The sequence below is a fragment of the Motacilla alba genome, chromosome 5 (genome assembly GCF_015832195.1).
Source record: "Motacilla alba alba isolate MOTALB_02 chromosome 5, Motacilla_alba_V1.0_pri, whole genome shotgun sequence".
Classification (NCBI taxonomy): Eukaryota; Metazoa; Chordata; class Aves; order Passeriformes; family Motacillidae; genus Motacilla; species Motacilla alba.
This window is the reverse complement of record NC_052020.1, coordinates 8869715-9130365: the sequence shown is the minus strand read 5'-3', so window position 1 is coordinate 9130365 and position 260651 is coordinate 8869715. Positions and strand designations below refer to the sequence as shown.

Sequence of the window (260651 nt, the reverse complement as noted above, 5' to 3'; positions counted from 1 at the left end):
GTGGCACCTGACTGAGGGACGGGCCCGGCCCACCTCGCCCCTTCCCCAGCCGGGCCGTGCCCCAGGTGCCATTCCGGCAGCACTCGGCCGCCGCTGTGCCATCGCACCTCTCGAATGCCCCCACCCTGCCCTTCCCCTCCCTGATGCGGCCTCTCCGCACCCCAAGCCACCCACCGCACCCCCAAATCCCTTCCGAGCCTGAGCGCCCAAGCGCCCCACAGGCCTCCCCCCAACCCCAGGCCTGCCCCGCCGCCCCGAGCCTACTTCCATCTCAGGCCCGTTCCCCCATCCCAGCCCGGCCTGCCCTGACTCCGTGCTCCCCCCGTGAGATCCCAACACCCCCGCCATGCCCCAGCAAACCCACCCGGTCCCCCGCACCGCTGCTGCCGCCGCCGCCGCCGCTTTTCCCGCCTGCGCAGCGCGAACCGCGCGGAGCCGCCGCCGCCGGAAGTCGCGCGGGCTTCCCCCATGGCGCCGGTACGCGCTGGCGCCCCCTGGCGACGGGGCGGGCCCGTGCAGCGCTCTCCGCCGCACCGAGGGCGGCCCCGCAGCGCGACGGAGGCCCCGCCCACCGAGCGGCGGGGGCGGGGCCAGAGCGGGCGAGACCCCGCCCCCCCGCCCGCCGCTCTGCCCCGCCCAGAACCTCGAGATAAGGGGGGGAGGGACCCCATTGGCCAGCACGGGGCGAGCCCCGTGACGTCACCTGGTGTGGGGACAACCCCCCCCCAAACCCGGGGCGCCCCAAAGTGTTGGAAGCGGACAACGGGGCGGCCCAGAGCGGGGCACCCCCGAAACCGCACGCACGGGGCACCCCCATCGTGCTCCCCTGCAGGGGTATCCCCCCCAAACCAGGCATCCCCAGCCTGGGGCGCACCCCCCACGTGCATCCCAATGCGGGGCTCCCCGGTGCCCGAATGGGTTCCCCGTTTGGGGCTCCCCGCCACAGGGACCCCGGGGAAGGACGCCGCCTGCCCCCCTCCATCCCCCCTGGAACGGGGGGGTGACCCCTGCCGTCCCCCCGGGCCGTGCCCCCGCCCCCGGCCCCCGCCCTGCCCCCGCCTCCGCCCGCCCGCCCGCACCGCCCTCGCTGCCCGCACCCCTGCGGGTGCTGCCCACGCCCTCCGGTACTCGCACCCTGCCCGTGCCCCCGCCGGTACCCCTGCCTGAGCCCGCGCCCGCCCTGCCTCGCCCTGCCCGCAGCCCCGCTCACTGCCCGCACCCCTGCCCTGCCCTTCCCGCATCCCCCTCGGTTCCCGCAGCCCTGCCCGCCGCTGCCCTGCCCGCAGCCCCGCCTTGCCCTGCCCGCAGCCCCGTCGCCGGCCGCCCCCCGCGCTGCCCATGTCCCTCCCGCGCTCCCGCACCCGCTGGGTGAGCGACTTCTTCTCCTACGAGACCACCAAGTCGGTGGTGGTGAAGAGCTGGGTGGTGGGCGTCGTCAACCGCGGCGTCCAGCTCCTCATCCTCGCCTACTTCGTCGGGTGAGCCCCCCCGGCAGCCGCCGGGACAACCCCCGGGCACCTCTGGGCCAGCCTGCCCCGGGACATCCCCCGGGACACAGCCCCGATCCCTTCCCGGCGCCGCGGCAGCGCGGGGACTGCCACTTGCTGCTGCCGGTGACACCCGGGGGTGACGGCGCGGGGCAGCGGGGTCACAGCGAGGGGACACCGGGGGGTGGCGCGGGGTGAGGGGGTGGCCAGGCCGGGAGTAGGGGGTGATGGAGCACAGAGCGGGTGACAATGTGTCAGGGCCAGGAATTCAAGCGTCCCGGAGCAGGTGACGCGATGGGGGCAGCCAGGAGAGTGTGCCGGTTGACAAGGCGGGACAGAGGATGTCGGTGCGGGTGACACAAGGGGGACAGCCAGAGAGCGTGCCGGTGCGGGTGACAGGAGGGTGGCAGCGCGGGTGACATGATGGGGGCAGCAAGGTGTCGTTACGGGTGACACAAAGGGGACAGCCAGGACAGCATCTCGGGTGGATGACGGGAAGGGGACAACGTGGGTGACACCGAGGAGCAGAGAAGCTGCTCAGCCCCAGGGCATGACAGAAGGAGATGACCCGCGCTGAGGTTCCTGTCCCCGAGTGCTCCCGGGGGGTGACAGCAGCCACCGGCGGGGGGGAATGACACGGGGATGTCGGGGACCGGCAGACGCTGGCGCTGACAGCTCCGGGGGCCGGGGGGGGTCACGGGCAGGTCCGGGGGGTGCCGAGGGGTTCAGGCGGGTCCCGGGAGGTGCCGGTGGTGTCCGGGGGTGGCTGTCCCCAGCGTCACCCGCGGTGCTGTCCCAGCTGGGTGTTCCTCCATGAGAAAGCGTACCAGGTGCGGGACACCGCCATCGAGTCCTCCGTGGTCACCAAGGTGAAGGGCGTGGGGCGCTACGCGGGGCAGGTGATGGACACGGCCGACTACGTCACGCCCCCCCCAGGTGACGACCGGGGACCGGAGGGGTCGCTGAGGGGCGCGGGGCCACCCCCGCCTCTGTTCCCCCCTCTACGGACGGGTCGTGTGACAGCGACATCCCGCAGGGCACCTCGGTGTTCGTGGTGGTCACCAAGCAGATCCGGACCGAGGACCAGGCGCAGGGCGTGTGCCCGGAGGTGCGGGGGGGGCAGGGGGCGCTCGGGGGGACCCCTCGATGAGCCCCCCGTCCGCTGACCCCCGCCCCGCAGAGCGAAGCCGCGTTCCACTGCTCGGCGGACCGGGACTGCCGGGAGCTGAGCCCGGGCACGAGCAACGGTGAGGGACCCGGTGGGAACGGGGGCTCAGGGCACCGAGGGACCGGGGGGAGCCACCACGGGCGGGAGTGAGGGACCCTCGGTGGGCCCAGGGGGCTGGGGGGGGCCCGGGGTTCTGATGTGGGAGCTGGAGGTCAGGGAGAACCGGGGGTTCGGGGTCCCAGGGGTGCCAAAGGGGGTCCGGGAATCCCCGGGGTGCTGATGGGGGTCTGGGGTCTCGGGGGTGCTCCCAAGGGTACTGGCAGTGCTACGGGGGTCCCAGGGGTGCTCACGGGGGTCTGGGGTCTCAGAGATGCCCCCAAGGGTAGTGACGGGAGTAGAGGGGTCCCAGGTGTGCTGGTTAAGGGTCCCAGGGATGGTGACAGAGTTCAGGGGGCCGAGGTGCCAGGTGTGCTGATGGGTTAGGGGTCCCAGGGATGGTGACAGAGTTCAGGGGGCCGAGGTGCCAGGTGTGCTGATGGGTTAGGGGTCCTAGGGCTGCTGACAGGGCGCTGCGTCCCCTACAACGCGACCCTGCGCACCTGCGAGATCCAGGGCTGGTGCCCGCCCGAGGTGGACACCGTTGACGTGTAAGCGTGGCCGGGGGGACACAGGGAGGAGCAGGGGACATGCCCCCTGCCATGTCCTCAGTGTCACCCCCTTCCTCTAGCCCCGTCATGCTGGAAGCCGAGAACTTCACCCTCCTCATCAAGAACAGCATCCGCTTTCCGCTCTTCGGCTTCGAGAAGTGAGTGGCACAAGCCACGGCGGGACACGGGGGGACATGAGGACAGGGGGTGGGGTAACACAGGGACATGGGGACAGGGGACACGGCGACACAGGCACAAGAGAGTGGGGGGATACTGGGACGGCGGTCCGTGAACCCCAGACTGCTGCCTGACAGCACATCCCTCCGTGTCCCCTGTGTCCCCCTGTGTCCCCAGGACCAACCTGCCACCCCCTGGCAGTGGGGTGGAGCTGGGCCGGTGTCGCTTCCACCCACAGCTGCAGCCCCTGTGCCCCATCCTGCGCCTGGGGGACGTGGCACGTCTGGCTGGGCAGGACTTCCCTGCACTGGCTGCCACCGTGAGCGGGGACACAGGGGACACGGGAGGCACGGGGGGAGAATGGGGCGGGTGACGGGACACAGGGGTACAAGAAGGTGGGATGTAAGGGCATAGGGACATGGGACTTGGGGACACAGAAATATGGGATGTGGGACATGGGGACATGGGACTTGGGATGGGGGGGATATGGGGTGGTGGGACGTGGACATGGAAGATGAGGACATGGGCTTGCATAACATGGGGACACGGGATGCAGGGATGAGGGATGCTGGGAACAGGACATGGGGATACAGGAACACGGGACAGAGTGGTGATGTGGGGCTTGACACAGGGACGTGGATGGGGTTTGGGATGTGGGACTCGGGGACATGGGGTGTACATGGGGATTTGAGACATGGGGTGCAGGGGGACGGGGAGCTTGGGGAGATGGGAATGTGGGATGTGGGTTCATAGGACATGGAGCATAGGCCCATGGGATGCAGGGCTGTGAAGCTGTGGGGACCTGGCGCCGTGGGGCCAGGCTCCGTGGTGCTGATGCAGGGCTGGGGCAGGGAGGGGTGCTGGGGATCAAGATCGGGTGGGTGTGTGACCTGGACCGGGCCTGGGAGCGCTGCCTGCCCCGCTACTCCTTCACCCGCCTGGACAGCCTGGCCCGGACTCCTGCCCCTGGATACAACTTCAGGTATGGCCAGGACACGCACGGCACAGGGGTGCGCACTGCCTGGAGCAGTGCGACGGCATGGCTCCCATCCCCATGTCCCCGTGTCACCCTGTCACTGCAGGCACGCCAGGTACTACCGCTGGCCCGATGGCTCCGAGCGCCGCACCCTCATCAAGGCCTTTGGGATCCGCTTTGATGTCCTGGTGTATGGCAGTGTACGTGCGGGGCCAGGGACTCGCGGGGTCACAGGGGGGTCGGGGACTCCGGCCAACAAGGGCTCTGCTCCCCCAGGCCGGGAAGTTCGGCATCGTTCCCACCCTCATCAACACGGTGGCCGCTTTCACCTCCATCGGTGTGGTGAGTTGGGGACGTTCTCAGCCCCGGAGTGGTGACACCTCCCAGGGCACGAGGGGGAAATCCCATGGCCACAGGGCATGGGGACACAGCGCAGCTGTAGGGTGACAGCGGCCTGGCTCTGTGGGGGTACGGGGGTGCTCCCCAGCGCGGGGCCCCCCACCCCAACGCTGCTGCCCCCAGGGCACGGTGCTGTGCGACATCATCCTGCTGAACTTCCTCAAGGGCGCCGAGCACTACAAGGCCCGCAAGTTCGAGGAGGTCAGACATGGGGCCGGGGTGCCCTGGGGAGGGGGACACCTCCGGGGGGCTCGATCGGCCCCCCCAGCTGCAGTGCCTCACCCAGAGCCCGTCCCCTGCCCCGCAGGTGTCAGAGGCCGGCGTGCCCGCCACCCCCTCAGCGTGTCCCCCCGGGGCGCTGGGGACCTGCTCCCGGGACAAGCAATCCACCGACTCGGGCACCTTCTCCCTCGGCCTCTAGCCCCGGGGCCATGGGGCAGCCCCCGCCTGTCCTGCACGCTGCGGGGCAGCCCACGGCCTGGTGAGGGGCTCGCCGGGACCCCCGTCGGGCTCCTACTTCCCACCCAGGCTCCGGTGCTCCCCCTGTGAGCCCCATCAGCATCTGACTGTCCCCAGTGCCTTCCCCGGGCTGTCCCAGCACATCCCAGTGTCCCCAGTGTCCATACGAGGCGCCCCAGCCCTGTCCCTTGCCCCCAGGGTGCCCCTCCCCCGGCACCTCCCTGTCCTTGCCACCCCAATAAACCCGTGGCTCGCAGCATCCACCCGTGGCCAGCTTTTGGGGGGGCTCGGGGCGGTTTTGGGGGGCCAAGGGGCAGGGTTGGGGTGCGGGAGCTGAGGGAAGAGGGGTCAGGGTGGTGTCCCTGGGACGGGGGACACCGCGAGGGGAGCTGCCAACAGGAGGAGCGCTGTGCCCGCAGCGCAGCCCGTGGAAGCGGGCACAGAGGGACAGGAGATATGCCCTAGGGGGTGTCACTTCCTCGGTCGGATGTGAGTAACTGTGGATTCGGAGGAAGCTCCCGGATCCCTCCTCGTGCAGGGCCAAGCGCTGCCCTTCCTGCTCGGGGTGGATGGGGGGAATGAGGTTCGGCTCCTCATCCCATTCCGTGGGGTCTCCCGCCCCAATCCCCTCGCAGAGCCAGTGGGGAGGGACGCCGTGAGCCTGGCTTGTTCCCAATGGAGCCGCTGGTGCCAGGTCCCGGGGTTCACTCCTGGGAATGACAAACGAGGGTCCCTCGCTGGTGCCCAGCCCCCGCCCCGCAGGGAGAGCGGCTCCTGCCCTCCCCCCGCTGCAGATAGCGGGGCTTCTTATCAGCCCCACGGATTCCTTATCAGCCCAGCCCTGGCCATCCACCCGTGGCCACCACAAACCCAGCCTGGGGGGCTCCTTCCCCGGCGCCGGGACCAACGGGACCCCCTGGGTGGCACCGAGCCATGCCAGCTTCCAGGACAGCGAGGGGGTGACCGGGACACTCAACCCGCAGTTTTTGGAAAGGGAAGAGCCTGGAAACGGATTCGTGTGCGGCGGCTGGAAATGGATACTTGTGCCGCGTTCCAATTAGGACAGGGATAGCTGGGAGTGTTATTAATAGTAATTAATAGAACTGCTCATTAGCGGTCCTGCTCATTAGCGGGGCTCCGGCCAGGGCGGGAGCAGCCCGGGGAGCCTCGCTGCGATCCCGGGGGGCTCATTAGCAGCGCCGGTGTTTCCCCGTTAATGTTGCTAATTAGCGGAAAGGCTGGAGCCGTGTCTGCGGTGGGGACTGCGGGGTTCCGGCCCTTCATTCCAGCTTGGGATTTGAACCGGAACCGGGCACCCTCAGTTTCTGGCTTTAAAACCTCTCTCTCCGCATGCCGGCTGTCCCGGCACGGAGATACGGGATCGCTCCTTATCTCCAGCCTGGTTTGCTCTCCCGGCTGACTCTGCAGCTCTGGGGGTCTGGTTTGGTACCCCCACCCCCGGGGTCCCCTAACCTGCAGCCCCATTTACCGACCCCTTTCCCCCTGCACCACTCCGTCTCATTTTGGAGGCTCCTGTGAGCCCTCCCCGCCTATTTCAGCCACTGAATTCCCCCCACAACCCCTCCTTTACACCCCTCTGCTGATAGAAGTGCCCCACTGAGCCGGTGGGGGGTCCCGGGGGCTCTGTGCCCCCCCCAACCTCCGTCCCTGCACTGGGGTGTTAAACCTGCCCCTTCCCACAGCCCATCCCGTGCTTAATCCCCGCTTCGGCCCCAGCCCAGGATCCAGCCCAGCCCCCCCTGCGTGTCCCGGGGGATTTGGGGCTCTTCAGACCTCACTCTGCAAAGTCCCGCCCGGCTTCTTCGGTTCTTTTCCCCAGAGCTGGAACTGTGAGAGCTCAGTCCCAGTGGGACAATCCCAGGCCACCTCGGGGGGGCTTCCCTCCTCCCCCCAGTGTTTATTTGTGGGGTGGGGGGAAGTTTGCTCCCTCCTGGCTCAGCGTTGCCGCTCCCTGAGCAGCCCGCGGAGCTGGGACACAGCGAGAGCTCCGGTAGCAGCCGCTCCTGCGGCAGCTGCTGCCCTAAAATGGTCTTTTTGCAGCGTGGGGGGTCCCAGAACGCCCCTCCCCGCCCAGGATTCTTGGCAAATGTATAAATCTCCTCGGCACATTGTGCTCAAAGGGGGGGCTCGGCGCTGGGGGACCCCCCGGAGCCGCCGCTGTGCGCACAGCGAGGCAAAGCCGGCAGCAAAACGGGGAATCCCGAGTGCCAAATGCAAAATGCCAAATGCACACCCTCCCCCCCGCAGTGCCACTCCCTCCAACGTGACACCAACCCCCGGTGCGACCCCCCCCTCCCGCTGCCAGGTGCCCGATGTGACACTGCCCGTGCGAAACGCGGCCCCCATGTGTGACACCCCGGCGCTGAGCGCGAAATGCAGCCCCGAGGTGAAACCCCAAATGCTGGCTGAGACCCCCCCCCCGCTCCTCAGCTCCCCAGAGCCGGATCCCAGCAGCGAAGGCCACCGTGGTGGGCCACCAAACCCCCCGGGCGTGGCGAGGCCGGGGTTATCTCGGGGGTCGGCGCGTTGACACGCGGGTGAGAGCTCGGTAAAACCCCTCGGGCAGGAGCCAGATGGAGGTGGGGGGAGCTGTGAAGTTTCCCACGGGGGCTCCCCCCGGCCCTGCCTCCTGCCCTGTCCCGCCCGTCCCCTCCAGGAGGAGGGCGGGGAGGAGGAGGAAGGGGAGGTAACGCGGTGGGATTCGCTCCGGGGCCGGAGGAGCGAGCGAGCCCGGGATGAGCTGAGCGGAGCGGAGCCCAGCGCCGGCATGGAGGAGGCGACGGACGCCTACACCTACGGCTTCGACAACGACACGGAGTGCGACTACGCGGAGTGGGGCCCCTCGCTGGCCCTGCTGCCCACCATCTACCTGCTGGTCTTCCTGCTGGGCACCACGGGCAACGGGCTCGTCCTCTGGACCGTCTTCAAGGGCGGCCGCGACCGCCGGCGCTCGGCCGACACCTTCATCGCCAACCTGGCCGTGGCCGACCTCACCTTCGTGGTCACCCTGCCCCTCTGGGCCGCCTACGCCTGGCTGGGCTACCACTGGCCCTTCGGCACGGCCGCCTGCAAGGTCAGCAGCTACCTGGTGTTCGTCAACATGTACGCCAGCGTCTTCTGCCTGACCGGCCTCAGCTTCGACCGCTACCTGGCCATCGTGCGGCCGCTGGCCACCGCCAAGCTGCGCTCGCGGGTCAGCGGGCTGGTGGCCACCGTGGCGCTGTGGCTCCTGGCCGCCCTGCTGGCCCTGCCCGCCCTGGTGCTGCGGCGGGCGGCCGCCATCGGCGGGGACACCAAGATCACCTGCTACATGGACTACGGGGACCTGGCGGCGCAGGGGACGGAGGGCGCCTGGGAGGTGGGGCTGGGGCTCTCCTCCACCGCCCTGGGCTTCGTGGCCCCGTTCGCCGTGATGCTGACCTGCTACTTCTTCATCGCCCGCACCGTGGCCACTCACTTCCGCCGGGAGCGGGCCGAGGGGCCCCGCAAGCGCAAGCGCCTGCTCACCATCATCACGGTGCTGGTGGCCGCCTTCGGGGGCTGCTGGCTGCCCTTCCACCTGGTCAAGACCCTCTACGTGCTGATGGACCTGGAGGTGCTGCCCTGGTCCTGCGCCTTCCACACCTTCCTCAACAACCTCCATCCCTACTGCACGGGCATCGCCTACATCAACAGCTGCCTCAACCCCTTCCTCTACGCCTTCTTCGACCCCCGCTTCCGCCACGCCTGCGCCGCCCTCCTCTGCTGCCGGACCCCCGGCCCCGGCCCCGAGCGCTCCGCCAGCTACTCCTCGGGGCACAGCCACCCCCCCGCTGGCAAGGGCGGCCCCGGCCCGGGGGGCAAGCTGGACCCCGCCACCCAGGAGACGCTCTTCCGCTCCTGAGCCCCTCCCCGACCGCCCCCGGCGCCCCCCGAGCTGGTCTACTCGGGGGGAACAGCCCCCCTCCGCCTCGCCCCAAAGCCTGGCTTGCTTTGGGGAGCCCCCGCTGGAAAGCCCTGCTCGCGGGAAAGGGAAACTGAGGCACAGCCGGGGAGGAGCCCCTGGGGGGCTCGGGCGGGGGCGGCTACCCCGGCACCCCCAGGGCTTTGTGTTTTGTGACAAATAAATGAATTTTGGTTAAAAAAGGAGCAGGGTGTGCGCAGTTCCCTCGGGGGAGGGGGCTGGGGGGATGTGGTGGAAGGGAGGATGGAGGGGTGGGGGTGTGGAGGATGGAGAGTGTCCGTGAGCGAGAGTGCAGTGTGTGGGGGGTGTGTGTGCACCATGGGGCGGCTCTGCCTGGGACGGATTCTCCTGGTCTCTTCCTCAGCAACACTTTGGGAAACGCAGGAAAACCTCCATCCCAACCCTTCGGGGCATTGCAGCACCGGCATGGGGGTGTTTGACCCCGTGGGGTGGGCACCTGCCTGCCCCAGCCCCCCCGGCCGTGATTGTATCAGGCGGTAGCACTGAAATCCCAAATCCCATTTTGGAGCTTTTTCTCCTTATCTGAGGCTGGGACGAGCCCCGGGTGACTCACCTGGGCGTGCATTGGGACCTGGTGCTGTGGAACACCCAAACCTGAGGGGTGGGGACATGGGACCCCCCGGGTGCAGATGGGGACACGGGACCCTCAGGGTATGAGAAGGGACACTCTGGGCATTGATGGGAGCTTTGGGCACCGGGCAGGACCCCGGCTCACCCCAACCAGGAATTGGATGAGCCACCAAATGGCTCCTGTCCCATTCCCCCCCCCCCCCCCCCCAGCCCCCGCCGCTTCCTGAGCCTCTGCTCGAAATAAATCTTCCCCCTATTTGCTATTTACATCCTTCATTTATCGGTGATGAACTATGCTATCTCCTCAGCCTTTGTTCTCTCTTGGAAAGGATGCGGGATCATTACTGGGTTCCTTGGGATGCTTCCCGTCGGGGGAGCTGCCTCCGCCTTCCTGCCGGCCCCCACCGTGTTTGGGGGCCACCGCCCGGAGTCTCCCCGTGTGGGGACGGTCCTTTGTCCAGGGAGAGGGAACGGAGGGGGTGGCCACAGGGCCGGGGACTGCACAACCCCCCAGCTGGAGAGGTGGGAGCCTCCTTGAGGGTTTTGGGGAGTTTCCAGACAGATCTGGTTTGGTCTAAGGGCTGGGGGAGCTTGAGGGGTGGGAATGTTGCATCCAGGGACACGTCCCAAAATGTGTTTACATTCCAGTGCTGTCCAGGCTCCCTCAGCCTGGAGAGACGCCTGGATATCTCTCATCCGTCTGTCGATCCAGCTGTCCGTCCATCAGTCCAACAGTCCCCTCCTCCATCCATCCATCCATCCATCCATCCATCCATCCATCCATCCATCCATCCATCCATCCATCCGTCCCTCCATCCTTCCGTGGGTTAATGGTTTTGGGGTTACAGGGGCGTTGCTGGGTTGATGGTTGGATTTGATTGTAAAGGTGTCTTCCAATCTTGATAATTCTCTGATCATTCCCTCCCTCCCACCATCCTCCTTTCCCTCCCTCTCTCCCTCTGTCCCTCCACCACCCCCAAACACCCCAGCAGCGTGGGGGTGTCGGCTTTGCTGCCTCCCCCCGTCCGGCTCGGCCGCCGGGCGCGGAAATGGCCGCAGGCGCCCGGCCAGCGGAGACGGAGCTGCCGACTTTCTATCCGCGTCTTGGAGATTTCCCTTTCCCTTCCAGGAGGGAAATGTTTGGTTGAGGAGTCTCTGGGGAGAAATGCAGGGACACTCCAGAAAATAACAAGGCCGGAGCTGGGGGTGAGGGGCGGCAGGGCCGGACCACCCGTCGGAAGAAGATAAGGAAGGTGTTGCCTTCCTGAGAGTGCCTGGGGAAGATGGGGAGGGAAGATAGAGGGGGACAGCAGGCACGGGGGGATGGGGAGCATCCTTGGAAAGGATGGCTGGGGAGTGGGGGGTGGGTGTGATCCTCAGGGAGCCTGGGGCTCTCAAACCCCACAATGCGATGCCTTGGGGACGCTGCAGGGCCGGGGAGCACGGCCGGGGTTCCCCAAACCGTGGTCGTGGGAATGTGACACGGAAAACGGAGATTATTTTGCACAGGGAGTAAAAGTGGGCTCCAGGGAGGATGGATGCACCAGGGATAGGAATTGGGACGAGGCTGGGGACAGGTCCCCCGTCCCCCCATCGCAGCTCTCCCCCCACCGCCCTTTTCCAAGCTGCCAAACGGGATGTTCATCCCCCCCCCGACCTCCCCCTGCCTCTCATCCCGCCCGGGGGTGCCGAAATAATCTGGTGGTGCTAAGGATGTCCCCGGGCGTCCCCTTTGAAGTGACCTCCGTGTTTACAGCCCGGCTCGGGCTGCTTCACACCTCCCGCCCCAAAGCAAACGGAGGGGGGGGGACGGCGTGGGTGGGGGGGCTGCAGCTCCCGTTTGTGCCGGGAAATCTCGGACTTGCCAAAGCCGCGGGAAAGCTTTGGCACCCCACCCAGGGCTCAGAAACTTTTGTCACTGTGGGGTGGGAGCGGTGGCTGCCGGGGGTGGCATTTCGGTAGCGTCCCTGCCTCGGTGCGTCCCCACGGGTCCAACCCCCCCCCCTCCCCTCGCAATAGGAGGGGACCCCCGAAGGTCTGGGGTGACCCTGCAGGACTGAGGAGAGGACAGAGGGGGAGAACAGCGAGAGGAAAAGGGCTGGAAAAGATGGGGGGCCAGTTCTGGTGGGTGGGGGAAGTTTGGGATGGGAGGTGGGATTGTATTATGTGGATGGATGGATGGATGGATGGATGGATGGATGGATGGATGGATGGATGGAAGTGTTGGGAGGAAGGGAACGATGGGTGCACGGAAGGAGGGATGGCAGGAGCAATGCCAGGGTTCGGGGGTGCCCCGGGCACTGGGCTGGGCGCTGGCAGCCGCTGCCCGCCCGCTGTCCCCACCGCTCCCCCGGGGCCGCCGGCGCGGCCGGACGCGGCACAGCTGCTGCCCGACCTCTGGGCTCCGGCCAGGCGGGACGGGGCCCGCGTCCCTCGGAGGGGGTCCCGGGGAGGGGGGGGACGCGGAGGTGACCCGGCGGCCACAGCTGGGCCCCGCCGGGGCCGGGAGATGCTGCCGGAGGAATAACAGGAAGCGCTGGAGGGAAGAGCACGGCTGATGCCTTGTGCAGGCTGCGGGACGCTGCCCGTGCCCGCTGCGCGCCTGCGGGGGGCTGCCACGCACATGTCCCTGTCACACACACGTGTCCCCCCCGCCACACGCGCGTCCCGGCCCCGGCTGCGCTGACACTCTTTATTGTCGAGGTTTGGCGCTGAAAAAGTGCCCCGTGGTACAAAACCCGCGGTTACAAAACGTACAAAGAGCGGGGTCGGGGGAGAAGAGAGGAAAAAAGAGAGGAAAAGAAAGGAAAAATGGAAAGAGAAGAGAAGAGAAGAGAAGAGAAGAGAAGAGAAGAGAAGAGAAGAGAAGAGAAGAGAAGAGAAAAAAGAAAAGAAACGAAACGAAAAGAAAAGAAAAGAAAAGAAAAGAAAAGAAAAGAAAAGAAAAGAAAAGAAAAGAAAAGAAAGAGAAAAGAGTAAGAAGAAGAGTGGAGGAAAGGAAAGGAAAATAAGGAAAATGGAAAGGAAAGGAAAGGAAAGGAAAGGAAAGGAAAGGAAAGGAAAGGGATAGAGAAACAACAAAATCAAAAGACAAGAAGAAACAAAAGAGAAGGAAAATAAAACATAAACATAAATACAAAAAGAAGAGGATGAGGTGAGGCAGAGGAAGGAGCTGGTGGGATGCAGGTGGATGCTCCATGCCCATGTGGCTGGTCCAGGGGTACAGGAGTTGTGGGAGTGTGCAGGGGGTGTGGAGCAGGGGGGTTCTTGGACTCACTGAAAGGAAAATAATAAAACCCCAGACAAAATAGAGAAGGCAGAGGCCAAGTTCCCTTTCCCGGGGGCAGCGCTGGGGCTGGGGTGCAGCAGGAGCCCTTTTGGGGTGGGCTGGGGTTAAACCAAACCCCCCTCCCCATGCACTCAGCCTCCATGGGGGACAGGGGAAGGGACAAAGCAGCCCCCAGGTGACCCCAGCCCCGCTCCCCACCTGATGTGCTCCCACAGTGACAGGGTGACACAGACACCAGGGACAGGTGACATAGGCACTGGGGACATGGCCATCCCGGCTGGACAGAGGGTCGTTGGCTTTCTGCTTTTTTTTTTTTTTTCTTTTTCTGCCCTTTTTTAGAGCTCCTTCCACCTCCCAAACCTCCCCCAGGGCGGGCAATGCTGGTGCCCGGGTTGGCCCCGAAGAGGAGGCAGATGTCATCTCTGGGAGATGCAATCCCTGGAAGGTGCCATCCTTGGGAGAGCCCATCTCCTGGAGATGTCACAGCCCATCCCACTGCCAGGCTTGGTGGTCCTGGTGCTGTTCCAGCACATCCCGATGTCACCAGCAAGGTGCAGGCATGCCCTGGAACAGTGGTGACGAGCCGGGTGTCAGCAACGCTTCCCGCCCCCCTGGATTTTTGGGGAGGCTGGAGAGTATGCGCAGGATTTGGGGGCTCCAGCAGCGCTGCTTTGGGGCTGAAAGCAGGGATTTCCTCGATGCCCCCAGGAGAGTGGCCGTGGTTCCCAAGACACACACACTTCGTCCTCTGTCTCTCCCAGGCAGAGGTGGGGGGGTTCCCAGGGGATTCCCAAATCGCTGCCTCAACCAGTCCTGGGCAGTGGGAACAGCACAGGAGGGGGTCCAAGCTCACGGCAACGGGGGGTGCAAAAACTCCCCACTTTGGGGCAAAAGGAAGCAGGGCTGTCCCCTGGCGTCCCCGGCGTCTCGAGGGCCACCCCGGCACGGGGGGGCGGCAGGAGGGGACGCGGACAAGGCACAGTCTGGTGTCCCCGCGGGGGCGGCCGGGCCGGGGGGTGGCCGGGGCGGGGGTCTATCGGCGGCGGCGGAGGTCCCTAAACATCCTCGTCCTCGCTGGCCTTGCTCCAGCGGTGGCAGCAGTTGGCCGTGATGCCCAGCAGGAAGTTGGTGGCCACCGAGGCGATGGAGACGACGAAGCCGACGAAGGCGATGAAGAGATAGTCGTCGAGGGTCAGCGTGAGGTGGCAGGCCTGGAAGCTCTCCTCCGTCAGCGACAGCAGCGGGGCCCCCGCCACCTCGGGGGGAGCCCAGCACTCCGCCTGCTGCGAATCTGCGGGACGGAGGGACGCCGTCAGCCCGGCCGCCGGCGCCCGGGCGGGACGGGGCGCGGGGGGTCCCGGCGGCACCTACCCGAGGAGCAGCGCTGGATGCGGCCCCGCAGCCACTTGAGGAGCGGCTCCATGGCGCAGCCGCAGAGCCAGGGGTTGCCCCCCAGGCGCAGCCCCACCAGGCCGGGCAGCCCTTCCAGGGCGTCGAGGCTGAGGGCGGCCAGGCCGCCGTAGCTGAGGTCCAGCTCGCGCAGCTGGGCCAGGCCGCGGAAGGCCTGCGGGTGGACGCGGCGCAGCCCCGGGTTGTGGCTGAGGTCGAGGCGCAGCAGCGCGCTGGCCTCGCGGAACATGTCGGCGGGCACCAGGCTGAAGTTGTTGTAGCTCAGGTCCAGGTGCGCCAGGCGCCGGGCGCCGCGGAACAGCCCGGCCGGCAACGCCGCCAGCGAGTTGTTGCGCAGGTCGAGGGCGCGCAGCTGCCCGTAGCAGCCCAGGTAGCCCGGCGGGATGCTGGCGATGCGGTTGTGGGCCAGGCTCAGGTTGCCGGTGTCCAGCGGCAGCTCGGGGGGCACGGAGAAGAGCCGCAGCCCGCTGCAGTCCACCGCCTGCCCGCGGCAGCTGCACAGCACCGGGCAGCCCGCGCCCGCCGCCGCCACCGCCGCCGCCGCCGCCAGCAGCCAGGGGCCCAGCAGCATGGCCTCGTGGCCCTCACGGGGCGCCGGGGGCCATCCCGCCCGCCCGCTCACGCCGAGGGCTGCCGGCGGCCGGCCGCGGGGCCGGGCTGGCGGCGGTCACGGCGACGTTCCCGGCATCCCGGCGGCATCCGGGGGGCGACGCCAAGCCCTCCGGGGGCACCGGCGGGGCCGGCGTCGGGCCGTCACCGGCTGCCTGCGAGGAAGAGGAGAGGGGGGAAGCCGTGCCGGCCGCACGCCCCGCCGGGGGGGCCGCCGCTGCTGCGGCCCGGGGTGGCCTCCGGGGCAGCCACAGCCTTCCCGTGCCCCCCGCGCCAGGGTCGCTCCTCCAAGCATCCCCCCGGCATTCCAGGCAGAAAATGGCCCTCCCCAGTCCTGCTGACCTTGGCCAGCCCGTCTCGGCTGGTGGTGGGCAGAGCAGAGGTGCTGCTCCACGGCCCCCACCGGCTCCCACCAGCCCCCCGCCACCACGAGCTGAGCCCGGTGCCAGGGACACCCTGTCCGCCTCTCTCCCGGGGGAAGATCCCCATTCCCAGCACCCACCGGGGTCCCCCCGGGCCTGCCCTCGCCCCCCACCACCTGACCGTGTCTGCTCCATCCTCCCTCGCCCGCACCCCCGAGCTCCATCCTCTCCCACCGGCCCACCTTGCCCCGCTCACTCCCCATCCCCACAGCGCCCCGACCCCTCCGCTGAGGCCGGGCTGCCCCGGGCTACTCACTGGCCAGGGAGGGAGCAGGGCCTGGCTCCCTGCGGCGATGTGGGGGTCCCGAGTGGCGATGTGGGGGGCTCCGGACGGTGATGGCGCGGTCCCCGGTGGCCGACCACACCCCGGAGGCCGCCAAGTCGGGAGCTGGGCTTCGGCAGCGGCGGCCAAGGCTGCTGCGAGCCCGGCGATGGGAGCAGGTCTTTCCCCACCTCCTTCCTCCCCTCCTCCTCCTCGTCCTCCCTTGTCTCTCTCTTTCTCTGTCTCTTTTTTTTTTTTCCTCTTTTTTTCCTTAGGGCCAGATACTGACGTGTCGGTGTCTCTTAGCAACTGCCTCCACATCTCTGAGCAACAGGAGAGCGGGATGCGGAGCCGCCGAGCCGGGGAGACAGCGGCAGGCGGAGGTGCCCCCGCCTCAGGGACCCCCTGCCCAGGCCGGGGGACCCGCACCCGCACGGCCCAGGCACCCGGCAGGGATGGAGCAGGAAGAGGGCTCCATCCTGCTCCCCTGCCCCGATCCCCAGCCCTCCCACACCCTCCCAGCCCCGGGAAGCATCCTCGTGGGATGGGGTGAATCAGGGGTTCCCAGGCACTGAAAACAGAAACAGATGACGTGGCGGCAGAGGGGAGAAACGAGGCAGCCGGGATCCAAGGGGAGCTCTAGGAGCCAAAGGGACTGCTGGGATTCAAGGGGTGCTGCCACCCTCCTGTGCTCCTGCTGTGCTCACAGCCCTGGAAAATGCCTCAGGTTGACATGGATTATTTTGCTTCACGCAAGCTGAAACATTCCTTTTCCCTTCTCCGTTTGGAGGGACACGGCGGGGTCAGCCACCTGCCCCCTCCCACCTGAGAATGGCCCTTTGGGATCACAGGGATGCCCACGGTTTGCTCCCAGAATGGTGCAACACCATGGCTCCAGCATTTCTAGGAAGGAGGCACTTCCACATCCAGCCCGCCCACGTCTAGGGGATCCCTGCTTGATTCTCTCCTGCTGATTTCAGGGAGCTGCTCCTTTTTCCAGCTGGCACTGGAGCCCGCTGCTGTGCTGGGGGGCCTTTTGCTCCCCACATCCCATGGGATGGATCCTCCCTGGTGCGGAGCTGGCAGACAGACAGCACAGCCGCCTCTCCTGGGGTGGCATTAACCAGCAGCGCTCCCGGCTCTCGGCAAGCTCCTGGGAGCTCCTGGAGTGCGAGGCCAGGCTCCCAGCGGGCTCCAGGAGCCGAGCAGAGCCAGCGGCAGCACAGACACCTCATTAGCGCTCAGCCCGGAGCCTGGCAGCGCATCCCTGCCAGCAGCTGTTGGCGCCGAGGTTTTTTTCCACTCCCCCACTGTTCCGGGCTCCACTGGCACCAAAGAAACTGGGAAATTGTCCTGACTGGTGCTGGGCTGCTGCAGAGCTCGTGTCCTCCTCGCCCAAACCCCTGTGGTGGTGGCCATGGGACAGGGTGCTTGCGGGGCATTGTCCCTTAGGAAGCTGGGGGAGAGCAGGCTGTCCTCTCCCTCTCACCCATGAGCTCCCTGCCTGAACCCATCCCAAAAGCATTCCTGGGACAAAAGTCCCCTTGGGCGAGCACTGGCTCTGGGACTGAGCACTCCAAGCCCTTCCAGTCCATTTCTGTGGAAGGAGTAGCAGGAGAGCTCCAGGGACTCTGGCTCCATAAATCTACCTTACAGCCAGAGCCCTTTCTGTTTCAATCCATCCCTGCTCCTGTCAATCCGTGTGCATTCAGGCTTGGGAAAGGCAGAAGGAAGGAGTGGGATGGGTGCAGCTCTGCTGCTGGGGGGGGGGGGGTCAAAGCTGCCCCACTGACAGATCCCTGGGGACCCATCCCCTCCCTCACCCTTCCCAAATCAACCCAGCTCCTGCTCAAGACAGGCAGGATCAGTGGGACAGCCACAACAGGATCCACAGCTGAGCCTGGACTTCCTTTTCCCTTTAGAAAAAAAGGGTGAGGAGGCATTAGCCACTGCTTAAATTGTCCAGGGAGGTTTTTCCAATGGCAGGAAGAAGATTCTGGCTCAGACTAAGATGAGGGCACAGGAATTGCTGGAAGAAAAGGAATTGCAGATAATTAAGACAGTATAGATAAATACATAAATACAGTAAATATATAAAAAAAACTCCATTATATTACAAAAACATTATGCTCTCAGTGATTTAAAAACCTGATCTTCCTTAAAGCAATTTCCAAGCTTCCTTGTACAAGGGAATATCCTAAGTGAATAGGAAATGAGGCAGACTAGGAAATGGCTCTGGTTGCAGACTAGTAACTGTGATTTCTGCAAGGCAAAAGGAACCGTCACCAAGGTATGGGGAAGGAGACACACCCAGCAAGTGCTGGACTTGAATAAACAACTTTATTTCTGTACAAAAGAAGAACGAAAACATAAAATTGTCAATACAGGGTAAGCAGAACACAGAGCCCGGGAACCACCTTGGCTGCCTCGGCTCAGCTCTGGAAGGTGCAGGAGGGGCCGCAGGAGGGGCCCGGCGGGGAGTGCCACACGGCCGAGCTCGTGCGCTTGAAGTAGCGGGGTTTGCTCTTGTAGAAGATGTCCTCCAGCTTGGGGCTGGGGATGGCCCCGAACAGCGCGTCCAGGTCCACCGGGTGGTAGTACTGGTGCACGATGGCCTGCTGGAGCGGCGCCCCTGCGGGAACAACGGGAACAGCACACGGCTGCAGGCCCGGCCTCGGCCCGCAGCACCGGCACTCCCCTCCCCTCCGAGATCCACCGGCAGGAGGGCTGGGACACGTCCCACTGCCACCACACCCCGCTTCTCCTCATGAGCTCACCCCTGGCCTCTCAGAGGACTCCGGTTTCCCCTCAGCCCATGAGTGCTCGCAGGAAGCAGTGCTGATGCCCTCAGCACACAGAGCTGGGAGCTGACAGAGGTGCATACACTCCTGGACTGCGCTTTGGGATGGCTCCAAGCAAGGCTGGAAAGCTCCAGAGCAGGAGGGAAAGGAAGCCAGCCCAGAGCTGGCACCTACCATCAGCCCAGGCAGGGATGGGCTTCCGAGGGTTGCTCTCATCATCTGTGGAGTCGTCGCTGTTCAGATCCAGCCCGTAGCTGTTCTCATTGGCTGGGGGCGATGCTGGTTCTCGAGCATCCTTCAGGGACTCGAGGCAGGATGTGGAGAGGGATTTCTGAAACCACAGAGAGCAGTGATGAGCAATGGGAACAGCACTCCCATGGCTGGGATGGCCACTGGGGCCCAAAAGTGCTCAAATCCTGAACCAACACAAAACTGTCACTGGGCTCCGTGCCTTGACACCTGCTCTTAACACTCCCTCCCCTCTTGTTTTCTGGGGACAAACTTGGGAAAGGCACACTGTGCACATGTCCCAGCACTCAACTCTCCACCTAAACCCTTTGCTTTTCCCTCGCTGGAGCTCTGACACAGCCACAGCAGATTCCCGGCAGAGACAGCGTTGCATCCCAGCTCCGAGCAGCCTTTCCTGCCGCCCTGCCCATGGAAGAAGGCTCCGCATCTGCAGCTGGCACAAGCCTGGCTGCCCAGGGCCTCTCCCACCGGGACGTGGCCTCAGGACCTGCCGCCCTCCCGTGGCCGCTTCCAGCATCTTTTCCGCCTCCAAACACTTGTTTTTCCAGCGGCTTCCCGGTGCCGAGTGCTGCGGTGGCTCCGAGCCGCGGGGGCCAAGCAGCCACAGCAGGCGGGGGCCAGCCGAGGGCTGTGCCGGGGCCAGGGCTCACCTTGACGGCTTTGTTCGGCCATGTCCCAGGGGCTGCCGGTGGAATGGGTTTTTTCTCCTCTCTCGGCTGCTGCTGACCATCAGCCTCCTGCAAGACATGGGAATGAAGTCATTCCTCACTCAGATTCTGACACAGAGCTGTGTTCTCGGCAGCTCTGGCAACATCCAGCCCTCAGCGCCTCTGTGGCTTCTTCTGCAGAAATAACCCCAAATCCAAGACTGCCACAGAAAGCCACTCCTGTTTCTGCTCAGGTCCAGCCTGGCTCTTGGGAGCCCACACTCACCCTCTCTGCTTGGAGCCAGACATTAAGAGCTGGGAAATAGGATTCTGGTGGCTCATATCTTTTCTCCAGCCCAGGCCCAAGAGGCAGCTTTTTGGGACTTTCTTTCCCCTAAAGAAGAGAAAAATAAATGAACTGCTGAAGTTCCTTTTTGACCCAAACCATTTCTCCCTAGAGTTTCCCCTCCTGGGCTGCTCAGCCATTTTCTCCTGCCTGGAACAGCTTTGCCAGACTCATTCTGGCCCTGCTGCTGGCAGCACAGGAAGGATTCAGACCTTAAATTAAATTTATATAGCACAAAAGAGTCCAAGTGCCAGGGACTGAGGGAAGGAGTGCAGCAGGAGCCCACACAGGAGGAAGAATTGATCCTGAAGAGGAAGAACCATTTGGGGCATTGATTTTTCACTAATGAAGCAATGAATTTAAGAGTAGAGAGTGAAAGCAAATGTTAATGCGATATTTCAAGACCAACAACCCTGACTTAAAGCCCCGGTGTTCTTTGTGTGAGTGCAAATGAAGCGACACAGAGCCACGCGGCACCCGAGGTTTGGGGGTCACATCCTTTGGGCACAATGAGGAAATGTGGCAGTAAAACATTAATCAATCTCTAATTTCCACACTGGTTTCAGGATCAGTGAATGCTCTTTGAGGTGTTCTTCCAAGGGCCGTTTCATGATTGTCACCATCCCATGACAGGGCTGAGGGCTCGCCTGTGAGCCAGGGAACCCCCAGCCCTTGGCTTGTTCCAGCACCTCTGTACAACAACAATCATTAGTTTTATTGTATTTGAGCCTCTAAACAACATCCCAGCAACACAGCACTTGGAAAACACCTGATGCTGAGCCCAGCCTGTGTGCTTTATGTAGAGAGGCAGCTCCCAGAACACTCCAACCCCACCTTGGTGGCCTTGCCAGCCAATGCTGCTGGCTCCTGCTGTGCTTGGGGGGGCTTCTCCTTCCCTCGCTGCTTGGGATACCTGGGGGAAAAGAAATAATTTAGAGAAGGACACATGCCTAGCTGTCCCTCACCCTCTCACAGCCTCCTGCTCCTGCCCCTGCAGTGTCCAGGCAGCCCCAGAGCCCTGGTGCAACATCACATTTACATCCACTGCTTCCCCATGGCCAATTCCCTGCCCCAGGACAGGCACCAGCTCACACCTCTCCTTCGCTTGCCCCAGCTGTTTCTGCTCCAGAAGGTTCTTCAGTTCCAAAACTGTTTTCGCTCTTTCCTTCACTTCATCCTCTCTTCTTTTCTGCAGTGGTTCTTGCTGCTCATTTTCCTCCTGAAGAAACAAGAGGAAAAGCCTGCAAGGCTCCAGCAGCTGGAACATTTCTCCCTTGTGTCCCAAGCATACATCAGCTGCCTGGACAGAGATCTGGCAGCACAGACCCCAAAATCCCTGCAGAAGCAGGCAGTGACCTGTCCCTATCCCACCAGCCACACCAATGCAGCAGGTCCCTGCTGTCCCTGTCCTTTTCCATGTGCAGGAGGGCCTGAGTTGCTCTTACCCCTCTCAGGGCTTTCTGCTTCCGTGCCTCCGCTTCCCCGTGTTTCTTGGACCCTTTCCTCTTGCTCCGCTCCTCTGCCACCTTCTCTTCCCTCACCTGTGAGATGTGCAACTGGGAAAGCCACAGCTGTCAGCCCCACTGCTCCAAGGACACACTTCACAGCCTTGGAGGGAGGTCTGGAGCTCGGGATATCCCAGATCCCAAGGAGACCGAGGGCCCAGCAGTGGGTGTGCGTTTGTCCACTTAGGGTTTGGGAAGGGCTGAAGGAACACGACTCCTTGTTTTCCAAAGCTGATCTTTCAGAGATCCCTTCAGTCCAGCCCAAAATGAGCAGCCAGGCCTCACCCCGAGGCTGCCTGGGCTCTGGGGCGTCAGGCACAGCTCCCTCAGCCCTTCACAGCCGTAACACAGCAGCTGCACCGGCACGTGGCCACCAGGGCAGCCTGCCCCCTGAAAAAGGCCAGGTCAGGCTCTGAAACCCAAACCTGACCCAAATGCACCCTGTACTGAGTCACAAACTCCAGTCCAAGCGCGTGGGCCAGGTGAGACTGTCACCTGCAGGGCTGTGCCCAGGGCAGGCAGGGGCTGCCACATTCCCTGAACGCAGAGCAGCACGAACAGGGCCTGTCCCAACAGGAATGTGCAGAGGGATGGAGAACAAAAGCCTTCTCTTGTCAGAAGGAATTCTGGCATGCATGGAGCTTGCCAGTACCCTGCTCACACCTCCTGGTCTCACAGCTCTCGGAGAGGCCCAAAGCCCACTCAGCCTTCTCACCTTCTCATCACTCTGCAGGATCTTCTGCTCCATCCGCTTTTTCTTCTTCTCCTCCATCTGTTCCGCACGCTCTCGAGCCTGCAGGGCCTTCCTCAGGCGCTCTTCCCTCTTCCTGGGCAGCATGGGGGCAAGAGGGGCCCGTCAGCCCTGCCTGCTCCCAGGGTGCTCATTCCAAGTGGGAAGCACAAGGCAAGTCTGTGCTGACCAAGGAAAGAGCAGGGGCAAAGGAGCCCAACTCACTGCTTCATTTCTGCCTGACGCTGTCTCTTCTCCTCCTCCACTTTCTTCTTCCTCTGTTCCTCAGCCTCCTGCTTCTTCCGGAGGTTCTCCAGTCTCTGCCTCTCCTTCTCCTGAAGGGAGAAGAGTTGAGACTGTACCAGGTGCTGGGGGCTGTGTCTCCCCTCAGGCAGCCTGGTACACACAGTCACTGCTGGAGTCATTCACTGGGATAGGGAGACAACACATATTTGGCAACAGGGATTATCCAAAGCAAGCAGAAGTACAAGGAAAAACCTCAGTCCTTCAGCTGCAGAGAACATCTTTAGAAAAGAACAGCACATCCCTGCTGTACGTGACCACCTGTCCCAGGAGGCAGGAAAATGGTGGACAGGAAGCACAGTGCAGCATGGCTCAGAGGCCAGAAGCTCCCAGCAGTTCCCAGCAGAACACACCTGCACAGAGATGCTGTCACCTCACCACTGCTGTGGCCAGAGGGCTGATGGACATTGGCATGAGGGGACAGCGTGGTCAGCGTGTCAGCCCCACGGATAAGGTGTCATACTTACAACAAAGTCTCCCTGCAGAGAAAAGACACAAAAAACACAATTAAAGGTTTGGAAGGAACACCAGAACTCCCCTTCCCAGAACATGCAGCCCATTCTCCTCCCACCCGTCAGACATGACGCACCTTCAGGTGGGACCGGGTGGGAGTGTTGCGCTTGATGAAGTCCTTGATGCCACCCCCTTGTCCCTGCAGGAAGTTCTTCAGTGGCCTGACAGCCTGAGGGGAGAGAGGGAGGGAGTTCAGGGCCTGCCTGGGACAGGGGGCACAGGGCTGTGGCACCACTCACCTTGCTGGCAGGAGAGGGGGATGCTGGAGCCTGGCTTGCCAAGGTCTTGTGCTTCTCATCCAAAGGGGAAAGGACCCGGCCCCCTGTCTGCTGCCCGTGCCACAGGACACCCAGGGCTTGCTTGCAGCCTTTCATCCTGGTGGCATCAGCAGGAGGGACATGAAGTGGCTGTCACACTCTCCAGAGGGATTTACTGGCTATTACATCTTTCTCCCAAAACCTCCCCAGCAACACACAGCGAGGAGACACATCAGATATTCCAGGAGTCAGGTCAGGTATTCCTGACACTCACAACAGGCAAAAATAACCAGGTCAGTCACTTGCGCCTCAGGAGCCCTTGAAGTCACCTCCCAGCTCTGAGCTAACTGTGCTAGGGCACCTCTGCTGGTTTGTGCAGGACCTCAGGTCCTCCTCCCCATGCCAGGCCCAAAGAGGGCTCCAAAAGCCACGAGGGACTGCCAAGACACAGCATCTGGCCAAAGGAGATTTCAGAGCTGCTGGAAGTTAGGAGAGGAAGGCAGGGAAAGAAGCTCCCCCACCCCTTTTTAGCACAAATGACTTAAAGTGCTAAACCCGAGTCCTTCCAGACCCCTGGCTCATCCCTGCTCCTTGCAGGGTCTCCTACCACATGCGGGAGGAACTCTCCAGGGGCTTGGCACAGTGGGGCTGTTCCTGGCTCTTCTGGGGTTCACTGCTGGGATTTACATGGCTTCCTGTGGAGAAACCTGCAGTCAGGGCCATGTGTGCAGCACCCAACTCCCTCCTGGGAGTCTTCCCTCTATTCCAGCTCCAGCTGCTTGTCACATTCTCCAGTTCACAGGGAACAAACCCCCCAGCCCCCAATTCCTCCTTCTTGCTCAGAGGCACAGAAAATAATCAGGACCTCTAAATCATCACATAATGCAAACCCAGAGGGAAAGGACATGACACTCCAAGAGACTCCAGCTCCAGGAGCTCCTTCCTAAGTGTCCCCAGTCTCTTGTTGTACAGACTGAAGCTGGACAGGGCAGTGTTTGCCTCACAGCATGGAGGCATTGACAAGTCCTTCCCCACCTAACTGAGGCCTCACCTCTTCAGGAGGTCCAAACCTCACCTGGAAAACTTGACTGTCAGAAATGGCTGAGTTTCAATACAAACCCCTTATTTCCCAGGAATGCTTCCCACTGACCCCGAGGTCTGTGTGTTCTCAGGGTTTCATGCAAGGAAAGCAAGACCACCTAGAAGTTACCTGCAGCATTCCCTGCCTGCTGCTCCAGAGGGGACAGGTGCTGTGCAGGAGGGCTGGCAGCTCGGGGACTTGTGCTTGGAACAAGGACATCTCCAGGAGCCTGCAGGGAAAGAGGACAAGCACTCCCTTGGCACAGCTGCTCCAAAGAACAAGGCTACCAGGGACCTGCTGCCCTGGAAAAGCCAGCTGCTTGCTCAGGTGGGGTCTGCTTCCCTCCCAGTGAGGGCTGTGCCGGCTCATTTTGGGACATCAGCATCCAGTGAAGACGTTAGCAAAGGTGCAGGAAGGCATCCACACAGTCTGAGGTTGTTCCTTGGAACTCACCTTTTCCCTCGGGGAACTTGGCTTCAGCTCAGACCTGTGAAGGAAAAGCTATTTAAATAATTTAAATTCTCTCTGAAGGCGAGTTACAGGTGATGGAAGCAGCACATGGGACTCAAGGAAGGTGCAGGTTCCTAAGCACATCCAGAGGCTGCTCCAGCCAGGCACATCAAGGTTGGGCTGTAAATTCCTCTGTCCCACCGTGCTGCTGAACACCCATAACCACCTTAGGCCCCAGTAGCAGCAAAGGAGGGGACTCTGACAGCCTTGGGCTGTCCCTTCCCCAGAGCAGACCTGACTGGCCACCAGCATTCCAGGGCTTGTGGCAGCCAAGAATTCCAGAAACCCCAAGACACACCACCGGCCACCACAGTGAGGGACTTAGTCTCACCGTGCCTGAACAGCACAACCTGCAATCTCACCCAGCCCCAGGTGACAGCAACACCCTAGCAGTCCCTGACAAAACCTGTGACAGAAAAGCCACCCAAAGTGTCCCCACAGGGAATGCTGGGATCCCTTCCCATCTGCCTTACATGGCAGCCTCACCTTGTGCTGCTGGTCACATCTTCTTCCACAAAAGCCTCCAAGGAGCTCTGACCTGCAGAGGAAAGCCCAAGAGGAGCTGGGGATTTCACTCCCAGGCTCCCAACAGCCGCAGGGTGCATGTGGAAGAGCTCAGGCTTCCTCCCAGGAACATGGATTGTTCTGCTTTCCCCACCAGCACCACACCTCCCTCGAGTGCCACTGAATCTGGAGTGGGCTGGGGAGGCAGAGCACCGAGGCAGCAGCTCTGCTGCCTGCAGCCTGCTCCAGCTGCCTGTGTCACAGCCAGCATTCCCAGGCCATTGGCTGCAGCTCCTGCCTCCCTGCACGCTCTGGTGCAGGGATCCAGGGGGTTTGGGCTGATTCCAGGCTCATTCCACCCCCCCATCACACCCCTTCGCTTCAAGTGTTATAACAAATGCCTGGATACAGCGTGACTCAAGGCTGACAAAGCTGAATTCCAGGGGCCTCCATGCTCCAACCGCAGCCCATTTGCCTGCAGCAGCAATGGTTTTGGAAAGCCCAAACAGCCAAACCCTGTCAGGAGCAGCAGGAATAGCTGATACAAGGGATTCAGAGCTACTAGGAATAGCCTGGGCTTCGTAACACTTGTTCCTCTGGTGACACAGCTAGTTTGAGTCTCTTCTATCCTTGCCCAAAAAAGCATTTGAGCTCCTCTGCCCATTGCAGCCTAACTTCAGGGCTGCACTTTCAGCCTTATTGATTTTTTGGAGAGCCGGCAGATGCCATAAATTAAAGCCCTTCCCCAGGGAATGCAGCATTCTCTCCCAATCCAAAGGCACACATGGCTGGAACCAGCCTGGCCACTCTCTCCCTCTCACAATTGTGCTTTTCGCCCATTCCCAACCTGTGCACCCCAACTCCACCTGCCCTCCCCCAGCCTTCACCTGCTGCAGCAACGCCCTGGCTTGAAGCTGCACCCCAGGAGCCCACAAGGAGACTTGGGGGAGCTGGAGGCAGGGAAGAGCTGCTCCACAGCGCTCCAACCCCACATGGAAGCAGTACAGGGACTCACAGCTCACTCTGCTGGAGGCCGAGGAGGATTCTCGAGCCGCTGCCTTCCTGGCCCTGCTGATGGATCTGCGGATCATGTTCTCCCTCCTGCTGGCCAGGGAGCACTTTTCTGCCAGGGAAGCCCTTTGGCTCTTGCAGGGGGCACCCAGCCCGCTCCGGCGGCGCGGCCTGGATTTTCGTGCTGCACTTTTACCGGGGGAGTCTTGGAAGAGCAGAGACTCGAGGCCTTGAGGAGATCCATCTCCTTGGAGTGCAGCAAGATCACCATTCTGAGCGGCCTTGGGAGTGGAGGTGCTGGCTCTCCTGAGGTCCTGCTCTCCATCCCTTCCTGGCTGTTCAGCCAGGATCCCAGGGACACCAGGGATGTCCTGGAACTTGGCCGCTACGTCCACCTCAGGCAGCTGCTCCCCCAAAACTGCTGGAGGGGCTGCATCACCCCCAGCAGCAGCCTGGGGACACTCCTGACAATCCACATCTGCCATGGGAACATGTGATTCCACAGGCTGCTTCCCGGGCAGAGCTGGGAGCTGGGGTGGGATGCCAGCCCGAGATCCCGGAGCACAGCCGGGCACGGACACATCCTGCCCCTCACAGCCAGGGCTCTGGGGCTGCTCCTGGCTCAGGCACTGCTGGGAGTTCAGGCTGGAAGACTGCAGCTTGACACCGCTCCTCCTTCTGGATAACCTTAAAGGAAAAGAATTTTGAAGGAAACGATGAAGGAGTCGTCCACTCCCAAGTAAGTTTTGGAGGGAAAAGCAGATGGGGTACAAGTGAAGCTGCTGCTGCTTCTCCACTGCACCATTCCCCCTCAGAGCCCATCCTATCCCTGGGGAGAGGCACGTGGACGCAGCCCAGATGGGAGCTCACACACAAGGGCTGTGCAGAGCCAGGTGTGGAGAAATGGCAGTGGGAAAGGTGTGTTTAGCCCTACGACAAGAGCTGCGCTTAAACCCTGCCCTGGGAGCAGCACGTGGCAGAGGACAGCACCCAGAGAGGGACACACGGTGCGTCACCTTCCTGCTGACAGGCCTGGCTGCATCAGCAGCACTTCCCAAACCAAGTTTGCAAGAGGGAAAACACCAACAGCAGTTAGCTGGGCTGCTCCCCTGGAGAAGGCATGACCTGAGCACCCGGAGCAGGGCCGGAGCTCTCCCCGCTCCGATCCGCAGCGCTGCTTTTCCTGCTCTCCCTGCACGCACACAAACCTCCCACGCTCCCGCTATTCCTGATGCTCTCCCCACCCTCCATGTCTGCTTCCTGACAGTCTCCCACCTCTAACTCTTCCTCCTGTGGGCTTCTCACCACAGTTATCACGATTTTAGTGCCCTAAAACACCAATGGATCAGGTTTGGGCAGCTTTAAAAGTGGCGTGGGCTCTGAGCAAATCACTTGGAACTTCCACTTCAGTCCCTCCATAAATCCTTGGGAGTCTCCCTGCCTGCCAACTCAGACATGGTGCTGGCAAGATATCCCTTTCCTAAGTTTTCCAGGCACTGACACAGAGGCTAAGGGAGTGAACACCAGGAGCAGCAACCTCAGGCCAAAAGCCAACCCCAGTGAGACAAAACCCAAATGTAAACAGACAAGGAAATCGAGTTTTTATTATTCTTTAACCATAGCCAGAAAAAAAAAATTGAAGGAAAGCAGCCAACTTTATCCCAAACTCACCAGAATCAAAGTGAGCAATCCCAAGGTGCCCCTTTGATAAGTCAGGGAACGCACGCAGTGTTTTGTTTCATCCAAACACCATGAGGCGGAGCCAGCGCAAGCTGACCCACCTACCTCCTCCTGCCCAGCTCCTTGTTTTCATCCCTCATCCAGGAGGACTGCCTTTTCCTGAGCTTCCTCCTCTGCGACGGCGTTTTGGGTAAGAGCATGGGCTCATCCCTGAAGCTGCTGTGAGGCAGAAGAGGCAGAGCGCAGATTGCATCCCCCGCTGCCCACATCAGGCCTCCCCAGCCCCCCGACACCCAGCTGGTGCGGCACAGCCGAGTCCCCTCAGGGCAGCCCTTACCTCTTGAGCATCCTCATGCCCTGCTCCTCCACCTCCCGCAGCCAGGCCAGGCGCTTGTGCCGGGCGTCGGAGAGGAAGCGGCACAGCCTCTGCCCGCACACTTCCAGCAGCTGCTGGGGACCCTCCGCCATGGCCTCGCCTGCGACGCAGCGGGAGAGAACAAGGCTGGGGGGCAGCCAGGACACCCCGCAATGTGGGACACAGAGACACCGGCGGAGTATGAACACAGGCCGGGGCACAGGTGTGGGGGGAGCCCTCCCAAGCTCCCCGGACCCCGCAGAACGCCGGCTCGCCGCCCGAGCAGAGCCGCCCCTCCGGCTGCTGCCGCCGCCGCCGCCTCGCCCGCTCACCACACCCTCACAGCGTGGCCCGGCCCTTCCCACCCCGAGGTTATGCCCGGCCTCCGCCAATCACAGCGCACGCCTCCCAATCTCCGGAGTTTTATTGGCTAATTTGCCCGTCCATCACCCCTAGCTTTTAAAGTCAACGGCCTGTGGCCCCGCCTCCCCAAGCCCCGCCTTCTGAGCCGAGTCCTCCAGGAGCATAGAGACGGGCAAGCAGAGCGGCGCCGAGTGCGAGCCCTTCCCTCGGCGGCCAATGGGAAGGGCGGGCCGTGGGGGGCGGCGGGCGGTGATTGGCTGCGGCCGGGGGGCGGGGCCGCGTTTGAACGGCGTGCCGCGCGCGCGCGGCCGTTGGCGCTGGAGCGATGGCGGCGAGGGCGGCCGCGGCGGCCATGGGGCCAGCGGCGGTCGCGGCGCGGACCATGGAGCTGCCCTCAGAGGGCGACCGGCGCCTGGCCCAGTTCCTGCGGCAGGTGGACGAGACCGATATGGTGTGGCTGGATGAAATCTACGAGGAGGCGGTCAAGATGTTTGTCAGGTACCCGCATCCCGCTCCCCGCTAGGCCCCGGCCCGTACCGGCTGCCCTTGGCTCTGATCCCGCCTTGATCTCCCCTTCCTCTCTAGCAACTACAGCGAGGAGCTCGAGCTGATGCCCAAGACGCCGTCGCAGAAGAAACGGCAGCGGAGGAAGCGGCTGTCGGCCTTACAGGAGGAGCAGGAGCCCGGCAGGAAGCGGTGAGGGGCGGCGGGAGCGGGGATCGGGGAGCCCCGTTCGGGATGGGCTGCGGAAAGGGGGAGCGCAGAGAGTGTCCTCGGGGCCTAGAGAAGGGAGGGAGCCCGTACGAGGCTGAACAGACCTGCTGCCGAGGGTTCGGGGAAACAATGCCCTCCTCGGAGGATGTCCTGGTGATGCCCTGCTTTGTCCGGCGGGAGTTCCCCTTCCTTCGCCCCGCTGGTGTTAAAGATCTGGTCTGACCGTGTGTCTGGGGCACTCTCGGCCGAAGAACACTGGATTTCGATTCTCACGAGAAGTGCTTTTACTGTTGCCTGGTTCTGTGTCCCCGTGTCTCTGTCTATTATCTTTCTGCTTTAAAGCCATTGCATCCCTTAAACGCTGTCTGCATTAGCTGCTTTGTGCAGCTCTCTGTCTCCTGGGCCCATCCCAGGTGTTTTGGCTCCGTGTGTGTGTGCATGGAAGGACTTGGGGCTGTTCCCGACTCCTGTTCCCATCTCACCCACTGTTCCTGTGATCAGCCTCTCCAGGAGGAGGAATGGCAGCAGCAGACCTTCCGTGCGATCTTCTCAGCGCCTCAAGAACAAAGAAAACCTGGAACTCAGCAGGGCCGAGGCCAAGGAAGACTCTCCACCACAGCGTGTGACGCGATCCCGGGCTGCGGCCTGTGCCAGAAGCTCCAAGGTGGTTCCTGAGACCCCTTCTGCCCTGCAGGCAGCAGGGAAGGATCCCTGGGTGGAAGCTGACCGCGTTGGTACTGCAGTGCCTCTCCAGAGGAGCGGAGCAGAGCTGCTGCCCACGAGCTCAGGGAGCGCCTCTCCCGAGGAACACGGTGCTCCCAAACCACCGCTGGCGCCCACGGCCCCTGAGCTGGTGGTGCCCTGCACTCCCGAGGCCAGCCGGGCCGTGCCCGAGCCACAGCCAGCGGGGACAGCCAATGTCACCGTCACCCTGAGCCCAGGGGCTGAACTGAAGGAGGGTGATGGCTCCCCACGGGAACACAGCTGGGCTCAGGAGCCCTCCCAGCCCCTGGGGAGCAGCCCGGGGACTCCCACCGGCTCCAGGCTCAGCCGGCGCTCCGTGCGCCGCAGCCTGATGGGGAAAACCTCCCTGAGCCGCAGAACCTCCCTGGCAGAGAAATACTCCCTGGCCAGCAAGAGGGAGAGCATGATCCGGGCATCCACCGCCCGGGCAGCGGGCAAGAAGAGGGCGGCTCAGAAGAGATCCGTGTCCTCCAGCTCTGTGGATGGTGAGTTTGGGTGTCATGGGGGGGATTCTGCTTGCTGGGTCTGCAGGGTGGAGGTGGTAGCTGAGCTTCCTGGGCTAGACAGGCTGCAGTTCCTCATGGAAGTCCTCCCTGGCTTTCTGGAGCCCCCCCCCCCCCCCCCCGTGAGTACAGGAACGCAGGTAACTGAATTCAGCCTTGTAAATCACCTGGGAGGTCAGCCTCAGTGTCTCTGGTTCAATGTATCTTTAATCATTGCTGATTTGCTGTGAGAAGTCGTTAATCCTGGAATCCCAGGATGGTTCCATTGGAAGGACCTTAAAGATTACCCAGGTCACTCCAAGCCCCATCTAACCTGGCCTTGGATGCTTCCAGACATGGGGCAGCCGCAGCTCCTCTGGTCTGCTGCTCTTCCCATTTCTGTCCGGACAGCTGGCAAAGCTGAGAAGGATTTGGGGAGCCAAAAGGGATGATGGATTCTCCTAAAGCCCTTCCTGTTTCCTGCAAGGTGAAATTCCCACCAGTTACCTTCTCCTTAGCAGGATCCGGCTGCCGGTTCTAGAGTTTGTTTGAGAAGGGGATTTCGAGGCTGGACTTTGTAGATTAAAAGTCTCCCACAATTTTACAGTTGGTTGTAGAGGCAGATTTAGGCTAGGACAGTCTCATCTAAACTGCTGGAATTATTAAACACACAAGCTGGAGAGAGACTCTTCATCAGGAACTGGTGTGACAGGACAGGGGGAAACAGGTTCAAACTGAAAAAGGGGAAATTTAGATGGGATATATGGAGAGAATTCCACCATTTGAGGGAGGCAAGGTCCTGGCACGTGTTGATGGAGAAGCTGTGGCTGCTCTATGCCTGGAAGTGTCCAAGGCCAGGTTGGACAGAGCTTGGAGCAAGCTGGGCTAGTGCAAGGTGTCCCTGTCCAAGGCAGGGGGTGGGACTAGATGAGCTTTAAGGTCCTTTCCCACCCCAAGCAGTCTCTGGTTGTTTGATTTTGTGGTTATTCATGGCAGGTTCTGGCTGGGACAGAGCTCCTGAGCTCAGTGCAGCAGAGCCAGCTGGAATGCTGTCTTGGGAAGCAGCTTTCCCACTGTAAATAAGTCTGGCTGTAACTGCTATTGATGTCCAGTCAGGTCCCTGCAGATAAGCCCAAGGCCCAGTAATGCCAGCTCATGGAATATCACCCTGAGCTCATCCATAATTGAAAGCTGCTTTCCTGCACTGGAGCTGCTGGCCGTGTTCCTGCAGTGCCACCTGGGTGTGCTCCCGTGCCCCGCCCTGCCCCAGGGCAGCACAAACCCTTCTGCAGTGTCTGGAGCTCCTTGTCCCACCAGATCCTTGGCTGCACCCCAGCCTTACAGCTCAGGTGTGTTTTTTCCTCTCCCACAGCCTCCAGCTCCATAAGTGTGCCAGAGGATGAGGAAACCGTTGTCAGAACTGGGTGAGAATGCTCTGTTATTTATTTATTCATTTATTTATTTATTTATTCTCACTTCCCTGCTCGCAGGACTTTTCCACTGCCATTCTTGGTGTGAAATCCAAGCGGCTTCCCAGTTTCCTCAGTTTTGCTAAGCACATCTCCTTTTGTCTTTCTTTTTTTTCCTAGGCCTCCTCCTGGACCCTCCACCCCCTCCAAGCTGGTAAGACTTGGACAGGGATTAAAAGCATTTGTGCCTGTGTGGATTTGGGAGAAAAATGTGTGGAATTACACTTTATTGGGAAATTTGGGAGCTCTGGCTGTGGATTGCCAGAGTTTGTAACCTGTAGCAGTGAGTGAGGAGGGCACAGAGCATCTGGCTTAGAGGTGCACGAGCCCATCCGAGCCTCTGTGGTTCTGCCACTCAGACTAGGGCAAGCCTTAATCACAACATTTCAGAACCAGCAAAACCAAAACCAGCAATGTTTTCTTTGGGAAATGACTCGTGACCCATGGCTTTGGGTGCAGGTGCTCTGTCAGAAGGGTGTTACAGGCTCGGATGCTTGCCAAGATTCTCTGACTTTGCTCTGTCGTTTTCCTAAATCTGTTGAAATTGTTGCACACAACCCTGAGCCTGACCTCGGGGTTGAGTCCTGCTTGGCTCTTCCTTCTTAACCTCTTGCTAGAGATCGTGGTGTGAAGATTCAGTCCTCAGTCTTTACAGATTAAAAAACCTTACAGTTCAGGGAAGTTTGGTTCAGCTGGTGCCATGGTTTGCACACTGTACTTTTAAAGCTTCTTTTGACCTTTTGATCAGTCCTGCAGGTAGTTCAACGCTTGTTAGTTTGGACACACATGGAAATTTGGGAATATTTTTGAGGTCAACGCCTTTCCCTCCACAATCCTCACTGAGGAAGTAATCCTGGGATCATGTCAGTGTTTTGTTCAGAGTGAATTTCAGTGAGCAGAGCCTGAATTAATGGAGCAAAGCAGTGACCTGAAGCACTTGTGAAAACATGGAGAGCTGTTATGAGAGTGCAGAAACTCAAAGTCAGTTTTTCTAGGCCCTGCAGAAGCAATTGGGGAGGATGAATTCTCCATCACTCCCTTTTCTTCTCTTCCCAGTGCAGCGCTGTGGAGTGCTGACCAGGAGGTAATGCTGGTGCTGCTAGGAGAGAGCAATTCCAGAACCACAACCCATTATCCTAGCAGAGCCTAAGTGCAGAGGCAGAGCAGCGATGGGCATCCCATAACAAACAGATAAATCATGGAAATGAGCCATTCGCCTGCTGTCTCCAGGCTCCCCACTCGGCGCTGCTCAGGGAAATGGGCACGCTGGCTCTGGCCAGAGCTCCAGCAGCACAGATTTACAGCTTGGAAGGCTCCTGGCCTTAATAGTTGATGAGCTGGTTGAGTTTAAGCAGCGCAGATGCTCGTGTTAATGTCCCTGCCTCTCCTGATGGTGCAGCACCCAGACCTTTGCCAAGAGCTGGTTTGGCATTCCCTGGTAGCGCTGCTGTCCGTACCCGTGTCAGAACCCCCCCACGATCTGAACCAGGAGCAGTTTCCATGTGTGACTGTCCTGAAAACCCTTTGCTTTTCCCACAGGATTTCCAAAACCCTCGGATGTCTCTTCGCTCCCACACAGTCAGCAAACACGGGCAGCCCCAGGAGGAGAACAGCAGTGGTAATTCCAGAGGGTTTGGGGGCAGCACTTTGGGAAGTTATCATTTTGGGAGGCTGGCTGGGAAGCTGGAAAGATTGACTGGTTAATTTGAGAGCTCAGTTTGAAAGATTAATTAATGTTTGATGAGCAGGGATTTGTTTCAGACAATTAGCAGTGAGAAAACTCTGTGCTGGAGTTATTTCCATCCTGGCAAGCACATGGAGATGGTTATAATGAGGCTGGAGGGTTGTGGGAGGCCCAGCTGAGCTCTGTTGCTGAAGCTGTGCAGAACCCAGACAGCTTTGGGCAGCTCTGCTTTGTCTGGAGTTTCCAGGTGGGAGCGGTGCCATGTGAGCCAGGTCCTGCTGTGCCCACTCATGCAGGTGGCTTTGCTGTTCCTTGAGCTGCTACATCCCTTCTCTGCTGTCAAACATGTGCTGGGGGGATTTTTTCCTGCTAGAACTCACTGTGTAACTGTTCTCTTTCAGAAAACAACTTAAATAAGAAGGGGGAGACCCTGGAGCCACCCCAGAGTGCCAGGTATGTCCTGGTTGGAAGTGTCTTGGGCAGGCTGTGGTCCTGTTCCAAACAGGTTCAGTGCTGGGATGTTGTTCACTGGCCTTCGGTATTTGTGAAATGTTGGCAATTAAGTTTTTCCTGCTTCCGTGATTCTGTGATTTAATTTTTATTTTCTATTACATTAGGATTTTATTTATTGGCTTACTGTGCATGCACGATCTTGGAATCACAGACTGATTTGGGTTGGGAGGGACATTAAAGCCCATCCAGTGCCACCCCCTGCCCTAGGCAAGGACACCTTCAACTGTCCCAGGTTGCTCCAAGCTCTGTCCGACCTGGCCTTGGACACTTCCAGGGGTGGGGCAGCCACAGCTTCTCAGGGCCGCCTGTGCCATGGTCTGCCCACACTGGAATCTCTCTCACGCCCAGGATAGTTTATGGCCCTTTCCTGCCTGCCTTGGAGGCAGGAGGAGGATTTGCCTGGTGTGATGGCCTGTGCTATCTCACAGGAGGAAGCCGAGCTACAAGAGAGCCGTGGATGAGCGCTACGACCACCAGCAGGCAGAGGAGGGAGGGCTGTCTCCTCTCAGGAAGAAGACCCCATCCCCAGTCCTCCCAGCCAGCAAGGTGAGATCCTCGTAACCCTGGACTGCCTCACCACGACCCTTTTTTACTCATCCCACTCACACTTTGCTGTTCCTCCCGCAGGTGGCACGCCCGTTCAAAACGTTCCTGCACACCGTGCAGAAGAACCAGCTCCTCATGACACCGAGCTCTGTGGGGAGGAACGGAGTCATAAAATCCTTCATCAGGTACAACACCCCTCTCCAGGCTGATCCCAAGGTAAGAGGAGGCTCTGCTCTAAGCCAGTACATGGTGGTTTCACTAAGTGCCTAACTTAAAGTGCAGCTATGAGAGGAGCTTTGCAACCCATTTGAAACAGAGTGATTTGAAGTGGTCTGTTTACACTTAAATAAATCAAATTGGGGTTAGTCGGCTTGAAGAATTCCAATTTGAGCTCCAAGCTTTATACCTGCATCGTTCCCCTGAGCTATTGGCAAGTAACAGTCAGAGATGGAAACTGGGAAACAGAAATTGAGTGGATTGTGGATGTTGAGCTGTATTGATAACTGAAGCCAGGTCTCCTTTTCTAAGGTCTGGCCTGATCCCAGGTCTCCTTTCTAGGACTTCTCTCATGAGTGAGATTGAGCAAATACCTCTTAAATTCAAACTTTGGAGGTTTTCCAAACCCTTGAGGCAGGAGAAAACATCAGGCTGTCCTGGATGTAGGGCCAGTCAGACAACTGCTGGTGTCCAGCTCGAGCAGGCATCACTATCACTCTTGGGACCAGCAGCACACCTTGGCTGGCTGCAGGCAGGTGCTTCTGCACTACCCCAGGGAGCTTTCCAAGGCTCTGGTTTTCCAAGCCAGGAGCAGTTTGGGAGGGAGGGATTTGAGAGCTGGTTCTAGACAAGGGCGTAGCTTCCTGGATTCACTCAGAGCTGCGCTGGAAGCTGTGTGCCAAGCAGGAATTGCTCATACTCCTGATACCCAACAACTCACCTGCAAAGTAGGCAGCTCTGGGGCTGGTTCCCCCTTGCGGGAGAGGGAGAAGGAGGGGGGCAGGATGCAGGAATTGGTATTCCTGCATCTAGCAGCCTATTGGCAGAGCTTCCTAGAGCTCTGCTCAGAGGCTGGCTGTGCTCCAGCAGGTCAGGGAAGGCCACTGGGAAGCAGTGAAAGATTCCAGCTTCAATCTCACTGAGCCCCTGCTGATGTTAGTGTCAGTACTACAAAGGAGTTAATAGGATGAGAAAAGAGTCTTGTGGCTAGAGAGTGCTTCCTCTGCTGCTGTCAGTTCGTGGAATGATTTAGGTTTCATTCCAGTGCAGGCAGCTCCCCCTCGGGAGTTTTTCCATGTGGGAGCTAAACATAACGAAATAGCAGCAGAGCAGTAAGATATAATTGTTAGTTTTATATTAACCAGTTTGGATGCTGACTGCACCAAGCATTTACAGCATGGAGCCCAGTGGAAGCATTCCCATGGATAATGCCCGTGCTGATCTGTGGGTTTGTGCTGAGACCGGGCCTGCTTTGGTGTGGAGTGGGTCGATGTCAGTCCATTTGCTGTGGTTGTAGTGGTGGCTGGATCTTGCTCCCCTGGCTGACAGCATGCCTAGGCTGGGTCAGGAGAACGAGGAGAAAGCTCCTGGTTCTGGCTGGAGCAGGCTGGGAGCTCTCGGAGTGCTCGTGGTTCACCAGCAGAGCGAGCCTGGTGGGAGGCGCCGGCGCCAGCAGGAGCTCAAGGTGTTTCCTGGAGCTCCATCTGTCCCCGCGCTCGCCGCAGGAAGCGGGAGCCGTGCCAGGCATTAGCGCTGCTCGGTGGCTCCTTTGCACCAAAAGAAAGCACGGGGCTGGCTGCCTGCAGTCCCTGAGGATGCTGCCCGGGCTTCCAGAGCTGATGCTCCTGGTTCAACACTCCAGTTTCTCCTCTTGCTCCCTGAGGTTCACACCGGTGTTTTCCTTGCCCGTGACCATTCATGACCAGGTCACAGGCCGCCTGAGCTCTCTGCTCCAGGGCTGTCACCATCCCACATTCCTGCCCGCAGCTCCTCGCTGTCACCTCTGGGCCCTTGCCCAAGTGGCTGAGGTGGGAAAGAGCGCTGGCCACCGGGTACAATGACATTCAATTCCCCTCAGGAAAAGGAGAGGCAGAAGCTGGAGACTCTGCGGAAGAAGCAAGAAGCTGAGCAGCTGAGAAGGCAAAAGATGGAGGAGGAGAAGAAACGGCGACTCGGAGAGGCGAAGCTGTGAGTGCATGTGGTCACACTGCTCTCGGCCACCTGTAGGTTCCTGTGTCCAGGTGTTTTGTCTTGCAGGAACTGTGCAAGCAGCAGAAACTCCTGTGGACACAGGCAGTGTTTGTCCTTGGGGTATCCCTGGAATGCTGATACAAAGCATTGACTGTCCTGGCTGCCCACTGGTGCAGCTTTTTGTCTTGACTCCCCACTTTCTGACAGAGCTTAAGCATGGCTGGTGCTTAAATGAATGTGGAATTTGGGCCACTGAATTTCCTGCTGTGTCTTTTTGGCCTTGTGCTGAGCTGGGGGGGAGCTCACCTGGCTGGAACACGACGCTGAGCCGGGCTGTGTCCTCAGGAAGCGCGAGGAACGCCTGCGCAAGGTGCTGCAAGCCCGGGAGCGGGCGGAGGAGATGGAGAAGGAGAGGAGGAGGAGGAAGATCGAGCAGAAGATTGCGCTGTTTGATGAGAAGACCGAGAAGGTACGGCCCCTGCAGAGCTTTTTTAGGACAAGCAGTAGCCACTGAGGCAGCTGGCACCACAGAAATGTGTTCTCTGGAAAGAAGGGCACGGAGGCTGCTTGGATTCTAGAGGCTGAACCGTAGAGTAATTGAATAAAGAACTTTCCAGAGCCTTGATGATCCTAGGGACAGCCTTTCTCTGGCTACAGCAAATGGCAGCTGAACTCCTGTTTTTCTATAATCAGGAATCTAAATGAGCTTTATTAATGCTCTGGTAGATGGGAGAAGGGCTTGCAGTAGATAAAGGTGGCCTAATGGCCACGAGGTTTTATTTGCTGCTTTTCCCAGCTGAATAATTGATAGCTGGACAGGGGAAAGCAAACATCCTTCCTCCAGAGCCTTCCTCAGATCCCACACTTCCAGGGAATTTGTGCAGGGGCCTAGTGGTCATTTGTCTGCATTAATTAATCCCAGCTGCCTGTCTGATTGCATGGCTCTGAGGTTATGTTCCAATGGCTTTGTGGGACTGGATGTGTAAACCCCAGGATGGGGTCAGCTCTTCCCGGGAAGATGCAAAACAAGGTCATTGCCCTAAATATGACCTTTTTTAAACAGAGCCCAGGCCCTCTTGGTTGCTGAGGGAAAAGGGGGGAGGGTTTGCCCTGTGAGGGGTCCTGCTGTGCTGTCCTACCTGAGACTGGGTCTGTGTGTGCTCCAGGTGCGGGAAGAAAGGCTGGCAGAGGAGAAGATCAAGAAGAGGGTGGCTGCCAGGAAAATGGAGGAAGCTGAGGCCCGGCGCAGACAAGAGGAGGAGGCCAGGAGACAAAGAGTTTTGCAGCAGGTGTGTGTGTGGGCCTGTTCTGTCCCACGGGCAGAGCTGGACGGGGGATCCGCCTGCCTTGGGCACTGGGAATTTACCCCTGAGACATTTCCCTGCTGTGTAGCGATGGGGATTTGGGTCAAGTGAGAAGTTCCTGGTGTTTCCCCTGGAGCCTGCTCCTGCCGGGTGAGTGACTCCTGCCTGGGCTTACAGGAGGAGGAGGAGCGGCGGCGCAGGGAGCTGATGCAGAAGAAGAGGGAAGAGGAGCAGGAGCGTGCCCGGAAGATCGCTGAGCAGAGGCAGGCAGAACAGGAGCGGGAGAGACAGTTGGCTGCAGAGAGAGAACTGGAGAGGAAGAGGGAGCAGGAGCGGATCCAGGCAGAAAAGTAAGGCAAAATCCCCGTTTATGTACCAAGTTCTGGGATGGGATTGAAGTGCAGCCAGAGCAGAGGGCAAGAGTGGAAGGCTGGAGCAGCAGGGAGCTGCAGTGACCTGGCAGCACAGCTCTGGACTGTTGCTGTGCTGAGCTTCCAAGGAGGAACTCCGGGCTCAGGGGTGTCAGGAGTGTGGTGGGGAGTGCCTGAAGAGCTGTGAGCGAGGGAGGGCCCTGGTGTGGTTCTGGGAGTGAGGGGCTGTGCTGTGCTTCCCAGGCTCCGGGAGCAGCAGGAGAAGGCTGCCCGCCTGCAGAAGGAGGAAGCAGCTGCTAAGGAGCGGCTCCGGATGGAGATGGAGAAGAAGGAGGTAAGTGGCTGATTTTTGGGAAGGGATAGAGCCACACAGTGTGGCCTCAGCAGCTGTTGCTGTTGCAGCAGCTCAGCTGGGATGCTGTGGGGAGCCCTGAAGACCTTCAGGGGCCCTTGTGAGCAGGAAGTCAGACTTGTGTGGCACTGTTACGGTACCATGGGGAGACTTGGCCTCTAAAAATACTGTTTACTAGTCTAGAAGGAGGCCAAGATCAGTAGCACAGACTTCTGCAGGTGGTCAGCTGGTTTCTGGCTTTTATAGCCTCAAGATAAAGTCAGCAGCAAGTTTTCCAAGGTGGGAACCCTGGCTTTGTCAGGGAAAGGCAGCTGATGCTCTGGCATGGGGGTCAGTGTGTTTGTGCCCTTCTGAGGAAGCTGCACCATGTCCCAAGTGCTCCTCAGCAGCACAGGGAGCAGCAATAATGCAGTGCCTGACTATTTTGCCTGCCACAAAGATGGGTGGCTGGGTTGGCAGTGTGGTCCCTAAGGGTAATCCCGTGGGTGTCGCTTGGCAGAGGGAGCAGCAGATGCTGGCAGAGAAGAAGAGGAAGGAGGAAGAGCAGAAGAAACTGTCAGAGGAGCAAAAGGCCAAAGACAATGCCCGGGCACCACTCCAGGAGAACAAAGAGGTAACTGGGGATGAGTCCTTAGGGGTGACAGCAGAGTTTAGTCCCAGCACTGACCCACTCTTGCCTTGGGCAGTTCCACCCTCTGCTTTTATCTGCCTTTTCTATAACACAGGAATTCTTTAAATCCTGGTTGTCTAGGGTTGACTGTGCATATTTCAATGACAGAGGGAAGGGAAGCAGGAGAGATTGGGCAGGGTTCCTGGCTGTGGGTAAGACAGCAACAGTTGGAGCTGTCTTAAGTGCCTCTTAAATACGGGAAGGACCTCAGGGGCAGAAAGTGCTGGGTTTTATTTCGGGTCAAATTTGGGAACAACCACAAGGCGGCAGCAGAGCCTGTGGAATGGTGGTGGTTTGGCTCGGGAGAATCCTGAGGGCGTGTGTGTTCGTGTCCTGAACATTGACAGCCAACAGGAGGCTCTTGTCTCCTTGCAATGCTCAGAATCCTAATCTTTAAGTGCAGGACCAGTGGGTGGGAGTTAATGTCACTGGACACAAAGCCATGAAGGGGGTCTCTGCTGGGGAAGGACAACTGTGTCCAACTCTCCAGAGACTCATTTCCTGATTGAAAATAGAATTTCTGCTGAAAAATGCCAGTTGAAAAAACCTGAAATTTGCACTTGAAGGTTTTCTCCTGCCCTTACACTTTCTGCCCGTGCAGCTCCCATTAGTGTGAGCTGAATTTGGCTGAGCTGGTGGGCAGGTTCTCTGTACAGTAATTAGCAGTTTTATATCATTAATCAAGTTGGGTTGCAGAGTGTTTAAAGCATGTGACTCTGCTCCAGCGACATAAAACCTCCAGCTAACCTTGGCTTGGCTGGAGCTCTGTTCTGTTAGACCCATTAGATTAATCTACTGCCGTGTGCTCATGCCACAGATGGCAAATTAATCAGCCTAATTAAACAGGAGAAGGCCATGCACAGCCATCATTGGGTCACAACTTTGGAACTTGGGTCAAGCTCTCGGGTCCCAAGTTGAGACCTGCCAGACTCCGGGTTTGCTATGAGAGCAGGGATGGGGACAAGCTGGTGCTGCTGTAGCTTGGAGCCTGATGGTGCTGCTGCATCCAACACCTGTGGAATGTATTTCCCTTCTAGAACTCCTCTGCCTGCAACTCGTACGAGATGACTCCACAGAGCAGGAAGGAATTCAAGGTGCCTTTGGCAAGCTCCAACGACTACGGGATGGACTTGAACAGCGACGACTCGACAGATGACGAGAGCCAGCCGCGCAAGCCCGTCCCTGCCTGGGCCACTGGTATGTGTGTGGAGGGGGATGTGTGTGTCCAGGACCCCCAGCAGACTGTGGGAGCTGCTGTGGGGTTTTGTCCAGTTCCTCCTGCCTGGAGGAGTTTAAAGTATCCAGCATGACGTGAGTACTGCTGTGTCCAAGACTGGGCAGGGGCTTGGAGCAACCTGGTCTAGTGGAAGGTGTCCCTGCCCATGGCAGGGTGTTGGAACTTAGATGAGTTTTAAAATCCCTTCCAACTCAAACCATTCCATGATTCTATGTGGAATGTGGAATTGGGGGCTCCTCCACCACCTGGGGATCTTGTCACAACGTGATGGGGGACAAATACACTGCTAAGCTGCCTTGGAGTGCTGAGAGATGAACAGAGCGGGGACACGCCACATACAACAGCCTACACAGCAATCCCAAGTAACAAAATTAACGCGAGCCTCATCTGTTCCTGCAGGGAATCTGCTCAGCCAGGCTGTGATCCGGCAGTACTACAACCCCCCGGACGTGGACGCGCTGTTCGGGGCCATCCCCAGCCCCAAGCTGGAGGACATCTTCTACAAGAACAAACCCCGCTACTTCAAGCGCACGAGCTCGGCCGTGTGGCACTCCCCGCCCACCGTGGCAGCCAAGCCAGCCCTGGGGCTGCCCTGCGGCCTCAAGAAGCCCTGAGGTGAGCGTGGGTGTGCAGCAGGTGTGCCTTCCTGTCTCCAGGTGAGGAAGGAGTCACTCTTCACTTTAAGTATTTAGGTTCTAGCATTGAATAAATGGCAGCTTTTCCTGGGTTCCTGCGCCTCGGTTTGCGGGGCTGGTTTCTGTCAGGCCGAGCCACGAGGCGCTGCCCCGGGAAGTGCCTCTCTTGTACTCTTAGCTCGGAGCTGGCATGGACTCAGACCTTCAGCGGGTGAGGGGTGTCACCTGAAGCTGTGGGATCCCCCCTGTCTGTCACACAGGCCTGTCAGGCCCTGCCCTTCCTCAGTTGTACGTCTGTGCTGCCCTCGAGGCCAGTGCCAGCCAGGGACCACTGCACCGGGGCACAGTCCGGCCTGCTCCACTGCTCTTCTCAGGAAGGTCTTCCCAGGTGTGCTCTTCATCTCCTGCAATCCCAAAGGGATTCGTCGCTCTGTTCCCCACCTGTGTGGTGGTGTCCATCAGCTGGGCGTGGCTGACGTTGGCACAGCTGGGGCAGGAACATTGTGAGGGTCTCAGTGACCTTCTGCCAGCTGTGGAGAGATGTGACCAAGGTGTGACCATGTCCCCGAGGACCTGCAGGTGTGTGAGCCAGCTCTAGGCCTTGATAGGAGAAACTCTGCAAGGGTTTTGGCAGATTTTTTTTTTTGTTTCTCAGTGAAATTCCATCTGCGAGGCCAGATGGGATTGGAGAGGATGTTTTTAACCTTAATCCCTCTTGTTCACCCTTGGCTGTGGCTCAGCATCAGCTCGTTGTCTCGGCCTGTTTAGCACTTCCTGTTTAGTGAGCCGCCGCTAACCGGACTCTGGCCAACCCCATTTCATTGAACCAAAAATTCCAGCTCAGCCTTCCCATTCCAGGAGTCCGTGGTGGTTTAGTCATTCCTTCTGCACCCAGCCCAGCCCTGTACAACAAACCCCTGTAGATACTGTGCTTTGTGTGAGGGGACACAATCCTGTCTGTGTGTCTGTAGCCAACGCGCTGTTTGCCAGCGAATGTTCTTCAAAAGAAACAAAATATTAAATTTTGGTTTTAAATTAAATACAAAAAGTTTTGTATTTAAATACACTGGTGTCTGTATGCTGGGGCTGCTCTGTATGTGCAGATCTGTATCTGTGGAGTGTCTGTGCTGCTGGGGTTGCTCTGTAGATCCATTGCAGTCTGTATCCATGGAGTGCCTGTGTTTCCATTGCCTGTCCTGTGCATCCAGGTCTGTATCTGCGCGATTTCTTGTACAAAAGCTTCTGAGTCGGCCAAACACTGTTGGATAAAGCGAGTTTAATCATCTCTGGGCTCCTCTCAGCTTTTTGTTACAGAAATTGAGGGTTTGGAGTCTGTCTCTTTTGTGACGATTCCTTGAGGCAAGAATGTCCTGTCTGGGGAGAACTTCTGATCTCCTACGGAAGATCTGAGTCCCTGGTGGTTCACCAGCACTTTGTAGCATCCATGGAGGCTTTTGATTTTTAAGGCTGATTTTTGGAGGCTGATTTTTAAGGTTTGGGGCCCTCGTGGTTGAGGGTCCATTGGGGACATCGCTCAGTGCCCAGACCCTGTCCCTGTGCTGTCAGCCCAGCTGCAGGTGGGACCCATCCTGTGTGCAGGGCCAGCTCCCGCCCCCAGGCACAGACAGGGACACAAGAGCCAATTCAACTCACACATAATTTATTAGTGACAAAGGGGCTGTCTCCAGGCACAAGGGGATGTCACCAGGCTGGGGGGATGACACTGTGTCACTGGGCTGGGGAAGCAATGGGGAAAGGGGGTTTGAACAACATGGTGTAACCCAGTATGGGGACGAGGTCTCCTCATGTTGGGAAGGACACACAAAGCGTCCTGATGTATGTGCGGGGACTCACAGGGCCCAGGTCTGTCCCCAGCGGTGTAACGGGCCCCACGTGCGGCACGGCCCTGTCCCCGATCCTACCCGCGCTCGCAGATGAGCTCGACGACGCTGTGCTCCATGGGGACGGGGTCGAGGCAGCGGTGGGCGGCGCTGGCGGCCACCTCGTCCAGCAGCCCCTGCACCACGCGCTCGTCGGAGGCGAAGCGCCACAGGTAGAGCTGCAGGTAGTGCCCGTCCACCTGCACCTGCTGCAGCCCGAAGCGCCCCAGCGTGCGCAGCCGCACGCACTCCAGCAGCGTCTTCAGGCTGATCTTGATGATCCCCGTCAGCACTGACACCTGTGGGAGGGGACAGCGGGGACGGGTGGCACGCGGGCGCGGGGATGGTGTCCACAAGGGATGTAGGGACCCTTGTCCTGGCTGCCACTCCCCAGGGGGAACTCCTGAGCACAGGGACATGTGGCACATGGACACCCTTGGCCTGGTCGCTGCAGTGATCCCACTCCTCCCGTCAGAGTCCTAGGGCAGGGGACACCAGGGACACCCTTGTCCTGGACATCAGCTCCCAGGGACCCCCTGAGCCCTGACACCAAGGATATGTGCCAATGGGAAGGTGGGCAGTTTGGGACCTCAGGGGATGTTTAGGGACATGGTGGTGTCCCCATGACCTCACCTTGTTAAACTCAACAGGGCTGAAGATGTCAATGCGCTCAGAGAAAAGCTTCTGGATGTTGCTGAGCAGGTGGGTGTCCATGGGGGCACTGAGGACATGGACACAGGGACAGTCAGGGACTTGACAGAGCCAGGGATGTGGGGATAGGGACACAGGGACCATTAGGGGCCACGGAGAGGGTGAGAGGATGCAGGGATGATTTTGGGGACAGAAAGGCAGGGGAATGTGAGGATGGTCCCAGGACATGGAGGGACAAGACAACTGAGGGACACAAGGATGATGGGGATCACCAGGGGATTCTGGGACAGTTGTAAGGAACACAGGGATTGTTGGGACAAACAGGGATCATCATTAGGACAATCTGGGGATATGGGGACAGCTAATGTCTAAGACAGCCCGGGACAATCTGGGATCATGAAGAGGATGACAGGGAAGATGCAGTGGATACTCAAGGAGTGACAGGGAGCCCGGGGGTGCCAGGGTGGCCCAGGCAGTGACACAGGGTGACCCAGGGGTGGCGGGGCTGACCTGGGGGTGTAGCTGGGGGCATAGCGGCCGGGTGCCCGCGAGCTGCTGTAGACGGAGAAGGCGCGCCGGCTGGAATCGCTGCTCTGCGCCCGCCTCACCCCCTCCTCGAAGAGCTGCCCCACCTGTGGGTGGCACCACACCCTCAGCACCCACAGCCCCCTCCTGCGACCCGCCAAACCACCCCGCATCCCTCAAAGTCTTTGCCAGCCTCCCACACCCTTCCCGAGTCCCCAGAGGGCCACACGGGGACCTTGGGCAACCCCTCGGCCCCGGTGTCAGCCGACCTGGACGTCGATGGCGGTGATGTCCTCCACCACGCGCTTCATGACGGCGCGCACGTTGCGCGGCTCAACGGTGCCCAGCCAGTCGCGCGTCTCGACGCTCTTGCGCAGCATCTGCGCCACGGCCGCGCCCTGCACCTGCACGTAGTGGTCCAGCAGCCGCTGCGCCGCCGCCCGCGCCTCCGCGCACAGCGCCGGCCCCGGCGTCACCGCCGGCCCCGAGTCCTGGGGACACACACAGGCAGCATCAGCCCCGCACCTCCTCTGCTGCACTGCCACCCCCGGGAACAGGAGGGGCACGGGGACACGTGGAGATGTCTCCCCTCCCTGTGACTCTACATCTGATGTCCTGTGGGCACAGGGACATCGGGGACAGGTGGGACATTCTGCCTGAAGCAGCATCACTGCCCCTCTTACAGGTCCTTGGGGCTTCAGGGGCTCTTGAGGCCAGGCAGAACCTCCCTGAAAATCCCTCGGGGACAGGCAGGATCGCCTCAGGACCATTCAGAGGCTCACCTGGGGTGGGAACTGCTCATCAGTGAGGGTGAGGATGTAGCCGATGGTGGAGTTCTCATAGTCCAGGCAGAGGCGGGCGAGGAGCAGCAGCAGGGCTGGGGGGGCAGCGGGAGCTCCCCGCTCAGCCGGGCCATCAGCGTAGCCACGGGCGGTGCGGCACAGCCAGCGCACGAAGGCCACCACCAGTCCCTCACGCACGGCTGTCACGCAGAACTCCCCCTGCGCCACAAACGGCGGGGCGGGTCACACCCCAAAACTGCCCTGTACGGGCTCCAAACTGCCCTGTGCCACCCACAGATTGCTCCAGTGACCCCCAAAATGCCCCTAGCCCCCTCGGCCTCTGCCCCCAAAGCGCCCCACCCCGTGTTACCCCACCTTGAAGTAGGGCAGGCTGGCGAAGGCCACGTCCCTGGCGGTGAAGAGCTGCACGTAGGCCAGCACGGCCTTGAGCTGGCCCAGCACGGAGGCGGCCAGCGTGGCCAGCAGGTCGGGCAGGCCGGGCCCCTCTTTGCCGGGGGGCCGAGGGGCAGCCAGCGCCTGGCGCACGTCACCCAGGCAGCCCAAGAAGAAGGTCTGCAGGGCGCGCAGGTAGCGGTCGACGCGCTCGCGGGCGGCCCGGGCCACCAGCGCGGCGGCCGCGTCGGCGCCGGCGGGCAGCAGCTCGAGCAGCGCGCGCAGCCGGCGGTGGAAGCGGTCGAGCGCCCGCACCAGCAGGGACGTGTCGCCCAGGCCGCGCTCCAGCGCCAGCCGCCGCTCCAGCAGCGCGAAGTAGCGGGCGGCCAGCGCGGCGGCAAAGGGCTCCAGGCGCCCCGCGTCCCCGCCGAAGAGCGCGCGGTACGAGCCGGCCAGCTGGCACAGCGTGCCCACGAAGGCCGAGCTGCCGCGGTCCACGAAGTCCAGGATGTCGGAGGCGGGCGGCGGCGGCGTGGTGGCCGTGCCCGAGGGGTCGGCTGCGGGCAGCTCGGCCTCCAGCGCCGCCAGCTCGGCCTCGAGGCGCGCGCCCGCCTGGCTCAGGAACTCCTCGCTCAGCTCCTCGGCCGGCTCCTCCAGCTGCAGCAGCATCTCCACGCACTCCGTGAGCTCCTTGGGGTCCAGCGTCTCCTCCCTGGTGGCCGGGAGGGCCCGGGATTAACGGTGGCACGGCAGAAAACAGGGAATAAGCAACAGAAGTCATCGGTAGGCTCCGGAGCGAACACCCCCAAACCCTCATTTCCCAGCGCCGCCACAGGCAGGCTCCAGAACGCACCGGAGGCGCGTGCGGAGGCGCTGGGCCAGCTCGGCCATGATGGCGTGGCTCTCGTCCTCGATGGCGCGGAAGGAGGGCAGGTGCCGGTAGTGGCGCAGCACGGCGCGGGCGCGGGCGTGGCAGCGCAGGGCCCGCGCCGGCTCCGTGCCCGCCCAGCGCCGCAGCCGCCCCGGCACCTCCACCAGCGCCTGCAGCTTCCGCAGCAGCGCCTGCACCCCTGCAGGGACACGGCGTCAGCGGCGGGGACGCGACGGGGCCATCTGCTGGGTCTGCCCCCATGGGGGACAGCCACCCTGCGGATCTGCCCCTCTGCCCCACCGGATTCACCCCAATACATCTCCCCGGGCGTGCCCCCGCGTGGCCCCGCTCCGTACCGGCCAGCTGGGCGCCGCGGCGGTGCCGGTCCTGCAGCGCGGCGCTGACGCGGGCGCTCGAGGCGCTGATGGCCGCCATGTTGGCCGCCAGGTCGTCCATCTCTGCCTCCATGTGCCGGAAATCCACCTTCATCTTCCGGATGGTGTCTGGGGGACACGAGCCAAGGGCTGAGTCCCTCGGGTGCCCGGGAGCCACCCCCAGCCCGCCCAGGATTAACACACCACAGCCAGAACCCCCCAGAGGAGGCTGGTTACTGCCCTGGCTGTCCCTGGGCTCCAGAGGGAACCACCACACGCCCCAGGGCAGCTTCCCAGTGCTGCCAGAGGGAACACCCCCAAATCCCCATTTCCCAGTGCTGCCATCAGCAGATTTCAGAGTGAACACCCCCAAATTCCCATTTTCCATCGCTACCATCAGCAGGCTCCAGAGTGAACATTCCCAAACTCCCACTCCCCAGTGCTGCCACCAGTAGGCTCCAGAGTGAACATTCCCAAACTCCCACTCCCCAGTGCTGCCACCAGTAGGCTCCAGAGTGAACATTCCCAAATCCCCATTTCCCATCACTGCCACCAGCAGGCTCCAGAGTGAACATTCCCAAATCCCCATTTCCCATCACTGTCACCAGTAGGCTCCAGAGTGAACACCCCCAAATCCCCATTTCCCATCACTGCCACCAGCAGGCTCCAGAGTGAACACCCCCAAATCCCCATTTCCCATCACCGCCACCAGTAGGCTCCAGAGTGAACATTCCCAAATCCCCATTTCCCATCACTCCCACCAGCAGGCTCCAGAGTGGACACCCCCAAATCCCCATTTCCCAGTGCTCCAGAGTGAACACCCCCAAATCTCCTTTGTGCTATCGCTGCCATCAGCAGGCTCCGCAGCGAACCCTTCCAAACCCCAATTTCCCAGTGCTGCCATCAGTGGGGTCCAGAAGGAGCAGCTCACCAGTGGCAGAGATGAACTTGTTGTAGTTCTCGTAGAGCAGGGTCTGCATGTCGCTGTCCAGGGCGCGGATCTCCCGGCTCAGCGCGGCCTCGCGGGCCAGGAGCTGCCCCAGGGGACACTCGCTGCGCACCTGAGGGGACAACGGATGCGCGTCTGCCCCTGGATCCCTCAACTGCCCCCTCTGGAGCCCCCTCTGGAGATCAGCTGCCCTCCACAGTACGTCTGAGACCCTCTCCTGCCCTGCAGGATCCCTGCCTGCCCCCTCTGGATTCCTCCTGGAATATGGAAGTGTTCCCCAGGAGCCTCCTCTGCCCTGCAAGATCCCTGGGTGCCCCCTCTGGATTCCTCCCGGGATATGGAAGTGTCCCCCAGGAGCCTCCCCTGCCCTGCAGGATCCCTGCCTGCCCCCTCTGGATTCCTCCCGAGATACGGAAGCGTTCCCCAGGAGCCTCTCCTGCCCTGCAGGATCCCTGACTGTCGCCCCTGGATTCCTCCCGGGATATGGAAGCGTTCCCCAGGAGCCTCCTCTGCCTTCCAGGGCTGCCCCGGCACAGTGCTAACTGCGGGTGAGCACCTCAGCACCGTTCCCACACGGAACCAGTGTCCCCAGGGAAGCATATCCACAAGGGGCTTGAGCAGGCTCTTTCTGGGGTCCCCTCAGAGCCCCGAAGGCTCTGGGGACCCTGCGGTCCCTCCCCCGCCAGGCTCGGGGCCACCCATCGAGACCCCTCGAGACGCGGCCCCGCGGGGACCTCCCGGGGCCCCTCGGGGCGCTCGCCAAGGTGGGGGTGCCCGCGGGAGGGGTCTCCGTGCCCACCTTGGTCATGAACACCTCCGGGTCGAAGTGGGGCCCGTTGATGTCCGTAGGGTCCGGGGCCGCCTCGGCCGCCTCGGCGGTGGACGGGCCATAGTAGCGCTGCAGCGGCCCGTGGGGACGCCGCCACCCGCCGCCCCCGGTGCTCCCGCCGGCGGCCTCGGGGCTGCCTGCGGCCCCGCTCCCGGCCCCGCTCCCCGCTGCCGCCGCCGCCATCGCGCCGCCGCTTCCGCCCCAGCAGCCGCTTCCGGCCTGTCCCTTACGCCACTTCCGGTGCGACGCCCGGTTGCCATGGAGACGGGGGGTCCGGACATGGCGGGGCCCAGTTACCGGGGCCTAGGGCGGCTGCCACGGGGACGGAGCCGGCGCGGCCCGTGTCCTGCTGCGCCATGGGGACAACGACTGCCGCGAGGACGCAGACATGGACCCTCGAGGGGTGAGCGGCCGCTGGCACCCCCAACCCTGGGCCCGCGTCTCTCACCGTCCCTTTTCACCACTGTCCACCCGTCCGCAGGCCTCCCCAGTGTCCCTATGAGTCCCCAGTGCCTCCTGGGGACCTCCATCCCACCCGAAGGTCTCGCTCCAGCCCAGGGGTGGCTCCGGGTGACACTGGAATTGGGCTGTGAGGCCACAGGTACATCCAGGTGATCGACCTTGCACTTAGCACAAGGAACAAACATCTGGGCTAAAAGGTCTAAAATCAGCTTTATTTACAGCAGAAAAGGCAAAAGAAACCCTGCCAGGGTGAGGGCCGGGCTGCTCTAGGGCCCTTTTGTTGGGAGTCACCTGCTCCAGGAATCACAGGCCACCGATTCTTCCCAAGGGAAAGAGCCCAGAGCTGCCACGTTGCACCAGGAAAGCAGGAAGAGCCAGAGGAAGTTCCTGCTGCCTACTTTTTCCTTGCCCTTCCCGCACTTTTTTTCCCAAACGTGGAAAAGAGCACACCTAATCCAGCCAGGGTGTGTTTTGTGAGCAGTTTGGTACGTGGGACAACATTCCCTTCATAGCCGTGGACCCGAGTCAGCCCATGGGCAAAGGAATTCCCAGTGGCACAGGGAGAAAGCAAAGGAACACCCAGCCATCCATCCATGAGGAGGCTTTGCAGGAGAGTCTAAATCAGAGGAGGAGGAATGGCTGAGCCCTGGCTGTTACAGGAAGAGAGAAGGGAATAAGCAAGGTGCCTTTTGTACCTTCTAAATGCATAAACAAATCAGCAAACCCCTCCTTGACTGCCCCCACTCCTGACAGCACTGCGAGGGGAATTCCACCTCACCTCAACCTCTGCTTTATTGGCGCTACGTCTCCCCAAAGTGCTCTAAAACCAGGGTGGCACAGTAACCACAACTAACCGGACCTTCTGCCACCACATTTCTTTACCCTGATTGAGTAACTTAACTTGCACACGTGTGGGAAGGTTCTGGAAGGTCCCACACATGTGCAAATCCATGTGGTTATGGACTGTGGCCCTCCCTTCCCGCAGGGTCCAGCCCAGTTTGCCCACAAGGACGATAAAGAAAACCAAGCCAGGATTCAATGAAAGTCCTGCTCCCCTGCATCTCTTCCCTGCCACAGTCTGAGAGTATCCAGGCCCAGATCCATTGCTAATTCCAGCCGAAAGCAGCACGGCACAGATTTCCTTTCAGCCCAGGGAAATGGAGAGTGGCCACACGGAATGTAAGTCACACATTGGTACTCCCAAATCCCGTAAGTCAGCATCCTAAATCCTACAGCTCGCAGAGCTCAGCTGCGTTACAGAGTATCCACAAATCCCTGGATTTGTTAGTTCCTGGTGTTCATTGAGCGAGGCGGTGTGCCCTTAGAACAGGATGTGGACAAGGCAGGAGGTCACGGCCACATCCACGACCCCAAAATCCCGTTAGACATGAAGATCCCTTTGGAGCCAAACTCCTTTTGGAAGAGCTGGGCCCAGCCGGAGCGACGAGGAGCCGGAGGGAGGAAAAGTCACTGGGAAGGTGGAGGTGTGGCTGGAGGCTCCTCTGGAAAACGCGTGGGGTGTGGCCTGTGCCACCTCCCCGGCAGGGCTCAGGTCCCCGCCCGGGACACCAGGTAGTAGAGGATGAAGAAGATGAGGACGAGCGCCGCGGACACGGCGAGGAGCAGCCGGCGGTTGTCGCGGCCGGAGCGCGCCATGCCGGAGAAGCGCTTCACGCTGCCCGTCAGCAGCCCTGTCACGCTCAGGAAATCCGAGTCCTGGCGGGGAAAGGACACCTTGGAGGTGGTGCAGAATCACGGAACTTCCCGAGGGAACATCCCCAGTTGGAGGGACTCACAAGGATGAGCCAGTCCAGCTCCAAGCCCTGCACAGGACACCCCAACAATCCCGGTGCTGTTTAGGACTTCTCCCTTAAGGGCTTTTGCTGTCCCACCTCTCATCCCAACTCCCTGATTTGCTCAGAAAGCTCCGTGTCCCGTCTCCCAGGTCCTTACCATGCCATCCAGGTAGCGGTTCTGTTCCTCGGCATCCTTGTCAATATCCAGAGCCAGCTGCAGGGTGAGGCAGGAAATGGGCATTAATGAGCTTTTAATGTGTCCAGAGAACCTCTAAAATCCGAAATGCAAATTATTTAAACGAGCTGCTGCTTTCCCAGCTCCAACAGACTCACAGGGGCTTGGCTGGTGCAGGAACAAGGAAAATGGCATTTCCCTGTCAGGCAGGTGAACTTTTCCAGCTCTGAAAATAAAGCCTGACTGTCTAAATCTGCCAGCTAGAGAGGGGAGTTTAAACCCGGGGACACAATGGCAGGAATTCAGCCTGCCCTTTTACACAGTGAGTCATCGACTTCTTTCATGGTTTTACTAAACTTTTAATAATAATTTAGAGCTTGAAGCTCTAAATCAAAGTGTTTGATGTTAATAGGAGCAAACCAGCTTTAAGAACAGCTACACACAGACACAGGCATTTTCCAAAATTAATCTACCTGCCTTTTTTTCATGAATTTTTCCCCAAGGAGGTGAGCTTAGCAACACCCCTGTGTTCAGGTTGGACAGGGCTTGGAGCAACCTGGTCTAGTGAAAGGTGCCCCTGCCCGTGGGGAGAGGTGAGACTGGATGAGCCTTAAGATCCTTTCCAACCCACACCTTTCCATGGTTCTGTGATCCCCTGCGGGACCCCCAGGTAATCAGAGCCCGTCCTTCCCTTCAACACCTGCTGTGACCTCGGCACTCACCGACTTCAGCCTGGTGACCTTGCTGGCCAGGCTGTCAGCCATCCGCTTGTTCTCCACATCCAGCAGGTCCTCCATGGCGCTCGGACTCTGCCCTGGGGAGAAGAGCAGGGCGCACACATCGTCCCTGCCCCGCCACGGCACAGCCCTGCTCCCGTCACAGCCCCTCCTCGCAGGGTTTGCTCCTAAACCTGACCGAAACACCACAGACTCCCCCCAAACAGGCCAGGGCAAGAACCCAGACTCGCACCCTGAATTGCCACCATGGCCCAGCAGCAGCTGTGCTGCCATGGCCAGTGACATCCAGGGGGGAGATTTGGGGTGACACGCGGCAAACCCGGGCCCCTTTGCCCCTCGGCCGTGTTGGGGTGTCTCGGCATTGCCCCCCATTGTGGGGCAGGGGGAGTCTGGGGGGGCGATTAGGAGTTCCGGGGCAATTAGAGGCTATGGGGGCAGCTGGGGGCTCAAAGGGGCACTTAGGGTTTATGGGGGGCGCTTAGGGGTTCAAGGGGACAATTACGGGTTAAGGGGGGCAATTAGGGGTTGGGGGGGGCAGCCCAGGACCCCAAAAGGTGCCCAAGTAGGCAATAGGGCTTGCGGGGGGGGTGGTTTCCCGGGCTATAGGCGAGAAATCGGGGCACTGCAAGAGGCCCCGTGGGATTCAGCGGGATCGGGAGTTCCTCGTCCTTCTGACCCCCTCCAGCCCCTTCCGCCCCCCAGTCCTGTCCCTGTCGCTGTCCCTTGTCCCCTCACCTCGGCCCCGCTCCGCCATGGCTGCCCCGGCCCGTCCCGCCCCGCCGGGCGGAGCCGCCACGACATGTCCGCCCGCTCTTCCTCCTTCTCCTCCTCCTCCTCCTCCTTCCCCCCCCGGCGCCGGGACCCTCGGGCCGCTCGCCCGGGCCGGGGTGGAAGGGCTGGAAGTGCCCCCCGAGGGATCCCGGGCTCCAGGTACGGCCAGCGCCCTGCCCGGGCACAGGGGCGGGACAGGGGGCCGGGGGAGAAAACAGCGGCTTGGGGACAAAAAACGGGGGGGATTGGGGACAAAAATGGGGTTTTGGGGACGAGGATAGGGGTCTGGGGGCAAAAAGAAGTTTTGGGGAAATAATTTGGGGTTTGGGGAGAAAAAGTGGAGGTTTTGGGGAAAAAATAGGGGCTTGGGACAAAAAATAGAGGTTTTGGGGGGGAAAATAGGTGCTTGGGATAAAAATAGAGGTTTGGGGGGGAAAGTAGGGGTTTAGGGATATAAACGGGGTTATGGGGACAAAAAAGGGGGTTTGGAATTTACCGAAATGGTGGGGGAAGGAGGTGGCAGTGTGAGGAAGCAGTAGGAGTATGGAAATGGGGGTATGCCCAATGGTCCATTGGTTCATGTCATCCCCCCAAAGGCAGAGGTGAACCCCTGCATCCCTGTGCATGGGGATGCTGTGTCCTTGCCCCGGGCCAGCCCAGCCTCCTGTCTCCGCGGCTTTTTGCCTTCCAAAATGCACGATCTGCCTCTTTTGGTCCCCCCAAAGCCCCTCTGGGGGTGCGTGCAGGAGGGGACAGCCCGTGTGATTCCCAAACCCCCGCGGCCCTGGGCCTGGGATCTCGGTTTGTTGAGCTTGGTGTGACCGGCTCAGCCCCATCCTCATGGCAACACGGAAGCCGAACACATGTCCGAGCCCAAATCTGCTGGATTTCCCCCCAGTGCGAGTCACGTCCCAGCACCGTGGGCTCCGTGAGCCGCTAAACCGGTGCCGCGTCCAAAATAATCCCGCGGAGCTGCGCATCTGCCGGCTGGCAGTGTCGCCGGGGACATCCTCTCCGGGGGGCGACCGGCTCCGGACGCGCCTTTTGGCTGCGCCTGCAGGGACCGGCCATAATCCAAGCCGCCACCGAACCCTCCCCGCTCTGCTTCCCACCGCCTGCCAAGGTAGCTCCGCCTGCAGCCGGAGGATGCTCTCCCGCCCGGCTGCCTCGCCGCTCCATCCCTTGTCACTCCACGGGAGCGTTTCTGGCTTTATTTGTTATTTTCCCCCCTGTGCGGCAGCAGAAATCAGGGCAGGCGGGGAGGAGGAGGAGGAGGAGGAGGCAGGGAGCTATTTCAGGGAGCTGCTGTTATCTGCTCCACGTTAATCCCCAGCTGGTGGGGGGAAGGTTTTCCCTGAGTGCTTTCCTGGGAGGGCATATATTAAACATTGAAAAGCAAAGCGAGGAAGAAGAGGATTAGCAGGAGAGAGAGAGAGGAAGCTGGCTGCTGGCTTTGCTCGAGTGATCCATCTGCTCCACTTTTATGGATACAGCAGCGTGAGCAATATCACTTGGGATTTTTTTTGTGTGGCGTTTTTTCCCTCCTTGCTCTCTCCACCCCTTTCTCTCTTCCCTCTCAGAGGTCTGTGTGCCCAGCTGCTTTTCCATCACCCTGGAAATCCCCTTGCTCCCCTTCCTCTGGGCTGTGCCGTAGCTGAGCTGTTGCGATAATGGAGCTCCGGGCTGTGGTATCCACGCTGGAAAGCGGGGAGCAGGACACGGTTCTCAAGGTGCTCCAGGTCTACAACCAAGAGGTGAGTGAGCATCAACGCTTCCCTCAGCTCAGGGACTCCTAAAAAATTATTATCCAGATCCCAAGTAAAGCCTGGCCAGGAAATAAGAGTCGGGGTGAGGACTGAGTAGGAGGAGCTTTTACGTTAAGGCAGTTTTGGAGGTGCTGAGAGAGTCCAGGGAGGAGCTGCAGGTGAAAGGATGTTGGGATTTGCAAGTCAAAAGATGGTTGGAGGTGACTGCTGGGATCTCGTGTGGGCACGGCTCTGAAAGCAGTAAATAATGAATGTAGAATATCAAACCCCAACGATCTGGAAGCAGAGATGGGAACATTTCTAGCCTTAAAGTAGGAGAAGATTATCCGTGGTGGTAAATCTCAGCTTGGAGAGAGGAGACTGAGGGGAGACCTCAGCTGTTTACAGCTTCCTCCTGAGGGGCAGCGGAGGGGCAGCTCCAATCTCTGCTCTCTGTCCGGTGACAGGACCCAAGGGAGCAGCTGGAGAGGTTTAGGTTGGATATCAGGAAAAGGTTCTTCCCCCAGAGGGTGGTTGGGCACTGAGCAGGCTTCCCAGGGAGTGGGCACAGCCTCAAGGCTGCCGGAGCTCAAGGAGGGTTTGGACAACACTCTCAGCATAGGGTGGGATTGTTGTGGTGTCTGCACAGGGCCAGGAACTGGACTGAATGGATTATGTGGGTTCCTTCCAGCTCAGGATATTCCATGGCTCTGTGAAATCCTGTTCGAAACAGACTCTGGTTGTCAGGGAAATTTCCTTCAGAGGTTTCCCCTGAGAGGGGCTGGCCCTGTGGATCACTCTGACTCACTCTGCACCAGGCTGGAGTAGGTGGAAGCCAGCAGGGAAAACCTGAGGAATATTTTGCAAGAGAGTGTGTGTGTGAGAGAGAGAGAGTGTGTGGAACTATTCCCAACAGTCGGATTTGGAATGGGGAGATACTGGCCAAGAAGGAGCGGGTGTCTGTTAAGGACAGCACTGAGGATTAACAGCACCAGCAGCAGGTGGAGCACCAGCATCTTCGGGGTGCAAACAGTGTCTGTGTGTCCCCAGACCGCAATATTTCCTGTTGGATTCCCCCAGCTGGGTCCTTCCTGGGGTATCAAGCATAGGGAACTGCGAGCACAGGGTTTGCTGGCCCGTCTGGAGGAAATGGAGCAGTCAAAGAGGATTATGAAACTGCAGATAAACCTGGCACAGCCTGGCATTGCTTCTGCTGCAAGGCTGATGGTTCTGTATGCTTTTCCTGCAGATTTGTTTTAAGTCACTGTTGTGCACGCAGTTTTTGCTTGCTGGGAATATACTACAGCTAAAACAAAACCCCAGATGTGGCCAAAATATCCCCAAAATGGGATACAGCCTGAAAAGAGGATGTGCTGAGGGTAGAACAAGCAGCGTGCTTGTGGAACACAGCAGTGCCAGGACTGAGCCATCAGCTCCTGGTGGTGTGGATGGATCAGCTCATGGAGATCACACACAGCCTGGCTGGAGCACACCTGTCCTGCCCCCACACCTAGGGCTGCTCTGGGCACTGTGTGCATCTCTGCTTCCAGGCTGGACAGAACCCTGGACACATAATCAGTGTTTTATGGATTTTAAATATTTTTGTTCTCCAAGCTGGATCAAATGCTCTCTTGGTATGAACACGGATTGCCTCAGTGACTGGGAGGTGCTGCTTCTCCCCAGGTACCTGTGATCTCAGGTGACCTTATTGCTCTCTACAGCTCCCTGAAGGGAGGCTGCAGACAGGTGGGGGTCGGTCTCTTCCACCGGGCAGCAACGGGCAGAACAAGAGGACACAGTCTCAAGCTACGCCAGGGAAGGGATAGGTTGGATATTAGGAAAAAGTTTTTCACTGAAAGAATAATAAAGTACTGGAATGCTCTTCCCAGGGAGGTGGTAGAATCACCATCTCTGGATGTGTTTAAAAAAAGACTGGACATGGCACCTGGTGCTATAGCCTCGTTGAGGTGTTAGGGCATAGGTTGGACTCGATGATCTTAGAGGTCCCTTCCAACCTCATTATTCTGTGATTCTGTGATTCTGTTATTCTGTGATCTCCAGTTCCATGGGAGCAGGTTTGGTCAGGAAGGAGACTGGCAGTGAAGACCAAACAAAATAGCTAGAGAAACACAGTGAATGGAGATCAGGAGTGTTTGTTAGCATAGGGACAGGATGAAGTCTGGGGATTAAGTTCCTTGTGTTTAAAGAACAACCTGGATAACCACAGGGATCCATTCCCATGTACCAAGGAGACAGGACTTCTTTGGGTGAGGAAAAGGAATAATAAATATCAAGAGGAGATGTGTAGGCACAGCTCAGTGGTATCAGTGAGCAGGGGAATTACCAGCTCTTATAGGATATTGGGATTGGGATGAATACCCACTGTGCTGCTGCAGTATTTAAACTAAATCCATCTGTCCGTTTGAACTAAATCCAGCTGGCCTGTGGCATTCCACTGGTGCTGTGGATCCAGGGGTGATGCTCATGATGTGGGGGGAACTGTCAGGAGAGGGTGTGTTTGCTGTTGCAGCATGTTTTGGACCCGCTGCTTTCCAGCTGAAGGGCTCTGCTCTGGTCCAGTGGAGTTTTAACCTATTCCTCTTTCTGATTGATTTTGTTTTTCCAGAAATCTCAGTGCTTCATCTTCGAGGATGAGGAGCGAGAGGAGAGGAAGGTAGGCACATGCTGCTTGCTTTCCTCCTCTGGTCAGTGTGTAAATCTGCTGCTTTGTAGTCATGTCCAGCTGGGCTTGGCAAGCAGCTCCCACAGAAGAAATGAGAGTTTTCCATTAACTTGGTTAGGGAATTGTGTGCATGGAGTGTCTGGCTCTGTTTTTTCCATCAGTAGTTGGTGGTTTTGGATAAAGGTCAGCATCCATCCCGCACTAGCAATGGTTCCATGATCCATTTAGTCCCAGCCATGGATGTGATCCCTGGTGCCTCTGGACAGAGATCACAGCAGTGCTGGCTCTGGGGGTGGGTGAGGGGCTCCACTGGGAGCCAGCAGTAGGATTTGCCAGGAGCTGTGTATTAGCAAATCCTTTGAGCTGGTGTAATCTGGCACTTGGAGGGAAGGACACTCTGCCTGCTCATTCCTGCTCCTGCCTGGCTGTTCTGCCATAAAAATGACTGTTTTCCCTGGGTTATTTTCCAGCTGGCTCGGTTCTGTGGTCAGTTCACTGGTGGATGGTGCCAATGCCTGTTAGCACAGCAAGTGCAGGCCAGGCGACCTGGGAGGAGAGCAGGACCTCCTTTGGCTGTGCCAGGGCCAGCTGCTGCCACATGGAGCGTTCCAGGCACAGCCTGAAGCATGGGACTGATCTGAGAGTGGGATCTGATGAGATCTGAGCTCTTTGCCTTGCACTGACCTGCTGTTTGAGCTGGGACAGTCACAGGACGTGGCTTCAGGCACAGTGTCCCACTTTTGGGGTGTCTGCCATGAAATATGAGATGAACATCACCACTAGTTCCTGGTGCTTGGGTGTTCAGATGGTTCAGCTTCAGGCACACACCCTGAGATCCTTTTCCCCTGAGCCAGCCCGAGGCTTTGGTAGCTGGGACTGTATCTGAGACTTTGTCTCCCTGTAAAGGAAAAGAGGAACAGCTGTACTTCATCATTTCCCCAGGATTTGAGTGTGGGGCACACCGTGAGCCTCATGCTAAGGACTGAAGTTCAGTTTTTCTTAATTCCTTCCCTCAGTAGTTTCATTTTGTGAGGGGGGAGTCAGGTAGGATATCAGCAGGAATTTCTTCATGGAAAGGGTGGTCAGGCTTTGAAGAGGCTGCCCAGGGGGGTGGTGTAGCCATCATCCATCTCTGGAGGTATTCAAGGAATGACAGTTCCATGCTCTGGTCTGGTTGTGAAGGTGCTGATTGGTCACAGGTTGGAATTGATGGTCTTAGAGGTCTTTTCCAACCTAGATGATTGTGATTAATGATTCCAACCTTAATGATTCTGTGATAATTTCAAAGTGTAACCAATGGGGCTGTTTAGCCAGTTACAAACCTCATTTTTGGGGTTCTTTCACTCTTGTAACATCACAGAAAGACCCGTGCTCTGAGCTGTGTTGTGTTTGAGGTCTGGTGGGCTCCCCCAGCGGTTTGTATGGGTTATTGGTGTGATGTGAAGTGTTGTCACACGTGGTTCAGCCTGAGCTGCCCATGTCTGTGAGGCTTTACCTGTGCTCTTGTGCTGCTCCGTTCCCCATGAGCTTTGCAGCTCCCGTGAATTGTGTTAGTGGGGCTCTGCCAGTCTGTACCCATGGAAGATCTGGGCCAGTAGGTCTCCAGACAACAGTGAAATTAAGGAGATGCTGCTTATTTGAATCTCCTGAGGTCTCTTCACCTCTTTTCCCAAGGCATCAGGTGCTCTCCCCACCTCCCTTGGGTCCTGTGTCCCTCCCTTGGGCAGTGGGCAGGTCGGTCCTGTCAGCCTGAACCATCCTCACCGGGGCAGAGCTACAACACTGACCTGTTTGTGCTCTCCCTTTGCACCCAACACCCTCTGCAAGATATTTTTTCTTGGTTGTTCTTGCCCAAACTGGTCAGGATCAATGCCAGAGCCAGGCACTTCCTGAGCGCCGCCAAGTGCACACCTGAGCAAGCCCAGATGACACTGCTGTTGTCCAGGGCAGAGCATGCCAGGGCCGTAGGGAGCTCTGGGAAGTGTCAGTATCCAAGGCATTGCTTGTTTCCAACTGCACAGAAAATGGCCCAGCTGCTGATCAAGTTCTTGGAGAGGGAGCTGCAGCCATCCTGCCAGGTCACCTGCCTGGAGAGCATCCGCATCCTGTCCCGGGACAAGCACTGCCTGGACCCTTTCACCACCAAGGAAGGCCTGAAGACCCTCTCCAGGCACGCCGGCATCGATTACTCCGAGGAGCTCATCCGGGAGATCCCAGACTTGGATGTAATCCTGGAATCCCTGAAATGCCTGTGCAACATCGTGTTCAGCAGCGCCATGGCGCAGGAGCTGACGGCAGAGGGGCGGCTGGTGGTGGGGCTGGCGCGGCGCATCAAGCTCTACAACGAGCGGAGTCTTCCTCACGACATCAAGTTCTTCGACCTGCGCCTGCTGTTCCTGCTGACGGCCCTCAGGGTGGACATCCGGCAGCAGCTCGCCCAGGAGCTCCGGGGAATCAGCCTCATGACGGACACCCTGGAGCTGACCCTCGGGGTCAAGTGGTTGGACCCCTACGAAGTTGCCACCGAGGAGGGACTTCTCCCACCTTTGCCTCGGCAGGAGACAGAGCGAGCCATGGAGATCCTCAAAGTGCTCTTCAACATCACCTTTGATTCCAGCAAGAGGGAGGTGGACGAGGTGAGCTCCTTGGTCCCGTGGCATTCGCGTGTCTCCAGGCTCTGTCTTTGCAGCTTTTCTCCTCCCTTGCGGTTTCTCATGTCCCAGACTGGTCCTTGTGCACCCTCAGGGTGGTCAGGGACTCGGGTGTCCTTAGGGCACTGCCTCTGTTGAGTGCAGTATTATCCCTTACTTTGCCTGTGCTTTTAGCATTCCCAAATGGAGAACTGAGAGTCTGCTTTCCCTGGAACACCCTGCAGTCCATGATCAGGCTGCTGGAGGTGGGAATAGGCTGCAGGCTCTGGGATGTGTGGGATGCCCTTTGCTGACCAAGGTGTTCCTTTCTCCATGCTGGGGCCAGGAAGATGCTGCTTTGTACAGGCACTTGGGTGCCCTCCTGCGCCACTGCCTCATGATCTCTGCCGACGGCGAGGACCGCACCGAGGAGTTCCACAGGTCTGTGTTGGGAGGAGCTTCACCTGGAGCTTCACCAGCTCCCCCAGGCACATCCTGCCTGGCCTTGGGTGATTGGGAGGGACCCTGCTGATCAGCAGTTTTTGGGTTTAGCCTGGGGATCCCTCATGCTGCTGGAACTCAGAAACATCCTTTCCTGCCCTGGGAATGCCATGTGGGAGTGCCGTGGCCTCCTGACCGCTGAGATCTTGTTCCATGTTCTGTGTCAGGCTGTCCCAGTGGTGACATCCACCTCAGTGGGCAACTGGCCAGAGAAGAAGTGTGCTGCTTTAAAGCATCCATGAGATGGCCTTAATTAGTCTTAAGCCATGCTGAGAAAGTGGCTGTGTCATGTTGCCAAGCATTATTGGTGCAGAGGTTTCAGCTTGGAGCAGGTGACACCACGCTGTCCCCAAGAATACAAAGCTGGGGGGATCCCAAGCACTGCTGATGTGGAACATCAGGATTAGGAGTTACACAGGAGACTCCAGAGACAGACCTTGGACCACCCAGATTGGTCCTGCTTGGCTCTGTGTCAAGACCTGTGGGTTCTCAGGTGTCACTGAAGTATCTTTGGACTCTCAGCATATAGTTAGCTACCCAAAAAGCATCTTAAGTTATCCCCTTCCAGTGGTGCGAGGAGCTTGAGATGCTCCAGGAAAACTTGGATCGCAGGGTCCTCACACCTGCAAGTTAATGACGGGCCTTTATTTCTGCAGAGCTGAAGAACTTCTGTGAGCAAAGCTCCATCTCTGTGTGTTCAGTTCTCTTCTCTTTCACATGTGCAGCCACACAGTCAACCTGCTGGGTAACCTGCCCCTGAAGTGTCTGGATGTGCTCCTGACTCCCAAAGTGCGGCCGGGCTCGCTGGAGTACATGGGCGTCAACATGGACGCGGTCAGCATCCTCCTGGACTTCCTGGAGCGGCGCCTGGACAGGGTGGGTGGTGGGGCTGCTTCTGCCCACGGGTCCAGGGCACCTTTCCCTCAGCCTGGAAGAGCCTGGTGGGAGCAGCACGCTTGGTTTGAAGTTAACCCTTTGTAGGAGGGACAGCTTTTGGCAGAGCCGGAGTTGGTGGCACTAAACATCCCTGTACTGGGAAGGTGACTGCTATTGCTTTGGGGGCTGCAGGCAGTGAGATGAGTGGAACAGTGGATGATTAGCTGATAATTAACGGAGTTACAGACAAATGAGCCCTGTTTCACTCAGCAGTGATTCAGTGAGCAGTTCTGGAAACCTGAGTTTGTGTTGTTTTTAAGCTGAGTACAGTTTTCAGCCTCTGGAGTTGTTCCAAAGGGCCTCTAGATTTTAACACTGCACTTCTCTGCCCTGGATGCCCTGCCCAAATATTTCTGGCACTGCCTGTGCCCCAGCAGATGGTGTGGGGAGGAAGGAGGCACTGAATGCCTGTGGCAGAGGTTGGGAAGCTCCTTGTCCATCCATCTCCCTGATGGTCTGTGCTCGTGTTCTCCAGCATGAGCCAGACAAGCTGAGCTCAGCATGACTGACTCCATGTGCTGCTCCTTCTGGGGATGTTCCTGCAGGGCCACAAGCTGAAGGAGAGCTTGACCCCTGTGCTGAACCTGCTGACGGAGAGTGCCCGAGTCCACCGGCAGACCAGGAAGTTCCTGAAGGCCAGGGTATGCTGTGCTCAGCCCCACGTTCAGGGGTGCTGCCCTGAGGGGAGGAGAGCCCTTCTTGTGGCCACCCCCCAGACACCTCTGCTGTGGGTGGCTTTGGTAGCCACAGCGACCTGTCACCCTCGCTGCGGCCCTGCAGGTGCTGCCGCCGCTGCGGGACGTGCGGAACCGGCCGGAGGTGGGCAATTCCCTGCGGAACAAGCTGGTGAGGCTCATGACGCACATCGACACCGACGTCAAGCACTGCGCCGCCGAGTTCCTCTTCGTGCTCTGCAAGGAGAGCGGTGAGTCCTGGGGGGCTTCCACAGGGAGACCCTGAGATGGGGACCCTCTGCAGGGCTGCTGCCTTCTCTAAGGGCAGGAGAAAGACATAATGTCTCTCAGGCCAGCGGTGAGGGACAGGCTGTGCTGCAGGACACCCCAGCACCCTGCACACAGCCTGGCCCACGTTCACCTCCCACACATGGACCTTGCTCCCTGTCAGCACCTCTGCGTCTCCATGGCCTGGAGACATGGCAAAACCGTGCTGCTGGGGTTGGTGGGAGCACGGGGCTGGAGGCAGGAGGGGAGCACACTCTGTCCCTTCTCCCGGCAGTGTCCCGGTTTGTGAAGTACACGGGCTACGGGAACGCCGCGGGCCTGCTGGCGGCACGGGGCCTCATGGCCGGCGGCCGGGAAGAGGGGGAGTACTCGGAGGATGAAGACACGGACACAGAGGAGTACAAAGAGGCAAAGCCCAAGTAAAGAGATCCACTCCCCCTCTAGAGCTCCCCTTCTCCTCCCTCTCCTGCTTTATTCCTCTTCATCCATCTTCATGTGCCTGCTGCCATCTCCCTGTTCTGCTCTTCACGTGCAGCATGGGTGGAAGTGCCCATTGTTCCTATCCCTCTCCAGAGCTCAGTATTGCTACACCCAGCTGGTTTTGGTTCCCCTTTTTCCCTTCCCTCTGTTTATTTTTCTCTTCCCTCCCTCTCTCTTTTTTTTTTTCCTCTCTCCCTTCCTCTGCAGTGGGTGGTATCTTGAGGGTGGGGGATCCAGGCCAGTGCCCACCCATGCAGTGTCCCTGCAGGTTGGGTTTGTTGGGATTGTCTCCATGAGCTTTTATCTCCTGCCTTGTGGAGAGGGAGGAAATGTCACCTGCCCTCATGTACCTCATTTCCAGTGGCACTGTGGCATTGGCAGGAGGAAAGGGAGTTGTTTGTAAGGATGTAGGTCAGAATCCCTAGTAGCACTGTGATGGCACTTGGGGCTCAGGGCACGAGCAGCAGTGACAGCCAGTCCTACTATGCCATTCCTCTGCTCCATGAGGCTCAGAAGGATTCTAAACAGCCCTTTGTCACCTGCTGTCCCCCTCCTGAGCCCTGGCCTCCCTGCTCTCTGTGCAGCATCAACCCTGTGACGGGACGTGTGGAGGAGAAGCTGCCCAACCCCATGGAAGGGATGACAGAGGAGCAGAAGGAGCATGAAGCCATGAAATTGGTCAACATGTTTGATAAGTTGTCCAGGTACTGGCATGTGGTGTGTGTCAGGGGGTACATCTGCCACAAACCTTCCTTTGGCTCTGTTCCCAAGGCCTGGAGGGTTCTAGGAGCAGGAGTGGCAGGGGACATGTGGGGAAACTCTTCCCTCAGCATGGCTCCGTGACATGCAAGGGAAGCACTGCCAGCTCCTCCAGCTTTGGCATGATGGGACACTGCGGAATTCCTTGCTGTGCCTGCGCCGTTCCCAAGCACCTGCTGCTCTCTAGGTTTGTCCAGGTGCTTGGGAAGGACAGCAGCCTCTGTCCCGGCAATGCAGCTCAGGGGGAAGCAGCATTTTGGGGACAGACAGCAGGGACAGATGGCAGCCAGTGCCACCAGCCACTTTCCCTGTTGGAGTGCTTTCTCCTGACCCACAGGAGCCCAGCTGAGTTCAGGCTTTCAAGAGTAGGAGGGAAGTAAGTCCATCCTATGTTGGAGGGAAAGGAACATGGACACCAGTGTTAGCTTTCCTCTGGGAATCCTGAACCACACAGAACAGGACTCTAGGAAGGAGCCTATTCCAGGAAATAGGATTGTGCTTCCAGGCCATTGCTTCACTATGCTGGAAGTTTTAGAGCTGGCACTGTCCCCTCTTCTCAGAAGGGATCTTTAGTGGTGCCAGGGGTATTCCAGACCATTTCCACAAGCCCCACCTTGCTGCTGTATTCCTGGTTTGTTCCCATGCTGTGCTGCAGCTCTGCCTTACCTTTCCCCTCTGCCCCTGGCTGCAGGGAGAAGGTGATCCAGCCCATGGGCATCACTCCGAGCGGCAACCTGGCGCCCATGGAGAACGCCATCCGCAACATCGCCGACGAGCGCTCGTCCTCCGACTCGGACCTGGGGCTGGACTGAGGCAGCTCCCGCCCCAGCCACGGAGAGCCGGGCTCCCGCCGCTCTCCCTCGGAACTGGTGCTGCACCCAGGGGCTGGCCCTGTGCCAGGACTCTCCCTGTGGGATCTGGATCCAGCCTGGACCTCTCACAGCCCACCACATGGAACACCTGCCTCCTTCCCAGCTCCGTAGCCGCCTCTCCTTCCAGAGGTCTCCGTGACCTGGCTCCACCTCGGTCTCTCCTGTCAGCAGCCTTGAGGATTTCACACTCCAAATTGCTTCCAGGACTCTCCAGTAGGATTTTTGATTTTTAAATACGTGCTGTTTGGGAAGAAGGGTCAGGGGGAGGCTCTTCCTGCCACTTTGCCAGGGTTCAGTGATCCACGGAGCCTCCTGTGGCTGTGTGTGTGCCCGGCCCCACAGTGGGGGCTGCTCCCCAGGAATGCCGTGGGAAGGGGGGCTGCCAGAGAGGGGTGTGGGCCTCCAGTGGGAATGGGATCTGCAGGGCATGGTGCAGGTGGCTGTATCCATGTCTGTGCACACCCAGAATGTGTGGGTGAGCAGAGCAGAGCCGGTGAGGCCTTGGAAGCTTTCGACATTCCATTGGCCGCAGGAGAGAGCGCGCGAGCAGCTGCCGGGAACACTCCGATGTCCCTTCCCTGGCACTGGGCACTGTCCCTGTCACCACCCAGCTGGGTTTGGGCATTCGCCTCTCCCCACCTCCTGCTTTCCAGACAAAAGGCCAATACCTGTGCTCTGTCCTTGGCTCATCCTTGCTGTCCCCAGGTCGCTGTGTCCCCCAGGGGCTGCTGTCGGGCCTGGTGTAGATTTGTCTTTATTTTTATTCCTGTTTTCTTTGGAAAGAAAATCTTCTCATTTGTCTCATGTATTCGAGTTCCCAAACCTCCCGTCACGAGTAGGAATGCACAAGTGATGCTAGAATAAAGCCAGCCTGACACGTGGGAGTGTGGCAGTGGTTCCTCCCCGCAAGGAAATCCCTGTGGCAGAGCATCCCAGGTATTCTGCCCATGTGTCCTTAGGAGCTGGGGGTGCTCCTGAGCACCCTAACCCTAACCCTGAGCATGGTGTAGGAGGTGAAGAGCTGGAGGGATGCTTTGCTCGGTTTTCCAGTTTCCACTGCTGAGGCCCCTCGAGTGTTGTGTCCAGCTCTGGGCCCCTCATGGCAGGAGGATATTGAGGGGCTGAAGTATGCCCAAGGGAGGGAACGGAGCTGGGGAAGGGTCTGGAGCACGAGGAGCTGCGGGAGCTGAAATGGAGGCTCAGGGGGGACCTTCTGCCTCTCCACAACTCCCTGACAGGAGGGTGCAGCTCCCAGGGATCAAGGGATGGGACAAGAGGAAATGACCTCAAGCTCTGCCAGGGCTGGTTCAGGTTGAACACCAGTAAGAATTTCCTCATGGAAAGGGCTGCCCAGGGAAGTGGTGGAGTCCCTATCCCTGGAAGTGTCCAGGGAAGGCCTGAACGTGGCAGTCAGTGCTCTAGGCTGGTGACAAGGTGGGGATCAGTCACAGGTTGGACTCAGTGATTTTGTAGGTCATCCAACCTGGATGATTCTGTTTGTTTAGTTCCTGACTGACCCCCAAGTGCCATTCCAGGCTGCTGGGCGGGGGACAGCCCTGCTGTGTCACAGTGTGAGCTTTTAGGCCAATTGCATATTTCTCTTTTTTTTTTTTTTTTTAAACTAGGAAACCCCCCTCCCCCCTCCCCAGCCCTTCTGTATGCAGGCACAGACCCTGATCCCTTCCCAGCTGTTGAAGCTTTCCCAAGCTTTCCGTGCAAAAGGAAAAGGGGGGTTTGGTGTTTTCAATGCAGCTGCTTCCGATATTGTTTCAATTTTCCAGAGTGCTTAAATCCCTAAGAACAGCTGCCAGGCCTGGCCTGGAATGCCCTGGAGCAGGGGCTGAGCTTGGCACTGGGTGTTTTGGGAGGAGGTGCTTATAAAGTCATGGAACTCTGTTTTGGGGGGCAGCAGGGCATAGTTAAAAACTAAGTCCCCACCATTTCCAGCGTGGATGTGCCACAAGGCTCTGCATCGTGTTGTGGCAGGTGTGGGACAGAGCAGGATGTGGCTGCAGCCCTGTGACACTGCCACCCACCAGCATGGCTTCCACAGCAGGGAAAGGCACTTGTGTGAGGGGGGAAAAGGGTACCAAAAAGCAGGTGAAAGAAACAGTGGTGGGGACAGATGTGACTTTACAGAAATCCCCCCAGGTGACATCCAGAAATGAATTGTCTCTTTATTAATAAATAATTAACACTCCAGTGATTCAAAAACTCCCCAGCAGCTTGAGCTGGAATGGGAATGGGGGGCAGCCCCCCCGCCCCTGGCTTGTCCCCTGATTAGCAGAGATTTTATGGAAGACTAAACACAGCCTGCAGCAGCTGAGGATCCTGGCCAAGGGAACAGTGGCTGGGGAGGAGCCGTGACAGGAACTGGATGCTCAGCCCAGTGGGAGCTGGAAAACACTCTCCAGTCTGTCCTGGCCTGACCTTCATGGCATTCCAGCTCCTGCTCCATGGAACCAGTGCCTCTGAGGGGCTCTGGCATAGATGGCTTGGAAGGAGGGAGATCCAAAGAGCCAACTACAGCCACAGAGCTCGTTGGATGTGCTGGCATGAGCCCCCAGGGCCTCGGACACTTGCTGGTGACTCTCATGGCTGGACATCCTCAGGTGATGTGCTGAGGGGTGACAGGAGCACCCTCCTACTTGTCCTTGGCATCCAGCTGGAAAGAGACCACAGTGCTTGCCAGGGAGCATCCAGCATTCCAGCCCCAGCCCCATCCCCACAGAATCCTGGAATCCCAGGATGGTTTGGCTTGGAAGGGACCTTAAAGCTCATCCAGTCCCACTCCTGGCCATGGACAGGAACACTTTCCAGTAGTCCAGGCTGCTTCAAGTAACTGGTTTTCCTCCATCACTGTTGCATCAGCATTAGCCCTCAGGGATTCAGAGCAGCACAAGCATCAAGCCAAGGGCTGGCTGGTCCTCAAAATGTTGGTACTGAAAAATCAAAAACCTGGCCAAAAGGCTAATAATTCCTACTGCATAATCAGAGGGAAGTGAGAACAACCTGGATGTTACAATTGGAATCTTGAAGCCAGATTTTATGAAGTCACGTTTGGACAGTGTATGCCTAAAAAATACCAGCTGTGTTTGATGTCAAATGTGGGAAAAACCTCCCAGTGGTCTAAAGGAATGTAGTAATTAACATCAGCCCTGAGCTCCGAGTAATTATGAACTTGTTCCCCTGCAATTTCTCACTCCTGAAGATCCCAGAAGGTTACAGATGTGAGAATGGTGGGGAAGAAAAGTCAATTTAAGGATTCATCACTGCCAAGTGGGGCAGGAGCAGGAACCCCACTCTGTCCGGCCATGGCAGCCCTGGCTGGGTCTCAGCACAACTGGAGCCTCCCTTCCCTCTCTCCTACTGCTTATTGCTCCAGAGGAACCTCTGCAAGTGGAAGCACAGCCATGAAGAGACTGTAGGGGCCAGTTTTCAGCCCCTCACAGCTGAGGGAAGTGCTCCCTGTGGAACATCCCAGTTCTGTGTTGAGGCTCTGCTGCCTCACATCCCAGCACTGCTGGCCAAGAGCATTTCCTGTCTGGTTACTCCCACCCCCTGGAATCTGCACCTCCAGCTACAGCTACAGGGTTTGTCTGAGAACAAATCACACACCAGGTGACATAACTGGAAGTTTCTCAGTCCCTGAGAGGGTCACTGCTTTCAGCCCAAATCCTGTCCTTTTCCATGTTCCTAACTCATCTGGGACTGGCAGATCTGCGTCTTCCCACAGACACATTGAGCCCACAGCGCTCTGCCCTGGCACGCTGGCTGTGAAACAGCACTCAGGTTTGGGGTGGAATGGGGTTTTTTTTGCACTTTTCTGTGCAATGTGACCCCAGCAAGCACAAACCCACTCCCCTGCCTAACTCCAGCACAGGGAACGCAGGGGCTGAGGGGGAAGCTGGAGGTCTGAGCCTCTTCCCACCTTCTCTTTCTCCTTCTGGATCAGCGTTTGCATCTCCTCGTTCCAGCCCAGCAGCTCCACCAGCTTCTCGACGCCGCCGACCACGTCCCCGAGCTGGGCCACGTCGTTGTGGCGCTGCTGCCACGCGAAGGGGCCCACGAGCTCCCGGTTGATGAGCACCCGCGGCACCGAGCTGCGCACGGCCCCGGCCAGGCTGGCAAAGGGCTCCACCTGAGGGGGAAACCCGGGGGGCACAGGGACAGTCACCCTGCCAGGGGCACCTGTTCCCGGCGCTCTGGGCTTGGAAGGGCTCGGCCACCCCGGTTCTGAACAGGTCACAGTGTCACCAGTTACCTGGTGGCCTTCCCTCAGCTCTCCAGGTGCCACCTGGTTTCCAGAGGGTCTCTCAGAGCACCTCCACCCTATTTCTTACCCTCCACCTCAAATTGCACCTCCCTAACCCATTTTCTCGCCTTCTCTAAGCCCTCTCTCCCCTCGGGAGTCCCTTCAGGCCCTGTTTTCCATGTGAGGTTTTCCCTGGGGTTTCCCTTATTCCCAGACCTCCAGGGACGTCCCGATGACGAAGAGCAGGTCTGCCATGGGGAAGTCTGCGAGGTGCAGGAGGAAGCGCTGTGGGAGCTGCTCGCCGAAGAACACGATGTCAGGCTTGACAACGCCGGTGCAGACAGGGCAGCGAGGGATCCTGTCCCCCATGACATCTCCCTGAAGGGAGAGACCCCAAAACTGCCTGTCACAGGGACCCTGTTCCCCTGAAAGGAAAGGCCCCAAACCTGCCTGTCACACGGGTTCAGAACCACCACGTGTCCTCAGAGCAATGCTCAACCCCAAACCTGGTCCCCTCCATAAACCTCTTGTCCCCGAGAGCAAAAGAACAGGTTTGGGCCTGTCATTGCTGTAATAATTAATGCCTCCTTGTGTTAATTGTGTTGATGCCCGGCTGGGCCCACTCACCCTGAAGTCCTCTCCGGGGAAGTTCCTCTGACACACCGTACAGGTGGCAGTGGCAAAGGTGCCATGGGCTTCCACCAGCCTGTCGGGAGGGATCCCAGCCACTGGAATACAGTGTGTGGGAAAGGGCTGAGCCAGAGCCTCCCTGTGTGCATCTCCCCAATCCCGCTTCTCCCCTCAGCTCCTGGTGCTGCTGCTGGAGATGGGAAGAGGGAGCTCACCTCTCTCCAGCCCGTCGATGTTCTGGGTGTAGAGGCGCAGGAGCAGCCCCTTGTCGTGCAGCAGCCGGAGGAAATAGTGGGCGGAATTGGGGCGGTAGTTGCCGGGATAGAGCTCCTTGGCCAGGGTGAAGAAGGGCTTGGGGTTGACAAAGAAATAGCCCAGCTCAAAGATGGCCTCGGGGTAGGGGATGTCGTACTGCTCCAGGTTGCTGTACAGGCCGCTCCCGGGGGACCTGCGGGGACAGGGGGCAGCTGAGAGGGGCTGCAGTGGGAGCTGGGCTGGAGACAGAATCCCAGGATCAGTGAGGTTGGAAGAGACCTCCAAGAGCATCCACCTGTCCAGCCTGTGGTGCACCATCACCTTGTCAACAAGAGCATGAGTGCCATGTCCACGTAAGTGTCACATCCAGTGGTTCCTCGGACACGTCCAGGGATGGTGACTCCAGCACCTCCCTGGGCAGCCCCATCCAATGTTTAATCACCCTTTCCATGGACAAGACCTCAGCCCTCCAAGGACACGGAGGCATCACCTGAAGTCCGGGATGCCGCTGGGCGTGCTGATCCCCGCGCCGGCCATCACCACCACGCGCTGACATTCCTTCTTCCGGAGCAGCTCGGCCACGTCCTTCAAGGTGAGCTTCTCCTTCCCTTTGTCACCTCCCCACCTGCCCAAAATGGCTCTGGCGGCTGCGCTCACACAGAAGGGCCTGGAGCCTTGGATCCTGCTCGGCACAGGGGGAAGCACAGCACTGAGAGAAGCGACAGTGACTTTGGCTCAGGGGGGAGAAAATCACCCCAGAATTCCACAGAAAGCTCTTCTCTGGGCAGGATTGTGCTCGGGCTTCACTAGGAGAAAGCTTGGCTGTCGGTCCGACCCAAACCCTGGAGCAGATGTCCCTCAGCAATTCCTTATGTGGATCTAAAACACCAAATCACCAGTATTCCTGTGAGGGGGGTTTTTTTGGACGGGGATGGACAGAAGGCTGGACCCACTGGGAATCACCAGTGTCAGTGTTGATTTACACTCCTGGGATCCCCGCGACCCACCTGTGGCAGGTGATGTGTCACCCTGCCCAGGGGAGCACAGACACTGTCATTCCCTGTTTCCCCTTGGTCTCTGTGTGTCCTCGTCCAAAGGAATCACAGCCCTGTGCCCAGCTGGGCTGGGAACAGCCATTATCATCTGGGAACAGTCATTAGCAGTTTGGGAACAGTCATTAACAGCCGGGAACAGCTTCTCCCAGAAAATTAGTGCTGCTGGAGCAGGGCATTGTGCACAGTCCAGAGCAGGCATGGGGAGAGCCAGGAGAGCTTGGCAAGTCTGACGAGCAAGGACAGAGCTGGAAGTGTTGCCAGGCCCCAGGGTGGTCGGCTCTGCCTTCCTTGGGATGTGACAGTTCCTTTGCAGGGACATGACACTGCTTTCCCAGGGATGTGACACTGCACTGCCTTAGCCTGCTGTGCACAGGGACGTGGCTCTGCCTTGCAAGGGATGTAACACTGCCTTCCCTGGGATGTGTGACACTGACTTCCTAGGGAGGTGTCCTGCACTGCCTTTCCCTGCTTTTCCAGGGATGTGACCCTGCTTTACCCTGCTGTTACAGGGATGTGACAGCGCCTTCCCAGGGACGTGACACCGCACTGCCTTTCCCTGCTGTCACGGGGATACGGCTCTGCCCTGTCAGACCGGGTTCCCGGGGAACTGAACTCACAGTCTTGGAAAACCACCGAGCTTTCCCTGGCAGATCCCCGCTCTCCGGGCTCCCAGGCCAGCCCTGGCTCCCAGAGCGATGTCGCTGCTCAGACGGGGACGGGACACCCTCCATCACGGGAGCGCACCCCATCCCAGCACCGATTCCCATGCTCCCCTTCCCGCAGGGACGCTCCAGCGCCCCGCCGGTCATCCCCCACCTACCTCCCGGCTCCGCCGCCGGCCGGCCCCTTCCCGTCCCCGCCGCACCGGGCGGCCCGTGCCGCGCTGCCGCCACGGCAGGGCCCGCGCTCCCACAGGCTCCTCCGGGCTGCAAGAGAGCACAGCGGTGCTGGGGGCGGCCCGGGGCTCCCGGGGCTCCCCCCGGCCCCGGCGCTCACCGGCCGCCAGCAGCGCCCGCGCCCCGCGCTCCATCGCCGCTACCGCACTGCCGCGAGCGCGCGCGCCCGCGCTCCCGCCCACCCGCCGCCGCTCACGCCGCCCCGGGGCCGTTCGGGCGGTGCGGGCGCGGGGAGCGGCGGCGGGGCAGGGCTCGGGGAGCGGCGGCGCGGCGGCGTTGCCGCGGCGGGGCGCGGGGCGCGGGCGGGAGCGGCGCGGAGCGAGTGCGCGGCGGCGGCGGGCGCGGGGCGTTACGGTACCCGGCGGGCCCCGCGCGGCCGGAAGTGAGTGCGCACCGCGGGCACGGCGCGGCCTCCTCGCTCCGGTCCCGGTCCCGGCCCCGGCTCCGTCCGGGCCCCGCCGCCGCCGCCGCCATGAAGGACGTGCCGGGCTTCCTGCAGCAGAGCCAGAGCGCGGGGCCGGGCCAGGCCGCCGTGTGGCACCGCCTCGAGGAGCTCTACAACAAGAAGTGAGCGGGGACGGGGTGCGGGGGGATCGCCCGTCCCGGGGCCCGCCGCCCGCCTCCCGCCGGCTGAGCAGCTCTGGCGGGCCCGCGTCCCTTCAGCCGCCTCGTTAGTCGCCCATGAGGTGACTGCGGCGGTGTTTGCCCCTGCCAGGGGGTCCCAGCCCCCGGTTCGCCCCCGACCCGCGCCCTCGTTCAGTCCCGGCTCGGCGCGGCCCGGGCTGTGGCACGGTTGGGCTCACGGGGCCGTTCTGTGTCCCCAGGCTGTGGCACCAGCTCACTCTGCAGGTGCTGGACTTCGTGCAGGACCCCTGCTTCGCCCAGGGAGATGGGCTCATCAAGGTGAGCGCGCTCTTCCCGGCTTTCCTGGCTTTTTGGACCAGGAAAAACTCAGCCTGCGGCTTCTCTCTTCCCTGATTCTCTCGGGGAGTTACTGACCTGGGTGGGTTCAGCTCCTGGGGTGTTTGCACTGGTGACCGTGTGGAAATTCTACTGAAGTTGAATGTCTCGGGTTCAGAAGCTTCAAAGTGATTGTTTACTTCACTTGCCTCAAAATTATTTTTTTTTGGGAGTTCCGGGTAGATTTTTTTTTTCCATTCCATGTTTTAGCAAAAGCTTTGTAAGTGCAGGATGGGTGTTCACTGGAAGAAGCCTGTGGGGATAGAATTAGATAAAATGAGCAGTTTTGAGTCCTGAGCAGTGCTGGAATTTCTGTGTGGGATGCCAAATTTTCTGGAAAAATCACAGGATTGAGGGATTTGAATGGTGTGGGTTGGAAGAGACCTCAGGGATCATCATGTTTCACCCTCCCTGGAAGGGACACTTTCCACTAGCCCTGTTGGCTCAGAGCCCTGTCCCAGCACTTCCAGGGATGTTCAGATGAGCTGGAATCGAGAGGGAATAATGGTGAGGAGCTCTGAACTGGGGTGTCCTTTGCCCTGAGTGTCCCTGTCCTTGTCCCCACAGCTCTACGAGAACTTCATCAGCGAGTTTGAGCACAGGTGAGTTCCTGGGGGGGCTTGGGGGGCACCTGGGGGGCTTGGGGGACCCGTGCTGACTCTGAGCTGCTCCCTGCAGGGTGAACCCCCTGTCCCTGGTGGAGATTATCCTGCACGTGGTCCGGCAGATGACAGGTGCGTGTCCTCCCCTCTTCCCTGTCCTCTTGTGACCTCTGGAAGGTGGCCAGGGATGGGTCAGGCTTGAAATGGGAACTTGTTGTGCTTCTGGTGTGTCGGGAAGGGAAAGTGCTGGCTTTGAAAGCATAAGTTGTTGTTGGTTCCTGGAGTAGGAAGTCCCCAGCTTCCCTGGAGAGGGGGTTGGTGGGGAAAAGCCCAGCTCACCTGGCAGCAGGCTGAGGGTACACCATGGAAAACCCATATTCCAGCCACCAGGAATCCTGTCAAAGGTGGCTGGGTAGGCGAGGTTTAGCTCCATGAGAGCTGCTCGTTTAAATCTGTTTTTCCCTCTACACCAGATCCCAATGTGGCCCTGACTTTTCTGGAGAAGACCCGGGAAAAGGTATGTTGGAAGTTGCTCCTGCTGAGTTTTGCCTCCACCTGTGCTGGAGAGCAGCACCTTTCCACGGGGATTTGAATGCAGGAATATGGTCACAAGTGACGTTTACCCAGCCCCCGGAGCACACCTGGCTGCAGGTGACGCTCTGAACGGGTCCCTGTGTCCCTGCAGGTGAAGAGCAGCGACGAGGCCGTGATCCTGTGCAAAACAGCCATCGGGGCCCTCAAGCTCAACATCGGGGACCTGCAGGTCACCAAGGTGAGGGGTGGCCCGGGATGGGGAGTTTTGGGCTGCTGTGACGTTCCTTGGTTATCCCAGCTCCCATCCCTGAGGGGCTTTTGGGCTCACCAGCACGTGGGAGCTGCTCGTGGTGACCTGTGGTGTTGTTACCTGACAAACCCGTGGGGTTTGTCATCCTTGGCTGGTTTTAAAGCCATCTTTTAAACCTGAAACGATGTTTTTCAGGCAGAGAAGCTTTGGTTCCCTTAGAGCAAGTGCAGAGGCATGGGTTTGGGTGATGGAATCCTGGAATGGTTTGGGTTGGAAGGGATCTTGAAGATCACCCGGTCATGGGCAGGGATACCTTCCACTATCCCAGGTTGCTCCACCCTGGCCTTGGGACGCTTCCAGGGGTGGATAAACCACAGCTTCTCTGGGCACCCTGTGCCAGGGCCTCAGCACCCCCACAGGGAAGGGTGTGGGAGCGGTGGTGGCTTTGCCCGGCATGTCACCGCGGATCCCTTGGGAAGGCTGCCATCCTCGGAGCTGGGAGCTGTAAGAGGCAGGTCTTGTCCTTCCCAGGAGACCATTGAGGAGGTGGAGGAGATGCTGAACACCCTCCCCGGGGTGACATCGGTGCACAGCCGCTTCTACGACCTCTCCAGCAAGTACTACCAGACCGTGGGCAACCACGCCGCCTACTACAAGGATGCGCTGCGCTTCCTGGGCTGCATCGAGGTCAAGGACCTGCCAGGTAACTCCTCCCTGGAGGAAATCCCACCTTCCACGCTCTGCCTCATCCCCCCAACCCAAAGAAGTGCCCTGGCTGAGGTTTTCCCTCCGTGTCATTTTGGCTGTGCTGTGGTGGATCCGAGGTCTGGCTGGACTGAGGAGTGGCCCCCGAGGACCTGCTCCTGAGTTGCACTGGGGGAAGAGGGGGAATGCTCCTGCCAGAAGGACAAGTTTGTTCCAATTCCCAAAAATCTTCACTCTGGATTCAGCAAGCAGCCCTTTCGTGCTGTGGTTACTGCAGGCTCCTGAATTTCAGGCAGTGGGGAGGAAGATGAGGGCTGGGAATAGTTTAATGTAGGTGAGGGAGGGCTTGATGGAGCTTTAATTAGTGCTTTATCCAAATTATTTTTGGCTGCTTTTTTCCCATCCCAATTATTTTTGGTTAGGGTATTTTTTTCATCTGTATTGGTTTTGGTTAGGGTATTCTTTCATCCGTCGTGGTTTTGGTTTGGGTATTTTTTTCATCCAAATGATTTTAGTTTTTGGTTTTTTTTTCCCAGTATCAGAGCAGCAGGAGAGAGCCTTCACCCTGGGGCTGGCCGGGCTGCTGGGAGAAGGCGTCTACAACTTTGGGGAGCTGGTGAGTGCTGCCACATCCCTTCATCCCTGGAGCCCCAGGAGCTGCTGTTCCCCTGCTGACAGCCCGCTGCCTGTCCCCTGCAGCTGATGCACCCCGTGCTGGAGTCCCTGCGCAGCACAGACCGGCAGTGGCTCATTGACACCCTCTTCGCCTTCAACAGCGGCAACGTGGAGACCTTCCAGGCCCTCAAATCGGCCTGGGGGCAGCAGGTGAGGGCTCTGGGGCTGCTCAAGGCCCAGGCTTGGGAGTTCCACCTGACGCTTGGACTCTGTGGGCTTTTTCTTAATCAGCTTTGCCTCATTGCTGGCTCTGGAGTACAATTCTGATCGGAGCCGAGGAGTGGTTATTCCATCTTGACACACATAATTAGTTTTCTTTTGGCTTCCCTCTGGAGTGCTTCCTGTGGAAAACAGTGGTTTTCCCTCCTGTTCTGGGAAGTGTGGGGGGAAACGGTGATGTTGGATGTTACCTGCACTGGCTACAGCAGGAATCACTGGCATAGCAGTGGATTTGTGAGTTCACTGGCCCTTGGATTGTTTTCTGGAATCATTCCTGGCTGGTGGGTGGGCTCCTTCCCCTTAAATGAACCCTCCTAGGGATTTATTCCTGTAAAGCTGTTCTGCCCCAGGATGGGGTGAGAATGTAATCCTCACCTGATTTGGTGCCTTTTCTCCCCTCACAGCCCGACCTGGCTGCCAACGAAGCTCTCCTGCTGCAGAAGATCCAGCTGTTGTGTCTCATGGAGGTGAGCTGGGATGTGCTCAGTGTTTCGGGTCACCCACCTGCAGGAACTCCTGCATACAGGGAGTTCCGTGTGGGTTTTGCCTGTAGATGGAGCCACAGGCAGGTGCCATGAGGGAAAACACCTCGTGCTGAGCTGCTTGTCCCGAACTCCAGGGGGCTCTTGTGTGGAGTGCCAGGACAAGGGGGAATGGCTTCTCTGACAGAAGGTTAGGTGGGATATTGGGAAGAAATTCTTCCTTGTGGGGGTGGAGAGGCCCTGGCACAGGTTGCCCAGAGAAGCTGTGGCTGCCCCTGGATCCCTGGAAGTGTCCAAGGCCAGGCTGGACAGAGCTTGGAGCAGCCTGGGGTAATGGAAGGTGTTCGTTCTGTGATATGGAGGAGGGGGAGAGCAATCCTTCCGGGATGGTGCCTGCAGTATGTTCCAGGATAAAAAAAGACTTTTAGAATGCAGCTCAACATCTTTGTTTCCCAAGGACTGAGGGTCCTTTCCCTGATGGATAGCCTGAAACAGTCCCTTCCTGTCACTGGAAGGCTCTGTTGTCACCATGCCAATATAAAACATTCCTGTTTGACTTATTTTGATTGAACATGAAAAATGCAGTTGCTGGGCAGGGCAGTTTGGGGGAGGCTCTGTGAGCTTTGGGAATCCCTAAAACCCTCTGGGGGTTTTTTTTTTTTTTTTTTGGTTTGTTTCCCGGATCCAGATGACTTTCACCCGCCCGGCCAACCACCGCCAGCTCACCTTCGAGGAGATTGCCAAGAGTGCCAAAGTCACCGTCAACGAGGTGAGTTTGGGGTTAGACACCCTTGGTAACGTCCAGGTTCTGGAGCTCTGAGAGTGCCTGGATAGACCTGAGCCACACAGAATCCCAGAATCATTGAGCTGGAAAAAAGCTTCGAGATCATCGAGTCCAACCTGTGCCCAGAGCACTGAGTGCCACATCCAGTCATTCCTTGGACACCTCCAGGGATGGGGACTTCAGCACCTCCCTGGGCAGCCCCTTCCAATGCCTCACAGCCCTTCCTGTGGAGAAATTCTTCCTGATGTTCAACCTGAACCTGCCCTGGTGCAGCTTGAGGCTGTTTCCTCTTGTGCTGTCACTTGGTCCCTGGGAGAGGAGACCAACTCCCACCTGCTGCTTGGGGACAGTTGGGCTCTTTTGCTTTTTCCACTTGCCTTGTTTTTCCTTGGATTTCGGAGAAAAGAAAATAGGTTTCTTTTAGGGGAAAAAGAACTAAAAAAAACCCTAAAATCCAGTTTTGGGGAAAAGTTTTAGGGAGAATAACTCCTCTTTGCTGAGGTGCTGAGTCTTGAGGCAGTTCTGTCACCTGAAAGGGGACACCTGTGAGAGCTGCTGCCCTGGATTCTGAGGGGATCTCATGTGAAGATGCCAAGTTTTATTCAGCTCAGGGGGAAAATGGGGCGATCGGGGTCATTTCCCGGGATTATCTGTGTTCCCAGGTGGAGCTGCTGGTGATGAAGGCGCTCTCGGTGGGGCTGGTGAAGGGCAGCATCGATGAAGTGGACAAGAGGGTGCACATGACATGGGTGCAGCCGCGGGTGCTGGACCTGCAGCAGGTAATGGCCACCAGCTCCAGCTGGGTTGGGTGAGGTGACCTGGGATGAGTCATGGCTTGGGAATGAGCCTCCTTGGGGGCTTGGCTTTGCCCCCGGGGTGTTTCACCCAGAAACCTTCCAGGAGGTGGGACAGGACAGGGCTGGCACGTCCCTTGTGAAAGCCACACAAACACCATGGAACTCAAGCCGTGGCTGTGTTTTCCAGAAGGATCCAGGCCTCATTCCTAAATGCATGAAACAACCTCTGGGAGTTCCGGGGATGTAGGAGGCACATTCCTCTTGGGAAGAGAGTAGTCCAGGATATAATGGAGCTGATGAGCTTCTCAAGTTCATCCTTGTAACACTTGAGGAGACTGTGCAGGGTGTCTTTACCTTGAAAACCAAAAACGAGTGCCTGGAATTCCAGCTGCAGACAATTCTTGTGGCACATTTCAGTTTAACCCTTGTTCATTTGCTGGTAGACATTGTTAATCGCAGAATCCCAGGATGGTTTGGGTTGGGAGGGACCTTAAAGCCCATCCATGGGCAGGGACACCTTCCTCTAGACCAGGTTGTTCAAGCCCCATCCAACCTGGCCTGAAACACTTCCAGGGGTGGGGCATCTCCTTTTCCCAGTGAGTGGGGCTCTGAGGGACGGTTTGAGCTCTCAGGTGTGAGAAGGAGCCTGTGGGCATTCCCAGGAGCTGAGGCACTCTGTCCCTGTGGCCTTGCCTTGCAGATCAAGGGGATGAAGGATCGCCTGGAGTTCTGGTGCACGGACGTGCGGAGCATGGAGATGCTGGTGGAGCACCAAGCCCACGACATCCTGACATAGAGGAGAGAGTGGTTCCTGCTGCTCCTGAGGCCGGCAGCACTCAGAGCACTGACTGTACTGAATCCTTGGAGGGGTGGGTGGGCAGAGCAGGAGCAGCCTGGGATGTGGCGAGCAGGAGGACGAGGACGTGGCCTTTTGCTGTGTGACCCTTTGGTGCTCGAGCCAAGCTTTCCCTCTGCTGGCGGGAGTGGCTCTGGGGGCATGGATCACTCCTGATCCCTCCTGCCTCCAGCTGCTGCAGGAGGGTGGGATCCTCGTGCAGGATCCAAGGGGTCTTGGCCTTAGGGGACACAGCCTGTCCTGCTGCCCTCTCCCCCTGCTCCTGCAGCAGCCTGAGGCAGCACTCCCCAAATCTTCCTCCCCAAATCCTCTTCCTCCCCTGGCCCTGCTTCTCTCCACCCCTCCTCATCTGCAGCAGAGGGAGTGTTTGCTCCATCCAAGGGTTTTCCCGGGATTCCTGGTTAGTGGGTGTGTCATACACTTGAGGGGGTGGGTGTCTTTCACCAACGCTTTGTGCTCAGGTGAGGTGCAGTGGCATTGCCGCAATAAACGTCTCTGCCTTCCCTTTTTGGGAATTCTGTGTCATCTCCATCCCTGACAGCTGAGCTGCTGCTGATTTCTTTAAAAACCTGTTTCCGTGGTCAGGCCTTGCCACTCCTGGGATTCAGGAGCTTTCCTCACCAGTTTGGTTCTCTGGTGTCATTAACAAATGGCACTGCTGGAATTTTTGTGCTTTTCCTGCCTTGACTGAGGGTGTTAATCCAGCAAGAGGAAGAAGGGAGCTTGTGGCTGATGCCAGAGTGGTGCAGAGATGCCTCACACAAGGGAGACAAACTTTGGAAAACAGGACAAAATGGAATTGCTGGAGTCTGTACCTGCTCACCTTCCTCCTGCTGCTCTCCAGGCCCTTCTGGCTGAAATTCCCTCCTGGATGGAGTTGTTCAGTACCCAGTGCCCGCCTCTGCTCTGCCCTCCCTGGTTTGACTTGCCCAATTCCTGCTGCATCCTGTCTTCCAGGGCTTACTCCTGGTGCCACTTTTACTGACTTCAGGAGAGTGTGTGGAAGAAGTAAGTGTTCCAATCAGGAGAATATTCCATAGCTGAGGACTGGAGAAGGCTTAAAGGAGCACAGTCTCCTTCCCAGTGCCATGTCAGATCTCGCCCTCATTCCCAGGGCTGTCACTACGCTATAGGGAATAAAGGAAACTCCACTGGAGTCACTGAGTTGTGGGGCTGCTGCTGCTTGAGATCAGCATGCACAACCTGGAATGTCACTGTGGGAAGCAGTACCAGCTTCTTCCAGGAGCATTCCAACAGCTCCTGTGCTGTGGGAGTGCTCTCCTGGCTGGGAAGCTCTGAGCAGCTCCTGGGAATGAGGGTCAGATCTGTGGAACCATGACAGCTCCACAGGCTTTTCCAAGACATCTGGAAGTACCCCTCACTGCCCAGACCTTCCACATGCTGGCTGCTTCCCTGGCACAGGTAATTTGGGATGTGGTGGCTAGAGAGGCCCTCCTGCAGGGCAGGGAGTGGGTAAGCGTGCAGCCCCCAGCCCTTGGCACCCTTTTAATGTCACTTCCAGCCTTTGAGTGTTTTCCTGCCAGGAATTTACCTTGGAATGGCTTCCTTGCTTGCGCTGGGAGAGGTGACTGGGTGCTGCCAGCCCTTGAGGGAGTGCTGCCATCAGGGCAGCGGGCACAGATCTGGTTCCTTCCCTACAGCACGGAGCAAACCCAACGAGCCCTTGTTGAATGCAAAGGTGGATTTTATTGAGCAGGCTCAGGGGGTCGCATCCCAGCGAGGCTCTGTCCCGAGGCCTCTTCCCTCGGGACGCTCTCAGCAGGGAGGAGCAGGCTGCTGCTGCCGCTCCTCACTCGGGCCTGCTCCTGTAGTTGTAGATGTTGCTCAGGACCCAGGCTGTGGGCAGCAGGAAGGACGAGAACATCACCGCGAGGGCCACGGTTTGTTCCTGAGGGGGACAAGGAGCAGCAATCAGTGGCATGGCTGTGCCACGGCCGTGGCACACAGGGCTCCCGGGATGGCTGCTGCCGTCCAACACCACGCCCAGCTCCTTCCCTGTGCCCTTCCCAGGCCTTGGCACCTGCCCGGGAGCTGTGGGGAGCAGAGCTGTTCCCACTGGCAGCGGATGGAGCTGGTGCTCTCCGGGTTGTTTCTTTGGGACACTGGAGCAGTGCATGACCTTGAGGCTGTGGCCGGGGCCTGCAGTATTCCTGACTTTCAGGTGACTTTGGGATGGGAATTGCAGCCAGCAGCAGCCCCTCATTTCCCCAGTGCAACCAGGACAGCATTAACCTCCCACACTGGCACCTTCCTTTGATTTATTTGCCTGGAAAAAGCCTCTCCGGGCTCCTGCAGCTCCTTTCTTGAAGACCTTGGAAAGGCAGCAGAGGGAAAACCCCAAATAAAGGGGTGGAGGGGGAATCGGGCAGGATTTTGGTGGAAAGCTCCTTGTTTCCCAGCCCGGGAGTGTATGTGGTGGGGGGGACTGTCCCCACAGGGGGACTGTCAGAGGGACCTTGGGCTCTGCGGTGACAGCAGCTCCTGTCCCATGGGGACACTCCTTTGGAATGACTGTCCCAGGATATGGGGGCAGGGTCTGGGAATGGCCCTGAGGGACCACCAGTGTCACTGCTGCCCCTTGCCTTGGGCTGCAGGGGACCCCAAACCTCAAAGGTTAAAAGAGGGGCTGAAAGGACAAAATCAAACAGAAGCAGGAGCCAGAGGGAGGGGGGGGAGCAGGGCATGGACAGGCTGAGGGCACATTCCTTCCTTTCCTCCCCCTCCCCTTTTGCTTCCACCCCCTTCCAAAACAATTTGGCCCTGACTCAGAGGGTTTGGGCCCCTCCAAGCGGCTGTCCCCACTTTTTCAGCCCCCCAGAATACTCACCCCGGGAGAGAGCGGGTGCTCGGGGGGGTGGGAGCGGAGCTGCGCCCGGGGGGCCCGGCTGATCCGGAGCGCGGCTGCCAGGAGCTGGGAGCCCCTCTGGAAACCCCTCATGGCGCTCTCAGGGCGATCCCGCTGCTCCTCGCTCTGCAGCTGCCCAGCTTGTCACTGTCACTGCTGCCACCACCCCCCTGCCGCTCCTTGGCACAGCTCCAGGGGCACAGGGAGGAGCAGCCTGACACAGGCAGGTTTTCCCAAATTGCTCTCTGCTTAATTTTTCTTAATTGTTTTCGGGGGTTTTTTTCCCCTTAGCACTGCCCAGGACTCTGAGACCAAAAACTGTCCCCAGCCAGCACAAGGTGACGCTGAGACGCTCCGCTGGAGAGCTGAGACCTCCTCTTGGAGGGGCCTTTTCTCTTAGAGCAAAACTCTTCCTTTGGAGCAGAACTCTCTTCTTGGAGCTCCTTTTCTGTGGGCTTTTATAATCTTTGTAGCACTCAGAGCACCATTCAGTGAGAAAGGGCTCGCTGGGAAGGGCTATTTCCACATTCCTCTGATAGAGGGAAGGAAGTGGGGTGCGTGCCACTGGGATCAGCTGGGGAAGGAACTGCTTGTCCCTGTGTGCTGGTGGCTGCTGGAGGGGGATTCCAATGCCCCAGAACCCCTGTGGATGCCCAGCCACTCTCCAGGAGATGGATATTCCTGCCCTTGCCACGGGACTCAGCCCGTGCTGGAATCAGCAGCTGGTTGTGAGGAACGAACCAAAGGGGAAATGAATCCTGCTGGGGATAAAACCTGGAATACCAAAGGAGTAGAGCTGGGAGCAAATGTTACTGCTCTGGCTCTGCCCTTTGTCACGGTGTCCCCAAGGCGTCCCCGGGGCATTGGCAGTTGCAGGACTGACCCAGCCAGGCTCCAGGGGGCTTTTCCATGGATTTACAGCACAGGACAGATGTGTTACGCCAGTCCTGTAAGTGCTGGATCCCGGTGGTGCCTGGCTGCAGCTCCAGCCCTGGATCCCTGACTCACCAGTGTGGGACCAGCTGGAAGGGGCTGGCAAAAGCATGCCAAAGCCAAAGTCCAGATGGAATTTTTGTCCTCCCTGGAAACCGGCGAGGGGAAGGGTCAGAGCGTGGCTGGGGACACGGGAGGTCAGTGGGGTGTGCTGCTGACCCGGCTCGCTGCCAGCGGTTTTGTGATCACAACTCATCCGAGCTGATTTTCCTCTTTCAGTTCCTCTTTCCCAGGCACAGGGCAGCCCCAGCACTGCCGCGCTCCCTCCGCCGGCACTCAGCTCAGCTGGACAAACACCTGCGAGTCCAGGATCATTTTTCCAACTATTGCTTTTTAAGGAGACCAAAAAAAAAAAAAAAAAAAAAAAAAAAAAAAAAAAAAAGAAAAAGCGGTTTCCTTCCTTCTTTCTCGGTTGGGCAACTTCCGTCCTTCCCTGGAGCAGCCTCTCCGCCTGCACAGGCTCAGCCCGGCCTCGGGACAGAAGGCAAGACCCACCTCCTCCCTTCCGTGCCCTGGGGCTTCGGCTGGGTCGGGATTTTTCACTTTCCTGAAGGCAGGATTTTCCTCCCAGCTTAGTCTTAGTGAGGAAAGCGAGCTGAGCTTGAGCGCTCCTGCGTCCGGCTGCTGTCAGGGAGGGATTTGAGGGCTGGGCACCCTCCTTGCCCCTGTGTCACCCCGGCTGGGTTGCCAGCTCCACTCAGAGCCTCATTTCATCATTCCTGTGTTTTTCCCGTGCCCGGCTATGCCAGGAGCCAGCTGCAGCTGCCTTTTGGGAGGGGCAGCTTATGCGTGTCTGTATGCGTACATATCTAGTCTGTGATTATCTACATGTTTGCACATGACACATAAATGTAGTTTTATGTACAAATCAGTGGGATAGAAAGGTCCTGCCCCAGGAGGCTGAGCTGGAGATGCAAGAGTGAGGGGGAACACAGGGGTGCAGTGAGCTGACAGAGGGGGAAGCATCGGGAACTTTGCAAAGCGTCTCGGAACAGCACTGGGAGGAAGAGGAGGCCAGATGGGGAAGGTGGCTGTGTGTGTTGGGAGAAACTGGTGCAACCCCATGCCAACAGCAGAAAAGGAAGAGGCAGGAGGCTGAGAAGTGATGAAGCCCATGAGCTTCATCCTTCACCAGGATTTGGGACAGCTGGAGCCGGGGTGAGCGAGCGGAGGGGATGCACCCCGGGGCTGGGAGGAAGCTGGGATGGGGGAAAACCGCTGGAGGTGACCAGAGGGGACACTAAAAGGGGCAGAGACTGCTGGTGGCAGGCGGGAAGTGTGACAGGGAGCTGTCTTTGTCCCCTCAGCTCTCGTCCCATCCTTGCGGCTCCGCAGGCGGGGCCGGCGGCGATGGCCGATGGCGAGGGCGACCCCGGCGTGTTCACGGCCACGGCCCTGCCCGGGGACCCGCGGCTGCTGCCCACGGTGACCAACGCCTTCCTGGGCACCCGCGTGTTCCGGGACATCCTGCACGCCGCCGGCGTGTACAGCGGGGCCGCGGGGGACACGCACCGCGCCGATGTCCCCAGCCCGCTGGGGCTGCGCATGGCAGCGCCCGGCGCCAGCAACCCCGCCCAGAGATTCACCCTCAACACCTGGACAGGTGAGCCGGGATCGGCGCCTTCCCCGCGGGCTCCATTCTCTCTGCTTCTGCTGCCCCTTCCGCTCGGTCACATCTTCCTTCTCCTCGTTCTCCGTTCGCCTCGGGGTGCTGCTCCTCTGGAACAAGCGGAAAATCCCCCTTTTGTGTGGGAATAAGTGGTTCTCAGGCTGTAGCTCTGTCCCTGCTGGGGCCAGGCTCGGCACACGCTCTTTAATCCCGGAGCCTGGTGGCATGTTTGATGGCACAGACCATCCCTCAGCAGCTCGGCCAGGCTCACTGTCAGCAGTGTTCTGTCCACAACTGGATCTGATCCCGGGAAAAGCAATTCCTTGGCCGGTAGGAACCAGTGGATAGGGCAGGATCCAAGTGTTTCCAAAGGCTGGTGGCTTTGGCTGTGCTTACAGGGACCTTCAGCCACACGATTCAGTCCCCTGGCTTCACGGCCACCCACCAGCTGTACGCCCACCACTCCCTGGTGCACCTGATGGCCTTCAGCGTCACCATCCGGCGCTTGGATGGCTCCACGCATCCCATCAGGGTCCAGCTCCAGAGCCTGTTTGTGCCGCAGAGCCAGGACCTGCACTTGACCCCAGGCCCAGACTTCCAGGGAGCACAGTGAGTGTGGGGAATGGGGTCCCTGCCCTGAGCCCTCCCTCCACGGGCTGAGGCGCAGTGCCCTGCTCTCCCCTGGGGAATAAACTGCACATGTAAGGCTGGAGTGGGGCCGGAATGGCAGGGGGTGTGGGGCTGGAATGGGGAGGGGTATGGGGCTGGAATGGTGGGAGATGTGGGGCTGGAATGGTGGGGGGTATGGGGCTGGAATGGGGAGGGGTGTGGGGCTGGAATGGTGGGGGGATATGGGGCTGGAATGGGGAGGGGTGTGGGGCTGGAATGGCGGGGGGTGTGGGGCTGGAATGGCGAGGGGTGTGGGGCTGGAATGGGGAGGGGTGTGGGGCTGGAATGGCGAGGGGTGTGGGGCTGGAATGGCGGGGGGTGTGGGGCTGGAACAGCGGGGAATGTGGGGCTGGAATGGTGGGAGGTATGGGGCTGGAATGGCGGAGGGATAAGGGGCTGGAATGGTGAGGGCTGTGGGGCTGGAATGGTGGGGGATGTGGGGCTGGAATGGTGGGGGGTGTGGAGGCTTCTCACACCTGCTTTGTCCTGGCAGGTGTATAAAAAACTAAAAAAACCCTGAAATGAAGCATAGAAACATTTGTGTTACTTGCAACTCCAGAATTATGCCTCGCACTGATGTCTGAGAGTGGTGAAGGTGACAGGAGCTAGATGTGATTCCGAAGAAGTGAGGCTGGGCAAAACAGGAGATTTGTAGATTACCTCTAGAACAGGATTCCTGGGGCCAGAGAATCCCACTGCCAGAGGGTTGGGTTAGATGGGATATTGGGCAGAAACACCTTCCTCAATCGCTTCCCGTCTCCCACAGCTACATCTACGGGCAGACGCTGGTTCCCGAGGTGGAGGGGGGCCCCCGTCCCACTGTGCACATGCTGTGGACCCCCATCCCACAGTGGCTGACGCTGGGCGGGGAGGAGCGGGAGCGCTGCTGGCAGTTCCTGACGGCGGTGGCCGGGAGCGAGGGGGAGGCGAAGCGCAGCTACAGCGCGGGGCTGGCCCTGGCGGCCGCGGGCTCCCTGCTCCGCTCCCACGCCCGCGCCTGGGCCGCGCTGCGCCGCGGCTGCTCCGTGGAGCTGGACGGGCCCCCGGCCCTGCGCCAGGCGCTCCACGGCTGCCTCTACTACCTGCTGAGCGCCATCCCGCCCCGGGACAGCCCCGGAGCGCCCTTCCACGGCATCAGCCCCGGCGGCTTGTCCAACGGCACCCGCGGCGAGGACTACTGGGGACACGTCTTCTGGGACCAGGTGACGGGAGGCGTGCTTGGCACGGCGAGTGGGATGGAGGAGACTCCGTCCTTCCATCGAGATGGAGCAGGCTATCCTTCACTAGGGATGGACAAGACTCCATCCTTCCATCGGGATGAGGGTGTACTTGAAGGGTGGAGCTGGCGGGAGCATTTGGATGCTTCCCCCCAGCCAATCCCGCCGCGCGGTCCCGCAGGACACCTGGATCTTCCCGAACATCCTGCTGCTGCATCCCGAGGCTGCGCGCGCCATCCTGCAGTACCGCATCCGCACGCTGGAGGGCGCCAGGCGCAACGCGCGGGAACAGGGATACGAGGTGCGACAGGGACACCGGGCTGGGGTGGCACCAAAGCCTGTCCCCAGGGGACACCGGGCTGGGGTGGCACCAAACCCTGTCCCCAGGGGACACCGGGCTGGGGTGGCACCAAAGCCTGTCCCCAGGGGACACCGGGCTGGGGTGGCACCAGCTCCTGTCCTCAGGGCAATGCCGGGCTGGGGTGGCATGAACCCCCGGCCCCAGGGGACACCGGGCCGGGGTGGCACCAAACCCTGTCCCCAGGGGAATGCCGGGCTGTCTCCGCGGGGCACAGCACAGGGGGATGTGCTCATGGATGCCTTCTCCCGGCAGGGCGCGAAGTTCCCGTGGGAGAGCGCAGCCACTGGCCGGGAAGTATGTCCTGAGGAGATCTACGGAGCCCAGGAAATCCACGTCACCGGGGATGTCCTGATGGCCTTCGAGCAGTATTACTGCACCACGCAGGTAAAGGGAGGGTGCTCCACCTGATGGCCCGGTGGCGGGACGCCTGGAGACTGTCACTGTCCCTTCCCTGAGGAACTCTGCTCTCTCTGCTCCGCAGGCTCCCTCCTGCAGCCCTGCCTGCTCTGTCCTTGCTCCCGTGGGCGTCTCAGCACCCTGTTGGCTCAAACCAGGCCAGTCTTTCCTCCTGCTCCCTCCATCTCCTCCGAGCTCCTCTCCATCCTCCTGCTGACTTTGGCTCTGGTGGAGTCTCCCTCACGCCCTGGTCTTTTCCCCAGGACCAGAAGCTGTTCCGGGAGGACGGGGGCTGGGAGCTGGTGGAAGCCGTGGCTCGGTACTGGTGCAGCAGGATGGTGTGGAGTGAGGAGGAGCAGCTCTACCACATCAGAGGTACCTCTGCCATGGGAATGGGGTGGAAAGCAGAGGTCTGGAGCCACCTGGTCTAGTGGAAGGTGTCCCTGCCCGTGGCAGGGGTGTGGAGCTGGATGAAACAATCCAAACCACGCTGGGGTTCCGTGACTTGAAGGTCCCCTTCGGGATGCCCTGAGGATGAGGTGCCTGCATGCACCAGCCAGAGCTGCATCCCGGGTTGTTCCTGCTTCAGCACTGTCACTGTCCTCGCATTAATTAAAGGGACTGGACTAAAATCGGTCTGAAGGACTAAAGACGATTTATTGTTTAAATAACATCAATCTCAGAGGCCATGAGATTTTGAGACAGCAAGCAGTCAGGCATAGCTCAAAAGTCGAAAGTCCTTTGTTACAAGACAATATATAACTTTACAAGACCATATATAACTTTACAAGACAATATACAAGTTTCTAATCCAATGGACTGTTGCTACAGAGTATGTTTTGCTTTTCTAACCTGTCACCTTTGCTTACTTTTTCTGCAATGTGGATACTTTTAACCAACAGGCTGTTATTAAATGTACACACACTTATCTCTATTGTAACATCTAAACTCTTAACTTACTCTGTACAATTACACTCTTACCTTATAAACCCGTCACCATCTTATCAACAGTTTCTTACTTACTTGTAACTATAGAAGTGTAAGTTTATGATTTTTCTACTTAATGTCTGCATACTTTATTTTTCCATCAATCCGAACTCCTTCCAAGGCTGCAAATTAAACCTTCCTGCATCTGTGGAAGTTTCTATCTTTCCATTTCTCACACAGCACCGTGCATGTTCTCCCCTGAGCATCCTGCTGGGACTGTGTGGGATCCTGCCAGCAGGATCCAGACGGGCAGCAGGGTCCCCTTTCCCCCATCTGTGTCCCTGAGGAGGGGCCCAGAGCAGCCCCTGGGTGTGCTGGGGTGCCAAGTGTCCCCTCGTGTCCCCGCAGGTGTCATGCCCCCGGACGAGTACCACAGCCAGGTCGATAACTCTGCTTACACCAACGCCGTGGCCCGGCGCAGGTAACGCTTGGAATCACACCTGGGAGCACGGCCTGGCTCTCTGCTCTTCCACCTGGCACTCTGCAGGGATGGGAGCAGATCCCAAGGGGATCCTCCCTCCCTCTCCTCACACCCCTCTGCAGTCAGAGGAAGAGCAGGGGCTCCCGCGGCTCCTCTGACCTGTTCAGTGCCCACGTGGGGCTGAGAGGGATCTCCATTCGCAGCAGGGCTTCTCCCTTGGCGTTCCATGGGGTCCCTGTGCTGTTGGCCAGCTGGAGACACCCACAGCCAGGGAAAGGAGCTCCTGGCTCCGTGACGGAAGCTGCTATCCCTGGCTCAATCTCTGCCCCTTGTTCTTCCACAGCAGCTTTTCTCTTGCAGCTCCTTCTGTCCCCTCTCTCCTCTCACCATCACCCATCCCTGCCATAAAACCTTGTTCCTCCTCCTTTCCAGCTTAAATTTTGCCACCGACTTGGCTCGGGAGCTGCTGCTCCCGGCACCAGAGGAGTGGGAGGACCGTGCCAGGAAAATCAAAGTGCCCTTTGATGAGGAGAGGAAATACCACCCTGAGTACGATGGCTACAGCCCAGGTGAGCGGGGTGGCAGTGGCAGCAGCCCATGAATCACACTTTTATTCCTGGAAGGATCAGAATTCCAGCTGGTTCAGGCTTGGGAATGGCAGAAGAGCCCCTGCTGTCGCCGCAGTGCAACAAGCTGGGCTAGGGGAGGTTTTCCTGCCTCACTGGATTGTTTCTCATCGGTGGGCTCAAAATGTGAGAGCAGCTCCCAGTCTGAGCAGCCCTGTCCCCAGGTGAGCCGGTGAAACAGGCCGATGTGGTCCTGCTGGGGTTCCCACTGATGCATCCCATGAGTGCCGAGGTCTGGAGGAACGACCTGGAGATGTACGAGCCCGTCACCGACCCCGCCGGGCCAGCCATGACCTGGGTGAGGAGAGGGCAGAGCCCAGCCTGGGATCCACCCCTGGGAGAGGCTGCTCCATCCGGGGGACCCTGCAGAGCCGGGATGTGCCCTGGAAATGCTCGCTCTGCGTGGAGGGGTGGGTGGGTGGTGCTGCTCCACCGCGCTGTCACCGTTCCCCCTCCGGCAGAGCATGTTTGCCGTGGGCTGGCTGGAGCTGAAGGAGCTGCAGAGAGCCCGGAGCCAGCTGGAAAAGTGCTTCAGCAACATCACAGAGCCTTTCAAGGTGGGTGGAGGGGCTGCAGATCGCTCCTGCTCCCAGGCGGGTGACAATGGGATCGAAACCCCCAGAACTGCCTGGAGCATCCCAAATCAACTCCTGCACCATCTCTTTGTTCTGCTGGTCAGGTCTGGGTGGAGAACTCGGATGGGTCGGGCGCTGTGAACTTCCTGACAGGGATGGGTGGATTCCTGCAGGTCATCCTCTTCGGCTTCACGGGGTTCAGGTGAGACCTGTTGTGTCACTTTTCACTCCCAAGCAACCACTTGTCCCTTCAAATGTCCCTGTTTGGCTGGGGCGCAGCTGGGAACAGGTGAGAGGCTCGTGACAGGTGACATTTGGGAAGCAAAATGCCATTCCCTAAGCCTGTTGTCTGCTTCAGCAGCAGCATCCTCCCGTCTCCTTTGGATGGGGTGAGGAAACACCTCCTGCAGCCTCCCTGTGCCTCCCTGCTCACGCGGGGCTCCGGGAGCCTCCCCAGAGTGAAGTGCTGAGCAGGCATCGCCTCAGCTTTAAAATATCCTGGGAAAACATGGAGCTGTTCATGTAATTTCCGAGCCGTGGTGGTTTCCACCCTGGAGCCGCCGTCTCTTCGGCCTATTCCTGGTTTAATTGAGGCTGGATCAGGCCTTTTGATTCACAGTGAAAACCTCCAGCCCTAACCCTGTGTTTTCACTCCACGTGTGTGGCCAGAGCTGCTGGAAACCCGCCCTGTTCCTCAGCAGAGCTGGGTGTGAGCTGCCCTATTCCCAGCTGGAAAATCCACCCGTTCCCCGTTTCCTGGCGGAGCTGGGTGTGAGCTGCCATATTCCCAGCTGGAAATCTGGGCTTTGGCCAAGCTGGAAGGTCTCCGGGTGCCCAGTGTGTGCTGGGTCAGGCCCCTCGTGGCCCAGGCTCAAACCACAGCTCTGGGGCTCTGGCCAAATTCCAGAGGGGGCGGTGACATCGTGCAGCCACGCTCCCGCCGTGTCCAGGGACACGGATCCTGCTGGGGCTCCCCAGGCCCCCAAACCTCCCCTGAGTCCTCTCCAGCCCCTGAAGGCCTCCGAGTGTTCTGGAGCTGCTGGTGGAGAGCTCTGGTGCGCCAGGATTCGCGTCGGGGACAAGAGGGGCCGTTGTTTTTCCTCACGCAGAGCCAACGCCCACACAGGCAGCTTGGCCCTGGCTCAGGGCTGCAGGCAGAGCTGGGATGTTTGTCCCATTGTTTCTGGGGAAGGAGCGCTGCTGGGGATACAGAGCAGACCGATGAGGCAATTGAAAGATGGTTTATTTATTGCAAATCAGTCTCCTGGAAGGCTGAGACCTACATTCGATGCCATCACATCAGAAGTTGCTTAATTTTAGTTACGATGCTTTTCCGTATTCCTTATCGTATATTTCTTATCATATCTTTTCTATTTCTTAAGCAGCTGCTTCTGCAAAGCTCTCTAGGATCTTCACAAACCAATCATTAATTTGCCATCATTGCTACAAATGATAGCAAATTGCTACAAATCATTGCTACATTTCCTACCATTCTCATGCAACGTGCTCCTTTTTATCCAACCATACAGCTCTACAGACCCTTATTGCTGGATCTTCTACTTTGTGCCAGCTCTGTAAGTTCTATTGCTAGACTTTAAAATTCTCCACTACCTTGCTTAACATATTTATTAGCTTCCACGAAGCGTATTTCTGCTTGCTTAAAACATATTTCTGCTTCAACTCCAGATCTTTGTTCTTACTTTGTGTCTGTTTCACTTTCCTTTTCTAAACCCTCAAGCCTTCTGCAAGGCCTTAGGTCAAACATCTCTATCTCTGAGCCTTGGGAGCTCTCCGTGCCTGCATTTCCCCCAGAGCAGCCGTGCTCAGCTTCCAGCCCTCCGTCCCACGGGAGTGGGAGCTCAGGGGGGAGTCTGAGGGTGCCCTGCTCGGAGAGGAGGAGCAGGGCATTCCCCAAGCTCTGCCAGCACAGCTGCTGCTGGAGCCGGGCTCTGAGCCAGAGCGGGGAACCGGGCTGAGCTTTTAAAATATGAAATCTGGAAAGCCCAGCCCCCCAGCTGTGGAACTGGGACGGGACAGGGATGTCTTGGGAATCACAGCCCCAGCAGTTCCTCACCAGGAACTCCATCAGTGTGTCTGGGGTTTGTCCAGAGAGCCTTGGGTGGTGACTCCTGGAGAGGTGGCTGCTCCCTGACCCCGAGCTGGGCTCTGTGGCTCCTGCTGTCCCACCCTGACACACTCCTGCCTTTCCAGGATCACGAGGTCCGGCCTCCTCTTCGATCCCGCCTTTCCCGACGGTATCACCAGGCTGGAAATCTCCAGCATCTCCTACTTGGGCAACAAACTGGAGGTCACCATCACCAGGGAGGAGATGAGGATGGAAGTGACTGAGACCTGCCGGGACCCTCCAGGATCTCCCCTGGAAGCTGTGCTGGAGTCGGGACAGCGCTTTCCCCTGGGGGAAGGTATGGCAGCAGTGCCTGCGCCTGCTCCCTGAGATGAGTTGGGAAGAAACCATTCCCCTGTCTCACACAAAGCTTTTCTGTTGCAGGGCAGAGTGTCTCCTTCCCCAGAGCGCCTGGATGGATCCAGAGGTCGCCCAGCAGGACCCCCTAAACCCTGCCTGATCCTGGTGCTGCCCGCTGGAGCAGCGGATCGGGGTGTTGGTGCGGGGGGAAGGTAGCAGTGGGTGGAAAGGGGGTGCCAGGCTGTGCCAGGAGGCCTTTCCCCCCCAGGACTGTGTGTGCCGCCTGTCCTTGTGGCCCCAGGGGGTCAGTGGCTGGAGCTGTCACCATGGCCGGAGCTGCCACCACGTCTGAGCCCCCCACTCCCCTCCACACATCTCTTACTCGGGGCAGGAGAGGAAACTGTGCCTGAAAATGACCATTTCAAACGTGTCTGCTGAACACCCAGGCGTTGTTTATGCTCTCAACATGTTTGTGTTTGTAAGGAAGCCCATCCCTGACTCCAGGATCCTGGCTCCAGCTCCTCCAGCATGTCCTGCTCTGGTCCTTACCTTCCCCATGTGCTGCTCTGTGGCTCAAAGAGCTGTGGAGGCTCAGCCAGCGCTGTTTCACCAGATGAATGATGTTTTTTTGGCACTAAGTTTCACTCCAAAATATGAAGCTGAAAGCCTTTTAACCCCGTGTAGGCAGCACACAGCTCCACTCCTGTTATTCGGCACGTAACATCCCTCTCATGTTTTTAAACCCTTATCTGCATTATTGCCACTCTTTTCAAGCACTTCTGGAGTTAAATCCTCTCTCACTTGGCATCTGAAGGGCTGCAGGAAGCCTGGACACCGGAGATCCGTAGCATTGTCCTGTCAGATGGTGACACGGGCAGCGTTTTCCCGTGCCTGCTCTGGGTTTGCTCTGGGGCGCGGTTTATGGTGTTCCAGGAATCCCAAGGAATTCCGGTGCCTGCCCAGGGTGGGCACGGTACCCCCAGCCCCTGGCTCTGGGCTGCACAGCCTCGTCCCCTCCCCGTCCCGGTGCCGAGCAGCCCTGGGTGGGAGCAGGGAATGCCGAAGGCGTTCCCTGCCCCGAGGGGTCTGTCCTGGCCAAGCCAACCCCAGGAATCTCGGCCCGGTTTATAAAAAGCCCCGCGGCTGCTCCGGGCCCCGAGGCAGCTGGGAATGCTTAGGGCTGGAGCAGGGACTGTCCCGCTGCTCTGTAATTACTCGGGTCCTGCTCCAGCCTCATCAGAGCCGCCCCTAATTAGCGGCAGCTCTTGGCACGACAAAGGGACCGTGCTGTCCCCAGCCCTGTGCGCTGCACCGGGATTGGGATTGGCATGGGGCTGGGATACAGCCCTGGCTGAGCCACGGCTGGTTGGCAGTAAAGGGGGTTTAGCCTCCAAAAAGGGGTCCTTTAGTCCCAAAATGAGCTGTCTCCAGCCCAGGCACGGAGAGCAGGGAGCACTGGGAGTGCTTCCCAGCTGCCCGCTGTCCTGGCTGGGACTGGCTGGGGATGTCGGTGTTGCTGTAATGAGTTTGCAGGTCTCAGCTCCATTTGGGGCGGGGCGGGGAGGGGAGGGGACACCCCCTTTGCTTCATCCCAGAGGCCCAGGAACATCTCTGCTTCCTCCCCTCCGCCATCCTGGGGCCAAAGGTGGCCCTAAGGGCTGTGGGAACAATGGTGTCTCCTGGCTGCCGGGAGCCCCATCAGAGCCAAAATCCCCAATTTATGTTTTCCCTTTGGCACCCCCCTGCCCCTTCCCACGCACAGAAATTCGCGCTGTGTGAAGCGTTTAATGATTTGAACAGCGAGCACAGAAGCTGGGGCTCCACACGGGATAACAGGAGGCGAAAAATGCCACAGGATAAACAAAATAACTGGGGTTGGGCAGTGCGGTGGCCGACGGGGGTGGTGGCCTTTTGGGGGGGCCACCAGCGACGCAGAGGAGGTGCCACCAGCCTTCACCCGGGTCACTGGTCCTCGTCGTCGCTGCCGCTGAACTGGTAGGTGAAGAAGCCGACGGACTCGTGGGCCAGCTTGGAGAGGTGGATGACACCGGTGACAATGAGGGCACCGAGCAGCAGTGGCAGCACCACGCTGCCCGCCGTGGCCAGGGCGTTGTAGCACCGCGCCTTGGAGCTGAAGTGCCGAGCAGCTTCCACGTCCCCGGACACTTTCCGATCCCGAGCCTGTAACAGCCGAGGGGAGACCCTTCCCTCAGCCCCTTCCCAAAGCCCCTCCCAAAGCCCCCTCTCCGCAGCCCCTTCCCTCAGCCCCTTCCCAAAGCCCCCTTCCCTCACCCCCTTCCTGCTCCAGGGCTTTGTTCCCCTTGCAACCCACAATTCATCCATCCCTCCATCCATCCCTCCATCCATCCCAGGCTGCTCCTGCTCCCCTCCAGCCCTGCATCCTTTCCCACTTGTGTTTTCCTTCCTGCTCCATCCAGAGCCTCTCTGCCTCCAGCCCCTGCCTGTCCCCATCTTTCCATCCCAGTCTAGCCCAACTGTTGCTGGGATTTCCCCTCCTGCTTCCTCCGGAGCCTCTCCAGACTCCAGTCCCTGCTTGTTCCCATTTTCCCACAGCTGGAGCTGCTCCTGCCGCGGGGGTGGAGAAATCCCGGTCCCCAAGGCGCTTTTTAGGATCAAGCAGCCGCTCCTCGGGTGGCGGGCAGGGGGCTGCGGTTATCCTCGGCTGTCCCGCAGCCTCGGGAACGAGTGGCAGGAAAAGCAGGGAGGATTCACCAGCGGCAGGTGTCACCGCCTGCGGAGATGGTCGGGATCCGCCCGCCCCAGCCCTCCCGGGAGTTTTCCCAAGCGCTCGCTGCCTCCTTGGGCATCCCCCCTTGGCGCGGGAAGCGACCCCCGGAGCCCCGGAGCGCTCCGGCGCCGCCGCTGCCGTACCTTGACGGCGAAGGCGAGCGCCACGAAGCCCAGGCAGCAGAAGTTCATGTAGAGGGTGTTGAAGATGGCCCAGAGCAGGTGGTCGCGGGGCGCGGGGGGCGGCCCCCGCTTGGGGCTTGGCCGCTCGTCCCGCGGGTACGAGGTGTCCATGGGCGCCGAGAGGGACAGCCGCGGCTCCGGCAGCATCCCCTTTTATATCCCTGCTCCGCTAAATATAAACCTGGGAAATTACAGCCCCGGGGCATGCGGTTATCCCACAGGCCGGGCTGGGATGGAGAGCCCACGGGTTTTTAACAGGCAGCCTTCCTCCCGGGATGAGGAGCGCGGGTGGCTCCGGCACCGCGGGAGGGTGGCTCCAAGGCGGAGCCCAGGACCTGCGCGGCGCTGGCTGGCACAGGCACCTGCAATCCCACCCTCCAGGTGAGCTGGGCGGGGCAGAGCCCCCCAGGCAGCGCTTTTGGGATGTGGGATGGATGAAATGGGAAAGTCTTCCGGAAAGGTGGAAGAGCCGCATCCAAGGGGCTCCCCGGCAGCGGGGGGGACACGGGGCTGCAGGGTGGGGGGCGTGGGGAGGGGCTTTAATTTCCTTTCGCTGCCGTCTCCAATGCGGAAAACACATTTACCCTCTTGTGAAAATTATAAAAGTTTAATAAAGGATAGTAGGAGATAAGGAACATAAAGTTTACGGCTGGGTGTGTCGTGGTTATCAGTTAAGAGCACACCGTTATCTTCGGAGACACTTCTTAAACACTTTTTTTTTCTTACATCAACTTATTGTATATTTATAGACTCTTGTGTACAGTAAACTTTTTCTCTTAAACTAGTTACGTATTTAAAATTTGTTTAGTATGATTCTCTTCTGGTTTTACTTTTTTTAGAGTATGTGTATTGTTTGGTTGTGGTTTTAGGGTTTTTTTTATCGTTATTTTTAGTTTTGGTTCTGTCCCACAGTGTCTTCAGATGGCGAGGGTTGATAGTTGGCATTATCTGCAGGCAGGTGTCTTTTTTTATGTGTTTATTGGATGTTATCTCATCTAAGCGGGCAGTTTAACACAAGCATGCTTATATTAGCTGTTTTACTACTGTCTCCAAACTTAATTAACAGCAGAAATAAAAACCGTGTCTTTATAACAAAGTTACTTTGACGCTACAGGTATAAAATCCAGTTTAATGTTTGCCAAAAGCCAATATTACGCTATGTATCCATAACATCCAAGATGTCGGGAAGAAACTTCCCTGGGATTTGGGCTGGAAGCGCCCTGCTCGGCGGCAGGATGGAGGGAGGGAGGGAGAGGAGCAGGAGGAGGAGGAGGAGGAGGACGCCACAAAGATGCCCGGGGACTCCCTGCGACGTCCCGCGGTGAAGGAGGTGACAGCGGCGGGGCTGGCGGGACGAGCTTCATCGGCGGCAGCGGTGACCGCCAGGTGTGTCACAGGTGCCGGGAAGCGTGTGAGCAGAGCACGGGGGGCGTGGGGGGCTGTCCCCTGTCCCCACGCCCCAGCCTGGCCGCGCCGTCCCCTCCCGCGGCTGTGCGGGGACCCCGGCGCTGGGGACAGCGGGGGGACCGGGGCCACTCCCCTCGCGGGCACATTTTGGAGGCAGGAGGAGGGGGGGGAGCACCCCGCGGCTGGGGCCAGGCGCTGCTCAGGTGTCCCTGAGCTTGGACATGACGATGACGGCGATGATGATGAAGATCACCAAGGCGGCGGCGACCCCCACGGAGCAGATGATGTTGGCCACCCTGGCGCGGTGGCTGTGCCGCCGGGCACCCTCCACGTCCCCCACCAGCTTACAGTCACGGGCCTGGAGGGGCAAGGGGGGGCTCGGGGGGTGGGGGGCACGGATTGGGGGGCTCGGGGGGTGGGGGGCACGGATTGGGGGGCTAACCCCCCCGGGGTGGCGCGGGGTTGTGCTGGGACCCCAGGGAGGTGTCACCCCGGGCACGGGGCGAGGCCACCGAGCGCTGCCCCGCGGTGCTGGCACTCGGGGGGGGATGGGGGGCAGGCTCGGGGGACGCACGGCTTTGGGGGTGCCAGGGTGGGCTGGCATCGGGGATGGGAGTCCAGGCTGGGGGTCCGGGATGGAAGAGGCGTTTGGAGGGAGGTGGGCAGGGGGGAGAGGAGCGGGGGGGTGTCAGGGAGGGCTGGGGGTGCGGGGGCAGCACTGGGGGATCCCCGGGTGAGGGGAAGGTCCGGGTCGGGCTGGGTCGGGGGGTCCGGAGTTGGGGAGGGAGCCGGGGCACGTCGGGGGTCCCGTGCCGGGCTCAGCGCGGGGAGGGAAGCCCTGGGAGGGGCTGGCGGGGGGTCAGCCTGGGTGGGGGTCCCGGGGCCGATCAGGGCTAGATCCGGGGCGTCAGGCGGGGGTCCCCGGCCCCTCCCTCACCTTGATGGAGTAGACGAGGGCGGGGAAGCCGCAGCAGCCCAGCCCGCCCAGCGCGCACCACAGCAGCACATTGAACACCGACCAGAGCACGTAGTCCCGGGGCTGCGGGTCCGAGCGGGGGCCGGGGGCGGCCGCGCCCCACCCGGAGGACTGCAGCGGGATGGACACGTCCGCCTGCCTGGGCTCCATGACCGGGAATGAACGCCTGGAACGGGAGCGGAGGGCGCTCAGGGCGGGGGACCGGCGCCGCACCGCCCCGCAGAAGGAGGGGGGACACGGGCCTCTGGGACCCCCACCCCACGCAGTCTGGGGGGGCAGGGCAGCTCTGGGGACCCGTGGGGGGCTTAAAGGAACTCGGGGGAACCCTGAGGACTCCCAGGGGACTTGTGGGGGGGTTGGGGGATGTTGGAAATTACATAATTTTATTTTTTTTTTAATGCGACATTAGTCAGGAGTTTGTCCGTCTGTGCCAAGAGGGAGGGAAATGCTAGGTTTTTCTTCGAAAGATTCTGTTCGCCGGGAGAGGGCCCATGATCTCAACATCCACAGATAAGGAGAAGCCAGAAGGTCATTAGCCAACATTAGCGACCATTAGCGACCATTAACCGACATCACCTCCCTGTCTGGGAAATCAGTCCTTGAGAGAACCGAAAAATGAGGAACAAATCAGCATCGAAGGCGAAGGGATCAAGGACCGATAGGAGATCGAATACCAAGAACTGTAATTCTTAAGTGTAATTCCTAAGTGTCATTTAAGACCGGTGAACGAGAAATTTCTTTGGCTTTTTTTTTGTCCGTGTAGATATGGGAAACATCAGGTAAGGAACTGCGTGTGGACGGGAATGTTTTCCATGGCACGTCCTGGCCGGGACGATGTAATGCCTCGTTCTGTGTCACTGCAGACGTCGTGCTGGAGGGTTTTTATTCTCCTGCCGAGTTTCGAGGGCAGGGGGCTGCGGGGGGCTGTCCATGGCACCTGCAGTGGTCACAGGCGGGAGGGAGGGAGGCTGTGGCCGTGGCTGTTTTGGGCTGTGAAAGGGTCAATCTTTTCTCTGCAGGCTTCTGTGGGGTTGCCCTTTGGATTTGTGCTGGGAAAAAAGCTGATAAAAACAGGGAGAAGCAGGAAGAGGGGATCTCGGAGCAATGGCCTGTGTCGGCCTGAGTTCCCATTGGCTGAGCTGGTTTTGGGCAGGCCCAGGCTGGGGCTGGGCAGGCGGCAGATTCCGTTTGGGGCAAGGAGCCCGCGTTTTCCGGGAAAAAAGCAGAGCAGAGAACGATTCACCAGAGGCTCGGTGCCAGGGATCCTGCAACAAATATCTGCTGTGTTTGGCACTGGGATTTCTGACATCTTACGAGCCTTGGCAGGAGCCCGATGTTCGTGGGGAGAGGGAGAACCGCGCTTTTGTTCCCGTCCTTGTGGAGCCCCAGCCCCCAGGAGCGGCCCTGCCGAGGGCGAGGAGCGCGGAGGGGAAGGGGAGCCAGGCCAGCTGCAGCGAGGCTCTGCCGGATGTGCTGGGGCCGGCATTTCCCTCATCCCTGCCGGGGTCACTGCGGCCGGGCGGGGAGCGACACGGGAGTGACACATGCGTGGCAGCCCCGAGGGGCGAGGACCCTGCCCTGCCAGCCGGTGACAGGGACCCCCGGTGCTTGGTGCGGCTTCCTGCGGCCACAGTTCCCTCCCCTGTGGGATGAGGAGAGAATCCGGAGCACAAACGTGAGGGAGCTGCTGGGCCGGGATGAGTTTGACAGCAAAAGCAAAGGCTGCGCACGGAATTCATTCCCTGCTTCCCGCTGCAGGCACATGGGCAGCTGTGCCCGGGAAAAACGGGCTCCAGGCAAGGGGGATGGGGGCTGTGAGCATCCCACAGCAGGATCCCAGCTCCCCTGGCTGCGGGGGCAGACAGGGAATCCAGCCTCGGTGGGGGGACTGGGTGTCACCGTGGTATTTTATGAAAATCCTTCGGCTAGGGTTTTCTGCCGAGAAGCCTCAGAAAAGAAACGTAAACAATAACTACCTGATGGCTGTAAAATGTGCTCTGGGCATGGTTTGCCAACAGACGCATCTCTGACTGGTCCGTGTGAGGTGTTTTTACTCAATGACCAATTGCAGTCCAGCTGGGTCGGCTCTCTGGTCAGTCGCGAGCTTTTGTTATCATTCCATTCCTATCGCTGGCTAACCTTCGGATGTATTCCTCTCTCTGTTCCTTTTAGTGTAGTTTTAGTGTAGCAATATAATATAATATAACATAATATAACATAATATAATATAATATAATATAATATAATAAATATAATATATCAGCCTTCTGAAACACAGAGTCAAGATTCTCGTCTCTTCCCTCGTCCTGGGGACCCTCGATCACAGCCACAGTTGGGGATGGGGCCTCAGAACCCACCGGCCCCTTCCCTCTGGGAGCCTCTCCAGCCCTGCTGACCCTGCTCCATCCCATTCCAGCACATCCTGCCCCACCAAAGCCACCTTGCCCTCAGCCCCGCTTGCTGCCCGCCCCTCCTGAGGGCCGGTGGGGGTGGGGGAGCTCCTGGTGACACACAGCAGGGATCAGGTTCCACCCTCATCCTGGGCGTGACCCTCCCAGGAGCTTCACTCCCCATCTGGATGCAGGATCCGGGTTCGCGGGGTGTCCCCTGAGCGCTGTCTCCACCACGAGGGACGCTTCCCACCCTCCCCAGGCGCATCCCACGGGCTGACATTGTTTCTTAGCCTGTCGAGCAGCTGCAGAACAAACCCCAAACCACATCCTCACGACACCAAAGCAAGGCAGGGCAAAAGTGAAAGGAACCTTTATTTCTCCGAACAGGGGCGCCTCTCCTCGGAATTGTTTTGAGGCAGCTGGGGCTCCGGGCCCGGAGCAAAGCAAACAAGCAGGCGGTGGCAGGGTTGGGGTGCTCAGCTGCTCTCCGGGGAGCGGTGTCCATCCCCCTGCGTGAAGGCAGCCGCCGGCAAGGCCTCCACGAGAGCTCCGAGTGGGGAGGGAGGGGGAACAGGAGAGCAGCAGGCTCCGGCTGAGGCACGTGGATCGTCGTGGATTGTCGTGGATTGTCGCGGATGTCACTCCGACCCCGGGGAGGGAAGCACAGCTCGCGGGGCAAGGGGGGCGCTTAAGTGGGGCCGTACCCGTACCCGTACTGGGGTGGGTGGGGCCTGAAGACCCCGGCGGCGACCAGGGAGATCACCACGATGACGATGACCACGATGACGATGTTGATGACCAGGGCAGTGATGTTCAGGCACTTGGCCGTGGAGCCGTAGCTCAGGGCCCCGCTGTAGTCACCCAGCACTTTGCGGTCCCTGGACTGGGGGCAGGCAGGGGCAGAGTCAGGGCTGGAGAGGGTGGGGGGGTCCCGGGGGACTCAGGGATGTGGGAGAGGTGCTGGAGGCGCCTGACCGGGCTGAACCCCCCCTGTCACTGTGGTATTTTATGAAAATCCTTTGCTAGGATTTTCTCTGGGAAGCTGAGAGGCCTCAGGAAAGAAATGTAGATAATAACTGTCTGATGGCTGGGGAATGTGGTCGGGAGGTTGTTTACCAACAGGTGTGTCTTTGATTGGTCTCATATTAATTGTTTTTGCTTGATGGCCAATCATTGGTCCACATGTGCCGAGGTCAGTCACGACCCTTGGCTATCGTTCCTTTCTGTCCCTTCTCTCTGTTCTTTTAGCATAGTTTCAGTATGGCATTTTAAATATAATATATATCATAATATAATTAATCAGCCTTCTGAAACATGGAGTCAAGACCCTCACCTCTTCCCTCCCCCCGGGCACCCTCGAACACAGCCACACCCTCCCAAAACACCGGGCATACCCTGAAGTGCCCCCTGCCCTCCCCGCCCCAAACCCCTGCCTTCTGCAGAGCTGCCGGCCGGGACGCTGGGGGGGCTCAGCGGTCCTGGAAGAGGGGACTCTGTGGGCTCCCTGGGGCACCCTCTGCTCTGGGGTTTGGGGGGTCCGCGGCTCACCCTGGGACCGGCAGCTCTGCGGGGTCCACGGGGCGTGCCGGGCTGGGGGCTCAGCGGGTGTCCCTGAGGTCCGGCACTCGGTGGGTGTCCCCGGGGCCGCCCGCACCCGCGGTGTCCCCCCGGGCTCCCCACCTTGACGGAGAAGACGAACGCCAGGAGGCCGAGGCAGCAGAAGTTGCCGTACAGGGTGGTGAACAGGGACCACACCAGGTGGTCGCGGGGCGGCGGCGGCTGCTGGCTCTCCTCCACCATCACCGTCGTGCTCCGGGACATCTCCTCCATGCTCACGTCCCCCGGCAGCACCTCGTAGGGCGGCAGGGGCTGCTGCATCTCTGGGGCTCGGGGGCAGCTGCGGCGGCACCTGGGGAACGCGTGCGGCTTCGGGAGGTGGAGGCGCGGCGGGGCGGGCGCGGCGCCGGCGGTTTCGTTTCCTCGAGATTTAGGACGGAGCGGGAACAGACCGCCCCTCCGGACGCCCCTGTAAGGGCACGGGAGACTCCTCCTCGGCGCCGGGAAAACCCCGGGCCCCTTTTCCTCGTTCTCTGCCTAATCTCTCTCTTTACCCCTTTTCAGCTTCTTTTGTTGCCCCTTGATTGCCGGCTTCCTTGGCTGCATCTGTACCCGATCTTTGTCCCCTTTTTGCTTCATCACCGTTTTCTTTCCCTTTTCTTTCTCTACTCCTTGTTTCCCTGTCCCTCTCCTCGTCACCTTTTTTTGCCCCCTATCCTCCCTTCATCCTTTAACCCATTCTTTCCCTTTTTTTTTGCCGCTTGTGTTGTCCCTTTCTTCCCCTTCCCCCTGTTTTGTCCCTTCTTTGCTTCCCCTGTTCTTTCCTTCCCCTTTCTTGTTTTCCTCGCTTTCCCCCCTTTCTTTGCCCCCTTCCTTGCCCCTTTTTTCCCTTGTCCCCTTCATTATCCCCTTTTTCTTTCCCCTTCCCTAATCCCCGTGAAATCCCCAAATCCTGCTGGGGCCCCAAGCCCACCTCCATCTCCCACGAACACAGGGTTTAGGCTAGGGGGTGCCACTTTTTGGGGATGCCATTTGGGATCCCCGGAGAGCTCGGGATGCTGCCGAGAGCTGCACGCCCTCAAAGGAATTCCCCCCTCAGGCTTCAGGGTGTGCTTGGACTGTGCGAATGCACCGCAATCCCCGGGATACGCCGCCGTCCTGGAACGTTTTCCTGGAGACTCCGGGAATGTTTCTGATTAAATAGACCGAACGAGCACGGCCCCGCCCTGGAAATTGGGATTTGGTTTCTGGGAATCGCAGCCCGGGGCATTGGTGCCCTCTGGTTCCCCCAGCCGTGCGAGTACTTCTTCCTTCAATGACGGATTTCTGCCGCGGCTTCGCCCCTCGCCCGAGCCGCAGCAGGGAGGGGAGGCTGCCGCAACCTGCGGGATGGGACGGGAGGGGAAAAGTCAAAAAAGAAGAAGTGGGTTTCCTCCCCTGAGCTGCAGAGGGAAGAAGCAGCCCGCAGATAAGCGCACCGAGCTGCGGCCGGGCTGAGCAGAGGCGGCCCAGGGGGGCACAGAGCCGGGCCCCGGGGGCTCCGCATCCAGCCAGGGGGTCCCGGGGATCCAGCAGGGAGCATCCCGGGCACCCAGCCCCCGTGGGACTGGCAGCGAGTCAGAGTCGGGGGGTCGCAGCCCCCCGTGCGATCCTCGCACCCAGCGGGGGGATGCTCCCAGGGATCCCCGCACTCATGTTCCCGGGATGATCCCGGGGATCCCATCCCTGATCCCGGGGATCCCCACGCTCATCTTCCCGGGATGATTCCGGCGATCCCACCCCTGATCCCAGGGATCCCCACGCTCATCTTCCAATGATGATCCCCGGGATCCCATCCCTGATCCTAGGGATCCCCATGCTCATCTTCCCGGGATCATCCCAGGGATCCCATCCCTGATTCCCGGGATGCCCGCACTCATCTTCCACTGATGATCCCCGGGATCCTATCCCTGATCCCAGGGATCCCCGCACTCATCCTCCAATGATGATCCCCGGGATCCCATCCCTGATCCTATGAATCCCCGCACTCATCTTCCTGGGATGATCCAGGGAACTCCATCCCTGATCCCAGGGATCCCTGCACTCATCTTCCCGGGATGATCTCAGGGATCTCCACATTCATCTTCCTGCAGTGATCCCGGGGATTCCACCTCTGATCCTGGGGATCCCCGAAATCATCATCCTGCGATGATCCCAGCGATCCCATGCCTGATCTCGGGGATCCCTGCACTCATTGTCCCGGGATGATCCCGGGGTCCCGCCCCTGTTTCCGTGGATCCCCACACTCATCTTCCCGGGATGATCCAGGGGATCCCACCCCTGATTCCCGGGATTCCTGCACTCATCCTCCAACGATGATCCCCGGGATCCCATCCCTGATTCCCTGGATCCCCGCATCTTCCAACGATGATCTCCGGTATCTCATCCCTGATCCCAGGGATCCCATCCCTGATTCCCGGGATGATCTCAGGGATCTCCACACTTATCTTCCCGCAGTGATCCCGGGGATCCCACCTCTGATCCCGGGGATCCCCGCGCTCACCTTCCCGGGACGATCCCGGGATCCCGTGGGCTCCGTGCCTGCGGGTAGCGCCCCCGTGCGGACCGGGCCGGGCGCTGCAGCCCCCGCCGCTGACGGGCGGGAACGCACCATCCTCGCCGCGGGGGGGTCGGGGTCGGGGAGGGGGGCGACCCCGCCGAGACCCGCGTCACTATTGGCGCCGACCCCTCCGTCCCCTCGGCACGGATACTCCGTTCGGTTCCGCCGCGTCGCCGCCCCGCTCTCCCGCCGCGCAGGGCCGGGGGCAGGCCCGGGGGCTCGGTTCCCCCCCGCGCCCCTCATGGTCGCGCCCGCGGCGCCCCGCGGGGCTGCCGGGCCGTTGGCGTGGAGACGCGCGGCGCCTCCGCAGGCCCCGCCCTCTCGGCGCGCCCATTGGCGGAGAGCCCGCGGCGGGCGCGCTGCGATTGGCCGGCGGGCCCGTCGCTCCGGGGCGGGGGGCGTGGCCGCGCGCAGCGCCGCTCATTCATTCCCCCCGCGGGCGCGGCGCGGGGGGGCCATGCACCGGCGGGCCCGGGGCCGCCGAGCCCCGCTCCGAGCCCCGGCCCCGCGAGCCGCAGCCGCCCCGCGGCCGGCCCCGAGCGCGCCGGCTGGACGGGCGGGGGCCCCCATGGGCCGGGGTTAGCCCGGCGGCGGCGGCGGCGGTGGTGGTGGCGGCGGCGGCGGGGGCGATGCGGGCGGCAGGATGCCGCGGCTCCCGGTGAAGAAGCTCCGCAAGCAGCTGAAGCTGCTGCTGCTGCTGGCGCTGCTCACCTCGGCCGCCTGGTTCACCTACCTGCACATCAGCCTGGTGCGCCAGGGCCGCGCCCTGCGCCTCCCCTTCGCCTACGGCAAAGGTAACGGGGGCGGAGGGGTCCCCGGCAGCCCTCGGAGCGGGGCCTCGGGGGGCTTTGGGGGTCCCCGAGGGGTGGTGGATGTCCCCCGCCACCCAGGGATGCCGCAGCACCTGAGGTTTGGTCCCCAGGGAGTGCTGGGGGTCCCCCCCCGCACTGTGCTCTCAGAGCACCTGGGGTTTGGGGGTCCCCCGGGGGTTTGAGGGTCTCCCTGCCACGCTGGGGACACGGAGCATCCCCCCCTTTCCAGCGCTGGGTTTCTGTCCCGCATCACCCGCGCGGGTTTGGGGCGAGCGGGACCCCTCCGTGGGCTCCCCGCCCCGGCGTTGGACCTTCGGGAGGAGGGGACATCCAGGAGGGCCCCCGAACCGGCCGGGACATTCATTGTCCCCCCTCGAGCCGCTCCGTCCTCATTTTTCCACCCGCTGCCTTGGCTGAGATGACAAAGAGGCCATTTATAGGCGCTCGCCGCTGCTGGAAGGGACAAGCTCTTCTTTCCCATCCTTTCCCAACGTTCCCATCCTTTCCCAACCCTCCCCATCCCATCCCGACACTTTCTCAGCCTGTACTTCTCTAGTGTAAAAAAAAAACCACCAAAATTCCCTTTTTCTCCCTCCCTCGGGCAGCGGCCGGGATGGATTCCGGGATGCTCCGGAGGGACAGGTGCCCCGAGGCTCGCTTCGTGGCCGGTCGCTCCCGGTTTTCCCGGGCCAGATGTCCCCTGGGCATCCCCGGGGAGGCACAAAGCCACCGGCGACATTTGCCATTGGGTGGAACTCGAGCCGTGCCGTTCCTGCCGGCCCCGACCTCGCCCAGCCCGTTTTGTCCTAAAAAACGCCCGGGGGCCGGGATGTCGCTCCCCTGGAGGGAGGGAAAGGCTTGCCCGGGGGGCTCCGAGCGGCCCCGGAGGTTGGCAAAGCCTCCCGGCTGGAAAACCCAAAGTTTCCGAGCGGAGCAGCAGCATGAGCCTGCAAAATTTTGGGCCTTATGGTAAAATCGGGATAATGGGAATGAGCGAGGCAGGAAATGAGGCTGGGAGGGAGCGGGGGGGGGGGCACCGGGGGCTGCCGCTTCCCTGCGGGATCCTCCGTGCCGGGAGCGCCGCAGGGTCTGCCCGGTGTTCCCGGGGAGGTTTTCCCGGTGTTCCCGGGGGGGTTTCCCCCTGTATTCCCACCATCATCCCCAGGTGCTTCCCCCCGGTCCCGCCGCTGTCCCGCTGTTCGGGATGGCCACGTCTGGGTGTCCTCTGGCCGGCCCCTGGCTTGGGATCGCCGTCCCCATCGCCGGGAATACCATGGATCGGGGTCCCCGCGGGTGTTGGGGGGTGAGCCGTGGTTTTGCTGGCGGCTGCAGGATGCACAGGGGTGTTCCCGGTGCTGAGCCTGGCAGGTGCCCGTCCCTGCTCTCCCTGCATCCCGGCTGGCTCCTCGGGATGCTCCAGGAGGTTTTGCCGTGGAAGGGAGGGGGCGCAATGGCTGCAAAGTGGGAATGAGGGGAGCTGGGCTTTGGTGGAGAACGGGGTCTCTGGGAGGTGGGAGGGAGATGGGAAAATAGATTGGCTGGGGAAGTGCTGCCCCTTGCAGTGGGGAACACGGGCACCTTCCCTGGCTGAGGCGGGGGATTCTCCAGGGAAAGCTGGATCCAGCTTGGATGCTCCTTGCACTGGGATTTTCCAGTGGGCCCCTAAAACCTGGGTGAAGGTGTGGGAAAGGCAGAGTTTAGGTCCCACTCGGCCTTTTTGGACACGAGGCGGTGGGAAGGGGTTGGATGGAGGTTGGGGAAGGGTTTGGCCATGCACAGATGGACCCTCATCCTGCTGCTGCCAGAGTGGGAGAGGCTGGGAGTGTTTTAGGTGGAAAAACATGGAATGGAGTGAAAAAAAAAAACCCAAAAAAATCCCAAATAGGCTGTAGGAAATGAACTATGTTAAGGAAGAAACTTGTTGCAAGGGTCTGGGATAAGAGCATCATCCCATGTGCACCAAAAGGAGTTTGGAGATGACTTCTGGGTTTGGCCACCATGAGCCTGGACCTGTCTGTCTGTGCCAGGGGTGCTGCCTGGTTGATTAACAAGGAAAAAGGTTAATTACTCATTAAACAGGATGCCAGTGAGCAGCTGGATGCTCTGGAGGCTGCAGGTGCAGGGCATGAGGATTTTGGGTAGTTTTGGGGGGTGCAAAGTGGGGGAGACCCAGCCAGGTGGGGTTGGCAGCACAGTGGGATTATCCCAGGGCTCCCGTGTCCCCTTGGCCCAGCCATTGGTGACACCTGGAGCATCCAGGGGCTGGGCTGGGAGCTGTGCTGGTCCCTGATAAAACACCCCCCGCCCCCCCTTTTCCTCATCTTCTCCAAGTAGATAATTACCCCTCTCTGCCTAATTGAGCACACGGATTCCTCAGTGGAAATAATGAGGCCATTACGGTGCTCTCCCGGCTGGAAACCCGCCGAGGCAATGGGATGCACCAGGTGGGGAGGGAAAGGATGAAAAAGGAAAAAAGAACTGGGGAGAAAAGGGTAATAAAGCCCTGAAGGGGCTGGCAGTGGGGGTGTGGGGCTTGGGGTTTGCTGGGATTTTAGTTCAGGGATAGAGGGGGGCTCTCTCTGCCTGCTGGGCATGGCATGGCCTGGTCACCCCTCTGCCGTGGTCCAGAGGGCTCCCAAACCCCCTGATCCCGAGGCAGCCGTGGGATGGATGCTCTGTGTCCTGTCCTTGGCTCTCCTCCCCCCCAGGGACCTGTCTTTGGGGAGAGCAGGAGGGAGAAGGTTTGGGGTAATGTGTCCCTCTGGGATCCATATCTGCAGATCCTTTGATGTTAATTGGGAAGCTGGAATGCTGCAGCCTGCTGTGGGGCTCATCCTTTTTGTGGGGGATGCCAGGAGCAGGTAGGGAAGGGGATGAGGAGAGCCCTTTGAAGATGAAGGGCAGTGGGATTTGGGACTGGGCTGTGAGCTGCTCTTTCTTCTGCTGGCATCACCCCACTCTTCTATCCCTGCCGGGAAAGGCTGCTTTGGGTGGCACTGGAGTCCTTTTTCCACACGGGAATCCCTTCCTGGACAGCCCCAGGCTCCATTCCCTGCTCCTCTGGGGTGCCCGATGGGAAGACTTTGGCACCTGCTGTTGTGGTTTTACAAACCCTGTTTGAAACCAGGGCAACCCTGTTTTGGGTTTTTCAAAGGCAAAAATGTGGCTCTTCAGAGGCACAGGTGGCACCCTGGGGTGGCACCTGCCCCCAGCCTGGCTGTCACCCGGCCCCCTTGGCACCGGGAGGGTCCCCAAAGCTGTCCCTTGCAGCCAGTGGAGGTGAGGGATGGCTTTCCCCCGAGCACCAGGAGCTCTTTGTGTTGGTGTTTGGGATCTTTATCCTTCCCAGCACTGCCCCGGATCTCCCCTCCATGCCTTCCCTGTGCCTGCAGCTGGGGCTCTCCAGAGCTGCTCCTTGGGAAGGTTGAGCAGCCCCTTGGGGTGTCCGTGGCCGTGGCACCGGCGGGAAGGACACGGGGATTTTGGCTGGGTGGGGAGCTGCTGGAAGGGGCTGGGGAGCTGGAGCTGGGATGGTGACCCCACAGGCCATGAGGCTGGAATGTTTCTGGGGTGAAATGCACCCTGAAATTGCCAGCATTGCACGGTGACCTTCTCCAGGGGCTGCATCCCAGGAGGCCAAAGCTTTGGGCTGGGAGTTGAGCATCGTCGCTGCTGGGACGGAGCAGGGGCTCGTGGGAGCTGCTCCAGCTCTCTTTGGGGCTGGAGCAGTGGGGCCGAGGGAGTCTGGGAGCTGTCCAATCCTGGCAGGGATTTGACATGCTGATTATGAGCGTGGAAATGTCGGAGCTGCCTCTCCTGGTGGGTGTTTGTCAGCTGGAGTGGTCTCACGGCAGCTCCGGAGCGATTCTGCATCGATTTCCACGGCTCCGGCCGAGAGGGCTGCCACGGAGTGGGAAAACAGCAGCAAAAATCCCCCTCGCTGCTCCAGTTCCCTCAGCAAGGCAGGGACAGGTGCCAGCAGGCAGCAGAGCCTGGGGGAGGCAGGGCAGGGGTGTCCAGGGACTGGTCCCGTGTCCCCACAGTGGTCGCAAACCCCATTCCCCTCAGCCCCATTGGTGCCACCACCCTGGGATTTCTGTCTGGGATTTCTGTGGCACCTGACAGGGGGATTGGTGGTGTTGATTCCTTTCTGGCTAATTATAATTACTTCACAGCTCGCTGGGAGGCTGCTGCAGGGATGCTCCTGCTCCGAGGGGGAAATTCTGGGGATGGAACCTCTGGGTTTAAGGAAGGCGCCGCCGCCACCTCTGCTGCAGCTGTGCCGGGGTTTAAATGTCACCTCCCCCCTTTCACGGTGCAGGGCTTGGAAAAGGGCCAGGAGAAACCCCGGCCTGGAAGAAAGGGGCTGTGTTTGGAGCTGGGGAGGAGGAGGAGGGAGGCGGGATGTGAAAGGCTCTCTGTGCTTCCCAGCGGAGTTACAGGGCCGGGATAACGGGATACGCTTCTCCCATGGGAGGCATCGCTCCGTGCCCTGCCTGAGTCCCTGGTACCCATGGCCTCCTCCCCAGGATGAGGATCCTGGCTCCCTGTCTGGAGGCTGCCGTGACTCAGAGCTGCCTTGTGCCGCGGTTTGTGCTTCCTGCCCCCTCCTCGCTGCTCCCAAAGCATCGGCGTCGCTCCAGGGAAGAGCTTTTAGTGCTTCCATCCCTTCCCCGAGCATGCCAAGCCCCCAGGCAGCGGCTCCCTCCTTGTCCTCAGACCTTCCCCTGTCCCTGTCCTGCCCTCTCTGGTCCTTGAGGGAGGCTGGCCGAGGGCATGGACACAGCAGTGCTGCTCTGCATCCCGGTGGGATGCTGGGAGGAGCTGGAATCTTCCCAGTGCTGCCTTCTCCCTCCTCTTCTTCTTCTCCTGCCTCTGAGCTGCTCCTCCCACAGGGCTGTGGTTGGGACCGAAGGAACTGGGGATTTTTGGGAGCAGTGATGCTTCTTGGCACAAGGCACTGCCCATCCCCACGCCTTATCCTCGTGGCACCTGTTCCCAGGTCCCCAGAGCCTGACCAGAAGCCGCTTTCCAATATTGAAATTCCCAGGGAATTGCATGGAAAAATCCCAGAAGCCTTTTCTGGAGCGTGTCTGGTCCCTGGATGTGGGAGCCCCTCGGAAGGGATGGGGAACAAGCAGGGAGCTCGTGGCTTTGGGACCTGAGAGCTCCAAGGATGAGCCTGCCCAGCTTGGATTAACTCCTGGTTTTTACCCACTTTAAATCAAATGATCTCCCAGCAGTTCACAGTCCTGACCTGGAGGAGAGTGAAGCAGGATGGCCACATCCAGCCATCCCTGCTGGATGCAGCCAGGGACGCTGCTGGCTCAGGTTGCCATCCAGGGAATTCTGTCCATGGCAAATCCCACAGGATCCCAAGGGAGGCAGGTTTATCTCCTCCTGAGTGGGTACCACAGAGCCACTCCCAGCCCCGGGCAGGTCCCCTGGGAGCGCTGAGCTCCTCGTGGCTGTGATGGATGCTCAGACCAGAGTGCTGGGAATGTGGGAATGCTGCTGTCCGTGCTCCCATCACCCTCCTGCCTGCAGCTCCCATCACCCTCCTGCCCAGGGAAGAGGGATGGCTGCGGGGATGAGGCTGGGCGAGGGGAGGGAGCAGCCTGGGGAGCTGCCAGGAGCGAGCCGGGGCTGCCAGGGGCTGAAGAATGGCCAAGAGCAGAAGAAGGGGCTTTAGAGCTTAATTTCCTGTCCCTGCCGTGGGGATGGGATTTGTGCTGCCATCTCCAAGGAGACGCCGGCTGCGCGGCCGCTGGAATACCAATGGCGTGGGAGGCGTGTGGCGGGGGGCTCCGGGCACCCCCGGCCCCTCCCTGCCTCTGGCCGTCACTGAGGCTGCTCCATTTTGGGGAGTGGGAGCCCCCAGGACTTGCTCGGGGTGGGAAGGAGGGTGTGGAGGGACAGGGACGTCTTTCCATACCCTTGGGAGTGGGTCTGTGACCCCTTTCCTGCAATTCCCGTGGGGGGGGGGGAGGTCACTGCTCGGCGCATCCTCATTGCCACGTGGGGGTGGCTGGTTTTTGGGGAGCCACAGGTGTTTGTGGTTCTTGGACACACACCTCTGCAAGCACTGCCTTGAGCTTCCCTTGACTCTGGATTGAACTGTGGATCCCCCTGGGTTTTGGGGATGGCACAAAAAGAGGATGTACCCCCCCAAAGTAACATTTTCCAAGTCTGCACCGTTGCTTTGGGGGAAGTGGGCGTGGTTTAAAATTCCCTGCCCAAGGAAAGGAGCTGCAGAGAGGAGTCAAAAGTTGGGGGGGGGGATGATATCTGGGGGGGTTTGGGGCTGGTGTGCTCCCGGCAGAGCTGCGGGATGCTTCGGGAGAGCTGGGGTTTGGAGGGGCAGGAAGCAGGGATGCATCCCTGAGGATGGAAGGGGAGCAAGACCCCAACAGCTCATCCCAGTATCTGTTGTGTAAAGGGCCGGGAGCTGTGGGGGGTGTAACTAAACCTGCTGCTGATGAGCTGCATGGAATGAGGAGAAATGCAGCCAGGGCCCCCCCGGGTCACCCCCCTTTCCGTGTCCCTGTCCCCCAATGCCTCCTTTTCCAGGTGCTGGGAGAGGGGTGTCCCCAGGAGACTGGGGTGGGTGGTGGGGGGGCTGTGTGTGACCCCTGTCTGCTCCCTGGCAGATGGAGAGAGGCCGGGGGAGGTGACGGATGCCGGGAGGCGGCCGGCGGCCCCGGCACGGCGCAGGAAAGCCGAGGATTCCAGCGAGAGCCGCGAGGAAGATCCCATGGTAACGGGGCAGGAAGGGACCTGGGGAGGTCGCTGAGAGCAGAGTGCTCCAGTCTTGTCCAGCTGAGGGGATCTGAGGGTTTGGGGGTACATCAGAAACTCTGGTTCTGCCCAGCAGCCCTCACAGTGGATAGACCCGCTAATATCCCACTGAAAGTGGGTGGGATCCCCCCAGTATCCCACACTGAGCTCCATGTGCCCTGTCACAGCTTCCCTGGGCAGGGCCCGGCTTCATCTGCTCCGCAGTTCCTGCTGTTCTGGGCAGAGCCACCTGCTCTTGTGTGTGCTGCTCTGTCCTGGGCTGGAGAGCCACTACGCCCCAGGAGGAGCCTCCAAGCAGGAGGCACTTGGAATTGTAGCCATGGGACACCCTGCTGTGCCCCGTCCAGCAGGTCACCAAGGCCCTGCTGTCCCTGTCCAACCTGTTGTCACCAAGAGGCCTCACAGCAGGGCGGCCAGGTGGGATGGAGGAGGGGGGAAGGCACGGGATATTCCCTGCCCTATCCCAACAGTGGGTCACTCCTCAGAAATAAGGGACAGATGGACAAAGGAGGAGCCTCAGGTGCCCAGAGGAGGCACAGGCTGGTGCTGGGTGAGGACAGAGGGCACAGCAGGAATTGCACCCTGGCTTTTCCGGGCAGGAGGGAGAATCCTTCCAGTGAGCCTGGCACAAAACCCTCCCTTGTGAGGTCTTCCAAGGGCACTGCTCCCTCCTCCGGGGCTCTGATGAGTTTGTTTAGGCACTTTGCTAATTATTTCCCTGGCACTGTGCGTCCAAATGGGCTGTGCTGTGGTGACAGTGCTGTGCCTGCCCTGGGGGGTGGAGGAAGAGGGGGATGATGCTCTGGGGAAGCTGAGGAAGAGGGGAATGCTCTGGTAGGGCCCCAGAAGTACCTGGCTCTTCCCTGTCACCCATCAGCGAGCTGGAGGCAGGTAAATGCTCACTTAATCTCTAAATTAGGAGATACAAGCAATGGGATTAACCTAATCCCCTTTAAAGGAAGAGGGGAAGTGGAGAGGCATCCTGCTGCCTCTGCTCAGGATGTAGAGATCACCTCTGTGCTTTTAGAGAGAGAGCCCAAAATTCCAGCAGCCCCCAAGAGTGGCCGAACATTTTGGATGAACAGAAAACTCACTGTTTTGGGGCAGTTTTGGCAGAGGAAGGGAAACAAGTTTAGCTGGAACGTTTTGAAACTGCTGCCTGGGACACCTTGCCAATATTTTTGTGCCTCCTCCCGCTTTCCCTTGCCGTGAGCTGTGAAATCTTCGACCTTGGTTAGGCAAGGCTCAAAATGAGGTGTTGAGATCGTGGAATCCTGGAATGGTTTGGGATTGGAAGGGATCTTTGAAGCCCATCCAGTTCCAGCCCCTGCCATGGGCAGGGACACCTGCCGCTAGCCCAGGTTGCTCCAAGCCCTGTCCAGCCTTGAGCTTTTCCAGGGATGGGACAGCCACAGCTTCTCTGGGCAGCCAGGGATGCACAGAGACGTGCCACAAGCACAGGACGTGCTGTGCTGGCCCTGATCAGCCACGCCACCTCTCCCTCTGTGCCTCCCAGAGCGACGGGCAGGACGTGGATGGCTGGTTTTCCCGAGGCCAGCGTTCCAACCGGGCCAGCACCCAGCCCAAACTCAACCTGACCAAGCAGGCCTTGCCCTGGAACGAGCAGGTGGGTGTGGGCAGCAGCCTGGGAGGGGATGGAGGAGGAGGAGGAGCCCCGCTCAGCTCCCTCTCTTCCCCCGCAGTACAAAGGGAAGGCAAACCTGCACGTTTTTGAGGACTGGTGCGGCGGGGCCGTGAGGCACCTGAGGAAGAACCTCCACTTCCCGCTCTTCCCCCACGTGAGTCCCGGGACAGGTGCTCAGGGCTTGCTGGGAGGGTCCACTTGTCCCTTCCTGGGTCCCCACTGCTCCTCCTCGGGACCTTGGCTTGCAGGGCTTGGCTTGGGGAGGTGATTCCCAGCTGGAGGAGGGATGGGTGGTGGTGGGGCCCCCTCTGTGGGTGTGGGAGGCCGGGGTACCGAGGAGGAGGTGATCCATGCTGTCTCCTCGGCAGACCCGCACCACAGTGAAGAAGCTGGCTGTGTCTCCCAAGTGGAAGAACTATGGGCTGAGGATTTTTGGCTACATCCATCCCTTCAAGGATGGTGAGTGACGGAGCGGGGCCTTTTCCCCCACGCAGCAATGTGGAGACACTGTGTCCTTCCCCTTCCTGTCCAGGACAGAAAGGCTCTTGGAGATGGTTCCCAAATCTGGCTCCTGGGCAGGAGGGTCCTTCTGGAGCAAAGCCCCTTTTTCCTGTGGCTTTGAAGGGAGGCAAAGCCCTGATCCCATCCAGGACAGAGCCATGACATGAGGTCTGGGGTGGCCCCATCCCGGTTTCCCACTCACCACAAGGCAGTAGGATCAAGCCCACACCACCAGGGTCTCCGTGTCCCTCGTGCTGACCCTCTCCATGGCTCTCTGCAGGGGATTTCCAGTTTTCTGTGGCATCAGATGACAACTCAGAGTTCTGGCTCAGCTCCGACGACAGTCCCTCCAATTCCCGACTGGCCGCATTTGTGGGCAAGGTATGGCACCACCTCTGCCTTGCCCTGCTCCAAGGGGAGAGATCCATGTGTGGCTGTGCTGGGGGCAGCTCGCCTGCCTCTCTGCTCCCTTGGGAGTGCCAGGCTGTCTCAGCCTGCTCCCATCCCTGGCCAGGCCTGGCTTGGCTTCCGAAGGAGGCCCTTGGTCCCTTCTTGGTTGGAGCTGCCAAAGACCGGGAGATTTAATATTTATTCCTGGATTTCCTTGGGGTTAATTCCTGTAATGGGAAGCTGTCTGGGGTTGTGTCCTGCTGCTCTCATGCTCCTCCTTCCTTCCCAGCTGGGCACGGAGTGGACGGCGCCGGGGGAGTTCACCAAGTTCAGCTCGCAGGTGTCCAAGCCCCTGCGGTGAGTGTGTCCGTGGGGATGGAGCCTGGGACATGCAGCTCCTGTCTCTGACCTCCCTGGGCCATGGTCCTTTCCTAAAAGGCACGTGGGGCTGGGCTGGACCCCAGATCCATGGTTTGAAAGGGCAGGTGATGAGATGAGGACGGGGATGTCGCAATGTCACTCCAGTCCCATAAAAGCCATCAGCACTGGGTTGGGGAGCAGACGCCTTCCTTAGCTCTCTGTCTCCTTGCCTCAGGAAGGTTTTACCCACCCATGGGCAGGAAGGGAGGCTTTCCCTGCTGGCCCTGGGCTCTGACAGCTGTGTCCCCTCCCCTGCAGCCTCATGTCCTCCCGACGTTACTACTTCGAGCTGCTCCACAAGCAGGACGACCGGGGCTCGGACCACGTGGAAGTTGGGGTGAGTGAACGCCCACGCCCCCGTGCCAGGCTCCTTTAGGACCACAGAGCCAGTGCCAGGCTTTTCCCATGGGTGTCCCCAAGGGCTTTATCCTGGAGCAAAGCCAGGTTTCCCCATCTCACAGCTGCCAGTGGGGACAAGTCGGTGTCACTGTTTCCCTGTCGGTGTCACTCCAGCAATGGGATGGATGCATGGAGTGCTGTTCTCCTTTCCTGCTGGTGGTCTTTGGGTAGCTGGAGACCCTGCCATGGACTCCCATGGGCAGGAAGAGCCCAGACAGGCAGGTCCCACCTTGCTGGCTGCATCCCAGCAGTGGGAGAGAGGTGGCTGAGGCCATGGAGCCATTCCCTGTTTTCTTCTTTTTCCCCCTTTGAATTTCGAATCTGAACTTGCCTGCCTTGGCAGCACAGCCCTGGCAAAGCCTGGAGCGTGTGTCGGGGGCTCAGGCTGGCTGAGGGGAAGATGTTGGCTCGTTAGCAAAGGTTTCCTTTCTCCCTAGAACTCATTAATCACTGGAATCAAACTGGTGCCAGCAAAGCATCAGGGAGGCCAGCTACACCCCTTCCTTGCTGGCTGCCTCCCCCACTCCTCCCCATCCCCTCTATCCCGATAAGATCTGCTTTTCTTTGGGCAAAAACAAATAGTGGGGAAAACAAATAGATGGGGGAGATGTTTCTGAGATGCGATGTTTTTGCTGGAGGGAGGGAGTGAAGCCTTTCAGCCGTGCAGAAAAACCTCTCAGCTGTGCAGAGAGAGACAGCAGCAGCATCCACAACAAAAGCAGGACCCCGATGTGTCTCGCCCCGGGGGCATTGAAGGGCTTGTCCCGACAAGGGCTCCAGACTGGCTTTTAAAATGCTGGAGTTAAATCAGGGCAGGCAGCTCTGGAGACCCTCTTAAATCAAGGCAAACTCTTCTTTATAAAGCACTGGAGTGAGGAAAGGAGCCCTTTGGTCACAGGACTTGTGGCAGTCCCAGAGGGAACCAGCGTGAGCCTGTATCCTACCCACAGGAGCCTTTCCCTCTCCAACCCTGCAGGGATCCCTGCTAATCCCAAAGCCTGTGGGAAACGGGGCAGGATCAGCCCTCTCTCTTGCTCCTCTTCTGCAGGGAAGTTTCTGGGATTTGTGCACAGGGAGGACCCATCCTGGGGTGCTGGGGTTGGGCAGCTGCATCCTGACCCCTGCCACCCCCCTGCTCATTCCCCATCTCCTTTTATTTTTTTTCCCAGTGGCGAGTTTTCCTCCCCAGCCTGAAGTTTGAGGTGATTGACTCCTCCTACATCTCCCTGTACACAGGTAAGGGCCAGGTGCCTCCTGCCAGCAGGCTCTCCAGGGGCTGCACGTGCTGGCAGAGATGGCAAGGAAAGCAGAACCTGGAAAATTTGGTCTTGGAGGGGACATCTCAGCCTCTGAATGCCCCCCACTGGATTTCTGCCTGGTGTAAGGAGGGATGCAGGGGCTGCAGTGGGCACGATTGATGCTGGGAGCGAGATGAGATGCTGCTAAAAATGGGATGTGGAGTCAACACGGTGTGGAAGCCCAGCTCTGCTGGTGCTCCAGCCTCGTCCTGCCTGCCAAGACCCCTCTGGCTCTGGGGCCTGGCCCTGAGTTACGAGGAGCTGTCGTGGCAGCGGGGATGGATGGCAGGAGGTTTAATTAAATCTATAGATCTTCTGCTTCCTGCCCCTGCCCTGGCAGCAGGCAAGGCCGTGATGGATGGGTCCTGCCCTGGCGCTCCGCACGGAGCGGGAGCGGCCATCGCTCCTGCTCTGCGAGGTGTCGATAAGGAGGAGGGGGCAGGCAGCGGGCAGGGTCCCTGGGGAGAAGAGGGATGAGGGGTGCCAGTGCTGCTGATGCAGGTGCCCGTGAGATGGATGATGTGCAGATAAATCCCTGTCCCTCAGCAGCGGCTCTTCCTGCTTCTCCTTCCTGCTTCCCGGCTCCCTCAGACCCAGCAGCGCCCCGAGGCAAAGCCGTGTCACCCCTGGGGAGCCCCTCTCTGCTGGGGGATGCCAGCAGCAGGCAGAGCTCCTGCCTTTCCCCGGCCTTTCCCCTTCCTGTGGGAGCCTGGGGGCTGGTTGGTGGCCAAGGGTGACAATCCGCCCTCATCCCTGGGTAGGGGGCAAACCAGCTCGTGTTGTGGGTGCCTGCAGGAAGGACATGCAGTGTTTAACCCCTGTGTGTCCTTGGGAGTTACAGCCCTGAGCATCCCCTCGTTTCTGAGGCCGCCGCCGTGGTACTCGGAGCAGGAGGCCTGGCTGGGATCAGCCATGCCCTCATTAGTGGATGCAATAATCATTAGGCTGATTAGTCACAGGGTCTCCGAGATGGCTGGGAGGGCAGCATCGCCTTCCCTGGGAGCAGGAGGGGTTGGGAAAGGCCCCCTTGAGGATGCTCCCGGTGTGCCCAGGGGCTCAGCCTGGCCCTGTCCCGCAGATGAGTCGTCCCTGAAGATGAACCACGTGGAGCACATCCCGCAGACCTTGGCCAGCCACAGCGGGAGCCACCTCTGGGAGGCCCAGCAGGACGAGCACGGGGCCGACATGCTCAAGGCCGACCCCAGGGACACCTTCTTCCTCAGTGAGTGCCTGAGGATGCATCCATGCTGATCCCTGGTGGGATTTGGGGGAGGAAAAAGGCTGCTGTGGGCACCTGGGTCATGCCTGCCAGCCTCTGCTCATCTTTTGAGTGGAAGCATCTCTGCTGGGGTCTGTGGGAACACGTTGGGATGCTTTGGGCTTCTCCACAGCCCCGGCCATCGAGGCATCCCGCGTGGAGAACGTGCTGGTGCCCTGTGCCTACAGCCCCACCTACGTGGTGAAGGATTTCCCCATCGCCCGCTACCAGGGCCTGCAGTTCGTAAGTGTCTCCCTGGGGACAGGGCCACGCTCCCACGGGGACATGGCAGAGCCCAGGACAGGGATGTTCCCTGGGTAAAATCCAGCAGGAAGCATCCCTTGTTGGAGGGTCGGGATGAGCTTGCACGGCTCAGCCTGAGAGGGTTGGGGTTAAATCCCTGTCTTCGAGGTGCTGGGGATCACTTTGGTGTTGGTGGTGGCCTCGGGTCCCCAACTTCTCGGGGTGACACAGCACCATCTACCCCCCAGGTCTACCTCTCGTTCGTGTATCCCAACGACTTCACGCGCCTCACTCACATGGAGACGGAGAACAAGTGCTTCTACAGGGAGTCCCCCCTCTACCTGGAAAAGTAGGTACTGGGGGCCGGGATTTTGGGGGGCTGTGCAGAGGGGGCTGATATCAACAGTGCTCAGATGATGCATCCTCAGCCACGTGTCCCTGTCCCCCATGGGAGGGCCACCCCAGGCTGGCTCTTTCCCCAGCTCCCAGGCGTGCAGCAGCTTGAGTGCTGGCAGTGCTCCTGGATTTGGGAGCCTCCTGGCACCTCCCTTCTCCCAGGCCCTCACCCTCCCTCTCCATCCCCAGGTTTGGGTTCTACAAGTACATGAAGATGGATGAGGAGGAGGAGGATCCGCGGCAGCGAGCGTTCCTCTTCCTTGGCCCTGACAGTGAGTCACCGGCATCGCTGGGCACGGGGCCCAGCTCCCGGCATCCTCGCTGCTGGCAGCTCATCCCCTCGGAGCTGTGGCTCATTGGAGTGACTCCAGCCGTGCCAGAGGCTGCAGGAGGGCTGGGCTGTGCTCAGCAGTGTCCCTCAGAGCACCCCTCCCAAGCATCCTGCTTGGCATGACGACAGGGCGGTGTGGGGTGTGGGAAGCAGGACACTGGATTGGGATTTGCTCTCCCTCCAGCATCTCTTGGGTTGGCCTCGGCAGTGGGCAGCAGGAAGCAGACCCAGTGTGGAGTCTGAGGATGTCCACGGAGACTGGGGATGCTCCTGGGGAATCAGAGGTTGTGCAGAACCTGCCTCGATCAATTTGCAGGTTGGCAAAGCTCTGGCAGGTCGGGTTTGCTCCTGGATGGAGTGGGATTGGTGCCGAGATTTGAGGTGGGGATAAGTGGCAGCAACTGGAGCTGCCATCCCTGTGTGGGCATCCCCTGGTGCCCCAGCTCTGCTCCCTCACCTCAGCCACTCACAGGTTCCTCTCCTGCTGGGATCAGGCTCTGCCTCCTGGTCTTGGCCTCAGGGTATTAATCTCTGCCCTCACTCCCTAGATTTCCTGGAGGATGAGGAGGAGGAAGAGGAAGGAGTGGACAGCCCTGAGCCCACAGAGGCCCCTCCTGAGGCCAAGGAGCGGCGCTTTGGGCCGGCACCCAGAGCCAAAGGGAAGGATCCCGCGCCGGTCACCGGGGCTTACGGAGATGCCCTGGACTATTACAGCTCCCGCCGGCAGCGGGGCCGGGCGCAGGCCGGGGCGGGCACCCCCGGGCAGCTGGGCACGTGGGGCACCCCCAGCCCTCCGGCCGCTCTCCAGGGGGATCCCGTGCCAGAGCGGGGCCCGGGCCGGACGCTCCGTTGGCTGCCCCAGGACGAGGGCGAGGAGGATGAGCTGGGGCTGCCGGCGTCTCCAAAGCACCTGGGCCTCCAGCCCCACCTCTCCGTGTCCATCTTTGGTGGCAAAGCCAAAACGCCGGGTCCCAGCAGGCCAGCGGCTCCCAGCGAGGACAAGAAGCCCCGGAAAACCCAGGAGAAGGTCTACGTGACCCGGCTGCAGCCCGGGAAGCGCAAAGCCCCGGCCCAGGAGCCGGCCTTCCCCGGCATTTTCCTGTATCCAAAGCTTGTGAAGAGAGTCCACCTCCGCTCCAGGACCCCACAGAAGCATCCCATCACCCCCAGCAAGCTCCGGGCCGTCCCCGGCCGCCGCAGCCCCTGGCTCCTGAGCAACATCTCCAAGGAGAGGGACCCTGCCAGGCGGAAGAGCGGCAGGAGGTGGGACCGGCTGCCCAGGCAGCGGGTGCTGCCCGGCCTCCTCACCCTGGGGACCGAGGGGCTCTTCAGCCACGAGGACACGACCCCTGCTCCGGGCAGGACGGCGGCCACTGCCGACTACAACTCATCCGAGGCCACCCGCTCCGAGGGGACGAGGGTGACGTCCTTTCTGAAGGTGTCGGAGACGACGGCGTCGCAGCAGCAGGAGGGAAAGGGCCAGGAGGAGGAGGAGGATGAGGAGGAAGAGGTGTCAGACTATTCCTACGAGGCGGGGGAGCTGCAGCAGGGCTGGCTGGAGGACTCCATCAACTGGCAGCGGACGTTCAGCATCAGCTCCGTGGACTTCGAGCTGCTGCGCTCCGACTGGAACGACCTGCGCTGCAACGTGTCGGGAAACCTGCAGCTGGGCGAGAGCGAGGTGGTGGACGTGGTGGCCCAGTACATGGAGAGGCTCAACGAGAAGAACGGGGGGTACGGAGGGAGCGGTACCTCGGTGGGAATTCGGGGGGTGGGTCCTGGATCGCGGGAAGCAGAGCTCAGGATGACGGCGATTTCAAGGCTCCTCTTTTCCCGGCAGGATCTACACCCTCCTGAGGATCATCAACGTGGAGAAGCGGCGGGACACGGCGCGGGGGAACCGCTACCTGCTGGAGCTGGAGCTGGCGGAGCGGGGCCAGCGCACGGTGCGGCTCTCCGAGTACGTCTACGTCCTCCTGCACCAGGGCAAGCAGGACGACAGCGCCGAGGCCAACCCCGACGGGCTGGCCCTGGGGGCCACCGAGCCCCAGCCCAGTGCCTGGAGCATCCTCTATGGAAAATCTGTCCTATGCCGGCCACTGCGGCTCAGCTGGAGGCAGGACGTCATGGTGCACTTTGTGGTGCCGGGTAGGTGGCAGCAGGACGCGGCTCCCCGGGGTCTGTGCTGCTCCCTCGGGATGAGGGTGTCACCTGTGCACAGAAGGGGTTGGTTTGGCTGGGGGGAGGTGCTGAGGGTCCCCTCCTGTGAGCCTGAGGGACGTGTCTCCGGCAGTGAAGAACCAGGCCCGCTGGGTGCAGCAGTTCATCTCGGACATGGCCGGCCTCTACAGGGCCACGGGGGACGCCAACTTCAACGTCATCCTGGTGGACTTTGACAGCGAGGACATGGATGTGGAGAAGGCCCTGCGGGACGCCCGGCTGCCCCGGTAACTCCCAGCCTGCAGCCTCGGGGTCTGGGGGGCTCCCTGCCGTGGGACAGGTGCTCACACAACCTGCTGCTCCTTCCCCACCTGCACAGCCCCTGCCTCGCTGCCCCTTCCCTCCTCCTCATTTTTTGGAGGTTTAAACTACTTTTCCATGTGGATTTGGGGGTGCAGAAACTTGACTCTATGGGGGGACCCTCAGCTTGAGCTGTAGCACCTGGGCCTTCCTGGGAAGGCATCTTCCTCCGTGCTGGTGGTTCCTGTCCCCTCCTGGCTGTGTCCCTGGCTGTCTCCAGTGCTACCTGCCCTGTCCTCTCTCCCCAGGTTCCAGTACCTGCGGCGCACGGGGAATTTCGAGCGCTCTGCCGGGCTCCAGGCCGGTGTGGACATGGTGGAGGTGAGTGGGGACAGGGACCAGCTGTGGCTGTGGTTCCTCTCCTGGGGCTCTTCCTCTCTGATTCCCCTGAGCCGTGTGTGTCCCCTTGCAGGACGAGCACAGCATCGTGTTCCTGTGCGACCTGCACATCCATTTCCCTGCCAACATCCTGGACAGCATCCGGAAGCACTGCGTGGAGGGGAAGCTGGCCTACGCTCCCATCGTCATGAGGCTGAGCTGTGGCAGCTCCCCCCGGGAGCCCAACGGTGAGCAGGGACCCCTTTCCAGCCGGGAGCACCCCAAAACCAGTCCATCACCTGGTGCACCTCTGCTGGAGGTGGCACAGATGGGGATGGGTGGGAAGAGGGATGTTGGGATGGGGAATCCTCGTGGCTCCCAGGTGATGGGGAGAGCACAGAGGGGCTGAGATGGGCATTTGGGGGTCCCCCACCCCTCACCTCATTGCTGCCCCCCTCCAGGCTACTGGGAGGTGAACGGCTTCGGCCTCTTCGGCATCTACAAGTCGGACTTTGACCGTGTGGGAGGGATGAACACGGAGGAGTTCCGGGACCGCTGGGGTGGGGAGGATTGGGAGCTCCTGGACAGGTGAGCCTGGGGATCCTGCAGCCCCTAAACCCCCGGGAGCAGGGTCAGCCACATGGATTTGGGCACATCCATCAAGCTGCCTGGGGGCTGGATCATGAGGTGGTGAAGGGGAAAATTTCCCTTTGGGAAGGCCATGTCCATTTGTCCATCCATTTCTTGAGCCCCATCCCTTCCTTCCTCCATCCCCTGAGCTCTGTTCCTTTATCTCTGCATCCCTGGAGCCCCACCCCTCTTTCCTCCATCTGCAGGGGGCCCTCTCCCTCCATCCCTGATCCTTGTTCATCCATCCATCCATCCATCCTCTGAGCCCTGTCCCTCTGTCCATACATCCCTGAGCCCTGTCCATCCCTCCATCCCTCCATCCCTCTATCCATCCATCCCCTGAGCCCTGTCCCTCTATCCATCCATCCCCTGAGCCCTGTCCCTCCATCCCTGAGCTCTGTCCCTCCATCCCTGAGCCCTATCCCTCTATCCATCCATCCATTCCCTGAGCCCTGTCCCTCTATCCATCCATCCATTCCCTGAGCCCTGTCCCTCTATCCATCCATCCATTCCCTGAGCCCTGTCCCTCCATCCATCCATCCCTGAGCCCTGTCCCTCTATCCATCCATCCCTGAGCTCTGTCTCTCCATCCCAGAGCCCTGTCCCTCTATCCATCCATCCCTGAGCTCTGTCTCTCCATCCCAGAGCCCTGTCCCTCTATCCATCCATCCCTGAGCTCTGTCTCTCCATCCCAGAGCCCTGTCCCTCTATCCATCCATCCCTGAGCTCTGTCTCTCCATCCCAGAGCCCTGTCCCTCTATCCATCCATCCATTCCCTGAGCCCTGTCCCTCTATCCATCCATCCCTGAGCCCTATCCCTCTATCCATCCATCCCTGAGCCCTGTCCCTCCATCTCTCCATCCCTGAGCCCTGTCCCTCTATCCATCCATCCCTGAGCCCTGTCCCTCCATCCCTGAGCCCTATCCCTCTATCCATCCATCCCTGAGCCCTGTCCCTCCATCCCTCCATCCCTGAGCCCTGTCCCTCCATCCCTGAGCCCTGTCCCTCCCTCCGCAGGGTGCTCCAGAGCGGGCTGGAGGTGGAGCGCTTGCGCCTCAGGAACTTTTACCACTACTACCACTCCAAGCGCGGCATGTGGAACACCCGCAGCAAGAAGCCCTCCAAGGACTAGTGCCCGAGCCCGGCCCGTAGCCACCGACCCCTGGCACCTGCCTGTCCCCCCCACCGTGGCCACCGTGCCAGCACGGGGGGCACCAGCGCCTCCGCTGTGCTTTTCCTGGGGAGGGGGAGCGGGGAGGGCCACGGCGGGTGGAGGTGGTTTTGTTCTTAAGGGTCTCATTTAGTCAGCAATGAATTCATTAACTCCTTAGTGCCGGTGGGTCCCGGGGGCTTTGCTGGGTCCTGGAGGGGCTGTGCCAGGCTGGGGACACCGGAGGTGGCATTGTGACATCCAGGATCCCTTTGCAGCCCCTTTCCCGCGTTGCCCCTCCCTAAAATACCCAGTACCTCGTCCCCTTGTCAGGCTGGGGAGCTGAGCTTTGGGGAGGGCTAAGAACCCACTGGGGCTGCCCAAACCTTCCTGTTCCCCTTCCAGGACCCACGGAGGGAGGGGGGATCTGGCACTGGGGACACTCTGTGGGTGGGGGGCAGAGCCCTGAGGCTGGCACTGCCCATGCTGGGGGGAGGCTGGGCTGGGGGGACAGGCAGAGCCTGGAGCAGGTACGGGCAGATGACGTTTCCAAGCTAATTTCTGTGAAATTATGAGGTAGGAAGCTGTTTTCAGGAAGTTTTTGTCTGTTTGGTTTAGTCTTTTTTTTTATTCTTAAAAAATTAAAATCAATGTCTTGGCTGAGATTTCCCTCTGCTCCATCACCCCCACACCTGGACAGGGATGCAGGGCATGGGAGCCAGGTTGCCCTTTGTCCCTTGGTTCCCTCTCTGGGGTGGGAGTGGGCAGCAGCATTCCGTGCTGTTTCCATGCGAGGAGGAGGAGGCAGCACCCTGTTTGATGCCCGGCCACACGCCCAGGCTTGCTGAGCCTCCGCCCCACACCTGGGCTCCACCCAGCTCCAGGGCGGGCTGCCCTGGTTCCCTGCGCTCCTGCATGTCCTGGCACACTTGTCCCTGCCCGCCCCTGTCCCGGCCCTGTGCTGGTGCTTCCCGTGGTGGGTGTCTCCCGGGTTCTATCGTGTCCCACCTGCCACGGGCTTCTGCTCCTCAGCCAGGTCCCCTGTCTCTCAAATCCCATGGGCTCCTCCCTGAAACAGTCTTGGAGTTTCTCCCCACCCAGGTCTTTCATTCCCCATTTGCATCCCCCAGGCTCACTCCAAGCACCCCGAGTTTGAGGTGAGGGTGGAAAAGGGGGGCTCAGCCACCCATGTGCCATCAGCAAACAGCCAAGCTGGGGATCTTTTGTCCCAAATTTGGTAGCTGTGGCCCCAGGCTCTGTTGGGAAGGGACCATCCTGGCAGGCAGGAGTTGTTTCTCCCCTCTCCTTGCCCTGCTCCCTGTTTTTTTGCAGCACTTTGGGAGTGCTTTGTTGTGGGTGAGGGCTGTGCCCGCTGCGCTGGGAGCTGCTCTGTGGCTGGGCAGAGCGGGTGGCCCCACGGCCCCCGGGCCACCAGTCCTATCCCAAAACCAGCCTGGCCTTAGGCACAGCTTTTCCAGCAGCTTCCCAGCCTGGAGAGCTCCAAAAGCCACCACCATCGGAGTGGGCACCGGGCCCAGCTAATCCAGAGCTGCCGCTGGTGCTGGGAGGGACTGGTGCCAGCAGTGCCAGCCCCGCTGGTGCTGGGGACAGTTTGGGGGCAGCTGATGGTGTCTGCTTGGGACAGGGCCAGCAGCACAGCGCCGGAGGGTTTGTTTCTTCGGCGGTGGCTGAGCTGTGGCCGCGGGTTGACACAGGGATCAAGGGAATTGCAGGAGCCACAGGGAGCCTCTCCCGGGCCAGCTGTTGGAGCCCCAGGTGACAGCGGGGTGCGGGCAGGTCCCCACTCCTGGAGGATCAGCCCTGGCCCTCCCTGCCCCGCGGGGACACTGCGAAGGTGTCGGGGCTTGTCGGGGGTGGTGGAGGCGAACTCCAGCCTAGAGTTCCCTTGCTGAGGGGCTGCCCCAGCCATGGGCCTGAGAGGGGAGGGCGTGGAGGCTGGGGGGAGCACAGGGACCTCCTGACACGCCCGGGCTGAGAACGGGCCACACGTGACAGCAGTGGCCATGTGGAGGGTCCTGGCACCTGCTGCCCTGCACCGGGCTTTGCCGGGGGGCTCCCTCCTGGCATTCCCTGGTGAGTGTGGGGTGTGGTGGGGGGCCTGGGTTAGTGGTGGTAGGAGCTAAGTGGTGACCCCCCCAAACTGGTTTGGCCCGTTTCAAACGCTCCCTCTCAGCTTATCTGGCTTCAAAGGGCTCCTGCTCCATCCCACGCACACAAACATGCTCCCTGCGAACCAGGGGGAGCCCCCTGCATCCCAAAACATGTCTGTGCCCCCCAAACTCTGCCTCTCCTCCATCTTCTCCTTCTGACACCCCCAAACCCTCCCTGTTACACCCGTGGGTGCCCCGAGCTGGGTGTTCAGGGGGATGTGGTGGGAAGGACACATTGGATCACGGCCATGGTGGCGGTGGGGATCCCTGGGGACTCTTTGCAGCATCACCAAGGCGGCCGAGGCGTGGCTCCGCTGTGGGGGCTGCCCCCCCCCCGGATCTCCCCGGCCGTGCTGAAGGTTGTGGGGAGCCCCGGTGAGCCCCGAGATGGCAGCCTCAGCGGGGAGGCGAGCGGGTTCCATGCAAAACCCCGGCGAGGAGACTGGTTGGGCGAGGTGCGGGGCGGGCCCGTGCGCCCCACGCCCGCCGCAGACGCCGGCGCCCACCCGCACCCCGCAGCACCCAGGGGTGCACCTGCCCGCCCGCCCGAGGATGCTGCAGGACAGCTGCCCTCCGGGGCCACCCAGCCAGGTACGTGCCGGCCATCGTCGCCGCTGTCCCCACCGCGGGTCCCTGGGGATAGCCGGTGTCACTCGCCCTGCCACGCACCCTGTCCCCTTCCCCTGGCTGGGGTGGTGCTGGGGGTCTGGCGCTCCCACACGTGGGTCTGGTGGCTGTCCAGCAGCGGCCAGCTCCGGCCAGGAGGCTTTTCCCTCGCTCCCTCCCTGTGCCTCGGTGTCCCCAGCGTGGCTCCTGGCACGTGCGCGGTGTCCGGGCTGCGCGCCGCCACCGCGGCCGCTCCCCGCCCCAGCAGCGAGCGGTGGCCACGGCCAGCCCCGGGCACCGGGGCGTGGGGACGGGCACTCGCTGCTGCTCGGGGGGGTGGGAGAGGACGCGGCGCTCCCCGGAGCCGGGGCTCCCCGGGCATGTGGCTCTTGTCGCCCCGCCGGGGAGTGACAGAGGTGGCTCCATGCCGGGGGTGGTCAGCAGCTGCTTCAGGGAGCCCGGGTTGGGTTTATTTCACTCCGTGTCATTCCAGCTGCGGTCGGATCCCCTCGGGAATCCCTCGATTTTGCTTCAAACGTTTTTCCTTGTGCCGGTTTGCTGTTTCTAAGCCCCCTGGTGTATCCCCCTCCTATCCGACCTTCCCTAATTAACGAACTGCTTGATGAGGCAAGCGCTGCCCATTCCAGCTCCAAGAAGCCCTTGAATCCCCCCGGACCCCCGAATTTCCATTTGTTTCCATTTCCATTGCTGGGGGAATGCGGGTTTGGCAGGGAGGCAGAGCTGGGGGCAGGTGCGGGTGGCAGCGGGCTCAGGGGTGTCCCCCGAGCCCCTCTGTCCCCCGGAGCTGGGGGGCTGCCGCGATGGCCCCGATCCCCCGGGATCCTGGCACGGGGACGGCGGGCAAGTGTTGGCTTGCAGAGGGAGCGATCCACCCCCTCCGCCCGCTGCGGGGGGAACCCGTGATTCATCCGGGCTCCGAGGCTTGGGAGCGCCCGCCGAGCTCTGCCAAACGCGGTGCGCCCGTGGGGTGGTGCCGCGGTGGGAGAAGAGGGGGGCCCTCGGGGGTTTTCCTGGGTGCTGTACCCCAAAAGGCCCAGGCGCGGCCCCTGGGCAAAAGGGGGCTCCCACGAACCTCAGAGTTGGGGGGGTGGGCTGCCCCCGCGTTGGTCCTCGCCACATCGGGATGGCGCCACCAAGGGGGATCTGGGGGGGCTATCGGGGGACTGTCACCCCAAACTGCTGGCCCGCAGCCCTTGCCACCCTGCCCCACCACCAAGGGGGATCTGGGGGGGCTATCGGGGGACTGTCACCCCAAACTGCTGGCCCGCAGCCCTTGCCAGCCTGCCCCGCCACCAAGGGGGATCTGGGGGGGCCATCGGGGGACTGTCACCCCAAACTGCTGGCCCGCAGCTCTTGCCGCCCCGCCCGTGCCGCGGCTCCTGCTGACGGCGGCACATTCCTCGGGGACAGCCGCCCTTTTCACCCCCGACCGAAGCGCACACGGTGTCACCGCCGGCTGTTGTAAACCCGGCCCAGCCCGCAACGCCGCTGTCGCTGCCGGAGCGGTGACGCCAAGCGCTGAGCCAGGGCTGGCCACAGAGCCAGCCCCGCGTGGCCACGCTCACCCCAAGCCACCTGTGGATGGCCGGTGACACGGAGCCACCGGGAGCCCCGGCGGGGGCTGAGAACGGCCGCAGCTCGGGCAGCCAGCCGGGGCTGCGGGACACCGGCGTGGCGACTTCGGGAGCTGAGCCCGAGCACGGCGGGCCGCGGGGACGTGGTGTCCCCGTGGTGTCCCCGGTCTGGCTGCCATGGGGCGGCTAGGCAGGTGGGGCGAGGCTAATTAGTACCTGTGGTGGCAGCGGGGCCTGAGTCACCGCGTTCGTCACCGCGGGCCCGCGGCGCTCAGCCGCCCCTTTTTTATTATTGTTGTTTCTTCATTCCCCGGCTGATTTGAAAAGCAAAGCAGGGAGGGCCCAGCCAGAAATTACTGCAGGGAGCCCCCACGCCAGGCTGGACCCCTGTGCCAGATGGGGGGCCAGAGCGCTCCTAGAAAGTGGCTTGAGTGATCTGGGGGTCCCTGTGGAGGTGGCCTGGGGCTTTGTGGTCAGGGCTGGTTGAGGGGTCTCCCTGGTGGTCTGGGACACTCCTGGGAGCCCATGTGGGGGTCTGGGGCTCACTGGAGTGACAATCTGGGGGTCCAGAGCTGGACAGAGAGGGTCATCTGGGGGTCCAGAGCACTCTCCTCAGAGGTTTGCTGGGGGTCTTGAGCTCATTGGAGGGACATTGTAGGGGTCTGGGGCTCAGTGGCAGGGCCATGTGAGCCTCTGGAGGTCAGCAGCAAGGTGCTCCAAAGGTCTGGGGCTCTCCTAGGAGACCACATGAGTCTCCAGGGCGCGCTGGAGAAACAATGTGGGTGTCCAGGGTTCAATGGCAGAGATCAAGGGGGAGGTTTTGTGGGGGCCCAGGGCTCTTCTGGGGGGTTTCCTGGGGGTCTTGGGCTCATCGATGGGACAGTGTGGGGGTCTGGGGCTCACTGGTGTGGCTGCCCAGGAGTCAGGGGGTGACTGTCTGTGAGGGGATCTGGCTTTTCCCAAGGTAGGACCCCCAGACCCCTGGCCCACCCACCTCCCTCACCCCCATGAGGTCACCCCCGAGCACCTCCACCTGTGGCGGTGACGATGGTGATGCTGTCAATGGTGACAGCGGCCCCGGTGGGGCCCCCTCCTTTTCCCGGCGAGGCGTGGCGGCGGGGCGGGACGGACGGGCCGGGACGGAGCCTCCCTACGGCTGGGGAACGCCGGAACGCCGCCACTGCCGCCGCTCACCTGCGCAGGGCGGCCGGGCTGGCCGCGGCCCCTCGGCACCATGCAGGAGACTAACGCCTTCCTGCTGTCGGCCCTGCAGCCCGAGGCCGGTGTGTGCTCGCTGGCCTTGCCCTCGGACCGGCAGCTGGACGAGCGTGGCCGGGAGGCGGCCGAGGCCCAGCGGCTGCGCAGCGCCCGTGTCCAGGAGCAGGTCCGCATCCGCATGATGCTGCGGGGGCAAGCGCCCGCCCGCCCCGAGGACCTCGCCGACGGCACCAGAGGTGGGAGAGCCCCCGGGAGCCCCCGGGAACACGCGGTGGGACGGGGGGTGGGAGCCCCTCGGCCGAAACTGGGCTCTGTTGGGTTGGGGGTTGGGGGGTGCCCCCCACGCTGACCGAGTCCCCCCCGTGCCCCCGAGCATCCCCGGCGCTGGGACCAGGGGTAGCTCAGCCCCAGCGTGGGCTCGTTTTACCCCGCTCGGGGTCCTGCCTCAGTTCCCCCAGCTGCCCTTGGAGGGCTTTGCGCTGGAGGGGTCCCACACCCCGCATTGGGCTGGCAGGGGGGAGGATTTTCCCGCCCTGGCAGAGCCCCCCCAGCCTTGAGCGGCGGCGCTGGCCTGGCTCCAGCTCCTCCATTTAACGTCTGCGCCGGCGGCCTCCGCCCTGCCGCCCCGCCCGGCACCGCCGGGATCCCCCGAGCCCCGACCCCCGCGCTGGGGACCCCAGTGCTGGGGACGGACCCCTCCGACACCCCGAGGGCTGCCCCAGGCGTGAGTCACGCTCCAGGCACCACCAGCACTGGCGGCGTCCCTGTCCCGTCCCTGTCGTGCCCCGCCGGCGGCCCTGGGGCGGTGGCAGGGCAGATGGGCAGCGTGAGGTGCCATGGGGGACACTTGGGGTTCCAGGTGCCGTTCCCAGGGCGGGGGAGCCGGGACTGGCTGTGAGGAATGCCTGGGTTGCTGATCCAGCCGCGGCAGGGGGGACCGGGCTGAGCCGCGGCGTCCCCGCCAAGGTGGCAATTAGTGCCCTCGCCGTCGGGGCACTGGCAGGGCGGGGAGGCCACTTGGGCTCCCCGTGGCCAGCGGGCAGGTGAAGGCGGCCTCCTCCCACCCCTTTGTCCCCCCAGCTCTGCTTGCGGTGCCGCGGTTCCCGCAGCAGGTCCCCCTGGGATGAGCTGGGGCGATCTTTGATCTCCAGCTCGCTCCCTGCCCTGCCCACGCTGACTCTGCCTCCTCTGTCTGTGGCTGTCCTGCAGGCGGTCAGTACAGCTCGACCCTGCGCTCCTCCTTCAGCTCCCGCTCCCAGAGCAATGGCGTGGACCCCAAGGCCTCGGTACGTACCGGGGGCTCCATCCCCTGCCCGCTGAGGAGAGCTCCGCGCTCCCCTGGTGGAGGTGGAGGGATGGACTCCTGACCTCCCATGTTCCCCCCCGCAGCTGTACCAGCCGCTGGCCAAGAAGGATTTCGGCACGCTGCGGGGCAGCGGCTGGTCCTCGCGCTCGGCCGTGGACCTCACCCCGCACAAGCGCGTGGCCACCATCAGCAACGGGGGCCTGGCCAAGGGCCGCGCGTACGCCGCCGGCTACGCGGCCTCGCAGGCGGCCACCGCCTCGCCGCGGCCTAGCTCCTTCCACGAGCGCAACTTCCGCTGCCGGCAGAACCTGGACACGCTGTCGCTGCGCTCGCTGCGCCTGGCCGACGGGCCCGTCCCGCTCGCCGACGACCGCTACAGCGTCCTGTCGGAGCAGCTGGACGCGCCGGGCCACCGGCAGCTCTACAAGAGCCAGGCCGGCGGCGGCTTCGGCCGCTCCTTCGCCTTCGAGCGGCAGCTGAGCTCCGGCACGGCCGCCAAGGCCGCCTGCGACTGGCTGGACGGCGCCGAGGGGCCGCCGAGCCGCACCATCCGCGCGCCCGCCATGCGCACGCTGCAGCGCTTCCAGAGCAACAACCGCTCACGGCTGAGCGCCGGCTCCTTCGGCACCATGCCCGCGGGAGGCGGCGGCGCCTTCCTGGGGCTGGGGGAGCACAGCTCCCGCGCCCCCTCCGTGCGCAGCCTGGCCGAGTCCGGCCACCACCTCGCGGAGCCGCGCGCCATGGAGATGTACAACGGGCACGGCGCGCTGCTCGGACACCACGCCGGCGGGTGAGGGCCGGGGGCTGCTCCGGGGCGTCCTGGTCCTCGTCCCCACTGTGGGAGGGGTGCGTCCCACCCTGCTGGAGGAGGATGAACCCCTCCAGCTCGCACTGGGCACAAGGGATGTTGGCAAGAGGGGTGGGATGGTGGGCGCAGCTTGCACCGCCGCACAGGCTGATCTCCAAGTGTGCCCTGCCCCGACCCTGGCTCCTCCATGGGCACGTCCTGAGGCGTGGCAGGAGGATGATGCTCATTCCACTGGGAACGGAGTCCCATGCCCAGGGCATAGTGGGAAGGAGATGGGTTGGTGGGACTCCTTGGAGATGGGGGACATGGTGGGGATGCAGGGGTGGAGGATCCTGTGGGGTGCTCTGCTGGGACTCACCCGGCTGTGGTTCCAGGTTTGACGACATCGACCTGCCCTCGGCAGTGAAGTACCTGATCGCCAGCGACCCCAACCTGCAGGTGCTGGGCGCTGCCTACCTGCAGCACAAGTGCTACAGCGACAGCAGCGCCAAGAAGCAGGTGAGCCCCCAGAAGGGTGGGAGGAGAGGGTTTCCCAGAGGGAACGGGGGGTTTCCCAGTCCCTCCAACACCGCGGGCAGGTGCAGGGGCCTGAGGGAGCCCTGGGAACGCAGCATGTCTGACCCCCCCGGGCCGTCCCCCAGGCCCGCAGCCTGCAGGCCATGCCCAAGCTGGTGAAGCTGTTCAACAGCCCGAACCAGGAGGTGCAGCGCCACGCCACCGGCGCCATGCGCAACCTCATCTACGACAACGCCGAGAACAAGCTGGCGCTGGTGGAGGAGAACGGCATCTATGAGCTGATGCGCACCCTGCGGGAGCCCGACGACGAGCTCCGCAAGAACGTCACAGGTTGGGGACAACACCGGGGTGGGCAGGGGTCCTCCTCCCCCAGGGATGGCCTCTACTTCCCTCATGTGAGTGGAGCTCCACGGGGATGATCCCTTTGCTTGGTTGTCACTAGCATGAGCCCCCCGGGGAGGGGGATGTGCTCTCCGGCTATTCCAGTACTGAGGGTCCCCTTCTGTGCAGGGATCCTGTGGAATCTGTCCTCCAGTGACAACCTGAAGGATCGCCTGGCCCGGGACACACTGGAGCAGCTCACAGACCTGGTCCTGGTCCCTCTCTCTGGGCTGGGGGCCTCGGGTGTCATCCAGCAGAACCCCTCAGAGGCAGAGATCTTTTATAACTCCACGGGCTTCCTCAGGTATCTCCTCCAGGTCCTCCCACTGGGAGCAAATTTTTGGAGGGAGGGAGGGAGGGAGAGACGGGAGCTCTGTCTGCAGGGCCTTTTTTTTTTTGGGCTCAGGAAGGTGTGGCTGTGGGGAAACCCCTTCTCTCCGTGACAGAACCCTGTTCCCATGCAGGAACCTGAGCTCTGCCAGCCAGCAGACCCGGCAGAAGATGCGCGAGTGCCACGGGCTGGTGGACTCCATGATCCACTACGTGAACAGCTCCCTGGAGGTGGGGAAGTCGGAGGACAAGGTGAGCCCCCCGAGCTGGTGGTGGAGGAGCTGAGGCGCTGCTCCCCCACCCCGTTGTGCAAAGGCACATCTTGGCGTGATGCTGGGAGAACCAGCCTAGCTGCATGGAGTCCACCAGCTGGGCTCACTGGGCACACCCGGTGTCATGACTCGGCTATGGAGCCCCTGTGCCAGCTGGACACACCCTGCAGGTGGCCCAGGGATGACACCCTCATGTCCCCTGTGCCCCCCAGAGCGTGGAGAACGCTGTCTGCGTCCTGCGCAACCTCTCCTACCGCTTGTACGACGAGATGCCCCCATCCTCGCTCCAGCGCCTCGAGGGCCACCGGAGGAACGCCGGCGGCACGGTGACAGGGGAGCTGGTGGGCTGCTTCAGCCCCCAGAGCAAGAAAGCCCGGGAGGTCAGTGGGGGCACATCCTGGCCGTGTCAGCGGGGTGGGGCTGGCACTGGGAAGCGCTGGCAGCAGGGATGATGCCAGGGCGGAGGTGGACGCCGGCCTTCGCTGGTGGGTGGGACACACGGGTGAGCTCAGCGGAGGGTGAATCAGGTGTTTGGGGTGAATCAGGTGCTGAACCCCTGCTTTTCCATGCCATGGGGCATGATGTAGCCAAGGTGACCTGCCAGCTCCCTGCCCGGCAGTTCAGGCCAGGCAGGTATGGAAAAGGCAACGCTGGCTGTGAGGGACACCGAGGAGGGGACATCCCCAGGGTCTAACAATGCCCCTGTCCCTCAGCACTACCTGAACGCAGACATCGTCACCTTCACGGAGGTCTCCAAGGACCCCAAGGGCATGGAGTGGCTCTGGAACCCGCAGATCGTGGGCATCTACAACCGGCTGCTGCAGCGCTGTGAGCTCAACAAGCACACGACGGAGGCGGCCTCGGGTGCCCTGCAGAACATCACGGCCGGGGACCGCAGGGTGAGGCCCGGGGGTCCCACAGCCGTGCTGGGAGGGGGGCACCTGGGCAGGGTTCACCCTGACCTGCTCCCAGTGAGTGGGAGGAGGAGGAGCAGGGAGCTGGCGGGGTCTCCAAGGGAGTGTTTGCCTTGCAGTGGGCGGGTGTGCTGAGCCGGCTGGCGCTGGAGCAGGAGCGCATCCTGAATCCCGTGCTGGACCGCGTCCGCACCGCCGACCACCACCAGCTGCGCTCCCTCACCGGCCTCATCCGCAACCTGTCCCGCCACGCCCGCAACAAGGATGAGATGTGTGAGTGCCAGGGGTCAGCCAGGGCTGGGGGGTGCTTGCCAACCTTTTCCTTTGCCTCCCGTTATCTCCAGCCACATCCCAACCCCATCCTGCCTGCCGCATCTCCACATGCAGCTGAGCCTGCGGGCTGCTCCCTCCCTTGTTCCCAGACATGGCTCTGTCCCCTCCGGCTCTGGCCACCAGCCCTGATGTGCCCTTTGCCCGCAGCCACCAAGGTGGTCAGCCACCTGATCGAGAAGCTGCCAGGGAGTGTCGGGGACAAGGCCCCGCCCGCTGATGTCATCGTGAACATCATCGCGGTGCTCAACAACCTGGTGGTGGAGAGCCCCATGGCCGCCCGCGACATCGTCTACTTCGACGGCCTCAGGAAGCTCTTCTTCATCAAGAAGCGACGGGACAGGTGGGAGCTGCGTGTCCCAGCTCACACCCGGCCTCCTGTCCTGCTCTCCTCTCCTTCCCTGCCCTAGCACCTTGGCAGAGGGTCACAAGTTTCCCTTCCCAAGCCTTGGTGTTGGGAGTCCCCAGACTAGCTCAGAGTGGCCTCGTGGCCACCTGCCAGCCCTTTGTCACCCACTAAGGACATCCCACCATCACCATAGCTGCCTTTTCCCATCAGGGAACCTCTTCCTGCTCCTGCCTATTATTGTGGGATCCAGCCATTCACCTCCTGCCTCTCCCCACCCTCACCAAGCCCCCAGTCCCTCCAGGCCCCTCTGGGTTGGTCTCCTTGGGCTGATGGGCACTGTCCCATGCTCAGTGGTCCCCAAAACCTCATTGCATCCTGTCCCTTTCCCAGCTCGGACAACGAGAAGTCCTCCCGAGCCGCCGCCAGCCTCCTGGGGAACATGTGGCAGTACACCAAGCTCCACCGGGACTTCAAGATGGTACGTACCCATTCCAGAGCCTCCCGCAGCCAGTGCGGGGGATTCATCCTGGAGAGCCACACCACCCAAATGCTTCCCAGGATATGCTGGGGCCCTGCTCCACGCCCGCTTTTCCTCAGGTGTGGGCACATCCCCGAGCATTGTCCCTGTGCGGGTGGGGAGGGGACGGTGTGGCCCGTCAGTGCCGGAGCAGAGGGGCTCTGTGTGCCTGATGGGGCTGTCTCCTTGCAGAAGGGGTACCGGAAGGAGGACTTCCTCAGCCTGTGAGGACACCTTGGGAGCTGGAATGCCTCGCTGGGATGCTCCGTGCTGCCAGCCATGCTGTGGGGAGGCTGCTCGCCGCCAGACCCCCACTCTGTAGTCTAATCCCTACACCCCTCCCCCCTCCACCGGGTCCCCTTCCCTGGCTGGGGGACACTTGTCCTCCCTCCTGCCCAGCCTTAAACCCAGTGGCTGCTTTTGGCTCTGCTGTGGGGCCCCAGTTAGAGGGGGGCTGCCCCATGGCACCCCTTGGGGGCCCTCCCCATGCTCAGGCAGCTGTCTGCAAAACTTGGCTCGTCCGGGCTTGACAGGGGGGCAGGAGCTGTAGGGAGTTGGGAAGGTTCCTGTAGAGCAATTCTGGGGCAAGGGGGCTTCTGGGGGTGCTTCATCCCAGCTCCTTGAGCTGCAGGGCCGGGGGTGTCTGTGCCCTGTGCCAGTATGGGATGTGCTGCGGGTTACACTTTTGTTCTGCCCTGGCTGGGTGGGGATGTGGCTTTGCATGGCCTGGGGGCTTGGAGGGCTCTGAGGTGGCTTCCCACAGTTTGTGGGGTGGCACAGCGGCTGCAGGGAGCTGGGGAGTGGTGCTGTGACATTGCTGCGTTCCCCCTTTGCTGTGGAGGGTGGGCAGGGCGTTGTGTCTGATGGGGCTGCCTGTGCCCTCACTGCAGGAAGCCTGGGAGAGCTTCAGGGCCCCATCTGTCACCTTTTGGGGACTGTCCCAGTGTGGCAGAGTCGCTCCTCACCAGCTGCTGCCAGGGCTGGGCCCTGTTGGCACAACAGGATCCCGGGCAGGGCCGTCCGGATCATGTTTGCTGAGCAGTGTCACCCCGTGGGTGGGGAGATGCCCCCGGTGTGCCTGGTGCTGGGTGCAGACGGGTCCAGAGCTCTCTGTGCCACAGTGGTGGCCGGCAGGGGACACACGGGTGGGCTGGGGGTGGCTTTGGGCTGCTGGGGGAGCCCCCGCGCTTGGGGGGCACAGGGCACCCCGGGGGGACGATGTAGAGTAGGTAGAGGGGTGGGAGGATGGGGGGAGTGGGTGGAGGGGCTGGAGCAGCCCCCACGGTGAGCGGCACCGGCGCGGTCCAGGCTCGGGGTCACGGGGTGTTTGGCTCTGCAGGTCTCTGTGTACAACCCCCCCGCCCTGTGTACCCCTGAAATAAAGGCCTTGAGTGATGCCCACCTACACCTGTGTTTGGGTAGCACCTGGGAGAGGGGGTACAGTGTCCTGGTGACACCAGGGCCATGGGGACACCAGCACAGGGTGAGGCTCTGTGTCTGGCATGGCTCCGAGGTAGTGTGGCAGGGACACTGGTGTGGGAAGGACAGAGCAAGCAGTGCCTGTGGCGGGGAACGCCCCTCCCTCCGTGTCACCTGTGTCCCCATCATGGACAGATGCAGAGGGTGCAGCAGCATTTTATTGTCACGGGGGTTTCCATATGGGACAAAGGTGCTGCCACCACTCCTGTCGGGCACTCCCTGGGGCTGGGGCACGTTGTTCCTCGGAGAGCATCACCCATCCCAGCACTTGTCCATCATTCAGGAAGAACATACCTGCCACCCACGGCAAGGGACACGGCCCAGCCACCTGGGTGGCACCCAGGGGTGGCACTGAGGTATTATGGGCAGGGTGCTCCTGGTGATGGTTTTCCAGTTCTCCACTTGGGAGCCAGCTCCTGCTTTCCCAGCACGGCCGTGGCTCTGATCCCATCGTAACTCCTGGGCTCCTCAGCCCTGACCTGGTCCACGTGTCCCCACAGGGCTGGGGGACACCTGCGGTCCTGCTCAGATGTCATCCTCTGTCACCAGGCAGTAGAAGTCCGTGCGGGCGCCGTAGTTGCGCGAGCCCAGATCCGAGACGTCGAGCTCGGAGCGCTGCCCGTCCCGCAGCTGCGCGTCCTCCGTCCCGCTGGATGCCGGAGCCCCGGGAGCGCCGTGCCCACCGAGGCGGGGGGGCGGGGGGCTCCCAAAGACGCGTCCTCGGAGGCCTGGCACGACAGGGAGATGGGTTTAGGTGGAAGGGGAAGGGGCTGGATCCACCCCGCTGCCACAGGAGCAGGAGGCAAAGCCCAGGAGTGACCTCCAGCGCGCATCTGTCCCCTCAGAGAAGCAGCAGGGACACGGACCTGTGCCGAGGTCCCCATCCGGGTCCAGGTCTCCCGCGCTGTCCAGGTAGCTGCTGTGCAAGATCAGCATGGGGTCCTTGTCCTCCTGCAGCTGGGTCTGTGGGTCCCCCACGCTCCTTGCCCCCGGGAAGGCCACCTTGCGTGGCAGGGCCAGGCACAGCTCCTTCCAGAAGTCTGACCATGGGGTCTGCGGGGGCCCGGAGGGGATGAGCCGGGCTGGGACCAGCAGAGCACGGCCCCGCAGGGTTCCACGGGCTCGGCTCGCTCTCCCCAGTGCTGGGAGCTCCGCCAAGGTGAGGGCTGTGCTCCGGCGTGGCACCGTGCCCACGCGCCGGCGGAGAAACCGGCCCGACCTGCCGGAATGCTCCCCAGGGCTCCGGCTCCCAGCCTGGCCCTGAAATGGCCGGAGTGGCCCTGGGCCAAGGCTCCGCTCGGGGAGCTGAGGCTGGGGAGGCCCTGGAGTGTCACGGGGTTCTGACCATGCAGGTTTGGGGGTGAGCTCCCACATCTGGGGCTCTTCTGGTTGGGTTTTTCAATGTCCTCCAAAAGGCGAGTGCCTCAACCTGCTCTTTAGCTCTGGAGCCCGGGGCGCAGCCCCAGAGGGCAGCAGGGAGGCTGGCCCAAAATAGGGAGCTGGGAATGGAAGGGGGTGCTGGTGGGATGGCTCCTGCTCCGCTCTCACCATGGGGCAGCCCCAAAGGGCAGCAGGGAGGCTGGCGCTGTGGGGTGCTGGGGAGGGAAAGGGGGCTCTGAGGGGGGTCAGGATCCCGCTCGGCACTCACCATGGAGCCGGCTCTCCACACCAGCAGGGTCACTGCGCTTCGGTGCTGCTTCAGCAGGGTGATAGCGGGGTGAGTGATCTCCCGGTACTGGCTCTCGAAGACGATGAAGATGGGTTTCCTGGAAAGCTCCAGCAGCCTCCAGAGCCCTTCCCTGTGAGACAAGGAAGGGTGAGGGACCTGGCAGCCCCTCTCCTCTCCTGTGGGAGCTGCTGTGCTCCTACCTGAAGCTGCTGTTGCACCACTCCTGCTCCAGGTACGCGACGGAGAGCACCACGATGAGGCGCCGGCACCGGCTGACGTTCATGATGAGGTCAGCTGATGGCTCTGTGGGCAAAAGGGGTGTCAAGCCCCCAGGGCCCTGTGTCACCCCCTGCCCAGCCCTGCCTGGTGCCTACCTGAGTTGGGCAGGATGTTCTGGTCGTCCAGGAAGAGCTTGTAGCCGTGGCGGTTTTCCAGCTGCGGCTTCACGATGAAGTGGATGAACTTCCGGTCATCGGGGGCATTGGCGTGGGAGACATAGGCATCGTAGAGCTTCCCATCTGGGGAGATCCGTGGAGCAGGGATAACATGGGAAGGGCTGTGTGAGCCCCCAGACCCCACAGGAGGCTGTTCCCAGTGGGAACACCTCTGGCTCACCGTTGATCTCCAGCTCTCCGTAGCGGTCCCGGTACCAGAGGAGCGCGTTCAGGCGGCACCGGACGTAGAGCGCAGCCAGGAGCACCAGGAGCATCAGGACCAGGAGGGCTGCCAGCACCGCTGGCATGTGCCCCACCGCCTCTGCCAGGACAGGGAAAGGCACGGTGAGCAGCACACCTGGGTTTGGTGCAGGTTTGTACCCCGATGTGGGAGAAGCAGCAGGGCCCCTATCACTCTCCTCAATCCCCCTGCGCACCTGGGCTCTCCATGGGATGCCCCTTCCTGTCACCAGCAGGTCCCTACCTGCTCGCCGCAGGGTGAAGGTGGCCGTGGCATTGCTGATCCAGCAGGCAAACACCCCGAAATCGGCATCCTGGGTGAGGTTGAGCTGCAGGACGCTGGCCAGGAGCTGCTCCGAGGAGTTTTGGCCAGACCTGACAGGACACGGGTAATGCTGTGGGTTGGGCCATGTGGCGACAGCCCCCAAAAGCAGATGGATGGATGTCCCCAGGGCAGGCTCCTTACCAGACAGAGTCCTGGCTGCTCCCACTGCCCAGCCACTGCCCATCCTTGCTCCAGGTGGGAATGGGCTGGCAGTGCTCGGTGCCCGCCCAGCGCACGGTGCAGTTCAGCTCGACCTGGCTCCCCAGCACCAGGTCCAGCGTCTCGTTGGCAGCGGGCACCAGGATTTCGGGGGGCACGCTGCAAAGGTCTGGGGGCACAGAGGGGAGGGGGTTTGGATGGGAAAGCCGATCCAGCTCCCCCCAGGGCACATGACTGCTGTAGCCATCCTGGAAAAACAAGCTCTGCCTTGGGGGTCTGGCAGCGCGTGGAGTTCGTGGCTGTTTAGCAACATGCTGAGCCGGTTTGGGGGGCTGGGAAGGACCCTCGGCACCCTAAGAGGTGACACCAGAGCAGGACCCCCAGCTGAGCTTGCGCAGGGATCCTTCCCAGCTGTGAACAGGGGAGAAGCGGGGTTTCACCTACCTGCCATGGCGCGCTCAGGTGACAGGCGCGGGCACTGCCAGCATCTCACGCGGCGTCTTCCGGGGGGAACAAAGTCCACCTGCCTCTGCCACAGGGCGGGCTGGGCCTGGGACACAGTGGGAGTAGTGTGTCACACGCTCCGTGAGTGCTGGCACAGGGAGGGCCCCGCCACCCCCATCGGTCCCCGCAGCGATTCCGACCGGGGGTGGTGGGTGCTGCTCTGTGGTAAAGCCAAAGCCACGTCCCACCCACAGCCTGGTGGCCACTGTGTCACCTGCCCTCCCTGCACTGACTCCCAGCCTGGCTTTCCCAACCGTGAATTTATGCGTGGGAGGTGATTAATGACCAGCTGGGGGTTGCAGGGTTTAAAAAAATCTGGCTTCAGCCCAAATCCAAAACCAAGGTGGGGAAATGAGCTCAGCCGTGGGAAACCCCAGCTTTGGGGGTCTCAGTGGTACCTCCTTCACCTGCCAACCCCCTGCCTGGGCTGCAGAGCTGCCTCCAGCCTGACATGCCCTTGAACCTGCTAATTACCAGCGGGCTGCTTTGTTTATGGAAACGCAGCTCCCACCTGGAGAGCTCCCCGGCGGGTGCCGTTTCCCGGTGTGTTGGGAGCCTTGGCGCGTTGCTACCCCGTGGCTGTGCCCAGGGATTGGCACAGCTCCACAGCATTCCAGGCAAGCAGGGAGCACAGGGATGGCACACAGGGACCCCCAAAGCTGGCATCACTGCGATGGCCCCGTGGGAAGAGGCGGATGCTGGGAGCTGAACCTGGCAAGGCTGGGCTCTGTCCCCACACACCTGATGCAGGTGATGCGGGTGCTGGGGCTGAGGTGGGAGTCTCAGGGATGTCACGGTGCCCGTGTTTCCATGCTTAACATCCAGCCTAACTCTGGGAGTCAGGAGGGGTGAAAGCCTCTCCCAGGGCTCCTCTTTGCTGTGGAGCTTTAGCACTCCTGGCTGCACCCTGATTTTGGGTGGGAGCAGGGCTGGTCCCCCCGTTTGTTGGTGTGGAACAGAAAGGGGAGGTCTGTGGTGCTGCCTGGCTTGGAGCAGGGATGCAGGCACGCTGCTTCCCTCTGGAGCAGCCTAGTGCCAGGCGTGGGGTGAAACCAGGGATCAAGGTACGCGAGAGACGCCCAGTACGTGTTCAGCTTGACCAGCTGGAAGTGATTTATACCTAAAGGATTAACTGAGTTTCTTCATGGCCAGGGAAGGAAGAGGATGGGATGGAGACGAGCCAGCCCGCCTGGATTTCACATGGAGAAAGGGTGGGAGATGCTCATGAGGGTGGCTTGGGGCTGTCTCTGCCTGGCGTGATGCTCCAGCTCAGCTCCCGGATGGGTCACTCCTAAGCCATTTCCTCTGATGGTTGGAATAAGGAAGCTCCAACAAGCTGCAGCGTGGCTAGGGGGTGTGGGGAGGCCCCAAAACCCCCGGAGCCCTTTGCTCCAGGGAAGGAGAGTGTTGGATGGCAGGGAGTGGGTGCTGGGGCTGCCGAGGGCCAGGGAGGGAGGAGCACCGGCTAACGGGCAGCAGTGGCTCCCATTTCCCATATCCTGGCGTGGGGACACCCCGGATTTGAGGCAGAGGACCGTGTGGGCCTTGTGGGGTGGCAAATGATGGCTGGGCACGGCATTCCCTGGAGCATGGCCGTGGGGAAAGCAAGCAGGGCAGGGGGCCACCCTGGCCAGGGAGTTGTGGGGTGGGTGTGCCGAGGCTGGAGAGCGAAGGAGAGACAGAACGGGAATGCTCAAGGAACGGGGTGAGGGTGAAACCTTGCTGACCTCATCTGGGGCGGCTTCAGCATGGAAAGAAAAGCAGAACAGAGCTGCATTTACCTTTGGAGCTTCCCCAGCCGCAGGCTTCCTGCTCGTCGCCTCCCGCTTGAGCCGACCCGACCGGCCAGATCAGTGCTTGGAATTTCTCTCTCTCTTTTTTTTTTTTTTTTTTAGCTTTCTCTTTTAATAGTTTATCTATTTCTCCTCCCAGTTCAGCCCCTGCCCTCGGCCGGGCGCTCCCGCTGCCCCAATCCCCGGGCGCCAGGCCCGTGGGAAGGGCTGGCTGTCCCTCCCTCCCACTGCTCCACCTCCACCTGAACCTGCGGGGGAAGAATTCAACAACTCCGGCTTCAGGGGAGGGGAAAAGAGAAGAGAAGAGAGGAGGGGGACAGCAACACACCCAGCAGGTGTCACAAGGCTTCGGGGCCAGGGAGGAGCCCTCAGTTTTCCACGGCTGGAATAGCCCACAGAGGTGTCAGGGCGAGGAGAAACTTGCCATCAGCTGTGGGGTCTCCTGTTTGTTTCCTTCTCCTCCCTTTCCTTCTCTCTGTGCCTTTAGAGCCTTTTTGCCAGATGAAGCTGGTGCTGGAGGTGGTTGCTCCGGCTGGCACTGGCCGTGGGGAGCTGGATCTGGCCGTGGCCACTGTGGACAGCAGATATCCCCTGTGCTAATTACCATGGAGGTGATTAAAGCCTCGGCATGCCCCAGGCACGGATCATGGATGTGGTCACAGCAGCAGCCCCTGGACAAACACCAGCCTGAGCCAGAAAAGCATCAACCAGCACGGGATTTGAGGCCAAGAAAAAAAGAGGGCCACGTGCATGGGGTATGTATTTTCATATATATATGGTATTATATTTAATAATACATAAATATATGTAGATGTATATTGAATAACTATGTATATATAAATAAACAGGTTCAGGTCACAGGTAGGACTCTGGGCCTGTTCCCATGGAGAAACACCCTGACTCTGCCTCCTCATTGTTTAGGATATAAGCTACAGTGCTGTTGGCTTGTTGTGGGAGGGGAAGGGACAGATCCCTGTTGGCACCTCTGGGGAGAATCCCCTGCTCCTGGTCCCCACAGCTGCTGGCTGTGTGTTTGGGGCAGCAGGTATTGGAGCAGCCTTTTTTGAGGGCTGCCCACTTCTCATGGACTCTGTGATGCATCAGCTGGAAAATCCTGTGTAAATCTCTTGGATTTGTGGGATGGTAAAGGAAGATTGATTGCATGGAAGAAGCCCAGGTCCTGGGGATGGCAGGGGTGTGGGGAGGCTTGGGAGCAAACCAGGAGCTGATCAGATCTTTCTTGTCCACCCGGGTTATCCCTGTGGTAGGTAAGTTACATGGGGGAGCACATCCAGTTTTGGTCACAATGGTGCAAAACCAGGACAAGCCTGAGGGCTCAGCAAGCTCCCTTCTGTTCCCTATGGGGCTGTTTCTGGCTTTCCATGCTCTTGGGAGTGAAGTTTTGAGGGTGAGCTAATCCTGGTGCCTTTCCCTGCAGTCCTGACTGGGGTGTGTCACCTCCAGGGCACAGCCCCCAGGACTGACACCTTGGGAAGCGTCTGTGGTGGGACCCTCGTGGGACAGGGGCCAGGGTGGTGTCCAGCCAGGATGGGGTCACTACCAGTGGGAAAGGAGGGGGCTGCCCCCCAGTCCTGCTTCTGGGGTCCCCTATCAGAGCCCCCTGAGCTGTGGCACCTGTCCAGCCCTGGGATGTCACCCTGCTCGTGCTGCAGACAAACTCGTTGTGTCTTGAGCAGGGGGGGCAGCCAGTAGTGATGTCTCCAAAGGAAAAGGTGGGATAACCCTGTCATTTGGGATTTGCTGTGTTTTTCCCAAATTCCCCAGGTATTTCCGTTATCCTGGCACGTTTCCCAGGCTGTGTTCCCACTGTGCATGGCCAAATCCTGGTGTCCCACCAGCCAGCTCCCACACAGCCCTCAGAGTGGGCACTGCAGCTGCCACCTGCTCTGACTGTCCCCACTAAGACAAGGAAAGGTTTCTGGGGGATGGTTGGGGATGGCAGAGGAGGAAGGCAGGAGCAGTACCAGGCAGCGTGTCCACCTGGGTGCTGTGTTTATTTACCGACGGCTGGTGGCAGCCGAGCCAGGAACAGCTCTGAGGACCGGCTGAGCCCGGAGCTAAACGCATTTTCCCAAAGACCGTGGAGCCGCGTCCATGGAGACAGCAGGGCGGAGCTGCAGCCATGTGGGAGTCGTGCCGGGGAGGAGTTTGCTGAAAGAGGGACTCAAGTGCCCCGGTGGTGCGAGAGTCACGGAAAAAAGAGGCCAAAGTGCAACAAAAGGGCTGGAGAGGGAGCCTGGAACGAAGTAAGTGGTGTTTCCTGTGCTTAAGGAAGTGAGTGACAAGGACCCAGGTGATGTCCTGGCAGCACAGCATCTGGGTGCTGCCCCTGGGTTTGTCCCCAGCGCCGCGGCTCCGTCCCGGCCACTCCCCATGGCGGGGAGGCACGTCCCGGCTCTGCCACAGCATCCTTCCTTCCTTCCCAAGCCAGAAAGCAGCCTGCTCCTGTGAAGCCACAGTTTTGTCATCACTTCCCAGCTCAGGTCCAGCTCGGTTCCAGATGGGACGTGTGACACCGTGTCCTAGGGTTCATCCGGCACCCCTGGCACTGCCAGGCTGGGAAAGGGGCTCGAGTCCATGGTCTCCTTCTCCTTGGTGAGTGGTGGCTACACCTCGGTGGAGTATTCTGCCGTGCTGGGGAGAGAGGAGAGAGGCGTTGGGAAGGGAACTGTCTGAGTTGGGAGGTGTGGGAAAACACTCCCAGTAGGAACGGGGCCACATCCCCAAAATAGATGGAGAAAGAATGACAGGCTGTTTGTGGGAAACCCCTGTTTGTGGGAAATCCCACAGTCAGTAGGAAGGCAGAGATGGAAAGCTGTGACAGCGTGGTGTTGGGCTGGTTTTTGGTAGCAGGGGGACACAGAGGTGACTTCTGTGAGAAGCTGCTGGAAGCTTCCACCCTGTCTGGCAGAGCCAATCCCTGATGGCTCTGAAGATGGACATGCCACTGGCCAAGGCTGGGCCCATTAGAGGTGTTGATAATGCCTCTGTGATAACGTATTTAAGAAGAAAATCAAAACAAAAAGGGGCACAGGTTTTTTTTGCTAGCCAGAGAAGAGGAGGAGGTGAGAACATGTGAGGGAAACAAGAAGCAGACACCAAGGTCAGTGCAGAAGGAGGGGGAGGAGGTGTTCCAGGCGCTGAAGCTGGGATTCCTCTGCAGACCGTGGTGAGACCACGGTGAAGCAACTGTGCCCCTGCAGCCCATGGGGATCCCCAGGGGATGCAGAGATCCACCCGCAGCCCATGGGGATCCCCAGGGGATGCAGAGATCCACCCGCAGCCCATGGGGATCCCCAGGGGATGCAGGGATCCACCCGCAGCCCGTGGGGGAGATGCCCAGGCTGGAGCAGGTGGATCCCAGCCTGGAGGAGGCTGTGATCCAGTGGAGAGGGACCCTGCTTCCAGGCTGGAGCGGCCTGTCCTTGAAGGACTGAGCCTGTGGAGGAAGGATGACCCACACCGCAGCAGCTTTAGGAGGACTGTGTGCCCATGCAAGGGACTCACATTGCAGCAGTTTTGGGAGGATTTCTGCTCATGAGATTGGAGCCATGGTGGAGAGGGTTGCAGAGAACTCTCTCCTGTGGGAAGGGATCCCAAGGTGTAGCAGGGGAAGGACTCATCTCCCTGAGCAGTGGAGGAAAACCTTGGGTGATGAACTGACCAAAACCCCCATGCCCTGTTCCCTGCACTGTCAGTGGGAAGGAGGGAAGAGTTGGGGGAAGCAAAGGTGTTTTAAGGGCTTATTTTACTTCTCATTTTTATCCTCCTCTGATTTTGTTAGTAATAAATTCACTTTGTACTTCCAAGTTGAGCCTGTTTTGCCCTTGGAGTGTTTTCTCCCCGTCCTTATCTCAACTCATGAACCCTTTGCTAATTTTTTTCTCTCCTCTGGCCAGCTGTGGCAGGGGAGGGTAAGTGAGTGGCTTTTGTGGGTGCCTGGAGTTTGGCCAGTGTCAAACCAGGACAGGTTGTCTTAGTTTGAAAGATGTTAGTGGGGGTGTGTATTCTATTTGCCATCTGTTAGAGGTGGGGCAGTTATCTTCTGTTAATTGGGCAGTTTTCTTTCTCTCTTCCACTACCAATCCTCCCTCCGGGAAATATCTCTGTTAATGGGCCATGGAATCTCACTGAGTGACTGATAAAATGACATCATCCCACTGTGAGAAGCTCTGCCCAGGGGGAGGAGCCAAGCATTCCCACCTGGATATAATCAGAGATTTAGAAAACCACAGCAGCCTTTTCCCACTGGATTCCCAGAGGAAGACCAGGCCTATCTACACCACCACTGGACCTTCAGAGGAAAGCTCCACCTTTCTACAGGATCCCTGCTCCAGCAGAACCACACCTGGCACTGCTGGAGGGCTGCAGCCACCCTGACCCACAGAGTGTCAGGTCATATTCTGACTCTGTCAGTGCTTTGTTTTCTTTTTTGTGCTATGACATTTGTATTTTTAGTTTTCCTAGTAAAGAACTGTTATTCCTATTCCCATATCTTTGCCCGAGAGCCCCTTAATTGCAAAATTATAATAATATGGAGGGAGGGGGTTTGCATTTTCCATTTCAAGGAAGGCTCCTGCCTTCCTTAGCAAACACCTGTCTTTTCAAACCAAGACACAGGTGTTTCCTGAAGCCCGCTATCTGCTCCCATTGGGATTATGGGTGGCAGCTGGGACAGGGTGGCCATGGAGAGGGGTCAGGCTGAGACCTTCCCAGAGCAGGGCTGTTAGTATGGGACAGCAGCACTGGGGCAGCTACAATGGTTTTGTTTCCTACAGAAATACTTAATCCTTTCTCTTTAAACAAAGTCTAGATGGAAAACCTGGACCAAGTCTTTCCCTGGGCAAAATAATTTCTTGTTTAAACTTGGAGCTTTTCTTTTTCTGAAGGAAGAGGGGCTCTAGAGCAGACAGATCCTGAAACCAGGCAACCCCTGGCACCTTCCAGGGCATCACCCACCTCAGTTCATTACGGAGATGGCTGTGTTTTTCCGTCAGAATTTTGTTCTTGACCTTCTGGGGGACATCGGGGATGTACCAGGCTGCGATCAGCTTCACGCACAGAGCCACGTGCTGTGGGAAGCAAAGGCAGTCAGGGGCTCCCAGCCCGGGCACCAGGCACAGATCCACCCCCTTTTCCAGCCCTCTCCTGCCTCCCTGGGTGCTCACCTCGAAGAGGATGAGGAAGGCGAGCCGGGCTGCGAAGATGTGCCAGAACTGGACGGTGTAGGTGTAGTCGTCAGCGTTCCGGTAATCCCGGTACCTGCAGCACAGCTCGGTCGGTGCCAGCCCAGGCCGTTCCATCCTGGCCTGGATGTCACGCTGAGGGACAGGGGGTGGCAGGGGGCTGCTCCTACCTGCACTCCTTAATCTGCTCCCCTTTAAATTCTGGCAGCACCTTGGTGTGGGGCTCGAAGTCCTGGATGTGGAATACGGAGAGGCTGTTGTTGATGTACCCGGTGGAGCAGCTGTGGGGAAGGAGCAGGTTGAGCATGGATTGTGCCTCCTGTTCTGGGGAAGCAGAACCCACCTGGGGCTCTCACTGCCCACTTTCACAAAGCCTGGTGGAAGTGGAGGGCTCAGAGGCTTCTGTCCAGTTTGAGGAAACTGGGTTAGTCAGTGAGGCTTGGAGAAACAGGGGGAGGGCAGGAGAGAGCATGTGCCTGCATCCTGAGAATCCTGTAGCTCTCCAGTGTTACACAGTGTCCCTTCCAGTCAGTTTACCCACCACAGGGATGATGTGACGATGCCATGTGGGAATGTTCCCCTGCTCCCCTTTCCCTCCCACCTTGCTTTGAGGGACAGCTCAGCTGTCTTGTGCTCATGCAGTGGTGGCACTGAGGCAGGAGGGGACACAGCTATGGGGACAGGGCTGTGGGGATGCTGTGGGCAGGGACTATCTCAGAACTGAACTCACTCCATGCTGGTGTGGTTCTCCCTCCTGCAGGGGCTGTACATGTACTTGTAGACCTGCACGGGGATGAAGTCGGAGGTGATGGCGATCACCAGCCCGTTCCCAATGACAGCCAGGATGCCAATGGCCTCTAGGACCTGCAGCCAGATCCCTGTGGGAGAGGAGCAGCTGGTGAGGTCCCTCTGACAGCTCGCTGCCACCATTCCAGATCAGGGACAGCTTTAGCATGGCCATGTCAAGGAAGGAGCCTCTGGCAGAGTCTGAAGCAGCTTGTCCTTCTCTGACTCATGGCTCTCCCTGTGCTGTCCCATGGCTGTGGGGGGCTCAGGGGCTCAGGCTGGTGCTGGCAGGACCCCTCTCACCGATGTCCTTGGCCTTCCTGGGCACCATGCGCCGGCGCAGCCGCATCATCTTGATGGCGTCCATGTGGATCTCGATGACGTTGTTGATGAGGGCCAGCAGCGGGGCCAGGGGAAAGGCTGCCACGAAGATGGTGGTGAAGCTGTACTGGATCACTGCAGGGGGCAAATGCACGGTGCTGGTGTGAAGCCACCGCGGAGGGGACGTCCCCCTCTGCTTGGGTTGGTCCTGCTTTGTGGCTTGGGTCAGAGGGGTTTGCAGGGGTGGAAGAGGAGGTAGCCACATCTTGGGGATGCCCAGAGAGTGGCATCTGTGGGGATAGTTGAGCCAGCCAGGCACAGGCACACCCTGGGGTTAGAGCTGTGGCCCTGGAAGGACAGGAAGGTCCGAGGCAGGGTCAAAGGCTAGCACAGTTGCTTGCTCTCTGTTTTGGGAATGATCTTGGTGTCCCAGGGCTCTCAGAGCAGGGCTGGGAGTGGAGCTGTGGCTCCTTGCCTGTGTATGGGCTCCCTAGCATCCATCACTCCTCAGCCAAGGATCTGCCCCACGTACCTATCTCCAAGTACTCGTTGAACAAGCTGAAGACGTTGACCTCGTTGAGTTCATAGTTATTCAGCCACTGCCTTTTGCAGGGGTCCTCTGCCTCCTCTTCCTCTCCTAACATCAGACTTCTCTTCTTGGGATGCTTTCTCTTCTTCCGTAGCTGGTGGGATATCAAGCTGCAGTGGGAGAGAGGGATTTGTGTGGCTGCCTGCAGAGGACAGCAGGGCTGGGCTGCTTCCAGCCCATCCCTGGAGGAAGAGGAAAAGGAAGAAGACCAGGTTTCCTCTCTGTGGAAAGTGCCAGTGTGGGAAGCTTACGGGATGAGATACTCCATGATGTTGCTGATGGTCTGCTTGAGCACCATGATGACAGCCATCTGGATGAAGAGGTCGGTGATGCAGCCGCTAGGGTGGCACTGGAGGGGACAACAAGATAGGAGTAGTGCCCTGCGAGTGGGTGGGTGGGCCCGAGGGACCCTTTGGCAGGTGCTGTGGGAGAAAGCTGAGCTTCCCAGAGGCTCCCTGGGCAGTAGGGAAGAGGAGCAGTGGTTTCTGGGGTCAGAGAGTGGGTGCCTCACCTCCTCCAGCCTCCAGTGGCCAGCGATGCGCACATAGTGCCCTGGATGGCCATTGATCCTGAGCAAGGAAGCAACAGTGATACTCTTGGGGTCATGGCCCTCCTGAGTCCCAGATGGGGTCCCTGTGCCTGGTGGGGAGGGCAGAGGGGCTGGGCTGTCCGTACACCCTGGGGAGAGCCAGGAACAGCCATCCCAAACCCTGTCTGTCCGGTGTTCTCCACTCACCGTCCCAGGAAGAAGGCGATGTAGATGAGCGAGGAGAAGTTTGTGAAGAACTGAAAGAGGAAGATCTTCACGGTGAAGTTGTTCTCCCGCTGGGAGAAGGTCCGTGGTTTCTCTAGGAAAGGGAGCAATACCCAGGGGCTTGGTCAGAGCAGTAGGACCTTGCCCTGCTCCCTCATAGGTGCCACTGCAGCTCTGAAGGTCCAAAGGGCGTCTGCCCCTTGTGAAGCCTTCCCTGCCCTCCACCTGAGCCCTCTGATGGATGTATGTCCAGCCAAGCAGGGAGGTCCCTCAGAGCCATGAGCTGAGGGAGAAGGGGCCTTAGAGCTGAGAGGAAATCCATGTTGTGACCTCTCCTGGAGTTGGGATGGCTTCCTGCTCATGCCAGGTCTCAGGCCTGTAGGGTGACTGTCCCTGCAAAGCTGGCTGTGGGACAGCATGTGGGCGCAGGTGAGTGTGTGCTGGGGGGCTGCTGGCTGCCTGGGAGCTGCCTTGTACTGGTGGAGGGAGGGAAGGGGATGGAAGCCTGGCTGTGCTCAGGGACAAAAGGGTGCTGCAAGTGGGACACACCCCATTTCCCTTACCCAGGTCACAGAGGAAGAGGGCCACGTGCCAGTTGACCTGCAGGACAGACAGAGGGATACGATGAGCAGGGGGGGCTTGGCCATGGGGAAATCCTGCCAGGCACGCCGTGTGGCTGCCCACCTTGGTCATGATGACGATGGTGATGTAGTGCAGCACGGCCCCCGTCATCACGGCGATGATGTCGGCGTGCTTGCTCAGCAGGTTCACTTGGCTCTGTGTGAACAGAGCCATGGCCACCGCCCGGTAGATGACGAGCGCGTGGGCGATGCCGATCAGCACCATGATCTGTGGAGAGGGACAGGAGGGGTCAGGAGCCACCGAGGGCACGTGCTCCATCGCCCCGATGTTCCTTCAGGAGGGCCCTGGAGGTGGCCTCAAAGGCAAACCAGTGCCCTTTGGTGGAGGCTGAGAAGTTCGTGAGGTGGGTGCAGTGATGGGACAGGGAGTAACGGGTACAAACAGAAGGAGGGGAAATTTAGGCTGGATGTTAGGGAGACATTCTTCCCTGTGAGGGTGGGGAGATACTGGAACAGGATCCCTAGGGATGTTGTGAATGCCCCAACACTGGCAGTGTTCAAGGCCAGATGGGACAAGGCCTTGAACAACCTGGAGTAGTGGGAGGTATCCCTGCCCATGGCACGGGGCTTGGGACTAGATAAGGTCCCTTCCAACCCTTAACATTCTGTGATTCCAGGATTCTCTGTCTCCACCTGAGCCAGTCTCCAATGACCCACAGCAGGGAGAAGTGCATTGGGATTTGCCTCTTCCTGCTCTCCATGTCACTGCCCTGATCCTCACTGCAAGAGCAGAGCCTTCAGCCCCTGTTCCCGAAGGGTAGGTGGCCCTTGCCATCAACACAGTGAGGTGTGGGCATGAGGAAGCCCCAGGATCCTTGTGATGGGTATGGAAGTGTCCCAAAAACCTGATCTGTGCCTTTTCTCCTTTGGTCCATGTGCCCTTAAACCAAACATTCCCGTTGTCAGCTGGCACGTACCATCAGCAGGGCCAAGATGAGGACAATGGTGCTGCGGAAGTAGGAGTGCTGGTACAGCCGCGGTTCGTGCTGCGAGTTATTGATCAGCTGCAGAGCCAGCTCCTCCTTAAAAAAAAAAAAATAGATGTTAAAGTCAAAAATGGGAAAGAAAGGACCCAGCAGTGCTTTGTGCCCCTTGTGTCAGTGGATGTATGGGATGAGCAGTGCTGGAGAAGGACAGGGGTGAGCACCCAACCCACAAGAGCATAGCCAAGCCTGATTGAGTTCAGTCTGGGCAAGGGACCCCTCTGGTGTGTCTTTCATAGATCCAGGTGACTCCTGCCCTGAAAGGGGAAGCACTGAGCAGGAAAGATGATGTCCTCACCTCTTCCTCATCCCACCCGTACAGGTCCCAGCTGGTGACCACATTGGCTCTCTCCCTCTTCCACAGCTCCAGGAATACAGTGGCTGGATTGGGAAGGAGAACGTGCAGTGACGCTTAGGAATGGCTCTGAATGGCACCCCTCTGTCTCCTAGAGAGTCACATCACATCCAACCTGATGGCAAACCAGCCTGGACTGCCTTTGGCCCATGGACAGGCAGTGCCCTCTGTGCCTTGGTGACCTGGAAGGGCCCTGGACAGCTAGCACTGAGGGAACAGGGATGGTGCAGGTAAGCTTTCACTGGCCTGGTCTAGCGTGTCCAGAGGGAATTTGGGATAAGTCACTTTTCAGGTGGAATGGGTGTCCTGCACTGCACCCTGGCAAGGCTACACCTCTCCAACTCCAATTCCAACCACCCCTTATGTGAATTGGATGGATGCTCCTGTTTGTGTCCCTGTGTGACCCAGCCCATGGACACGCTAAGGACTGTGCCATGGCTTCACAGGTGGGACACCCGGCCCACTCCCGAGGTGGCTGGTCAGGGAATGGGCTGTGGATAAGCCAGAGGAGTGTGTAACTAAGGCAGTGATGGGATCCCATCATCCCACAGCAAACACGAGGCCCTGCAGTGATTTGGGAAGGTGGAGGAGGAGTCTAGAGGCCCCTCCTTCCTGTGGTTGTAGCCAATTTTAGGCAGCTGCTAGAAAATTGCTGGGTGCCTTTGGGGAGGCTATGCTGAGCAGAAGCTTCAGGTAGGACGAGCTTCAGGTAAGGAATATTTGGGGAGCTGGAGGATATCACCAGGGTGGTTTTGTCTTTTGCTGTGTCTGGAAGGGGAGCTGAAGGCTCTGGAAGCGGAGGAGGTGTAAAACCCCTCCCAAAGGGTGAAGCTACGTTGTTGTTCCTTTTTCCACCTTCTGCTCCCTCTCCCAACCACGTGCTGGGCACCCAGGCATGGACACCTACCCCAGATGGCCATGAACATGGCAAACACCACCGTGGCCTCATTATCAATCATGTGAGTGACCTGGAAGAGATGAAGGAAGAGTGTGATGGGGCACTGAGGTGCAGGGACTATGGTGTCTTGAGGTCTTGGCATGCTTGTCTGCCCCGAGACAGGTAAAGGTGCTACAGGAGGGCAAAACACAGGAAGGTGATGGACACTGAGGCTTGTTACTGGTAAAATATTCCATGGTGGTGATGGAGACCGTGATCTGGGGTGGGGCTTCTTTTTGGTGGTGTGGGAGCAGCATGAGCTTGGGAATGTTTCCCCATCCTTTACCTTGAGCCTGCCCTGGAAAGAGGGTTCCCTACCTTGGCATAGGTGCAGGTGTCGGAGAGGACCCAGAAGGAGCAGTTCTGGTCGCAGAGCGGGCACATGATGGTGTTGTTGGCCTCACAGATCTCCTTGCTGGAAGAAAGGAGAAGAGAAGCCAAGGGGAACAAGGGTGCCTCAGAGCCACCTGCAGAGCTGGATGGGATTTGCATTTGGCATTCCCAAGGGCCTTACCTCACCTGGCTGGAGCTGAAAACAGTAGCCCCAGCTGCCACGGTTGCCAGCCCAGCCAGGGCAGCGAAAATCAGCAGGTAGGTGTACCAGCCCAGCCAGGCGAAGTACAAGGCCACCTTCTCTCCAAAATAGCACCTAGGAGGAAAGGTGAGGTGGGAATTAGAGCCAGAAAGGAGATCAGATTCTGGGAGTCACTAAAAAATGCCCTTGGTGTCAGTATCTCAGTTTTTATGGTGTGGGGAGCAGGTTGGAGTCATGGATAAGAAATGACCTACTGCCTGAAGGACTGGGAGCCCTGTATCCTGTGCCAGCTGTCAGAGGTGCACTTCTATTTTAAGATTTCCCCTCTCTGCCTAAGCCCCCTGGCAAGTTTATAAAGTAACACATTCTTTTTGCCCTCCTGCTCCTGCCCATGGGGTTAGTTTTCAGAAACAAGAGCCGTGCTCTTTCCTGGGATTTCATGTGATTGTGGGAGCCCCATGTTGCCTTTACTGCCCCGAGTTGAGCCTCGGGCTGGCTGTGCAGCACTGATGCTCCATTTCCACCTCTTCTGCCTTCTGAATGGGGCTGCAAACCAAACAGGTTCATTACAGTCCTCAGAGAGGAGGGGGTTGTTGCATGCTGCAGGATTAGCAGATGGAGCTCGGAGCCACAGGGATAACCCTCAGGCTAAGAGCTTTGGAATCTGCAGAGGCAGCCCAGTGCTTGAGGGAAGAGCCAAGTTCAAACTAATGATTTTTATGACAATGCAGAAGCCTGGCAAAGGGCATTGAGCTCTCTGGGTTTCAGGTAGGACCTCTTGGTTAGAAAGATCTGCCTCTTGTGCCTGGTTTACCTGATCTCCTCAATTGGCTGTTTCTTAAATAGAACTCTCCAGCGAGCCCACTTCTTCTTTAGCGTTTCCCTTTTCTCTTCTTTCTGGAGAGCAGAGAAGTTGGTTGGATGCAGGAACATCAACCTTAATGCCCTGCAGCTGCTGGGAGCTTTGCTGTGGCCTTCACCCAGCAAGCTCTTGGTGCAGCCCCAGTCAGCCGCAGGTCCCCCCCACCCCATCCTGCTCCTCCATCTCTCCTGGATTTTCCACCCAGGCACTGTGTGCTCAGCCTCACCTTGTGCAGGGGGAAGGCTGCCTCAAACACCTTCTTCTTCATCAGGTCATGCAGCTTCTCTGGGAGCAGAGCGGACAGGGTTAGGGTTAGGCTTAGGGTTTTGGGGAGACAGAGCAGAGGAACTGCTGGTTCCTGCAGTCCAAATCTCCCAGCCTCTGGTTGCAGCAGGAAATTGACTTGTCTGAGCTCCCCCCTTTTCTGTTCTCCCCAGGATGGCAAGGCAGCTGGGATGCCAGTGCCCAAGATTCTTGGGCAGGATTCTTCCTGCAGATCCAGGTTGAGCATCACCCCTGTGATCCCCATTCCCTTACCTAAGTCAGATGTCACCGTGTTCTGCAGGATGAAGTGCACGACCCGTATCCTGAACAAGGAGAAAGTCTGCTTAAAGGCTGCTCTGGGATACAGACTTGTGTTGTGTGGCTCAGGAAAACAGGGCAGAGAAGGGAGAAGGCGTGCACTAAAATCCAGGGAAGCAAGGGAGGGAGAAATGTGGGCAGTGAGAAGCCATCAGCTTTGCCCGTGGGAGGTGAAGGAAGGTTCTGTGGAAAGTGAAAAGGCTGGCACAGCTATGAACTGAGCTGAAAGATGAATGCTGGTGTGGAGAACAGTGAGTGCAGGAGGCTGGAAATCGGCTCAGCACCCACCTGGTGGTCACTGGGACGTCCTGGGAGGCGTTGGAGTTTTGCTGCCTGCTGTTGGGGTTTGTCAGGAGACACTGGTATTTCCAGAAGATGTGCTGCGGGGCACGGACTCCATAAAAGAGCTTTGTGTCCTCAATTTTCTGGTGGGGGGAAGAGAAGGGCTGTAAAAACAGAGCCAGAGAGGCAGGGAAGAGCCAGAGCTGGAAGGGCTGGGGGCTGTGTGAGTCCTGGGCCTGGGGTCTTTCTCTGCTGGTTGAGCAAGTGGGTCATTTTCCAGCTCTGGTGTGGTGAACAGCTCAATGGTTCAGGCCTCTCCCATTCCCTGGGATGCAGGAGCCCAAGTCAGGCCAAGCATCTGCTGCCTTTTCCTCCCAGAGCCCCTCACCTTGATGGTGAAGCCCTTCTTGCTCAGCTCATCCAGGAACTTCTTCCTCTTGATCTCCTTCTCACTGCCCATTTCGTGGATGTCACTCACCAGGACAAAATCCCACTTCTCTTCATTCTGCCCGCAAAACCAGCAGGGAATTGTTAGGGATGGAAAGCTGAGAGCCCTCCTTCCCAGCTCCAGCCTCTCAGAGGTTTGGACCCTCATTGTGGCTGTGTTGAGGGGAGCTGGGAATGAGCAAGGGAAATGGGGATTTGTCCCCTCTCTGAGCTGGGCTGGACTCGCTGCAGATGCAGAAGGAGCAGAGCTTACCGGGGAGGCAAAGGAGTCCGTGTCCTCAGCAGGAAATTCCCTGCAGGGAGTCAGCAGAATTTCATCCTGGTGAAAAGAAAACCAGTGAAGGGAAGGCTTCAGCAGGCTCCCTAGGAGATCCCATGTTTTCCTCTCCCAGCAGCCTCCAAGAGATGCCCAGGGAGGAAGGTAAGAGCAGGCTTGTGTGAAACCTTCTCCCACATGCTCCTGATCACCAGTTTGGGGTCTTGCCAGGCCAGCCAGGGATTTGTGTTTAGGAATGCTGCAGGGACTGCTGCCCTGGGAGGGTGTGCAGCCTCCCCTAGAACTCATCGTGCCCAACTATGCTCTGGGGCTGTGAGGGATCTGGACCAGGAGAAAAAAACCTCTCTCAGCTCTTTCACCTGATGCCCTGATATTTGTACTGGGAAATGTTTACCTTTCACCCTCTCCCTTCATGCTACAGTGGATTTTACAGGCTTTAATCTGCCTTTTCCATTTGTCAGTCGTTCCTGTCTGATAGGTCACAGTTCTTTGGTGTTTTTTTGGGGGGAAGGTGGGGAAGGTAGTTTTAAATTCCAGTAAAGGGAGAGTGGAGCATGGACACTTGGAGGCTGGCACAGCTCTGCAGGAAAGCAGGTGAAAAAATTCCTTGGAAAACATGTTGGCTGCCTCCGGCTGCAGCCAAGGGAGAGAGGGGATGATGAGCTACTGATCATAAAACCATAGAATATCCCAATTTGGAAGGGACTCACAAGGATAATTGAATCCAGCTCCTGGCCCTGCACAGGACCACCCCAAGCAGCCATGTGCCTAGGAGTGTTGCCCAAACACTTCTTGAACTCTGGCTTTTGCCTGTTCCCCTCCCGTGTGTCAGTGGCTCTGGAGAGAGCAGCTGTGCAGCTGCAACCTTCCTGGTTGCAGGAAATTACACTCAGACACCCAGGGGTGCAGATGTGGGGGAGCACAAAGCAAACGTCACGGAGTGGTTTTTGTTGGAAAGGACTTTCATGCCCATCCAGTCCCCCCAGGGACACCTTCCACTGAACCAGGTTGTTCCAATCTGGCCTTGAACACTTCCAGGGATGGGGCAGCCACGGCTTCCCTGTGCCAGGGCTTCAGCACCCTCGCAGGGAAGGATTTCTTCCCAGTATCCCAGCTAACCCTGCTCTCCTTCAGCTGAAGCCATCAGCTGCCCCTGTGGGGGTTTTTCCACCCTTTGATGTGATTTGTGGTGTTACGCCGCTGTTCCCGAGGGAAGGTGACGCAGCACAGCAGCGGGAAGGGGAACAGGAATTCCTAGGGATGGGAATACTGTCACTTGGTGTCACCAGAGACACTGTGACCTAAAAGAGCAGCCAGCCAGACGAGTTTCTCCAGCTGTAATCTTGGCAGCAGAGCCATGGTGGTGCAACTGTGCCCTGGTGTAAGATCTGCATCCCGAGCTTTCACTGGAGAATGAGGCCATGGGAGCAGGGAGGCCGGGATGAGGAAAGGGCTGAGATATTCTGCCAGATGCTCGCTCACATGGATCAGCCAGAGCACAAGAGCCAAGAGAATGAGAAGTTGGAAGGCTTGAGAAGAGGGTTGCTCTTTCCCAGAGGTGCTGTTGTAACATAAGAACTTCTCTTGGATAAAAGGTACCCCAGTTTATAGCAAGAGGCAGGGGGAGGGTTCTGGTGCTGTCATCTGCTCTAGCCAAGGTTTGGGGGGTAGAATTGGATACATCAGTTCCCTGCATCCCAGACTGAGCCCCTCTCTAGGCACAGGGGATGGGGTGGGAGCCTCTCAGGGATCTGCCCACTGCCAGTGCTCTGATGCTGGCATGGATCTGGCCTGGCACACTCTGCTGCTGTGTTGGCTCATTCCTGCCCCGCTGGTTTCTCTCAGCCTCATCCTGCAGCAATTCCCTGCCAGTGCCACCTGTGATCTTGCAGATGGATGTGGAGGGGAAGCCATCCTTTGGGTATGGGAACATTTTGGGGTATTCCTATTGCCACCTTGGCACACTTCTCCTGCTGCTGCTGTCCCCAGTAAAGCTTAAGATGAGGTGAAGGGTCCTGCTGGCATCACACCTTCTGTTCCCAGGTGGCTCCCAGCTCCAACACCTGTAGGGACCATCCTGCTTGGGCATCTGAGCGTCCCAGCCAGCACATCCACTTCCTTGGGAAGAGGCTGAGAGGTTACCGAGGTGGGCTCACAAACGGGATGTTGGATTCATCCCAGTGGCTGCGGGGGCTCAGGCTGCCATGCAGGTGCCCAGCTTGCTTTTGGGGCCATACGGGGTGTATATAGAGTCCCAGAATCCCAGAGTGGCTTGGGTGAGGGGGACCTTAAAGCCTGCCCAGTTCCACCTTCTGCCATGGGTGTGGACACCTTCCACTGGCCCAGCTTGCGCCAAGCCTTTCCAGCCTGGCCTTGGACACTTCTGGGGATGGGACAGCCGCAGCGTCTCTGGGAAATCCATTCCAGGGCCCCACCACCCTCCCAGGGAAGGATTTCTTACCAATATCCCATCTAATCCTGCCCTCTGGCAGTTTGAAGCCATCCCCCTTGTCCTGCTGCTGCAGTTCCTGATGGGAAGGCAGGGATGTGTGGGCAGGAATAGCCTCAGAGGGCAGGGACTTTGGATCACTGCTACTCTCACAAGTAATTGTTTTTTCCTGGGAATTAGGGATGCTGTCTGACAGTGGCTGCTGTGCTTTGGCCTCGCAGGGCAGTGGGATCAGGTGCAGGCAAGGCCACCTGGGCTCTGCAGTGATTGTGTGAACCCTGGGCTCTATCCCTGCTGTCGAGAAGGACAGTTTCAGTTTCACTCCTTCCTGCCTCGTGGTTGGAACAGGATGTGGAGGTGCCGCTGTGCAAAGGTGTAAAAGTGACTGGCACGATGGGAAGCAGGAATTTCCATATTGAAAAGGGTTTCTGTGCCTCCAAGGTGTACCATTGGTCCTTTTTCCCAGCCAGGTAACCCACTGCCCTGAGAGTTCCTTCTGGGAAATGGCCACAGGCACCCTTGGGCTGTGTGCAGAGTCACCCATGTGAGTAACTCAGGACAAGGACCTGGATAGGATCTGGCATCCTTGCTTTCCTTTCCAGTCACGGATCGGTGTGGGGTTGGGTGGTTCCCGTCACCCACACTGAGACGATCAAATTGGTCTTATCTCCAGGATGTTTCTTACTCAGCTTCCCTTGGAGCACTTCCACCTTAGCCCATGGCTTGCTGAGAAGTGGGGCAGCCTTTGTTTGGACAGGCAGACCTGTACCTTTATAACCTGCCCTGAATTTGGAGAGTTTGCCTGGCTTTTCCCAGGAAAAAAGCCCGCATCTTTTCTTCTAAACTAGAGAAGGAAAAGATCACAGCTCCCCCTCTGCCCTTGCTGTATTCCAGGTGCTGCTGGAACACCTGGGGCTGTCACCTCTGCAGTGCTCATTCCTAGGTTTACATAAGCTCCATCCACACCATCCTTCTCTGATCTGTGCTCTGGCACCTCTGAACTCTGGCACCAACATATGGGGCCAGTGTGACCCCACTGCACCTCGGGATGGTGCATGGCACCAGCAGCACATCCTGCTTTCCCTGTCACACACTTGTGGTAGGAATTTTGTACCTTAAAGGCTGAAAGCAGGTGAGTGGTAGAGATTGGAGGCTAGTGTATCCTGTGTTTCCAAGCCACAGGTGCTCAGAGGTGCTGAAAAGCAGCATCCTGGGAATATCAGGGCAGTTTCTGTTCCTACCTGCATGGTGAAGCGGAGAGCCTTCCTCAGTGCCCCTCTGTCCCGGAGCCCCTCGGGGCAGATCCCTAAGGAGAGGGCTGGTGTGCGGGATGGGCTGGAGGCTCCTGGGCTCTCTCACGCCGTGGTTTCCTTCCCCAGCTCCTTTGCCCGAGGTCTCAGAGGTCTCATGTGAACCAAGTGGTGCTGTGACTTCCGTGTGGCACTCGTGCCTGCCTTGGGAGGGAGCTGCCTCTGCCTAGCAGTGGGCAGATATCGGGAGGAGGTGAGGGAGCTGCCCTTCACCCTCGCCCAGAGGAGTGGCAAGCCCAGAACCGCCCTGCGCAGGTAACAGTGCTGAGCTCCTCCTGCCAGCTCCAGGGCGCTGCTTTTCCCTCTGCCCCTCGTGGTGCCAGGGCTGTGTGTGGCACCCTGTGACATCCCCAAGAAGTGCCATAAACTGGCCAAAGGGAGCTCTTAACAGAAGCTCTGGAAAGCTCTAGAAGTCTCCTCTTGACACTTCACTGATTGGTAAAACAGGTGTGGGAGTCGTGTGCTGTTTTCTTCCCATATGTAATGGTGCTGTCAGCCTGACCTTGAACACTTCCACAGCTTCTCTGGGCAACCCATGCCAGGTCCTCAGCACCCTCACAGGGAAGAATTTCTTCCCAATATCCCATCCAACCCTGCCCTCTTGCAGTGGGAAGCCGTTCTCCCTTATCATGTCACTCCAGGCCCTTGTCCAAAGCCCCTCTCCAGCTTCCTTGCAGGCTCCCTTCAGGTACTGGAAGGGGCAATCAGGTTACCCCAAAGCCTTCTCTTCTCCAGGCTGAGCAATCCCAATCCTCTCAGCCTTTCCTCATGGCAGAGCTGCTCCATCTCTCTGATCAACTTGGTGTCCCTTTGGACGCTCCCCAACAGGTCACTGTCCCTCTTGTGCTGGGGACCCTGAAGCTGGATGCAGAAGCTTGGGTAGGGTCTTACCTGAGCAGAGGGAAAGAATCAACTCCCATCTGGACCTGTGGCTTGGAACAGGGAATAACTCTAATTATAAAAAGTGAGTGAAAATGTTATGTGTAAGCCAGATCTTGCCTTGCACCTGTTTTTTTGTTTTTGTTTTTGTTTTTTTTTTTTTGGGGGGGGGGGGGAGGTAGTTGTTGCTTTCATTTAGAAATAAGAACAGCATTTCCTGGGAATAACAGGAGGGTAAGTAACTGCTCTGGATTCCCTTGTGCCCTCCAACAGCATTCCTGTGGGCTGCTATAAAATAAACCAAGTCCTGGGGGTGGCAATCCAGCTGTGTTCTGCTAGGAAAGGCAGCCAGCATTTCCAGAGTGGTGCTCCCAGTTAAGCCACCATCACCCTGTGGCTTTGCCAAGTGCCTTGAACAGGTGTCAAACCAGGCCTGGGGATTATTGGGGGATAAAAGAGTCATCTTCCCAATATCCTGCTGTGTGTGAAACCAAGGTGTGGGTAGACCTTTAGCCTTCCAGAGGTGATCCGGGAGCGGAGAACAGGCTGTATCTCTGGGAGAGTGTGTGTGTTTACCCAGAGAGAGCGAAGCCCTGTCGGGCGGTGCTTTCCACCTGACGGCAGGGCAAAGGCCTTTGCAACGGGAGCGCTGCTGTTATCCAGGGAAATGGGGTTATCTGTGGGAGGAACAGCTGTGGCACTCCTCCCACGCTCCTGCTTTTCCTTCCTGAATAGGGGGCTCAGCTCTCTGGGCGGCCCAGGAAGTCATGTACCCAGCAGCAGTTCCTAAAGCCCGTGGATGTCACAGCCAGTGGGGAAGGTGAGTCTGTGCCTTCAGGTTGGCTTTGGCTGAGGTATCTCCAGCCCCTGCAGGATCTTTCAGAGCTGACCATGCTGCTGCTGCTCCTGTTTAGGAGGAATTTGGTTTTGCCTGGGCAGGATTTAGCTGCATTTGCAGCAAGGCAGGTGAGCAAGGTGATGCTGTCCCTCTTCCAGTGCTTCCCTCCCCTCCCGCGTTTGCTGGTCTCGGGTGACTGGGGCTGAGTACGGCAGCAGGAGAAGCTGAAATTGGGGAGGGAGCCACACGAACCCTGTGGGAGCAGAGGAAATTATTTAGGATGTGATCAGCTGTGTGGCTACTGGGTTGGTGACACACCCGAACCCACTGGACTCCAGCTGCTTTGGGCAGCGATTTGACCTGCGCTGAGCATTGGCAGGGAAGCTCCAGGAGCATTCCTATAGCTGTTAGTCCTGGCTGGATGTGGAAATGGTAATTCCCACCTGAGGACACTGCTGAAGGGTTTTGTGTGTGAAACACTGCAGCTGGATAGAGGCTGCCTGTCCACCCCTTGCCTGGCAGCAGTGCTTTTGGACAGGGAGCTCCTCTTCTGAGGGTGCAAAGGCACTGATCCAGGATGGTGCTAAAATGGCAGCAGATGTCTGTCTTCTCTCAAACCTGGGGGTGTTTTCACCCAAATCCTGTCTTTTTGGATCCGTGGGTATCCCTGGAGCTACAGTCAGTGTTAGAGCAGAGGATGTGGTTTGGGATGAAATCCTGCTTGTAATTAAAGTACTGGGTGCTCATTCTGAGCAGGGAGAGCTTTGACTGGATATTAGGAAAAGGTTCTTCCCCCAGAGGGTGGTCGGGCACTGAGCAGGCTTCCCAGGGAATGGTCACGGCCCCAAGGCTGCCGGAGCTCAAGGAGGGTTTGGCAATGCTCTCAGGCACACAATGGGATTGTTTTGGTGTCTGTGCAGGGCAGGAGCTGGGCTGGCTATCCTTATGGATCCCTTCATGCTCGGGATATTCTGCAATCTCTTGGAACAAGGTGAGTGCCTCCAGCTCTCATAAAGCATCGTGGCATGTGCAGGAGAGTGTTTTAGGCTGGAGGGATTGTGCCGCGGACCGAAATGTCCTTTATCTGGCCCAGAACTGCGTTTTGCTGCCGTGTGCCCGCTCCTCGCCCAGCCCGCTCCTGCCCTCCTGTGGCCAGCTCCGTAATCCCACAGAATCCCAGAATCCCGGAGTGCTTGGGACTGGAAGGGACATCAAAGCCTGTCCAGTGCCACCCTCTGCCATGGGCCCTGACACCTTCACTGTCCCAGGCTGCTCCAAGCCTTGTCCAGGCTGGCCTTGGACACTTCCAGGGATGGAGCAGCCACAAATTCCCTGGGCAGCCTGTGCCAGGGCTGGATTTCTTCCCAATGACCCACCTAACCCTGCTCCCTGATCTATGTAATTCATGGAATAGCTTTGGGTGGGAAGGGACCTTTAAAGCTTGTCTTGATTGTAAGTGTTTCCTCTAATTTCCTTCCCTGTTTCATTTCTCTGCTCCCACAGGACTTGGCCTTCCCTCCACACACTATTCCTGGAGCTTGCTGCCATGCCAAGATCTTTCCAGAAAGCCAGAGCTCCCTGCCTGCCGTCTGGGATCAGCATGGCACATTCCAGATGAGGAGCCTGACCGAGGTAATTTGGGGACAGCTGAGGAATTTTAGAATCCTTCAAATCCAAGGCCACGGCGGCACCCTGCAAGCACCCCCAGCCCTGGCCAGACCCTCCGGGTGGGAACAAAAACTTTCGCCAAGCAAAACACATTTTATTTCGCCAGCAAAACGCACATATTGAACATTTAATCGCACAAAGACGCGGGAATCGGGATGGGGTACCCAGCGTGGGGCACTCGAGGGCCTCACGGCAGCCTGGCAAAGGACACTTTTGTTGCGATGAGGGAACAGAGACATTTTGTTTGATTACTGGGCTCAGGCTCCCAGGAGGGATTGGTGGCCTCCTAGAGGTTTTGGTGGACCTGGCAGGGTTTGGTGGCCCTGAGGAGAATTTGGTGGCCCCCAGGAGGGTGTGGTGTCCTTGGCAAGGTTTGGTAGACCCCAGGAGGGTTTTGTGGCCTCGGCAGTGTTTGGTAGCCACCAGGCGGGTTTTTTTTCTCCCAGAAAGGTTTGGTAGCCCCCGTGTTAGGAATGAAATTGCCAATCTAATTTTATCAATAATTTGCGAGAGCCAAATTATGATATAATAACAAAGTATAAAATTTATTTCGCGTAAAAATGACAGAATTTTTGGTCAGCCACGAATCGGACAGAGTCTAGCCCGGGAATAGACCCTGGGTAACGCGCTATGCAGCTCTAAGCCGTGGCAGCTCCAGAGTGCGATGGCACACCATGGCCTTCTCGAACCTAGGTTTTATCCTCTTTTTCTTGCCGCGGGCTAGGAAGTCCTTTGTCCTTTTCTTAATCGAGCAAGTCCCAAAGGTTTCTCCGGTCCAGTAGAATGGTATCTGATGGAAGATGGTCCAGTCCTCGATGTCTTCGGGAATAATTCATCGGCTTCTGGTCTTGTGCTAGACAGGACTCAAACACTCATGCTTAACAATCCACACCGTCCCATACCGAGAGAGATATCCTTGTTAACATTCTAAATACCAGATATTCATTCTTTACTGGAAGTCCCTTTTACAAACTAAGAGATTTCCCAGTAGCAGATTACAAATCTGAATAGTGTGAGCTCCTTCCCTCCGGTCATAAGTTGCCAGGTGTGTTGTCGAATTCTTTGCTTAACTAAAACCTCGAAACCCTGAGTTACTGTTGTGCTTCACATGTAAATGTAGCCTATTGGTGAGGTATGTGTGTGTGTGCCGGTTTCTCAATCCTGCCGGCCGTTTTTCTTGGTTTTTCTGAAACATGTCCAGACGCGATCCCCACATGAATCCCAATCCTTTAATATCTAAAACTACTTTTAATATGTTTTATACTACCTTACATTTGCTATTTACCTAAATCAAATATGAATTTTGACACTCATCCATAACACCCAGAAGGGTATAGTGGCCTAGCAGGCTTTGGTGGCCCTGGCAGGACTTGGTAGCTGTCGGGAGGGCTTGGTGGCCCTGGAGAGGTTTAGCGGCCCCCAGGACGGTTTGGTGGCCCCCGGAAGGGATTGGTGGCCTTTGCAGGGTTGGGTGGGTGGCCCTCAGGACAGTTTGGTCCCTGAGGGGGAGGCTCGGGCTCCCGCCCTGAGGGGCGGCGCCTCCTCCTCGGGGCGCCGCCTGGCGGTCACGCGGCGGGCGGGGAGGCCACGCGGTTGCCACGGCAACGGGGGGGGTGGCGGGCAACTACGACGACGACGGACGCCCCGCCCGGCCCCGCCCCCCGCCGGGCCCCGCCGCCCCGCGCACGCGCCGGCGCGGGGTCGCGCGCACGCCGCGTCACGCCTCCCGCCCCGCCCGCCCCTCCCGCCGCGGCCCCCGGGGCGTCCCCTGCCAGCCCCGGCGCGTCCCCGCCGCCGGTGCCCCCCCGCCGCCATGAGGCGCGGCGAGCGGCGGGCGCACGGCGGGAGCGCGGGCAAGGCCGCGCTGGAGGAGCAGCAGCAGCCGCCGCCGCCGGCGCCCCCCGCGCAGCCCAACGGCGGCGCCCCCGGGGCCGAGCGGGAGGGCGCCGGACCCCGCCGCAGCACCGAGTCCGAGGTGTACGACGACGGTACCAACACGTTCTTCTGGTGAGAGGCGCCGGGCATGGCCCACACCCACCTCGGGGCTCTGGGGGGGCCCTAAGGAACGGGATATGGAGAGGGTGGGGAATGGGATGTGGGGGTTCCTAAGGAACAGGATATGGAGAGGCTGGGGAATGGGATATGGGGGTCCCTAAGGAACGGGATATGGAGAGGCTGGGGATGGGATATGGGGGTCCTTAAGGAAGGGGATATGGAGGGGCTGGGGAATGGGATGTTGGGGTCCCTAAGGAACGGGATATGGAGAGGCTGGGGAATGGGAGGTGGGGGTCCCTAAGGAACGGGGTATGCAGGTCCCCCAAGGAATGGGATACTCGAGTTATCTGCTCCTCGTTATCTGCTGTTTATGTGCCTCTTCTGTCGCCGACACCGGTGGTGGAATCGGCTGCAGGTCTTTCCCTCTTGTGGCCCTACCGCTAATTGTTTCCTGGGAATTTAACGGGAATTCAGGGCTGCCTTTTGGCGGTGGCACCTCTTTTCCTGGTCCTGGTTCCCGCTTTTCCAGGAGCAGGACCTTTAGGGCTGAGTTCGATGGCTTGTCCTGCCTGGTGGGTGCTTTGGAGGTGTTTTCCAGTACCTTGGGAGCCCACTGTGTTCGGGCAAGCATTCCTGCCTGATTCCAGTTATCAGCATGGTTTATGTGGACTCCACCTCCTTTTCTCCTCTCCCTTAATCTTGGAAGGGACTTTTTCCTCTTTTCCTCCCGGTGATCCTGGCAGAAAGCTGAAGTTGTCGTGCCCCACTCCTGCTGGGGAGGCGTTGTGTATTTTTGTGTGCCTCGGTCCATTAAAGGGGTGCAGGAACCCACGGCTGCTGGTGTTGGGCCAGCAGAGAAAATCAGCCTTTTGTTGAATTCAGTCCTTGCAGGAAGAGGTGTGTTCGTACCTGGAGAAGTGCTCCTAAATCCCAGCCTTGCTGGAGTTGTTCCATAAATCCCCTCAGCAGCACGCTGCGTTTGTGTAGGCAGAGGTGTTTTTCCGTGTGTTAAACACGCGTCCCTTTCCATGAAGAAAACGCAGCCGACACTGAAGACGCGTTTGGAATCCGAGCCGAGGGCGATGGGATTTGGCTGGAGCCTGGCACGGAGGAGTGGGAGGGGAGGGCACTTGGCTCTCACCCTGCCAATCTGGGCAGCAGCGGAGCCGAGGGTGTTGATCCCGATGAAGGAGGTGACATTCCTGCCAGTGCAAGCTGCGGAGGAACACTGGGATGCTGCTGGATCCCGGCGGGATCCCTGCGGAACCCTGCAGGGACATTGTGTGGGGACAAAAGGACCTTTCCTGGCGGGCACACCACGTGTAGGCTGAGCGAATCGCGGGATCCCGGTGCCAACCTTTAAATGGAAAATGGGTAAAGCTGTCCTTTCCTTACTGCCTCGTTCAGGTGGCTCCTGCCAGCTGTTTTGGGAAGCCTTAAAATACCTATTTTTGCTGTAGAATCTCACCTCGCTGCAGCTTTTGGTGGTGGTGACAGGGCTGTCACCCCAGAATAAACGCTGTAGTGCAGTTAGTGTGGCCGTGTGGATTGCTCCTCTGGAGATCTGGATGTGTGCCTTGTGCTCTCAGGGGCTTCCCTGTGTCAGGTGGTCCCTTTCCAGGAGGGCAGCGTGGCCAAGTGTGTTTCTTAACTTCCCTATTTATCCAGTTTTTTTTTTTTCCCTAGTAGCTTGTGCTGGCAACCAGGTGTTTAAACATCTGGAAAAGTCCCAAGATTTTTCCTGGTGTTACTTTTGCCCTGTATGTGTTAGAGTATCCTTTGGCAATGGCTCAGTTCCTACCTTGTCCAAGGATAAAGATGATCCAGATTTTCTTCCTGTGACCCTTGGGGCTCCTCTCATGCTGTGGAGGTGGCCACAGGAAAGGGAGATTTTTGAGAGTGGCTGCCCTCTGAGTTTGGGAAATCATGGAATGCTCCTTCTCTTTGGAGTTCAGCAGTTAGGGATAAGGTTACTCTCATGGCTCACTCCTTTTGGGAAAATGAGAGGAATTGGGGTCTTTGGATACAGAATCATTCCAGGAGTGGTTTAATTTGCAGAGGTGACTTTCCTGCTATTAATGTGGTCCTTGGGAAAGGTGGAGCTTCCTAGCTGGCTTCCTGCTCTTTAAAATCTGTTTGGAACTTTGGAAAACTGCTTGTGTGCTAATATCTCTGGTCTTATTCCTTATAAATGACTTGGAACTGGAAAATGCTCCCTTGTGGGAACCTGCTCAGTCAGCGTAACCTGGCAGCTCCCTTTGCCATTAGGAAATGCCAAGGGAAGGGAACAGGAGGAAGCTTTCTGAGGCAGATCCCTGGTTTCTGTATTATTTATCCCTGAACTAATTTCCTAGCAGGCAGCTGGGAATGCCAAGCTTTCCTGGCAAGCCACTGGAACATGTCCCCTGTTGTTTCCAGCACCTTGGATTGTTCTTGTCTGTGTGCCTTCAGTAGGAGCTTTCACACAAAGCCCTGCTTGTTCTGGGGTCGTTTAGTTGGACAATGTGTGTGATGTTCTCCTAAAATTTCTGCAGATATTTCATAGCTTGTCTTTAACCAAAGAAGATTTCCCAGGAAAACGTCCATCCAGTCTTGATTTGAGGGTGTTGGGAGGTGCCAGATGCACTTTTGCCGCCCCATAGTGACTCTGTGGGTTAATTGCTTTTTCAAAGCCATACTTTAATTTGGATTTCATTAGCTTTGATGTCACCTTCTGATTATTAACGTGTTTTATCTCTCACACTAATAATCTCACGTTGCCAGCACGTGGATGTGATATTAATTCCCGAGGTCATGGTGTGGCAGCAGAGATCTGTGGAGCTCGGGATGTTAAAATTAATAAGAAAAGAACTAAAGAAGAGGGAATGGCAGCTATTCTATAGGCTAATGGCAGTGTTTGTAGGAATTATTTCCACCTTCTTGTGCAGAAAGCGCGGAATTTGCAGCTAAGGAAGAGACGGTCCCTGCTGGCATGTTCCTCTCGCTGTGCTCAGTGTTGTGACTCTTCCCAGATGGCCTGGGAAATGAGGATATGTGTGGGCAAACCAGCTGGTGTTGGAAAGAAGGGGTTGCTACTCAACCCAAAACATTCCTTACCCATTCCTTGTGGAGGTTGCTCTTATCTCTGAAATACCCGGGATTTGCTGAGGGGCGGTCTGCAGAAGAGGTGGGGATTTATCCGGAGGAGAGATTGGGGAGATGGAATATCCACAGCTTCTCTGCGCCCTCTCCTGAGGGATGGCTGTGGCACTTCCAAGGCAGCATTCCTGGAGTTTGCTGGGAGCTGAACGTGGGATTTTTCCCTGCTTTGATGGCACCACGCCGAGCTGTGCTGCCCGCTCAGGATTCACTGCTCTGGAGAAAAGGACCTTTGCTCCAGAGCCCTGGGTCACCCTGCCATGCTTTTCCAGCCTGTGGGAATGCCCTGGGCAGGGAGCAGGGACATCCAGGCCTTGTGCAATCCCACTAAGCCACGCTTGCCAGCTGGTCATGGATGAGAGGGCCTGTGCCTTGGGAATTGCACTGTGGGAATGGCATTGCCCTTTCCTCAAAGGAAGGGGCTGCGTAGTTCTGCCAAGGAAGCTGGAAATGCAGAAGGAATATCTTTGTGGAGAGAGCCTGTAAGAGTTCAGTGTCCCACCTGGATATCAGGTCTCTATATTGCTTTTTTTTTTTTTTAAATAAACACATTCCCAAAATTTTAAGGAGAGTAGGGAAAAATGTGCTTAAAGAATGTTACCTGTAATTCCTTGTCACTTGTCTCGGTAGAACTTCCCTAAACTATCTTCAAGGTGCACATTTCCATAGGTTTAAGTAAAAAAAAAGTTTATTAATCAAAATAGTGCATTTGTGGAACTTGCAAGCTCTGTGGAACTGATGGAAACCTCGGGAACTTTGGGAACTCGGTCTTTCCTCCTCAGTGGAAGGAAAACCCCAGATTTGCTGCAGCTTTGCTGTTGACCTGTGGTTCTGGCTCTCTGGAGGTCTGTGCTCTGGGCTTCTTTGGGGAGATGGCAAGGAAAAGGCACGTTGCTATTTTGGAGTGTCACAAGTCTGTACGGAAATTTAATCGGCGTCGGGTGACTTCAGGGACGTGCCGAAGACCTGCGACTGCTCTAAGAATAGGGACTGTTTTATGGACTCTAAACAGATTTTAAAACATAACTTAGAGCTTAAAACCAGCAGGGATATTTGTATGGTTGGGTTTGACTTGAAGTTGTCCAAACCGTCCGTCTGTCCCCAACAGTTTGCCTGTCAGTTACAATTTTTGCTTCAGATATGGTTGGTTTTAAATTAGTATTAATTTTTGTTGTGTTTTCTTGTGTCCTATTCCTCACACAACCCTCTGCCGCTTTCGGAGGAAAGGGTTTGTTTTACTATTTGCCATATTTTCTTTAGAATTTCCAGGTGATGTGTTGGTTTATGGAGGGTACAGAGCTTTGACATCCATTTAAAAATCTCTTTCAGGCATGGTTTAATGAATTTGCCATTATTTGAAATAAAGAATGAAATAATGAAAAAGTCACTGACAGATTTTTGGGTCTGCTGACAGATCCTTTCACCAGCAGCTGCAATTAATGCAACTTTTTTTAACCCAAGGGGCAAACTGGACTGGCTCTCCTTTGGAATTTTGTTCCACTTAAGAGGACTGACCAAAATATTAATAAATAAATTCTTTGCATTGTGTTCCAGTGATTGTTATTCTGTTTAATGTTGCATCACTGGTGACAAACAAACCATGGATAACAAGGGTGTGGTCCCTGCTTAAGCTGATTTTAATTTGTGGGAGATTGAATGAGGCCATGGGCCGCCTGCTCCTGGGTGTTACTCTCTCCTTTTCACCCAAGGATCTGTCAGAATCTCCCAAAAAATGACATGTTTAAACAATTTCTTTACTTCATTTCTGTCATAGACTTCAGCTGGAAAATAAAAGAGCTTGTAGTCATTTTCTTGACAGACCTGCAGCGTCTCAGTGTGACAGGAGAATGACCTAGCATGAAAAAGAGAAGTTGGGATCAAACTTAATCCTATTAACTAGGAAAAAAACCCACTTTCTTTGTGATCTGCAGTGCGGGAGAGCTTCACTTGCTCTCAGTTGGTGTTTGAGTTAGCAGGGCAAAGGCTTGTGTGAAAACAAACCTGATTTGTTTCATCTCAATCTCCCAGGGCTTGAATGGGGAAAGAGCCAAATGTGAGGTGCACAAAGGCAGGAAAAATAAGCTACTTAATATTCCAGCTTTTTAACAGTTTGGGATTTGTTGTGAGTTCTCTCCCCGGCCTTAGATTCTTTTGTGCTCAGGTGCATCAGGCACTGCTTTGCAGAGTTTTTGATGTGAAACCTCCCAGATCTGGCTGCAGTTTGTACCCCCTTTGCTTTGGGCGTGTTGCCCAAGCTGCTGTGTGTAATTCTAAGGGGAAGATTCCCAGCTTAGCTCTTTTCAGCCTCCCAGGCTCCAGGCCAGGAGAACATAAGCCTTCCCATGTAATTCCTGCCTTGCTTACCTTGCTGGGTTGTTCTTAGCTTGCCTTCCCCTGGTGTGTTATTTTAAAGTGTGTGTGGAGATGAAAACAATCCCCTTGTGCCATTAAATTCATCCTGATCTCTCAGAGAAGCCCTTCCTTGAGGAGAGCTGCTCCTTTTTTGTGGGATTTTATTTTATTTTTAAACTCCCAGGCTGTGAGAAGATGTGGTGTAATTCCGTATTTCCCAGCTTGTTTTCCTGTCTGAAGTGGATTTGTGTGATGCTGTGCTCCCTCTCATTGCTGTGTCACTGCTCACAGCTCTCTGCCAGCGCTGCCAGCTTGCTCTTTCCAGAAGTCAAGCCCGTCTCCAGAGTCTTTCATCCCAGCTCCTGGAATTCACGCGGTGCTGGAAGCACCTTTACCTTGACCTGCTAGGAGGGGATCTGGCAGCATCTGGAGGTGCAAGCTGAGCTACAAGGGAAATGATGAGAGACCAGCCTCTTGTTTCTTCTTAAACAGCTGGTTGGGCTTCAGGCTGGTGGCTGTGGCACCGAAAACAAATGGGAAATGCGTGGGGCTCCCCAGCACTGATCCTTCACTGTCCTACAGGATCCTCACAGGGAGGAACGCAGCTGCATCACCCTTGTGCTGCTAGAGGGGTTCTCAAGGTGTTTGTCCGAGGGAGGACGTGTAATGACTGATTTTTTGGCAATTCATGGGATCTGAGTGCATTGAAAAAGCAGCTGACTTGGTGTGGGTGTTCAGGTGGTGAAACAGCAAGGTGGGATTCCAGATTTGTTTTCACAGCCTCTTCAGAAATAAACAACAATGTAACTTTTATATATAATACATAATATCTGTAACTCTACAACAATAACTGTGTAACAGTATAACAATACAATAGTAAGTTTCAAAACCAGACACCAAAACAAGGCGTGAGGTACCAAAATAACCGGGAGATCGTGGAACCTTTCTGGTGCTGGCCGTAGAATCCATTCATTCCATCCACAGCCCGCAGGAGCGGGGTGTGAGTGGAGCGTGGGTTCAGTGCTGCTGTCCTGCCTCCTGGGAGAGGCTGGGTTTAGTTCTCCAGCTCCTGCAGGATCCAGGGCAGGCCCCACGTGAGCTCCGATGGCTGAATCACCTGTCCCGGCACCCGGGAAGATGCAGCTGCCGAGCAGGAGCTTGCAGCTGCCAAGCTTTTCCCTGGGTTTTGGCACTCCGATTCCTTGCTAATTCTGGAAGTACTCGTGGGTCCTCGTGTTTTTTCTGCTGGAGCTGGTGGTCTGTGTCCTCGGGACCACAAGGAAGGAGAGCCTTCAATGCCAAACTCTGTTCTGGCAGGGGCAGAAGAGGATTGTGTCTGCTTATGAGGTATTGCCCGTGTGGGATGGCAGGGATGCCGTGGAGAACGTGGGGTTTGCAGTAGGATGGAATTTTTGTTCACTAGCAGCCTTCCTTGGACTTTCAAAGCAGTTTTAGGTGGGTCACTGCGGGGTTATTTCAAGGGAAGTCAGCGGATGGTTTGGAAATCCCAAGGTTTACTGTGCACCCTGCAACCTGAATATACAAACCTTGGAGTGACATGGAGATGGGACGTGGGCTGCTGTTACAAAAGAATATGTAAATAAAATGGAAATAGAGCCAAATATGTCACATACAGACACCTTCTTTTACAAATTTTCACCTCCCTTAAACTTTCTCTTTATAGGTTTTTTTTTTATTATTATTAGTTTGTGTTAAGGGATGTTATTCTTTAAACCAAAAGTCATGGTGTGTCCTTTGGCCTTACTTGGACAGAGTTCCCATGCTTCCCAGCTGGGGCCAGAGGAGTTTTCCTATAAAAATACTAAGTGGCTTCTCATTAGGAGGGGAATTTTCAGCTTGAAGTAAGAAAAGATGCAGGCATTGTAAGAATATTCTCTGTCTGGTGATCAGTGGCTGTAGGGTGTGGGTGTCACCTCGGCTGGGTGTGCTCTGCTCACTCTCCTTCCATAGAATCACAGAATCCTGGAATGGTTTGGGCTGGAAGGGACCTTAAAGTTCATCCAGTCCCAAGGCCAGGGACACCTTCCACTGGCTCAGGTTACTCCAAGCCCAGTCCAGCCTGGCCTTGGACACTTCCAGGGATAGGGCAGCCACAGCTTCTCTGGGCAACCTGTGCCAGGAGAATTTCTCCCTGAGTGCTTCACCAAAATCCATGGAAACCTTTGGGCTCCCATGGCTGGGATGTTTTACTGCTGTGGAACAGCCACCCAGCTTTGCTGACATGGCTTTTCCCAAAGAAACCCCTTGTGCTAAGTGCACTGAAACTGTAGGAATATCCCTGGAAATCCGACATCTTGAGGTGGCATCAACAGCAACTGTTCTCCTTTAGAGTTGTTTTTTTTTTTTTTAATTTTTAATGACTCGTTTTCCTTGTGCAATTCCCTTGTCTGGAGTGAATTCCCTTTGGTTGCTCTCAAGGGCCTGCTTCCTCAGCTGCAGTTTTGATTAGTAGGCTGTGAAATAGAGCAGCACTGTCAGGTGTGGACCTGCCAAACCTGGGGAGACACCTGGAGCTGTTTAGATCTGGGTGTTTGCACTGGGTGCTGGTTTTTTCCAAGCTGCTGCTGATCACATGCAGTGCCACTGTAAGTTCTGCTCTCTGGGCTCTGCAGTAGAGAAAACCTCAATATTCTTGACTGCTGGCCGTGGTTTTGACCTCCTGAGGCTGCACTGGCGGGGTGAGATGTGAGTTTTCCTGCTTTTTAATGTCAGTTTTCTCTGTTCTGAATTTCAGGAGAGCTCATACCCTGACAGTCCTGTTCATCCTCACGTGTGCTCTGGGCTACGTAACCCTGCTGGAAGAGACTCCCCAGGACACAGCCTACAACACCAAGAGGTGAATATCTCAGGAATATCTGAATATTCCCAGGTGTGTTTTGGAAAAGGGACCTCCAGTGACCCCTGCACTCCCTTGTGGAAGTGCCTGTTCCCTTAGGAAGTTACAAAACCAGTCGTAAGTCTGTAAGCTTCTCTGATGCTGATCATTGAATTCAATTTCTAATCGGTTTAGTGTCACTGTCAGGCCTGTGGCTGCTCTGTGGTGTGATTTAAAGCAAAACACAAAAAGCTTGCTAAAGCCTCCTGGCTGGGTTTCTTTGGCAAGGGTTCTGCTGCTGTTTCTTAAAATAGCCTTTTCTTAAAAATAACCTTTCCTTAAAATAACCATCGTTTCAAAATGCTGGGAGCTGTGACTAATTTTTTTTCTGGCTCAAATGCTTTTTGTAAAATTCTGTTCAAGATTTCAATACAAATCCTTGTTTGTTGTTGAAAATTGCTGTGGGAACGCATAGCCCAGAGGGAAGCTCTGGGGAAATAAGCATGAATCTTACATGTGTGGTCAATTCCTACTGTAATTTAAACTGATCCAACGTGGTTTAATTTCTCCCCTTTTAAAATACAGCAGGGAAGAAAAAGGAGGCAGGAAAGTGGTGTTTTAAAAAGCTAAGCATGTTTTAAAGATATGCTGCAAAGCATCATTGCTAGAAGCAGGAAAATAATCATTTTTTACCAGTCTGGTTTCTTAAATATAATGAAATTTTCCCCCTTGCTGTTGAAGGTTTTTTTCCCCTCTTTTTGTACATTTCTGAAGTGACTCAGGATATAGCATCCATTGTCCTGGAGATGCAGGAATTGTGGTATTTCCTGAGATAATCTTGGCTGCTGTTCTGGCAGTTACACAATGCCTGGGGGTAATGGCACTCCCACTGTGCCCCACTGAGAGCTGGGATTTCACACGTGGGGGTGACATGGGACAAACTGGAAGGTGTCTGGAGCTGGGAAAGATTCTGGAAGGTTGCTGTGTGAACAAATGCCATGTTGTTCCCAGTCATAATGAGGGAGGCCAGGCTGGAGGGGTGGTGTGGCCTGGAATGGCCACTCAGAATTGGGAAGGGGAAGAGCTGGAAGAGAAGTGATGATGCATCCTTAGGGAGTAATACAGAGCTAAGGTGACTCAGTGGAATATCTTATTATTGAGCTTAGAGCCTCGGCTGCCTTAATCAAAACCAACCCAGGGAAGATTAGTCAGCAGGTGGATCTTTCTCTCAGGAAACACGAGTTGTTGTGTGCTTATCCAGTGCCCAGTTGTTAAAATCAATTTATAGCATCATGCCAGGAAAGGGGCAGCAAATGGGCTTTGCTCACTCCTGCAGCTCTGCAAGGTCTTGGCACAAAAATCCTTGAAAAGAGCACCCTGAGGTTTGGACGTGATCTTCCAACTATTCCATGTTTCATGGATCTCTGGACAAAAGGAGGCATTTCAGAGCAGGATAAGATGGACACAGTGTGCATCATGTGTGCCCGTAGCCCAAATTAGCACAGATTCTGTATTTTTGCTTTCATAATTTAAAACCCCTTACCCTGCCCCGAGACCTTTGTCAGTCCTGGTGTGGAGCTGTGTTGTCCTGCTGTTCCAGGCCCCACCCAGCACGAGGCTGTCCCTGTGTGCTGGTATTCCTCGGGAACACTTGGTGCCTGATGACCAGGGGGGGTTTTGTCACCAGGGAGCAGAGTCTGGAGCTGTCACGGGCTTTTATTTCCACCTCCTGCACACTGACAGTGGAGCAGTGTCTGGGGTAGGTGCAGAGCCTAAATACACACTTCCAAAGGCTCCAGCCTCCTTTGTTTCCGTGCCCTGGCTGAGCTGTCCTTGGGAGCTGCAGTAGGTGCTCAGAGCAGTAAATTGGGGTGAACTTCCCAAATTTGCTGGCTCTGTGTTTCCCGGACTGGAGTCATGGGATGGTCCCACCTTCTCCCCTGTAAAATCAGGATTATGTCGCCCTATAAAGTGCTGCATCCAGTCACTGGCAGGGGCAGGATGAGAGGTGGAGTCGTGGAATCACTCACTGGAGAAGCGATGGACAAGAGTGAGAGCAGGAACCTCTGAGCTCTGGGGTGTGGTGTGCTGGCTGAGATTGGTGTTTGCATCTGCTACAGGACTCTTCTGTCCTCCAATAGGGCAGTGAGACAATTAAAGGAGGATTGCTTGGGTTTTTTGTTTAAGATAAGGTTGCAGGAGCTTTTTATATGTAAATGTAATAAGAGTTCACTGGGATCACGCACGTATTCTAACTGCCCCTGGTGCAAGAAGAGTGGAACATTTCCATTGTTCGGCAAAGGAACATTTCCTTTGTGCTGTGAGCCTGTCTGATCCGTGAGAGCTTCATTCCCTCTGTTCTTCCAGCCGTGGGATAGCTCGTCCTGCCTGACAGCTGGGACGTTCTCCTCTGTTCAGCCTGGACTGAGCTCCTGCTCTGAGCGTAGCCAAATAAACGCCGAGCGCCTCCTCTGCACACCACGGAAGAAATCCACAGCTCCCAAATCTTTGGAAGGCTGAGCAGGGTGTCTCGGGGCAAAAAAAAAAAAAAAAAAGTTCTTTTTTTTTTTCATACAAACACATTCAGGTTTAAAAACACCGGTGTGCTTTCAGGGCTGTAGGTTGAATTTCCAGCTGGGAAATGTCTCTCCTGAGATGCTTTTTTACACAGCTCTTGGCAATCCCTGCTTTCCGTGGGGACAGATCACGCTGATCTCCTGCTGCTGTGGCTGAGCACCCACAGGGAAGTGAAGGTAAAGGTAACAGGAGGCCAGAGCCCTCTTCCAGGGCTTGTGGTGCCTCGAGGGGGTTGTACCAGCTGTGCCAGCACGCATCCAGCCCGGGAGGGGACAGGGAGTGGGAGCTGGCTCCTTGAATCCCAGGACAAAGGGCCATACACAGCTCCTCATTGTCCTGTGTGTCTGAATCGACTCTCAGCGCAAACAAGAGTTTGTTTGTGCTGATGGAGCTGATGCCAGCGTCTCCCTTTTTTTAAATTTTTTTTTATTTGGTTAAGTGCTAAAATGATGTTTGTGGGCACACTTTGCTATTTTGTGCCTTCCTGATTTGCTGCTCAGGAAAATCCATTGTCTGTGTCCAGCCAGGTGAGGAGAGGAGAGCCCCTCTCAGGTGCTGGAGCATTCCTGCCTCAGGCCAGGCTGCTGCTGAGGCATTGGAAGCTTCCTAAGGAGGTAAATTAATGAGGATAAGAGGGAAAATTTAGTTACCACTGAGAGGAAAAAAAAAAATGGAGCTGGTGTGGTTATCTATGCAGATTTGTGATTTGCTTCCAAACTTCCTGTGGTGAACTTGAAGTAAGTGAATGTATCTGGATCCCAAGCATATTTCGGCACAGCAGCTCTTGGGCCAGGACTGGGTTTTAGAGGAAGGAGCACAGCTGAGATCCTGAGCTGATTTGGATCCAGGATTTGAATTCCAGCTTTGGGAAGACAGCCCTCCCAAGGCCAGAGCAGTGGTCTGAACCCTTCAGTTCATGGCTGAGTTGGGATGGGCTTGTCACACCACGCAGGGCTGGAGCTTCCAGATGCAGCTAGGGACTCAAAATGCAGAATATTCTCATTATTGGAGGTCAGCTGAAAGGGTTTTGCCCTCCAGGTCTTTGGAAATCCCCATGGAACTGTCTATTCACAGATCCATTCAGCACCTAATTCCGGTGTGCTTCCCAGTGTTTAAAGCAAGCAGAATCACTGAGTTACCTCTGTTAACTAAACCCCATTTTTGATTTTCAGGAAGCACAAACATTTATACTCAGAGATGAATGTTACAAAATAGTTTCTGTAAATCCTTTCGTCTTCTATTTTGAAAGGTTTTTTGACATGTTTAAAGCACAAACAGTCTCCTCTTGCTTCTGGATTGTAACATTTTCTCTCTGGCAGGAAAATTACTGGGTATTTTGTGTGACTCCTGCAGACTGAGCCATTTTATTTGCAGTCAGGGGTTGCATCATTTTCTGCAAACGTGGAATGAGCTCTTTCCCAGTTGCCCATCCTTTCAGCCAGCTCTTAAGCAGGTGAAATGAGACAGCAAGCAGGATCCCGTGGAAGCTGAAGTGCAGTTAAAAGAGCACTTTTGGATTGCTTTATGCCATTTAATCCATTAAAACTAAAGGAACATGCCCAGGGTCGTAGGTCTTCGGTGTACTCGGGCTTCTGGTCTGATAATTTATTTTTATTTAAAATCTCTGTTATGTTCCTTAGGCTCTGTGTTATGGTTCCAGCTCTCGAAATAGCAGCAGTGCTGGTGTGGTCTGGAGAGCTCCTGCTTGTCTTTAATTGGTTAAGAAGCTGTTTTGGAGTGGTGACAAGTCTGACAGCTCCTTTTTAAATTCTGTGGAAATGTGGTGGAGCAGTGAGAGCTGTCTCACTGCTAAATCCTGTGTGTCTTTGTGAGCCAGTGGGAATAAAAGCTGCTCCCAGACACAGGGAAGTGTTTGACTTGCTGTGATCCTCAGCCTTTTTTTGGCTGTTTTTTTCTGGATGGTGTCTGGATCCATTTAGGAGGGACACGTTCAGCAGTTGAAGAACAAGGGCCAGACATTTCTGACATCAGAGAACATAATTTGCAGTCTTGGGAGGTGGATGAGGCAATAAACCAGTGTTCTGTTTTTCCTTGCAGAGGAATCGTCGCCAGTATTTTGGTTTTCTTGTGTTTTGGGGTGACACAAGCTAAAGATGGACCATTCTCAAGACCTCACCCAGGTAATTCACCTTGCTGGGCTCGCTCAGATCCTCCTGAGCAGCTGCCTGCTCTGTGAGGGAGGTCAATGTTTGTGTTGCCTGGAGAGCAGGTAAGTTGTAATTTCAGTAATCACAGGTTCCTCAGCACTGCACTGGTCGTGGAGGTTCCTCCATAACCACCCTGCTGGGCTTCCACGGAGCCTGCAGATCTGTTTGGATCTCCCTGCTTTGGCTTCCTGTTGTTGCTAAAAAGCTCTGTGAGAACTGCCAGGTTCTTAAACCTGAACTTCCCCTGTGTATCTTCATTTTTTTTCTCCTCTCTGTGCTGGGACTGCACTTGTGACCTTGTATCCGGTGCAGGAGCGCTTCCTTATCTCCATGTCCATTTTCCACGGGAGATTAAAGGCCCTTGATTATGATTTTAAAGGTTTCTTGTAAGACTGGAAGTCTTGAAAGCACAACACAAGCCTCTCTTCAGGTAGTGAAATAGCAGGTGAAACATGAAAACATTGAAATGGCTTTGATCTTTTGCCTATTTTTAGATGTGAATCGTTGAAAGAGGAAGAATTAAGGGAACTCATATAGACTTAAATAATATTCCTGAAAGCACTGGGCTCTCCTACAGCCAAATAAAAGCTGGTTTTATGCCAGAAATTTAACCCAGCAGCCACCCCACAACCCTCAGCCAAAGCAGGTGTGGTTCCAGAGCAGTGCCCTCAGCACACCTCTGCGGACCTGGGGCTTTATTAAATTTGCCTTTCTTATTAAATAGCAGGTTTTAGTCTTTCCTTCTGTTCCAGTTAATTGTGGTTCCTTCTGTCAAATCAGTTGCTCCTTTTGAGGACACCAGTGACACTTGGGTGCACCCCGGTTTTGAGGGTTTGTCTGGGCTGGTTTTATTGCCTAGAACAAAGCAGGGAAGTTTGGCTTTTACTCTTGCCCCCAGTGTAACATTTCCCCATCACATTTTGGCATTGTTTTGAGCTTTCTGCTTTCAGATGTCCTCTCCACAGCTGCAGGGTTGATTTGGGGCTTCCTGTGATAACGTGATGCTTCCCAAATTGCTGATTCCAGAGCGTGAAGCTGTGTTAGGAGCTCTTCTGTCACTCCAGTCCCCTGGGATCATCTTCTCTGCTGTCCCTGCCTTCCCTGCTGCTCTGCTGTGTGTCATTAACCTACTTTTCATTAAGGCCATTAAGGAAACTGAGCCCAGCCACTACCTTAGCGGCACCTGTCCAGACTGGTGGCTTCATTTCTTTTTTTGGTTGCCTTCTCAGCATTCCCAGCTTTAGCCAGGGGCTCATCCAGCTTTGCCCTTTCCCTACTGATTCCACACAGGCCCCCGTTTTCTGCAGTTTAATCATTTGCCACATGGACAGACACCAGTTGCCTCCCTGTAATTCAGAATTGTAGGATTGTCATGGAAATAAGTAGGCATGACTGTTCAGGCAAGACTTTACCAACTTGCCCTGCTTTTATCCCATTTTTCCACTGGCTGTGGTTCTATCCAATCCTTCACTGCTGTAGCCCAAGGGGAGCAGTACGGTGCAAGGGACAGATCTTAAACTCTCCTTGAGGATCCATCTGTTTGTTGGTGGGTGTACAGCCAAATTTGGGGAGCATTTCCTGGTAGAACTAATCCTGGGTACAGACAGCATCAGTAGCCTGTCTCCTTAGGATTTGCAGATAAGAGATATTCTTCCTTCTCCCTGCCAGCTCCTTTTCTGGAGCCTGCTGCTGTAGGAGCCCGGGAATGCTTTATTGCCTCTGTCAAGATAACATGTCCACGCTGTCATTCCAAAGAAATTTTCCATGACAGTTATTAATGCCCTGAGAAGCAGCTTTTAATATTCCCAGCCTCTGCCAGGAGTTCTTTTGACTTAATACAGGCTGTGTGACAGCATGAGCTGGACAGGGGGTCAATTGTGAGGGTCTGGAGTAACCTGTGGGATTGAGGGCTGGGATGGCTGGGAATGTGCAGGCAGGGACCAGGCAAGGGCAGCACTGGTGACACTGGAAGGAGCAGCTCCAGGACAAGTGTTTTCCTTGGGCAAACAACCCAGATTTTTGTATTTTTTTACTCATTTAGCCCCTCAGGCAGAGTGGGCCGGACTCTGAGCTGAAGTAGGGAAAGAGGCTGGTTGGATTCGGCTTGCTGGGATGTTCCTGCCCTGTTCCCAAATCCCTGCAAGGCAGCAGTTTCATGGTTGATCACAGGAATCGCTGGGTTATCAGGTGTGTCAATGATTAGTGGGGACCTCCTCGCTCAGGAGGAAAGCCCTGATTGGAGGGAGGCAAAATGGCAAGTGAATTAAAGGAAAACAAGCACTGGAGATGTGCCAAAAATAACCTGACAGCTAAAGCTGGGCCTGACCCAGCAGGAGAGAGAACGGTGTTTGTACAGCCTTGAAAACATTTGGGGTGCAGGTACTGGGTGTGTTCAGAACCTCTGGGGGACCTCTGTGAGCTGGGGAGAAACCACAGCACTAAATCAGAGCCACATCTCCATTTTTAATGATCTTTTTCTTTTGCTGAGCCTGCTCAGCAGCTGCCACAGCCCTGTGTACAGAATAAAAGCTCAGACAAGGATTAAGATTTCTCTGCTTTCTGTGTCTGCATCACTTTCAGGAGCAATCTGTCACTTTGCTGACTGTGAGCAGTGTAAAATCTCTGGTACGAGGTTTATGGGTTAGAAAAAATGGCATTTTTGGTGTCTGGCAGTGACATTTAAAGGTGGGAGAAGTGTGGAGATGAAAGGTTAATTCTCCCTGCTGGCTTGAATGTGGAGCCAGTTTGGGAAGAGGCTCCTCTCTTCCACATAATCCTGTGACCAATGGAGGATATTTTTTTGCTGTTTGGTTTTTCCCAAGGTGCATTTTGGAAAGACAAGCGGGTGAAAGCTGCCACAGAGCTCTGAACTGCTGTTCTGCAGGACACACCTGCCTTTTTTCTTTTCCTTTTGTCTTTTTTTATTTCCCAGAAGTGTAAAATAGGTGATTCTGATGAAATTAATTTAGCAGGATTGCTGCAAAAAGGTTTCACCTTGCACATTGTGGTCTCTTTTAATGATGGTGTCAGAGGCCGCTTTTAAAAATGCGTGGAGTTTGTTGGTATTTTTGGTTTCATTTTTTTATTATTGTTTCTTTGTTGTTTTGATTGGTGTTTTTTTTATATTTTTAAAACAATTTATTTCCTGCTTGAGGCTGAACTGGATCAAGACGTGTTTTGGGAGAAAACATCTTCTGAGGAGCTCCATGGGGAGTTGATTTGGGGTTCTGAGCTGATAACTCTTGTTTGTGAGCCTCTGTTTGTTTCATTCTTGTGTAATTTATGCCTGGCCTTGCTTTGAACATCAAAGTGCCTACATTGCCTTGGAATTAACAGAGAGAAATTCCCAAGGCAGGCCTGAGGGTCTTGGTTTCCTGGCAAACTCTGCTGGGATTCCTCTCCATCTCCCCCGTGGACCTGAAGAAGGAAAACTCTGTTTATAACCAGAAAACACCTGAAGGCAGGTGTGTGTGATGTTTCTGGAATTTCAGTGTCCATCCAGAATGCTGTGAGTTTTCCTGAATTCCCTTGTGTGGAATCTTTGCATCTGGGTAGGGAAAACTGCTGGAGCTGTGTCTGTACCCACCCCGGCTCTGCATCAGCCTCCCAGGGCAAGAGACAGAAATATTGAAGGAGTTCAGAGCCCAGAAGTCTCGGATGGATCGGGGGCATGGATGAGCCTGTGGGGCACAAAACCCCCATCCAGGATGGGCTGTGACCCCAGGGCTGAGCCTGGCAGGAGAGCTGGGAGTGTGCAGACACTGTAATTTGGGTGCCACTTGGATTCAGGTGTCGCTGGGGGTGTGCACATCTGTAATCACACATCTGGGGAGGGCTCCAGCATTTCTTATGGACAGGCCTGGCATCCAGCACCTGCTGAACCTTTGGTCTGCTTGTTTTTCATTTCATTGCAAGTAAAAGTGGAGTTGTCTTTGGGGTTCTGAAATGCTTTCTGCCCCATGGGGACGCAACCTTGTCCTCAGGCCACTGCTGGGCTGCTGAACACGACTCTGGCCTGCCTGGGGTGTGTCAGGTGCAGCCAAGGCTGGGCAGGTCAGGTCACCTGAGACCAGGGAGAAAGCTCAGGAAGGATCAGGTTCTCCTCCAAGGACTGCTGGAAAGCACTGCAGATAGCACATTGCTTTCCTTCTCCTTCTTAACTGCTGAGTTGGTTGGGTTGGAGTGTTGTGGACCTGGATCCCTTCTCCCGGATCCAGGTCAGTGCCTGAGCAATTCCAGCAAACTGACACAGTGGGAGTTGAAGATCCTTTCTGGTTGTATCCCTGAGGGAGGGTGGGGAGCACTGTGCTTGGGAGCTGGGAATTAGAATTCCGTGGTGGGAGCATCTCTTGAAATGGAATTGGTTTCCTGAGAAGCTGTGGCTGCCCCATCCCTGGAAGTGTTCCAGGCCAGGTTGTGCAGCAGCCTGGGACAGTGGAAAGGTGTCCCTGCCCATGGCAGGGGTGGAATGAGATGGGCTTCCAGGTGCCTCCCAACACAAAGCATTCCAGGATTCTGTGATACTGAAATGAATGAATAATTAATTTATGGCTTGCTCCAAAGCTGCTGACATCCCCTGTGTCTCTCTGCAGCCTACTGGAGGTTTTGGCTGTGTGTCAGCGTGGTCTATGAGCTCTTCCTCATCTTCATCCTCTTCCAGGTAAGTGACTGACACCTCCAGCTCCTAAATGCCACTTCCACGTGGGGATCAACTCCTTTGTGGTGTTTTTTTTTTCCTGCTGACTACAGGAGATGCTCGTTTTTGGGAGATGGAATCATTAGGCTGTTTAATGAGACTGAGGCCGAGGGAAATGATAATATAAAAATATTTCACCTGCTCTGACCTCCAGTCACCCTCAGCCCGGGGTAGACACCGTGTTGAAGTGGTTTTAGATGAGCTAGTGAAGGAGTTCATGCTCAGCAGCTGGTGTTTCACAGTCCAGCTCTGCCCTGCTGGGCCATGTGTGACTCAGGGAGAATTCACCTGGTTTCACCTTTGGAAATATCTTTTACCTGGAGTGACAAGTTCTTTGTAGGTGTGGGGGTTTTGCAATAAACCAAAACTTCACACCCAGCTTTGTGTGGTGGCAGGAACTGAGGAGGAGGAGGCTTTTCATAGAAAGATGTGCCCTTGGTGATTCCAAATTAAACATTTTACCTTATCTTGTCCTTTAGTAAACCAAGAACTTCCCCCTGACTTGTACAATTCTCAGAAGTTAAAATTAAATATTTTGAGACAATGTATTCATCAGGCAGCTCTAAAAATCATTTTGTGTGAAAGAAGGGTGGGGAATGCTTTTTTTTTTTTTTTTAAGTTTTGCTTCTAGAGGCCATGTGAGCTTGAAAAAGTGGGACTGGTCACCCTGTTTTTTTCCAGCCATCCCTTGAGCATGATATTCCTGAGTAGCTGCAGTCAGACTGAGTGATTTTTATTGATGTACTTCTGAATTCCAACAGGAAAGCCTGGAATGGCTTTTCTTCCCTGTGGCAGCGTGTGGTGTCAGCAGAGATTTAGTGGTTAAGGAGCTCCCTGCTGTTGCTCAGCTCTCTACTAAAAATACATCATTGCCTTGCCCAGGTTTAAATAGGTTAAATTCTGCTGAGTCTGCAGGTGGCTGAACTTCCTGACAGCAAATCCGAGCTTGCTCACGGCCGAAACTTGTCCTAGAGTTCAGCAGTTTATTCTGTGATTTTATTATTACTCTATTAATTAATTTTGGCCTTGTCCAGCTTTGCTGCCTGCCACAGATGTTGCAGGGTCGAGCCTTGACCACAACACTGAGTGATTCCATTGGGAAATAAATGCTCAGCAAATGTGTGGCTGATGTAGTGACAGATGAGTTCACGTTTTGGTCATTTTGATGATTTCTTTTTGCTGTTTGCATTGGACCTCACTGGAAATGGGTGTTGGGAAGGATGAGCTGTGTGAAGCTTCTGGGAGAGATGGGGAGCACAGCGGGGTGGCTTGGGGTAAAGCATTAAAGATCACTGATTTTTCATCTTTAAGGTCATTCTCTAGGCATTGTTTCCCTTAATATTTAGGATTAAAGGCTCCGAGTCAGGTGTGTTCCTGGCTTTATTGCAAGACTTGTTCCTCAAGGAATTTGAAAAAGGGTTGATTTGAAGATCAGTGTTGGCCTTTATTGTGTTGGTGCCTCCTGTGTGTGAGTCCTTCAGGACAACCAGGTTTCTGTTCCCCTGCAGACCGTGCAGGACGGGAGGCAGTTCATGAAGTACATCGACCCCCATCTGGGGGTTCCTCTGCCTGAGAGAGACTACGGGGGCAACTGCCTGATTTATGACCCTGGCAATGCAACCGATCCCTTCCACAACATCTGGGTAAGGAGCAAACTCACTCATGAGGCTGGTTTTGGGTAAAAAGCTGCTTAATCGAGCTCTTCAGAGCGCAGTTGTGAGTCTGGCTGAGTGCTGAACCAGAGCACAGCCTGAGAGTGACTCTGCAGCCTCTTTGTTTCTCTTCTCTTGACCTTTCCTGTCCGTCAGATGGGGGTGTGTCTGTCTGCATCCCAATTACCTGATTGCCCAGGGCTGAACTGATCAACAGCTCTTCTTTCTCAGCTCCTTGGTGTCAAATTTTCCCCTCAGAGTTTGGATTTCTTGGTGTGCTTGAGGAGTGTCTCCTCAGTTTTAGGGCACAAAGCCCTAAAGCTGCACCACAGAATCCCAGAATGGTTTGGGTTGGAAAGATGATGTGATCCCAACCCCCTGCCATGGGCAAGGACCCCTTCCACTAGTGCAGGACTTTGAGTCCTAAAAGCCATCAGGTTTCTCACTGGCAGAAATTCCAGGGCAAAGGAATGATGGTTAATGAATCCCTGATTGCATGGAGCGAGGAGCACCCAAATCCCCTGGGTCTACCCTGTAAATCTTCAGTGCATCAAAAACTGGAAGAACTGGGATCTGATAAAAGTAGAGGGAAAGGCACTGTGTCCAGGGACAGGGCTGGTAAGATTTAAGAAGCTCTGCTAAATTCCTTCTTGATGAAGGAGTACAACAAGTGTGTTCATGTGTGGGAAAACCAGACATTTATTGCTGCATTTTTCTTGGAGAAAAAAAAAATAAATAAAAAGGCTGTGACCTTCACTCTCTTTTTGGTTTTCAGGACAAGCTGGATGGATTTGTTCCTGCTCACTTTTTTGGGTGGTACCTGAAGGTAAGAATGGCTCCTTTCACCTTGGGAACTCTGCTCCTCTGTTCCCAAAGCCTCACTGCTGCTGCTGTTGTGGTGCCAGGCCTTGGTCACTCATACCAGGCTGTTTGTAATATTTGAAAATACATATGTAAAAAGCCCTTTTCCTCCTTTTTTTTCCTATCTTCTGCTCATGTTAGGCCACCTCATGTCTTTCCAGAGCCTTGTTACATCAGCAGGCTCCTTCCTTTCTCCACAGGGATTTGTCCTGGGGTCAGATCAATAAAGAACTTAATTCCTATAGCAACAGAAATGCTGGAACAACCTTTGGGAGTGGAGTATGGGGCTGGCAGTGACAGTGATATTCCCAAAGGCAGATGTTGTCGCTGCTGCTTTTCCAGTGGCCTCAGATCAGGATTTTAAACCATTAATGGGCAGTGGTTTAATTCTTGTTACTTTTTAGTCGGTATCAAGCAACTGCAGAAGGAATCCCAGCTGTGCCTGTCTCTGGCAGAACGTTCAGCAGTGTTTTGCTGATTACTTTGGTCTAAATATTACCTTTTTTAACCCAAGCAGACGGACTGACTCAGGAGATTTTGCCCCCTGAAGACCTTGTTTGGGTTTGCTATTCGAATAACAAACTGTCAGAGCTTGGCTGTTCTGAAACAAGCTGGAACTGTTGGTTTGTATTTTCATTTAAAAGTGCAGGTGTGTTCTGTGGGTGGTTCACCTCAAAACCAGAGGTGAATTTGCACCCAAAGGCGTGGGGAGACCTGGGCTTTCAGCTTGTTCTGTCAACTGAATTCTCAATTTGGAAAACTTGAATCCTTTTCTTCCAAGAGAATTGCATTAGAAGCTGGGCTGCCCAGCTGGAAGGAGACTGGCTGCTGCATTTCCTCAGGGCCATAGCATATTTTTCTCTTAAATATGTTAAATATTAACCTATTTCTCTATTAAAAGCTGGAGGTTGAGTGTGTTGTCTCAATAAACAGAGATGGGCTTGTGTTTGTATTTTTCCCCCCAAATCTCAAAGCACCAGGGTGGCAATATTGAGAATGAATGGGCCTCATTCATCAGAAATTATTGTGGCTTTGGAGTCGTTTAGAGCCCATGAAAAGCTCTGAAAAGCCTTTTCTGAGCACTGTAAGAACGATGCTGCCTGTGGTGGTTGAGCACCCAGTAATTCCGTGCATTTAACTCACTTCCCTCCTGCTGAATCCCATTTTACCAGAATTTATCATAACCTGTGTTCCTGTGCTGGTTTTGGCTGGGGTGGAGATGATTTTCTTCAGTCTCATTCCTGTCTCTTGTGCAGGTAATGGTGATAAGTTGAGATGCCTGTGAGCATTTGGACCATCATATCACAAAAATGAAATTGTCCTGAGCTTCCTGATCCTTTCCTGGATACTGGATACAAGATCTACAGCTGTAGATGTTTTTTAGCAGCTGTTTAAAAGGCTTTTTTCTCCCTTCAGACTCTGATGATTCGGGACTGGTGGATGTGCATGATCATCAGCGTCATGTTTGAGTTCCTGGAGTACAGCCTGGAGCACCAGCTCCCAAACTTCAGTGAATGCTGGTGGGATCACGTATGTACTGCAGGATCAGGGTTTACTTGGGAATACAGATTTTACAGGGAGGGCTAGGAAATGAGGAGAGCTGAGTTGTATGCTGTGTGTGACTGCTCCTTGTTGAGTTTGTGACGTGCTTGTCACAGTTTCTGTCATTTTGTGTTCTTACAAACACTTGGACATGGTTAAATATTTGTTTGGATTCGTTTCACACCACAGGGAGGATCTAAAGCTGTACCTGAACACTTTCAAATATTTACTGATAAAGCAAATAAAAACAATAAAGCAATAAAGTCTGAAGTCCAGAGAAAGGCAAAACTTGGTGTGAGCTTAAAGGGACGCCCTTTTAAAGTTGTGTTTTATTTTCCTGTGAGGTGTAAGTTGGTGCCAGAGGGATCAGAATTCCCTGCAGTCAGGGCCCACAGCTCTGGGTCTGTGTTTGGATGGATTTTGGTAAAAATCCAAGCTTGGAGTCGTTTGCTCCATGGCTGTATTTTCAAAAGTCAGGGCATTATTAGAGACATCAAGCCAAGCTTTTTATCCTTCAGAAAACCTGTGGAATTAGCACTCTGTCCCACTCCTCGGAACGCAGGGGTGTGCCTGTAGTGATTCCCTTTCCCAAGCTCCTGTGTTCCTTCCCCAGCATCATTGCTGTGTTTCTCCTTCCAGTGGATAATGGATGTGATCTTATGTAACGGGTTAGGAATTTACTGCGGGATGAAGACCCTGTCCTGGCTTTCCTTGAAAACCTACAAGTGGCAAGGGCTCTGGAACATTCCAACCTACAAGTAAGTTGGGGAGGAGGGAACTCCACAGGCACAGCACAAAGGTTGGGCCCTTTTTCAAGAGCTTGGTTGTTCTGTTTGGGTTAATGTGGATTAAAGAATTCCCAGGTGTTCTGGTGACTCCAGGATCCAGTGACTTATTGCTGCAGGGAGGTTTGTTGGAGAGTTTTATTCACCTTGTGAATGGGATTGTTGGGAATCCACCCGCGTGTCCCAAACATTGTCTGATGGCTGGGAGTGAGAGCATCCTGTGGGAATTAGCTGATTTGATTAAATGGTTTAAGGAGGTGCAGGAATCCAAGCTGGCATCATTCTCCTATTCACACAGCAAGGATCTGTTTGGTCTTTTTGCATTCCCTAGTAACCAGAACTTCACAGGAACTGGGACACTGGGAATTAAAATTTAATAAATCCCTTGTAGTTGTGTACCAGTAATGACCCATCGTGCTCTGTAGTGTCTTTGCTGAGCTGAGCAGAACTGCTTACAACAGTGGGTGTAGTATATTAAAGCTTAAATTGATAATTAAAATTACAAGCTCAGAGCTAATCTCATTAGGTTGTGATTTTAATGGAGTAAACGGAGGCATTTTGCATATCTGAACTGGTGTCTCAAATGGAAGCACTGGCAGATGCCTCCTGCCTGCTTTCCCTTCAGGCTGCAGTGGTTGTTTTGCTTTTTTCCAGAGGCAAGATGAAGAGGATCGTGTTCCAGTTCACCCCCTACAGCTGGGTGAAGTTCGAGTGGAAGCCGGCCTCCAGCCTGCGCAGGTGGCTCGCCGTCTGTGGCATCATCTTCGTGGTGAGGACACCTCTCTGGCCCTTCTGTCCCCTGCTTCCAGGTTCTGTGACTCAGGCTGCAGCTCTGGGGGTGTTCCTGAAGCTGAGGCCAGGAGGGATCCCTTTCCAGTCCTGCAGAACAGGGAGCTGTGTCCCTGTCTCTGGGGCTGGTGACAGGTTCACTGCAGAAAGGGTTGTCCTTGCTTGCTGCCCACTGTTGCTGGCAATGGGAGCAATATGAACTGGGATCTTGGGGTTCTCAGCAAGTTGCTGCTCCCCAAAGCACAGGCTGTGGGTGAGAGTAGCTCAAATCCCTCGGTTTTATGCATCTACAGGTCACGTTACAGCTGGAAGGGGCTGTATCCAAGGCCTCTGGCTCCTCTGAGCTCACTCCTGAAGCACAGATCTGCCTAAATCATTCCATTCTCCTCGATTTTTTTTTTTTAACATTTCACTGCACACACAGCACTTGAGTGGGTGGAATTGTTTTATGCTGGGAATGCAGCATCTGAAATTCATACCAGTGCCTGTGAAACTGAACTTGTCACCCACGTGACACTGATAGGGAGGGTAAACTGGGCAGCTTAAATGCCTTTTTCCCACTTCTGGCCCTTTGCCAGCCAGGGGACTTTGGCCTTTGTGCCATCCATGGGATGTCACTTGGCTCTGCTCTGAGCAACTCAAACTTTTCTCAGCCCAGCAGCTGTGAAATTTAACTAAATCCATCCCCGTGACACTCGTGGTGATCCAGGGGCACTGGGCATGAACCAGGTTCAGTGGCACAGGACAGAACTCTGTGTTTTGCCAGAACAAACTCCCAGCACCTCATTCCTGCTGCAGGACACATTGGCCAAGCTCATGTGGCACACCAGGCCTGCTCTGTGGGAGGACTAAAAGTGTATAAATAAAATAGATGTTTCCCCAAAAGGTTGCTGGTTGCACCCTGAAGAAATGAGGCTTTAGGTGCTGCTGCAACAGAGATCCCAGTGAATTCATACTGGGCTGTGGGATGATGTTTCTTTTAGCACATCCCAGCTTCAGCTGACAGGTTCTGGCTCACTCCTTGGGTTTCAGCAAGGCTTAATGCCCTTTGTTATCACTTCTTTTGAAGTGACAATCTGGTGTCTCTCTGCTCCCTTAAGCACATTGCCAGGGCAGCTGCTGGGGAGAACGTTTTGCTCTTAATTTGTAATCAACTTTCCGAAGATGGCTTTGAGGGTGAGTTTGCATAACAGAAAAAACAGCCCAGCCCAGTCCCCCAGGATGTGCAGCTCGTGCCTCTTGTTATGGTGGGGCTCCCTCAGCTGGATTTTGAGGGCAGAGAGAGGAAAAGCTGTGCTTTTGGGATTTGTCCTCAGTGTTTGTGCAGGCACTTTGTTTGAAGTTCAAAAACTTGCTTGAAATTTGAGGGTACTGCTTGTCCAGCTTTTTGCTGTGATTTTTAGTGACTCTTCCAAAGTAGAGGAAATGCTTAAAAACCCAGTTGGTTTTGAGTTGGTGCTGATGGTTCACTCCAAGGTACTGAGCAGGGCTGATAAATGCATGGGGGGAGCCATTCAGTGAGAGAGGGGCATTCCAGGCTCCATCCCTTGGTATTTTCCAAATGTAATTCCAGTGTCCCTCCTCCCAGTTTTTATTGGCAGAGCTGAACACGTTTTACCTGAAGTTTGTGCTGTGGATGCCCCCTGAACACTACTTGGTGCTGCTACGCCTGGTGTTTTTTGTCAACGTGGGAGGAGTGGCCATGAGGGAGATCTACGACTTCATGGACGACCCGTAAGCCCTCTGTACTTCCCATGTCGAGCTCCACGTGCTTTGTTTTGAACTTGCTCCAGCTTGCTGGCATCCATCTCGGGCACCAGTTCAGTTCAGCTTGTCAGGGACAAAAAGGCCTAATCCCAAAGCATCCGCTTAGTGTTCCTTTGGTTTGGAGGTACCGCTCTCACTCCCCCCGGTCAGAGAGCAGCTGTTGTTGAGGGCATTGTGTGTGCACTGTGTTAACCTCAGTGGCTGGTAAATGATCTCTCTGTGGAGAAGGGAATGTGGAAATGAGCTGGAGCGCCCGTGGCTCGTGGGCAGAGCGCTGCGCTCCGATTCCACACCGGGAGCCAGGAACTGCAGTCCTTGGATGTGCCCTCTGGGGACATCAGGGCCCAGACTTAAAAAATGTGATTCTTAAAGGCACTTCTTTCCTTGAGCTTTCTTCCCCCTGGCCCTCTGGAGCTCTCCTGGCATCCTCTTGCAGGTTAGAGGCCCTCGGCAGCAGGATGTGCTGCAGGTGAGGCACCACACACAGCAGTGCATGTACTTGAGACCGTTCCCACCTCAGCATCATATTTGTCCTCGCTGCTTTTGTTTCTGCAGACCATGTGAGAGCTGAGAAAGCTTTGTTCTCAAAATCACCTTTTCTTTTAACGTCACAACCTGCCTGAGCCCACATCCTCAGCCTAAGGCACCGCCTGGCTTCCAGGGGTGTTCATTGTCTGTCGCTGACCAACGCAAAAAAGTGTCTGTGTTCAGAATTTAGGGTTCCAACATGGTCTGAAGATCAGTTTCCCTTGCAAGGCTTTGACTCCTAGAACTGGGAAGAAGGGCCAGCCCACATTGCTTAGTCGGAATTCAGGACATTCCGCAGAGGCAGGATGCCCTGCCCTTGGTGTTGGACCTACTGGTTTGGGACGTGCCTCCAACTCACAGGTAAGAAGAGTCTCTGCCTCGCTGCCGAGCTCCTCTCCTTAGCACCATTCATCTTCTTGTGTTGGGGTTGGAAAAGCTCCTTTGCCCTCTGTCCAACCACATGGCATAACAGTGGAATTTGGGAGAGCCATCCCTGGCCAGTGCCTTATCCCTGGCTCCGATTGTTGCTGTTCTTTCCACGAGCCGGAGCGGCTCATCCCAAGCTGGGCATCCCCGTGACTGCCACAACCTCCTGCCGTGTTCCCTGCTGGGGGAGGTGACTGCCCCCACACGCTGGGGTTCCTGGCTCTGCTTGATGCCCCCCAGAGCTGACATTAGGCTGCTGCTGCAGCAGGGCAGAGCTGAGCTCTTGCCTGGTCCCTTCTCTGCAGAGGGTTTTGTAATTCCTTCCTGCATTCCAGGCCATCCAGGCAGAGAGGATCTGCCCCCATGTACCAGCTTCACTTGCACATCATTTCAAGCCGAGGATCCTTCAGGATTGTTCCCATGGTGTAGGGGGAAGAGCAGAGGAAGTGTGATTAGCTCCGTGGTTGTATTTACAAAAGTCAGTGCATTATTCCTGCTGGGAAGAGCAGGCTGTACCAGAGGCTCCTGGCTTACATCACATGGGAAACCTTGCTGACCTTTTCCTTTTGGAAACTCTTAATGCTCAAAGATTGGAATATTCCATTGCCTTTTCTTGAGAAAAACGTGGCTCACTGCCTTGTCTGGTGGTGATGGGATTGTCTGGGATGAACTGAGGAGGTCTCTTCAGCCAGCCCTGCAATGCTGGGTCTAGAAAGCAGCAACATTCCAATGTGAAGAGTTCTTTCTCCCGTTCAGCATTCTGAGTATGTGCAGGCAGTTCTGGAGCTTTGCTTGCAGGACCTTGGGCTGAGCATGGTGACAGTGTCGTGCCTGGAATTGTGACAGCCCCAGAAGAGGGGTGAGGCTTTCTCCTGCCCTCACACACCACGCGCTGCCTCCGAGTTCCTGAGGACTGGATGTGTGAAACGTTCCTGACCGGGTGTCTTGATGCATTTGTAGCATTTGACCTAGTCACACATTCCTGATGGAGTCTTCCTCTCGCCTCCAAGGAGTCTGCATCCAGGCCATGAATTTTATCTCCTTCATCACAAGAAAAATCTTTCACATCTTTCCTGAATTTTAGGGCAGTAAACCAGCTCTCTTCCTCGGCAGCCTTAGGGACTGCCCAGCTCTTGTGTTGGGGTTATCTTTGATTCTGTTGTCAGGGAAAGGATGGCAGAGGAGGAAGCAGCCCAGCAGAGCACAAAGCTTCCCTCATCATCCCAGCAACTGGAATTCCCTGTGAGAGATCTGCTGCTTCTCTTTTCATCTCTCTGCCTGTGGGTTAGGGCTGGTCTCTGCCCATTTAATCTGTCACCACCTGGAGCAGTTTCTGCAGCCCTTTCATCTGAGCTGATCCAGGCAGGATACCTTTTAAGAAGGAATGCACTCATCCCCTCTGCATCAGCACTCACCTACATTTGATTTATTCCATATTTTTTCCCAGTGTGTTTGGGTGGTTTGGTGTAGCTTGAACTGCACTTTGGTGTCGAATGTGGCTCTGGGCCTTGTGTGTGAGAAGCTCCTGTTTGGAGCCATACCCTGAACATCAGCTGGTCTCAGGCTGGTCATAGAATCGTTTCATGTGGATTTACCTGGGAATGGGGACACTTCCCTGCATTGTATGGTGATGAAGTTTAACTTTTCTCGCTTTTAGAGCCTCTGAGAGGAAACTGAAGTAACACCAACATGAAAGTGTCATCCTGCAGAGCCTTAGTGCACGTGTGCTCTGAGCTAGACATGTAGGACTGTGCAAAGCTGAATGAAATCGCTCCCCCAGCTGTCTTTCTGTGCAGATTTCTCCACAATCCCCAATTTTACAGCAATGAGATGTTCTTGTCTGTGTTTCTCCTGCAGGAAGTTCCACAAGAAGCTGGGCCAGCAGGCCTGGCTGGTTGCTGCTATTACTGCCACGGAGTTCCTGATCGTCGTCAAGTACGATCCCTACACGCTCACCCTCTCCCTGCCCTTCTACATCACCCAGTGCTGGATCCTGGGGATTATCCTGGTGCTCACCTGGACAGCCTGGCGCTTCTTCATCCGGTGAGTGGGGCTGGCCAGGGTTTTGGGAGGATTTGTTCAACCTCCATCCTCAAAATGTGCTCCCTGGGACTGCCTGGGGAGAGAGCACGGCTCTCCTGGGTGGGTGCAAGTTCTGAAATAAACAGGGAGCTCCCTGGGCCTGGTCCTGGCAGTTTCCTGTCTGGATCATGGAAAGCAGCTGCACAGGGCCTGGGGAATTTGCAGCCTTCCAGTTTTGGAAGGGACCAACAAAGAAGCTGGAGAGAGGCTCTGCATGTCAGGGAGTGGAGGGACAAGGGGGGATGGCTCTGCACTGACGGAGAGCAGGGTTAGGTGTGGTGTGGGGAAAAATAAAGGTGCTGAGGGCCTGGCACAGGCTGCCCAGAGAAGCTGTGGCTGCCCCTGGACCCCTGGAAGCGTTCAAGGCCGGGTTGGATGGAGCAGCCTGGGATAGTGGAAGGTGTGGCAGGGGGTGGAATGGGATGGGCTTTAGGATCCCTTTCAACCCAAACCATTCCACAGTTATTTGAAGCGCAGTGCTGTGTGGAGGGGGCAGCAGTGGCTGCTCCTGCGGGATTGGCTGTTGTGCTCTGGAAGAGGTGGGAAGAGCCAGGACACCAGCCAGAAACACAAACTGCCAGTGAGTCAGTGCCATCAGCAGTTGTAGAAATGCCCAGCCAGAGGCTCCAGTGAGTTGTTATCCCCAGGAAGCTGGGTGCAGAGAGGTTCCCTTGCAGGCTGGAGCAGTGTGCTGTGTGTGTTGCAGGGACATCACCCTGCGGTACAAGGAGATCCGGCGGCAGAAGCAGGAGCACAGGCACGAGAAGGACAAATGCCTGAGCAACGGGGACGGACACTCAGCCCTGCTGGATGAGCCCAGCGGGAACAAGCTCCGCGAGAGGAAGCTCTGAGCGCGGACACGGGGCTGACAGGAACTCGTGGTGCCCGATGGGGGCCTGGTGCACAGTCCCAACCTTATCCTACCTAACTCCTGATTGTCCTTGTTAGCGTTCCAGCGTGTGGGAATCCTCGCGGGGAGGATGGCACTGACACAGCCCCCCTCTCTCCGCGTGTCACCAGGGCAGGGCCAGAGAAAGTCTGTGTGGAGGGAGCTCAGTGCTGACCCCGCACACGGGGCGGGGCCTTCACCGGTGCTGTGTGGCTTCCTGGGAACCAGGTGTGCAGATGGGGCTCAGAGCGTGGCACGCAGGGATCTGCTGCTCCATTCCCAGGGAACCGAGAGCTCCGTGGGGCGTTTGGGCATTAGGAACACTTGTTTTGGAGTGTGCAGAGACCAGGCACGGGAAACGAATTCTGTTCTTCCTGCTGGAACTTCCTGGAGCTGTGGAGGAGGACTGGGTGGAGCGCTCGGCGAGGTGACCGCGGGTACACGGGGACGCGTGGCCAAGCTGCGTTCCTCGCACAGGATGTACCGCCCTGCACTGCTGTTCCAGCCCCTCCGCAGGGCATCCTTCTGACTTCCAACGTCCTGGAGCGGCCTGCGGCACGTGGCCGGTGTGTCCCAGCTCTGGGGAGACTGACAACTTCTCCTTAGCTCTTATTTTTAATTTCTCTTTTAGTCTCGGTCATCTCTTAAATGTAAGGGAAGGTGAAGTGAGAAAGGTCAACCTGCCTTCGCTCTGCGGAGTAAAACGTGTCACGAGCAGAAACTAGCAGTGTCCCACCAGTCTCGAGTTCTTTTCTTTATCCTCAGCTGGGTTTGTGTCCTCACCTCAGGGGGTTTGCTCTGGGGTCTGCCTCCCTTTGTCACTGCCCTGTTCCTTCCAGGATGGCTCCAGAGTGAGGGGTTTCTGGGAAAGCTGATCCCTGCGCTGTCCCCATCCCTGGCCACCAGCAGGCTCAGGCCAAGCACGTCCCTGGCACAGCACAGCCAGGGAGCATCCTGAGCCAGGCAGTGTTTCTGCTGGTGACTCAGCATCCTGGAAGGGGAATCGGAAGCCTGGGCTGCTTTGTTTCCCCAGGTCATTATTCCAAAATGTGAGAGCTCCACTAATCCACATGGATTCTGTACCCTCTGCTCCGACAGCGTCGCTGTCCCAGGCATTGACATCTCCCTGTCACTGCTTAATCCAGTCTGGCTGCTTTTCAGGCAAGTGTTTATCCAGAAGAAAATGACACAAAACACCACGGTACAATTCCAAGAGTGCAACCCCAAACTTCTGAAGTGGCAGCAGAGGTGCTGCCCAGCACACATCTGGGTTTTTTTGGGTTTTTAATCTGGTTTTGTCTTGTATGGGAATGATAGCCAACATCTGCATTTCTCCCAGCTTTAGTGTCTCAAATGCTTTCCACCTATGAAAAGTGGGAAGTTGGGAATCCCCAGCTGGGGAGGTGGCCAGGTGACACAGGGGGACTTGTCACTGCATCCCCTCCCACCAAAGGGCCACTTACCTGTGCTGACAACACCGGTGAGGAATGTCCAGAAAGATCCAGGAGCTTTGACCTCACACAGCAACCACTGACTCATCTGTCTGCATCCAAGGGATCCCAGGGACAGTCTGGATCCTGTCCATGTAGTTGTGTGTGCTAGTTTGTCCTTTAGGACAATGCGTGCCTGTGGGTCCTCTCCTGTCACCTCACACACAGAGCCAGGGGGCTGAGGGGGAGCTTGGGCTGTGTCCCCTCCAGCACACAGGATGGGTGCTGGGTCTTGGGGTAAGGAATGTGTCCAGGTTTTCAGGGAAAAAGGTGGGCTCTGCTCATTGCAAACTCGCCTGGATTCAGGAATCCTTTTGTGATCATCGGGGAGCAGTGCTCAAAGCAGCTTCATAGGGAGGAGGTGGAAGGAAACCAAGATTCCTCGTGGGAATTATGTTTGGTGTTAAATGGGACCCTCCCTGGGGTTCCTCCATTTTACAACCCCTTGGTTGTAAAATGGGATCCTCCCTGGGGGAGGGCAGAGGTGCCAGCTCCTGCTTCCACCCCCAGGAGTGTCCAGCTCACTTGGAGCAGGTCTGCCACCTGTGGTCACGCTGAGTTCATGGAGAGCTTGGCCAAAGGTAAGTGCTGGCTTCAAAAAGGAGGAGCTTTTGATAGGTGAGTTGGTGTCTGTCTGAGGCTGGGTGATCCAGGTGCCCAGCTTGGAAATTTCCAAACCTCAGCCTGATCCAGTCCCATCTGGAACAGATCTGGGGTCACTTTTGCCCAGAGTCTGGAGTGGTGAGCCCTGAGGTGCCGTGCAGGAGGGTGCTGGGCTGTCCTGTAGAGGGACATCCTGCCACGTCCCTGGGGATGCAGAGGAGCTTTGGGAAGTGGGGAAGGACCATGGCCTGCTCTTTCCCAGCTGTCCCCAGATGAAGAGGCAGGAAGCCTCATGGGAAGGAGCCTTGGCTGCTCTCCCACCCAGGCAGTTTTTGGTACAGTCAGAACTTGCTGCGTTTTCTCCCTGAAAATGAACTTCTACCAGGAGATCATGGGAGCATCTCCCAGTGCTGCCCTCCCTGGATCTTTGCAGAGCAGGGAGCCTGCAGCCAGCACTGAGCTGCCCCATGGCTGGATGGGGGTGTTCCTGGGAATTGCAGGTCCTCTGGAATGTCACGATGCTCCGTGGCCTCTGGCCCCACCTTTTCTGGCTGTTTTTTCCCCACAAAATTGCAATTATTCCATTTTGTCCAAGGAAAGTGTTTCTCCCGCTGTCTGAAATTGCTCCTTGCTGCCCTGGAAGTCTCCTGGCATGAAGGTGAGGTGACTGAAGCCATGGATACGAGGGCAGGGAAAGGGGAGATCCCACAGGAGGGTGTGAAGTCACAGTCTTTCCAATGGCTGTGGTGTGGTGGGCATGGAGCCATGGAGCCATGTCCCAGGGGCTTTCAGGGCCAGATCCCAAAAGGTTCCTTCCACTTTCTGCTGCAGAGGGACAGGATCTGATGGTTTTCCTTAGGAAGATACAAAGCCAAGTCCTTGCTGGACAGCCCTAGGTGTCCCCATGGCAGGAGGGACACACAGCTGGTAGCTATTTGGGACAAGGGAGAGCCCAAGGATTTGGCTTTGGGGTGGTGATCCGGAGACCCCAAGGGGTTCTGCAGCCTTTGAGAGACAAGGGGAGGGGACATGGGACCCCGTGGAGAGAAACACTCATCAGGGTCCTTGGGAAGGAGCAGCTGGGGATGCAGTGGGATGGACCAGGGAGTCCCTGGGAAGGAGGATTTGGGGAAGCACACAGCAGAGGGTCCCTGGTGTGGGATGCGGGGTCTGGCATTGTCCCTCCTCACTCCTGGCTGGGATTTGGGGTGCGTTTGCAGGGGTTTGGGGTGAATGTTGTTGGAATTTTTTTTTTTTTTTATGGCAACTTCCTCAGGAAAGCTGGGAGTCTGGCAGGCAAACCAGAGCGAGAGACCCCCGGAGTCCCCAGGCTCTGCCGGGGGGGGTCGGGCTGGGCTGAGCCAAGCCCCGGGGAGGGTCTGGCGAGCGCAGAGACCGCCCAGCTCATGGCACGGGTGAGCGGCGGCTCCGCCCCGGGCTGGGCTGGGCGAGGGAGCGGAGCCGCTCCCGGTCCCGCACCGCCGGGGAGCATCCCGCCTGCGGGGGGCATCGGGATCCATCCCGGATCCATCCCGGGGCTAGCCTCCGGAGCCGCAGGGACCCCCGGGGAGCGTCCCGGGCTTGGGGACACCCGTGGATCCCGGGGCTGAGCTGGGGACCCCCGGGCGGCGCGGGGGGCTCTGCCCGGTCCCCACCGCCGGGCGGGCGGGCCCCGGGGGTCGCAGGGTCCCCTCTGCCCCGCGGGAGCGGACACAGCTCGGCGGATGCCGGGGCCGCCCGGGGGTCCCCGCAGATCCCTGAGGATTTGTAGCTGTCCAGGTAAAGCGAGGGGGACACCGGCTTGGGTGGGATATTGTCCCCTGTGGGGGGCTGGGGAGGGCGATGGGTGGGAGCAGAGCCCAAATCCTTCTGTTTTGGCAAGTTTGGGATGCGTCTCTCTTGGTGCCAGGAGCAAACTCCATCCCTCCCGCTTCCTGCCCTGCGGATGGAGGCCGGGCAGCGCTGGAGAGGGGTGGAAGGAAGGGGCTGGAAGGCAGAGCAGCGCTGCGGGACCGGCAGCACCGCGCAGCCGAGCTGTCCCCCGCCTCGGGGGCCTGGGGCAGGACGGGCACGGAGGATGAGCAGGGAGATGGCTGGAGCCTGGGCTGGGACGTTTGGGCACTGCAGCGTGCTCGGGGGATCATAGCCAGGCTGGCCCAGGGGCTTTGGGAACAGCAGCTGAGGTTTCTGTGCCTGTGGCCTTGGCAGCAGCGAGGTGACAACCCCAGGAAGGCTGGGGGACCCCCTTTTCTGGGGGGACAGGTGGCTTTGATGCTGGTTTTCTCTCCCTCCTTGAGCTGTTTTATTGTCCCTCCAAGCAGGAAAAGGGACCTGCGCTCTGCAGCAGCTCCCAAGGAAAATGAAGCTGCCCTGGCCCTGGCATTGGGGTGTTGGGATGGATGGAGAGGGCTCTGCACCCCAAAGCTGGGGCTCCGCACCCCTTTCTGGGGCTCTGCACCCCAAACCAGGACTCTGCAGCTTGATCTTGAGGTCTGGGGGTCAAAAGCCCATCAATCCCTGTGCTGCCAGCAGCAGGAGAGCCGTGCCTCTTCCCTTCCCAATGCCTCAGGCTTGATTTCCCAGGGATTTGAGCAGCAGGTCAGGGGGGTGTCAGAGCAGCTCGGTGCAATGCTCCAGGGAAGAGCTCAGTTAACAAAAAAAAAGCCATAAATCCTTCCCCGAGCACCTCCACCCCCGTTTCCTCGCTCAGGAGAGATTGATGCTGTTTTCCTAATAGGAAAATACCTCTGGGTTTCATCCCAGTGCTGAGCACTGCAGTCTCTTTCCAGGTGATGCTTTGGAAATCTGCTTAACTTGCTGCTTAGAGCTCATTAGAGAGGGAGGTTTTGGGGAGAGAAACTCTGAAAGGAAAGAAAAATTAAAAATTCCTTCTAATTTCCAGAGGAAATTGGGAAGAGATGGAGGGGGTTTTAAGGGGGATGTTTGTCCTCCTGCAGGGAAAGTCAGTCCTGAAAACTTTGCTGTTCTCATATTAAAAATAATTGGGAAGCAGGGAGAGGAACAGAGCGCCTTGCTTGGGCACAGGGGCTTTTCAGGGCATAAAAGGAGGCAGTTTAGGGTAAACCTCCATCACGTTGCTCTGTTAAGATGTCAGTTTTCAGCACTAAACTGCAACGTGGGCCTTGAGCTGAGCTCAGCCCATGACATGATGTCAGCATGTTCCCAGCCAGGGCAGGACTGTTTTATCCATTGCCCAGGGAGATTTGTGCCCGAGGGAGGAGGTGGCAGGAACTGGGCATGTCCCAGCCTCATCCCAGCATCGCTGTCACTTTGGGGTTGTATTCAGGGCTCCCCTTCCTCCTGCTATCCCAGGGATGGGCTGTGCCCCTGCAGAGGGGCCAGGCCAGCACAGCTGATATTCCATGCCATGAAATTCCCACTTTGGCCTGTTAAAATCCAAGCCTTGGATGGTTTTGGTGCCTGAGAGCACCCAAGGGGTGGAAGGTGGGGCCCAAAGGTTGCAGAACCATCTGTCTGAGGCCAGTCCAGCTCCCTGAGTGGGCTTTGGGAATTCTGGGGAAGGGCTGGGGGGCTCTGAGGGAGGTATGTGGGGGTTTAGGTGCAGTGCTGAGGTTGCGTCCCCATGGGGTTCTGTTGGATCCCACCAGCTCTCCATGGTCTGCGATTCCCCAGCACGGATCCCAGGGAACAGGGGGTGCTGTTCAGTTCCCATTGGATTTGCTTGTTGGGTGTTTTTGGGGGTCCCCAACCCCCCTTTTCATAGCAGGACTAGCTGGCTCGGATAAATCCCCCTCAGCAGGCATGGTGCCTGTGCTGGGATCTGCCTGGGAGAGCAGCTTCCTTTGGACTTGACTGGAAAAAACCCTTTTTGGGGGGAAGGTGACAGAGCTTTCCCACTGCAGGAGCTGATTCCTGGGGAACGACATCCCCTAAACCCTGCAGAGACCCCGAAATGGGGGAATGGGGCTGCCCCTCCTGGGCTGGGCCCAGGGCAAAGCCTCGGGAGAGGCTGGGAAACTGCAGGGTGCAAAGGAAGATGTCAGCTGGAAAAGCGGCAGAGGGCTTTGAGGGCTCCTGGAGGGGGGATCCCGCACACAGAGAGCTTGGGAATGTCGCCTGTTTAAAGGCTCCCGCGGTAAATGGAGCGGCTCTGCCCCTTCCCGAGGGTTCCCGTCCCTCCTGCAGCTCCTGCCCGTGGCTGAGAGGCTTCGGCGCGTTTGCTCAGCGAGAGGAGCCAAGGCCGGGAGCGATGGAGGGGGAGAAGTGACGGAGCGTCCCTGCTGGAAAATCACGAAGCATTCGGGTTTTGAGTTCTCCCCCTTCATCCTAACGCCGTGTCTCGCGCATTCCAGGCTGTCCCCTCGCAGGGAGCGTTTGCCATGGACACTGGGCACGTCAGCAGGTCCCGCTTCAGTGGTGAGTCCTCCCCAGGGAGCCGGGAAGGGTTTGGGGCAGAGCTGCCGGCGCTCACACCGGTTGTTTTGGGGAAGGGTTGGCTGCTCCTCGCTGCTTTCCACAGGGAGAACCCTCCGCTCCATGTGCCCGCTGGGTTTTTTTCCTAAAGCCAGGGTAAAACCCTTAAAATCTCCAAGTTTTCCAACGTGAGCGTTCAGCCCTCAGAAACTGTCAGGAATGAGGGGGGAAGCAGGGACCAGTCAGTTCCGCTGGGATTTGCGCTTGGAGTTCCTCAGAGGTAGGAGCCAGTAAAAGATCATTCTGCTGTTTTTATTTTCATTCCCAATTTTGCCCCTCCACCATAGCAGGAGCCTGGGAGCTCTGGCACGGGAAACCTCCAACTGCTTCCCACAGCATCCTTGGCTGGGATGCAGGGATAGAGCCGGCATTTAGGGTTTTGGGTCGGGGTAGATGAAGCGGAACCCGGGCCCCATCCCAATGTTTAGCCAAGGATCTCCCTGTGGGCTGCTCCCGGGCTCCAATTCGCTTTGCCTGGGAATACTCGGTTCCTCCTGCTGTTCCGGCTGGAGGAGGGCTGGGGGAAGCAGCAGGTTGTCCCCGCTCTCGGATGCCATGTGGGAGTTCAGCCTGGCTTTGGGCTTTTTCCGGCTCCGAAGGAGGGAGCGCTGCGCCGCGGTGATGCCGGAGCACTCGGCGGCAGCGCTCCGGGATCAGGAGTCCTCCCGTGGCCGCTCCTCCCGTGCCGCACGGGGCGGTCGGTGCCGGTTCGGCGCGGCGGCGATGGAGGCTGCTGCAATGCAGCAGGAACCGCTCGCAGCCCAGCCCGCCGCTCCCTCCCCGCTCGCTCCGGCGGCACCCGCGGGGCTCTGCCCGTTTCCAGCAGCTTTTCCCTTTGGTTTTCCCCTACTCCCGGCTTTTCCTGGCATCCCCAGGCAGCAGCTGGGCCGAGGGCGATGCAGATGTGCGCTGGGCGCATCTGTCGGTGGGACAGCGCAAAGGGACCCCCGGCAGCAGGGCAGTGACACGGCCACTCTCTGGGAAGCGGGGCTGGGACGCAGGAGAACTTCGTCTCCCGGGATAGCCGAGCCAGGGCTGTCGTTTCCTGGCGGGCAGAGCCTCTGCCCGACCCGTCTGCAGCCCCCCGGGCGGGAGCTGCGGTTTATCCGCTCCTCGGCCCATCCCACCCTCGGAGCTCGGAGCCGAGGTGCCGGTGGAAGCAGCCGAGGCCGCGGACTCCTTGCCGGGCTTGTGACCAGCCGCTGTCCCCTGCAGTGGCCTCCAGCCCGCCGCGGTGGGAGATCGGGCTGTACGCCGCCGGCGCCTTGGCGCTGCTGGGAATCGCAGCCATCAACCTGTGGAAGCTGTGGCGCTCCGGGAGCTACCCGGCCCCTTCCCCCTTCCCCAACTATGACTACCGCTACCTGGAGCAGAAGTACGGAGCGGCGTGCCCGGACATCAGGAACAAGGTAAGGGGGGAAGCCGCGTCCGTCTCCTTCCCTTTGCGGCACGCGGGATGCTGGAGGGGTGGGAATATCTCCTGGATCCCCTCGCGGGGTGGAACAGCCACGGGCAGCGAGCTGGTGCTGCCGGAGCTTTTGGGGGGATCGCTGGAGCTGGGAGCTGCGGGAAGCTCCGGGCTCGCTGCCGCGGCAGCTTGAGGCCAGGCAGGGGCCGGGATGCATCCAAGGAGATGCCGGAGAAGCCCAGCTGTCCGGCTCGGCACGGAGGGACGGATGGATGGCAGCGCCTGCTCTCCTTTCCCTGGCAGCGAGGGATGACCCCGGGCTCGCAGCGGGCGCCAGGCAGGAGCTCCTCGTCCCGCAAGAGCAGCCTGAGGGCAGAGGACACCTTGGAGAGCATCCAGGAGCTGGGCAGCCTGGAGCTGATGGGCAGAGACCTGGGCCTGGCCCACTGCGGCCCCCTGCGGAAATCCATCTCGGCCGACTCGCTCAACTCCATCTCGTCCATCGGGAACAACTTCGGGCAGGATTTCACGGTGGGGCAGGTGGAGGTGTCCATGGAGTACGACGGGAGGGCGGCCGCCCTGCACGTCACGCTGCTGCAGGGCAAGGACCTGCTGGAGAAGGAGGACGCGCGCTTCGAGTCCTGCTTCATGCGGATCAGCCTCCTCCCGGCCGAGCAGATCGTCGGCATCTCCCGGGTGAGCCCCTCCTTCCCGGCCAGAGGTCCCACAGAGCCCTGTGCACACCCGGGTCACCCCGGGCTTTGGGGTGGCAGCGTCCCCTGGCCTCGTTCCTCAAGGAAATGGTGGGGTTTGGGAGCAGGGAGCTGCAGGCATGCAGGATCAGAAATGGTTTGGCAGAGGATTTGGGGGATATCAGCTCCCCAAGGCAGTCATGGGGTTTGGGTGCATGGAATTCCAGGCTGGATGTGGTTGACATGGGGTTTTGGGGTGGGTCTCAGCTCCCCACAGCAGGGATGGGATTTGGGAGCAGAGAGCTCTGGACTGGCACAGGATTTTGAGCGATGTCCCAGGTGGGTTTGCAGATCAGAAACCCGGCAGAGGCAGGAATGTCTCCCCCTTGGCTGGGATTTGGGCTGATTTTGTCATCTCCGAGCGTGGCTGGTGGCAAGTTTTCCTGTCTGGCTGTCCCTACTCGGAAAAGGACGCTGTGGCATGTGGAGGAAGGGGCCTGGGGTGGGATTTGTGTGTCACTTTGGGCAGGTGCTGCCGGTGTCTTGCCATGGCCCCACAGTCCCCTGAGTCCCCACAGTCCCTCTCCTTCCCACAGCAGCCCCAGTGCTTTTCCCTCCCCAGGAAGGACGGGGCAGTGGAAAATCCATGCCGCAGCACTGACAGCCACAACCAGGGTTGGATCTGGTGCAAATCCTCCTTTTTTTAAGCGCCTCAAAAGCTGCTTTTGGAAAGCAGGAGCCTCGGTTTTCTTCTAGCAGCTCCTCTATTGCAGAGTCAGTTTGATTTAATCAGGATATTCCAGCAAGGAGTGGGAATTTGCACCCCATTAAGGCAGCTCTCCACTGGGGTGGAGGTGCCGCTCCATCCCCTCAAACTGGCTGCTGCCTCCAAAATACTTCCACAGTGCCCTTTTAGACCATTTTCCCATCCAAATCTCCGGCTCTTTATTTATGCTCTGGAGGTATTTATTATTTAGTGTCATTATTTATAATTCACCAGCACAATTTACCTCCTCAGCTGCCCCAAGGCCATGGATAAAGGCCTGGCTGCTTTTTTTCCCCGGTGCTTCTGGAGAGTTTTTAAATAGCAGCTCCTGTTTGGTTGTACTTGATCCAGAGCTCCCAAAATACAGCGTGGGCTGCAGACAGACAGTCTGTAAAATCTGTACGGCTTTAAAATCTGCTCTTCACACAGAGGAACTTCATTCCCCCAGGAACTCTGGAGGCTGGTGGTATCCAGTGGGAGAGCATGGACTAAGAAGGCAGGAATGGCTTGTGGTGCTGCTTTTGTGTCCTTTATCCCAGGGATGGAGCAGAGTTAGGAGCAGACTGAGACAGGAGAGTCCTTGGAGGAGATGACTGGAGAGTCCTTGGAGGAGAACCTCCTGGGGGGCTTTTGGGATGACACAGCCCCACAGCGAGGTCCCTACTGCACCCAGATTTGGGTGGCTTGGGGGAGCTGGTGGTTCCACTTTGCTCCATGCTATCCAAGGCTACAGCTTTCCATCCCATGGGACAAACCCCTGGTTTGCCTGTGACATCTTGGGTGCTGAAACAGGGCTGGAGTAAGGGGGAAAAAAAAATCCCTACATCCATTACTTCAGAGCATTTCCCCTTGGCCAGTTCTTTGGGATCAGCACCAGCAGGATGATCTGCTGCTGCCTCTGCTCCCAGGGAATGACCTGACACTGGGACAACGTCAGCCAAACAGCTCCATTCCCACCGGGCACATTCAGGAGTTGGTTCTGCTTGGGGAAGGGCTGGGGGTTGCACCTTGCAGCCATAAATCCCGTTGCCTGATACAGCCAAGCCGGATGTGCATCCGCACTCCCAGGGCTTGGGATGTGTCTGAGAGCACTGGGCCAACGCTGATTCTCTAATTAAAATCATTAACAGGCACTGGGGCAGGGCACAGCCCTGACTTTCACCCCAGTGGCCGAGCAGTTGCCGCGGTCGGGTCGGGAATGAATCATCCCGATTGGACGGGGCGTGCCCTGGGGACGCCCTCCCTGCAATCCCCACGAGGATGGGGCAGAGCAGGGGCGCAGCCCCAGGGGTGCCAGGCCTATCCCCCCTTCCCGCGGCAGATCCAGAGGAGCTCCTACTCCGTGGCCTTCGACGAGCGCTTCTCGGTGCCGCTGGACCCGGCGGCGCTGGAGGAGAACAGCCTGCGCTTCTCCGTCTTCGGCGTGGACGAGGACGAGCGCAGCGTCAGCACCGGCGTGGCCGAGCTCAAGCTCTCCGACCTGGACCTGGCCTCGCGCCCCTTCAACGCCTGGCTCTACCTGCAGGACACCAACAAGGTGAGCTGGCGGCGTCCCGTCTCCCAGCTGGGCTTTGGGACGTCGTTGCTGCGTCCCGGGCGTTGTGTCCCACAGACCGTTGTGTCCCTCAGGCGGTGGACACGGTGGGGGAGATCCTGCTCTCCCTGAGTTACCTGCCCACGGCCGAGCGGCTCACGGTGGTGGTGGTCAAAGCCAAGAACCTGGTGTGGAGCAATGGGAAGGCGACCGCAGGTGAGGGGGGCTCCGAGGTGGGGTTTGTCCTGATTTATCCCATTTGCGACCCATGCGAGTGGCTCCCTGTGAGGACAGACCTGCTGGGAAGGGCCACCAGAAAGGGTCCCCTGCTTTCTCCACGTGGCTGGGGACACGTGGCGCTGATCCCCTCTCCTGCCCTCCGAGCAGATCCCTTCGTCAAGGTGTACTTGCTGCAGGACGGGAGGAAGATCAGCAAGAAGAAGACAGCGGTGAAGAGGGGAGACACCAACCCCGTGTTCAACGAGGCCATGATCTTCTCCGTGCCCGCCATCGTGCTCCAGGTCTGGCCCAGCCCGGGGGACTGGGGAGGGGGGCACATCCCAGTGCTCCTCAGGCTCCCCAAACCCACTACCGGGGAGCTCCTGGGGATGTGGGGTTCTGGGGGGTGATCCCAGGAGCTGTGGGGGTTGTGGGTGTGTGTGGGTCTGGTTTGGGGTGGATGTGTGGGGCTGCTGTGGGGTATGTGGATGTGTGGGGGCTGCTTTGGGGTATGTGGATGTGTGGGGGCTGTTGTGGGGTACCTGGATGTGTGGGGGCTGCTTGGAGAGGTGTGGATGTGCGCAAATGGCTGCTGGAGGGGGGATGTGTCAGGGGACTCTTGGGGAGGACATGGATGTGTGGGTTGGGATATAGCAGGGTGCACGTGGATGGTTTGGTACGTGGACAGGGCAAAGATGGGTTTAGGGGATGTGGGGTAAAAAGGGGGGGGTGTAAATGTGGGGGGTATATGAGGGTGGGTATTTAGGGATTTGGGGGGCCTTGAAGAACGGGGGGTGGGTTTGAACAGGGTAGGGGCACAGAGGGCTGTGTGTATGTGGGGTATGGCGGGCTGGGTGGTGACACACGGACGCGCTGGCCTCGTGGGTGCATGTCCCCGTGGAGAGGGCACAGGGGCACGCGTCTGGCCGGGTGCGCGTGCGGTGACAGCCCCGTGCCCGCCAGGAGCTGTCCCTGCGCGTGACGGTGGCCGAGAGCGGCGAGGACGGGCGCGGTGACAACACGGGCCACGTGCTGATCGGGCCGGCGGCCAGCGGCATGGGCACCACGCACTGGAACCAGATGCTGGCCACGCTCCGCAAGCCCGTCTCCATGTGGCACCCGCTGCGCAGGAATTAGGATCCCCGGATGCTGGGGACAGCGGGCCCGGAGAAGGGACTTGGTGGCACCCACAAGGCCGAGCTGCTGAGGGGCCCAAAACACCCGGAGCACGGAGAGAGCGGCTCCGTGGGCACATTCCGGGTCACCCCCGCATGCGCCGGGCCAGAGCTGCCAGCAAGGAGCCAAATGGACCAAAACCAGCAGGAACCTCCCCGAAGCGCGGCTCCCGAGCGTTCCGCGTGCTCCCACCGGCCTCGAAATCCGCGGAATCCTCAAACGGGGACTGGGAGAGGGGGGGATTCCTTTGGAAAGTGGTTTTCGGGTGGGAATCGTGAGGGGGGGTGACAAAAGCCAGCCTGGTGTGGGTGGTGATCCTGAGGGGATTTTTTGTAGTGACTTTGGTGCGTTGTGCCAGGGTTGGAATGTTTCCAGTGAGAATGGAAAAAGGGAGCAATAACAGCAGAAAATCAATTGTTACATGCGGCTCCTCCTCCCATCTGTTCCCCCACACAGTGAATCCCTGCCTGTCTCCACTGGCTGCAGAGGCAGGGATTGGTTTCCAACCACCTGGTTTCCAACCTCTTGGGTTTGAGGTCAGATCCACACTGGGAATCATCCCCTAAAGGTCCAGTAGGATCAGGGGCTGCTTTTCCCACCCCAGCCACTTTTCCAAGCCAAACTCACCCTCAGAGTGCTCAGGACAGCACTCCAAATTCCTGCTCCTGAACGCAACTCTCACAACTGGGGATTGTTTTTTCCAGCCCCTCATCCTGGACTTGGGCTGTGACTTAGCCTATAACTTGTTTTATCCAAGATTTGGGCAGAGAGAGGAACATCTTGGCCTTGTGACCCAAGGCAGGTGGGAAAGGTCCCTAATTTTAAGATTTTTAAGTCCAACTCCTGTTTCAGAAGGAAGGCAGAGGAAAATCCTGTGTGGATCCTGTCTGCTGGTGGGCTCTGGCCCAAGCCAGTTTTGGGATTTTTGGGGAGCCAATTCCCACTCTGGTTTGTGGAGGGTGGTGGAGCCCCTCATGGCACAAGCTGGAGAGCAGAGGATGCACTGGGGCCACATCCCTCCTTGCCTGGAGCCTTGGCTGTTCCCTGCCTGCAGGATGCTGGTGGGAAGCCAGGCTGGGAAATCTGGGGGTGTCTGGGACCCCGTGCCATGGAATTGGCACCACAGGATAAGCATGGGCTGGGATGTGGCTGCTCGGATGATTTCAGCAGGGAAAAAGCTGTGAAGGAGCCATTTATCTGTTTCTCCCTGATTAAAAAGTAACTCCAAGGTGAGTTATCCCCTGAGCTGGTGGCACTTTTCCCTTCCCACCTGTCCTGCCTGACCTTCCCTTTGGGACAAGGCTGTGATGTCCCTGTTCCATCATCCCCCTCTGCTCTGGCTCTTCCTCCTGCCCGTCTCCACTCATTGGTGCCCAGATTCCCTTCTCCCACTCTTCCTCCTCCCTACCTCTCCCTGTCCCACCTGCTGCCAGTGCCATCCCTCCATGGGTGATGCCCAGCACCAAGGCACGGGCCAAGGATGAAGGGGTTTGAATGACGAAGTTTCCTGAAGGATGAGGAAGTTTTTGTGGGAAGCTGTTCACAGCCAGTACTCACAGCCCACGAGGTTTGAGGGAAAATTTGCTTATTAGCTATCCCAGCCAAGTATGTGGGAAGAGATGGACACAGAAATCCTTGGCTGTCTGGCAGCTCCTGCCAACTGCTGAGCTTTACTTGGGATGAGGTGACTTCCACAGGTGCTGGAATCTGTGATGTTTAGCCCCAAAAGGATGGGGAATGTGTGGGTTTGGGCATTTTTTATAGTGCTCTTCTTCCTGTTTGGAGGCACCTCTGCTCCTTCTCCTTCAGCCTGGGGACAAAAAACGCTGCTGGAGCTATTTTGGGGGTGGGATGCATGGACCCTGTGTGAAGGATAAGGAAAATGTCCAGGATGGACACAAGGCTCCTTCTCACCTGAAAAGCTCACCTGCTGTCACTATAGGCTTTCCCAGTGGGAATCAGCCTCCAAGGAGCTCTGTGGGAAGGGCAGGACAGGTCTGGGAAGGGACAGGCAGCAGTGAGGAGGGACAGACCTCCCAGTGGCACAGGAAGGCTCTCCCAGGGAAATGGTTCCATGCGCTGGAGCAGCTCCTCGTGGTGCCAGCACGGTTTGGGCTTGAGGCCCAAACCCATCCCTATTCCCATCCTGAGGCACAGCTGGAGCAGGGCCGAGCCCCCTCCTGAGCCCCTGGCCCAGGTGTGGAGGGAATGGCTGCAGTGTGGACGGGCTGGGTCCCTCCAGCTCTGAGCAGAGCCAGAGGATTGCTGGGCCGGGACACATCCATTTCCTCAGCCATCCTCCCTGGAGCACAGGGTCACCCAGGGTTTTCCGTGCCTCTCACGTTCCTGTTCCCAGGCATCCATCATGTGCTGCCGCAGGGACCGATGCGACAGTGACAGCTTTGGGTGTTTAATGCCCGTTTCACCAGCGTGCTCTGGCCCCTGAGTGCATCCATCACCGTGTCCGTACGGATAACCAGGACAATGCAGCAGCTCTCCCTCCCCTGCCTCAGCCCTGCACCTCGGAAGGCTCCCAGCTCCAGGTTTTCCCCCCAGAACGGAGCCCCCTATTCCACCCAGGCCCAGCACAGCAGCTTTGCCCTGGGGGGGGCCGAGCTGAGGTTTTGAGGTGAAAAAAGCAGGATTCGGGTCCCTCATTTCTCCTTGTCTTTCTTTTTGCCCTTCCTCTGGCTCGTCAGCTCACTGAGCTTCTGGTCCAGGCGCCGCTGGAGGTGGGCTCTCTTGGTGGGATCCAGGGATTTGTCCTTGGAGCCGCTGCCGGGGTACAGGATCCCCTCGCGGCTGATCCGCTGCCGTGCCTGCGCCTTGGCCTTCTCCCCACAGCCATGGACCTGCGGAGAGAACGGCAGTGGGGCACGGATCAGCCACCTGGGAGCCAGGGGCTGTCACTCCTTCAGCCTGGAATTCCTTTTTGGCCTCCTTTGCATCCCCCTAAAATCATCTCCCATCATTTACAGCCATTATTATCATTATGTTATCTATATTGTATTACCGTGCTGTTATATTGCTTTATATACTCACATATTTTATAATTTAAAATAATTTCATTATCATTGTTTATTATTTATTCTATGTATTTTCATTTTATTTTTATTTAGTTTCATTTTATATTTAGATTCTCTATTTTTATAGATTTATTCTTATCTTTCTATAGATTTATTCTTACTTATTTTTTTAAATTAATAATTAATATTTATTATTCTGTGTTTTATTAAATCATCTTTTATAGCTCCTCTCACACAGAATGAAAGATAAAGATCCAGGTCCTGGGCTCTGCACAGCAGGTAAATCATCCTTTGGGATGGCTCAGGTGGCTCTTTCCACCTCTTTTCCAGTGAACTGGGAAAGGAGTTTTGGGGAATACGAGACCTTTTTTAGCCATGAATCTGATGCTTTAATGAGCCAAATCCAACACTGGAATTATCTCTCTCAGGTGAGATCCTAAAAGCTGATCCCTTTTCTTGGCCCATCCCAAAGTCATTTATGTTTCCCTGGAGTGAGGTCCCAGCCTGTTCCCTCAGAGCTGTGACTTCCTAGGACTGACATGGATTTGAATCCCCACAATTGTTGGAGCCTTGTCACAATTCAGCTGGGAGAGGCCATTCTGCAGGGAATAAATCTCCATCCTCCCTGGATGTGAGTGACCATAAATACAACAATTCCTTGCCATGGAAACAGCTCTTGACAGAGGGAAAAGCTTGCCAAGGATTTATAGGGCTGCTGAGCTCCCAGGGGTTCCACAGGGCGAGGAACACGGACACAGGGAATTCTGAATTGCTGGCCAGGCAGCACTGCACCGTGCCTGACCTGTCCCCAGGATGCAGAAACAATCTGCAAGGGGCTGGATCATCCTCAGAATGCAGAGGGAAGGTGCAAAGAGCTGGGAATTGAGTCCAGGCTCGCTTGAGCCTGAGACTTGTGCTTCTCCATTTCTGCTCTCTGCCTCACTTTATCCACACAAAGTATAAATGCTGGAAAATGGGAAAGAGCAGAAAATGAGAGGAAAACAGAAAAGCCCTCAGGAAGAGGTGAGCAGAGCCCAGGTGGCAGCACCTGCCAGCCCTGTGTACCTGAGCTCAGCACAGGCTCTGACAGGGAGGGCTCTGCTCAAACTCCCTGCAAGGAAACCCTGCCTGCCTGGGGAGCTCCACAGGGAAAATTCCCAGGCTAAGCCTGTCCGGCCCCTCCTTACCTCGGGGATGTGGTGGCTGAGGCAGAAGAGCCGCTGGCAGTGGTGGCAGAGCTGGCCCAGGGTGGTGACAGAGGCCTTGCAGCGGGGGAAGCCACAGGTCCTGTCAGCTTCGATGGCAGCGGAGATCAGAGCGTCGAAATCCTCTCCGGCCGCGCTCCCCATCGCCAGTTTTCCTGGGAAAGGTGAGCACACACCTGGATTGGGGCCTGGGAACAAACCCACCCTCCTGCAGCCACAGGGCAGCCTCTGCCTTTACATCCTTCAGTGTGGGCCAGGTACTCCCCTCAGCTCCTCTCCCCACTCTTGGGAGCCTCCCATGGTATTCCTGGGACTCTCTCCTGGGAAAGGGTCTCCAGTGTTTTTCCTCTCACTTACAGAATGTGCCTCCAGGTACCCAAACCCCTCTACCTGGATGCTGCAGCCAGTTCCCACCCCCCTGCAGCTTCCCAAGAGCCACATGCTCCATATGTCCAAATCCCAAACTCTGGAGCAAACCCACCGGGATTAAGATCCATTCAAGGAAAAGCGTTAATTGTGCTGGTTACAAAAAGCTTCACCCACCTTTGGCTTCGCTCTTGTCCTTTTTCCTTCTCCCACTCCTGGGCTCCTGCACCTTCCTGGCCGCCTCCTCCCGCCTGGCTTTCTCCCTCTGGACTCTCTCCAGGTGCAGGGATTTCAGATCCACTTTGCCCGAGCCCTTGCTGCTTTCCCCCGGCTCCGTGGGGTCAGGGGCCTTCCCGTGGGGAGGCTGGGGCTCGGGAAGGGGCTCAGAGGGCAGCAGGGGCTCGGGAAGGGGCTCGGGAAGGGGCTTGGAGGGCCGCGGGGGCTCGGAGGGCAGCGGGGGCTGCTTGGGCAGTCTCTTGCGGACACTGATGAACCTGTCCCGGCCCTCCCCGGAGCTCAGGTGCTGCAGCCCGTACTCCTCTGCCAGCATGTGGACCAGCATCCGCTCGTGGGAATTCAGGGATGTCGGGAAATCCAGCTGCACCTCGCCGCTCGCCAGGAAGGCCACCAGCATGGCCCTGAACCTGTCCCCACCCTCCTTTGACTCTGAGCCGTCCCTCCCAGCCACTGCAGCTCTCGGGGAGCTCCGTGCTCCCGGTTTCTGGCTCCCAGCTCCGGCTGCCGCCTCCTTGAGCTTCCCAGCCGGGGCCGGCCGCGCTTTGGGGCCCGGTGGTTTGGGGCCCTGCTGGCGCTGGGCCCCGCTCTCCCCGGGGTAGTTTTGGGGCACGAGGTCATCCAGGTACTCGAAGGCGGAGCGCACGAGGCCGTGCCGGGCCAGGTGGTCCAGCAGGCGCCGCAGGAAGGGACGGCTGCCCACGGTGTGGCTGTCACACACCACGGCCACCTGGCGCCGCGCCCGCGTCACCGCCACGTTGATCCGCCGCTCCTCGGCCAGGAAGCCCACCTCACCTGGGGAAACAGGAGGGATGGGATGCCAGAGGGGACGGGGACCCTGTCAGGTAGGGGGACAGGTAGGGGGACCCTACTCCCTCCAAGTAGGGGTTTGGTCCAAGGGATCCAAAGATTTATTGGCTGCAGGGTGAGATTCGGCATTTATGGGGCTCTGCTCACAGCTGTTCCTCTTCCTACCTGTGTTGCACAGGCTCCACACTGAGCTCCTGGCGTTGGGAAGAGGATGGGAAGGCACATGGAAAGGGAAAATATCTCCCTGCCTGCCCCACGAGACGAGCTCAGCTTGGAGCTGGGAGCAAACACGAGATGGAGCAGCGTGGACAGGGCTCACCTTGCGACAGAGGAGGGACTGCAGGTAAAGAGCTCCCCCCTGTCCCACAGAGCTCCCCCCTGCTCCCAGATTCCCTGAGGTCTGGAGGAACAGCCATTTGGGAGGGTTTGCTCCGCTCGCAGACAGCATGAGAGCCGGCAGTGCCGGGATGACTCAGGCAGGATCAGGCAGCGAGAGCGGAGCGTGGGTGGCTGCGAGCTCCCAGCTCCAGGGAACAGCGAGGAGGCCAGGCAGGAAGAGATGAATGCCTCTGCCCGAGCAGTGCCCAGCCTGGCTCTGCCTCAGCTGCCTCATCTGGGCTGCCTTTCAGGGACAGGCTGAGGGGGAGCCCCTCTCCCTGCTCTGCAGCTCGGGGAACAATTCCCACTTTCTGTGATGAGGTTTAACCCAGCTGCAGGGGCAAATCCAACTCCTCTGAATCCTGGAACGTTTGGGTTGGGAAGGACCTTAAGGCCCATCCAGTTCCACCTTCTGCCAGGGATACCTTCCATTGTCCCAGACTCCCAAGCCCTGTCCAACCTGGTCTTGGACATTTCCAGGGATGGGGCAGCCACAGCTTCTCTGGGCAACCTGTGCCAGGGCCTCAGCACCTTCACAGGGAAAAATTTCCTCTTAAATGAAGGTTTCCTGCTGGATTGGGAATGGCTGCAGAGGGACAGGTCAAGGAGAAGCCTCCTTGTGTCCCCAGCAAAGCATTTCCTGCCCCACACCCGAGCTTTGGCCTCTCCCTGTGCAGGAGAGGGGGCTGTGGGACACTCACCCTCCCAGGGCCACCAGCTCCCACCAGCACAGGGGTGACTCACTCCTGGATCAGGACTATTCTTAGTGCTGTCCCCACCTCCATTCTCCCCACAAGGCTGCTTTTCCTCCTCTAGGCTTGGCAAAAGAGGCACCTCCTCCTTCCATGCATATCTCCCCCCTTTTTTTCCCCTTCCAGCCCTCAGCATTTCACCACCAGCAGCACAGGTAGGGCCACAGGAGTGTGGGTTTGGAAAGGGAATTGATCCCAGCATGGAACAGAGGTGATCACAGAGCAATCCTGCTCTGCCAGCTCCATCAAACCTTCCAGCTCCCTGCACAGGAGCCTTGTGCCCCCAGGGCAGCAGCTTTTTTCCAGCTATTAACTTCCACTGCAGCTGCTGATAGCAAAGAACTTGATTTTCTGCTCTAGATTTTGCTCCCAAAAGCAGCATTTTCCGTGCATGGCTTGGGATGCCAGCTCCTGCTCACTTTCTGCAGGGAACTCACCCAAAATGGGCTTAAAACCCAAGAAATTGCCCCCCAACTCCCCTAAATGTGGGGCTAATGGCATGTGACATTCTTAGGGCCCTGGTTTAAACAATTTCTGAGGCCTCGGGGGCCAGGGAACCTTCAAACTCAGCAGTCCTGGACCTGCTGTGGCACAGGAGCCTCCTCTGCAGCCCCGACAGCACATATATTCATGAATTAAACAAAAAAAGCCTGAACAGGGAGGGTTTGCCAGTAAATCCATCCAGAGCCGAGTGTTAGAGCACAGCAATTAAACCCCAGCACTTGGCTACACGACTTCCTCCCCGTTCCCCGGGGAGCAGGCAGGTCTTACCTTTCCTGTTGGATCTGACAAAGGACAGGATCACTGCCTCCTTCTCCCTTCCCTGGAAACCATCCACCGATTTAATTTCCAGCTCGGGGTGCCTGTGGCAAAGGTGCTGTCGGAGCATGTCCACCTGAGAAACAGGCCAAGGGTAGCTTTTAAAGGAAATACACGGGTGAAAAGGATTAAAATGGCACGGGTTTGGGGGAAATCCCTCCCCCCCAAACCCACAAGGATGAGCATCTCCTGAGGCTGCGAGTGGAATACCTCACTAACAGCTCTTCCCTCCACGGCCCCAAAGCTGCTCAAAGGTGCAGGAGCTGGTCCCAAATGCTGGTTAAATTTGGCTCTGCAGCTCTCTGGGGTCTTGTGGTGCTCTGTGTTCAGGGACAGGGGGGATGTCAGGACAGGGACAGCTCACCTGGAGGTTGTAGGGGGCCACCACAGCAATGTCCTTGGCCTTCACACCAGCGTCCACCAAGGCCTGGACGTGCATCCCCACCAGCTGGACCTCCCCTGGGACAGGAACAGAGTGTGACAGGGGACAGAGGCCAGAGCAATGTGCCCACCTCCCCCAAAACAGCAGGAAAGGCTGCCATGAACTGGTTGTCCAAAATGGTGCCTGGTTCAGAGGGATCTAAAGGGAAAAATTAAATCCTGTATGAATTATTTCATGGTTCATTGGCTGGGCTTCTGCTTTGCAGCAAAACACAGCAATAAACATCAAGACTCTGCAGTGAGCTCTGCCAAAAGGCTGCCTCCCAAATTTGGGGAGATGCGCCTCTAATCCTCTGCTCCAAATCCCTGAGTTCTCTCAGACCAGGCTTTTTGGCTCTACGAGAGCCTGTTGTGTTCAGCAGGGCTCTGGGAATGGTGCATGGAAAAATGAGGCACTCAAATGATGGTGGGGGGTCAAAGAGAAGGTAAAAGATATTTAAACTGGTAAAAACTGCCCTTGTGTTTTCCAGCCTGCCTTTGCACTCAAGCTCTGTAATGAAATCCACCTTTTCAGGTGAAAAGCAGCAGAACTCGGTGTCCTAGAAAAATCCATGCAGAAGAACGAGACAGGATTTCATGGAATGAGCAGAGGACTGGGAGGTGATTCTGAGCCTTGTCCATGGCCTTCCCAAAACAGGCCTGTGCTCTGCCTGCTGCTATTTGCCTTTCCTTGGTGTAAAGCACCTCCACAGGGATTTTTCACCCTGTCCCAGCCCTCAGCATGGAGAAATGTCCTTGCAAGGTGACATGGCAGCCAGAGAGGCCACTCACAAGCTGGACACTGTCACCAGTGTGCCAACACAGCTCAGAGTCCCTGGAGGTTGAGGATTTATGGAGGGAAGATGTCTCAGCTAAGCAAGGACCCCAGCTTCCCCAGGGAGACATCTCTGGGACGTGGCCAAGCCTGTGGTGAGCTGAGCACCTCAGTCCATCCATTCTGGCCGACGGTACCTGGATTCCCCTTGGACTCTTCATCCTCCACTTCCAGCTCAAACAGGCCACAGCCAGCGGTGTCTATGAGCAGCAAGGGAGTGCTGGTCTCTTCCGTGTCAGAGACACCCGGCAGGTCCCTGCACAAGGAATTTGGGGAAGGGCCAGTTACCAGTGCTGCTGTTACAGCAATATCCACCCAAGCTGTGTCTGCCCCATCCCTGGAAGAGCCAAGCTGGATGGCATATGGAGCAGTCTGGTCTAGTGGAAGGTGTCCTTGCCCGTGGCATGGGACTGGGTGGGCTTCCAATCTTCCAACCCAAACTGTTCTGGGATTCCATGATTGTCATAGCAAAGGAGGACACAGAAGACAACTCTGCAATACTTCTGGTTACAAAGCAAAAAGGACAAACCCCCCCAGTAGTATCTCCTCGATGAAACAATGGCTGAAACAAAAACACTGCCCCAGCCTCAGGAGGAGCAGAGAACTCCGCAGGGAAGGGACAAACGGGGATGAAAAGGACTATGAAAAGGACTATGAAAAAGACATTTCAGCTCCGGCGGCAGCAGAGAGCAGGAACCCACCTGAGTAGGTGTTGTGCCACGGAGGGGTGAGCGCTGAGCCGGCCGCCGTAGAGCTCCGAGGACGCCCATTCCATGATGAGCCGGTGCATGCGGTACTGCACCGTCAGCATCCGCACCGCCCGCTCCCCGTAGTGCCCCGCCAGCCGCTCCATCAGGCTCAGGGACAGCCCCTCGGCCGCGGCCCTGCATGGAGAAGCACCTCAGAGTGCGAGTGTCCATCCCACAGGGACGGCCCAGGGCGGGATGGGGCACAGCCAGCCCCTCCCGACACACGCGGGGCAGAGGGCGCCAGCGGGAATGCTCTGGGAGCAGCCGCGCTCCAGCCCTGCTCGGCACCTTCGTGTGGCTCCCCTGGGGTGGCACTGTCACCCCTGTTCCACCTGGGTGCCAACAGTGCTGTCTGTCAGATCCTCAGGGACAGACTCAGAGATCAGAGAAGCTTGGACACGGATCCTGCCCCTGTAACTCAAGCAATGCCGACAGTATGGCCTCTGGAGTCACCATCCCTGGAGGTGTTCAGGGAACAACTGGATGTAGAACTCAGTGCTCTGGTCTGGTTGACAAGGTGGGAATTGATCACAGGGTGAACTTGGTGGCCTTGGAGGTCATTCTCAACCTCAGTGATTCCACGATTCCGTGATCCTCCACTGTAAGGCTACACTGGTGTTACTGCAAGCTCAACCACAGCATCAGCATCACCCACTGCAATAGGATCAGAGCTCCACCCCAAATTTTGGAATGCCTGGTGCCCACACAGCCAACCCCTGCTGCTCCAGCATTTCCATCCTTCCCTGGCCATTCACCCTGGACTAAGGCATGGACGCACTGCACTCATTGCTTCTTCACCCACTAAATCCCCGTCACATCCAGCAGCACCTCTTGCTCATATAGGTGGCCCAAATGAATCGAATTCCTACAGAATCCAGCCTTGCAGGAGCCTGTTTGCTTCCTCCTGGCCTCACAGAGGGTTTGTTGGGAGGCACCATCCGAGGAAGAAGGATGGAAGTCGTTGCCCTTGGATTTTGCGAGCGTACGGAGATTTTTCATCCTGAGGCTGCCACTGAGGGTGCTGGTGGCTGCCAGACACAGGGAAGCAGCATGAAGATGACGGAATGATGACAGGGAACAGCTCAGGAAAACGCTTTCCATCAAGCCCCGGGTCCCTGCCGGGGGAATTCCAGCGCTACACGGCCCCACAGCGAGCGGATCGCTGTGGCACCAGCCGGCCCTGCCACGCTCACCACAGGCACTTGGGAAACGCGACAACAGACTGCCAAGTCATTAAACCTGCAGAAGGGACAATTAAGGACAAATCTTTCCAAGAAGCCAGGCCTCAGTAGCTCTCCTCCTCGCTGAATCATAGGACGCAGCACGCAGGCAAAAAAAGGGGAATAACCTCTGGATGGACAGGGCTGCAGGACGTGGGAGGCAGCAGTTTGCCAGAGGGGGGCTGGGGTAGGTGGGATGAGGGGACACAGCAAGATGTGGGGTTGGGGGATGCATTCCAGACATCAGGAATTAACTTGATCCTCCCAGCTGTGCTCTGCCCACAGAGCCTGGATCTCCTGGACTGGAAAGAAATTGAGCAGGGAGAGCTGTTGGCACTCAGGTGCAAGCACGTGCCTGAAACAGCCACTAAACCTCAGAGCAAGCCTCAGGAATGATGCTGTTCCCTGCCCTTCCAGCAGCATTCCCACCACAGGGATCCACAGGAGGCTATGTGCTGAATTAATAATGAGGAGTAAATCTGCTGGGGAATATTTCACCTGCTAATACTTTTCTGTTATTTTACCACTCAATTAATTCCTATGGTGGTTGATTTCTCTGCCAAGGAAATCCTGAGTGCCCTGAGCAGATGTTTTTCACCTATTGATTGCTTTAGAGAAATAAAATTGGGATAAGAGGTTGGACAGACAGAACCACGCATGGGATGCTTGGGAATACTTTAAAGTACCTAAAGCACAGCTGGGAAAGGCAGAATTCCCAAACCCAGCCCACAGCAAGCAGGATTTGTTGCTAACATGGTTTCACCTTGTTTTGCCTGCAGGAAATGCTGTGCTTGGCCAGCCTGCCCTGTACGTGTCCAGAATGATCAGCGCTAGGAGAAAACCAGGAATTGTTTCCCATGGAAGGCTGGAGCTGTGTCTTCAGCCATGGCATGTTTTTCTTCTTCATCCCTGAGACAGGAGATGCTGGTGTGACTGATCCCTGCAGCACACGCTGGATTTGGCTGGAAAAGCCTGGAGAAGGAGGTCACTGTGGTTTCCCACCTCAGGAACTCCACATTAATGGAGTTAATTCATGGATGTGCACCAGGACATTCCAGCTGTGGAGGCTACCAGAGAAAGCCAAGGCCTGGCACTTCAGTGACAAAGTGAAAGGAAGCCCATTCAGACCCACCATGGGAATCAGCACATGGATTTGGGATGGTGCAGACATCCAGACTGGCCACGGACAAACAAGATGGCAAAATATCCCTGTGTTTGTCCGGGAAAAGAGTTGAGAGCAAGAGGTTTGATAAGCTTCTGCAGGTATCTGAGGGGAGTAAAACCAAATTTATACATCAGAGCCCAGATGTGGAGACCTGTTCATCAGGAAAAGGATGGAATGAGGGCTCCAACAAGGCAAACAAATATTCCTGACAGACTGCAGGGAGTGCCCTGGCATGGAGATGCTAAGAGGGACAAGGACAATTTGGAGGAGGAGGACCTCCAAGATGAAAGCTGCTGCCTGTGAGCCTGGGCTGGAGCTGCTGAGGGGGAACTGGAGGGGGCTGGAATTTGCCAGCATGGACTGGAAGGTGTGTGTGGGGATGCCCTCTGCATCTTGGGACAGCTCCAGTTGTGTCAGAAAGCAGGGAAGAGGAGCCTTCAGCCCCTCTGTCAAACAATCCCTAGGCCTCACAGGGTCACTGCTGGTAGGAACAGGTAAATGCTGATTCCATGGAGGAACAAGCAGGTAGCAGCAAGGTGGATAGAATCCCACAGCATTCCTGCTGGACGGAGGCTTCCTGCCTGAGCAGGGCTGCCTTCCTCTACTGTAGTAACAGCTGAGCCTCCTGCCAGCCTGGATTCATCCCAGATAACTTCAGACCCTTCCCCGTGGCCCCAAAAATAGGAGCCCACCCACTCCAGGCCCGCTGTCATCAATGGAGAAGGGGAAGGTGGGCGGAAGGGTTGGAGTCCTCTGCATGAATCATCCCTGGAAATAGCTCCTTCCTTCTCCTGAACCAAAGAGGAGCTGGCAGGTGATTTGGGGCCTTTGTGGGAGCTCTGGAAATACCCAGGGAGGGAGGTGGAAGGAATCTGCCACTATGCTGCTTCCCAGACCTGCAGGGAACATGGAAAGCCCAGCACGGGGCTCTCCAGCATCCCATTTATTTCCATCACAGCTGTTCAGGCTGGAAAAGATCTTTAAGATCATGGAGTCTGATGTTCCCCCAGCACTGCCAAGGCCACCAGGTCAAAATTGATGGAGAGAAAAGCACAACTCCTCGAGCAGGAGAAGCTTTTTGCCTCCAGCTCCAGCCAAGGCTCCTGGCAGCCGCCACTGTGACAGAGCAGAAAAAAAAAAGCAGCTGCTCTAATGTTCCTGGAGTGAAGAAAAACTGCTTTTGTCTCAAAAGAGGGAGCCAAAAGTGACACCAGCCGAGCATCAGCCCCATTCCAGATAACAGAGCTGGGATTTTTACTGTGTTTTGTTTGCCCTTAATCTGACAGTCTGGGGAAAAGCCAGGCTGAGGCTGCTGAGGTGGATCCAGCTGGATGGGCACTATGGAGCACTACGGAGCTATCATGAAGTTTTTCTGGGGGAAAAGAGGAACTTTATGCACCACTCACAGAAAATGAAAATAAGCCCGAAATTAGAAGGACCAAACGGCCAGTTTCTTCTTGCTACAATCAAGATACTACTCCAAAAAGCGCCATGCTTGGAAAATCCAGGCATGGAGAGCTGGCCAAATTCAGAGAGAATAAACAGCAGGGCACCAAGAGTGGAGGGCTCTGGAGAGGCTTTTGGAGCTCACCAGCCTGGACACTTCCAGGCAGTTGAGCATGTGTTTATCACCTCCAAGATCTGCAGAACAGCAAGCTTTGGGCATCTGAGAGAGGTAAAATGAGAGGATGCTGCAGCCCCTGAATGTTGTTCTCTCTATCTCCTGGCCATGTGCTGGGAGCTGCTGCCTGCCTTGGATCTTTCATTTCCTGTGTTCAATATCCAAGTGAGGTGGCAGATATGTGTCTTGTTCATTATTTTCTGGAAGCAGGAGAGGATGTTTATGAAGTCAGGCCTATTTCTCTGCTGCTGTGGTCCAGTAATTCCAGATCTGGAGCTGCCTAAACCAGATAAACATGAGCACATTTATGTTTCAAATTACTCAGAGATTCCTCAGTACTCTTTGCAGCATCCCCCTGGAAGCACAGGCAATTTGCACTATCCACAGATCTTTTCCACAAATTAACTCTTCTTATTATCCACGTTGTAGGGACTGGGGGGTTTTATAATCCCCGAGGTGTGTGACAATGCAGCATCTCACTGGGCCAATTCACATATTAATACATTAAATAAATAAATGTGGAAACCACAGAAACAGAATTAAAGGAAAGACTTGGATTAGCCTGAGGATGAGCCCGAATGCATTCCACAGAGCCTGCAGGCAGCGCAGCTCTCCACCATGAAATGTCTCCAATCACCAGGATTCAGAAGCTGCACAAAGAAGGGGAGGATCCAGGATTTTTACCTGTGGGAGATGATGGTGGGGGGCAGCTGCTTGTGATCCCCAGCCAGGATGCACTTGGGAGCCTTCAGCAGAGGGATCCAGCAGCTGGCTTCCAGAGCCTGGGCACACTCATCAATCACGACCAGGTCAAAGTGGGTTTCAGGCAGCAGCTTCAGGGGGCCGTCCGAGGAAGCACCTGGTGGAAGGAGAAGGTTCCCAAGTGAGCAGGGGAGCAAGGAAAAGCGAGGAACCTGCTCTGGAAACAAACCTCACAAGCAAGTAATGGTAATTGAGGCAAGTGAAAAAATGTTTCTTTGCAGAGATGTAGGAATTCAGCCCAGCCAAACACGTATCCATTGAGATATGTGTAAGTCAGGATTGTTTTTGCCAGCTCCTCTTTGTCCTTTTTATCCCTGGCATCTGGGCCCAGAAGCTTCCAAGTATCTTCGGGAACAGCAGTGAAGCCCAGATGCCAAAGAGAACAATATGCTCCAGTGCTTCATGTGGAGCAGAGCAAGGAACACCCACATTCCTGCTGCCCCTCAGTGCCAAAAAACCTCCTCATGCCCAGCACACAGAGGGTGAGGGACTGGGGTTCACCTGTCTGGTAACTCCCACCTGAGAGGGGGAGATGGGCTGACTTTGCTCCTCCTCGTGGCACTGGGAAGAGGGAAAGGAGACTGGAACCACACAGCCACATCAAGGGCTAATTTTTATCATCAGAAGTCCATTTGTAACATTTGTCTCCTTAGAGACATCCTACTCTAACCCAGACCTACTGATGCTGATCCATACATTGATCAGAATTCTGAATTCCAGGGGCATCCAAATCTGCCTGCAGCTCACAAAGAAGAAGGATGCAAAAGGAGGAGGGCAGGGTGAAGAAGCCAGTCTCCCAGACCAGGGGATTTTTATTTGTAGAAATGTTTTTTCCAAAGCTCCTGTGCTATTGCAGCTCTAAGAGCGGGGATTTGGCTTTGCCACTGTAAATCCTGCTGCCTCTGCAGCTCTGCACCACTTCAGACATTCCAGTTTGCCACCAAAGACACTGTTTTCCTTCCAAATCTGGTTTCCAGCCTGTATGAATCCACTCTGGTGAGTTGTACAGTCGTAACTTGACTTTTGCCACTTGCACAGACCCCCAGCCAGCTGGGAAGCTCCACTTCCAGGGAGAATCACAGCTGATCAACAAAACCACCAGTTTTTACTGGGAGAAGGAAATCTCCCCTTTTCTTTCAGGCAAGTAAAAAGAAGTGAGAGGCCAACTCCCAGGGAATAAGACACGGAAGGATTTATCTGTCCACTAACCTTCACTCCAGTAAATTGCTGTTTTATGACCTAAAATTATCGATGTTTCCCCTCAACAAATGACCCTTGAGCAACCAGCTCTGAAGACTGTGAGTATGAAAAACCTGAGCCAGTAAAGCCCTTCCACACAGGCCAAACCCTCCCAGCTGCAGGTGCCTGATGGACACCAGGACCTGCTCCCTAAAATCCTGTGTCACATCATTTGGGTGAGTGCAGAAGCAGCCACAAGCAGCCTGGGAGCAGGCTCTGGAAACACGTGTTGGGTTTCATCAGTCCTGGCAAGGGTCCAAGCAGGGAGGCAATCCCATGTGATTTATGCCACGGGGAGCAGATTGCACACCTCCAGCAGCACTTGTTTACTCACTGCACTCCCAGCTCCTACTCAGAGCTAACAGGGGCCCTTCCAGATCCATCTTCTGTGCTCAACAACATCCCGTGCCACAGTGGAAGCTGGGAGAATCCCACTGGGGAGGGGTTTGGGAGACTTTACTGAGCTCCCAGGAGCTGGGAACAAGTGTGCCGGCCATCCCAGGACAGCTGCCTGGCAGAGCACCTGGCTACCTGGCAAAGGGAGGGAAAACACAAGCAGGAGGATCTCACACCTGTGTTGGTGGCAAGGACAATGCTGGCCTGGCTGAGGGCTGCAGCCATGGCAGCCTCTTCCCTCTCCTTCAGCTCCTTCCTCAAGGTCTTGATCTCACCCAGAAAATGGCTTCGCTCTCCTTTGTCTTGGGCCTTTTTGGTTTTTGCCTAGAAAATGGAAAATAGAGAGATTTGGATAGAGCCAAGTGCTGCTACTCAGTTCTGGCTGTGTCTGTGACCAGCCAAAGCATCTGGGAGGGAGGAATGTTTGGGAAGAGGGGTCTTGTTCCTCTGCTGGGCGAGGAACTGGGATTTCCTAGCTTGTTCTGAGGAAGCAGAGCCCTTCTGGATGGCTCCCCAAGCCCCACCAGCAGCCCTGCCACCTCAAACTGGCCTCTCTGAGCTGCTGGAAAGGATCCAGAGCAGCATCCAGACAGGCCCAGGGCTTTTTTTAAGCAGGTATTGAATGTATCTACCACACCAACCCACCAGCACTGGGCACCAGCACTGCCAGAGCAGCAGCCATGGGACCACAGCTCACTGAGCAATCCCAGATGGAAACTGAGATTATTTCCCTGGAGGTAAGGCTGATGACTTGGGAAAGATGCAAAGGCTGCAGGCAGGAACTCTTAAATGCAGCCAAAAGAGTAAGTCAGGCTGGTTCCTATAGTCATGCCATGGATGGATGGATGCATTTTCCAAGGTCTAACATGGATCAGCTCAGTCCCCTGCTTTGGCTGAATTCATGGGTATTTAAAACTGTGAAACCCCCATGTGTCTGTCAGGTGTGGTCAAACTGGGCTCAGGAATTCCAGGTGTGGGACCACAGGCCCTGAGGATGAGGTCAGTCTGGATGTCCCCCATTCCTAGTTAGGGATTAGGAATATCAGCTCTAATCATCTCTTCCTGCCTCATATGAGCTCTCTCGTGCCCTCATTGGTCTGGGAGTCTATTTAAGGCCAGCTCAGGGAGTGAGCCTGCTTTCTTTCCTGGGTTCCCTGCCTCATCCTTCTGGACTGCTCCCTGATCCTGCTCCCTGCCTCCTGTTCCCTGGTCCAGCATCCCTGAAGCTGGACTGGCCCTGGATCTGTGCTGCATTTCTTTTTTAGGTACTGTGGGGCTGAAACCTTGCTGGGGCAAGGAGTATCCAGAAGCTGAGGTCCTGGGAATCTCAAAGCCAGGCGAGGGAAGGAGGCACAAAGGGGTAGGAAATGCCTCAAGGTTTTCATTTCTGTTACTGCTGCTCCTTCTGTGGGCTGGGGAGAAGGGAAGGAGAGAGAAGAGTCAAAGCATGGAGCTGCAAAGGGACAAATTGTTCCAGAGAAAAGTAGGGAATGTGGCAGTGGAGAAACAGAGGCAGGAGGAAGAAAAGATGGGTCAGGACCTTGGAGATGAGCTCTCTGCAGCCAAGGGCAGCTTCTGTGACACACTCCTCCCAAGGAGATGAAAGTGAAAATTAATCACCAGTCAGAAAGATGGAAAATAAATTGAGAAGCCAAAAAAAAAAAAAAAAAAAAAAAAAAGAAAAAAAGGAGGCTTTTGGACAGTGCTGGCACCAGAAAAGGGAAGGAAAATAACCTAATTAGCATCAAATCCTCACCCCAAGTACCAGAGCTACGTTGTAAAAGAATGTTAGGAAAATTAGGGTGAGAAAGAAGAAATTAAGGATGCATTTTAAAAATGTGCTCTGCTTTCTACTTGAGGTGGCTGAGAGTGGGAGGGAGGATCAGGACAGGCAGACAGCTTGTTAGGAAGTGAATTAATGATGGGAATGTTTCCCTGCTAAAGAGGAGGATCAGGGCAGACAGGTGATGTAAGGGGCTGCAGCTCCCCACACAGCAGCAGGGACTGGAATTTCCCCACTTCCATGAGGGATTCGGGCAGGAGAGGAGTTCTGCCCTCCAGCACATGAAGATCAGAGAATCCCAAAATGGTTTGGGTTAGAAAGGACCTTATGGATCATCTCACAAGGGCAGGCACACCTTCCACTAGCCCAGGCTGCCCCAAGCCCTGTCCAACCTGGCCTTGGACACTTCCAGGGATGGGGCAGCCTCAGCTTCTCTGAACCATCCATTCCAGGGCCCCCCACCCTCCCAGGGACCAACATCCCCCTGATATCTGCCCTTCTCAGGGGATCGCTCCAGCCTGCACACACTCCCCTCCATGCAGGGCCACGCACCCAGGCGTGGTCGATGTCCTTCCTGATGTCAGCCACGATGTGGGCGGTGTCCCCGCGGGCCAGCACGGCGTCCAGGCAGTGCTGCTGGATGGGCTGGAGCAGGCGGGCGGGGTGGCCCAGCCGCAGCAGCCGCGCCCCGCGCCCGGCCAGCCGCTCCACCAGGTTATCCACGGCCACGTTGGACGGGGCACAGCACAGCACCTGCCGGGGACAAACACGGCCTTGGCACCTCTGAGGGCACCCACGGGCCCGAGCAGTGGGTTTCCAAGCAGAGAGAGGGAGAGCAGCGAGCTTCTGTTGGGAATACAGCACTGGCATCACCACAGGCCATTCCCTCCTTGCCTTGCAGCACTGCTGTAGGGCCCTCAGTGAACCCCAAACCTGAGCTCTGTCAGCACCTCCTTGGAGCTGGTGGGGAAGTCCCTGGTCCCTGCAAGCCAAGCCAGGCTCTGGATTAGCACAGATCCAACTGGAGCTGCTCTAGCTGCCACAAAGCCCAGGAGTGTGCAAAATAATCACAGAAACCTGGAATGGTTTGGGTGGGACCTTAAAGCCCATCCAGTACCCCCCTGCCATGGGCAAGGACACCTCCCACTAGCCCAGATTGCTCCAAGCCCCATCCAACCTGGCCGTGGACACTTCCAGGGATCCTGGGGCAGTCACAGCTTCTCTGGGCAACCTGTGCCAGGGCCCCACCACCCTCACAGGGAAGGATTTCTTCCCAAAATCCAACCTGAATTTCCCCTCTTCCCAATTGAAGCCATTTCCCCTTGTGGTACCACCCCAGTTCCTGATGAAGAATCCCTGTAAAGCTTCCCTGTAGCCTCCTCCCACGGCTGGAAGGCTGCTCTGAGGCCTTCACACAAGGAGAGCTGGTCACTGGTGGCCACCTGAGGTGGTGCCTGTCCCCAGAGCCCTGGCAGTGAGCCTCACCTTCATGCCCTGCTGCACCGCCTGCAGGATGATCTCCACCAGGGTCGTGGTTTTCCCCGTGCCTGGAGGCCCGTGGATGATGGCCAGCTCCCTCTGAGCCAGGGAGAAGGACACAGCTTCCCTCTGAGACTCATCCAGGGAGGCACTGAAGAACTCCAGAGGCTCTGGGGAGACAGCAGGACAGTCACTGGGACCTCAGCCCCAGCTGGGAAGAGGCTGAGAAGCACAAATCCAGAAATACATGGCGCTCTCTGCAGCAGGCCCAAACCCACTTGATAATGAGGAGAGCCTTGGGAGGAAAGCCCTGAGGGGGCTGGAAGACCCCAAAAAGTAAAAATAAACTTTTTATGCTTCCAAAACAAGCAGGCTCCCTCCCCATCCTGCATCCATGCTTCCCCATCCCCTCCCCAGCTTGGCCTTGGACCAGTCAGTGATGGAATTCCCAGAATTTAAGAGGCATTTAGCTGCTCCAGCATCAAACAGGTAGGTTTTCCTGGCTCTGGAGGGAGCTCTGGGATTGTCTTCCAGGAGAACCAGCATCTTGAGTGAAATCTTCAATGCAAATTGGGGAGGAAGTAGGAGATCTGGGCAACAAATCCCTGCCAGTGAACAAACCCAATGCAGCACCAGCGAAAAAGCAGAAAAAGCTGTGAGCAGAGTCTGTGAGCAGAACAGAGCAGCCCTGGGGTGGTCAGCCAAGACTGGGAATGAAGGCAGGAAAAGGTACAAAGAGCAATCTAAATGATAAAACTAAAATTCACTTCTGCTTTAATAAGGGAGGAGTAAAGAGAAACGAATGTGCAAATCGCATTTGAAGAGAATTGGTTTCACTGCAGTGACTGAATCTTCCAAAGCTGCTTTTTAACCTCCCAGATTGATCTCATTTAGGCCCAAATTTATTCTCATTTCCCCCCCCCACCCTAAATCCTAATGCTAATCTCCTTGTTCATCATGGGAGTTAATTACAGCAGGGATGATGACTCATTACACCGAGGTTTCCCGAAAATAACGTTCCCACAAAAGCTTATATAAGACACATCTCTGGGCATCCTTCCCTGCTGGGCATCATGTGCTTCATCCTTCCCTTTGCATGAAGGGCTGGGTTTAAAAACATGGGAGTTTCTTCTGGTTTTAGGCAGGTGAACTTGTGTGTGTGACACCTGTGGCTTGTGAAGCAGCACCACCAAATGAGGTTCAACAAAAGGTACTCATTGAGAAGGTGATGGTGAAGAGAGAAATGGGGCTGCAGGTGCTTTTTGCTGTCTTGGTTCACATGTAAATTTTGGGTGAGCGTGTTAATGACTAAGACAAGACCAGCAAGCATCCCATGGGCTGAGGGAAAAGCAGGAATAGCTTCAAACCTGAGAGAGGCTTTTCCCACAGTGAGGAACAGCTGGGATGTGGGAGTCATTGATGCTTCCTTGCTCGAGGATGAGCAGAGGAGCTTCTCCAGGCCTGTTCCCACCCTCATCCCTCCCAGCCACAGGCTGCCAGGAGCTGCTCTGTGGGAAGGCTGGCAGTGTGCCTCTCCTGGGCTGGCCATGCTGGTGGGGAGGAGGGAAGAGCCTCTCATGGGATGCTGTGGCTCCTCCAAACTCTTCTCCCTGCAGCAGATGGGCTCCGGGTGCCCTCACCTGAAGAAATCCCTGGAATGTGTCTTGCTGGTGGCCAGGTAATTGCGCCCTAATGCACAACTCCATTTATTAGTGTTGAAAACCAAATTTCCTTGGCCATCCAGGTTGGTGCCCCACCATTCCCAGGGACTGAGATGCTTTTCTGCACAGTTCCAGCAGCTCTGCTGAGGCAGTGGGTTGAGGGGTGATATCCAGGCCCAAGAAAGGGGTCTTTGCATCAAAAATGGATGGAAACAGCTCTTCCTGGGAGGAAGAGCCCATGTTTTCCAGAGCTGGAAGCCCTTTCCAAGGTACATTTCTGAGCAAGAGCAATTCAGACTCCCACCCCCAGCAGCTCCTCCCTGGTACAACCTCACTGCTGCCAGCACTGCTGGACAAAATCCAGCTGGGTACTTCAGCCTGGATCAGAACTTCCCCTGTTCTCCAGAGGAAATATCTGGCAGCCGAGCTGTCTGGACTGCTCAACCTTCCCTAAGAATCTCAGAGGCCTCTCCATGGTCCCTGTGATGACAAGAGGTGTCACAGGGCAGAGGGATGAGGAGCATTTCAGGTTTGGTTTTTTTTTTTTTTTTTGCAAGTGACTCGTGCCAAAAAGCCAAGAAAGTCACACTGGAAATCCCTGGTGCTTCCCCAGTGCTCTGCTGCCAGGTTGGCTTTTTCTGGGGACATTCCTGCCTTTTCACCAGGATTGCTTCCTTCCCTTTACAAATGTTTTGACAGCCATGGGCAGAGTTGGACACAAGCCAGGCCTTCTGGAGCCAGGAACAAAAATGAGCATTCCTGTCTTTCTGGAGCACAGGAGAGAGCTGGCAGCTATCACCAACTTGCACAGGTACAGCAGAGCCTGCTTTCCAAAGGGAAAAGAGACAAGTCCCTCTCGGATGGCCAGGAGGAGCACAGCAAGCAGAGCAATGCTGGCCTCTGCTGGCAAGAAAAGCCTCTCCACTCCCCCCCACTCCCAAAATGTACGGGTGCAGGGATCCCACATGGACGCTGGCAGCAGGGGAGGATTGGTTGGAGGAGATTTCAGGCGTGGAAGCTGCAGCGGGGCCACGGGTGCAGATCAAAAGGGAAGGGAGACAAGGAGGGCATTTTTGATGGGTGAGCACCTGGATTCTGCTTCCCAGAGAGTCCGATAAGGGCAAAATTCCTGCTCGGTTCGGAGTCTGCCCTTTCTGGAAAAATTGTTCTCCCCCTTGGAGCCTTCCTGGAGGCAGCAAGGTGAGGTGTGGAAGTGCTTTGTGCCAGTCCCAATCTCTGCTACCCACTGGAGATCCCTTCTTCTCCTTTTGGCTATTCCTTAGGCTATTCTTCCCACAGCCTGTCCCACGTTTCTGTCTTATGCCAAGGGTATTTATTGTTGCATATTTAAGTGTTTTGAAAGGACCTGGGCTTTGATGCGCTGTGTTGGGCTGCTGCTGTCTGCTAATTAATTACTGGAATGCACAGCAGTGTCAGAGCCCACCTACAAGGCTCCCTGATTGAAAAATTAGGATTCTCATCTTGTCCCCCACCAAAAAAAATTTAAAAAAAATCAGATTCAGGCTTCTGCTGCTGCACATTGCACCTGCTGGAGTGGATTTTGCCCTGTCTCCCAGCTGTGGCTCCCTGGTTTCTGAGGGAAGCGAGCTCGTCTGGGTGTTGACACAGATGTGTGTCTAGACAGCCAATTTCAGGAGCTGTCCAGGGCTTATTGACTCAGCCTGCTGCTGATGGGCTTGTTTGAAACCAGGTAATGGATGGGATGAGACAGATCCCCAAAGAAACCAGGCTAATGGGTGCTTGGTCATGAAAGGAGAGGCTGTGACATGGAAAAGCTGCCTGAGTGCTGTGAAGTTTGCCTGGCAGAGCCCTTCAGCACAGGGCAGGCTTATTTCAAGTTATTATCCCTTAATTCCTGGCTGGTGCAACATCTCTCCAGGTGGGGAGAAAGCAGCTCTGAAGGGAGGAGGTAGCTGCAAGGCCTTTGAGTTCACATTGCACCTCCTCTGTCTAACGAGCCTCCATCTATCCATCAATATTCCCAGTGCTGAGCAGATGGAAAATTCATCTCTGCCCAGCCTGGCACAGCTGAGTGATGTGGTGAAAAGGAGCTTTCCTTCATTAGAGGCAGTTCTGCTCCCTCGGGGGTAAAAGCATTGTTGAGGAAAGTTGAGTGACTAAAATTTAATTCTTTTATTTAATGTTAAAACCTTGAGTGCACCGAGGTCCCTGGGCAGTCAAAGGGCTAAAAGGTTTGACTCAGGCTGGTATCAGTGCTTAGAGAATGGGGACAGGACTCATTAACACCCATTTTTTTGTCCCTGGCACATCCTATCAGAAGTCAAGCCTGGCTGGAGGGGATGAGAGAGAAGCAAACCATGGTGGGCAGCCACATCCAGGACTCCAAGGTAGACAAACACTTCAGGGAGCTCTGGAGGGGAGGAAAAGGAGCAGAACCCGGGCAGGGATGGATGGCACGAGGGGGAAGAGCAGCCCTGAGCTCTGTACATGGCTTAGACACAGCTCACCCTGAGCCCTCACTCCCTGATTTCTGCACCCTTCCCTTCTGTCAAGGGATAACGTCCATTAGCAGGTGTTGGTATCTGACACAGCTGCTGATCAGAGCCTTTGCTCTCCCCAAAAGGGGAAGCTGTGTAACTTAATCTTTGCTTCTTCCAAAGAAGCACAACAGAGTGGATACCGCTTATATCCAAGCTTTTGTCAAGGTCCTTTCCGTGAGGAAAGTGTGCCCAGTACAGACCAGTATGAACACAGTGCCACCAGTTGCAGCACCACTGATGACTTGCACTGAACAGCGGGGTCCTTTCCGGAGCACGTGCGGATAAAAACAGGGATCAGAGCTATCTGTGCTCTTGTGGGCAGTTCCCAGGGATGCCCAGCAAGCCTGATAAAAAAAGGATCCTTACTTGTTTCGGGGAACGCCCTGGGAGCAGAGGCAAAGAAGAGGACGTCGATCAGGTCGGAGGCTGGGCCACCCCGGTACTGCTTGAGCGCAGTTAGAGCTCTGCCAAAGAAGGGAAGATCCAGGTTACAGGCACAGCAGGAATTCTTTGCGGACTCCCAAGTGCCCAGAGACGGGCTGTGGGTAAGGACCACGCTATTCCAAAGCTGAACAATGCCACCCCACAAGACTAATCCCACACAACTCCTGCATCTCCCAACCCTTGCACACACATCCCTGTGCTGGTCAGGCTTCCACTTCCCACTGTCCCTGTTTGGTACAGCCAAACATGCTTTTTTGGGGTGTTTATCCAGCAAGGAGCTGTTCACTCCTCCTGCCAGGATGGAAAAGGCTCCACACAGAACCCAGAGTGTTGCAGAGACGATGGAACGGGACCAAAACACAGCCTGGAGAGGGAAAGGGAAGAGCAGGACCAGCCAGCAGGTGGGTAAACTGAGGCTGTTGTGAGGCTCTAGAATGACAAATCCGGACTGGAAAGGCTCTTCCAGACCAAACTTGGCACTCCTCATGCTGCTGGGCAGACTGAGCCGGGGTGAGCCCCCACCTTTTGAGCCTGTTGTAGGTGATGTCGTTGGCCAGCTTGAGCAGGCGGAAGGAGCGCTCGTGGTCCATGGCCAGCTCCCCATCCCGGGGCTCCTCCAGGGCCACCGTCACTGCCTTGGGGGTGACACGTGTCACCACGCCCGTGCACAGCGGGTCCCCCTGCCCAGCCGACTCATAGAGCCCCACGATGTCCCCTGCAAAGATTGGAAGGGAGAGAGTGAGGTCGGGCAAATGTGTCACTGTCCAGGGAAGCTGTGGTTGCCTCATCCCTGGAAGTGTCCCAGGCCAGGCTGGATGGGGCTTGGAGCACCCTGGGCTAGGGAAAGGTGTCCCTGCCCATGGCAGGGGGTGGCACTGGATGGGCTTTAAGGTCCTTTCCAAGCCAAACCATTCCGGGACTGTATGATCTCTTTGGATAGACAGGAGTGTCACTGACCAGGCCCAAAGCTGTTGGAGGGCAGCTCGGTGTCCGAGTCCCGCTTCCTGGGCTGGAATGTCACCAGGAGACGCCCGTAGAGGCCGGTTCTCTGGCTGCTGACCTGGAGCTTGAGCAAGCAGACGCCTCTCCGCTGCAATTCCTTCAGGGAGACGCTCTCCTGCCATGCCCTGGGAACCACACGCAGGTGAGGGGTGAGGCTGAGGGTCACAGCCCCAGGGGACAGAGTGGAATGACCTTATCCTGGCTCCTGGCACCTCCATCCTCAGGGCTGGCTAAGAGGCTGTAGCCCAGCAAGGGTGACTCGGTCCCGTGGGGGCGAGCCCAGCAGGATTCCCATGGATTCCCCTGTGGGGTGGCTGGTTAGAACGGGGGGACTCCAGCAGCGTTCCCACTGGTGACAGAAGGGTCCCAGGGGAGGATCTCTCAGGGTTTCCATAGGTGACAGCGGGTCCCAGCTGAGGGTCCCTCAGTGTTCCCCAGGGTGACAGCGGGTCCCAGCTGAGGGTCCCTCAGCGTTCCCCAGGGTGACAGCGGGTCCCAGCTGAGGGTCCCTCAGCGTTCCCCAGGGTGACAGCGGGTCCCAGCTGAGGGTCCCTCAGTGTTCCCCAGGGTGACAGCGGGTCCCAGCTGAGGGTCCCTCAGTGTTCCCCAGGGGTGACAGCGGGTCCCAGCTGAGGGTCCCTCAGTGCTCCCCAGGGGTGACAACGCTCCCGTTCCCCACCCCAGCCGCACGTGTGGCCGGCTGTGGCCGCCCCGTAACCCGCGGGGGGCCGCTGCCGTGTCCCCGGCGGTCGGTGCCGGTGCCGTGTGTGCCGCACCTGCTCTGGGCCAGCTCGGCCTCCCGCTCGTCCCGCAGCAGCCCCAGGTGCCGCTCCGCCGCCTCGGCCGCCATGGCCCCTCGGCCGCGCGGGCCCCGCCCCCCGCGCGCGCCAGGCCCCGCCCACCCCGCGCGCCAGGCCCCGCCCCCGCGGTTCCGCGTCCGGCGCGAGGTCACCGCGATGGCGGCGGCGCGAGCGCGGCGGGCGGGAGGTGAGCGCGGAACGGGAACGGGAACCGGGAACCGGGAACGGGCAGGAACTATCTCTGCCCCTGCCGCTGGGAGGGAACGCTAGGGGGAAGGAAAGGAAGGAGCTCTGCCTGCTGCTGCTGGGAAGTGGGGAAGGAAAAAGAAGAAGGAGCTCAGATTGCTGCTGGAAAGGAAGAATGGATGGACGGACGGATGGACAGACGGACTGGGCTATTGCAGCTGCCTGGGGGGGAAAGAAGGAAGGAAAGGAAAATGCTCTGTCTGCTGCTGGGATGGAGGCAGGGAAGGAGAGGAAGGAGCTCTGCCTGCTGCTGCTGCTGGGAAGTGGGGAAGGAAGTAAAGGAAGGAGCTCTGATTGCTGCTGGAAAGGAAGAATGGATGGATGGACGGATGGACAGATGGACTGGGCTGTTGCTGCTGCTGTGGGGGAAAGAAGGAAGGAAAGAAGGAAAGGAAAATGCTCTGTCTGCTACTGGGATGGAGGAGAGGAAGGAGCTCTGATTGCTGCTGGAAAGGAAGAATGGATGGATGGACGGACTGGGCTATTGCTGCTGCTGGGGGGAAAGGAAGGAAAGAAGGAAAGGAAAATGCTCTGTCTGCTGCTGGGATGGAAGCAGGGAAGGAGAGGAAGGAGCTCTGCCTGCTGCTGGGAAGTGGGGAAGGAAGAAGAAGAAGGAGCTCTGATTGCTGCTGGAAAGGAAGAATGGATGGATGGACGGATGGACGGACGGACTGGGCTATTGCTGCTGCTGGGGGGGGAAGGAAGGGAAGAAGGAAAGGAAAATGCTCTGCTGGGATGGAGGCAGGGAAGGAGAGGAAGGAGCTCTGCCTGCTCCTGCTGGGAAGGAAGGAAGGAAGAGGCTCTGCCAGCCGCTGGGAGGAAAGGAAGGATGGAAGGGCTGTGCTCTGCCTGCTGCTGGCATGGGAGGAGGGAAGGAAGGGGGCTGGCAGTAGTCAGGGTCCCCACTGCTGCCTCCTGGCCCCTCGGTGTCCCTGCCCAGCACCTGCAGGATGGGCCCTGGAGCTCTTCCCAGAGGTGGAAGGGACCCGGGTCTTTCCCAGCATCAGCCTCTGAGCAGCCCGAGAGTCAGGGAGTGTTAACAAAAGGGAGAATGAGCTTTACACAGTTCTCTCCACCTTGGCATAAACCCTTCAGCAAAATCCAGTGGATAGGAGGGAGCGGGGACTTTATCAGTCTCCTTCCCAGGCTGGGAAGGGGGTGCCCACGGAGGTGCTGGAGTCCCCATCCCTGGAGGTGTCCCAGGAATGCCTGGACATGGCACTCCGTGCTCTGGGGTGGGTGACAGTGTGGTGGCCAGTGACAGGTTGGACTCTATGGTCTAGGAGGGCTTTTCCAGCCTGAATGATTCTGGAATTCTGCAGAAGCCCAGCAGCTGCTGCCTGTGATTAATTCTCTTTTTTCTCCCTTTCAGCCTCGCTGCTTTCGGCTGCGGTGCGGCACCGGAGTTCCCAGAGCTCATCCCCACAGCCAGGGTAATGTCACACATCCATCACTTTGCCTCTTCCCCCTGGAATGCTGGCCTGCTTCCAGGCTGGGAGAGCAGCTGGTTTTCCTCTGGGAGGGAGACTTGGTCACTCCCCAGTGTTTTGGACTCTGCCTGCCTTCAGTCCCCTTTCCCAGAAGGATGCTTCCCTTCATTTTTTGGGGTTTTTTTTTCTCCCATCCCTGAAAACGCTCAAGGCCTGGTGGAACAGGGCTTGGAGCAACCTGGTCTGGTGGAAATTGTCCCTGCCTTGGGTTGTGACTGGATGAGCTTTAACATCCCTTCCAAGGCAAACCATGCAGGAATCCTGTGACTCCTCTTCCAATGGCACCTTCAGGCTTTGCTTTTTCCAGCCCTTTGGCACCTCTTGTTGTGCCTTTATTCCATTCCCCGTGCTGGGATCTCCTGCGGGACTGAGGAGCTGCTGCTGCCTGTGACCAGGAGGGGACACTGCAGGAGCAGAGAGCTCCTGCCGGGGAGGATGGCAGGATGTACTGTTCCCTCTTCCTGCTCATCCTCGAGGATCAGAGATCTCGGATCCCTGCCTGGGTGATGCAGCACCCTAAATCCTCACTAAAGCCCCTGAGGCCTCGGTGCCTGTGGTTGTGTACACAGAGGTGCTTGGAGTTCCTATTGAATTAAAGCCCTTTGGGATGTTTGCCTCGGGGTTACAGAGTAAATCAATTATTGCAAAGGATTTTGAGTCCATTTTGCTTTTTTCCACCACGTCTCATGTTTATTCCTGAATGTTCTATGCATTTGGTGCATCCCATGCTGCTTAGGCAAAGTGTGGATTTCTGCATGCAGGAAAACCTGGACTGCCCACTGCTGAGGGGGATGGTATTTGCTTTTTATTTTGGGATGGCGTTGACAAAATCCACTAAATTTTCAGATTTCGGAAACCACCACCTTTCATGTTCATCTCGTGGAGTTTTCCAAGGCAAATCTCCCTCCTCTTTATATCTAAGATTGCTTTTGTGCTATTGTAGATTCTTTCCTAACTGTTAACTGCAATCTGATGCCTTTTTGGTGGGGTGTTTGTGAGTAATATCCTGTTCTGCTCCATCTCCTTTCTCCTTCCTCCCTCTCCCTGTTCTCCATCTCTTGGCAGTATCTGTTTGCTGCAGTGAATTTTACCTTGTCCTTCACAGACTTGTTGCCAAAACTTCCCTGACTTCACCCCCGTGGCCTGAAGTGAAACTTCCAGATCCTGTGGAAGAAGCCAAGTATCATGCAGGTAAAGGTGTCAAATCTGGTCTTCCAGCACTGCTGCCTCGAGGCCTGATTGAGCAGAAACGTCTTCAGCTGGAAGTTTGTGTTCTTCACTTCTTTTTTTTAATTTTAAATTTCACTTCTCACGTGTTTTAGCGTCGCTGGAATTGTGCTCCAGCTGCTCTCCAGGTTTGGGAGATTTGGGTAAAACGTGCTTTCTCCTTAGTTTAGGGCAGAGGAGCCTTGCCTGATGCGATGTGTGGCATGAAACACTGTATTAAAACAATTAAAGCATGAGAGAAGCGTTTTGGGCAGGAGGAACGAGTTCTTTTCCATTCACTGGCTAAATCGACGCCAGCAGGAGCAGTTGGATGGTGGGCACACGGAGAACTGCTGTGTTTTGGTGCATGAAACAGAGCACCCAGCCAGCAGGAGCAGTTGGATGGTGGGCACAGGACAGACCTGCAGAGGTGGGACGCAGCGTGACAGAACGCTGGGGGTCGTGTCCCTGTCCCCTCAGCTTGTCAGGACTGCTGGGTGACAGGAAATGGCCTCAAGCTGGGAAGAGGCAAGTTGGACATCAGGAGGAATTTTTTCCTGGAAGGGGTTTGCCCAGGGAGGTTTGGAGTCTCCACCCCTGGGGTTGTGCAAGGAATGACCAGACGTGGCACTCGCTGCTCTGGGCTGGGTGACGAGGTTGACAAGAAGAGTTGAGCTCACCTCCCTGCAGATGTCCCCCATCACGTGGCTGGAGCGTGTCCCTGGGCTGAGGGGTGTGCTTTGGAGAGAGCCTCCTGCTCCACATCTCCTGCTGGCCTGTTGTGATCCTGCTTTTTCTCTGCTCCGTGATGAAAAGTCAAGTATCGATAATCGCTCAGGTGACAGATGGGTGCCTGTCCCTGTGTGAGAAATAACCCAGCAGTGAACCACAAACTGCTCCCATGCCATTGCCTCCCGCTGCTGCCGAGCATTGCATCCTTGGCTCCTGGCTGTGCTCATCCAAAGGGAACAGCAGCAGGAGCTCTCCAGTTCTGCCTCCTGCCTCCTGCTGGCCATGGAAACAGCCCCGGATATTTTAGGATGGGTCTCTCCACATGGTGCTGAGATCCAAGCCAGCAATCACTTGATGTTTCCTGGCACTTGGAGGTGTTGGAAGAGTTATCAACAACTCTTTGTGCTGGTGGGAATTGCAGCAGCTCCTGCCCTGCAAATAATTTGTGTTCCTACCTGTACCTTGAAGTTTGAATCCCGGGGCTTGAAGCTTGGACCTTTTCCAAGCATTCCTGTAAGGATTGGGTTGGGTTTGCCTGGCTGCTGGATTCCTGTCTGTCCCAAAGGGATATTCTGTTTGCATTCCAAGAAAAAAAAAAAAAACAAAACAAAAATGATTCAGCCACTTTTTAATGTGTTTTTCTGAGCAGCTCGGGAGGGTGGGAAGCTGCTGTTTGGCAGATGGATGGTGTCAGGGAGCAACACCTTTCAGTGTTCCCATAAAAACCGGGGTTGGATTCACTGCCCAGGAGGCTGATCACAGGGAATGGAGTTTGTCCATGTGCAGGACCTGGTCTCTGGGGTCTGTCCTGCTCCTGGCACCACTCTGCATGCACGTGGGAAGAGGTTTTTCTGGGACAGAGCGAGGGACAGCTCTCTCTTGTCCTTGCTGCAGGTACAAGTTCTGGGGCCAGGCTTTCCCTGGTACTCTGCCAAGCTCTTCCCGATGTTCCTCTGTGCCTTAGGCACCGCTCAGAGCCCTAGGCTGTTTGCATATGACTTGGAAATGGAGGGAATTTCCACCAAACACGGGGTGCATGCACAAGAGCTCTTTTCTGGAATGCTTTTTATCCAAGTACAGTGTATTTTGGGCTGCCTGAGGAATGGGCTGAGAGTCAGCAGTGTAGAGAAGCTGCACAGTGTATACAAGATGTTTACTTCTGCGTGGCTTTGCCAGCACCTAAAATACAAATAAATCATTAATTTGAAGAAAGGGAGGCTCACACATCTGGGAAGCAACGCTGCTGTTGATCCTTGCTTAAAGATTCCCAGGAGATAAGAGTGCTGGGGGGAGAGCAGGGTGGCTGGGTGAGTTTTCCCAGCCCTTCCCAGCTCTCAGGCTGTGCTGCCCTGATCCTGGCCCGCTGTTTGCCAGCAGAAGTGGTGCGGAAGGTGAACGGGCTGATCTCGGCGGGGCACTACGGGCGCCTCTTCGCCGTCGTGCACTTTGCCAGCAAGCAGTGGAAAATCACCAGCGAGGACCTCATCATGATGGACAATGTGCTGGAGGCTGAGTGTGGAGACCGGATCCGCATGGAAAAGGTGAAAAAAGCAGAGCAGATTCCCTGCAAACGTTGCTGGAGGCAAAACCCATCGCCGGTTTTATCGCCGCGTCCCAAAGTGCTCCCGGGGGTCTCCCACCTCCGTTCCAGCCCTTTGTTTTGTTCCAATTCCCTTAGTTTTGTTCCAGTTTCAGATATTATTGTGATTTCTGTTCAACAGGGCTGGAGTGAGTCTTGCCAGACTCTGTGGGGAGACAGATTTTTGTTGTTCTAACTCCTTCCAAAAAAAGAAAATGACAGTTGTTGTTTCCAGAGCCGGCAGCAAAAGCCTGTGTTTGCCTTGAGACTCCAGCACCCTGGATCACAGAATCATTTAGGCTGGAAAAGACCTCTAAGATCATCGAGTCCAACCTCTTAAATCCTTGCAGGTCTCCCAGAGGGATTGTAAACTCCTCAGGGCCCTGCAAGATCCTTATCGTGCAGGGCCGGGTGGAGGCAGAGGGATGGGGCACAGAGGGGAGAATTGCCAAGATCCAATTAATATCTTTATCCTCAGCCTCGGACAAGCAGCAGGGACTTGCAGAGGCTCATTAATCCAGACTGAAGGGAAATATTGTGCAGTGGGATTCTGTTGGCTTCACCTTCGTGTTGTTTGTTAGAGCTAAGCAAGTAATTAGGGAGAGCAGTGGAGTTGTTGTGCGTGTCCATCGCTCTGAAGCCCAGTTTTGAAGCAGCTTTTTAGGGATATCCTCAGCTGTGTCCCACATCCCTGTGTGCAGCAGAGAGGGGGGATTGCTGTGGTGTAGCTAGCTCACAATGCAAAGATCTAGATGGGAGTGAAAGGAGAAAATTTGCCCGAACACCAGAACCCTTCAGTTTTTTGTTTGGTTTTTTTTTCTGTCTAAAACAAAAGCCAGGACTTCTCATGATCATTTCTGTGTGGTTTTTAAGTTCTGCCAGAGGATTTGCGAGGCAGCCCTGGGAGAAATGGCTCTGGATGTGGCACTTGGGGGACATGGCTTAGGGAAGATTATGGTAGTGCTGGGGGTTTGATGGTTGGACTCCATGACCTTGAAGGTTTCCTCCAATTCGATGATTTCAGTGAAATGCAGCCTCTTCCTGCTGTATCCTCTCTTATCCTGCCTGTTCCTTTAGATGTGGCTGAAATGTCCCAAAACAGCAGGGGCTGGTGAACCCCCAGATGTTCATTTCTTTATTCCCCATCTGGAGGCCTTACTGAGGAGAACGAGGGAATCGTTTCTCCACTGGGATTTGTAGCAATTGCTGTAAAAATCCAGCAGTTTAGGAGCTGCCATTTGTCCAGATCCCACACGAGGCAGGTTATTCTTCTTCCCTGATTGCTTTTCATATTTTTTTTATGGCTGCTGGTAAGCCAGGACAGAGAGGTTCAGTGTGTTCTGATCATGGAGAAAGATACTTCTGCAGCCTGTTTGAGTGGGAAGAGCTCTCGGGAAGAGTAATGGCTCTGTCTGCAGCCTGTTAGCAGCTTTCCTCACTACCCCTCCAGTTAGTGTCAGGTTTGAAATGTGGGAAGGCCTGCTTTGAAGCAGTTTGACTCCTTTATGGCTGTAGAATTTGAAAGGCCTTGTTTGCATTTCTGCCAGGACAATGAGCAGTGATTTGTGCCTGATTTATTTCCCCCAGGTTTTGCTGGTTGGTGCCGATGACTTCACGCTGGTTGGAAGGCCGCTGCTGGGGTAAGATGCTTCATAAAGGAATTATATGACATTTTTGTACTTAATGGTGGCTTCAGGGCTCTGCAGTCCCCAAAACTGGGATTTATCAGCACTGACTTTGATCCAAGCCTCGTGGCTTTTGAAAGAATCAGCAGTAAAACAGCTCATCAGCCTCTGCTGAGTCTCCCCCACCCCAGTGCTGGGAGGGCAGCAGGTCTCAGTTCTGGATCTTTTCCTCCTTGCACAAACTAGCAGGACATGTTGCTCTTCAACATCTCTCCCCTCTTACCCTGATTTTGGTGGTAGTCATCTTGAAATAAGCCAGAAATCCTTTTCCTTGGTCCCTTGAGTTGGGTTTTTAACCCTTTTCCCTTTGCCATTGACTTACTCCATCAAGCCTTAACCCTAATTTCAGTGCTCCTCATTTTTCCCTTCTTCTTAATCACATAATCCAGCAGGCACAGAACTTGGGAGAAGTTGATCCCTTGGCACTGCCTCCATCCCACTGCTGTAGGACTTGTTGTGCTGAGCCCCTGGTTCCTCAGCCTCCTCCTTCCCAAAAGGAAGGGCCAGGCGTTACTGCTGGTGCTGTTTGGGAATTATTTGTGCGGTGATAACATGGCTTGAGTAGCACTGGTGGTACCTGCCTCGGGTCCCTGTGTTGGACAGGATTTTGGGAGCTGCCAGTCCTTGTAGCAGCACTGGAAGTGGATCTGGAATTCCAGATCATCAGGACTCTCTGTTGCTGCCAGATACTGCCTGTGGGGAAGGCTTTAGGAAGGGGAAATATCATTTTTTAGGACTAGAAAGGGACTTTTAGTTTTGGGATGTGCCATGTCGGGCAGCTGAGGAGCAGCTTCCTTGCCCAGCTGATCCAGGAGCCCTGGGGTGGTTGTTGGCAGCTCTTTTGTGCTGGATCTGGCAGGGCACAGCCGGGAGCTGGAGGACAGGGAGAAAACCAGCTGTTGGCTCCTGCAAGGTGCTTTGAGGGTGTGGGAAGTGTTGGCAGCTGCTTGAGGCAGACCAGGCTGCACATCTGGCCTGGCCTGCAGGGCCTGTGGCTGAAGGGAGTCACTGGGAGGAGGAAGAGGCTGGCCAGGGAGAGAGTGAAGGCTGAGGGGGAGATGCCATCACCCTCCGAGCTGCAGGGAACCACCCAAATCCCAGCTCTCCCATATGGGATGAGGAAAAGGAGAAGGAGGGGAAGGGGAATGGGTGTCACCAGCAACGTGCACTGCAGGCCTCTCACACAGTCCCCTACCCCACAGACATTTTGGGGAGGAGAGGAGAGGCTGGATGAGAAGAGAGGCAGTTCTGTGTTCCTGTTGCTGTCTAAATAAACACCCAGCGAGCGCTCGCAGCCCGGGACGCTTCACCGGAGCCGCTTCCTGTGGGCTCCCAAACACGTCCTGTTTGGGACAGCTGGACAGGCTTTGTTCCTCTGATACCTCACAGGATGACACTTGTTGAAATCCTAACACACCCCATGTGCATGCTGGAGGCTATTCTGGGAGCTTCTGGCTGGCTCCTGCCCTGGAATCCATTGGGCTCCGTGTTTGTCCAAGTCGCTGCCAGCCCCGGCTGGCACAAGGGCTGGAGCCAACCCTTGGGCACGAGTGCAGGGAAAGTTTGGCTTATTTCTAGACAAAACAGAGCTGATGGGAATTTTCCCTCTAGGAAAGCTCGCTGTTTCTCCTGCTACCTGCCCCTTTTTGCAGTGGAAGTGCCAAAGGCTTTGGAGCTGCGCAGCTGGGCTGGGATTCAGTCCTGGCAGCTGGAGCTGTGAGCCAAGAGTTAGCATCCTCTGGGCTTGGAGCTTGCCTGGATCTTTTTTTGCTGCCTCTTGACAGCACCTTTCAGCCCAGCTCAGATCCATGAGGCTCCAGCCTGAGTTTTTCTCACCTCCTGCAAAAATCCAATCCGTGGAACATTTTGCTGCTGGAGGCAGCAGGCCCAGCTGTGTCGGGCTCTGGGAAATGTGTGACCCCCTTCTTCTTTTTATGGACATTCCAGTCATACCTAAAACGTTTGATAGAGATTTTTTATTTTTGTTTTTTCCTTGGGCTCTGTTTTGCTGAGAACTTGTCCTGCCCACGAGCTCTTCTCCAGCAAGTTGGTTTCTGTTGTGCTTCAGCCTCCTGCCAGCAGTTCCTAGAGCTGAGTCCCACAGAGAACCCATCAGGGCCTTGAATCCAGAAAGTTCAGTCCCAGATTAGTGGTAAACCACGGCTGGAGTGCAGTTTGCTTTCTGGTTTCTCCTCCCTCAGGGTCGCAGGGTTTGTGTGTGGTTCAGTGGTGCTGGATCTGGAGCAAATCCTGGAGCTGGGATGTCGGGGTCACACAGTGGTTTCTTCAAATCTGTATTATTTTAAATCTCTTTGCTTCTGGGCTGGTCACTAACCGCAGATAAATCAGTATCCTCCGGGATACAATCTCTGATTTAATCACACCCCCAGGGTGGATTTTAAGAGATGGTGGCTGTCTGAAGCCTTTGGCCTCCCAGTGACCTTGCTGGAACAATTTCAGCTGGATGGGCTTCCCCCTCTGCCCCCCTCAAGTGCAGACAGAGCCGTTTGTCAGCAAAATGGTCTTTAAATGTCTTCCTGTGGCAAACTTAACGAGCTTTTAATGGAATTCTGGAGTGCTGTGCTTGGAAGAGCAGCTCCTCCTCCTTCCCTGTGGCTGCTGACTAAAAACCCCCTATGCACAGCTCCTGTCTGGATCCTGCCTGGGGCTTCTCACCTTCTGAGACCCTTGAAGCATCTCAAGGTTGATTACAGTTGTTATAGCAAAACTTAGTCATTTTCTGTGATTTTCCCCAAAAGTGTGTTCCCACAGCAGCAGCAGCAGCTTTATGGCAAGCCTTGCTAAACGCTGGCTACAGTGGAAAATTGCTTAGGGTTCATTAAAACAATTAATTAAAAAAAATATTGGGAAAGTTGCAGCGTTTCCAACAAGGTGAGATTTTCTTCCAGCTGTCTGTGATGCTTTAGAGGGGGAGGAAGGATTTCTTGCTGACCAGGAGCAGGAATGGGCCCATCCTGTGCCAAAACCAAAGCAGGGCACATGAGATCACCTGGAGGTGCCAGGGGAATTTGTCTTGCCTCAGTCTTACAAGTTCCTGCAGGTCCCTGATGATGGAATGATGGTCCCTGCTCTGATGGAATGATCTCATCCCTCACATGACAGGGAAGTTGTGACCTGTCACACCTCCTGAGCCAGCTACAGCACCTGGAGGCTTTTGGCTGTGCCTGGGCAGGTGGCCCTCCTCCCACGGAGGATCTGGAATTCCCAGGATGTGTTTATCCCTTTGTCTCTTCTCCCAGAAACCTGCTGCCCAGGAGCAAGACATTGTGAGAATCAGAGAAACAGAAACTTCCAGAGACACTGAAAAATTTGATCTACAGCCTTAAAAGAAGCTTAGATTGATGTGAAAATACAAACCAAAACATCATCAACTTATATCTCTGTAGTTGTAGGTGAAAATATACCTTAAGTAAGTGAGAAACTGTACTGATAAGACAGTGAAGAGTTTATTAATAAAGGGTGTAGTTGTTAAAAGTTATAATAAAAATGTGTGCCTGTGAGTTAGAAACCCGTTGGATAAAAGTATCCAGTGCAGTGCAGCAGAAGTAAGTGAAGGTGATACCTTAGAAAAGTAAAATAAACCCTGTGGCAGCTGTCTGTTGAGTTGGGAAGTTCATACATTACCTTGTAACAAAGAAACTTGTGGCTGCTCTTGAGCTATGGCCAAATGCTCACTCCTCTGAAATCTCACAGCCTCTGAGATTGGTGCTGATCCGAGCAATAAATCACTGTTAGCCTGAAAACAGCCCCTTCATTCCTAGCAGTGGCAGTGACAGGGTGTAAATAACTAAAACCTGGTGCTCCTACCCCTCCTTTTGAAGGAAGGACCTGGTCCGTGTGGAGGCCACGGTGATCGAGAAGACGGAGTCGTGGCCCAAGGTCAACATGCGCTTCTGGAGGAGGCACAACTTCCAGAGGAAGAAAAGTAAGGGGGAAAGGACGCGTTTCCTTCCCTGCTGCCTGTGGGAGGGGAGGTATCCCAGCACAAGGACCTGAGGAAGGGGCTCATTCTCCATGTGCCCAGAGCCCCTCTCCCAGGTGCGCCCACAGAGGGTTTAATATTCCCTCAGTGTTCCCTAAACTTCCTGGGCAGGAAAGCAGTTCCAGTCTCTCCCCAAAGCCTTGAACATTGGATGTGTCATCACAGCTCCCAGCAAGTCCAAACAGGGTCCTGCTCAGGTTTTGAGTGCCAAATGACTCTTTCTTCTCTGAGAGAGGGAGGAATTATGGCTATTTTTATATGGGATGGATGGTAAAGCCTTGACCAGGCTGCCCTCTGGGACTTGCTGCCCTTGGCATCCCCATGGAATGCTGCTGTCTGCCAGCAGGAGCTCTGGCACTAGGTGGGCACCAGGTTTATGCTGTTACCTGATCCGTTTTTTTCCCCCTTTTCCCTTTTTTTTCAGTCATTGCAAACCCCCAGACTGTCCTCAGGATCAACACCATCGAAATCTACCCCTGCTTGTCCTGACTGGGGAGGTGTTCTGGGAATCATTGCTGCTCCAGGCAGTTGTGGAAATAAAAGTGCCTCAGCACTGGGAAGTTCTGGACTTCTTCTTGTGGTGGGAAATGGAAATCTCTATGTGCTTTCATTTTAAAATAATGAAATATTTTTTAAACTGTTGCTTCATCCTTGCTGGTGTTTATTTGCCAGGAGTTTTAAACTACCCAGGATCCATTGCTGGTTGTCCAGCCTTTTCATGCCTAATGGATTTTTTTTTTTTTGCCTCCACACCTCCTGAATTTTAGGAATTCTGGTCATGTAATTCCTGGCACTGTGTGGCTCCAGGGAATATCCTGGGGTTCAGCCTGGCTCTCAGCCCCTGGGACAGAAGAGAGCAGTGAAACCAGGTGACTGCAGGGTCTCAAATCTACTCCCAAATCGTGCCAAGGGGTGAAAATCCTTCTTAACCATTAGCACTGGGAAGTGGAGCTGAAAAATTCCCCTCTTGAAGGTGAGCAGCCATAAACTGTGTGTGTGTGCAACACCATCAAAATAAGACACTGGTGGCTCAGGAGGGATTTTGTGCCTGTTTCAGAGCTGAGTTTTGACCTGCTGAGTGTATTCCATGTCTAGATCCTGGTCTTTCCCCTCTTCTGTGGCTGCACATGGAGCACTGTCCTTTCCTGAGCAGCACATACCAGGCCAGGTGGATCCAGCTGAGGTCTGCTGGTGTTCCTGGGCTGGATATCCACCAGGAGGAGAGCTTCCTGAAGTTTCCTGGAGTTTCTTGTACTGTGGGGTTCCTAATAGCCACCATGGGAAGGGATAACGGGCCCTGCTCACCTTGTCACTTCCCTAGGGAGTACCTTGCTTCAAATTGGGAATAAAACCACATTTGGGTGTCCCTTGCACTCCCACCATGGCTCCTCCTGGCACAAAGGTTGCCAGAGCCCTGTGCTGAGGGAAATGGGGGGTTTTGTTCCATCTGGAGCTGGCCCTGGCTGTCCAGTCTCACAATTCCTTTGGGGGGATCACTTCAGGCACCGCTGTGGTGGCTGTGGCTGCTGGAAAAGGATCCAGGTGTGCCAGGGTTGAGCTGCTTCTTCAGCCCCTGCAGACAGCTGGACCTGCAGGGGTGGCCTCAACCCTCCCGATTTCAGATCCTCTGGCACAAACAGCCCTTGGGAATGCTGCTCTTTCCCTCCTGCTGAGGTTAAACACACGCAGCTTTTAGCAGCTGACGGAGCGTGGAGGCAGGGACAGCCTGGATCATCTCATCCTCATTCCCAACCTCTTCCGAACTGAAATGGTGGGGAAAACCCTCCAAAAACCATCTCCCACCTCTTCCCCTTCTCCCACAGGTGATTGCAGTTCCATGCTGGGGCCAGCAGATCCCAGCAGCAGGCAGAGCGTGCCGTGGGGCTGGCACGGGGACCGCAGCCTCCGGATGCAGGCTGTTCCCGGTGCACAGCGGAAGCGGCGCTGCCAGCCCAAGGAATTGGACTGGAAACCCTCAGTCCCTCTGTGTTTGAGTGCTGGGGCTAAGAAACAGCATGTCTTGGCTTTCAGGGGATGTAGCAGGAATGTTCTGTCCTTCCCAAATAGGAAGAAACACTTGGAAATAACACGGGATTCTGGGCTCAACAATACGGAGGGCAGAGGCTGCTGTGGAGTCAAAGGAAAAGCAAAGGGCTTAAGTTCTGTAAGTCTGATCCCCCAAAAAGCCCTTGGGAATGTAGTTCTGATCCAAGTGAGATACTACCCAAAATTAGGGTGGTTTCACAGCATTTTGGGGGGACAAAAATTGAGGAAGGGAAAATCCAACCAGTATCAGGAAGTTTTTGGTTTAAAAAAGTTTATCATGCAAAATAGGCGGGTTTTGTTGGAATTATTTATTCAGACTGAGGTAAAAAGGGATTATTTTAATGCTTTCTTCGGGAGAATTTGAATCAAAAGCTTTTTTGTCATTCCAAGTGGAAGCAGGAATGCCCAGCTCTCAGGGATGAAGTCACAGGTCTCCACGGGGCTTCACGTGTCAGGGGTTGATCCTTGTCACCCTTCCTGGTGCTAAACAGCACTGAAATAGTTGAAGAGCAGGAATTTCTCAACAAAATAGGTTGAGAAAACTTAAGGATTTTTTTTCCTTGAGTACCGGTTCATGGTGGAAATTTCTCTGCCAGGACCAAACGGATCTGGCTGGGATTTGAGATGCTCTGCCCGGAGCTGAAGATCCACGTGGGTCAGACAAGAAGCAGGCCTGGGCTCCGGCCACCCCAGTGGCGTCTGTCCCCCCCCCCGGCAGGGAGGCTGGAGAGCCGAGCAGAGGGCATGTGCTGGGAATTGGGAGTGAATTCCAGCGCTGATCCCTGCCCGCTGGCCACAAAGCCGCTGCCTGTGCAGCTCCTGCTGTGCTTTCCAAGAATGCCGGCAGGGCTGGGCGGCAGCAGGACAGCCGGCTCCGCAGCCCTGACATTTCCCATCATAAGGGAGCGTTGTTTTCTCGCCAGCTGCGAGGTTTGCTCAGCAATGGCTGGCGGGAAGGATTCGGGAGGTGCCCTTGCTGCTCTGTCAGCTCCCCGTGGCATCCCCTGTTTGGGGCAGGAACGCCAAGTGCATCCATGCTCCTCCTGGATCCTGGGTGTGTTTCCCCCGAGACCCCTCCTTGCCTCTCCGGGAGAGGCTGAATCCCTGATTTCTGTGTGCCATGCACTGAGCCCAGCCCTGACCTCCTCTGCCCTTTCAAGAGTTTCCTATGGCACTGGAATTCTTTTGTGGCTCCAGGTTTTCCCCCCCTCCCCCTTAGCTCCAGCTGCTTTTAGGAGCTCTTTGGAGCGAGGTTTCCATCATTTCAAAGGCTGGTGCTGTTCCAAACCCCTCCAGCGCTCTGGTGTTGCAGCTTCGAGGGGCTTGGGCTTGTGTTTCACATAAAATCCTTCTTGTGGTCGAAGGTAAAACAGCCCCACCCTGCTCATCCCACAGGATCGCTTTTTGCAGCGTTTCTGGAGGTTTAAGTTACCTCCACGATGGGATTTGTGTTCCTTCCCTCAGCACAGTGCTCTGTGTTCTAAAATCGGCTTCCCAAGCAAAGCCTTTCCCGCAGCGGGAAGCTTCCTGCCATGAGGAGCTCTTTGTGGAGTCTGATGGAGCCCAACACACGGGGTCTGTGGCTGCGTCCTCCTTCCCAACAGCCAGCTCCTGCGGGAAAACAAAGTGCAGGACACTCTCTCTGGAAGCCACGGGGCAGCACAGGGATTTAGCAGCTCCGTCAGGACATTTGGATGGCACGCTCTGCCAGCCGTGAGCTGCCGGTGTTTATCCAGTGGCAAAGCTCTCGGGATGTGTTGTTCAGGCCCTGGGGCGGGAGGGAAGTGCTGTTAATTTGCCCCTTCCCTGTGTTTTTTATCCCTCGCAGCTTTGGGAAGGAGCCTTTGAGCTCTGACGTGGAGCCAGATTTGTTTTCTCGGCGTGATCCAGCCGCGTGTCGGAATCCGCTTCAGCGGCAGGCAGGAACAGGACATCAGGAAACTCTGTTTGCTTGGATTTCTCTTGCACTGAAGGTTTTATTATCTCCTGTGACCTAAAAAACAGCTTTTTATTTAAAAAAAAGAAAGGGAACGTGTTCCCAGTGGGTCCGTGTTGATGCAAATCCCACACGAAGGAGTCCAGCAGTGGCCGGCATGCCTGGACATGGGGCCTTTCATCTGTTTTCCCTCTCCGTGTTTATAGCAAATGGAGAAGCAGCTGGGATCTGTGTCCCCCCTGTGCCTTGGATGTGAAAGCACAGGTTTCACAGCAGGATTGGTGTCAGAAGGAACAGAGTGAATCAAGGGAGGTGAGGGGCTGAAGGCTGGGAGGACTCTTGGGTGTGCTGGGTTTGCTGCAGCAACCCAAAATATGTTTATGGACAGGGCAGTGTGGCTTTGGTTAAATCCTTGGAGAACATTCCCGGATGGAGCTGCACACGGGAATGTCTGTGCAGTAATTAACCAGTGGCAATTTAATGTGGTGGGTGAGCTGGAAAAGGGTTTGAGCTCTTCAAATGGAGGCTTGGGAGAGGAGCTAAGCCTCGGGGAACCAAAGTTTGAGATACCTCAGTCATTTTTGAGCTGGAGTTGGCTCCTGCACGGATCTGTTGGCATTCCATGCCTTTGGATCATCTCATGGAGAGAAAAGGGACCGGTGTTACTTTATCTTCCTTTCCTAAGTAAGAAAACACCATTGCCCAGTTACAAAAGCCTCAAAGTTCAGTTTCTGGGCAGCTCTGGAAACAGCTGACAATCCAGTAGGGAAGTGGTTTGGACCATGGAACGGGATCCCCCCGATCCGAGGCCGCGGCCTGAGGGGGATTTGGCTCTTTGCTCTAGGCCAGCTTTTCACTTCAGCTGATTTTCTGTGTGCAGGGCTGTGATTCATGGGAGCCTCTGGCTCGGTTCCCAGAGCAGGCTCCTTGTGTCTTGGAGGACCAGCGAGTATGGAGGAGCCTGACCACAAATATTTCACCAGGCCTCAATATCTCCCGCACCTTTCCCACCCGGCTCAGCTGTGGAGCGCCGGAGGTGGATCATGCGGCGATCACCGGTGATAAAGTCCCGTTTCCACTGCCAAATATTCCCTGGCAAACGTGGGACGTGGTGCCGAGTGCTCCTGTGGGAACATGCATGTGGTTTCCACCACGCCAAGGAGAGCTGTGCCTGAGGAGCAGGAGTTTCTCCCAGCTGTGCTGTCAGGGACACAAACTGCCCAGCTCTGGGACTCACACTGAGCCTTTTCCTGAAGAATCCAGGGATATATTTCTCTGGAGCAGCTGGTATTGGATTGGAAGGTCATGGTGGGAAGGGAGCTGATTTTCCCAAGGTGACACTGGAAGTCTGTGGCATGAGTGCAGCTGTGCTTCCATTTTAATTCCATCCTTCTTGTCCCTCTGTTCCCTCATCCCCAAGAATCCATGTGCTGCTAAGACACTCGGAATTAAGGCAAGTGTGAGTGCCCCACTGCCAGGGCGGTGCTGCCAAGGTGCTGCACCTGAGGCGAGCACAGCAGCAACCTGGAGCAGCAGGAATTGTCACTCTGCACTCCCCCAGCCAGTTCCTGCCTTCCAAACTGCAAGGGTCGATTTTCCATGAAATTTGCCCGTTTGTTGTCACGCAACTCACAGGAAAAGGGTTTTCTCCGTGGCTTCTCCCTCGTTTGCCTGGAATCAGGCCATGTATTAAAACTGGTCTTAGAGAGGATCAGGCAAGAAGAGGACTTGATTGCAGACATCTCATTTCCGTAGGAAATGGGGCTAAAAATAGGGAAGGAATGTAAAGGAGACTTCTTTTTCTCGACACCCCCCCCGTTCCCCAGCTGGGAATCAGCTTTTGTCCCAAAATCTCCTTATTGCCTCGCTGTTGTTTTCTGGGCCCCAGATGTAGCCATGAGCCTGATTTTTGCCTTTGGAGAAGCCGGAGCAGAGCTGTTTCCAGGGGCTGATGCACAAGGAAGACACACGTGATGGCAAGATGGGTTTCTGGGAGAGGCCTGCTGGCTCTCCAGGCTCTCCACCACAGTCCCTGTGTTATCCAGGGGCCTCCCTCCAGCCCTGATCCCGCTGGCAGCAGCTGTGGTCCCGATAACCCTGTGGCTGGTTGAGTGCTGATGTCCCTGTAGGCACCAGGACGTTCCCTTTGGACACCTGATAGGGGCTATAAATACCAGGTGGGCTCATGTTCCCTCAAGCACCGAGTGGGCTGTGCTAAGTCACCCCAGATGGTCAGGCTGAGAGATCCCTGTGCCAGAGAAATTACTGCAGCCTTTGGAAAAGGGACCAAGTCCCTGATGTGGGCGTTCGAAGGCTCCACGCCCTGGTCCCTTCTCCCAGCTTCTTTTTTTGCAGCACTGGCATCACCTGGGATATGTGTTGACGGGTCAGAAGCATTCTGGGGTCTGATGGAGAGAGTCAAGATGCTGCTCAAGGTGTTGCCAGGCTTGTCCCTTCTTCCCAGGATGCTCAAGGCACATCCGTGCCAGCTCCAGGTACTGCTCTAAGCTGTCACACATTCCCTGCACACCTGGGTACGCCCTCACGCTGCTGCCTGGCGGTGCTGCTGCCCCCAAACACACGAAGTTCAGTTCCAGGCCTGGCGTGGAGTCCTTGCTTTTTGGATATCCAGGGGGATTTCGTGGCTGGTTTGTGCTGAGCCAGGATTCACTCCTCGCCCTGCTCGTGGGACAAGGGGGAAGGCCGGGGCTAAGTCAGCTCCTCTTGTCTTCACCAACTTGTCTGGTGCACAAACACGGGGACAATCACGACTTCAGGCAGCGGTTTGGGGGCAGGCAGCACTCTGGCTGTGTTGCTCTGGCTGGGGAGGTGTTGCACCACTTCCCTCTTTCCTCACTCCTACAGACTCAGGGAATGCCAGGAAGGTTTGGGATGGAAGGGACCTCACAGCCCATCCAGTGCCACCTCCTGCCATGCACAGGGACACCTTCCATAGCCCAGGTGGCTCCGAGCCCCGTCCCACCGTGCCATTGCCCCTTTGCGGGGAGCAGCTTTCCCGATCCGGGAGGCGCTGCCCGGCGCTGCTGCGTGCGGGGAAACTGAGGCACACCTCCCGAACGGGACGGGATGACGACCGCCTCTGCGGGCCGAGGAGGAGGAAGAGGAGGAGGAGGAGGAGGGCATCAGCGGGCCCGCCCGGGGCTGAGCCCAGCCCGGCCCCCGGGGCGGAGCCGGCGGAGCAGCGCCCGGCGGAGCGGCGGATCCCGGGGCAGCCCCGGCCCGGCTCCGGGATGAGCTTCCCGCGGCCCCTGCGCCGCTCCGTGAGCCTCAGCCCGGCCCGCACCCTGCGCCTCGTCGTGCTGGGACAGAGCGCCGTGGGCAAGACAGGTAGGACGGGGCTCCCCGCTATCCCCCCTGTGTCCCTCGCTATCCCCCGCATCCCTCTGGCATCCCCCAGCCCCTCTCTGGCGTCTTCCTGCATCCCTCTGCTATGCCCTGGCATCCCCCCGCTCTCCTCCTTCCCGGCCAGGGGGACCAACCTTCCCATGTCCCTTAGGAAGCCGGGACGAGGGACATTCTCCCGGTGCCCCCCCAACCCGTGGGGTTTAAGGGCACTGACTTTCCTTCCCCTCGAGTTTCCCACACGGACGCTTTGCACCGGAGCTCGAGGGGTCCCCGGCTGCGTGGGGACCCGGGGTGGACATCACTGACCGGGAGAACTTTCCTAAAAGCTGGGCTCGGGATGGGGTTTTCCCGGGTGTGAGGAGTTCGCTGCTCATTCCCAGCGCCCACAGCAGCTGTGCGGAGCCTCCTCCGCAGCGCCGGGCTGTTTTCTCTCTGGAAAAATCCCTTTCCCTGTGCCTTGTTCGGTGCTCTCTGTGCCTCCTGAAGTGTGGGTTTGGGATACTGTGCTGGGAGCTCCCTCCTTCACCCCATTCCTTCCTGGGGGATCACCCTTCCCTGCTTCCCACTCCTCCATCCCGAGCTGGGAGCACTTGGGGGCAAAGGTGTCCCCTGTGGCACCCGGAGTGCCGGGGCTGGGGTCAGAGGCAGGGAAAGATGTGGATCTGCGTTGCGGTGATCCATGATCCATGCAAAGCCTGGTAGGACACAACTATGCTGCTGTGCCCTCGGGGACAGGGAATGTCCTGCCCCTCTGGAAAAGGGAAGGCACCGCAGCAGCGGCACCTGTGCCGGGCTGTCGGAGCCGCGGGAATTGTGTTTCCATGGACTGAGCCGGCATTAACGAAAAATCCTCATTCCCTGATTAAACTGAAGGAAGCAACTCCCAATTCTCCCTGAGCACTGCTGGAGCACGGGATGGGGCTCAGGGGCTCAGCTCTGGGGTACCCAGAGCCCCGGAGGCGTTTAGCCCCGATGGAGCAGATGGTTTTATGGGGCGTACGGAGCCCTTGGCTCGCCCTTATCCCAAACACGTGTGTGTCCCTGCTGCTGGCCATCCCACCCGGCACGCCGCAGATTCCTGGCAGCTTTGGGCCCCTCCTGTGGGCAGGTGTGGGGTTTTTGTTTCTCCTCCTTAGGGTGGGATCGTGCCGAGGGTCTTTAGAAGTTCCTCCGGTTAGGGTTGGCTGTCAGTGTGTGTTCCTTGCAGCGGGGTTTGTGACAGTGGGACAGTGACACAGGCCATGGAGTTGGGGCACAGGGGGGTAATCGATCCGTGGTTCGTGCAGGGGAGAGCTGGAGCCTGCCAGGAACAGGGAGCAGCCCCCGGGAACGGCAGGCACGCAGCCCCCCTGAGCGTGTCCCTCCCCATCTGTGTCCCCTGGGCGCTGTTCCACACGTCCTCCCCTGCCAGGGGACATCGTGTCACCTTCCCCGGGGGCTGTGCCCCAGCTGCCGGGTCCTGCTGCCCAGCAGCCCCTGCTCTGGGGATGAGGACACCTGCCCAGCTGGCAGGTGCCATCCCAGGTGATGGATGGAGCGTGGGAGAGGTGAGGAAGGAGCCAAGAGCAGCAGCATCATTGCTTCGGCTCCTGTGGGGAGGACAGGGGAGGCAGCTGTGTCCCCAAGGTGGGGGTGACATCTCTCCTGGCCAGGGTGTGAAGCAGGGGAGGCTGAAGGTGGATTTCATCCCCGAGCTGCCAAGCTCCCATCCTGGCAGGGCCCCGCTCATCCCCAGGATGAGCTGCTGCAGCCATGGGATACGGAGGCAGCTTGGGAGAGTTGAGGGGTGGGAACAACCAAAGGGCAAATCCCATGTGGGCAGCTGCAAAAGGGAAAAATAACCCTTGATTCTCAGCAGGAGTTTGGGTTTTTTTTTTTTTGAGCAGTTTGGAAACCTTCAGCTCCCAGATTCTCCGAGCAGGGGTGAGTTCGGGTGCAGCCGTGTGGTTTAAGGATCAGGGCTGTGTGAATCAGCAGCGGGGGCTGGAAATCCAGCCCAGCTGGGGCTTGTGCTGTCCTCTGCTGCTGCTGCCCTGCGTAAACTCTGCCATAATCCAGAGCAGAGCTCTGCCTGCAGCACGTGGAGCGAAGATGGATCGGCGCTGGGGCCGCTGCGGAGCGGCACAAACAGGGCAGCACGTGGGCACGCGCCCGGTGCTATCCCGAGGTGCCCAGCCTGCTTCCGTGGCAGGTAAATCGCCCCTTGAGCCCCCACCCCACATTTAAAGCACAATTAACCCTTTCAGCTCCAAGGAAAGCCCTTCCCGAGGTGACTGATGTTCAGGATGGGGAGAAAAAGCTCCTTATAAGGCTGGGTGGCCGCGGCCGCTCCGCCTGTGGCCGCTTCCCCCACTGGCAGCTCCCCTCGTGTTCCTGCGCTCCAGCCAATTTTTAATCAATCTAATTGGCTCCTCGTCTCATCCCACACCATGTGCTCCAGCTTTGGGTGGCTGCCTGACATATGACACACAATCAGGTGCTTTCTAGAGACCGAGCCTGCCTCGTCCTACTCCCCCCCAATAACTCCGTCGCCTCTTTGAAGGTGCCTGTAGGTGCCTCCTGCAGGATCCCTGGTTATCTCCTCAGAGCAGTTTGACTAAATTACCTGCTTTTTTCTTCAAATCCCTTCCCTGCTGTGCAGGTTTCAAACCCAGAGACAGACTGGGGGGGGGGGGGGGGGGGGGGGGGGGGTGAGAGGATGATGATGTCCCCAAAGAGGAACCAAACAGGTGTGAGAGGCAGGAGAAGTTCCTGCATCCCTCTTTCCCTTTCTGTGGTTATTTAAGCCTGGCCCATGTAGGGTGCCACATTCCTGGGATAAACACACAGATCCTGATCAGCTTGGTGTGGGTCTGTGAGGGCAGGACACCAGCAACATCTGCTGGTGGGCAGCTGGGACAAACTGACCCTGGGTTGCAAGGGAAAGGGAGCTCCGAGTGTTGCTCCAGCTTGGTGTTGGCTTTTCATTTCCCTTTTTGTTTCTGGAGGGGTTTTCACCACATCCTGGTTCTGGTGAGGTTTATCCTCCTGTCACACTCCTGGTCTGTTTTCCCTTCTTCCTCTCCCTCATGGCTCTGTGCTCCTGCCTAGCTCTTTTGGGGTTTCCCCCCCCCCTGTTTTTTTCCCATTCCACTAATTTCACTTTCCACTCCTGTTGCCTTTCCAAGCCAGCTCTCAGCCTCTCCACCAACCTTTCACTCCCATCTCCATTATCATCATTAACACCTCGAAGAGCTCAAGCACCACTTCCACCCTCCACTCCTGCACTCTCTTCACCCTCCCAGCCATGGCTTTGTCCAGAAATTCCCTCTCCAGGCACCAGCACTGCATTTCCAAAGCAGCTTCCTGGAAAAGATGTTAGGGCCAAAGGCTTTGCCTCGCCGGGCTCTGGTGCAGGGAGATGTGTAATCAGATGAGAGGGTTTAATTGCTTGAGCTGTGGCTGCTCCTGCTGCTCCTTTGCCCTTGCAAGGAGGAAAAATTAGTCCAGAGGACTGACAAGGGTTCGTTGTGTTTTTGTTTTATTTTTTCCCAGCGCTGACCGTACGATTCATCACCAGGAGATTCATTGGAGACTATGACCCAACCCTAGGTAGGAAAACTCCTTTTCCTTGGGGCTGTCACCATGGCAGAGCCAACTCTGCCCCCAAATTCACCATATTCCCTCTTCTTCCTCCTCAACCAGACAGGCAGCCCGTGGACATCCTGACATCTCCCTGGGCCCTGCATGCCTTTTCCCCTTTCTGGTGTTATTTAGGAAAAATCTGTTGGGATGAGCTTTTGGATTTCACAGGGAAGTGCTGCAGGCTCAGTCATGGGGTTGTGGAACCATGTAGAATCACAGGATCACAGAATCATTTAGGCTGGCAAAGACTTCTGAGAGTCCAACCACCAAACCAGCAGTTCCTCCTCAGTTCCTCTAATTCCTTCCCAATTTGCTGAGAGGTGGCTTTTAAAGGACAGGAGGCATCTAAGCCCCTGGAGCCTGTGCTCTCCTGAATTCTAGAATTTTGGGTTTGTGGGTTTGGTTTTTTTTTTTTGCATTTGTGTTGTTTTTTCAGAATTGAAGCTATGTCCCTGCTGGAATGTCCCAGAAATATCCCCTCCTCCCTCTCTCCTGTGGGGCCCCTCTCCCTCCCTTGTCGCTCCCACACTTTGGTCACCGCTGCCCTCTCGGCCACCCGGGTGACCGAAGCCACCTGGGCTGTGGCTGCTCCCTGGGGGTTCTCTCACACACCTTCCCTGTGTGTCCTGCCCAGAAATGATCTACAGGCACGTGGCTGTCATCGACGGGGAGATGGTGCACTTCGAGATCCTCGACACAGCCGGACAGGTGAGCTCAGCCGGGAAAACAACACGGAGCAGAGCAGCCTGCCAGGGAAGGCAGCCCCTGCTCTTCCCCTGGCCTAATTCCTGGTGTCTGGAACATCATGGTGGTTACCTCAGGAAAAGGGTGTTTTGGTGAATTTATGTCTAACCTCAGTTACAGTGTGATATATTCCTCCATTCCCATTCCCTTCAGGTAAATATTTCCCCATTCGCATGCGGGGCACAGCTGTGCTTCCTGTGCCAGTGCAACTCAAGGGAGCACTGATTCCCCCTATATCCATGCCAGGACAGGATGGAGGCCGTCCCCACCTGCCACACTGCCTAAGCCACCCCATCCCTGCCCCGGGCTGCCGGTGCTGCTGTCTCTTTTCCCTCCTACAGCTCCAGAGGTGTTTCCTGGTGCTGCTTTTATCTCTCCAAGGGGTTCCCCTTCAAGGAAGGGGATTCATTATATTCCATTTCTCTTCATGCACCCACATTCTCCTGTGGGGGGGTGAAAATGAGCCCCATCAAAGAGCTGGTCCAGGAAAGCAATGTGGGGCTGCTCCTTCTCAGCCTTCACGGGGACGGCACCCTCGGGGGGGTCACCGGGGTTGCATCCAGCGGCGCCGGCATTCCGGCGGTGCTCATGGGAGCCTGCGTGCCCCGGCAGGAGGAGGACTCGCTGCAGATCGAGGAGAAGATCAAGTGGGGCGACGGCTTCGCCGTGGTGTACTCGGTGACCGACCGCTGCAGCTTCGACGAGGTGATGCGGCTCTGCTTCCTCATCAACCACCTGCACGCCAGCCCCAAGCGCAGCGGCGGCGCCGAGCAGCCGCCCGTGGTCATCGTGGGCAACAAGAAGGACCTGCAGTTCGACAGGATGGTGTCCACCGAGGATGGGGAGAACCTCTCCAAAGCCCTCAAGATTCCCTTCTACGAGATCTCCACCCGGGACAGCTACGAGGAGCCGGTGGCGGTGTTCAGCAGCCTCTACCAGGAGCTGCTCAGGCAGGGGCACTTCTCGCCGGGCTCCTTCAAGAGGAGGACAGTGTCCAAGCTCATGGAGAAGATTCCCAAAATGCAGGCCAGCTCCACCCTGAACTCCGCGGGCCGGAGCCTGAGCTTTAACTCCTTCAGGGACTACATTCCCGAGTGAGTGCCCGGCTCCAGCCCGGCACGGGGCGGCTGCTGGGGCTGCACCGGCTCTCTGGAGGGGAAGGGCACGAGTGGAGAGGGTGGCACTGGGGTACAAAAGCCTGCGGGTTCTTCCTACAGGGGACTTTGTGCCAGCAGGGAAGGTTTTCTTCATCCATCTGATCCCTTTGTTCCCTCCTCCCCCTCTGGCGTAGCTGAGGTGACTCCAGTGGTGTCGGGGCAACCCTTGGAGGGAGGCTCAGCCGTGTTCTGGTGGGGCTCAGACCCAGCACAGGCACGTCTGGGGGGTCCTTTCCCCTTCCCTGAGCTGGCTGGGTGTATCTGCACCCCAAATCCAGCAGCACCCACCAGGCTGGGTGACCCCGAGGGCCGTGCTGGCTCCCGGGCTGGCAGCGGCCATTCCCTGGGGATGCAGCCTGCTTCCTCAGCGTGGCTGGTGAGTAAAACCCCTGGATCCTCCAACCCTTCCAGCCCTTCCAGGCTGTGCTCAGTAGCATGGACACAACGGAGCCAGTTCCAGAAGCTGCTTGCAGGTCCCCCTCTGTCTGCTCATCAGCTGCCCTGTTCCCAGAGGGAAAACCACCGTGGCCTGAGGAGTTGTTGTTTTGCACAGGGATGGGGCAGGAAAGGTGTGGGAAGGAGCTGGGCTCCTGGCTCATACTCCTTCCCTCCCTCTGGGTGTTGGGGCTGTGTGGCTGGTCAGGGTGGCTGTGCTGGGACCCTGTGGTGTCACTCCCCTGTCCCCTCTGTTGTGACCGACCCCGTTGTCTGCTGCCGTGTCCTGTGACAATAAAAGCTGAGCTCCCAACTCCTGTGGCACTCCCAGGATAGGTTATTTTAGGGAGCTTAAGGAAAGGGGTGCATGGTGTGGGATCACCCTTAAATTAGGGCTGGCCATCCCTCTTATCCTCCCCCTGAGCCCTGGCACCATGTGCCCTCCTGGCTCCCTCCACCCCTAAAAGGATTCCCTGGAGGATCACAGCCTGGGATCACTTATCCCACCTCCCCAGTCTGCTCCAGAACCCCCCCAGGCACCCTTTGCCCTCCTGCAGCTCCCAGAGGTGTTTCCTGGTGCTGCTTGTGTCTATCCAAGGGCTTTCAAGGATTCATTGCGTTCCACTTCTCTTCATGCACCCACATTCTCCTGTTGGGGGGGAAAATGAGCCCCGTCAAAGAGCTGGGCCGGGAAAGCAATTTGGGGCTGCTCCTTCTCAGCACCTCGATTAAAATCCCAATTTCATTGAATTAAATTTAATTTAGTGAATGAAAATTCGCTCAGGGCTCTGTGTATGGGCAGAGCCCAAATGGGGCTAAAACGCCTCCCGGGGCTGGACAAGGGGGGGCGTTTGTTTATTTTTAGGGGGTTTATGGCATTCCCAAGGGAGTTGAACACTGGGAGCTGGGTTGGGGGCTTGTTTTCCAGTAGCTGGGGGTGGGTGTTGCTGCCCTGCTGGAGAAGAGCCAGTTTGGGAAGTGCTGGGACGGGCAGAGAAGAGCTCAGGAGGGATTAAACTCCACTGGGACGCTGAGCACACACTTGAGCCTGACAAATGAAGGATTTGGGTGCTCTCATTCCACGTTGCTCCGTTCCCAAATATCCCCAAGGCTGGTCCAAGGGGATGGATTTCGCTGCTGGCTGGAGCCGGGCACGGCGGAATCCCGCAATATTCAGCAGGAATTATCCCAAGTGATGGATGAGACAGGAGCAGCTGATGAGCAGGAAGCCAGGCCAGCCCTGGAACAGCATCCCCAGCACTGCTGGCAGTGGAGGAGCACTCGGATCGCTGTCCTGGAGTAACCCCGGCCCTTTTCTACATCCCAAGGAATCCAGAAGGCTCCGTGTGGTCGCTGCCGCCGCCCCTCACCAGGGCTCCTGGCCCTGCCTGCTATAATTAGCACCAAACCTCGTTAGGAGAGGCAGGGGCAGCTCTTCAGGACTGGTAATTGCTAATTACTGGAAGCCTCTAATGGCTCTCCAGGGGCAGTTTCCTCTCCCTTATAAAGGAAGGTCCTGAGGATGCAGTATTCACTGGGGTGGGGAGAGGTTTTTGAGGGGGTGAATTCTGAGGGGGCATAAACCCTAAATTCCTGTGGTGAGAGGTCTGCAGGGGCTGGGCAGGGGAGAAGGAGGAGGAGGTGGAAGAATAGAAACAAGAAGAAAAAGAAGAGGAAGAAGATGAGGAAGAAGGGGAAGGTGTGAGCCTCGCTTGGAGCAGAGCCTGGAGTTTCAGAGCCCTGGGCAGGTGAGTCCAAGGCAGGTCCATGGAAAGGAGGTACCCAGAGCCTCCTTGGAGGCACCTGTAGTTCTGTGGGGATGTGGGACCTGCAGCCTCCTTGTAGGAATGTGCCCCCTATGGACAGAGTGACAGAACCTTCCTCTGTCCCCCAAAAAGGAAAGAGCCCAGAAGTTTCTCCCGGTGATCAGGTAGAAAAGTCACTGATAGGACCTTGGGGACTTCACCTCAAGTTTGGGGACAGCTAATTGGCCATGAGCCAAAAGGTCCCGCCTGGGCCATTGAGTAGAAAAGGACAGAACAAAGAAGCCAAATGGCTTTTGTGAGGGGTCTTTACCAGGAGCACAAGCTTGTGGCACCTGGATCGCTTTGAGTTTGTTATTTTGCCTTTATTAAACCTTTTTTGTTCCTGACGCTGTCACATCAGCCTCCTGCTCCTTTTATGCCTCCTGATGGAAGCTGAGCTATTCTGGGGTGTAGTGTTGGGGTGTTGAGAGCTCATCAGATCAGCTCAAACCCCCGGGCAAAAACGTTATACCTCCTCACTGCCCAGCAGGACACTGCCCCTGAACAACACTCGAGGGGGGTTTGGGAATGGAAGCTGGGAGTGAGGGCTGGGGTTTGGCTTGCCTTGGAGCCCTCCCAAAAACCACAACTGTCCTTGGGGAGCACCAGGCCTCAGGGCTGCTGCTAAGAACTCCCCCAGGGAACAGCAATGGATGGAGCTGGGGCATCCCGTGCTGATCCCCTGGGTGGATGTTCCTGTGTGTGGCTGGGAAGTGCCACCTCTCTGGGGACAGGTGAGTGTCCTGCGGGTTGTCCTGCACCTTTGCAGGCTGTGATGGCTCAGCTCCACGGAGAGAAGCTGAAGAATTTTGGTCTCATTCATTATCCAAACAGCATCTCCAGGGCCAGGATTGAATTTGGCAGCAGGCGGGCTGCAAATCTGCTCACCAGATTTCTGGGAAGCTTGGGAGAGGCAGATGGAGCAGGAAGGTCCTTTCCAAGAGCTGCCTCGCTGTGCTCACCCCCAGCAGGTCCCTGGCACGCCAAGCCCCTCAATTATCCCCCTTTGTCCCCTCTGCCAAGGGCTTTCCTGGAAAACCAAAATCGTGGGCTGAGGTTGTGGGGTGCAGCTGCTCTCCCTTCACAGCCACGGCTTTTATCATCAGCTGTGCCTTGTTTTAATTAAAAAAAAATAGAGGTTTGGGGCTTTCTGGAGGCTTCTCGTGGAGGAGCAGCACACGGAGCTGGCCTCACCACAGCCCTGCTCCTGGGAGCCGTGGGGACAGTGGAATTGCCAGCAGCCCTTTCCAAGCAGGTGCTGCCTTTGGAGATCCCAAATCAGCAGCCTCACCCCGCTCTGAGGGATTTGAGCTCAGAGCAGGAACATTGAGGGTGTCTGGGTGCTTAAATTCCCTGGATTTAAGGTACCTGGGCTGGGTTTGGAGGTGCGGGGGGGTGAGTGCCCCATGAAGGGGGTTTCCCTCAGCACAGGGGGCTCCTCCTGCCCAGATTAAAAAATTTACAGAATATTGTGCATCAGGAACTTGGGGTTGGTGTCCCCAAAATATCAGGCTTTGCCTGAAGGGAAAAGGGGGATAAGGGGCACAGGGGGGCTGTTTCCATCCCAAAACTGGCAGCTGGAGCTGGCGACTTTCCAGCTGGAAAATTATCCATCCACGGATTATTTCAGGTGCTCCAGGCCCCAAATCTGCTGCTTGGCATGAGCCCCTCCTGAAAAGCCAGATGGGCTGTGGGTGGACTCAAGGAGCTCCCAAATCCAGGCACTGCTGGTTCAGGGCACACAGCTGGGATGGGAAGGGACAATGGTTGCTTCCAAGGGTTGCTGCTGTTTATAAGGCCACGTTGTCAGTGCGAGTCCTGCTGCTCCTTTTTTCCTTTATCAAGAGCTGTGAAGTTCATGCAAATCTGGGATTGCTTTCCAGGAGGAAATCTGGGCTGAGATTTTGGGAATTTAGGAAGAAAAACACTCTGTTAGCTGCTTTTTTTTTTTTTTTTCCTTCTTTTTAAACTGAGCTCAGCTCCAACAAGGAGCCCAAAGCTCTCTAAGGCACGGAGAATTCCAGCACAGCCAAAGGCTTTTGCTGGCCCTGAAAGGCAAGGCTGGGAACTGCAAGGGGAAGGAAAACTCAAGGAGAACACCCACCGTGGCACATTGGCTGGTTTATTCCCAGAATGGACTCTGAAGGTATCTTTTCCCTTTGGATAAACTCTGGGAGGGCAGGAAGGTGGGATATCCATGTCCATCCGTGCTGCCAGCTTCGGGGGATCCGCTCTGGCTCATCACTGTGTCTCCCAGCTTAGCCCTATCGTGGATAAATGGATAAAAATGAGGGTTTGGTGTAGGCTTTTGAGGTACTGTGGGATCCATCCCCACACGGAGAGTTTTGGGGTGAGGCTGCTCCCCACTGGGGAAAATGGAGGAGAAATGCCAAGTCTGGAGACACTTTGCTGCTCCTACCAGTTCTCATTTGCTCATGGCCAACCCATACAGCTTTCCTGTATTTTTTTTTTTAATAATAATATTTAAGAAACCCCAAACCAGAAACCTCAGGAGGGTCTGGCTGGGAAGCTGTGGCTGTAATTGCTGGTGCTTCAAGGCTGTAGGAAAATATTGATGGAAAGGGCTGTGCCTTCCCAAGTGCAGCCCCACAAAAGCGGAGAATCCCTGCGGCTCTCTCTGCTCTCCCTTTTCCCAGCCAGCTGCCAGGTGATGACAGAACTCTGGAAAGCAGTGTGATCCACAGGGTATGAGGGATGGAAGCCTCTCTTGGGGGATAGTGATCCTAAATCCCAGCGGGAATAACCCTTAGTCCCAGTTTTCTGGGTGCTTCACCAAAAAGCTCAGGTTCTCAAACTCTGGTTATGGATGCTGGCGAGTTAAATGTGCTCCCAGCCTCCCACTCCCTCCCTTCCCTGCGCATTGTCCACATCCCACACAGCCCAGCAAACCTGGAGCCTTGGCAAATCCCTCAATCCTGCAACGGTTTGGGTTGGAAGGGCCCTAAAGCCCCTCCAGTTCCAGCTCCCTGCCATGGGAAGGGACACCCGCCACCACATCAAGGTCCTCCAGCAGCCCTGGAGCTTGGAAAGCCCCATTGGACATAAAAAAGCAACCTCAAGGTCTTTTCAATCCCGAAAAGTCATGAAGAGGGAAAAGATGCTCCATTCTGCATAGGAGGAGATTTTAAAATGTTTAAAAAACCCCTCTGGAAGCAGAGGGGCAGGACATCCTTCTGGAATCCAGGGATCCACCCCGAAATATTTTTTTTTCCCTGTGGCCAGTCGAGGCTAAGTGGTTTTTGTTGGCAGCAGGAGGAAGATGAAGGGAGGTTTCACTCTGCTCGTGGGAGCCAGTTCATGCTGAGATTTGTGATGGGCAGGAAAACTCACAGACCCATTCCTCCTCCCAAAACCCAGGAGTTCTGGGAGGGTGGGAGCAGGCTCGGCCCAAACCCCCGGCCACAGAGCTGGGGGGCTCCAAACTTTGCCAAATATTGAGTTGTTAAAAGCTCCAGCGGGATTTTTCTCTGGGATTTGAGCTGCTTTTTAAGAAAAGGTTTTTCAAACCACCCCCATTTCCTGCTATCCCACCTGGGCACAGCCCCCTGGCCCTGCTTTATCCCACTGCACCCGCGCCATCCCGGGCTTTCCCTAATCCCACCTTGGGGGGCCTCTCTGCCATTCCATGGGTGTGTTTTAATCTTGTGCCATGTGACAGAGCTTTGCCTTCAGCTGCTGCAGCCAAACAACCTCATCAGCAGCCCCCCTCCCAGCCCATTTTGTGGTGGGAAAGAGGGAATTGCCAATCCTTGGGCAGCTTTTGGGCACTGCTGCCGTGTCCCTTTCTCCCCCTTGGACAGAGCATTTAACCTTCCTGGTGTGCCAGGATCCCAGACCATCCCAAAGATCCCTTTTTTTCCCTCCTCTGCCCTGTTTCTGCAGGTTCTGCAGCCAAAGTGGGCTCTCCCTGAGGCCCATGGATCTGTAAAGCCTCACAGGTAATTCCATCGGCTCCGGCGATGCCGTGGGTGAGCAGCTCTGAATCACCACAGGGTTTATTCACCGCTCCTTGTCCCCCCTTTCCAGGTCATGGGGAGTGTTGGGCCCCTCAAGCGCCTCTAACACCCCTGATGGAAGGAACACTCCTCCTTCCCTTTTTTCCCCCCAGTTTTTCCCTTTATTTTACGTAGATTTGGGGTCCCATGAGTCCATCACCTCCAGCTTTGCTATATCCTCTCCTGACTCCATTTCCAGGGGATGCCCAGCCCATTTGAGGTGGACATCACAGTCTCCTGGCTCATATCTGAGCTTTCTTCATCCTTTCTCTTTGTCCTGGACCCACCTCCTCTCCCACTCTGGAGCTCCTTCTTGTCCTGATGTAATCCACCCTTTTTCCCTCCATCCAACACTGGATATCGCCCCAGAGAGGAAAGGCCCCATCCAGGG

The 260651-nt window shown here is 57.4% G+C and overlaps 25 protein-coding genes and 1 long non-coding RNA gene across 38 annotated transcripts in view; 12 read left to right on the top strand and 14 right to left on the bottom strand.

The window, feature by feature from the left end:
- Positions 1-520, bottom strand: part of SSRP1 (structure specific recognition protein 1) — a 6448-nt gene extending 5928 nt beyond the window's left edge. For 2 of the 3 annotated variants that reach the window (XM_038138218.1, XM_038138220.1), the window contains exon 1: positions 365-520. The gene's annotated coding sequence lies outside the window, so the exon portion shown is untranslated. The remainder of the gene's footprint in view (positions 1-364) is intronic. The other variant, XM_038138219.1, reaches the window with a different exon arrangement.
- Positions 521-1284: 764 nt separating this feature from the next.
- Positions 1285-5556, top strand: P2RX3 (purinergic receptor P2X 3). The gene is made up of 12 exons (XM_038138245.1): positions 1285-1478; positions 2287-2419; positions 2521-2595; positions 2668-2734; positions 3209-3302; positions 3383-3460; positions 3657-3798; positions 4331-4461; positions 4562-4655; positions 4732-4797; positions 4978-5055; positions 5162-5556. Exons 1-12 carry the CDS (start codon positions 1339-1341, stop codon positions 5273-5275), a joined length of 1212 nt encoding a protein of 403 aa, XP_037994173.1. The 5' UTR covers positions 1285-1338; the 3' UTR covers positions 5276-5556.
- Positions 5557-8039: 2483 nt separating this feature from the next.
- On the top strand, positions 8040-9455 carry APLNR (apelin receptor). Its single transcript, XM_038138249.1, has one exon. It carries the CDS (start codon positions 8102-8104, stop codon positions 9215-9217), a length of 1116 nt encoding a protein of 371 aa, XP_037994177.1. The 5' UTR covers positions 8040-8101; the 3' UTR covers positions 9218-9455.
- Positions 9456-12928: 3473 nt separating this feature from the next.
- Positions 12929-16524, bottom strand: LRRC55 (leucine rich repeat containing 55). The gene is made up of 3 exons (XM_038138264.1): positions 15855-16524; positions 14529-15331; positions 12929-14448 (listed from the first exon to the last, which is right to left on the bottom strand). Exons 2-3 carry the CDS (start codon positions 15136-15138, stop codon positions 14213-14215), a joined length of 846 nt encoding a protein of 281 aa, XP_037994192.1. The 5' UTR covers positions 15139-15331; positions 15855-16524; the 3' UTR covers positions 12929-14212.
- A 1674-nt stretch (positions 16525-18198) lies between these two features.
- LOC119701526 (inner centromere protein-like) lies at positions 18199-28676 on the bottom strand. The gene is made up of 19 exons (XM_038138294.1): positions 28335-28676; positions 28103-28216; positions 26322-27004; positions 25289-25340; positions 24746-24779; positions 24422-24521; positions 23819-23906; positions 23194-23329; positions 23031-23123; positions 22909-22920; positions 22364-22473; positions 22124-22235; positions 21349-21444; positions 20998-21122; positions 20738-20816; positions 19844-19951; positions 19561-19647; positions 18836-18992; positions 18199-18492 (listed from the first exon to the last, which is right to left on the bottom strand). The coding sequence occupies exons 1-19, from the start codon at positions 28463-28465 to the stop codon at positions 18293-18295; spliced, it is 2517 nt and encodes an 838-aa protein (XP_037994222.1). The 5' UTR covers positions 28466-28676; the 3' UTR covers positions 18199-18292.
- A 350-nt stretch (positions 28677-29026) lies between these two features.
- On the top strand, positions 29027-43133 carry LOC119701525 (inner centromere protein). Its single transcript, XM_038138293.1, has 17 exons — positions 29027-29213; positions 29301-29411; positions 29931-30658; positions 32028-32079; positions 32245-32278; positions 33664-33742; positions 34210-34261; positions 34750-34867; positions 34949-35083; positions 36942-37051; positions 37400-37523; positions 38221-38343; positions 38536-38708; positions 38973-39063; positions 39581-39694; positions 40789-40948; positions 41388-43133. Exons 1-17 carry the CDS (start codon positions 29041-29043, stop codon positions 41600-41602), a joined length of 2592 nt encoding a protein of 863 aa, XP_037994221.1. The 5' UTR covers positions 29027-29040; the 3' UTR covers positions 41603-43133.
- A 133-nt stretch (positions 43134-43266) lies between these two features.
- On the bottom strand, positions 43267-49110 carry VPS51 (VPS51 subunit of GARP complex). Its single transcript, XM_038138215.1, has 10 exons — positions 48848-49110; positions 48031-48160; positions 47082-47228; positions 46708-46924; positions 45837-46566; positions 45462-45680; positions 44949-45170; positions 44665-44786; positions 44137-44224; positions 43267-43802 (listed from the first exon to the last, which is right to left on the bottom strand). The coding sequence occupies exons 1-10, from the start codon at positions 49058-49060 to the stop codon at positions 43542-43544; spliced, it is 2349 nt and encodes a 782-aa protein (XP_037994143.1). The 5' UTR covers positions 49061-49110; the 3' UTR covers positions 43267-43541.
- A 420-nt stretch (positions 49111-49530) lies between these two features.
- Positions 49531-52948, bottom strand: BET1L (Bet1 golgi vesicular membrane trafficking protein like). Of its 2 annotated transcripts, XM_038138278.1 has the most exons (4): positions 52783-52948; positions 52033-52124; positions 51293-51349; positions 49531-51055 (listed from the first exon to the last, which is right to left on the bottom strand). In XM_038138278.1, exons 1-4 carry the CDS (start codon positions 52799-52801, stop codon positions 50888-50890), a joined length of 336 nt encoding a protein of 111 aa, XP_037994206.1. In that variant the 5' UTR covers positions 52802-52948; the 3' UTR covers positions 49531-50887. The 2 variants fall into 2 exon arrangements, with proteins under 2 accessions (XP_037994206.1, XP_037994205.1); XM_038138277.1 differs by lacking the exon at positions 52783-52948 and having other exon boundaries at positions 50739-51055; positions 52033-52767.
- Positions 52836-65268, top strand: RIC8A (RIC8 guanine nucleotide exchange factor A). 2 transcript variants are annotated; one of them, XM_038138230.1, is made up of 11 exons: positions 52836-52977; positions 54399-54572; positions 57190-57237; positions 59268-59882; positions 60223-60317; positions 61103-61253; positions 61859-61954; positions 62094-62238; positions 62550-62694; positions 63340-63459; positions 64206-65268. In XM_038138230.1, the coding sequence occupies exons 2-11, from the start codon at positions 54489-54491 to the stop codon at positions 64324-64326; spliced, it is 1620 nt and encodes a 539-aa protein (XP_037994158.1). In that variant the 5' UTR covers positions 52836-52977; positions 54399-54488; the 3' UTR covers positions 64327-65268. The 2 variants fall into 2 exon arrangements, with proteins under 2 accessions (XP_037994158.1, XP_037994159.1); XM_038138231.1 differs by lacking the exon at positions 52836-52977 and adding an exon at positions 53753-54315.
- Positions 65269-66502: 1234 nt separating this feature from the next.
- On the bottom strand, positions 66503-71636 carry SIRT3 (sirtuin 3). 2 transcript variants are annotated; one of them, XM_038138250.1, is made up of 8 exons: positions 71578-71634; positions 71402-71507; positions 70017-70208; positions 69487-69719; positions 69269-69369; positions 68858-69019; positions 68318-68527; positions 66503-67051 (listed from the first exon to the last, which is right to left on the bottom strand). In XM_038138250.1, the coding sequence occupies exons 1-8, from the start codon at positions 71609-71611 to the stop codon at positions 67031-67033; spliced, it is 1059 nt and encodes a 352-aa protein (XP_037994178.1). In that variant the 5' UTR covers positions 71612-71634; the 3' UTR covers positions 66503-67030. The 2 variants fall into 2 exon arrangements, with proteins under 2 accessions (XP_037994178.1, XP_037994179.1); XM_038138251.1 differs by lacking the exon at positions 68858-69019 and having other exon boundaries at positions 71578-71636.
- A 204-nt stretch (positions 71637-71840) lies between these two features.
- On the top strand, positions 71841-78856 carry PSMD13 (proteasome 26S subunit, non-ATPase 13). Its single transcript, XM_038138246.1, has 13 exons — positions 71841-72044; positions 72302-72380; positions 73005-73039; positions 73116-73171; positions 73513-73556; positions 73725-73811; positions 74355-74526; positions 75065-75144; positions 75228-75353; positions 75827-75889; positions 76593-76673; positions 77351-77467; positions 78186-78856. The coding sequence occupies exons 1-13, from the start codon at positions 71950-71952 to the stop codon at positions 78279-78281; spliced, it is 1131 nt and encodes a 376-aa protein (XP_037994174.1). The 5' UTR covers positions 71841-71949; the 3' UTR covers positions 78282-78856.
- A 1172-nt stretch (positions 78857-80028) lies between these two features.
- LOC119701527 lies at positions 80029-81368 on the bottom strand. The gene is made up of 2 exons (XR_005257081.1): positions 81190-81368; positions 80029-80250 (listed from the first exon to the last, which is right to left on the bottom strand). It is a non-coding gene; the product is annotated as an uncharacterized LOC119701527 (long non-coding RNA).
- Positions 81369-82559: 1191 nt separating this feature from the next.
- Positions 82560-92234, top strand: PGGHG (protein-glucosylgalactosylhydroxylysine glucosidase). 3 transcript variants are annotated; one of them, XM_038138222.1, is made up of 15 exons: positions 82560-82684; positions 83536-83803; positions 84208-84418; positions 85245-85680; positions 85877-85996; positions 86309-86440; positions 86716-86827; positions 87788-87860; positions 88293-88429; positions 88651-88784; positions 88948-89043; positions 89166-89263; positions 90591-90635; positions 91273-91484; positions 91571-92234. In XM_038138222.1, exons 2-15 carry the CDS (start codon positions 83551-83553, stop codon positions 91633-91635), a joined length of 2124 nt encoding a protein of 707 aa, XP_037994150.1. In that variant the 5' UTR covers positions 82560-82684; positions 83536-83550; the 3' UTR covers positions 91636-92234. The 3 variants fall into 3 exon arrangements, with proteins under 3 accessions (XP_037994150.1, XP_037994149.1, XP_037994152.1); XM_038138221.1 differs by having other exon boundaries at positions 82564-82684; positions 83508-83803; XM_038138224.1 differs by lacking the exon at positions 90591-90635 and having other exon boundaries at positions 82565-82684; positions 83508-83803.
- Positions 92235-92344: 110 nt separating this feature from the next.
- LOC119701518 (interferon-induced transmembrane protein 5-like) lies at positions 92345-95240 on the bottom strand. The gene is made up of 2 exons (XM_038138286.1): positions 94379-95240; positions 92345-93667 (listed from the first exon to the last, which is right to left on the bottom strand). Exons 1-2 carry the CDS (start codon positions 94562-94564, stop codon positions 93449-93451), a joined length of 405 nt encoding a protein of 134 aa, XP_037994214.1. The 5' UTR covers positions 94565-95240; the 3' UTR covers positions 92345-93448.
- Positions 95241-95378: 138 nt separating this feature from the next.
- Positions 95379-96998, bottom strand: LOC119701523 (interferon-induced transmembrane protein 5-like). The gene is made up of 2 exons (XM_038138291.1): positions 96762-96998; positions 95379-96182 (listed from the first exon to the last, which is right to left on the bottom strand). The coding sequence occupies exons 1-2, from the start codon at positions 96948-96950 to the stop codon at positions 96024-96026; spliced, it is 348 nt and encodes a 115-aa protein (XP_037994219.1). The 5' UTR covers positions 96951-96998; the 3' UTR covers positions 95379-96023.
- Positions 96999-99547: 2549 nt separating this feature from the next.
- On the bottom strand, positions 99548-101439 carry LOC119701521 (interferon-induced transmembrane protein 1-like). The gene is made up of 2 exons (XM_038138289.1): positions 100874-101439; positions 99548-100076 (listed from the first exon to the last, which is right to left on the bottom strand). The coding sequence occupies exons 1-2, from the start codon at positions 101069-101071 to the stop codon at positions 99882-99884; spliced, it is 393 nt and encodes a 130-aa protein (XP_037994217.1). The 5' UTR covers positions 101072-101439; the 3' UTR covers positions 99548-99881.
- Positions 101440-101666: 227 nt separating this feature from the next.
- LOC119701385 (translation initiation factor IF-2-like) lies at positions 101667-103592 on the bottom strand. The gene is made up of 2 exons (XM_038138016.1): positions 103293-103592; positions 101667-102132 (listed from the first exon to the last, which is right to left on the bottom strand). The coding sequence occupies exons 1-2, from the start codon at positions 103590-103592 to the stop codon at positions 101947-101949; spliced, it is 486 nt and encodes a 161-aa protein (XP_037993944.1). The 3' UTR covers positions 101667-101946.
- Positions 103593-103795: 203 nt separating this feature from the next.
- B4GALNT4 (beta-1,4-N-acetyl-galactosaminyltransferase 4) lies at positions 103796-123123 on the top strand. Its single transcript, XM_038138204.1, has 20 exons — positions 103796-104143; positions 110812-110918; positions 112476-112586; positions 112663-112758; positions 112973-113063; positions 113386-113486; positions 113785-113852; positions 114174-114252; positions 115484-115550; positions 116691-116834; positions 117004-117113; positions 117362-117462; positions 117699-117781; positions 118389-119574; positions 119681-119988; positions 120134-120287; positions 120609-120681; positions 120773-120926; positions 121140-121266; positions 122326-123123. Exons 1-20 carry the CDS (start codon positions 103993-103995, stop codon positions 122438-122440), a joined length of 3426 nt encoding a protein of 1141 aa, XP_037994132.1. The 5' UTR covers positions 103796-103992; the 3' UTR covers positions 122441-123123.
- Positions 123124-125081: 1958 nt separating this feature from the next.
- PKP3 (plakophilin 3) lies at positions 125082-134994 on the top strand. Its single transcript, XM_038138213.1, has 14 exons — positions 125082-125220; positions 128104-128284; positions 129258-129334; positions 129438-130144; positions 130537-130660; positions 130804-131008; positions 131189-131363; positions 131524-131641; positions 131874-132041; positions 132375-132560; positions 132695-132848; positions 133056-133248; positions 133645-133732; positions 133964-134994. The coding sequence occupies exons 1-14, from the start codon at positions 125182-125184 to the stop codon at positions 133997-133999; spliced, it is 2451 nt and encodes an 816-aa protein (XP_037994141.1). The 5' UTR covers positions 125082-125181; the 3' UTR covers positions 134000-134994.
- A 362-nt stretch (positions 134995-135356) lies between these two features.
- Positions 135357-140399, bottom strand: SIGIRR (single Ig and TIR domain containing). Its single transcript, XM_038138271.1, has 10 exons — positions 140363-140399; positions 138522-138627; positions 138060-138246; positions 137838-137968; positions 137535-137675; positions 137294-137437; positions 137120-137222; positions 136899-137049; positions 136117-136303; positions 135357-135978 (listed from the first exon to the last, which is right to left on the bottom strand). Exons 2-10 carry the CDS (start codon positions 138526-138528, stop codon positions 135776-135778), a joined length of 1254 nt encoding a protein of 417 aa, XP_037994199.1. The 5' UTR covers positions 138529-138627; positions 140363-140399; the 3' UTR covers positions 135357-135775.
- On the bottom strand, positions 138536-154220 carry ANO9 (anoctamin 9). Its single transcript, XM_038138015.1, has 23 exons — positions 153909-154220; positions 153597-153713; positions 153215-153351; positions 152882-152931; positions 152571-152629; positions 152297-152379; positions 151462-151596; positions 151266-151362; positions 150918-150978; positions 149954-150036; positions 149590-149694; positions 148716-148880; positions 148595-148631; positions 148014-148125; positions 147789-147846; positions 147529-147626; positions 147221-147387; positions 146671-146823; positions 146312-146459; positions 145752-145862; positions 145564-145657; positions 145269-145467; positions 138536-138627 (listed from the first exon to the last, which is right to left on the bottom strand). The coding sequence occupies exons 1-23, from the start codon at positions 154218-154220 to the stop codon at positions 138536-138538; spliced, it is 2673 nt and encodes an 890-aa protein (XP_037993943.1).
- An 8669-nt stretch (positions 154221-162889) lies between these two features.
- PTDSS2 (phosphatidylserine synthase 2) lies at positions 162890-192883 on the top strand. 2 transcript variants are annotated; one of them, XM_038138236.1, is made up of 12 exons: positions 162890-163083; positions 171317-171418; positions 176033-176115; positions 180735-180802; positions 182347-182481; positions 183266-183316; positions 184768-184881; positions 185533-185651; positions 186333-186447; positions 188056-188201; positions 191046-191231; positions 191977-192883. In XM_038138236.1, exons 1-12 carry the CDS (start codon positions 162890-162892, stop codon positions 192119-192121), a joined length of 1458 nt encoding a protein of 485 aa, XP_037994164.1. In that variant the 3' UTR covers positions 192122-192883. The 2 variants fall into 2 exon arrangements, with proteins under 2 accessions (XP_037994164.1, XP_037994165.1); XM_038138237.1 differs by lacking the exon at positions 162890-163083 and adding an exon at positions 164192-164445.
- A 2758-nt stretch (positions 192884-195641) lies between these two features.
- On the top strand, positions 195642-205728 carry SYT12 (synaptotagmin 12). 2 transcript variants are annotated; one of them, XM_038138242.1, is made up of 9 exons: positions 195642-195851; positions 195989-196031; positions 198587-198650; positions 199923-200116; positions 200419-200811; positions 202895-203110; positions 203203-203323; positions 203495-203628; positions 204290-205728. In XM_038138242.1, the coding sequence occupies exons 3-9, from the start codon at positions 198614-198616 to the stop codon at positions 204461-204463; spliced, it is 1269 nt and encodes a 422-aa protein (XP_037994170.1). In that variant the 5' UTR covers positions 195642-195851; positions 195989-196031; positions 198587-198613; the 3' UTR covers positions 204464-205728. The 2 variants fall into 2 exon arrangements, with proteins under 2 accessions (XP_037994170.1, XP_037994169.1); XM_038138241.1 differs by having other exon boundaries at positions 195642-196031; positions 198420-198650.
- Positions 205729-206896: 1168 nt separating this feature from the next.
- On the bottom strand, positions 206897-230262 carry IGHMBP2 (immunoglobulin mu DNA binding protein 2). Its single transcript, XM_038138205.1, is given in 16 exon segments — positions 206897-207164; positions 207166-207354; positions 208716-208888; positions 209277-210128; positions 212045-212168; positions 212457-212551; positions 213485-213603; positions 214049-214231; positions 218787-218961; positions 220676-220823; positions 222835-223035; positions 223768-223931; positions 228311-228408; positions 228911-229103; positions 229346-229515; positions 230167-230262. Coding segments are annotated over 16 exon segments (3111 nt in total). The 5' UTR covers positions 230241-230262; the 3' UTR covers positions 206897-207011.
- A 45-nt stretch (positions 230263-230307) lies between these two features.
- Positions 230308-241773, top strand: MRPL21 (mitochondrial ribosomal protein L21). Its single transcript, XM_038138281.1, has 7 exons — positions 230308-230377; positions 231809-231869; positions 233032-233117; positions 235242-235405; positions 237031-237083; positions 240971-241074; positions 241556-241773. Exons 1-7 carry the CDS (start codon positions 230347-230349, stop codon positions 241618-241620), a joined length of 564 nt encoding a protein of 187 aa, XP_037994209.1. The 5' UTR covers positions 230308-230346; the 3' UTR covers positions 241621-241773.
- A 6493-nt stretch (positions 241774-248266) lies between these two features.
- On the top strand, positions 248267-255208 carry LOC119701509 (ras-related and estrogen-regulated growth inhibitor-like). 4 transcript variants are annotated; one of them, XM_038138272.1, is made up of 6 exons: positions 248336-248461; positions 250366-250402; positions 250538-250670; positions 252014-252070; positions 252738-252811; positions 253460-255208. In XM_038138272.1, the coding sequence occupies exons 3-6, from the start codon at positions 250571-250573 to the stop codon at positions 253943-253945; spliced, it is 717 nt and encodes a 238-aa protein (XP_037994200.1). In that variant the 5' UTR covers positions 248336-248461; positions 250366-250402; positions 250538-250570; the 3' UTR covers positions 253946-255208. The 4 variants fall into 4 exon arrangements, with proteins under 4 accessions (XP_037994203.1, XP_037994202.1, XP_037994200.1 ...); XM_038138274.1 differs by lacking the exon at positions 250366-250402 and having other exon boundaries at positions 248325-248461; XM_038138275.1 differs by lacking the exons at positions 250366-250402; positions 250538-250670 and having other exon boundaries at positions 248267-248461.
- Positions 255209-260651: the final 5443 nt, after the last annotated feature.

Excerpts from the sequence above, each read along its gene's own strand:
- P2RX3 (XM_038138245.1), top strand. The coding sequence starts at position 1,339 with ATGTCCCTCCCGCGCTCCCGCACCCGCTGGGTGAGCGACTTCTTCTCC. Across the intron at positions 2,735-3,208 it reads GAGCCCGGGCACGAGCAACG|GGCTGCTGACAGGGCGCTGC; the intron begins GTGAGGGACCCG and ends TAGGGGTCCTAG. Across the intron at positions 4,798-4,977 it reads CTTTCACCTCCATCGGTGTG|GGCACGGTGCTGTGCGACAT; the intron begins GTGAGTTGGGGA and ends TGCTGCCCCCAG.
- APLNR (XM_038138249.1), top strand. The coding sequence starts at position 8,102 with ATGGAGGAGGCGACGGACGCCTACACCTACGGCTTCGACAACGACACG.
- LRRC55 (XM_038138264.1), bottom strand. The coding sequence starts at position 15,138 with ATGCTGCTGGGCCCCTGGCTGCTGGCGGCGGCGGCGGCGGTGGCGGCG. Across the intron at positions 14,449-14,528 it reads CATCCAGCGCTGCTCCTCGG|ATTCGCAGCAGGCGGAGTGC; the intron begins GTAGGTGCCGCC and ends TCCGTCCCGCAG.
- LOC119701526 (XM_038138294.1), bottom strand. The coding sequence starts at position 28,465 with ATGGCGGAGGGTCCCCAGCAGCTGCTGGAAGTGTGCGGGCAGAGGCTG. Across the intron at positions 28,217-28,334 it reads GGCATGAGGATGCTCAAGAG|CAGCTTCAGGGATGAGCCCA; the intron begins GTAAGGGCTGCC and ends TCTGCCTCACAG. Across the intron at positions 18,993-19,560 it reads GGCCGAACAAAGCCGTCAAG|AAATCCCTCTCCACATCCTG; the intron begins GTGAGCCCTGGC and ends CTGTGGTTTCAG.
- LOC119701525 (XM_038138293.1), top strand. The coding sequence starts at position 29,041 with ATGGCGGCGAGGGCGGCCGCGGCGGCCATGGGGCCAGCGGCGGTCGCG. Across the intron at positions 32,279-33,663 it reads CCTCCACCCCCTCCAAGCTG|GATTTCCAAAACCCTCGGAT; the intron begins GTAAGACTTGGA and ends CTTTTCCCACAG. Across the intron at positions 34,868-34,948 it reads CAGTCCTCCCAGCCAGCAAG|GTGGCACGCCCGTTCAAAAC; the intron begins GTGAGATCCTCG and ends TTCCTCCCGCAG.
- VPS51 (XM_038138215.1), bottom strand. The coding sequence starts at position 49,060 with ATGGCGGCGGCGGCAGCGGGGAGCGGGGCCGGGAGCGGGGCCGCAGGC. Across the intron at positions 47,229-48,030 it reads CAAGTTCATCTCTGCCACTG|ACACCATCCGGAAGATGAAG; the intron begins GTGAGCTGCTCC and ends CGTGTCCCCCAG. Across the intron at positions 45,681-45,836 it reads CCAGCCTGCCCTACTTCAAG|GGGGAGTTCTGCGTGACAGC; the intron begins GTGGGGTAACAC and ends TTTGTGGCGCAG.
- BET1L (XM_038138277.1), bottom strand. The coding sequence starts at position 52,419 with ATGGGGGGCAATGCCGAGACACCCCAACACGGCCGAGGGGCAAAGGGG. Across the intron at positions 51,350-52,032 it reads AGGTCACCAGGCTGAAGTCG|CTGGCTCTGGATATTGACAA; the intron begins GTGAGTGCCGAG and ends CTCACCCTGCAG. Across the intron at positions 51,056-51,292 it reads ACCGCTACCTGGATGGCATG|GACTCGGATTTCCTGAGCGT; the intron begins GTAAGGACCTGG and ends TTTCCCCGCCAG.
- RIC8A (XM_038138230.1), top strand. The coding sequence starts at position 54,489 with ATGGAGCTCCGGGCTGTGGTATCCACGCTGGAAAGCGGGGAGCAGGAC. Across the intron at positions 62,239-62,549 it reads CGTGCTCTGCAAGGAGAGCG|TGTCCCGGTTTGTGAAGTAC; the intron begins GTGAGTCCTGGG and ends TTCTCCCGGCAG. Across the intron at positions 63,460-64,205 it reads ATGTTTGATAAGTTGTCCAG|GGAGAAGGTGATCCAGCCCA; the intron begins GTACTGGCATGT and ends CCCTGGCTGCAG.
- SIRT3 (XM_038138250.1), bottom strand. The coding sequence starts at position 71,611 with ATGGAGCGCGGGGCGCGGGCGCTGCTGGCGGCCG. Across the intron at positions 69,370-69,486 it reads CATCGACGGGCTGGAGAGAG|TGGCTGGGATCCCTCCCGAC; the intron begins GTGAGCTCCCTC and ends ACTGTATTCCAG. Across the intron at positions 67,052-68,317 it reads TCCAGAAGGAGAAAGAGAAG|CTGGATGCCAAGGACAAGTA; the intron begins GTGGGAAGAGGC and ends GTCTCTTTCCAG.
- PSMD13 (XM_038138246.1), top strand. The coding sequence starts at position 71,950 with ATGAAGGACGTGCCGGGCTTCCTGCAGCAGAGCCAGAGCGCGGGGCCG. Across the intron at positions 73,040-73,115 it reads ATCAGCGAGTTTGAGCACAG|GGTGAACCCCCTGTCCCTGG; the intron begins GTGAGTTCCTGG and ends TGCTCCCTGCAG. Across the intron at positions 75,354-75,826 it reads AATCGGCCTGGGGGCAGCAG|CCCGACCTGGCTGCCAACGA; the intron begins GTGAGGGCTCTG and ends CTCCCCTCACAG.
- PGGHG (XM_038138222.1), top strand. The coding sequence starts at position 83,551 with ATGGCCGATGGCGAGGGCGACCCCGGCGTGTTCACGGCCACGGCCCTG. Across the intron at positions 83,804-84,207 it reads CACCCTCAACACCTGGACAG|GGACCTTCAGCCACACGATT; the intron begins GTGAGCCGGGAT and ends CTGTGCTTACAG. Across the intron at positions 90,636-91,272 it reads TTCTACTTTGTGCCAGCTCT|GATCACGAGGTCCGGCCTCC; the intron begins GTAAGTTCTATT and ends CTGCCTTTCCAG.
- LOC119701518 (XM_038138286.1), bottom strand. The coding sequence starts at position 94,564 with ATGCTGCCGGAGCCGCGGCTGTCCCTCTCGGCGCCCATGGACACCTCG. Across the intron at positions 93,668-94,378 it reads CGCTCGCCTTCGCCGTCAAG|GCTCGGGATCGGAAAGTGTC; the intron begins GTACGGCAGCGG and ends CGGCTGTTACAG.
- LOC119701523 (XM_038138291.1), bottom strand. The coding sequence starts at position 96,950 with ATGGAGCCCAGGCAGGCGGACGTGTCCATCCCGCTGCAGTCCTCCGGG. Across the intron at positions 96,183-96,761 it reads CCCTCGTCTACTCCATCAAG|GCCCGTGACTGTAAGCTGGT; the intron begins GTGAGGGAGGGG and ends TTGCCCCTCCAG.
- LOC119701521 (XM_038138289.1), bottom strand. The coding sequence starts at position 101,071 with ATGCAGCAGCCCCTGCCGCCCTACGAGGTGCTGCCGGGGGACGTGAGC. Across the intron at positions 100,077-100,873 it reads CGTTCGTCTTCTCCGTCAAG|TCCAGGGACCGCAAAGTGCT; the intron begins GTGGGGAGCCCG and ends GCCTGCCCCCAG.
- LOC119701385 (XM_038138016.1), bottom strand. The coding sequence starts at position 103,592 with ATGAGGGGCGCGGGGGGGAACCGAGCCCCCGGGCCTGCCCCCGGCCCT. Across the intron at positions 102,133-103,292 it reads CCCGGGATCGTCCCGGGAAG|GTTGCGGCAGCCTCCCCTCC; the intron begins GTGAGCGCGGGG and ends CCCATCCCGCAG.
- B4GALNT4 (XM_038138204.1), top strand. The coding sequence starts at position 103,993 with ATGCCGCGGCTCCCGGTGAAGAAGCTCCGCAAGCAGCTGAAGCTGCTG. Across the intron at positions 112,587-112,662 it reads CCTTGCCCTGGAACGAGCAG|TACAAAGGGAAGGCAAACCT; the intron begins GTGGGTGTGGGC and ends CTTCCCCCGCAG. Across the intron at positions 120,927-121,139 it reads CTCCCCCCGGGAGCCCAACG|GCTACTGGGAGGTGAACGGC; the intron begins GTGAGCAGGGAC and ends GCCCCCCTCCAG.
- PKP3 (XM_038138213.1), top strand. The coding sequence starts at position 125,182 with ATGCTGCAGGACAGCTGCCCTCCGGGGCCACCCAGCCAG. Across the intron at positions 131,009-131,188 it reads GCTCCGCAAGAACGTCACAG|GGATCCTGTGGAATCTGTCC; the intron begins GTTGGGGACAAC and ends CCTTCTGTGCAG. Across the intron at positions 133,249-133,644 it reads ATCAAGAAGCGACGGGACAG|CTCGGACAACGAGAAGTCCT; the intron begins GTGGGAGCTGCG and ends TCCCTTTCCCAG.
- SIGIRR (XM_038138271.1), bottom strand. Across the intron at positions 137,969-138,059 it reads AGCAGCCAGGACTCTGTCTG|GTCTGGCCAAAACTCCTCGG; the intron begins GTAAGGAGCCTG and ends GTGTCCTGTCAG. Across the intron at positions 137,223-137,293 it reads GAACATCCTGCCCAACTCAG|AGCCATCAGCTGACCTCATC; the intron begins GTAGGCACCAGG and ends TTTTGCCCACAG.
- ANO9 (XM_038138015.1), bottom strand. The coding sequence starts at position 154,220 with ATGAGTTCTAGGGGAGGCTGCACACCCTCCCAGGGCAGCAGTCCCTGC. Across the intron at positions 153,352-153,596 it reads AGAAGGGCTTCACCATCAAG|AAAATTGAGGACACAAAGCT; the intron begins GTGAGGGGCTCT and ends TCCCCCCACCAG. Across the intron at positions 148,126-148,594 it reads CCTCTTCCTCTGTGACCTGG|AGAAACCACGGACCTTCTCC; the intron begins GTAAGGGAAATG and ends TCCCTTTCCTAG.
- PTDSS2 (XM_038138236.1), top strand. The coding sequence starts at position 162,890 with ATGAGGCGCGGCGAGCGGCGGGCGCACGGCGGGAGCGCGGGCAAGGCC. Across the intron at positions 182,482-183,265 it reads ATCCCTTCCACAACATCTGG|GACAAGCTGGATGGATTTGT; the intron begins GTAAGGAGCAAA and ends TTTGGTTTTCAG. Across the intron at positions 185,652-186,332 it reads TGGAACATTCCAACCTACAA|AGGCAAGATGAAGAGGATCG; the intron begins GTAAGTTGGGGA and ends GCTTTTTTCCAG.
- SYT12 (XM_038138242.1), top strand. The coding sequence starts at position 198,614 with ATGGACACTGGGCACGTCAGCAGGTCCCGCTTCAGTG. Across the intron at positions 200,812-202,894 it reads AGATCGTCGGCATCTCCCGG|ATCCAGAGGAGCTCCTACTC; the intron begins GTGAGCCCCTCC and ends TTCCCGCGGCAG. Across the intron at positions 203,629-204,289 it reads TGCCCGCCATCGTGCTCCAG|GAGCTGTCCCTGCGCGTGAC; the intron begins GTCTGGCCCAGC and ends CGTGCCCGCCAG.
- MRPL21 (XM_038138281.1), top strand. The coding sequence starts at position 230,347 with ATGGCGGCGGCGCGAGCGCGGCGGGCGGGAG. Across the intron at positions 233,118-235,241 it reads AGAAGCCAAGTATCATGCAG|AAGTGGTGCGGAAGGTGAAC; the intron begins GTAAAGGTGTCA and ends GTTTGCCAGCAG. Across the intron at positions 241,075-241,555 it reads CAACTTCCAGAGGAAGAAAA|TCATTGCAAACCCCCAGACT; the intron begins GTAAGGGGGAAA and ends CTTTTTTTTCAG.
- LOC119701509 (XM_038138274.1), top strand. The coding sequence starts at position 250,571 with ATGGATCGGCGCTGGGGCCGCTGCGGAGCGGCACAAACAGGGCAGCAC. Across the intron at positions 250,671-252,013 it reads CCAGCCTGCTTCCGTGGCAG|CGCTGACCGTACGATTCATC; the intron begins GTAAATCGCCCC and ends ATTTTTTCCCAG. Across the intron at positions 252,071-252,737 it reads AGACTATGACCCAACCCTAG|AAATGATCTACAGGCACGTG; the intron begins GTAGGAAAACTC and ends TGTCCTGCCCAG.